The sequence below is a fragment of the Lepidochelys kempii genome, chromosome 15, assembly GCF_965140285.1.
Source record: "Lepidochelys kempii isolate rLepKem1 chromosome 15, rLepKem1.hap1, whole genome shotgun sequence".
NCBI classification, from domain to species: Eukaryota; Metazoa; Chordata; order Testudines; family Cheloniidae; genus Lepidochelys; species Lepidochelys kempii.
The window spans coordinates 12,486,109-12,757,637 of NC_136394.1; the positions used below are offsets into that span (position 1 = coordinate 12,486,109).

The following is a 271,529-nucleotide window of genomic DNA, read 5'->3' on the forward strand; positions in this document are numbered from 1 at the left end:
GGCAGCACAATAGCCCGGGAGGAGGGAGCGCGCAACGCGGAGCCAGGACCGAGCGGCGGGGCTCTCCATTGCCCCGCACATCCCTGCCGCCGAGCGCAGCTGCGCCAGGTCCTCGGCCCCCCGCCCGGGGCAGCGGGGGTGGGTGAGATTCACCTTCCCTCCCTCCCACCTCCGCTCCTTTGTCCACGCTGCCTCGGAAGGGCTCCGGCTTGCTGGGTCGGGGGCATTGTTATCTTTGGGCATGCGGGGGGCGAAGTAGGGGGTGTTTGCGGGGTCGGAAGCAGGAGGGGAGGGGAGGAGAGGGGACGTTCTCGGACACAGGACCACCGGGCTTTACCTCCCTGGTTTACCTTCATGCGTGGACTGGGGAAAAGATCCATTCCGTGAGTGTGAACCTGTCTCTGGCCGTTCTGTGAAAACGCTCCATGTGAAATTCAGCGGGCGGATTCTCTCCACCTCCTGTTCCCCCATCGTGATCTTTTCCCTGGATGCAAAATGGTGGACCCAGTGGGGTTTGTGGAGGCTTGGAAAGCCCAGTTTGCAGACTCCGAGCCTCCTAAGATGGAGCTGAAATCTGTGGGAGATATTGAGCAGGAGCTGGAGATGTGCAAAGCCTCTATCCGGAGGCTGGAGATGGAGGTCAACAAGGAGAGGTTCCGTATGATTTACCTGCAGACTCTCTTGGCAAAGGAGAAGAAGAGCTATGACCGACAGAGGTGGGGTTTCAAGAGGATTTCCCAGCTGCCTGAAGGGGATGCAGAGCTGCACAACCAGGACCCACATGATCACCAAAGCACCGAGCAAGGGGATCCAGAAAAAAACAGACCCCACCACGGAGAGGAGAAGTTCAAGCCAAGGATACCTTCTCTGAGGAAGCTGTCTGCCCAGAGCGATGGGTCGGACCTGTTGCCCTTGGAGAGCCCCCAGCATGGGGAAGGGGAGCAAGACAGGTGTAAATACTACAGTGAAGAGAAACTGAAGAGAGTGGCAGAAGATATGGAGAATCGCTGTGATATGGATGGATCCCCTTCAAAGCACAGGCCCTCTTCCACCCGCAGGCTGGTGGGCTCCACTGAGAAAGAGGGGTCCTTTGAGCCCCTTGCTAAGGACAAAGGGAACGCAACCAGTGTGGCAGCACTCAGGTCCAACTTTGAGAGGATTAAAAAGGTTAATTCGCATTGTTCTGGTGATAGCAAGGATGCTGCTGAGAAGCCCTTCTATGTGAACATGGAGTACCACCATGAGAAGGGTTTAGTGAAGGTCAATGATAAAGAAGTTTCTGATAAAATAAGCTCCCTTGGTAGCCAAGCCATGCAGATGGAACGCAAAAAATCCTTGCACTCCCTCCCGTCTAATGTGGTACCCAGCTTTAATGAGTTCCAGAGGCCGGCCTACCGGGGAAGGTCTTCTGAGAGCAGCTTTGGCTATGATGGAGAATATGAGGATGCTGAACTGAACCCCAGGTTTCTGAAAGACAACCTAATAAATGTCAATGGAGGCAATCGACCCCCTTGGCAACCAATGGACTTTCAGCCCTACCAAAGCATCTATGTGGGTGGGATGATGGGGGAAGGAGAAAGCAAAGGACCCGTACTGCGGAATCAGAGTGCCTCTGATCAGGAAAAGCATCTTACATGGCCCAGGAGGTCTTATTCCCCAAGGAGTTTTGAGGACATTGGGGGAGGGTATACTCCAGATTGTAGCTCAAATGAGAACCTCACATCCAGTGAGGAAGATTTCTCTTCAGGGCAGTCTAGCCATGTTTCCCCCAGCCCCACCACTTACCGCATGTATCGGGAGAAAAGCCGTTCTCCGTCCCAAAATTCTCAACAATCCTTCGACAGCAGCAGCCCACCAACACCCCAGTCTCAAAAGCGGCCCAGGCAACAGCCAGTCATTGTGTCTGAAGCCACTATTGTGGGAGTACGGAAAACGGGACAGATCTGGCCAAATGATGGAGATATGCCATCTGGGAGAGGTCCTCAGGACAGCTGTTTCCATGGAGATGCAGGTGTGTACATCTTGTTTAAACAGGGGTTTGGTTAATTCACATGTTCGTGTCCACATGTGGGGAAGGAAGGGTGCTTTGGGTTGACCACACAAAGGGAGGCAACGGTCTAAAAAGAGAACCCGGGCTATAACTCAAAGCTGCCCTGATCTGGGGTTGACCTCATAGGCTAAAACTCAAGCTTGGGGTAGTTAGACTTCTTGGAATGAAAGATTTGGTTCCCAGGAAGGCTGACAACTCTGCATCATTCTGGAGGTAATAAATTGGGGTCCATGCAATTTATTTCATGTGTTTAAGACTTTATATAAACCAGTGCCTTGAGTGAAGCTCCTCTGACCCCTTTTTATAAAGATAGAAGTTTGTCCTAGTGTCCTTTGCCAATATTTCCCTTCCTTCTGCTATTGTGCTGTATAGTGGTTGAACTGCATCCCATAGCTGCATGGGGTGCATGTCAGTGATGCTGTAACCTGGCATTGTTACCCCAGGGCTTTACCAATAGAAATGCTGCTCCCTCATTTCTGTTTTCCTGCCCATTGGTATTTGGGGACCTGAGACATCATTCTGTCTGCTGTATCATCCTTTAATTATTACACAAGCTAAAGGAATGATAATCCAGCCCTTCCCCTGTGTTTTATTGTGTTTTTAAATGAGTGAGGTTCATGGGATGTTAGGAAGCCCTAGATGATGCCTTATGTGAGATTGGTTAGTTTAGCTTTATCAGACCCAAAACAGAAATGGATTGTTTTGAGAAGGGAGGGGCATGTTTGAACCCATTCCTACATTTATGTATTCAGGGCTGCATCTGACTGAATTTGATGAAATAAGGAAACACTGGGACCATGTTCAGAGTTGGGTCTGGATGAGTAGAAATTAACAGTTAATTACATTGTTTGATTTAAAGGGATATGCTGGATTTTATGTAGACATTTGAACTCCTTGTCATTATGCATTGCAATAGCAGCTAACCTCTTCCTTTGACTCATTTAGCCTTCCAACGTTTAAAGGGAAAGAAATGAAGTGGTTTTCAGGAGTGAAGAAATCCCTGAGATAGGTTTAACAGAGTCCAATCATTCTCTGAGTTTGTATGTAATCTTAATCTCCGTCTCTCTCTTTTTAAGTCAATATTTTAATAAGGGATTAACTCAGATGTCTGCAAACAGGATTGAATTCCTGTAGTAGTGGTGGATTCAAAGCTTTGAAGAGGTTCAAAGAGGGAGGTCTATCAAGGATGTTTTCATTGTCTCAAGTTGCTCTAGTTCTCAGAGTGAGTGATTTAAATGGAAGGAGATCTCCCTGCTGCTTGTTGGAGGCATGTATTTGGGTGAGCATTTGGCTGGAAGGTTTCACAGATACAGTTTCAACCCCCATGAAATTGGAGTTCCATTGTTGTGTTAGTGAAAGGCTGTTCTGTATAAATGTCTGTTTACTAAAAATGAAAGCTGCTTGAGCATTCCAAACCTTGGCACCTTGTCCTTGCAGCAACCCCTTCCTTATCAGATTATATATACATATGCGCTGTCTGTTCCATGACTTCTGTGCTCTCCCTTGGTCTTGTGTGTTCTTATGGGATGTAGATGAGAAGCAGAGGGAGGTTGGATCCAATGCTGGTTTAAACTGAGCTGCAGCCATCTGTCTCTGCTCTTTTTGTTTACTGATGTGCTTTAGATGACTGGGGAGCCTTCTAGCTGTTGCAATTTTCCAGAAAGGAACAATGGGGAGAAAACAACAACGGTGGATAAAGCTTGTTCTCCAAGGCAGATTTTGCCTGCTAGATTGGGCTTCCTGAAAGGCAGTGATCTGATTTTATTTTAAATACTGCTGGATAAGTGAAATACATTATGTGCGAACGTATGTTAACAAAAGAGCCTGCTGGCATCTGAGATCCCCAAACCAACTCCTGGTTTGCAGCCCAATGATTTGTTCCTGGTTATGACCAGAGAACTGCAGACACATGACCAGGTATATTTTACCTCCCTGCTTTCTCCAGCCTAGGGGATAACATAAGCTGGTTTTGTAGGGGTGGCTGTTTACAATTGTCTAAACCTGGTAAGTAGTGGCTACTTTCTACTCTACTGCAAAAAAAAAGGATTCTATGTCCACAAGACAACTACGTTTCTTGTTCACTGCTGTTCATTTCCATTATAAGTCATTCTGCAGGCATGCTGAATGGGATTTTTTCTTATGCTTAGGAAGGTGTATATTTGAGCCTAAGCAAACTGACAGAGTCCTGACTTCATAAAACAAACACAAACCAAAGGTGTAAGAGGCATCATGTGGTGTTCCATATATGGCCTGATAGGGACTATCCTCCACTCTACATGTTATAAGAAAAGGAGTACTTGTGGCACCTTAGAGACTACATGTTGTGAAACTATCTCTTTGCTTCAGCCAGCCTGCACTGTATCTGTGCTTGAGCCATGCCACTGCTAGTCCTGCCAATCTTCCCTGAAGCTGTTTGAACAGGATGTGCAGGTCTAGGTCACCGCAGGTTCTGTTCAGCCTTAATGGTAATTAGTGTCAAGTTGGACTTGTCCTACGGTATTTGGCTCCTTCATGCATCCAGATTTCATATATTTCCTGGCTTTACATTCTGTGGGTGAATCTTTTTTCAGGACTTTGGTTCATGCTAACACTGAACTGAACCAGGCATATAGACGTGTGCTATGCACACTTCCTCTGTGGGTCTGCCAGTGTATCTTCATGCTAGCCAGCAAACACCTGCTGCGTCAGTCCTAGGCCTCTCGCGCAGAGGCTGCCAGTCATGCCAAACCATGTGTTAGTTCTATGATGTGGATGGGGACTAGGGTGAGATCACTAAACGCTCTCACTTGGGAGTTAAGCCAAGTTTTAAACCTAGATTTCCAGAAATGAGAGGTGTCTAGAATTCTAACAGCAGACCCAGGTAGTGGGGACTCAGCTCCTTTCTGAATGGCTGTAGGGGGGATGCTGCTCCGTGAGTGTGGGCATTTTAATAACTATTTGTAAAATTTCATAAACAACTTTCATCCAACATCTTGCATCCTCAGGTGAATTATGCAACACTTATAATTATTTCATGTAATGTGAGTGGAGGGGGAAAAGTCTTAACATAGTTTAAAAGCTCTCAGATTTATCACAATTATTTGTATGGAGAATGATAACACATTTTCTAATGGATTTTATTTCTTTTTTTCTATCTGCTGTTGCAAATAACCCCATGGTGCTCCCTGCACGTAATTAAGGGGGAAAAGTAATGTAGGGACCTCTATGAAATGGAGAGGTCTCGTTGTGACCTTGGTCAGTTCAGTTTTTAAAATAGTCTCCCTCTCTTTTAGCTACTGATCACACCAAAATTGTAGCTTGTGTTTATATTTCCAGCTCAGCAGGATGTGGAAGTCTGACGGATGCTTGCTCTGTGAATGAGATGATCTGTGCCCTCATGCTGAAGAGCAAGAAACCCCACATCTAGAGTCTGGTTAGTAGGTAGCCTGCCTGGGTCCTAAGTGCAGTTTACATTCTCCACAAAGGCAGTATTTGTCTACAAAGCTCTTTCCTGTGAATACCCTTGTGGCGGTGGAGACTTCTGTCCACCTGGGAGAGTTGAACAAAGCTCTCCTCAGAGTTCTGCCAATGGCACCCCAGAAGGTTAGCAGGAACCAGTGTTGCTCAATTTGGGAATAGGATTTGTATGTCATTTTACTCCATTGGTAATAAGTTTGTAGACCCCTGGTCAGCTCATGGGCAGGGTTTAATAATGCTTATTTTTGTATCTCCGCTAGCACAGAAAGTCAGAGTGCCTCTTCCTGGAGCAGTGCATATAATCAGGCTATGGATGGAGAAAAGTACTCTGAAATGGATCCATGCAAACAGAATGCTTGGCTCAAAACTCAATTTAGGTCCCTTTGGAACAGAATAGCTTTGTAAAGCGTATGCCCAGTCAGGGACCTAGATTCTTCAGTTACAAATGCCTAGCTAGATAGTCAAGCATGTAAGTCCCTGGCTATTAGCAGTATTGGTTTAAAGGTCATTACTGATACCGTTTCAGTGTGCAGCCCAGACAAAGTACAATATAGAGGACAGGGGAGGGAGAGTGTTGTCTGGTGGTTACAACAGGGGATCAGGAGCTATGTTTCCTAAATTCTTTTCCTGACCATACCTCACTTCTCTGCTGTGTGATCTTAGGCCAGTCTCTTGCCCTTGTTATCCCTCAGTTTCCCTGCTAAATTGGGTGCAATGATGCTTAGCCACCTCCCATGGATTTTAGGATGCTTTGTTTCTAAAGTGCTTTGCTATTCCACAGCAATGTAAACAGTGACTGTCAGTGAGGCAGATGCTGTGCCTTTGTCACTGTTTAGAAACAGCACTCTACTATGAGCAGCTAAAATGGGATTTTATCTGCTGCACTTTCCTTCTACTCTTGGGAACCTCAAACCTAGGAAATTCCATAAAGTGCATTTCGCCCTCCTTCTCTCAAGGAGAGAAGGTTAGTACTCCCCTTGATAAGGATGGAAGAGATCCTAGTGGCCTTTACAACACGCATATGGTTAAGGCATTGCCACTTACTTTGTGGCATCTAAGTCTAGGGCTGTTGGCTGTAGCTCCTGGCTGTTGGTCTGTCAGTGGCTCGCTCCGTCAAGAATGAGGCTTGGATCTAGTCTCTGACATTTGTCTGTAGTTCATTTTGCTATTTTCTTTTTTTTAAGCCTTTCTCTGTTATAACCCAGCCCCCTCTTTAATCCTTTTCAGTACCAGGCAGCGGATTTTCTAGGCACACTAATGACAATACACTGTCCTAAATGGCCCCCTCAGTGCTTTCCAGAGATTGTTTGTTCTTGACATTATTTAGCTGCTTATTATATTGCCCCCCTTCCCAGAGTGCGTGAGCGGAACGCCCTCTTCTTCCCCCACCAGCTCTGATGAAAGAGCTGAAGCTCGTTGCTGATGGCCCTGCTAATGTGATTGAGCATGACCTCTCCTCCTTCCTGTGCACCCTCTTTCTCCTGCAAGTGGATGCAGACTCTCAGTTGTGGCCCTGCACAGTATTCAGAACAGGGAGATGCAGATAAACCGTTTTTTCTCCAGCTCGCTGTGTACTCTGGTTTGTTTTGTTTCCAGTTGGGCCTGGCTATACCCAAAGGACAAGCAGGCTGCAAACCAACCAGTATGGTAGTTGTGTCTGTTGTGAGGATGCTGTTGTCACCATCCTGCTCCATGACAGCAGAGGGCCTTCCTATAGTGTATAATGTAGAAGCAACAGAAATAGGACTAGCTTCCCCATTGGTGGAGAAGAGAGGAGAGAGATGACTAATAATAAACCTGGGGGAGGTGGGGGTCACTTGCCTACCCTGCCTCTGCACGGAATAGCAGTGGCCATTCACTGTGCACTTGTCCATGGCTCAAGCTAGTGCTGCCAGCATTTCCCTCCTGCCATTTGACTGAAGTAGAACATTTATTTCATGTGCAGTTATGTGAATATGTAAAGTGATTGCTTTTCAGACTTTTACCAGCTCCCTACAGAGAGCACCTTACCATTCACAGAAATGCAGCCACTTGAGTATAGGTCACGGCAGCTATAGAACAATGCCAGCTAAACTACGCCCACGGGTGTAAGGCAGGAAGCAAAGATAATAAGAATTTGCCAACGTTGAGGGGTGGGGTGAGGTAATGTCTTTACTTTTGGAATGTGCTGTGCTTGTGGATGACATGCATGGGGGAGATGGATAGATTTGGGGGCAAAAGATGTCTTACTCAAGTGAAGTGACAGGAATTTTTAAGGAGGCCCAAGTTGAAAGATGGCCAGCATGCTGACCAAATGCTCCCAGTTCTTGCAAGAAGTAATGTAGGCTCTTTAATTATCATTAATTAATTATCCAAGCTACAGTTTTGAACCTCAGCTGAAAGACAGGCCAGCAAAGAAGCCTTTGTGAGTTTGAGACCCGGTAACATGCTTCTGACTTCAGAGTCGAGCACTGTGGTGCACTGTAAGCCTAACAGAGTCCTGTCCCTTTTCCCAGCCCACTGGGGATAATCAGTCACAATGCCCGAGGCAAAAGGGGCCAGTGCTTTGCCTTCAAGGAATTTTGGAGGTCAGTCCATAAAGGTTAATGAGGTAAGACTTGGCAAACTGGCCGTCGGAGGACTAATGCTTTGTTTCAGTTACCACAGGAAAACCTATCCGATTGTGGAGCAGAGGCACAGCTTTCGTGAAGCCACCTTTCCCCCAGAGAAACTAAGACCAGGGCAGCAGGTTGTTTGACTTTCTCCTTTTAGTGTGCTTCACCCACCCAGATAAGCATGAAAGAACTATAAGGGCCTGATTCTGCTCTTACTGTGCTGAAAATTCATTGACTTCAGTGGAGTTACGTCTGTTTCTTGCTGGTACACGTGAGAAAAGAAACAGGTTTTTAGTGCTATATCGTGATTCAGCCAGTGGACCACAAACATTGTCAGAGAGAGAGGGAGTTTGACTGCACATTTTGATATCTAGACTCCTGAGTGTCTTGGCTGGGTGTGTGCAGTGTATGAAGGAAGTCCTCTCAAAGCAGAAATCAAATTCTTGAGATACAAAGCAGTTTTTAGCCAGCGCACCAATTGTAAGGTGTATTATTTTTCTGCCCTGATTTTTAAATTTTAAATTGTGTAATTTACAGAGGGCTGGGATTGTTGTACATTGTAAATAAATCCTTGAACATCAAAGCTTCTGTAAATGCTGAGGCGGGGCTTTGTAATCCGTAACATCCTAAAATTTGTTTTGAATTACAGTGTGCGTATTTTAAGCACTAAAACTGTCATCTGTACAGAGCTGATGCGGGGTGCTCCAGTCACAGTATTTGTATGTGGTTTGCATATCTGTTCTAAGAAAAGGAGTACTTGTGGCACCTTAGAGACTAACCAATTTATTTGAGCATGAGCTTTCGTGAGCTACAGCTCACTTCATCGGATGCATGCCGTGGAAACGTTTCCACGGCATGCATCCGATGAAGTGAGCTGTAGCTCACGAAAGCTCATGCTCAAATAAATTGGTTAGTCTCTAAGGTGCCACAAGTACTCCTTTTCTTTTTGCGAATACAGACTAACACGGCTGTTACTCTGAAACATATCTGTTCTAGTTACTAAAATAATAGTTTCTCTCCCCTTACTCCCCTCCTCCTTTCAAACTTATACAACTCAAACCCTCTATTTAACTAGGCAACGGAACAAGATCAGAATCTCCTTTATCTGAGAGGAAACCCAATGTAAATGTGGCAGCTGGGGCTGGATTGCCTCATGGTCATATGGTTACCTGTCAAATGTGAGTCCATGGTGGCCATACTGTCTGAATGAGCTTTATCAGTGCTGCACATTCACTTTTATATCTGCTAATATTTTTGAACGGTACATGTTGGTATAACAGTCTCTGATGGGGATCTCTGTATTTGCTACCAGCAAATCTAGCATAGCCTACAAAATAAACTGCTATTCTAGTGGCCACTTTTTTTTTGCATCCTAATCCCTACTGCATCTTTCAAAGAAAGAAACCTCTTATGGTGTTATACCAAAATCAACAGTGTTTCTCTGCATGTCACTCCAGATTGTAGTGTGGCAAGGACCCAAGGTGCTTATAGATTGGACTGTGCTTGTAGGAAAGTAGTAGCTGTAGCATATAGCACTGTGTGGATCAAATATTTTTTATCCTGTAATTCCAAACCTATGGGATAGTGGGTTGCAGACGTATCTTAATAATGGACAGCCCGTGTGTTTGGACTCTATAAACTTAGTGCATTTCTATCTCTGTGTGTGGTGTCTGGGAACACAAGAACTGCACAGGCTTGGGACCTTATGCCTGCTGTTGACCCCCAAAAGACTTAATATCGTAGAACAGGATTCTGATCCGCCTCACCTAGCTCTGAAATGCAGCTACATCTGAGATGGGTTGTGACAGCCATTGTAATGGCACCAGTAATTTGCTGCACAGCATTTTTAGGACAAGGAAGACACTCTGAGTTTCACTGCCTGAGAGTCAGCTGGGTGAGAATGCCCTGTGGGAGCCTGCAGCGAAAGAGGGCTCTTGTTGTTAGAACACGGCCTTAACAGTTCAAAATCCAGTCCCCAAATCATTTTCAAGTATGGACAGTGACAGCCGCACGCTCTGTGAAAATGGGCCAGGAGCATCCCCGTGTAATCTGTTTTGAAGAAAATACACTTAAGTTCCCTGAGCATTGGGCTTCAAACATGCGCCCAAGACAGTGAAAACTGAGTATTACTGGTCTGTTTGCACAATATGCATTTCCAATAACATGGAGTGAACTGTATCTGCTACAGTTTGGACTAAAGTCGGCAGGAACTATATATTTTTTCGGTGCGTTCACCCAGGAAGGTAATAATGACTCATCAGCATGGCTGGTGTCAGCTTCCTATGCTCTGAGACTAGATTATGATGCTCTGAATAAGGCAAGAGAAGGAAGAGTTTGTGAGTATGTTACCTTCCAACTGCCTCTTAGTTTAGAGCCACATGACATCCATATCCCACCAATCTGATATTTCTGTTTTGGTCCTACAAATTATTCACAGTAGACAATGCTGAAATATGAACATATAAAGTTACAAAAAATAAGATGCTAAGGAAATTTATTGCACATTGTCTGAGGCTTCCTATGCTATTTTTTGGTGCCCTTCATTTTGTGACACACACACACACACACACACACACACACATATTGTGTATCTCTTTTAGATCCTGATAGGTTGTGAGCTTTGGCTTGGGAGTTCCCTGCCCACATTCTCATGTCTTTTGTGACCACTTGCTTCATGTTCCCCTAAGATCATCCCTGGACTGAAGTTTAACAGGGAGGAAGTCAACATTTTCACATGCCTTGGAGTCTTGCAGTGTCATGTTATTGTCCTTGTTTCAGGGAATCTTGGTATTTGGATGAATTTTCTGCTGGTTGCACTAGTTACTTGTATGGATTTGTGGGTTAGTCAGTAAAAGAACATCTTGTTAATCATCGTAGCAGATCTCCAGTCTGAGCCTAACTGGCTGCTAGCAAGCTTGATGCTTAAACTTAGTAGTGATTAAAAGCTGTTTTATGAAGGGGTTGTGCAGTCTGCGTGACTTCAGGATGATTGCTGTCATGGGAAGGGTGGAGACCACGGGCATGGAGCAACACAATTGAAGTGTGTTGCTTTTAAGGCTATTAAGAGCTGATAAGTAAAATCTCTGAGTTATTCTTTCAGTAAAAAGAAGAGTGAACTCTTATGCCACCAGAGCAGAGGCAGTGGATGACTTGTACTTCCAGTTGGGTGGGAGTACTCTCTTGGTCTTGTAGTAAAGAGCCAGCCTGTGAATTCTGCTCTCAATCAGAATCGGACGAAATTTGGCATCTTTATCCTTTCTGTTTCTCTCAAGATGTTTACGAACAGCAATGGCTTTCTTTTGTTTACGACTGAAGCTGTAGTAGGATGGAAATATATTCTTCAGCCCTGGGACATACGTGTTGCTCAGGAACAGAGAGCTCTCACTAGAGAGATCAAAGCAAAGTTATCCCAAAAGGATTTCTAACAGTGGAGTGAATTACTTTGCTTTTTTGTGTGCAAGGGAATGGTGTGGCACGGAGCAGAAAGGAGATGATTTCTGCTAGTCGGGGGGGGGGGGGGGGGTTTGCAGAAAAGAATTCTATTAACATTGTGGCTCAAAAAAATATGGATCACGTAATCTAGTAATCAAACTCAGTATCGAAGCATAGTGGGAGGGGGAGGAGAGAAGGGTATACTTAGCGGAGTCTGGGTACTGCCTCAGTGGGAAGCTCAGAGCTCCCTCCTAATTGGATACAGGAGGAGGGGGGCATGCAACTTTGCCATCCTAGGTGCTGGGCTGGAGACTCTCTCTCTGTCATCTCCCATTTCGCTCCCTCCTACCCCCTCCACCACACTCATGCATGAGGGATCTCAATGGAATGTCCCTTAACCATGTTAGAAGGAAAGTGTTTATACTTCATTGCCTATAGTGCATACTCTGCTGTGCACAGGGTAAAGCACTGATAATGCTGCAATGCTCTGCTCTTCCTCATACAAGTGTATCTAGGACCTCAGAGCTCTGCTTCCTGCTTTGCCTTTGAATTTCAGGGAGATCGCTGAGCTGCAAGGCTGGCCGCACTCCCTGATTTGACTTGCCAGGGTGAGCAGGAAAGTGGAATTTTAAGCTCATCTTTTCCTAACATGGGGCTCTTCTTAATTTAACACTCGGATGGCAGCTGGGTTCTGTTCCTTGCACATCTAGGAGCTCTGCTGCTTCATGACTTTGGATTATGGCATGTTCCAGAGCAGTGTCTTGCACTCTTCCCTCCTTCCCAAAGGGAGGTTTCTCCAAGTGTGGAATCCCTTGCTGCTAGCTAATCATTATGTGGTGTCCGGAGAGGGGAAAGGATAAGAATTCCCTAATGCTGGGAAGCTGCTTTTAGCGCAGTTCTAGGTTTTTGGTCTGTCTGTTGCCTGGAGGAAGCTAAACTGCGGCCCACAAGAACAAGGTGACATAGGCGCATCATCTCCCTGAATATGCTGGGAAACTGCAGTGATTTTTTTGTAGGGAGATCCCATGCACGAACCTGCCACTCTGACCCCCTCAAATCTGAATTTATGCTCAGCCTCCACATTTAGTCGAATATGTTTACCTTAGTGACTTGATGGCCCATACATGCAATAAAACTCAGAACACTTAGCCACATGCTCAGTATTGCTTACCATTGAACCTTTTCAAAAACCTGAAGCTGTCTGGGTGAAAACCCACCCAGATGTGTTTTGTATTAAGCAGATTTAACAAAGCTGCTGGATTGCAGTAAGGTGATCCAAGTGTGAATGGCTACTGTTACCTGTAGGTAGTGTCAAGTCCAGGCATTGATGATTCAGGCTTCTAAAATAATCCTCCAGCAGGTATATATTTTCCAACAATATTACATAAGGCTTTATCTACTCTGTAACTATAAAAGTGTCCGGAGAACAGGTTACAACCTAGTTGTCTCCTGACCTGGTCACGATGTGGTTAAAAGAAAAGGAGGACTTGTGGCACCTTTAGAGACTAACAACCACAAGTCCTCCTTTTCTTTTTGCAGATACAGACTAACATGGCTGCTACTCTGAAATGTGGTTAAAAGTTGTAGTGTAGATGGGCACTAACCTTGTCTCCACACCCAGGCTAATGCACTGGACAGTCCAAGTCTTAATGCAGTTACTGAACCTGTCTATGCTACAACTTCAAACCATAGTGTTAACTGGGTTATGGGCTAGCTGTTTTGTAAATAGGTCTTCTGACTTGGTTAGAGTGTAAATGCAGACAGCACCTTAGATCCACAGGGTTAGTATTCTTGTATCTATGCTCAGATATTCCCTTTGAATGTGTTCCAATCCTCATGAATTCTGAGCTGCAGTGGGGAATTTCACAGGGATGCCTGAGGTTGCACTAGAAGGACAGTTTGGAAAGCTGATTCCTGTGCTAAAGTCCAAGAGAGCCTCCCAGTGCCCCCCAAAATAAGGCACATTTAGAAGAAACAGCTGCGTGGATCCATCCTTATGAGGCCAGGCAGGATTGATTCTATGGGTCAAGTATAAGGAAGCCTCTTAAAATGCATCTGGACCAGGTGTGGGCTATTGAAGGGTGGCCTTGGAAAGGAGGTTTATATTTGATGTGTGTTCTCAACCTGTGGGTCATGAACAGGAGTCGGGGATTCGCAACCACCACAGCCTTCCCATCTTGCTAAATGGGATGAGATTCTTGACTAAATCATGACTAGATGGGGTGGAGTTTCCAGAAGGGTCCCAGTATGGATGAGGGTGACCCAGTGCAGCCTCTGCTGTACGGGAACAATTGGAGAAAACAATAGGGATTGTTCTTATGTTTGCAGGTATTATTATTTTTGTTAGTTAACACATTTACACATGCTGATGGTCACCCCAACTGAGTCCCTTTTGAAGGGCAGGGGCATGTACTAAACATCTGCTCACTACGGGCTGGGAAGGATCCCGCAGTGACTTCAGTCAGCTTTGGCTCAGCCTCAGAGCGATAACTAGGAGTTTCTGTATACCTGCCTGAGGTTGCAAAGTGAGATGCTGGGCTTGATGTTTAACTCCTAAGCCTGTGTGTTTCTAACAAACAGCACCCCACCCCCCAAAAACCAACAACGGTGTTCATTCTACTTGTTTGTAAATGGTTTAAAAGTGGAGAGCCTGGTTTGCATCCGTATCACCCAATTTCAAAAGCCATGTTACAGCCACTATGTTGGAAGTAGTAGCATAGACAGGTATCTGAGCCCTGCTAGGCAGGCAGTTTCAAACACGTTCTTGATGTAATGTTTCTCTGCCTGTCTGAGAACTGTGCTGAGTGCTCACGTGCATTTGCTCTGGGTACTATGGAAACGCCAACCCAGTTTGGAAAGCATTTTTTGCTAACACTTGTCAGCATACATCTCTACCAACAAATATCTTGAGGCTGACAAAAAAAAGTCGATGTGCTCACAAACATACAGAGTTGTTCATACAACTCTTTCAACATGCTTCTCTAATTGGCTTAATCTTGAGATGTCATTTGAACTTTTAATAGATTAAAAAAATTTTAAAGTACACTTTACTTATATAAGGAGAGCTATGTTTCTGTATTTTGAATTAAACTATATTGTCTAAGAATAAAACAAGACACCATCTAACCTGTAAGCTGGATGGTGTTTAGGCAACATGCTCTAGACATGTTCTAACATTGTTTGGTCTTAATTTGTTTTGATGTGACTGACTGTGTTATAAGCATGTTAAGCTAATGCCCTCACTCTGCCCTTGACCAGCCAACCCCTACATGTTTGAGCCCTGACCTTTAAATAACATGGGATCATCTCATCTCACCCACTCAGGCAAAACTAATCCATGTTATAACATGGCTAGTGTGCTGCTGTTGTTAAGTGTGATGTTTAAACACAGTAAAATTTATACTGCAGATAGGACCGAAGTAACTCAAGTTTTAGTCCCCATCTCCAGCTTTATTACCTATTATGGTCTGGGTTTTCCCACTTCATGTCACTTTGCTTTATTATCTGCTGTGTAAACAAGCTCCATATATGCTTTGAGAGTGAGCAAAAAACAACTACTACAAAACAAAGCAGTCAAGACCAGGGTGGGAACTTCAGAAGTTTGTTCGATTTCCATGTGTTCGTGTTTCATACTATTCACTGTGCAGATGTACAGTGTTACACCTTTTAAAGTTGCTCATTTTTAAACTATTTCAAAGTATTTTAGTTTGCTATTATTATAATAACCCAGAGCTAGGTTGGCATTAAAATCTGTTTCCTTACTGAATTTGTTTTCTCCTCTTATATAGGGTTAATCATAGATTACTTTTTTTAAAAAGAGCATATGAGCTATCTCCTTTTGTTCTTTGTTTTTTTACATTGGATGGGGTAGGGAAATAGACATAGTTGCACAGACTATGGAAACATACAAGGAAAAAATTAGGTCAAATTTTGTTACCTCCAACCTTGAAGGAATCTCTTCTAAAATAATTTCTAGCTTGTGTGTAGTGCTTTTCATCCCAAAGTGCTTTAGAGATCGGTAGGTCAGTATCGTTATCTCCATTTTACAGATGGGTAAGCTGAGGCCCAGAAACCTGCTCAGGGTCAACCCACAGCCGAGTAGGAGAACTGGGAATGAAACCTTGGTCTCCTGAACTGTAGTATAGTGCACTTTCTGTGGGTCACACTGCCTTCCAGTGGAAAAGCTTGTCTACAGCTATGTGATTACAAATAAATTACAAAGCCCTCTCATCGTTTTGACATAAAAAAATTGTCAAAAATGATGATCCCTGGCTTTTGGTGATTCTAATAGCTGTTGCAGACAGGGGATGGGTAGCTCTAGTCTGTGATAGAAAGCCATATTGGCACTCATCTCTGGTAGTTAGTTTCTGTAGAATGGAAGCTTTAGTTTTTTGTGTTTTAAACAAAGTAAACTTAAGGCCTGTTCCACTGGGGTTCCTGCCAGGGTTACAACTGTGTAGGTTGGGCCTTTGTTTCTAGCTCTTCTATAGCAAAGAAAACTGTCACAAATAATTGCAGAACTGCTTCTGCGGAGAAATAATAGCTCTGAAAGGTATGAACTGTGCCTCATCTCTGTTAGCACCAGCTCCCTTCGCAGTCTCTCTGCTGCAGCCTCATTCCTTCTGCTTTCCATTTTCTTCTTGTCTCTCCTTCCCTCTGCTATCTATTCCTAAATCCACGTGCTTATTAATTGATCCCTGTACCTTCTTCCCCTCAATGTGTCCCCCCCACTAAATAATTAAAAACAAAAATGCAAAACTCACATGGCATTTGCTACCCATCCGTCTAGTTGTTCTGCTCGGATGTTGCATCTCTTTCCCTCCCACCCTTTGTCTCTCTTATTTCGTTTAGACTGTACAGTCTTTGAGGCAGGGACTTTCTTTGATTACATGTTTGTACAGGTCCCAGCATCAGTGAGCCCAATATGGGACCATTAGGTGCTACTGGGTGTGCTAATAACGGGGGTGTTGACTTTCCATAATGATGACTCTCTCTCATATTCACATATATTTGTAAAACTTTGTTAACAATTTCATGGCTGATCATCCAATTTCTGTGGAGGAGATTTGGGGTGAAATTTGGAGCAGAGTATCCTTTCTGCAGTCAGACCCCTGCTTATAATGGCTTGATTGCAGGTGTAAGGGGTGGAAATGTATGTCAGTAGTTGTTCAGGTTTTATAGATGATTAAATAGAATCCACCTATGTATCATTTTGTCTAGTATCAGTTACAACCTTCAAGGGAAAAACAAGTTTCTGGGTCAGCTCAGAGCATCATTAAAAGACAGACCAGGTGGTATTCCCAAACCCATGTGACGGACTCTTCTTTCTCAGCTACCCATTGAAGTATTTTTATAATTTTTTTTTATTACATCAGCAATATTGTGTTGGGTGTCTGTGTCCAACAGAGGCTGGGACAGAGGATGCAATTATCCCTCTCTTCCAAGAATAGAAAGACCTCTGGCTCCTGCTTGAAAACTGCTTGGGTCAATAAACCATCTGGAAGGAGAGCTTGGGGTGGATGCTAGATCAGCACCACCTTACGAGGAGACTGGATCACCTTGGAAAATCTGATTAGGTAGGTCTTCTTGGCTAACTTATACTCTGTGTCTGTGTGTCTAGAAGAGGGGAGGGTGGTGAGGAGTAGGACTTGCTTTATTTTTATCATTTGATGTAATTGCTGTAATAAGCACTCGGCTGCAGCATTCTGTCCCCCATAGCTGCACAGTACATGGACAGTTTCCTTAGTTGAGCATTTTCATGCCGAGACCATTGCCAGACCCTCCTTCGTGGTTTTTTGGGGAAAGACAGAATTTTACCCTCCTGACCCAAAAATGCAAATAATCCTTAACAGCAGCATCGCTCGTCTGATATACTGGTTTTAAAGTGAGGAGGGGAACCACAGATGTTCAGCAAAAGTAATTGTGAAGAAATTTTAAAAGCCTTCTGTTGCTCTGCCTGTCCCTTTAAAACATCCCTGCTTTCAGTCTACCTCTGTCTGCCTCACTCAGGTCGTTTCCATGACTCTGTCAAGATAAACAGTTCCATTCTGTGGACCCTGAGGACACAGATATTTGTGATCTGTTCTGCTTTGTCTTGCTATATGCCTAATGTAATAGTAGCCAGGTGCTGGGTTCTTGGCTTTTAATATGTCCTCTGCAGGGGCGGCGAGTTACATGGGCTCATGGTGCCTGGGCTCCACCAATATTCAGGGCCCGGGGGCCTGGCTCCACCAATGTTTGGGACCGGGTCTCTCCCCTGCCCTCGCTTGCTGCCCCCACTTGCTGCCCCGGAGCCTGCAGCTCAGGCTGACTCTGCTCTGCTGGCTTCCAGCATCAACTGCTGCCGCAGGGTCCTAGTGCCCCCCGTCACTGGGCCAGGGCAGGCTGCCCTTCTGCCTGAACCCTGAGCCTCTCCAATGCCCCAAACCCCTCATCCCCAGCCCCAGACAGAGCCATCATCCCCCTCGCACCATAACCCTCTGCCCCAGTCCCACAGCCCTCATCCCTGTACCCCCTCCTATCCCCAAACTCCATCCCAGAGCCTGCACCCCTCACCCCCTCCTGCCCACCTCTCCCAGCCCGGAGCCTGTCCCCAAACTCCCTCCCAGAGCCTGCACCCCAGCCCTCTGCATTCTCTCCCAGAGCCTGCACCCCCACCCCTTGCCCCAGCCTGGAACCTGCACCCAAACTTCATCCCAGAGCCTGCACCCCTCCCCCACACAAACACCCTCCCAGAGCCTGCACCCTGAACCCCTCCTGCACCCTAATCCCCAGTCCCAGTCCAGGACCTGCACCTGAGACCTCCTCCCCCACACCCAAACTCCCTCCCAGAGCCTTAGGCAGGTGGGGGGGCGGGTTCTGGGCACCACCAACATTTCTATAAACCTGCCACCCCTGGTCTTCTGCTCTTTCTGTTCCCTGCCTGGTCTACCAACATGGAAAACAATGCCCCATCCTGTTGACTCATTGTGCCCAGAACCCTCCTCCATTCCTGAAATAGGATTAATATTGGAGGCAGTTCTAACATAAAGATGGGGCACTTTTTTTCCCTTCCCTTTTTACATAGCTTGTTTCTACTTATGCTGGGCTTGAGAATCCTGTTTCCCATATGCTGTTGCCTGGGGCTGTCTGCCACAGGCTCATTCCCTTATCTGGTATTCTCTTAAAGGGCTTTTGCAACCAATACAGCTGTTGTAGGAAAAAAAACATGTATGCAGAATGATCCTTTTAACAGGTTTATTTTTATTCTGTATCAGGTGCTTAAGTGGATTTTGCTTCATTTAGAATTTCCTAGAAGATGAATCCAAGTGGAATCTGCTGCTGTCAGGTCCTCTCAGGTCATGTCTCAGCACACACATAATGTGTGAACCCAGGAACTGCTGTGCTGTGCTCAGGGCAGGGGCAGAAGGGGAGGGCTCATCATTATTTAGAGGTAGATGCAGGAAGTAGTGAGCTGTTTACCATGAATACCATGCTGTTGGCTGCGTGTGCGGCTTTCAGGTCAGACTTTGAGGTCCTGGTTGCTCTGCTAGGACTTTAAAAATGCTATGTCTTTTTTCATAAGAATGTGGGTTTGTCCTTGTGCTGTGTGTTGTGAAGGCACAACATGAGGGAGCGGCAAGCTCTGGTTGCTCACTCCGGAGGTGGCTGCATGTCAGTGGTGCTTTACTTATGTATATACCCTATTTTGTTTTGGAATCAAAGGACTGAATCAAGAGACATGTCAGATATTAACAAATTAATTGGTTTTAAAAATACACCTCCTTTCCTGCTGACAGAGGTAAACAGGACCCTGGCCCTTACCATCAACGTGTGATGCAGACCTGTTGTAATGTCACACTTTTTGAGCTCTTGCAAACAAGTGTATCCTGCAAAATGCTAGAGCTGGCAAGGAACTAGTCAGCAAGTTGACTGGGAAGGAACAGTACAACCTTGAGCAAAGCACTTTGGAATGTAGCAGGTTCCTGATAAGAGGAACTGGGTGGGCGAGTCTTTTGCAAGTTGTAGTTCCACGGAAGGGCTGTGTTTCTAGGGAAGCATAGCACTCTCCTTTTTAAAACTTTGGTTGAAGAACTGTGAACACGCTGAGCTGTGTGGGATTTGTGGGAAGATTTTGCTGACCCCTTATGAGCTAGATGAAGGATTTTTATCTACAGTTGATGTTACAGAACTTTACATTTTTTTATTGGCTTTAAAAGGGCAAATAAAATCATCCTATGTTGATGTAATGCATGTGTGAGGGAGGAAAAAACAAGTCAGTCTGAGAAGGAGCTTTTCCATACAGGAAAGGAAGAAGACAGTATATAAAATTGATTTTGGGGGGGAGGGAGGGAGTCTTCCCTGTCACAAAATAAGAACAGGTAGCACTAACAACACTTGCCAGGACCTATACATGCCTTAGAAAGGCTAATTAATTAAGCTTCACAGCCTTCCTATGAGGCAGGCATTATTTACATTTTAGAGAGTGGGGAACAGAATGAAGGAGACCGGAATTAAACACATTCCAGTTTTCCTGTGCTACAGGATTGACTTCCAGATTAACCGGCTCTTCTTATTTACATTTCTCCAAACGCAGACTTGCCTGTTGTTCTTGGTGCTTAAGAAGTTGCATTTACAGCAAAGGTCAGTTGCATTTAAGCCTGAGTTAACTTGTCAGGATTCTCCCTGCCAAAACTCCCCTGAAATTTAGAAAGTCCCCAATTAGGCCTTGTTAATGTTCATTCTTACGTGATCAATGAGGTCATGGCATGGCATGTTCAGTCAGCCAGGGAGTGCAACTGTACTGTGAGAACAAATGGGGTGGTTCTCAAACCGACCCATCTCTTCCACCTTGGCTGAGTATCATAATTTATTGCAGCAGCACCAGTCCTGGACCAGGGCCCCATTGTGCTAAGTGCTGTACAAACACAGAACAGAACAAGAAGACTGTTCCCCCTCTGCAGAATTTAAAATCTAATAAGGGTACATCCAGTTCTCTTCTCGCTTTGACCTGAGTGACCCTACAGTCTGTCACTTGCTCTCTCCCACATGGGCATCCTGACCACTAGGAAACCTTGAGAACCACAGACTGACACTAATCATTATGGTGCCTCTCCTGGGCTGAAAACACCAATTGTGTAGGACTCCCCTTCGTGTGCTAGGTGATGCAGCCATTCTTGGCAAAGGCACTGGTGACACCCAGTTACTTTCTAATGCTACCTACACAAGGAACAGGCTGATATTGGCCATGGAGAAATTGCTTCCACTTTCAGCATCAGCACCTCTCCTCCCCCACCTCTGCCGAGCACTCTGACACTTCATTGTGCACCTTACCTCTAACCCAGGGGTTCTCAAACTGGGGGTCAGGAGGTTATTACATGGGGGATCGCGAGCTGTCCGCCTCCACCCCAAATCCCACTTTGCCTCCAGCATTTATAATGGTGTTTGAATATATTAAAAAAGTGTTTTTAATTTATAAGGGGGGGGTCGCACTCAGAGGCTTGCTATGTGAAAGGGGTCACCAGTACAAAAGTTTGAGAACCTCTGCTCTAACCTCTGCCATGGCAAACAGTACCTGTCTCTTAGCCATACCTCCATCTCCTCTCCTCTGGACTGCTGCAATTCACTTGTTTTGAGGTTCCCTAAGACTAAACCTACTGCTGCACTATCCCTGGAAATGGAAACGCATCCACTTCTACGCTGGCCCCAGTCATTAGACTCCATACCAAATCCCCCTCCTGCTATTCAAGATCTTGATACGCTTACTTGCTCTCCTTGCCATTCAATCTCCTCACTTCCAATTCTCCTGCTTCCGCCCTACACCCTCTCCAAATCCCGAACATCTTTCTTCCTGGCCCTGTCTCTTCTCCTATGCTGACCCCCACTCTGTGCCTAACTTACCACCTCCTTCCTTTCAGATCCCTTTTTCAAGGCCCATCTGTGTGACTCTTATCCCTCTGTCTAATAAAAACAATTAAATTCTGCTCATTTTCTGGGTCTCTCTGTCCCTGAGCTCACTCACTGTCCCTAAAACTGATTTTTTTTTAGCTGACCTTCACCCCCTGTTCCACAGCATGCTGGAGATGCTGCTGGTATGGTGTTAGAATCTGCATAGTTCATGCTTTGAGACGGCACAAGATAGTGATACTCTTAGGAACTTTGCTGTACAAAAGATTGAATTCTGCGAGGAAGAGCCACTGCACCATGATGGCTGTAATAAGGTTGCCCTTCACTTGTTCCCAGACAGCCGTCCCTGTGGGCCGCCACACCCGAGTCCACATTGTGGAAGAGTCGATCAAACGAGGGAATACAACACTTGGCAAGAAGCAAAACCACCCGCTTGCCTGTGCAGGTTTGTGAGATTGCTGTGGAGAAAGACATAAACTTATTAAAGAGGTGGCTTGTGGCTGGGCTCCTTGAGTCTGCTGCCAGCTTAGTGCCTGGAAATACATTATAAACATAGCGCCTGATTCTCCTCCTGCTCACATCAGCAACTCCATTAATTTCAGTGGCGTTACTCCTGACTCTTAGCAGCGTGTGAGAGAGGGGGCAGAACTGGGCCCACACTCTTCACAAAGCTGCTGACTAGAAGGTGTTCTGAAGAGGGTGTCTTGCCCTTGCCCCCTCCATCTGACCTAACGGGCCCAGTGGCATCCCAGCTGCAAGAGGTGCTCAGAGGGCTATCCGAACAGTTGTTCATTTTGTCCCAGGATGAACTAGCTGTGGAGCGTATGCGGCTGTCAGCAGCCAAGATGAATGGACTGCTTGTTTGCTCCATTCAGAAATCCCTGGTCTTCAGGGGAGGTCAGAGCCAGGATATGTGCTGGAGGAGAAGCTTTGCTTACAGAGAGCCTGCTTTGGGAGTGTGTGTGTAATAGGGTGCAGGAAGCTGGAGGCAGAGATGAGAAAACATTTAATCCCTCATTTGCTGAGCCATAAAGGTTTGTGTGGTATCAGGCTGTCCCTGTGCTTCCCTCCTGCTTTAATGACTGTGATGATGACTGACAAATGGAGGAGGCAGAGCAGTGAAAACAGGAAACATAATCCCTCAAAAATAATCTATTGCGAAAGGGAAGGGAGAGATCATAAAAGCAGGCTGGTCCTTTAATTATGGGCCTGCTTGTATGGAGGTGGTGACTTAGCATAAGGCACCACCTGTGTTCTCCATGGGGCTAGTGCAGCATCCTTTGTTCTCTGTGGGGTCTCTCCATGGTGGAAGTGTCTTATGGTGGAAATCACGTTCCTTGGTGTGGGGCCACTGCTAACCACAGACTTTAAGAGTGATTTGAACTTTAGAGGTGTGGGATAGGACATAAATGATCTGGAAAAGGGGGTAAACAGTGAGGTGACGACATTTGCAAGTGATAGCTATCTTGAGTAATTTTGTAAGTCCAAAGCTGACTGCAAAAAGTTACAAAGAAATCTCCGTGAATAGTGTGACTGGGCAACACAAAGGCAGATGAAATTCAGTGTTGATAAATGCAAAGTAATGCACAGTGGAAAACATAATCCAAACTATACTTACAAAATGACGGGGTCTAAATTAGCCATTACCATTCAAGAAAGAGAACTTGGAGTCATTGTTGATAGCTCTCTGAAAACATCCGCCCAATGTGCAGCAGCAGTCAAAAAAGCTAATAATGTTAGGAACGATTAGGAAAGGGATAGGTAATAAGACAGACAACATCGTAATGACACTATATAAATCCATGGTACGCTCAGATGCATGCAATTCTGGTTGCCCAATCCCAAAAAAGATATATGAGACTTGGAAAAGGTACAGAGAAAGGCAGCAAAAATGATTAAGGGTATGGAACAGCTTCCATATGAGGAAAGATTAAAAAGACTAGGACTATTTATCTTGGAAAAGAGATGGCTAAGGGGGGATCTGACAGAGGCCTATAAAAGCATGAATGGTGTGGAGAAAGTGAATAGGGAAGTGTTTTTTACCTCTTCACATAACACAAGAACCAGGGGCCATCCAAGGAAATTAATGCAGGTTTAAAACAGACAAAAGGAAGTACTTCTTCACAAAACGCACAGGCAACCTGTGGAACGAATTCCCCAGGGATGATGTGAAGGCCAAAACTATAACTGGATTTAAAAACAATAGATAAGTTCATGGAGGATAGGTCCATCGGTGGATTTTTGCCAAAATGGTAAGGGATGCAATCCCATGCTCTAGTTGTCCCTAAGCCTCTGTCTGCCAGATGTCATGGATCAAAACAGGTTCTGGTCAGGCCTGCCCTGTGTTTTCCCCCTGCCTTTTATTGGGGCTGGTTATATTTGCCTCTAACTTCTCTTGCCTCCCTTCCAGAACTGGTTGGTTCTACCTCATCCTCCATAAGGGGAAGATTGCAGTGTGAGAAGGGAGACGAATTAGGTTGAAAAATGGAAATAACTAACTAAAATAATGTGAGGTTTCAGAGTAACAGCCGTGTTAGTCTGTATTCGCAAAAAGGAAAGGAGTACTTGTGGCACCATAGAGACTAACCAATTTATCTGAGCATAAGCTTTAGTGAGCTACAGCTCACTTCATTGGATGCATACTGTGGAAACTGCAGAAGACATTATGTACACAGAGACCATGAAACAATACCTCCTCCCACCCTACTCTCCTGCTGGTAATAGCTTATAGCTTATTAGCTTATAGTTAATAGAGCCCGAAGAGTTCCCAGAAGTCACCTACTACAGGACAGGCCTAACAAAGAAATAACAGAACGCCACTAGCCGTCACCTTCAGCCCCCAACTAAAACCCCTCCAACGCATTATTAAGGATCTACAACCTATCCTGAAGGATGACCCAACACTCTCACAAATCTTGGGAAACAGGCCAGTCCTTGCCTACAAACAGCCCCCCAACCTGAAGCAAATACTCACCAACAACCACATACCACACAACAGAACCACTAACCCAGGAACCTATCCTTGCAACAAAGCCTGTTGCCAATTGTGCCCACATATCTATTCAGGGGACACCATCACAGGGCCTAATAACATCAGCCACACTATCAGAGGCTCGTTCACCTGCACATCCACCAATGTCATATATGCCATCATGTGCCAGCAATGCCCCTCTGCCATGTACATTGGTCAAACTGGACAGTCTCTACGTAAAAGAATAAATGGACACAAATCAGACGTCAAGAATTATAACATTCATAAACCAGTTGGAGAACACTTCAATCTCTCTGGTCACGCAATTACAGACATGAAGGTCGCTATCTTACAACAAAAAAACTTCAAATCCAGACTCCAGCGAGAAACTGTTGAATTGGAATTCATTTGCAAATTGGATACTATTAATTTAGGCTTGAATAGAGACTGGGAGTGGCTAAGTCATTATGCAAGGTAGCCTATTTCCCCTTGTTTTTTCCTACCCCCCCCCAGACGTTCTGGTTAAACTTGGATTTATGCTGGAAATGGCCCACCTTGATTATCATGCACATTGTAGGGAGAGTGGTCACTTTGGATAAGCTATTACCAGCAGGAGAGTGAGTTTGTGTGTGTGTGTGGGGGGGGGGGGGTGGAGGGTGAGAAAACCTGGATTTGTGCTGGAAATGGCTCACCTTGATTATCATGCACATTGTAGGGAGAGTGGTCACTTTGGATAAGCTATTACCAGCAGGAGAGTGAGTTTGTGTGTGTGTGGGGGGGGGGGGGTGGAGGGTGAGAAAACCTGGATTTGTGCTGGAAATGGCCCAACTTGATTATCATACACATTGTAAGGAGAGCAATCACTCTCCTTACAATAAGAAAAGGAGTACTTGTGGCACCTGAGAGACTAACCAATTTATTTGAGCATGAGCTTTCGTGAGCTACAGCTCACTTCATCGGATGCATACCGTGGAAACTGCAGCAGACCACGGTATGCATCCGATGAAGTGAGCTGTAGCTCACGAAAGCTCATGCTCAAATAAATTGGTTAGTCTCTAAGGTGCCACAAGTACTCCTTTTCTTTTTGCGAATACAGACTAACACGGCTGTTACTCTGAAACCTCTCCTTACAATGTGTATGATAATCAAGTTGGGCCATTTCCAGCACAAATCCAGGTTTTCTCACCCTCCGCCCACCCCCCCCACACACAAACTCACTCTCTTGCTGGTAATAGCTTATCCAAAGTGAGAGTATGGAGAGTAGGATGGGAGGAGGTATTGTTTCATGGTCTCTGTGTATATAATGTCTTCTGCAGTTTCCACAGTATGCATCCGATGAAGTGAGCTGTAGCTCACTAAAGCTTATGTTCAAATAAATTGTTTAGTCTCTAAGGTGCCACGAGTATTCCTTTTCTTTTTGTAAAATAATGTGAGTTCACTGAAGCCCTACTGTGTTGCTGATGGAACTCTGCAATATCTCAAGCACATTATCAACGATCTACAACCTATCCTGGGAAACAATCCCTCACTCTCACAGACCTTGGGACACAGGCCAGTCCTCACTTACAGACAGCCCCCCAACCTGAAGCAAATACTCACCAGCAACTACACACCACACCACGGAAACACTAACCCAGGAACCAATCCCTGTAGCAAACCTCGTTGCCTACTCTGTCCCCATATCTACTCTAGTGACACCATCAGAGGACCCAACCACATGAGCCACACCATCAGAGGCTCATTCACCTACATGTCTACTAATGTTATATATGCCATCATGTGCCAGCAATGCCTCTCTGCCATGTATGTTGGCCAAACCGGACAGTCCCTGTGTAAAAATAAATGGACACAAATCGGACATCAGGAATGGTAACACACAAAAGCCAATGGGAGAACACTTCAATCTTCCTGGACATTCTATAACAGATTTGAAAGTAGCTATACTTGAACAAAAAAACTTCAGAAACAGATTTCAAAGAGAAACAGCAGAACTAAAATTCATTTGCAAATTTAACACCATTAAGTTGGGCTTGAATAGGGACTAGGAGTGGCTGGCTCATTACATAAGCTGCTTTGCCTCTCCTAGAATTGACACCTCCTCATCTTTGTTGGGAGTGGACTATATCCACCCTGATCGAATTGGCCCTGTCAACACTGTTTCTCCCCTTGTGAGGTAACTCCCTTCTCTTCATGTGTCAGTATATTTATGTCTGCATCTGTAACTTTCACTCCATGCATCTGAAGAAGTGAGGTTTCTACCCACAAAAGTTTATGCTCAAATAAATCTGTTAGTCTTTAAGGTGCCACCGGACTCCTTGTTGTTTTTGTGGATACAGACTAACACGGCTCCCCCCTGATACTCTGCAATATCTGTGCTTCTCCATCCTCCCTCCCAACTTCCTTACAATGCCAGCCTGGAGGATGCTGCTCCTGTATCACACAGACACAGAGTGACCTGAAGAATTGGGTGTTAGAGCAGTGAAGACTCCTGCTGGGGACACATGTTTTAAAAGCACCTTATTCACTGCTCCACAATGCTGTCTCCTCCCTATAGCATTCCTTCTCATCACATTACTAGGCGCAGGTGGAAGGATGGGTTTCCAGTTGAACTGAGACCTGCTCTACTCAAGTACATGAGGAGGGAAACTTTAGAACCTGCCTTGACTTCTCAAGAAAGGGATGGTGCGGCACAAGAAGGGAAACTAGGCAGTGTGGTATGATGGATAGAGCACTGAACTAGGACTCCAGAGATGTGGGTTCTATTTCCAGCTCTGACACTGGCCAGCTTGGTGATGTTGGCAAGTCACTTAATCTCACTGTGCCTCCATTCACCATCTGTGAAATGGGATAATGGTACTGACCTCCTTGGTAAAGCTCTCTGAGATCTACTGATAAAAAGCTCTATAAAAGAGCTAGGTATTATTATTATTATGGGAAAGATAAAACCTATTCAAATATTATCATCCTCTGCGGACAATGTTGAGTGTATTTGACCATGCATCTCCACCTTTGTCTGGAATGCCAGTGAGTACCCCTGAACTCCAGCCACATTCACTGGCTGTATGTTCCGGTGTTCTGATGATTAATCTAGGATTGATCTGGCTGTCATAAATTGCATTGTATCTAGCTGTGTATGTGGCTCTTGTAACGGTATGGGGAAGCAAGCTATAATGGCTGAGAGATGTTTTTCTTGAACAGTTAGGGAATGTTTTAGGAATGAGTGATCTATGTTCTAGATCATTCTGAGGTTGGTATTGATTTTTATGTAGCAATTGCAGGATTGAAATGTGGATATGTTGGTGTATTATATTAGTAGTCTGAGTTCAGACTATTCAATGGATACATGGGCCGCGGGTGATGGAAGGGAAGCAGTTGAGATTTGGGATGGGAAACTGATGAGAAGAGTGTAGATGGGGTGTTGAATTACTTTATTTATTTATTTCCTTACTTCTTATGCCAGGGGTTGGACAGCTATGAGTCTATAGCAATCATAAATCAAATTTAGTGTAGTTACTCATGAAGGAATTTCCTTTTTTTTAATAAGTGCTGATAGCTATCAGAGTTATGTATTATATGCCTCAGCATATAGGGTGCCGCATAGCCGATGTCTCCCATGGTCCCGCCTCCCCATAACCCTGCTTCCACTCCTGTGCTCTTCAGAGCTGCACTTCTCATCTGTGTTTGCACCATCCCACTCCACCCCACTTCTAGAGCCCATCCCCATAAGCTCTCCTGCCCAGACTGCCTCCATGGTTTGCCAGGGGTATGTGCAGAGAACAGCTGGTAAGTCTGTCTGCCAGTGCTATAAAACAGAAGTAGTAGACTGATCTGAGCAGTTCTGGCTGCTAATCTTAACCCTGCTGATTTATGCTATCCAGAACGAGGAACTCTGTGCTTAATTTTTAACATTTCAAAAGAAGCTTAGATTTCAGAAAGGGGGTTGGTGGGGGTCTGTGCAAGTGTGAGAGAGAGAAACTGGGAATTTGGGGGATAGTGGTGGTTTTGTTAGAGGAATCCAAAGAAGTTTGGGGGAAATCGGGGCAACATTTCCAGAAGGAGCATGTTTCCTCTGCAGAAGTTAGTAAATGTTATCTAGACACATTATCTGGGTTATTCCATTGTCCTCCAAAGAATTATTGTGCCAGGTTTGAAGGCTACGTATAATCCTTAAAATGTGAAACAAAGGGAGTTTGGTCCTGTGTTATGTGCACGTTGCACTGTCACCCTAACTAGGGAGTTGCTACTGCTGCCCTGTAATATATTCTGTTAATTACAGCTGCGAGCGATTGAGATGGTTGTGTGCATGTTCCTTTTCCCATCAGCCATTGCTCCCTTTTCCTGCCTTTTAATTTGCCACGTGTCCTGTCCCACCTTTTCTGTGGTATGTAAACACGTTGCTCATACCATTACGATATTGGCTGGCTGCCTTGCAAGACTGAGCTCTTGGCATCCAGCATAAATGTGCCTGCATGGGCAGCCCATGGAGCTCCCAGCTTGTTCCAGCCTTGCAGTTGTCTGCCTCTTGCCAATCACTGGCTAATGGACACTGCGAGTTACTGCAGTTGACTAGGATGCTTTCATTTCCCTTGTCCCTTAAGGGTTATGGACAGACAAGACTTTGAATGTGCTTTATTTCCAACCTTAACTGGACTTGGAATTTCCCCAGGTTTAAAAAATAGCCCTTGGAATAAATAACTGCAAGCTAAAAGGAAGGATAGGATGTCAGTACATGGGAAATTGTGTGCTTATTCCATAGCCTCTCCCTTTTTATTCCATGGTTGCTGATGCTCTTCTCTGTTGGGTGTGTCGGGGCGATCACCCATGGGTCCTTCTGCTGAAACATCTCCTTTTCCCTCCCCCTTCCGCTCCCGTCTCCTGCAGCTGCCTAAGTACTGAGCAACACAAAAGATATCTTGTTTGCTTGTTCCTCGACCACAGCTGACAGCTCTGTTAATGGTGTTTAGAATCTTTAGCTGCTGTTGCTGCTGCAGGAGCTGTGCTGGAAACCATTCAAGGAATCAACCCCCCTCTCCACATTGATGCTATATTTCTGGGCAGGGAGCCCAAGGACTCTCCCCCCAGTGACGTATAGTCCTCAAGCTGCTGTGATCCAGCAATATTTCTTTGGCCCCAGAAGACTCCCCTGGCAGGCCACCGTGTCATTTGTTGATCTGCCAGGGGAGGTCACTACAGGATGGCGTGCGGGTGGGAATACCTTTGTCAACACGTTGTAGCAAGACTTAATTTATTATTTAAGGATGGGTTTTTATCAAAAACGCTCTGCATAGGCCTAACTCTGCTCTCGTTGAAATCAGTGGTAAAACGTCCATTGACTTTGGTGGGAGCAGTTAGGCGAACACAGAGCCCCCTTGAAAACCCTACTCTTAAAGGTAAAATAAAATACTCATGGAGATCTGCACTGCCGTATAGCAGAGCTATGTGCTAAGCTTCTTGCTTCCTGGGCTGGAAGTGCTGTGGAGGCAGTGAGCTGAATCCTGTGGGCAAGTGAGCCCCTTTCATCCCTTCAAAGAGTCTACTCTGGAGGATGGCAGGTTTCATCCTTCCATCGTTGGCTAATAAAGTGGTAGTAGCCAAGTGTGAGACAAGGTTGGAGGTGGTGGTGGGTTTGTGTAAAGCAGAGGAGGTTTGCAGAGGATTCTGATAGGGATGGGAAGGAGCTCTGCGGGAACAGGGCCAAGGTAAAGATCAGCTTATCTTGTGTAATGAGAGAGAAGAGGTTTGTAAAACCTTTTTGGTGCTGCAGATCTGCTCAGCATGCGCTCTGCGGTACCTGTTGATAGAAGGGTGAATTAAGGATGGAATGGGGCTTTGACATAGAATTCTCTGTCTCAGCCGGCACCTTATCGTTATTTGAACGTGGTCTGTATTTATGAAGCTTGAGCGAGAGTTACTACTTTGATGAGTGTTCATTGAAAGTTCTGAAGATGAGAGACGGAAACAAATCTTCTCTTGCTGCTTTTGTGTTGATAAGCTACATGCATCATCTGCCAAGAAATTACCAGCAGCAGCAGCGAGCAAAGACTGGCTTTCCGCTGGCATTGGTGATCATCTCTGGCTCTTGCACATATACTATTGATGGTTTATTCTGGATCCGCTCAAAATCACGTGATGGGGTCCTTCTCTGATTTGGATCCAGTTTTTCTCTGTGCTTGCAGATGTATGGAAATGGCTGCCTGTAAAATGTCAGATTCCGCGTGTCTTGGTTTGTCACCCCTCTTCGCTGTGTGGCAGACACACCTAGGATTGAGGCCTCTTTGCATTTTAACATCCTGAATGTGTAAACTGCTGATGTACTGTACATAAGGTGTCTCTAGGACTCTCCTCCCTCCTCCCCCCCCAATCTTGTAGTACCTGGAAACTTTTGCAATAGGCAAAGGAATCTAAATCTGTTTGTTGTGTAAACTTAGTAAATCCTGAAAATGGCAAATCTTTATAGCTGTTTGGCTGGCATTTTTGGGACGCTGCCTGCGTGAAGCCAGTGAGAGTAATGCCTTGTAAAGTGCCAGTTCTGTTTTTGGCTAGGTGGGTGTGTGACTCGGGCACAGGGGCATGTTTCATTTATATGTATGTGTTCGAGACTGCTTCTGGGATGGGGGCAGCTGGCATTTCTCTGTGTATGGGATATGCCAGGTGGTCTCTGGAAGAAGTGTGATCAGTAGAACTCTTTAGCCTGCACCTCATTTATAAAAGGTCTGCAACACCATGATCTTTTTATATAATCCTCCATCAAGATGAACTCTGGGGTCTGTCCAAAACGCAGCCTGGCACAGCTGAGCCCTTGTGCCAAAAGTGCACACTTGTGTAAACTGCAAGAACCATTTGTTCCTTCCTGCTGACAGAAAGGTCCAAGGATGACGTACTACGCAGAAGACCTAGCAGAAGCCCTAAGGAAAATGCACCCTGTCACACACTGCATCTGCAAAGTTTCAAACGCCTTTTCACTTAGCTTCGGTTCAATTGATGGGAGACACCAAGGGAGAAGTTTGTGGTGTTTTGTTGTGTTGTTTCCCCCCCACACAGACAGGAAGCAGAGCGGAGGAGAAATCCAGAGGTGTGGAGCTTGGAACTGTCATTTTTGGAGGAGTGGGAGCTAATAGACCCGGCTTCATACGTGTCTATGACTGGTGGTGTGTGGAGGTGGGAGGGGGTGATGTGGGGAAAATTTCACCTGAGGCTCAAGTCTAAACAAATAGTCACCCTCATGGAGCAGGGCTCTGTTTTAGGCATTCAGGCTTAATCCAAATTGACACCAACTATGCAGAAGTCTCTAGCTGTATTTCTTCCTTCCACACAGCAAACACAAATACAGAATGCGCAGTAAAAGCTGAACAAGCTGAAATAAACCACTCTCAAACTAAAGTCAGTGTTTCATCTGCTTTTACTGAACTGGATTTTAAATTGATTTAAATTAAGTTGGTGCAACATTCTTATGCAGACAAATCCTGAGACAGGATAGTGGTTGGTCTTGGACAGGACGTGCTCTGGAGGGAGGTCTCCATGGATGTAGCGATCAGTTTTTAGCTGTTATGAAGCTGGATTTATAATCTGAAATTAGCAGAATAGCTTGTTTCAGAGGAACAGCCGTGTTAGTCTGTATTCGCAAAAAGAAAAGGAGGACTTGTGGCACCTTAGAGACTAACCAATTTATTTGAGCATGAGCTTTCGTGAGCTACAGCTCACTTCATCAGATGTTTACCGTGGAAACTGCAGCAGACTTTATATATTCTGTGCCTTTTATTTTACTTTAAAGTAACATTTCCCTGCTGAGCTGATCTCATTGGCTTATGGCTTTGTCTACTTTGCCACTAGTACAAGGGCCATCTTCAGGTTGGAGGGGGAACTGGGTTGAGGGGGGATTTGATAAATGACTCTGGGGACGTCTCAGCAGCATAATTTGACTATGGACAAGTGGGTTGACTTCTCGTGCTGGTGCAACGAGGCACCATTTGCCCAGTGCAGTCCAGTAGGAATGACCAGCTGTTCTGCCTTCCCCTTTGGCCTGTATTCTTCGCTCTGGGAGTATAGTTGGGCCTCTGTGAGAGCTAAAATTGTAGAAGCCTTTGTATTAGTTTAATATTTAATCCCTGGTGGCTAAGAAGATGGGATCCAAATTGTAAAATGTGGAGTTGCTCTCTCTTTTTAATGGCATTTAGTCTGTAAATCTGTATGGGACTGTGTAAGCATGTGGGACTCACCCCTCCGGCGCCTCCTGCTGGTATCGTGGGAATTAGCTCTACTTCCAGCCTTGGAGAACCCTCTGCAGGCCAGTGTCCTGCTTACTCCAGGCTCTCATGTCCCTCCCGGACCCGGTGCCCCTTGTGCACCGGGGTGCTGCCCCCTGGCAGTAACCCCTCACTTGCAGGGTCTCCCCACCCAGGGGAACCCCCACCCCCTATCCCCACTTCGCCTCAGTCTTTGACTACTGCCTAGTCATTATCTAGCCTCCGTTCACTGGAGCTGACTGCAGTATATAATAAGCCACTCATCACAGGCAAGGGGAGTTTGGACCTGCTGCCTCTGCCTGCCCATGGCCTGCCCCCTGCAACCCCAGTACCTGACTGGCCTTCAACTAGGCCACAGCTTGAGGGGTTTCAAGGCCAGAGCTCCGCAGGCCTTCCCCCAGCCCTACTCCACTCTAGGCACTTGGTTAGACTCCCCAGCAGCCAGGTGCTTCTCTCTCTACAGGCAGAGAGAGGGTGTTTGGATGCCTGGCTCACAGCCTCTCATAGGGGCCAGCTGGGCCTGGTTGGGGCCTGGTCCCAGCTGTTGCTGCCTTCCTCAGTCAGCCCAGGCTTCTTTTCCCCAGCCACAGCCCTCTATGGGGCTGTTCTAAGCCCCTCAGGGTAGTGCCTACCCCGCTACAGACTGTCATCAGCCAGGGTGCTCCTCCTTTGAGGTGGCATCTTTTTTTGGTTTAAGTTGGCTCTAGATGAGTGATCTTCAGAACCTGATCCATGGCTCCCTCAACTCTCCCTTTCATAAATCAGTTTACTTAAGCACTTGTGGCTCTCCCATTGCCTTATAGCCTGATGCTCTCCTCATAAGAGGGCAGAGGGCAAAAGAGGTTTTATCACAGCCATAATCCCCAGCCAGATGGTCTTTCTGGTGTTGAAAAAACATTTTGTACTCCCCAGCAGGCTAATGTCTTCAGAATTTGGTGAATAACTCTGTTCTGGCTACAGCTGTAATAGGCTGTAATTGCAAACAAATACGAGTTGATATGAGACACCGCTTTTGTGTGTGTGATGTAATATGTGACCATGTTTTATAGGTAGAGGTGGCCGTCTGGCCTTATGCTCTGTGTTGCAATGATGCTGAAATGCAGCTTTCCAAGGAAACCTGACTGTCTCACGGACTTAATGCAAGAGAGATAGGGCACCCTTCCCTACTCTCCCCCTCGTAGAGGTGTAGTTCTGCCCTTGCTGTGAAGAGGGAAGATGAAGTAAGGTGAGGTGCTCTGGGGCTTTGCAATTTGATGTGCTGCACTGCATGTGTGTTTATTTTTGAGAGATTCATGAGAGGGACTTCTGCCATCCAATCAGGGCACATCCTTCCGGTACAGTTCATCAGGAACAAAGTTTTCTTCCTAACCCATCTCACTCTTCCTCTCATATACCACATCAAAAAACATTGTCAGAAGAATGTGAAAGTTGGATGGTTAGCTACACTAATATCAAAATGATTAAGTTAAGGTTGAACAAGTACCCTTACTGCTGATTCCCTGTCTGTTTGCATTTCCTAGGGGGAGAGGGGTTGGTTTAAAAAAAAAAAAGTGTACTATACATGAAATGATTCAGTAAGGCACTGGAATGCTCTACCCAATGCACCATCTGAGCTCTGCAGGAGAGAGCTCCGATCCTGTGGCCTTAGGAGCCATGCGCCTTTCACCTTCCAAAGTATGCAGGGGTGTGTTTAGAAAACTTTGTGCACCCTGAACATGAAGTCCTCATCTCCGCCAGGCTTCCACCACTACTCATGCAGTGAAATGAGGCAAGGGCTCCTACAGAACTTCCTTCTTTGCTTGCTTTCACTGAGGGCTTGTCTACACTGTGACATTGTCGACAAAACTTTTGTCTTTCACAGGTACTTAAAAAAGCCTCCCCGCGAAAGACAAAAGTTTTGTCAACACAAGTGACAGTATGAATGTGGCTTTGTCCACAGGAGCGCTCTCCTGCCGACAAAGCTAATGCTGCTTGCAGGGCTGGAAGTATTTTGTCTTCAAAAATGCCAATAAAATACCGACGGAGAGCATTCACACACCCTGAAGCAGCCTTATTGCTAAAAGCTGCGAAGTGTAGACAAGCCCTAAATGTTTGCTTGCACAGCTAGGTTATTTATTGATGTGTGTGCAATATGACCTTTCTTATCTGTGTACTTATGAATTAAATGAGAAAGTGTACGAATTGTTCTGATCATATGCAGCACATTCAGGGGCTCATAATGCTGTCAAATCTCAATAATTTTTCAGCTAGTTGCCCAAGGGCACTTCTCTTCATTGAAGGCTATTTCCCTGCTCAGTTGTAATTTCTAACCCCAGCACTTTCTGTGCCACAGCTGTTCACAAAATCGTTGCAAGATTTTTTTATAACTGGCCAGGTGTATTTTAAATTTGTTTTTCCACTTTCCCTGTACTCAAAAATGGCAGAACTGTTTTGGCTCACATTTTTCAGAAAAAGTAAATCACTTTTGAGGAGACCAAGACTGGAAATTTTAAGCCTGAGAGGCGAATATTTCAGAAAGTTACGTGCGCCTCAAACCAGGGACTTAGCCTAGAAATCTCTTTGCAACCTTGACCATAGCTTTTGTGTTATGCTGCCATGTGCCTGAGCTTAGAGATCTTTTTCCATCTGAAGCTGGGAAATCTTGCTTTGAACACCATTGTTATTGCAGTTGCCATGTTGGCATCTGTCCTCTGGAGTGTGGCGATAAACTTAAGCGTCCTTCACGTGTACCACTCTTAGAAGGTGAGATGGGTGGTTGCTGAGATCTAGGTGGGTGGCCAGCTAGCCTTCTCTGTGTATCTCTCAAAATGGGCATTTTTATTATTCCAGGAAAAAACCTCTGTGGCAGGCTCCAGTCAGAGCCCTGGCTGCTAGGTACAGTATGAAAGCATGCTAAAAAATTGTACCTCTTGCAATATAAATAGAGGGGAGCCAACAAGTCCAGAGTTTGGACTAAAATTCCATTTGGAATGTACTTGTGCTATCTCTGTGCAGCATCACATGGTGTAAGTGCACCAAATTACTTGCTTTTCGCACACCCTTCCCATACACAGGGCCATGTTTTAAGAACAAAATAAGAGCCAGGACTTGGAATTTCCTGCCTTTTGTTGCCATACTGTAGTGACAGTTTATTTTTAAATCTAATTTTTGGCCCTTAATTTCCTTCAGTTTGTCTCTGTTTAAATTAGTCTTTAAACACTGCTGCCACTACCTTCTAGCAGTGGGTCAGACAAAACTCTTTTCCCCATCCATTCCGCTACCCCTACAAGCATCTTTGCTTCAGAAGTTTATTTGATCTTGGAGCCTGGCTTATGACCTCGAGGCTTGGCAACCTGCAGAGAAAGGAGTCTGAGCTAGGCCTACTGCAGAGCCGCGCAGCGAATGGAAAGTTTTTTCTTTTTTTTTTTGGAAAGTAACACGCACTGACACAGCTTCTAGGCTGGCCTAAGAAGCTGTTTCAGGGCATGTTACTTTCCAAAAAATGGCTGTATGCTTTAGCTATTTAAACTCATTTTTACGGAAGAGCAGAGAGGTTTCTTCTGTCCTCCAGGAACCGAAGTCTGGCTCATTTCTAATCCCAGAATCTCTTTCACATTGATTAACCCTTACTAGTGAGCTGAGACGGATCTAGGAAGCTTTTATTTCCTCCCGATTCCCAGCTTGAGAAGTTCAAGATTCTCCTTACTTGTATTCTGCTGTGGTTGGTAGGCAACAGGTGCAAAATAATAAAGCTCCTGCCCTTATCTCTAGCTGTCAGGACTGAAAGGGAGGGCTTATCTCTCCGCTCCATGTGTCCTAGAGGAAGCAGGGCTGAGGCAGTGAATCCCAGCCTGTGACAACAGGAAAACCCAGGATTCGGCTCTAAAGAGAGAGTAAGAGAATAATAACCCCCAAGCAATTGGAATCTGTATAAAGTGGCCACAGTGCTATTTGCCATGTGCCGCGGCCTGTTCCCATGGCAAGCACAGGTTCCCAGGGTTTGAGCCCTCTCATGCTGAATCAGCACTTTGGCAGCAGAACCTTGAGGTCAAAAGATCATCTTTCTACAAATCTTTCTATTTAAATGTCACCTGAGAAGCACACATGGCAGGCTGTAGTTTGGAATAACACTGTGGATATGGCTGGGCTCTGGAAGACTGCCTGGGTGCATGGACATGGAGCACCCAGGTATGAGCTGGCTATGTTTTCTTGTACAGAGGTCATTGGCTCATGTTGCTGTGCCCTTGACAGCTGAATATGATGTTGTATGACAGAGCATGATTCTAATGGTCATAGAAAGCCCTACTTTCAAACACCAAACGGGGAGTGTGAGGGGGACAAGTAGTTAGTGTCTCATCCCTTCTTATCTGAAGGTGCCATGTCATCCCTACATGAATTTCAGCTCTTTCCCAGGAATTGCTGCTCAAGTGCTTGCAGTCACATTGCAAGAGTGGCTTGAACAGAGAGCTCAGGAAAACTCATATTTCTCGTTCATAAGCTTTAGGGTTTTTCTCTGACACATTCTACCCTCCATATTCCACTAAACAAGCTGCAGTTTACTTGGCATTGCTGCAGGGTCAGGCTGTGGTTTTGGGGCCATTCTAGGAAGGGGAATATTGTGATTTCACAGGTGCTTAGTAAGTAGCAGATTGTAGCGTGGAATTTCACTTGGTGGTGATGAGGGGCTGGGGATGGAAGGGCAAAGTTTATAGTCTGGACAGGTCATGCTCTTAGCCTGAGGATACTAGCTGTGGTTTTACTTGTTTGCAGCTTCTTGAGTCTTCAGGTGATGCAACAAAGAGCTCATGCTTAATAATGCTTGCGGACTCTTTAATTACCCCCAAAAAAGTCAACTTTCCCTTCACTTCCTTTTTCTTTAAATCATGGGTATCCTCCTCCTCCTCCTTCTCCTGTGCTGTAGCCCTACTTTCAAACACCAGTCCAGGGCCCTAGCATCCTCTCAGCTGAACACCATCTGGGATTCTCTTCAGAGCCTGCGAGTGCAACACCTCATTGGCTGCAGGGGGTCTTCGTCCAACAGTGTGAGGTGTACATGAATCCAGATCCCAAGTCTCCCACAGTGCAGAGATATCGCCTCTAGGACAACCCATCTGGGTGAATGTGTATGATAAATCTACTTGCTGAACCTATCTGTGTCTTCCCAAACCACGACTATCGAGCCCAATCCCCTGGGTTTCCTCAGAGGTGGATCATATATAACAGCTTGAGCTGGGAGAGGTGGAGCCAAAATTTTGATGCAGTGTTAGGGTTAGCAGCTGAGGAAAGGGTTCCTTTATGAGCAGCAGAAGAAGGAGAGGGCTGAAGGTATTCTGAATTTAGATTAAGTGATAGAAAGATCATTGTCTTCAACATCCTCTGTTTTCATTGTGAAGACCTGAACAGTAGAGGACATATGGGATTTTCAAAGGAGTCTAAGAAAATTGGGAACCTAAATCCTTTTGAATTTCAGTGGGAGCTGGCCCTATGGGAGTTGGGAACCTCTTTGAAAATGCCAGCTATAGATCTTAATGAAAATGACTCTTAGTGATTAGAACATTGTGCTGCTTCCTGAGAAATGGAGGTATGGGGGTAGGTATTAAGTGCTCTTTCACTCACAGTAGGAAAGCCATGGTTTCATCTGCACTGTGATGTCAACCAGGGGTTGGGGGCTCAGTTAAAACTCGGTTGTCCCCCAGTACAGTTGGAGCGTGGCTTGGCTTTCCCATCTGCTATGTCTCGGACTAGTGCCAAAAGGTTGGATGTTGTAGGGCTGTAGCCTGGCTCACAAACGTGGTTAAAATGTTGTTCAGTCCCATCTACACTGCAGGACTAGAACCATATGTTGTTCACATTGGGGGTAGCTACCACGAGATGTAAGTATTCTGAGCAATATCGCAGAGGTGGGCTCTCTTACTGTTGCAGAATGTGATTGGAGGGAAGTAGCTGTTGTGGGGGTGGGTACACTCTGTGTGGGACTATGAGATTGGAGATGCTTCGCTCATTGGCTCTGGGGTAATGCGGCATGGGTGGGTGCTTTCAGTGTGGCGAAGTGTGGCTGGACAAAAGTCAGTTGCACAGGACAGGCAGGCACTCCCCTTCATCTCTCCTTAAGCATTGTAGGTCTAGTCTCTGTTGTTCTTCTGCAGCTGATGTGGAACAAATGACACGTTGCTCTTTATGATGTCTCAAAGTGCAAAGAGATTGTATGTCTGCCGTTCAGCCCTGCCCTTCTCTGCCCGCCCTGTTGGGTGGCAGATCGGCCAGATGGTCACTAACAGCCCATTGTGGCTCCTTCCTGGTACCAGGTTTTCTAGGATGGCTGGTAAGAGATTTGTTACCACTGGGTGTGGCTGTATGGGTAGTCTTATGGTTCGAGGCTTTGGCTTATGTGATCCTCATGTTCTGCTGCTCTGTATATTTTTAACTGATTTCTGAATTAGGAATTAACATTCATTAATTAACAGAGTGAATTAACATCTATTCCTGAATGGTCCTTCACATTTCTGTCTGTGCTATCAAATCAGTCAGCCCCTCTCATACTAGTGACACAGGGGGGCGTATATCCCTTACCAAAGCCTCTTATAAGCTTTGTAAGTTTTCAGCTGATGGTTAACTGAAGGTTTGTTCGGGTAATAGTTCTATTTATTTTGCTGTCCTGTACTCTCCTGTAAGGACCTACAGGCTCTTTCATCCAGGGATATCAGAGAACTTTGCAAATGTTAACTACCTGAGCCTCTGAACACTTCTAGGAAGTAGGCATTATCTGTATTTTAAAGATGAGGAAACTGAAGCATAGAAAGAGACTCTGACTTGCCCAGAATCATACATGGAGTTAGTGGCAAAGGCAGGATAGAACCCAGGGATCCTGACTCCCGATCCGCTGCTGTAAAATCTATATAATGGTCTCTCTAGTCATGGCCTGCATGAGTCTTCTGTTACATGCATCTTGATAATAGAAAGGAAAATTAAACATAATACAAATCAGATTTATTGAGAGATCAAAGGAAATGAGAAGTTGGTGCTGTTAGATACTTTGTGCCTGTTCACATGAGGGTACCTGGGCTGCTTCCCCAGCAGACCAAGAGAAAGTTCTGTGACATAGAAGCCTAAACAATGCGGGACAAGAAGAGAGAGAAGGTTTTTACATCCTGAACTCTCCTAATAGTCTGTCTTGGCAAGCTCTGACAATGTGGACCCCCTTTATTTGTAAGGACACTTGCACAAAGCATTATTTTTTGTTGAGTTTCCTGTTGAGAGGGATTGAGAGACATTTTAATACAACTTTGCAAGGCTTGGGCTACATTTCCTGGTGCCTGTGTGCTGAGCTAATCCCATACTCCTTCCATCAACCGATCCCTTTGTGAGCCTATCTCACTAGCCCACCCATAATTTCATGGATTTTTGTCACTTTGCTTTTTTCTGGTGTACCTTTCAGTGCACCCCAGATTGTTCCAGCACGTGTGCTTGGTTTGGGAGGGGTATGTATGACATGTGCTGAGATATCTCAGCCATACCAGAATTCCAACCTTGGCACTGTCTGTACAACCTACATGGAGTGATTCCAGGCTTTCACAATGATTAAATTGGGATGATGATGGACGTGGTAGAGAAGGAGTCAAGTGGCCTTAAAATGGAATCTGAGGTTACTCTCAGTAGGAAGGTTGCTGCTCACTGGGTACCACTGACTGAACAGTAGAGTCTGCTGTGCATATCTGCAGGGTGCTGAGAAGTTCTTCGTTCTGATGGGCTTAGAGTATGGAATAGAGAACTAGTGACGAACTTCACTCTCACAAATGATATTGACTATGAGGGGTGGTGGGAGGTTCTATTTATCTCCCGGCTAGAGTGGTTGCACGTATAGTGCTTTAATGTTACTTATCCCTGGTTCAAGCTCCTGGGCTACTCTTAGTCTCCAGCAGTCTAGGGAGTCTGGAAGCTGCTTCCTGTCTTGGTTTCCCATGTGCCAGGAGGTTCTCCCTTCTCCAGCTGTCATTTTTAGGGAAGCCATATCCTCTCTTGTTCTCTCTCTCGAGTGAATTTTCTGTGCCAATAACCCAGCTGCTCTGATTTTATCATTGTTTTGAATTTCCTCTCCACCCTCCTTAGGAAAGACGGGCATCCCAGAGGCATGTGCCAGTCATGCTCAATTCTGACCACAGGCTGCTCTGCCCTGGGCCGATGCCATGTGCTGGAAAACTGATGTTGCTTCCGCACTACACATATGTAAGTGAATTGTTGCCTGTCTTGGCAGTAGCTAGTAAACAAGCCTGGTAACATGTTAGCAGTCTGGCCTTAAAGGTGTGCCCCCATGCAGTCACTCACATCTCTTGTGTCTCTTCTTTTCTCAAGTGCAGCAGGTGCTTACAAAGGTGCTTCGATGCAGACTTCCTGCAGAGTCCAGGCTAGCACGCGGTTCACTGGGAAATTGTCTAGGTATGAAATACTCGCATTTTGGGGTAGAAGTGTTGAAAGAATGTTCAGTGTCTGCGTAGGTGCTTCGCCTGAGGGAAGAAGGGTGTTCCATGGGTGGAATCGTTTCGCATTGTAACAACTGAATTCTTATAACAGCCTTGCCGTTAGCACTGCACCTGCCCGTCAGGAGCCAGGTTCACCTCTTCTTCCCTTTTCATCTCCTCTGTGTGTGGTCCAGACTTCTAATATGATGGTAGCCAAGAAATCTCAACTTCCTCCCTCCAAGTGGTTATATAGAACTTATAGCAGCAGATGATTGATTCAACCAAGGTCTTATTCAGTGTCTTGACAGGACAATTCTCATGGGTTTTTGTAACAGGGGGGAGGGGGAGATATTATATATATATATATATATGTATATGTATGTATGTATGTTTTTCTCTTGGGGAGGAGCACTTGTCTTTGCTCTAGCATGAGAACAGGGAGAGATCAGTGCTGGAAACCAGGAAAAGACCTTGAAAACCAGCCCTGCTAGTGAATTATAAGTAACTAACTATATGAAGTAAGTGATTGTGGTGATGGGAAATGCTAATATTCCGTTCCACTTGGTGAAGCAAAATTGGAAGCTGTTGCCATTTAAAGCAGAAGCTCAGTAGTGAGTTACCCGAGGCCGTTCCCTCCTCTTCTCCTCTTGAACTCGGTTAACCACAGGCAGTGGAGAAAAAGGTTTAAAATATCCAGCAGCCAGATGGTCTGAGACCTGACATAAAAGCCTCTATTCGTGGCTGCATGTTTTTGGTTTTTTGTTTTAAATATATATTTTACCTACAGTGTTTGGGCTAATCACTTTGGCCATTTGATATGATGGAAAAGGGAATATGGTGTTTTGAGACCAGGCGCATAACCACATAACTGGCTGAGTGCACGGTGCCTGCAGCAATCTGACGAGCAATGCAACCATGGCCTTCCATTGTTCACAGGCCTTCAGATGTGGAGGGCTGTGTGCTGTACCCACGCTGGAGCATTCTCGGATTCCCTGTATCATGTGACCAGCGCTCAGTAGGAGGAGAGAATTTTTAGTGGGCTTCCAGGGAGGCCAAGAGCCTTTTGTAATGCTCTCTGTGCAGAACGTACTTCTGATAAAAGTGCAGCATGCAGCGTCCTGCCAGGCTGCTTGCACTGTGCCGTTTGGCCTCAGCCTGGTTTTGGGTACAGTGATGGAGTATAGTTCACATCTGGGTCTTGTGGACTCTGGACACTGGGGTGAGAATATTCAGACTCAGAAACCCTTCCCTGTCCTGTGCTTGTTGGAAGAATTCAGGGGCCAAGTAGGAAAGGGCTAAGTATGTGGGAGGTCAAGGCAGCTGGAGGTCATGGGCGGCCAGGCCCAGCTGCTTTACATACCAGGCCCAAAGAAACAGTAGGGAGAGGTGAGGCTGCCCTAGTCTCGGGAGAATCCCGGAGTGGGACCGTTTCTGTTTGTGCCTTGGAGAGAAGGCCATTAATTCAGGACTGTTTATGTTCTTGAAAGGGGCGTCAGGGCCTAGATCATGTCTGGATGAGAGATTTTATACAGTGCTGGAAACTGCATATTTTGAGGTTCACAGTTACAAATTTTGGAGCGGGCTGTGGAGTTGTGGTCCCTGTCCCAAGGCTCGCTCTCGAAATACGTGCAGCGCACCACAGTTGGTGAATGTGGACAAGGTGTGTGGTGCCTGCATTCCCACTCTCCTGGCTGAGATTTCCACCCACCTGCTGAAAAATGGCACCTGTAAGTAATGATCTCATTAAACTGGGTGGAAGAACACACAGATCCTGACAGTGGCCATCTACAGCGAGTGCCCTGAGAGCATAAAGTTCCCCTGTCCCACATGCCTACCCAAAGGGCAGGAGGAAGGGATAATCTCCCTCAGACATAGGCACTATTGGGTTAAGAGCTGTTCAGCGGACAGCTGGCATTTGCAGTGTTATTACTCTCATTTAGCAAGACCCCCTGCTGTACTGACTGCTTTTCCCGGCTCCTCGAAAGGGGATAATTCTTGACTAGAGTGTGCTGGGTGGTTATGCCTCTGTTCCTCAGTTTTTCCTGGGAGAGGTGCCAGCCTGGCATAAAGAGCCCCCTCTGAGAGCGGCTGATAGTCAGTAATCCCTTTAGAGAAGTCTGTGTACCATGAGGCAGCTGTGCTGCAGTTCCTGCTGTTTCTAAATATTGCTTTTCACCCCTTGGCCTCTTGCCGAGTCCCACAGCGAACTCGGCTTCTCAGAAGCTGCTGGGAGAGGGGGTGACGGCTGTTGTTCTCTAGAGACCCATCAGTGCTCGTCTTCCCCTGCAGGAGGGAACTGCCATAGTTGCAGGCTCATAGGTTATGCTCAAACCCAGGTAACCAAGAAACGGCAGCAGCACTTTGTGGTTACCTACCGAATGTCCCTTCTGGTAGCACTTCAGCTCCTGAGAAGCCCTGTTCCATTCCCACCGCCTCTGCTCCTGGGACTTGCCTCTCCTGAGGCAGAGCAGCAGTGTGTGACCTCTGTGTAATTGCACTCTGCAGGATGAACCCCCGCAGGGAAGCTTTGGAGGAAGGGCCTTGCTTTAAGGTCCACTGGCTTGCCTGTATCTAATCTGGGGAGCAATAGATAGAGCAAGCCAATTGGGAATGGGACCTTGAGACATTAGCTAGTGTGTGACGTTGTAGACTTAGAGACCGTCTAGCTAACTAGCAACTGATGCTTCCTTTAGAAATGGATCACTAGGGTGAGATATGTTTGCGCCTCCTCCCCAGCCCAAGCTTCACAATGGATCAGGTGCTGGGCACATGTGGATGGGACACCTCAGTGGAGTATAGTTTTTCCCATTCATGCTGGAGGGTGCTTCCCAACAAAGGTGCACCAGAAAGGTTCATGGGTCTGTCTGCCTTGAGTGAGTTGGTAGGTAGAAAGGCACCATAGCTCCACTCAGGCAGATATCATCTTGCACAATGAATTCTGCTTTCACCCTTGTGAACAAAATAAGCTATTAAGATCCATTAATGTGCATGGATCGTCTGTTCAGGCTCGTGTGGGTCTCTTGAGTGTTTGTTTCCTGGCTGCTATGTTTGAAGATATAAAGAAGGAGCAACACTTTGTTTTTTCTCCCTTGTGTCTCGTAAAAAAACCCCAGGATATTCCTGCAAATCCAACTGAGGGCAAAATTATCATTCAGCACAGCCGGATTTATTGGCCAATGCTGTATACCTTCCACTAACAGAAAATGTATCCTCCATAAACTAGTGTGATTGCAGAGACCCTCAGCCAACACTAGCTTTGGCATGGAGGGGCTGTTCTATTACCTCTTGCCTCACCAGTGTCCAACCATGGATGGGGATGGACGGGATTAGAAACTCACTACCATGGAAATGACAACGCAAACGGTTGTAACTGAGTGTACCAAAAAAAAGTCTGAGAACCTTCTCTCCCCCTGTTTACCATCTATTTCCCCTCCAACCCTAACCAAGTGATGTTTTTACTCATTGCATTTTTAAGACATTCTATACCCACTGTCTGCAGTTAGATTGCAAGTCTCTTAAAACAGGATCCTTCAGTGCTTTTGCAAATTTTACCCAAGTGACTTTGGAAAATGAGACTTAAGCTCCTGAGTCAGGTAGACATTTTTGGAAACGTTCCCCCCTTGCTAATTTCTATTTCAAAAGCCTAAATTTGTTCACCTTCCCAGGGCATGGTGCAATGTCTGTTTGCTTTTCCATGGTTTGTTTTTTGTTTTATTTTTGGTTGAATAGTTGGGGGTGAGGTGAGAGAGGCTTTTCTTCTGGGGGAAAATCTGGGAGGGGATATCTGCATGGCTAAATTTAACTTTTCTTTTTGTCCATGAGTTCCAATTGCTGTGTATGGTTTTTATAACGAATGTGTGCCCGGAGTGCTGGATGGGTACATTTATATGAATTGTAATAAATAGGCATAGTGCTTTACATAGATTATCTCTGGGGCTATGGAAATAATTAATGGCTCTGACTTTCTACTTTCCAGTGGGTATTTAAAGTTGAAGCTCTTGGCTTTCTTTGGTCCAGACTAAACCTAACATTTGGGGTGAAGCCCATCTTTTGTTATGTGTACATACAGTACCTAGCACAGTGAGGCCTTGACTGGGGCTACTAGGTTCTATCCTAGTTCTCAAACAACACACGAGCCCTGCCATCTTCGCCAGTCTTCCAGCTCTCCAATGACATGTCAGAATCATAGAAATATAGGGCTGGAAGGGACCTCCAGAAGTCCTCTGCTCCATCCTCCATCACTGAGGTATGACTGAGTATGCCTAGACCATCCCTGACAGGTGTTTGTTAAGAACAGGTTGGACGATCTCCAGTGGCAGGGATTTCAGTGCTTAACTTTCCTTATAGTTAGGAGGTTTTTCCTACATCTTCCTTGCTGAAGATGAAGTCTTTACTTCTTGTCCTACCTTCAGTGGACATAGAGAACAGTGGATCACCGTCCTCTTTATAATGGCCCTTAACGTACTTGATGACTGTTTACCAGGTCCCCCACTCAGTCTGCTTTTCTCAAGGCTAAACATGCCCCCTTTTTGTAACCTTTCCTCACAGGTCAAATTTTCTAAACTTTTATCACTTTTTCATAGCTCTCATCTGGACTCTCCAATTTGTCCACATCTTTCCTAAAGGGTGGTGCCCCTAGACACAGTACTTCCGCAGAGGCCTCACCAGTGCCGAGTAGCACAGAACAATTGTCTCTTCCATACGACGCTCCTGTTAATACACCTCAGCGTGACATTAGCCGTTTTTGCAAGACATCATAGCCATTGCTGTTACACTTTCACTTGCAGCAGCGTTTTTATTATTAATCCCAGGAATGTAGCTGTACACAGAGGCTGTGCAGGGAACAGACCCTGTGCTGCTGAACAGTATTGGCTCCATGCAGCTGAGTGTCAGAACTGCTGTTTCAGGGCTGCATCAAATAGCTTGAAGCTTTAAGGCTTGACCAAGCATCAAGCCAGCACATCTTCCAAGTTTCTGTAATAGTCCCAGTAAAGCAGGGCCTAAATATAGCATCTTTGCAGAAGTGTCCCTTTATTTTTTCCCCTGGCTGTGTTTATTTGCTTCTGATTTTACATTTGCTCTGTTTAAAAGAGGGCAGAGGTTTTCTATATCCTAATGAAATACTTCAAAGTGCATCCAACTGCTGTATGAAAGAGGGGTGATTAATATAAGTAAATAAATATTCTATAATGGGAACAAAGATACAAGGCTCTTGGCCTTTAGAGTTACCAGCAAGCCACAGCTGTGCTAAGTGCAGGAGTGTGATGATGGTTCTTGGTGCGTAGCATGCTATTCAGCAAGAGGATTAGGTGTATGCATACAGATGGCACTGCATGGGATATAAAAGTGACTGTGTGTCTGGCTGATCATTTCAGGAACACCTTTTTTCCACCACACTCCCTTTAAAATGGTCCACCAGGTCAGAAAGCAAGTGTAGTAGAAAGTGATGTCGGATTGTTCCTGCATCTTGCAGACTTTGCTGACCCACAGGACTGGGGTTATTTCAGCCCTTTCCCCTTTCCAGAGCTGTGTAGTCAGGGTGCTTGGGGCACATGCTTATTTGCAATACGGTTGTGTATGAGGTGAACTCCGTTTGGTAATGTTTTGCCTTGTGTTAGAAATCCAGGCCCTTGTGTGTCACCCATGGTCTCTGGCAGTGCTGTGGAAGCCATCATGTTCCTGGGCTGCCATTTTTGGGTTTTGCCATTAGCAAAGCCCCCAATTTGCCATTAGCAAGACCCCCAATTTGAGCAACACTGGTCTCCCTCGTGAAATCTGTATGGCATAGGGTAAAAGCACAGAAAAGACCAGATTTCATTGTCCGTAATGTGTTTTTCATGGCCATGAATTTGGTAGGGCCCTATTCATTGTGCCACGAGTATCCACATGTCCCTCCCTGAACTCTCAAAATTTTGTCCAAACAATGCTCTGGGCTCAGCGTGAAACCTGAGGAGGATTTTCTGGGTGCCAATCTGTTCATTGGAACAGCCAGTTCCTGCCAGCTGCAGGTGCCCTATTAAGGGTTCTCTTCTTAGCCACCCATGGATTTGGGGTTGCTTCTGCCTGCCAAAACTTGGGATTGAATGTTGTCCAGTGCTGAGCCCCTGGGAGATAGCAATGACAAGGATGACGATTAAGCACCTGTCACAATCATTTGATCTGTTCATTGCTCTGGCAGTCTGCAGGCTCTTTCGAGCGAGTGCCCTCATGGGGTGCCAGAGTTAGTGGAAAGAAGGAGGAGCTGCTGATTGGTGACTGAAACAATGGGAGGTGGTGTCCAGTTCCTGCCAGCTGGGTAAGCTGCCTCGGACTGTTCATTAGCCGCTCCTCTAACAGCTCAGGTTGGTGGCTGATACAATGGCAGCCTTGCAAGAGCTGCTCTAACTGTACCTGTTTATTTTCCTTATTAAATCCACTTGTTCTGGAGCAAAATGTTGCTCATGGCGGATCCCAGCCCTGGTTTCTTAAGTAGGTCATTGCTGTGGTGAATAATTGATTTGTTTAGGCTTGAAATGAGAAACAGGCCTTAAGTGCTGGTGTCAGATCCTGGTGATTATGGCAGCTCAGTCCTTCTGGATTCTCAGTGGCTACGCCCAGGGAAGGACTCACCGCCTCCAATGGGAAGAGAGAGTGGGAGGCCAGTGGAAGGTCAGGAAGAAGCTGTTTGTAAAACAAATCAGAGAAGTTTCTCTTGACAGTGTTGTGTTTAAAGTATCTGCTCTGGAGGTGAGTGGTGTTTAGTGGTTAGATCGTGGGGAATAAGAGCCAGGACTCCTGGGTCCCATTTCCAGCTGTGCCACCTGCTTGCTATGTGACTTTGGATAAGTCACTTAATTGCTCTCTGCCTCAGTTTACCCACCCATAAAATGAGCCTAATAATAAAAGTACCTATCAAACAAGGGTTTGAGACTTAATTAACATTTGTAAAGTGCTTTGAGCTCTGCTGGAAAGTATTGTTGTGACCTGGGTTATGGGGAGCAGCTTAAAGCACGGGGACTTGAACTGAGGTATTAACAGCAAGGAGCTTCATCATTCATTGTTAGGGCCCTACCAAATTCATGGTCCAGTTTGGTCACTTTCGCGGTCATAGGATTTTTAAAATCGTGCATTTCATTATCTCAGATATTTAAATCTGAAATTTCACAGTGCTGTAATTGTAGGGGTCCTGACCCAAAAAGGAGTTGTGTGGGGGTCGCGGTACTGCTACCCTTATGTCCACACTGTTCCTGGCAGCGGTGCTGCATTCAGAGCTGGGCAGCTGGAGAGCAGCGACTGCTGGCCAGGGGCCCAGCTCTGAGGGCGGAGCCGCTGCCAGCAGGAGCACAGAAGTCAGGATGGCCTGGTGTGGTCTTGCCACCCTTACTTCTGCGCTGTTGCTTTCAGAGCTGGGCCCTTGGTCAGCAGCCGCTACTCTCTGGCCGCCCAGCTCCGGAGGCAGCAGTGCAGAAGGAAGGGTGGCATGGCATGGTATTGCCACCATTACTTCAGCGCTGCTGCCAGCAGGGCACTGCCTTCAGAGCTGGGAGCCCGGCCAACAGCCACCGCTCTCCGGGCATCCAGCTCTGAAAGCAATGCCAGAAGCAAGGGTGGCAACACTGCGATCCGCCCTGAAATCACTTTGTAACCCTCCTGCAACTCCCTTTTGGGCCAGGACCCCCAATTTGAGCAACACTGGTCTCCCTCGTGAAATCTGTATGGCATAGGGTAAAAGCACAGAAAAGACCAGATTTCATTGTCCGTAATGTGTTTTTCATGGCCATGAATTTGGTAGGGCCCTATTCATTGTGCCACGAGTATCCACATGTCCCTCCCTGAACTCTCAAAATTTTGTCCAAACAATGCTCTGGGCTCAGCGTGAAACCTGGGGAGGATTTTCTGGGTGCCAATCTGTTCATTGGAACAGCCAGTTCCTGCTCCAGAATGTGGAGGGGCTGTCCTCAGGACATTACAGGTGCTGGAAAAGAGTAAGTGCCAGGTCACAGAGAAGCTCTTGTTGTGTTCTTCTGCTGCCTGGATTGCTGGCTCAGGCCTGGGTCAGGAGATGAGAAGAGAAATGGAAGGTTGGGGTGACAATAATTACAAACTCCACAACCACCACCCTGGACCCTCCCTCTGAGCAAAAGCGAATGTGAAATTACCTCAGATAATTCATCTCTCTCGCATTCACACAGCATGCATAGTCGATCTTGACATTTTTCATGCACCTGGTACCAGGGAATCCTCTAGTAAATCACCATCAGCTTAGGGGAAAGGAAAGGGGGATCTTCCAGAAAAGTCAGAAATCCCTTGAAAAGTTGTTTCCCTTGTGACTAGCCCTGTAGTTTGTTCCTTTGTTACCAACAGTCCTCAGTGGACTGTAACACAAAGACTTGTGTGGGGCCTGCAGCACGGAGAGCAGCTTGGTTGTGTTTTCACAGGTAATTCCTTCTCACGCTTTTCTCCCTTCCCCTACCCACCCATTGTGCAGTCCAGCTTCTGAACTGCTGCTCTTGTAGAGCCAGCCATGTGGAAATCACAGTTATGTGCTGTGTGCTCAGACAGCCAGTCTCTAATCTGAGTACCAACTCTCCTGCCTAGCTGGTCCTAGATCAGCATGCAGTCTATTTGCTTGTGGTGCTGAGCACTCTCAGCGCTTGTTGAAGTTGGTGTGGGATGTGGGAGCTCAGTATATTTGAAAATGAGACCATGGGCTTTTTTCTACCCGGCCTTTGTGCAGGGCTATTACTTCGAACTAGTGTGTGACTGGCTGACAGGGGCACCTTCAGCAACTGCGCTTTTAGTGCTAGCATCCACGCAGACCGCTTCACTTTGTGGGCACCCTGTTGGAAATAGGACAAAGCTTTGTTGTTGTATTATTTATGTGGGCTGTTACAACTTGACTCTGCCTGTTGGAGCCTTGTACTTGCAGTCCCTGGAAAAGGGGACTCCTCATAAGCTACGTTGCAGAACGGTGTAGTGTGTTCCCTCCTCCAGATGAAGGCTGTGGGCTGAAGATGCATCCCCCGCCCCTGAAACAGCTTCTATACCTAGCTTGGGCTGCTCTGTCAAATGCAGTCTGTCCTCACCAGTGTCATAGTCTTAGGTTATTACATAGCTGCTTCTTGCAAGTGTATCCAGGCTAAAGTGGAACCACTGCCTTCCTTCCCAGAGGCCCCTGGGAAACCTTGCTACCCAGCCTGTGTCCTCCAGAGTTCTGTTGTCACAAGACATGGGCTCCTCTTGGATTGTCCTTCGCTCACAGCTATTTGATCTTAATGGTCTTTTGAAGCCTTCAGAGTAAAACAGCAGCCCTTGGGCAAGCTATAGCTCTGTCTACAGTACAGAAATAACCCACTGGACCAGGCTCAAATTGGGGTGTGGAAAAGGTATTCTTCCAAGCTCTGCCCACAGAGTAAGACCCACACATTCAAAATGCCAGAATGAAATGCTATTTTCTGTAGCTTGGGCAGATATTCAAAATAAGATCATGCAGCTCTCTGGCCTCCTTGGGCTTGGCTGTCTCTTAGTGAGGTTCAGATAAATCCATGGGCTGTGAGCTCCTCAAGATTGTTTTCCACCATGGTGTGGCTCCAATGCCCCGCTGGAGTCCTGGGGCTTGGCTCCTTCCTAGACTGAGTAGATCTTCATAATATGATCCTCCCTCTCTTTTTTTTTTTTTTTTTTTTTTACATGCTTTGAGCAGCAGAGGAATAGTTAACCATGTTGACATTTAAAGTACCCTCACTGGCACATGAGTGAACACCCATTGGAATGAATGGGACAGTCCACACTTCAGAGCTGTGTTTTCATGATCTTTGGACTTGTCTACACATAGAGCACTGCAGGGGCGAAGCTGCACTGAGGCTTGGTCTTTATTACAGAGTTAGGTCAACATAAGCTGCCTTGGGTCACCCTAACTGAGGAAGTGTCTGTGAGAGTCAATGTTGATGTAGTTAGGTTGACGTAGGGTCATTGTGGACACTGTGTTGCGTACATCGACTGTTACTGGCTTTCAGAAGCTGTTCCACAATGCTCCACACTGACACTACAATCAGTACAAGTGCTGCTGATGAGATGCACACCGCGGACACAAGGAGCAAAGTGTAGACATGCACAAGCAATGTAATTACTGCAGTGGCTATAGGCTAATGTAATTTAGATCGACTTAATTTTGTAGTGTAGGCATGCCCTGATGCAGCTGTGCCATTGTAGCGCTTAGTGAAGACACTACCTTCACTAATGGGAGAGCTTCTCCCATCGGGGTAGGTACTCCACCTCCTCAAGAGGCAGTAGCTATGTCAATGGGAGAAGCCCTCTTGTTGACATCACACTGTCTACACCGGGTGTTAGGTCAGTATAACGGTGTCACTTGGAGGTGCGGATTTTTCACACCCGAGGGACATAGTTATACCAACATAAGTATGTAGTGTAGACCAAACCTCAAGCAGACATGGCTGTATTGGTTATACTCAGGTCATGTTTTCAAGGTTTTCTTTATAGATGTAACAACTTGAGACTTATCCCTGGTCCACACTACAGAATTACTTTGGTGTAACTACATCACGTGAGTGTGAATAATCCACACCTCTGAGTGACCTAGTTGTATTGTCCTAAGCACCAGTGTAGACAGCTACTGCTTCTTGCAGAGGAGGATTAACTAAGCCAGTGAGAGAAGTGTTTTACGTGTAGACCTGACCTTTCTTTGTTAATGAAAACAGATTCTGGAGAACAAGAAGGAAGCCACTACATACTGGCTAAGAACAAACCGTGGAGTGGCCCCAACCATGTTATAACAGTTTCCTCTTACCTTGGTGCAAAGCAAAAAATAAACAAACATTGTTAAGCCTGGTAGGAAGCCATGTCCTACCGTAAACATCTTCCAGCTTTAAAAAATGTTTCATAGAATCATAGGGCTGGAAGGGACTTGAAAAGTCATCTAGTCCAGTCTGCCTGTTTCTGCCTTTGTTATAACACATTCAGTTTCCCCTTCCCTCTCCACCATGTTTGGGTCACAGCTGTGCTCAAAAAGATTTGTTAGTGTGGTGTAGACGGACAGGGCCTATCTGTTCAGTGACACATGAGTTAGTTGTTCTAGGCAGAGGTGATAACTCAGTGATTTTGTTTATTTATTTGTTAGTCTACATACAAATAAGATCTCAGTGTCTAGATGTAGAGCCTAAACAGGAATAGTGTCCAACTTTATTGGCCTCTTGGCCTTTTAATTTTGCCACATTGACTAGAAAAATACCAGCAGAGCAAAGGTGATCCTGATGGGGAATGGAGATTGAAGGTCTGGAAACAAGCTAGTTTTCTTATCAGTCCTGTTGATGTTATTGAATAAAATGTAAATCCCCCCCACTGTTACGGGAGGGACCTTCCTTCCCAACTCTCAGACCCATGCATTCCTTTAGCACAAACCCATGTTCGTACAAACACTTTCCCCCTTGCATGGCAGGAATTTCTCGCCGTTTCCAGTTAACTGCAGGAAATAGGCCTGCTCCTGCATGGTGGTGGCTTTTATTTATTTAATTTTTTTAAATAACCTCTGCTGTGGCATTTGTTCTATTTTCTGTTTGTTTTTTAATCCCTTCGGTCTCTCCAGCAGCTGACACTGCAGTATTTTGTTTGAAGTTAGGAGGAGACGTGAAGCTCTCTGTGGAAACGGCTGCTGGGAACACGGTAGGAAGCAGCATGCTGGTTATTGTTTCGTCTGTTCATCTGCTCGTCCTGCCAAAGAATATATCCTCACCAGCTATGAGACTCTCAGCAGCTCCAAAGTGGGGGGCCAGTACATGCTGTTTCCTCTAGGCTTTGAGTTACTGGATTTTCTGAAACCAGGTACTTTCTTGCAGAAAGGAAACTAAAACTATCTCCGTTCCTAATGCAGCTGCTGCTGTTCTGAAATGGGTTGGCTTGTTTTTGTCTCTCTTGTAATAATAACCGCATGTGTTAGTTTTTGTCCTGTCTCTAGTGAAACTGATGCTGCTCACCCACTGTGGTTTTGCTCCTACTCCCATTGAAGTCAGTGATAAAACTCCCATTGGCTTCCAGGGTGCACAGCTGTGTGTGTTTGTGCATGTGTGTCTGTCTGCCTGTGCGTGTATCATCGCAGTCAAATTGGCTTTCCATTCTTGAGGACTGGGTTGCAGACGTCCAGTGCCTTAAAACTTACATTACGCTTCTAGACTTACAACAAATGAAAGCAACTTGCCCTGATGCACAATCCCGAGCAAGAGATGGGAAAGGAAACGAGTCCAGCTCCTGACACTTACTCTGCTGAGAACATCTAAAATGCATACTGCCAGTACAAGCTGAACATGAAAATGTCTCCAGTCTAACCTTGAAGGCTGCCAGGAATGTAGAAGAGCAGGGGAGGATTCCAAAGGCATGGGCCTCGATGGAAAAGGCCCTGCCTCCTGCACTTTCCAGATTATGGTCAATTGGGAAAGGCTCACATTGACTTTGAAGGGCTTTGGAGCAGGCCCTGTATAACTGGATGGTGAGCGGTTTCAGTGCAAGAAAGAGATTTCGTTAAATGATCAGGACTCTCATTGTGAAATGATGTGGGGGGAAACTGAGGAAGGAGGAAGATGGCAGGAACTGCATGAAGCTGGGACATAACCTGCACTTGAGTCAGGAGTGGACACAGGCTTAGCCCCTAACACACTGTGCAGCTCTGTGCTGGGTGCACAGTGCCCACCTCTGACAGGTAGCTGACGGAGTCTCTCTCTCCCCATTGGCAGCGTTTGTATAACTTGCCGTTCTAACACTGAAATTAATAGAGCAGCACGTAGGCCCTCAGGTAGACTTAATCAGGGCTTTAGATGCTGATATGAAAATGTTGGAGCTCACTAGCTAGTAAACGGACAGCCCATGGAATGTGGGCATCACCAGCCGTCTCCAAGAAAGACAGTGGCTGCGTCCCGCAACATCTAGGGGTGGCTTTTCAAGGTTAGCTCCAAACAAGGAGCATTGCATCAGTACAGCTGAGAGGCTACAGCTGTGCGGATCGTGGTGGTGACTTTGCATATCCAGAAGAAAAGACCACAGCTTCCAAATATTCAGGAGATGGTACAGAGCCAGTTATGTGTGAGTGGAGCTTGCTAAACAGCTTCTTTACATGCTAATACACTTGCCCTATTTATGGAAGAGATACAGTGCCCTAGGAGCAGAATCTCCTCTGATTCTGTTTAGCATCTCCGCTTTCTCTTCATCCAGCTGAGCAGAATAAAGCCACTGGGATTTGACATGGCAAATATGCATCCCCTTTCCTTGTGATATTTGATCTTGGCTATAGGGAGAGATTGGCGCGCAGTGTGTTTATGGTGTGTGAGTCTGAGCTGGGGTAGGGGGCACGAAGGCTGAATCTACGTTTAAAATGCGACAGTGGCACGGCTGCAGCGCTTCAGTGTGGACACTCGCTACTGCAGTGGGAGAGGTTCTTCCGTCAACCTATTGCTGTCTACACTGGGGGTTAGGTCAGCACAGGATGGGGATTTTTCATACCTCTGAGTGGCATAGCTGGGTTGACCTACCTTTCCAGTGTAGACCAGCCTTCAATACCATCAGCCCCTTCCTCCTGCACTTAGGGGAGTGATGCCAGAGAAACAAACAAAATGCTTAATGTTACGCCTGAAAGTGCTTCGTGACTCTCCCTAGCACCTTGCACAGTTGCATTCACAGAACATGGGGTTGGCCTCCACATCTGGTTATTCTTGCAGAAGCTGAGTGCTGAGTTTGAATCCCACACCAGACCGCAAGCAGCTTCCATTGTAGGGAAAATGGTGCCATGATATATTATAATTTTGGTTTTGGTGTCTTTTTGGTCTGGCAATAAACAATCTAAAGACAGCGTTAAGGTTGAGAGTACAGACTTGTAACTTCAGGGTAAAAAAAATTTACAGGGACGTTATCCCCGAACCAAGTGTTATAACCCAGGAAATTCAGAGTTATGGTTAAACTTGAAATAAATCCAATTATATTAAGGTATGGAAGTGCACAGTCAAGTTCCCAAGGAACCTTAACTGTCTTGTAGTGACACTATGCATTAACTGTATAAGTATGATGACATATTTTAATCATTTGTGGTTCCAAATGAGATTAGGCTGATTTTTAAAGACCTATTTTATATTTTCATATTTTCCCCTTGAGTAAGACAAGTGAGGAGGACAAGGGAAACAATAAGAGCATGCAATTACCTGGCTTTATTATAATAATCCCTTAAAGATCACATTCAGTACCTAAATGTAGGTGTGCTGGGGTGGGGTCGGTGGTGTGTGTGTATGTGTGTAACTGAGAAGAGGTGAGTGAAGGAAGTTAGAGGGCATGAAGAGAGCAAGAGAGACTGGAAGAGGAGAAGGATCAGGAGATAGGTAGGCTAATGGCTGGCACAGAGAAGGGAGAGGGCACAGGGTAGAGACACAGGTCAGAGGGATGAAGGTAGATGCTGGGGGGAGGCAACGCAGGCTCATCAGATCAGTTGGAAAGCAGGCAAAGTGAGATGAGTGTCAATGAACCCACCTCGTGGTGACAGAGGCCAGAGTCCTGCGGTTTGTGGAGTGAATTGAGTAGCAGCAAGGGCTTTTGTAGTCCACCCAGTAGCCCTCCAGGCATCTCACCGGTACATGGAAGGGAGGTAGGTAGGTAGGCAGGCAGGCCTTCTTCTCACCCCTAGAGTCCTGGAGGTAATTGGTGGGGATGTGAATGAGGTGGCATTGGCTGCTACAGGATGCTGTGAAGGCTCGTCTCCATGCCTACTGCTGCTCTTCTGAGTGGGCAGGAGTCTGCGATAGGCTGCCCCTTGTATCAGGGAGGAGAGACCCCCAATGATGATTTGTTTGGGATGATTGGGGACCTCCTGGGACCTGTTGTTTCTTGACAGACTGGCGAGTATCTGTGGGAAGGGGAGGCGGGCAGACCCCACTGCTCACTTCCCCTCTCCCTGGCTGCCGTACCTTTGAGGTACGGAGAGCTGAGTGAGACAAACACTTCCAGCCTGTGACTGGAAAATAAACAAACTGGGTTGAGTCTTCGTGGGATTTAGCAGCGGAACATGCACTGCCATGTCAGATCCCACTGCCTGACTGTGTGAAGGGGCGCCCTCAGCTACCTGAGACACTGGGCAAGAAACCTGCCTCCTTTCGTCACTTACAGTAACAGCATCCAGAGCAGCTGAAAGTATCTGTGCTGCTGGTTTTAGCCTATTCGCTCAACACTCTTTCCGCTCTTCTGGAGAGGACTTCAAAGCTTCACAGTCTGGGCCACACTGTGCCAGCCTGGGTTCCGAGGGATCTGAATAACCTAGTTTCCCTAGCACAACCGTCTTTTTAATCACAGGGTGGGAAAAGACAAATCTACTTCGGTTATCAGCATCAGGCCTTCTCTAGTGGTCCCTGAGTACAGGAACATGCTGCTTCCGTTGGTGGGGGTAATCTCCCATGGGGAGTAAAAGCAGAAAGCTCCTCCTGCCCTGGGACAGTGGGAAAACTCCGCAAATGAGTTTGCACCCTGTGCCCAGAACAAACAGTAGAGAGAAGAGGTGGGATGGTAATAATAACTATATTTTGTGCTTGTACAGTGCATTCCAGTTTCAGATCTCAGATACTCTGTGAATGCTAATGGATTCAAACTCTTACGAGGAAGGGAGAGAGGGCAATATTAGACCCATTTTACAGCGGGGAAGCTGAAATACAAGAGGTTAAGTGAATTGTTTAAGGTGACCCAGGAAGCCTGGGGTAGAGCCGAAACTAGAACTTGGCTCTCCTGAGTCCTAGTTCTGTGCCTTGCCTTTTCGTAAAGAGAGAGAGCAGTGTGGGACAGAGTGAGTTCTGGAGGTCAGAGGTGTGGAGACCATTCCCTAGAGTGCAGGGTAGAGAAGGTACATTGATTCAATCTAAACTAAATTAGCAGAGAGGCTTGTACCAAAAGATTTCAGAGTCAGCTCCTCCATAAGCAGTAAGTAAGTAGACAGTAAATTATCCAGTGTGGCCATCGGGAATGGAAGAAATATTCCTGCCTCCAGCTCTGCATAAAGAAAAGGAGGACTTGTGGCACCTTAGAGACTAACCAATTTATTTGAGCATAAGCTTTCATGAGCTACAGCTCACTTCATCGGATGCATACTGTGGAAAGTGTAGGAGATCTTTTATACACACAAAGCATGAAAAAATACCTCCCCCCCACTCTACTGCTGGTAATAGCTTATCTAAAGTAACCACTCTCCTTACAATGTGTATGATAATCAAGGTGGGCCATTTCCAGCACAAATCCAGGGTTTAACAAGAACGTGTGTGTGTGTGGTGGGGGGGGTTAGGAAAAAACAAGGGGAAATAGGTTACCTTGCATAATGACTTAGCCACTCCCAGTCTCTATTCAAGCCTAAGTTAATTGTATCCAATTTGCAAATGAATTCCAATTCAACAGTTTCTCGCTGGAGTCTGGATTTGAAGTTTTTTTCTTGAAGAATTGCAACTTTCATGTCTGTAATCGCGTGACCAGAGAGATTGAAGTGTTCTCCGACTGGTTTATGAATGTTATAATTCTTGACATCTGATTTGTGTCCATTTATTCTTTTACGTAGAGACTGTCCAGTTTGACCAATGTACATGGCAGAGGGGCATTGTTGGCACATGATGGCATATATCACATTGGTGGATGTGCAGGTGAACGAGCCTCTGATAGTGTGGCTGATGTTATTAGGCCCTGTGATGGTGTCCCCTGAATAGATATGTGGGCACAGTTGGCAACGGGCTTTGTTGCAAGGATAGGTTCCTGGGTTAGTGGTTCTGTTGGCTCTGCATTGCAGCACTATCTCACCTCTGCATGTGTGTGAGAGAGAGAAAGCAGTCTGATTATGAGTGGGTTGAAGAAACTTTTGAGGGAGAAAGTGCTTTTGCCTAATCAAGGCAGGAAAATGGGATTAGAGCCCTGTACGGAGGCTGATATTCTATTTGGATAATGCCAGTCTGAAACTCGAAATAACAATATTTTGCAAACTTGTCAGGCTAGAAAACTGTACAAGGGCCATATGAAAAAACAGATAGCTTAATTAGAGGCCTTTAGGTACCATGGTGATAGATGCTACAGTAAAAGCTTTTTTAACAGGCATGCTGGGGGAACGGGGGGGGGGGTGCCAGTAAATTAAAAATGCCAGTTAACTCAGAGGGAAGGGTTTGGAGTGCGGGGTGGGGGGTGTGTGCGCAGGGCAGAGGGGTGTGGGAGGGGCTGCGGGGCACGAGCTCTGGGAGGGAGTTTGGGTCCGGGAGGGGGCTTAGGGCATTGGGTTGGGGCGTGGGAGGGGGCTTAGGATGCTGGATGGGGGGACGCTCATCTCCAGCAGTTCCCTGTCCCCACCGCTCCTGGCGGAAGCAAGCAGGCACGCTGCCTCTGTCTGCAGATGCGGCCTCTGCAGCTCCCATTGGCCATGGTTCCTGGCCAATGGGCTGGGAGATGCAGAGTCAGTGCTCGGGGATGGGGGACGGAGGCAGCGTGCCTGCAGAGCCACCTGGCTGCACCTCTGCCAGCAACAGCAGGGATGGGGAGCTGCTTGCAGGAAACAGCTGGAAGTGAGTGCCCACTGAACCCTTCCTGCACCCCAAGCCCCCTCCCAGACCCAAATCACTCCCAGAGCGCTCCCAGCAGCCCCTCCGGTTTATAGAGTTTGCTGATAGGTGAAGTGCCAGATAAAAGAGACTTTAACTCCCACTAACTTTCCGGATTGGGGTGACCAGATGTCCCAATTTTATAGAGACAGTCCCAATATTGGGGGCTTTGTCTTATATAGGCTCCTATTACCCCCTACACCCATCCCGATTTTTCACACTTGCTATTTGGTCACCCTATTCCTAATCCAACATACAATTCCCTCCCCAGCAGCCATTTGTCCAGACCAACTCCACTGAGTCACCAGGGGACTCTGGAAGGCCTCTATGCAAAGGCCTCCCTAAAGAACACGTGTTTGCTTTTAATTTTCAGTCCTGTGGTTCTTGCACTGTCTAGCAAACTCCAGGGACTTGGGGAACTTAGGGTAGCACCACAAGGGTGTTGGTGGTTCAAGGCCCCTGAGGCCTATTAAAATAACTTTGTCATGGGCCCGTGAGGACCTACGAGGCCCAGGTCTCAGGCACTGCAGTTATTTAACTGGCTGGTGTTTGGTACAGTACAGAGGTTCACTTCTGCAGTTGGTTTGTTGGGTTTTAAGTGTATCATTTGTATAAATTCCCCAGACACACCCCACCCCTCCAACCGCGAACAAGCCCCTCATCTCTAAAGGTTTATTTTGTGTTTCACACAGTGTGTGCATTCTTTGCTGGAGTGAGTCACAGTTTCTTGGAGATGCAGGGTTGCCACCTGTCCAGGTTTTCCCAGGGGATTGCTGGGTATATTTGGTAGCTGCTTGTCCTCATTACATTGGCAGAACCTAAATAGTGTTGTGGAAAAGAGTCCAACTCAGTCCTATTTGTATTTCAGCCTGTATTTAATGCACGGTCTTAATGCTGGGCTCCTCATACCTCCAAAACAGAAGGGTCTGTCTTCTGTGTGGTATCTAAAGCTGGAGTTATTCACTTCACATGGCACTGTTTGTATTGGGCTCCCCTTGTTACAGTACATGCTGATTTATAGAAATCTTTTTTATTCTTTTGCAGTGTATCATTTCCCCCCCTCAATAGCTTGTAAAAGAAGGGCAGTAATACTTGGGAGTGGGGAGAGAAATAAGCTGTAGCCCTGCAGCTTCAGGTCCCATGTTCAGTAGCCCTAAGGGGACATTTCTGGGCAATTTCAGATAAATGAAATTGATCGCTGTGCAGAGGATAAATAAGAGAGCTATGTACCACTTAAGCTCTATGGCTTGGGTCTCTCTTCAGTCAAATAGGTCTTGTGCTGGCTCCCTGCACAGTGGTGTATTTCACTCATTGGGTACATCTGTATGTGCAGAGTGATCAGAGAGGATTATTAGGCTACAGCAGAGATGTTGGGCAAGGTGTTCAGTGTGTGGCCTTCACACTCCACTTACAGCAGCCTCCTGTCCTCCTCCAGCACAGGATGCAAACAGCAGTTCTCCCATCTGCCTTTTCTGCAGAAGTTCACTCAGTTTTCACCAAATGATGGTTAATTTGACACTCTCTCCCCAGACTTGAGGAATTAATCAGGAATCTAAGAAGGAGGGGTGTCTTTTGGGGTTGTTTTTTGTTTTTGGCAGAAGGCTGTTCGCTTTGCTCTTAAGATCTTTCTTTCCTAGTCTTCCTGTTGCTGAGAGGTCTGGAGAAACCCTGGATTTCCATCCTAGTGTATGTCAGTTTATGAAGTCTGTATCATTGCTAACGTTCATGGAGGCCTCATCTGTATTGATTGTGCTAAGTGGACAAGGTTCATTGCCCTGACCCATCATACTCATCTTAGGAAAATGAGGCACTGAGAGACATAATCAAGGATTGGCAACCCATGGAGGGCACCCCACAAGAATCTTGCTAGGAATTCTTTAACACTTTAAAGAACGTGATGCATCAAGCACAAATGCATCAATATTTAACATTATGCAATAAGGGCAAAACCCAGGGATATGAACTGTGATTAAGTAAAGAAGAATTTGTTATGTATCAGAAAAGGCTTTATTTCCCAGAGTTGATAATGAGTGGAATAGGGTGTCCGCTTAACAAGCGGGAGTTTGTTACACTTAAGCCTGGGATGAAGCTGAATCTCGCTATCAATAATTGTGGATTTGCTGAATACTGACAAGGTATGTGTCCTTGTTGGGAGCAGGGAGTGGACTCGGCCTATGCTTATCTCCTTCCCAGTTCTGTTTTTAAGCTAAGCTTTTTCTCTACAGATGCTTCATTCAGTGGAATACCACCTAGTTATGCCTATGATGCAGACCGTGCCGAAGAACAGCGGCGACACCATGACATGATGCCCTACATTGATGACTCTCCATCCTCCTCACCCCATCTCAGTTCCAAGAGTCGGGGCAGCCGAGATACTCTTTCCTCAGGGTCTTTGGAGTCCACAAAATCAGTGAGTCCTTTTTACTCTCTTTAAGCATGGAATCAGCATGGTGTGTGTGTGTGCGAGTGAGACGAGCATTGGGCCATGAGCATGGGAAGGAGGACTGAGTGACGTGATAGTGGTACCTGCTAGGAATGAAGCATTTATGGTTAAAGTGGCTTTCATGTGTTAATCCCATGTTTCATGTAACGTGTGTACAAATTTAAGGCGAATTGTTCAGCCTCACTCCTGTGAATATGTAACCCTGTTGAATCAGTGAGATTACTCAGTGAATAAGGGCTGCAGAATCAAGCTCTAAATACCAGCTGGTGCTTTTAGAGAAGGTCTGGGACCAAACACAGTAAAAAGACATGCTGAGGGGGTACATGGTAATTATGATTTGCGACCAAAAAAAATTGGGGGAGGGAGGAACAGGAGGGGGTTGGAAGGGAGTGAACTATGCTTAGGTAACTCTCAGACTTTGACAAGTAAAGTCAAGTTTTGAAGCTTGGAGGACAACAGGAATTAAAATTGCCAAGCGGTGGTGACGGTGCGTATGAAATAGATGCTTCTCATTTAAAAATGTACTGTGTGCACTCAGTAGCAGCTCATGTGACCCCCTGCAATAGACCTTAGAGCTGACTGGATCCATTGTGCCCATGTGTAAATACTTCCAGGAGGGAGTTTTTTTAACCTTAAAAGAATTAATAATCCCCCTCCCCCTCCCAATAACTATATGGGTAATTAATTCTTGCTCAGTCAAATTTAACTGTTAGCTCAGTGTGATCCACTAGAAACTAAACGCAGCTGCAGACAGCAAGGGTTTTCTTCCAAAGTAATGTTTATGACCAGAAACCAAAATGGGTTACTGACTTAGGCAAAGAGGTGTAATGGAAAATTCCCCGGCCTGGAGTTCCACCCTGTCCTGTGACTCTGGGTGCAGGGCCTGACTTTCCAAAAGGCGTTCCCACCCCCTACTTCAAAGCTGCCAATTTGCAGTCCTTCCCCGAGCACCTGTTCCGGAGGGTAGGTAAAGCTGAGCTGAGTGTAACCTCTCAGGCCCCTGTCCCACTCGCTGTCACTACAGCTCTACCCATCAGGAATGGGGCTTCTGTTCATACTTGAGTTCTTGGTTTTCTTTATTACAGAAATTTAAATATGGGGGGGGGGAAAGAGAGCAAAAATGTAACTAGAAGGATGAGAGGGCTGTGACAGAAAATCCCAGCACGGGCATTCCTGGGGCAGCCCTGCCATATCCTGCTGGAGCACCTGGGTCATTTCATTCTGATAGGAAGAGTGCTAACATGCATCAGGGTGGAGCTCCTTTACTTCCTGGAGTGACCACTTGCTGCAGGTGCTGATGTCAAAGTGGCTTGTTACAAATAGAGTATGGGGAAATCTGCTTGTACCTATTGCTTCATAGATGAGTGGATAGCTGTGTTAATTATGGTTAGTTCTTGTCCAGCACAGTACAGTTGCCGAGAGAGGGAGGGACCCCAGCACTACCTCAAACTCCTGACCTTGAGCTGCAATTAAAACTCCTGATTACACTGTAAGTAATCTGCAGATATTGGTGCCAGCACGTGTGAGGAAGTGTCAGCCACAGGGATTACAAGGTTAATTTCAACCCTGTTACAATATTTTACAGCCACATTAATTCCCTCGTTACTGCAAGTTGCAAAACCACTTGTCATCATGGTTGCGCTTGCAGCTGCTTTGGAGAAGGTGTCACTGTAACAAAGTATAAAGTGCCCAACGTGGTGCACTGGGGCAAGCGCACAAAACGTATTTGACCAGAAGCCTGTAAAGCTGTAACATGAACCTCCTGAATTTCCTTTCCCACAGTCGCTGAAACCCAGAAGATGGTGTGTAAATAGAAACTTTCTCCTCTATAAGTAGCTTTGTTCTTCTGCCTGATTCAGTCACTGGTGTCTAGGGTGACTTTTCCAAATTCTCCAGTCCCCCCAGTTTCTCTCGCTGGTTCTCAGTCCCATTCTCCTTGTCCAGCCACTAACAGCCTCCCCTACCTATCCCCCACTCCCAGTCTCCTTACCCAGCCCATCACAATCTCCCCTCCTTCTCCCCCAGCTTTCAGTCCTAATCTTCTTGCCTATCAAGTTCCAGACTCCAACACCCCCCTCCCCCACAATTCTCAGTTTATTTACCCATCCAGTTCAGTCTCCACTCTTCCCCAGTTTCCAGTCACAGGTGGGGGGTTTTCTCCCGCCACCCTCCAGTGGCAGTGTCTCCAGGCTCCTTGGCCAAAACTACTCCTTTCCATACCCCCAGCCCCATGATCTGTCTCATTATATTGGAGTCAGGTGGCTTCCTCCTCCACGCCCCTGAGAACCTGCAGCGGGAGAGAGCACAGAAGAGACAGACGCCCTGTTTTCAGTACCAGTGCCCAGCCCCACCCTAGCCCAGAGCAACTGTGAAGAGATGGACTGTTCCTGCATAGTTCTGTCACACGTAGGAGCTGTGGGGACTGGAAATGGAGCGTGCTTAGTTTCTGTGAGGAGATGGTGCACACGCTGTTTGGCCTGCAGTAGAGGTGTGAGGAATTAGAGCGTGTTCTTTGTGTATAAAATCTTTGGAGATTTTTGCTGCTAAACTCTAAGAAATCTCTACTGGCAGGTGCGAACTGAGATTTTTTTCAAAGGTCAAATTTGGGAGGATTTTGACAGGAACAGCACAAGGCATGTCCCTGACGCAAAGACCACCTCCTTGCCCAAATTTCAAGTCCCTGCTCCTGAACATCGAGTACTCGAGCTTCTCAAAAGAAAAGCTTACCAGACTCTTTTTTTAACATTGCCAAGCAATGTGGTTTTTTTCCTAGCCTCATTCTTGGAAACTGCTGAATCATTTTGTCTGAAACTTTTTGGAAATGTTCAGCCTGAGACGTACAAGTGTTAGGAAAATTTCAGCCCAAATAGTTGAAGTTTGGCAAAGTTGAAAACGGGATGTAATAATATGAAGTGTGGGGCAACCTTAATAATAGGCAGTTCTACCAGCCTTGCCTATAATATAGAGGTTACATTTGTATTTGGGAGTGGGAACTGGAGTTAGTAGCTGGGAGTAGGTCAGCATAAAAGGAGCTTACCTCTGGGTATATAAGCGTGTTGGGGCAGCCAGTGGCACATGTCACTAAAGGAGAGTTCTGATAGAGAGCTTGGGATTCAAACTGGGGGCTTGTTGCTGGAAAGAAGGGTACAGGAAGGGATAGAGCTCAGAGCAGGTCAGAATAGGGTGGGGAGTTCCCCAGTCTTGGTGGTGGCTATTGGGGGGCTTGTTATGATGGAGTGAGTGTTGCATCCTCTTGAGGTGAGGGAAGGAAGCAAGGGGAAGAGAAGAGGGACAAGAGGAGAAATCTATCCGTAAGAACTTCCTGTCCCCAAGCCGCGCGCCAGCCAGACACATGCAGTATGTGGAGCTGGGTTGGGTCACGTCCCTGGTGTTCCCCATCTGAACTGCTCCAGCAATGCAGGGATGTAATGACAATGTGGGGTTGAGGGCAAGCATGCTGCCCCCAGAAAAATTACAAATATCCATTTCTTGCATGTTTAGATCAGTTTTATTCCAAATCCAATCTTTTGGATTATTTCTCTCTCCCTCTCCCCTTACAAGGGGTGGGAGTGTCAGAACTGGCCTCCTTTCCCTGTAGAAGGAGGAAGCTGGGTTGTGAATGGGGACTTCGGCTGGGATGCCCCCTCTTCCCAGGTCTGGTTCAGCTGTGCTAACACCCACTTGCAGGGAAAGAGCCAGGGGCTCCCTAGCCAGCAGAGCCGGCACTAGGCATAAACAGACTAAGCAATTGCTTAGGACCCCGAACAGTTCAAGGGGGATCCCCTATTCACTTTTTATTATGTGTTGGGGAGGGGGAAATATTTCTGCTTAGGGCCCCCAATGGGCTAGTAATGCCTCTGCTACACAGGCTCCAGCTCCCCCTGCTGGTCCCGCTGACAACCAGAGAGGAGCAGCAGCTCTGGGGGAGCAGATTTCCTCCGGAGCAGGGGGAGTTCTCCCTTTGCTTTAGCCAAGTAGGGGGAGCTAGACATTAATCCCTGGATAGAGTGCTGTCAGCTTCAGCCCACCTATGGTAATTTCCCCTGGCACCAGCTTTTAGATCCCTTTTTCTCCACTGGTGCCTACATCTCTGCGGTTCCTCTGCTGGGCACCCATGTCAGCCTGCTCTTGTAACCGTCTGTGCTCTTTGAGGAGTCCAGAACGTCCCTCAGACCTGCAGACAGTGCTGCCCCGTCAGTCCTCTTTGCTTGCTCTGGATCCATCACACTACCTCCCATTCAGTCTGCTACCCCGTCTTTCATTTGTGCACTGAGCCTTTAGGTTCTCAGGTCCTCTCACCTGTCCCAAAGTGCCTAGCACTGTTGTTGCTCTGCAAATAATAAATGGTAAGCAGAGGGCCTGGATTCAGGCCTTAGCAGGGTAAAAAATCCCCATCCCAAAGTGTTTAAAGTCTTGCCCCTCTGTGAATGCTTAAGGACCTTAAATAGTCTTTAAACTATAGAGATTACTTTTTTTTTAATTAGTCTTTGTTCTCCTCCTGCTTTGTGATTCATCAATCCTGAGCTCAAGCAGGAAGCAGAGGGTTTTAAATTCCCCAGAGCCTGGTGAAGGTGAGTGCTAGGAAGAACACTGAAGTTACTGTGTAAGGCTACACTTCTGTGTTTAAATCACCCAGAACTTTGACTGTTCCTGCCAATATAACCAGGGCTGGAGTTCTGGAAACTAGTAGCGTCAAGAGTTGGAACTCCCTTTTATAAAGCTGGCCTCTGACTGGTGTGACAGGCTCTGCCTCCCATGCTTACAAAAGTCCTTTATTGCAAATTACCAAAGCAGACACTCTCTGGGTGACCGTCACTGGAAGGATGACCTGCACCAGCCTAGGTGGCGCTTCCTGGGAGTCAGAGAATATCCTCCAGCAATGTGAGGGAGTGGGGTGCAAGCTACCCCACCTGATCTGCTCCCAGCTGTTGACTCCACTTCCCACTGTGGCACCCCTGGGGCAAAACACACCAGGTTTTTTTTCCCTACAGACCTTGTTCCATGTTGGAGGGGACAGGCAGGGCACCTCCTACTCAGGTTTGCACATGGAGCTGACAGGATCTGTCAGGGAAGAAAAAGCAAGGTGACTTCTGAAACTGCATCAGCACCTCAGAGGATCTTGTCCCCAGCGCAGCCCTATGACTTTGCTCTGCCTCTGTCTGCACATCTTTCTCCAGCACCTCCAAATCTGCCCCCTCCTGCTTTCTCCCTGTTTCATTCTGTCATTTCCCCTCAGACGTTCTCGTTCCATCTCCTTCCCAGTTTTGTTTGTGATCTCTCTCCTGTCTTCGCTTTCTGTTATCGCATCCATCCCCCACACTCTCTTTCTCTCCTATTCTTTCTTTCTCTTTGCTGTTTAATGGCTTTGCCTGGATGTACAAGCCCTTCCTGAGGATAGCTGGCACACACAGCATTGATGTTATAAATAATGTTGGCTCCTCTCCCTGCTCCCACCCAGCCCTCCTTGCATGAAACAGGGCTGGCCTGGTTACAGAATGCTTCCCTGTTTAACATCTCCCAGACAATGAGACACCCCCAGCCTATTAAACAGAAGCCTCCAAAGATATTTACATTTTAAAAACCATACTTAATAATTTTTCCCTTTGAAGGCTGCCAGCCTCTCTCTGAGACTCAGAACCATCCTTACTGGAAACTTCTCCTTTGAACATGCTAATTGCGTGGTTTCTGAAAACACTCTACCAAAGGGTGGGGAGAAATTTAAAGCTCCCTTTAATACACCCACTCAGAGGCAACATTCCCCTTCACAGGGAGATGCCAGCTGGGACTACTTTGTAAAATCTTATTCATCGTGTTTCCAGATTCTTAATTCGTATGCTCCCAACCTTCACAATAAAACGATTATTGCTGTTAATTTAAACAACAGCCAGAAAGCCCCGAGTCCTTTAAATAGATTTGGGAAGAGCTGTATCTGTCTCATCCTTGGGGCTGGTGAATCCCAGGCTTGCAGTAATTGAATATAACACACAGTGCCAACCTGGTTAGTAAACTAAAGTACTTAGACTGACAAGTTGTAAACACATTCAAAACCGCCCTGGCCCTGGGCCAGCATATGCAGGGTGTATAACATCCAGCACTTTTAACCACTCAGACTGGCCTGGGTTCAGGTTGCAGGATTGCGCCAATGGGAGCGACTCAACATATCAGCTTTGAAATCCCCAGGAGAGCGTGATGCACAGTCCAGCTGTGGAGGAAACACCAGCCTGTGAATAGCGCTGCTGGCGAACGATGCTCCTGAAGCTCTTGTTCTAATCAGTGCTCCCTCTCCCTCCTCCATGTTATGCCTGCAGCTCAGGGAGGGCAGGAGCAGAGAGCACTGATTACAAGCTTGTTCAGAGCTTCACAGAGAGTGCTCCCACGACTGACAGATGGGCTCTGGCTGCTGCCAGGAGATGCTCTTACAAGATACACTTATTTTTAAATTTGTGGAGGAGTGTAGCTGAGGGGTGGGGGGAGGAGGGTTAGAAGGGAGGAAAGGGCTCAGGGAGGGTGCTGAGGAAAAGGGGAAGGGATAGAATCAGGATGCTTGTTGGACACCTACAGGTGAAAAATGGGCCAAGCCAGCATTAGAGGAAGCCCAGCATCCACCTCTCCCCAGGCCAGGCAGGGAGTACATTGCTTTCCGCCATGTGCTGCTCCTGCACCCGACTGAGGACTCCCCATCTTTGGCTGCACTTTCGTCTTGTAGGAGCGCTGCTGCTTGGCCGGTGTGAATTTGGTAAATGCAGGGCCTACTCCCCACCCTCCTCTGCAACAGCTGGGTGTGCTCAGACTCAGAGTTCCTGCTCCCTGTGAGTGAAGGTGAGGGAAGGACTTCCTAGTCCTAGCAGATTCTCCTCTCCCCCATGTGTGGCAAGGGGGCTGTTCTTCCATGCCTCTGTGCTGGGCATTCCACTTCTTTCTCTACCTGGACTGCAGAAGTAAGGCAAGGAGTGAAGCTCTGGTCCCAGGGGCACTGCCCTCATTTGTTAGTTGCACCAGGCGGAGCAGAGAGTGCTCTTGGAATTGGTGTGCTCCTCCCTGCTCTGCCTCTTTGCTTCAGTGGGGGAGAGGGGTGTGGCCTCCTTGCCCAGGGCTGCTCACCACTTTGACTCACCACTGATGAGAGGGTGAGACCATTTCCAGTTCTGCAGATGGGAAAGGAAACAGCAGTTGGATGATCGAAACTAACTCCCTGTTCCTGCACCAGCTGAAGTCTGGTGCCAAATTCCCTGTGACTTTCCTGGGCCCAGAGTACATTTCCCTGAGTGGGATATAAAGAGTGGAGGATGCAGTCCCCCTTGGAGGGTGAAGAGGCACTGGTGCTGGATCCTGATTCGCTTCTGGTGGCGAGAGCTGCCCACTCAGTAAGGTACTAGATAAAAGTGTCAAAACAGGGTGTCCTCAGCAGGAAATGTGCACTGGATAATCAGTTCTCGGGAGGGGAACGCTGAGCAGCAGCACAACCCAGACAGAAGAAACATGGTGTCTTATTGATCCCTGACAGCAGCAGGTGCAGCAGCAGCAGATCCTCTGAATGAGCTCTAGGAATCTGTGTGTAAATGTCAGATACTGCCTTGGAAACCTTTAATGTGCTCTGCGGCTGTAGGTTCAACTCCCCTGGGGTTTCCTGATGCAGCTGCTGCACTGCAGCCGAGGTAGCCGGGCCACTTGGGCTGGATAGAACTGAAAGGGGACAAGAATCTTCCAGCATCACACTTGAAGCTGGTTACATAAAAGGGATTAAAAACCATTCCAAAGACTTTCAGAGGTGACCTCTCCATCTGATGTCTTTGGGGAGGCCAGCCACGGCAGAGCCCTGGGAGAGATGTGTGAACTTCTGGGGAGTAAATCTTTTTTAAAATATATATTTATAATATATATAAGAAATTATATATATATATTGCTAATTTTAATATGTATATAAGAAATTTTAACAATCAAACCAGAAACTTCCATCTTTACCATCCGAGAATACCCAGTAGGGATTGTTAGAAATCAGACCTATTCCTATGAATGGGAAAACAGGGGCTTCTAGAGCTGGAAGGGAAACTCTGCGTGACAGTAAATCTATAGCAATATTTTTGGGGTTAACTTAAAAGAGATTTAAAGGACTCATCAGAATCCGACTGTCTCTGTCTATACAAAATTCATTATATCGCTCCTGTTCCACGACTTTGCAATTCCGTGCTTACAGATCACGCCTGGTTTCTCACAGTCCTACACTCTGTCATCAGGCTGGGCCTGCTAATGAGAATTACAGTGCCATATCAATAAGGTGCCAATCACACCATTTGCAGCAGGAGGGAGGTTGAAGCGGTGATGGGATTTGAACGTTTTTTGTGAAGTTACTTGTAAACATTGCAACAAATCCTTGGCCATCCAGGAGCTTCGTGCTTGGCCTTGTTTTGCAGATCTGGGCCACTGGGCATTTCGCAGATACAGCCAGGAGAGGCCTCTGATCATTCAAATGACCTGGCCCTTTCCCCTTGAGTTGAAGGAAATCTGCTAAAAGTTTTAGACATATGTTTTTGTTGTGTGTTTGTACTGTGCCTAGCCCAGTGGAGCTGTGGTCCAGGGTAGGGCTCCTAGGCATTCCTGTTACCTGAGAGATAAATAATAATCATAAATAGTTGAGCAGTTCTGATTCTGTGTCCAGCTCAGTATAGTATTTAAGATGCTGTGCCTAATCACTGGTGTGTTTTCCTTGAAGCTTAAACTGTCTGCTGGATTACAAATTCCTGAGCTCCTCAGAAACTCCCTTTCAAGATGACAAAATACATTGTTTCTCTAAGAATTTCACTGAAAGGAGGTTGCAAACTCAAGTGCTTTCCTCTTCCATATCTTAGTTGGCTTGTGTATAGTTTTTACCAGTTTCTTTAGAGCAGCTTCCATCTGCCGTTTCCTTTCACGAGGTGCTGCGGTATTTGACACGTTGCAGAACTACCAGAGAGGAGCCATTTTAAGGTCTTTCACTCTCAAAAAGTGCTTACACAATTTAATAAACGTGCTAAAAAATATTGTAATTGTCGCTGAGCATCCCTCTTTCTTGGAGTTGCATATGGGCTCAAAACAACCTCATAATGGGACTGTTGCTGCAAACTTTACGATGAAGAGGCTATCCCCTCTCCATAATAAATCACACGTATCTCCAGAGCCCAAAACGAGGGTCTCCCAGCTAAAGGAGAGCTTTGTTAGATTTCAGATATGGAAAGACTGACATTAGGCCAATAGCATGCAGCCTAGTGTCATATTCACATCGATCGCAGTCCTGTTCCCACTGACATGAACAGCCCAAACCCTTCTGATACTAACTGGGGCGGGACTGATCCCCAAACTATCCATGCACAAGCACCATAATGACTCTTCTAAACTACTCTCCTGTTTTCAAGGAGATTTGACTGTATGAGTGCTTGAGAGGGTTGTAAGAAGCTGTGTTTTGCGTTCGAGGGAGACCAAGAAATGTATAATAGAATTTCAAATAGATGGACACTTCTAATGACCTGTATTGTAACCATTGGACACTTTTTCTTCAAACTTTGCAGAATGGCTCCCCTTTACCTTTGAGATAAAATCTGGCTGTTTTCAGGCCAAACAAAGTTTCCAAGCCACAGGTTTATTGAGTTGCTAAAATGGGGTTTTATAGCAGACACGTCAACTGTGAAGAGGTTACCTCTAGAACAGAGTAAACCATTGATTTTTTTTTTAATTCGGTGTCAACAATTGAAAAAAAACAATAGAATTTTCTGGGGTTTTCTCACGCTGATGAAAAACTTAAAAAATATGAATGAAATGACATTTTGAAGTGAAGTGTTTTGATTTTTTTCCCCTCATTTTTTATGTGGCTGAAAATATTTGCCGAATTTGCAGTTAGTTTTGGTTGCCCCCAAACTGCATGTTTTGATTAATTTATTATACATCACAAAAATGTTGCCCAGCTCTAGTTGCCAGCTCTCCATAATATCTATCTCTAGCCTTTATTTTTACTCACATGACTCTGAATTCTTTTTTCCTGTCTTTCTCTTGTCTTTGCATTTTCTCTTTTGGGTTATCTCTGTGAAAATACTAATATTGCATGTAATCCAGATAAGAAAAACCCATTTAGAGAATCAGCACTGAGATCCCAAGTAGTGCAGATTATCCTACCCTCAAAATAGACCTGTTAAAAGAATAACTGGGGCAATTTGGTACCTGAGAACTATCTTAACAAATGGCAGAAAAGAAACAAGCAGTCATCTTGTGGAAACCCCAGGCTACTGGGGTGGGGAGGGGTGCCAAGTGACACACACAATTAAGTCAAGCTCATGGAGAATTATCATTACGTTTCTAAGATACTGGGTAAATAAACTGTGTATATTATTTTTATCTCTGTTCGTGTGTCCAGAAGCTGAGTGATGGTCACATTCTTTATTACTCTGTACCTAAATACAATAAATTTAGTTTGTCCTGAGGTCATATTTTCTATGCTGAATAGTGCTCCCTAATCCTATCCTTTCATCTTCTTTCTCTGTAGAGTGAGCCAGACTTGGAGAAGGGCTTGGAGATGAGAAAATGGGTCCTGTCTGGAATCCTAGCCAGTGAGGAAACCTACCTGAGCCACCTAGAGGCTCTGCTGCTGGTAAGCACCTGTCACAGACACCAGATTTAATGATAATATTCACATTTCCAGAGCAACTTTAATCCAAAGATTTCCAAGAGCTTCACAAACACTGACTGTCTCTCAGTAACCTGGTGAAGTGTAGGTAACTGTTATCCCCAGGTTGCAGGTGGAGAAACGGAGGCATAGAAAAGCAAAGTCACTTGTCCTAGGTTACACAAGGAGTCATTGGCAGAGCTCGGAATAGAATCCAGGACCCCTGACTTCTAGTCCTCCTCTTTTAACTACTACACCTGCTGCCCCGCAGCTAGTGGAAGAGATTAAGGGAGCAAAACAAGGGGCACAGGGACTGTAATTTCAGCATTTGTGTCCTGGGAAAATCTGTGAACTGGGAGTTGCTGAATTGCCCCAAGGAGAGAAATGGTACAGTCTAGTATTCAGAGAGTCACTGAAGTGTCAGTGGGAACATCACTTAACAGGCTAGGAAGGAGGCATTAGAACATGACAAAGACAGGTTTACTTGGTGCGTGTAGTAACAATCTCCTTGATTCTACTTTTAGCCCATGAAGCCTTTGAAAGCTGCTGCCACCACTTCTCAGCCTGTACTGACCAGTCAGCAGATTGAGACTATTTTCTTCAAAGTGCCTGAGCTGTATGAGATCCACAAAGAGTTCTATGATGGGCTCTTTCCCCGAGTCCAGCAGTGGAGTCACCAGCAGCGTGTCGGAGACCTCTTCCAGAAACTGGTGAGTAAGCTGCCACCACCAACGTTCCTTTAATCTCAATGCAGGTTAAATAGGCATGTCTTCCAGGTGTGTCTGAGACTCACATTCATTCCTTTGCATGGCTCTGGTGTGTGGAGGTCCATGGCTGGATGAGGTGGTAGAATTCTAAATTCATCTTTCCACTGTGGTGTGGTCATAACTAGGCTGGCAGTTTTGTGTTCTGCACTTAGAGGCTACATCATGACCCCACCAATATTACAAAACCAGTCAGTCTTCCAGAAGACTTTAGAGCTCTCCACAAAGCCTGCAGTGTGTCACTTGCTGATCATTCAGTTACCAAGGAGGCTGGCATGGCAACCTGACATCTGAGAGAGAGACAGTGTCGGAGCCCTTTGGGGACACACAGCATAGAGTTCAGTTTCATATTTCACTTCTTGTATAAAATATCCCGTGACACTCTATAGGAGTGAATTAGATGCTGGTGGTGCGTTGGCTGTGCAGTTACTCAGTATAATTCGTACTCTGCCTTGGAGGTTGGAACCACTGTGGCGGAGGACTTCCAAGCAGCTCTCAGAACCCTAAAGTTCTTCCCTATATTTCTGTCCTCAAACGTCCTGTGTCAGACCTGACCATCCAGCCTCTGTTTGAACACAATTTCCTTTGGAGCCTGCCAGTCCTGTTCCAGAACAAGCTACAGGGATTACTACAGAGGGACAGGAAGTGTGTTCTCTCATCCTAGAGATTTACTACTATTATTTATTACTTGTGTTGTGATAGCAACTAGGAGCCCCAGTCACAGACCCTGACCACATTGCTCTGTACAAATGGAGAACCAAATCATGATCTGCTGCATCCACATCCCCTGCTGACCCCCTAAGCACATATGGCAGTGCATTTCACGAGCATTTGCAAAATTCTAATGAAAACTTACTAGCCCAGGCACAAAATCCATGTGCCCAGCCTGACCGTGCCAGTGATGATATTGATAAAATGAATGAGATTTTACTCCACCACCAGTAGACCCTTGCTTACCCTGTATTAACAGACACATAACACTCTGCAAGCTCTGCACTAGACTGCCAGACCAGCTGCTAGGACCTTGGTGGTGTTTCTTCTTCCTTGAACCGTTCCTGCTGTCTGTGCTCACCTGTCACAATTCTGGGCGTAGTAGAGAGAGGCAGCCTCATGGGGAATAACCATGTTCTTTCACTATAACCATGGCCAAGGTCAAAGCTACAGGTAGCTGCTTAGGTTATACACACAGAAGGCCCCTTATTAGGAATTAGCATCTCAAATCCTTTCTTTGGCCTGGTCTACACTACTGGGTTATGTTGAATTTAGCCACGTTAGGTTGATATAAAAATGACTGCGTCCACACAACCAACCCTGTTCTGTTGACCTAAAGGGCTCTTAAAATTGACTTCTGTACTCCTCCCCAACAAGGGGAATAGCGCTAAAATCAACTTGCTGGGTCAAATTTGGGGTAGTGCGGGTGCAAATCGATGGTATTGGCCTCCAGGAGCTATTCCAGAGTGCTCCATTGTGACCGCTCTGGACAGCACTTTGAACTCCGATGCACTAGCCAGGTACGCAGGAAAAGCCCCGGGAACTTTTGAATTTCATTTCCTGTTTGGTCAGCGTGGCGAACTCAGCAGTACAGGTGACCATGCAGTCCCCCCAGAGTCGTAGAGCATAGAATGTTTCTACGCTCCCCCTATCATCTCCGTCTTTGAGGTTATCGCAGATTAGAAGGCAAAAAAAATGCACTTGCGATGACATGTTTTCTGAGATCATGCAGTCCTACCTCACTGATAGGGCACAGCTTAATGCACGGAGGCATTCAGTGGCAGAGGCCAGGAAAGAATTAAGTGAGTGCAAAGAGCAGAGGCAGGACGCGATGCTGAGGCTAATGGGGGAACAAATGGACACGATGAAGTGTCTGTTGGAGCTGCAGGAAAGCCAACAAGAGCACAGACCCCTGCTGCATCCACTGTATAACCCACCCTCCTCCCCATGTTCCATAGCCTCCTCACCCAGACGCCCAAGAACGCGCCGGGGGGGAGTGGGGGAGGCTCTGAGCACCCAGCCACTCCACTCCAGAGGATGGCCCAAGCAACAGAACGCTGTAATTCAAACAGTTTGATTTTTAGTGTGGCTACAATAAGCAATGTGGCCTTGTCCTTCGCTCCTCCCCCACCCCACCCGGGCTACCTTGTCCATTCTCTCTCTTTTTTTTTTTTAATAAAGAAAGAATTCATGGTTTCAAAACAACAGTTACTTTATTTCAAAGAGGGGAGGGTGTTTGGATTACAGGGAATTAAAATCAACAAAGGGGGTGGGTTTGCATCCAGGAGAAACACACACAACTGTCACACTGAAGCCTGGCTAGTCATGAAACTGGTTTTCAAAGCCTCTCTGATGTGCAGCGCGCCTTGCTGTGCTCTTCTAATCACCCTGGTGTCTGGCTGCTCAAAATTGGACGCCAGGCAATTTGCCTCAACCGCCCACCCCGCCATAAACATCTCCCCCTTACTCTGACAGATATTTTGGAGCACACAGCAAGCAGCAATAACAATGGGAATGTTGGTTCCGCTGAGGTCTGACCTCAAACAGCGCCAGCGAGCTTTTAAACGTCCAAAGGCACATTCTACCACCATTCTGCACTTGCTCAGCCTATAGTTGAACTGCTCCTTACTACTGTCCAGACTTCATGAGCCATGGGAGCAAGTGGTAGGCTGGGGTAGGTGCAACGGCATGGTGCTGCCGGCTGGGCGAGCACCCTGAGGCAGAAGCCTCCAGGTTGCATGATATTCCAGGCAGGATTGAATCTCCATGAGACGAAACTTAAAGAAGAGAATGACCTGGAGTCTCTGGCTCCCATTTGGTGCTCAAAGAGGAGAATAGCCTTGTCTGTCCAGGCGTCCCAATAAGCATCACCGAGGTCTGCCAGGAGCACCCAGGAGACGTACAACGGCTGTCTGTCCTACTGCACAGTCTACCGCGAAGGCAAGGAGCTGCTGCTGTGTAGCAATGCAGTACCGCGTCTGTCAGCAGCACCCGGGAGACATACGGTAACGGTGAGCTGAGCGGGCTCCATGCTTGCCATGGTATGGCGTCTGCACGGGTAACCCAGGAAAAAAGGCATGAAGCGATTGTCTGCCATTGCTTTCATGGAGGGAGGGGAGCCTGACGACATGTACCCAAAACGACCCGCGACAATGTTTTTGCCCCATCAGGCACTGGGAGCTTAACCCAGAATTCCAATGGGCAGCGGAGACTGCAGGAGCTGTGGGATAGCTATCCACAGTTCACCGCTCTGTAAGTCGATGCTAGCCATGGTATTGAGGACGCACTCCTCCAATTTAATGCGCTTAGTATGGACATACACAATCGACTGTATAAAATCGGTTTCTAAAAATTGACTTCTATAAAATCAACCTAATTTCGTAGTGTAGACATACCCATTGTCTCTGCTCTGGCAGCCGGTCCTCTCTTGTAGCTAGTTTAAACCAAGCCATTATCAGATGGTTGTTTCTTTTAGGCACTGACTGCCTCGGGACACTGCCGCTCTCACTTGGCCAGAGAAATGAATTAGTTTCAGATGTTTGAAAAAGGAAACTGGTGTGTGTGTTTATGTGCATTTCCACTTGTTGCTGCTCTGTTCCACCCCCCGCCTCCCCATTTTGCTTTGCTCCATCTGCACTGTTGTTACCTCGTACTTTGATATTCCACCCTCCTCCCCCTGTGCTATTCCCTTTGCTGTGATTGTGGCTGTGTTGTTTCAGTCTGCTGCGGAGAGTTCCCCTAGCAAAGTTCAACAAAAGACCTCAGTGTGCAGAACAGAACAGACAAGAATAAAGCAATGTACAGAGCCTGAAGATGACCTAGGGGTTCCCAAGCCAGATATACCTGATTGTCTGCATTCAAAAGGCATCCCTCTAACCCCTCCCCGATAGTGTGCAGAAAGCAAAGGATTATGGGAGCTTCGTTTTCTTTTCTAAAAAGAAAAGAAGCTCCGCATTCCTTAGGTGCCTCTGGTTCCCTGAGTTAGTGAGACATTCCATGGAGTAGCTTATTGGATGGAGAGTGCAGTTCACCAGGTCACTTAATTGTTAACATCTGTGCAGCAGTGCACCAGCTCCCTTCCCTGTTGACTTGAGACAGGGGGACAATATTTTATGTGCCCTCCAGCAGCTCAAGATGAAACCGCAAGAAGCTGCTTTTCACTGCTGGTGTATTTTAGTCAGGAGGAGATTAGTTGGTGCCTTAGCAGATAGCTCATGGACATGGTATGCGGTGCTCAGAGATTAGCTCACAAGGTCTCAGCTGCCTGCTGCTGCTCCCCAGCTTGCTAAAGCTGAGATGCAGGAAGAGCACTGCAATCAAATGATGCTTGATAAACTGCCTTGAGAGGGTGGCGAAATAATGCTACTAGCTGAGGGAGAGCTCTTCAGATGAATTACCATAGCTGGCTTGTCCCAGCAAACTTTGACTTGCTGTATTGCTACTCTGGCCTGAGCTTAAGGCCGTGCCATGCAGATGAGGCTGGCAGGTCCATGTACCGGGCATCCATGATACTCTCTTTTTCTGTTCCCCTGAACCTTTTTTTTTTTACAGAATTGGCAAGCGATGTTGGATCTGTGTTGGGAGCAGCTTGCCCTAGTGTAGCAATAACTCAGCTACGCAGAGTGAATATCCCGGGGAGCTCTGGGCTTGCTTAGCTATTTCAGCTCTGGTAATTCAATGCAGTGTTCTGACAGATACTGCAGCAGTCACTTTATTCCGCTATTTTTTCTGACAAACTGAGTGTTTTGCTGTACTGGACAGAGCCAAACCATTCTTAGCAGCCAGTTAAAACCATCTCGACAAGAGAGAGATTGCTGAAATACTAGACATTAATGCATGGTCAGTCAGGATGCACATCAGGTCCTTTTCACATGTGAGGCCATGCCATGAGGTATGATTATGGTGATAATTTGGAGTCTTGATAATTATCTTCAGGGCACTGGTGGCATTCATTTTATTTAACCTGTAAAATAAAGAACCATAGATCGAAACTGAAGGCAGCATACAAAGGAGATTCTAAAATCTTACATACGGTGGCACTCTGCAGTGAGTTGCTGCTATCAGAAGCTGACAAGGTAGCTGTGTTATCCCATCTTTTCAGCTGGGGGATAAAAAGCACCAGCTGTCAAGAGTAGAACTGGGTAAAATATTTTGAAATTGTATTGGAGGGGTTTGAAATTTTTTGATTTTTAATGAAAAACGGAAATTGTGTCTCAAAAAAATTTTTTTTTGTTTTTTTAAAAGGTTTAACTTTTTCATTTTTCAAAAACTGAAAAATGATTTTTAACAAAACTGAATTGTTTTACCAAAAAAAATTTTGTTTCCAGTTTTTCATAGAAAAATGGGAAAATTTTAACCAAAATAAGAATTTTCTGTGAAAATAGTTATTTGGGTCAAAAAGGCATTTTTCATCCAAAAATGTCTTAATGATTTTTACCAACTCTATTTAGGCATGGTAGGGAAAGCAAGAGCCCTTGCACTAATGGAGAAATCAAAGCATTTACATCCTAGCTGCCATCTCTAGGACATGATTCCAAAACTGAAATGTTATAAGTCTCTCCCAGCAGAGGCTACGGTCAGGATTACTGCTCATTTGGGGATGGTGCAACAGTGCCAGCTATGGATCATGTGCTCTCTGCAGGCCTGGGGCCAGACCCTCCCTGGCATCCATGCACAATTGCCACTGATTTCAGAAGGAGCTGTGCCATTGTACAGCGGGGCTGCAATTAGTTCCCTCATCTCTTTGTGAAGATCACTGTAGGAGGTAGCTCACCATTTCTCAAGCCACCATTACTTCAATAAACTGTGTAGGGAAAGATGCACAGAGGTACTGGGAAGCTACTCAAGTGCCAGGCTCTCCTGCAGGAGGCAATGTAGGGAATGATGCAGAAGTACTGTTTGTGGGGGAAGCTCACAGCTATGTTAGTGGGAGAGTCTCCGAGCTGGAGTCTCTCTAGAATGGTGGAGGATCACTGACTGTGGGGAAATTCTCAGCTCCTCCGTTCCCAGTCTCCCAGAGCAGTCACAGTAGGGAATACTGTCCATGCTGGCAGTGGACCCACGGTAGTCATAGGGTAAGTGAAGGATTGAAAATACTCTCCTTTTCAGTAGAGTCCTTCAATGCTCCTTCTGTTGGTGTTTTTCTGATTGTACGCTGGGAAGCCCATTTGAACTGCTGAGGTGTTTATAGCACAGCTGCATGGGTCTGCAACACAAAGGTTACTCTAGAGTTCAGACATGCTTGGAATTTGCCCATGGATTTCCCAGCTGGATCTTATGCTGTCTGGCATGAACATGACTGCTATTTAGAAATCAGCGAACAGGATCAGTGCTAAGACCTAGTGATTAATAATGGCTCATTACAGGATCCAAGGCTTGCCGTATCTTTATCTGGGTCCACCACACATTCTACGGTTGCAAAATCCTGCATTGCCGTCCATGCCTTCCAGCAGTGGTTCTATGCTGTGTGTATTGTTTTTGACTCTTCAGCACTTCTGTCCTTAATGCTTCAACCATGTGGCTTTAGATAATGTCTGCATATGTAGATCTTGGTTAATATCTGGGTTTGCTTTAACAGCTTCAGCAGATGCACAGAAGCAAACGAGTAGCTCATTGGGGTCACATTCGTGCTATACGGCTGAATCACTCCTGTCTGATTCATATTTCATGCAAACAGCCAAAGGCTCCTGCAAAGTTTCATCCATGAGCTAAAATATTAATAGTCGCTAATCTGGCAGTTTAGAAGGGAAAAACTAGGCGATGGTAATAAAGATTTGTCATCCTCCCAGGCTTGCAAATTAACTTCTGTTGGGTAAAGGGAGCCACCACACAAGGAGCACCTGTTCCAGTGGGGGAGAACCCACAGGAGGGAGGGCACTTCCTGTTCAGAGTATCCTGAGTTTCTTTGGATTGGTGTAAATCAGCCTCTTCCCTGGTTATTCTGACTCCCACCAGCAGCTGTCCCAAGCCATCCCCCTCCCTGGTGTTTACTTTGTTTTGTTTTGATCCCTGCAGGCCAGCCAGCTGGGAGTGTACAGGGCCTTCGTGGATAACTATGAGGTTGCCATGGAGACAGCAGAGAAATGCTGCCAGGCCAATGCTCAGTTTGCTGAAATCTCCGAGGTAATGTCAGGATGTTCAGACACATGCGCCGCCCCGGAGCTGATTAATACGCTGCAGTGTCACTCCTGTGCAGCCTCCGAGTGCCTTTGCAGCGATCGCTCCTTGGAGAGGCTGGGACTGGAGGAGCTGTGAGCTTCCCCACAGCCACTGCTCCAGCCCCAGCCCCAGCCTCTCCAGTGGCCTTTAGCTAAGGCTGGCCCAGGAGGAACTATGAATTCTCCCATAGGCAGTTTTTGCTCACTGTTCCCCACAGTGACTCTTATAGTGACTGGCATGGCTTTGAACTTTCCTAACTCTGCTCCAGCATCATGCAGTCCTAAAGAGGAAGGTTGTGTTTGAGCTCATGATGTCTCTTTCGCAAATAATGACACTGCCTGTGGTGTAAAAGGCCGTCTCTAACAGCTTGCATGATGTCTGTCGGTAGAACCACAGGCTCAATTAGCCTCAAGTGCTGAAAGAGGTAGCGTTAGAATGCGCTGTTTAAAATGACAAGTGTGTCAAGTGGAATCTTATTATTTATTAGGCTGCTTTGATTTCCTCCCTTTGAGTGGGATTCTGTGTGTTGAAGTACTTTGCAGGCTTCTCATGCCATGGGCCCTGGGTGGAGCTCCTTGTCCAGCGGACAGTGTCGCTGTGGTGATTACAGCCCCAAGAAACGCCACAGCTGGAAAAAAGCAGCTGCCAAGAAAAATTGGATTTAAATGGAACCACCTTTTCTGTATCGGATCTGCACGGTGCCAGAGGCGTTTATTTCTTTTCAAAACACTAGTTCGTCGAGGAGCCCAAATCTTTTTTTATCTTTAAAATTAAAAAGTAAAACGTTTCAAGACATTAAGATTGAGGGAACGCAAACTGGCAACGCCCTTTGGAAACATGCTGTGGTTCTCATCACAGTGTGAGGGGGTTCCCCACCTCCCATCTGCAGCCATGGCTCTTTGCGGGGTTTTGAGCCTCAGACACAGCCCCTAGCATCAGCAGTGTCACCTTGCTATCAGGGCAGCTTCCCCCACCCTTCATTTTTTAAATTTAGATAAATACAGTCTGTAAAGTCTCCTCTGACTAATCGTTAGATTTATGAGTTGTGTTGTGGTAATGCCACAAAAGGGATCCGGGCCGCCTCATGCTAGGCACTGTTCAAATGCAAATTCTGGGCACCACATATTATGTGATTTCCTGGTGGGTAAGCGCTAAAGCCCTGGCAATGACCATAATGTAATAAATAGTAACGATGATGAATATGGTGGTACTTTTGCACTTCTGTGCCCATGTCCTGCTAAGGATTTCACAGCACTTTACCCACATTAATACATTCAGCCTCAACATTCAGGGCAGCAGCAGAATCAGGAATAGCACCCAGGTCTGCTGACTGCCCACCTTGTGCTTTAGCTACCAGACTATACGTACACTGGGCCAATGGCACATGCATCCCTGTGGACATCCGCCCGTCTGACTGGTGGTAACTCAGCCATCCTCAGGTTTTCTCCCATATGCTGTACGTGGCTCCCTGGTTTCTCAGGTCTCTAAGGACTCACTCTTAGGAATTCTGCTTGGAGCTGCAGGCTCCTGGCAGACTGTGACATGGTGGTGGTAGAGTTACCATCAGGACAATACATTTTCCTTCACTGACATGGAATATGGCAGGGCTTTTCTGGATGCTGCTTTAGGCTGACTGTATGAACACAGGCACCTCTTCCTCCCTTGGAGGTGTTGAGGAGGTTCTGGGTTCCAGGGTGGCGTTTCTGGGTGATGAACGGTCTCCTACATGGATTTTCTTTTTCTTTTAGAATCTCAAGGCCAGAAATACAAAGGACTCAAAAGATCAGACAACCAAAAACTCCTTGGAAAGTGAGTGTTCTGTATGGAGGAGACACTGGTTTGTCGGCACTTGGAGGGGTGGGAGTGGAGCTGGCTATTGTTGCCCTGGGTGGAGGGTAGATATATTGTGGAATAACCATTCCCCAGTCCCACCTTCCATGGTCCTTTTACTTTCTGAATGCTGGTGGGTTATGGTGACTCCTTGCTGTCCCCGGGAAGCTGCTCCCTTTTGCTCATTAGCAGAGCACTTGCCTAGAAAGCTGCATGTCTGCACAGGAAGCCTCCATTCATCTTACTGGCTAGTCATTCCCCTTGGGCAACAATGGACCATGCACAGAACAACCATGATCTTTGAAGAGCATCTATTGCCTAATAGTAGCACAAACATCATCATACAAGGAATTATTATTTGTATTACGGTGGTGCTAGAGGTCCCAGCTGAGGTCAGGGCTCTTTGTGCTAGGCCCTGTACGTACACATAGCAAGAGATCGTCCCTGCTCCAAGGAGGTTCCAGACTTGTTTAAGGCAAAGCCTCATGGATGGCAGGATTTGGGAGCACCCTAGAGATGCCATGCTGAGCTTGGGAGGGGAGGTGGTGCCTTGATCACCTTTCAGAGACCTTCCTGGCAAGATTAGGAGAGGCGTTGAAGGGGAATGGCTCTAGAGGGTGTGGCTAGGCACAGTACTCAGCTGCAGGGTCAGCCATGAAGATCTAGAGCTGGAGGATGTAAGAGGTTAATCAGAAGAGTGCCCTGCTGGGAGTGTTGTGTGCCATTCAGCGAGCTCACCATTCACTCTCCCTCAGCTGTGTGTTGCTTGGGGTGTGCAGTAGGTTGTGTTTGTGTGTGTCTCTCTCTGTGTTTGTGCAGTGTGTTTTGAATGTTTGAATTAGCAGTAATGAACTCTGTGTGTGGAGGGGGGAATGTTTGTGGGGGGCGGAGGGGTGTGCCCAGTGTGGCTGCTGACTGCTTCTTTCCACACACTTGTGTGTTTTATTTACTCTGTAGTTCATTAACGGTGGAGAAGAGAATTCCAGGATGTTTCTTCTGTACTAGTTTTGTGCCTGTATGTTTGGTTGCATGGCTCAGTGTGCTCTGTAGGGCACTCTGTTTTTAGATGGCTGCCTTTCTTATGCCTCTGCTGCTTTCTGTCCACAGCTCTGCTATACAAGCCGGTGGATCGAGTGACACGCAGCACACTTGTTCTTCATGTAAGTAGCTTGTGTGTTTAAATGGCAAGTATAAGAGCACAGGCACTGTCCCCACTTTCTCTTCCCTCCAGCCTTTCCTGCACAGACAGGACTGGGGAAATTAAGAGGCTGCCGCTCTGCCTGGGTGTGTCTTGTCTTTATATGTGGAGGAGCAACTTGAAGTTCCTGGTGGAGAATAATTCCATGTGCGGAACCAGTGACGTGTCCCCAGCGGGGTTAGCAGGCTAGGTTAGACTCCACAGCTGCAGTGGGATGGGACAGTCATCTGCAGCCTTGCCCTAAACTATGAGAGGAGGCCAGAGCCACCTGTGCCAAGGGTTCCAATAACAGGGCTCCTGGAGCCTGTGGCTCACTGTTCTGGTGGGCGCCGTTCCTTATTCTTGTCCCTTCTTTGTGTTCTTGGTGGTAGGATTTACTGAAACACACTCCAGCAAGCCACCCCGACCACCCACTCCTGCAGGATGCTCTGCGCATCTCTCAGAACTTCTTGTCCAGTATCAACGAAGAGATCACACCCCGCAGACAATCTATGACAGTCAAGAAGGGAGAGGTGAGTCCCCATCCTCTAGTGACAAGATCTATTTCTAAACAGTAGTTCTGCCTTTCTCTGGGAGGGCTGGAAATTAGGAGACTACCCTAGCCTTCTGAAGGTTACAGTGAATGCAGGGATACCGGAGGACTTAGGCCTCCTTTTGGTGTAGAACTCTGGCATGCTAGCTAATCTTAATACTCTGTGGGGAGTCATGCTGGCACACACAGATAAAGTTACATGCAGACCCAGAATTAGTACTCAAGAATTCCTGGCTCCCAGACCAGTGTTCACTCCTCTAGGCCATCCCTTCATTCTGTGAGAGGTTGATACCTTCTTGTAGATTTTCTTAAACCCCATGCTACTAGTTCCTGGGTTGCTGAGACACAGTTTATGCACAGTCCTTGTGTTCCCCAGGACATGGTGTGGCTCACTGCACGTTCTGTTCAGAAGGCTATTTGGAGCTACCAAAGGGGAATTGTGACTAGAATCGCAGACCTTATTGCTGCAACGTGCATAGCGTGTGCTAACCCAATTCAGGGAGAGTTCTTGGTAGTATTCTGTGTGCAAACTGAAACCAAATAAGGGCCTATGGATCAGAAGGAAGGAAGGCAGCTGCTGGAGTAATGGAAGATTAGAAGGGCATTTTCCAGCCACTCGTGACCCTTACATCCCCTTTCAGGAACCAACTTGGCAGGATGTTCACCTAAATCTGCACATTCAGAATGAAATGCATTTTCTGCATCTTCTAGAAGCTTACAATCTTGGGCAAGAGGGAAATCTCACCTGGGGGCGTGCTATAGCAATCTGCTGTGGCGAGCGAGAGGGGGGCAAGCTGAATGATGCTAGGAGTTGGCACTGTGATCTCTGTCTCTTAAGTATCCCCAGAATGATGTCAGGACCCAAGGTACAGCAGAGAAATACATGTTACAGCCCCAGTGTCCAATACACAGAGACTCACTGTGTGAGGGCAAAGAGGTGGAAAATCAGAGCCATTTCTCAGCTAGAATGTAAAGAGAAGTAGGAAGGAATCGAAATGGGATGAGAGAGTCCCCTTGAAATAGGAAGCTTAGGGTTGTTCATCTATCTAGGGGCCAATCCAGTGTCCATTAGAGTCCGAAAAAAGCCCCCCATTAACTCTGTGGGAATTGGATTGGGACCCAGAAGTGCTGGGCTCTGTCCCCCCTCACCCACAGACTAGACTGTTTATAATGGAGACAGACTTCTGCAGTGGTATGGCTCTGTGTGGCTCCCTGAGTTCCTGGGGCAGATCCATCTCTAAGGTAACTCCAGTGTGGTTTTGGTAGGGATGAATTTGGTCCCTCCTGTTCAGTAACAGCCAGGACTGATGAGGAGTGTTGGAGGAGATAGTTGGGGGGCAGGGAAGCTTGGATGAAATGGGGTGGGGAAGCTTGGATGAAAGAGCGGAATCAAGAGCCTCAGATTTGTGGTAGAGGAACTGCAGCTGGAGTTTGTCATGTCAGCACTGTGCCCTGTAGTCCCCTGCCAAGCCCAAGATGACTACAACTGGACCCAGGGATCCCCTTGAAGACATTCCAGTGAAAAGTCCCCCAGCCCTATAAACATACACATTCCTGGGTTATTACTGTATGTTTCATTGACCCTTTCAGCTCTGAGGGTTCTCTGGCAGACGCAGAATGGGGCTGGGGTACTCAGACAGGGCCCCAGAGTGCATTGTTCCTCAGCTTTGAGCAGGAGTTCCCCCATTTACCTCCTGCTTTGGGGCTTGTTTTGGAACCCCAAGGCTGCAGCTGAGATGTGCTGAGACTAGAGCTGTGGGGACCAGGCAGTAGCAGGGTGGGATGCAATTACACACATCAGTGGCCAGGGCCTTGGAGACAGCAGAAGGCCTCATTAAAGTGGATGCTGATCGAGTCATGGCAGGTATCACAGGCTGGAATGCCCCTGTCCCAGGAGAGGGAGTGCTCGGTAGTCTCAGATTGTCTGTTAGCATCTCAATGAGGGATGCAGGCTTTGCAGCGTGTCCTGTGGAATCCTAATGAAGTGACAGGAGCCAGGGCAGTGGGAATGAAGTTGTGCTCTCTGGTGAGCTGTGGATTTGTCATCCACTTACAAAGTGAGAATGGGATGTGTAAAGAGTGGGCTCAGCAGGGCTGCTCCTATTCCCACTCACGCGGTGGTGAAAATATTGACTTTGGGTGGTTGCTCCGTGTTTACTCTTGTGGCAGGGACAGCAGAATCAGAGCTGAAAACAGGTTTTCCTATGCGATGGAGGGAATCTATAACTCTCTCTCACTCGCATGCACCTACTCTGCTCACAATCTGTTCCAAGCCAAGGTGAAGAATATGCTTATTCCAGATCTTTCTGTGTTGCCCTTTAACTTCCTTTCCCTCTGGGAGTCGAATGCTAGCTGCTTCCTTTGGCTTTTCTGCACCAAAGGCCCTGCCTCTAAGAGGGGCAGGGCACCACCTTCTTCCCCAAAGCTTGTCCAGACTGGGGAGTGTTCACCATTTCCATGGTTTGAAATTGTGATCCAACTGCCTGCAACAGGAGTAGACTCCCAGCCATTCATTAATGAAGGATTTGTGCACTATCTTCCTAAAGAGTTAACAAGCCCCGCTCCCCACCACCAACAGCCCTTCCAGGTTGGGATCAGAGCTGGGTTTTGTCTGTGTGTGTGTAAATCTCTGGCTTAGCCTTTCCTTCTGCTCCCCTTGTCTATGCCCTCCCCGGGGTGATGGGATAGCATGCAGTCTATATGTCCTAACTGACAGCTCTCAATGCATAATGCATTTTTTATTTTAATGAATAGCCAGCTTGCTTTGATGGCTTTTATTCATTATTTACCTCCCTCCCATTGGAGATTCCTTTGGCGGGGGAGCGGGCTAGCTGCTGTAGCTCCAGCCTCCTCCTCTCATACAGTGCTCAGGTACCGACCTCCGTTGTTAGCGTGCATATAAAGGGGCCCTGTTTCTCTTCCTTTTTTTTTTCCAGCCAGCAAACGGCTCCCAATCCCCATCTTTAATGTGGAGTGTTTGGTGAGCACAGCACAGGGAGGATGTAAATCCCCTTTGCCTGCCTCTTGCTGCTGCTTTCTTTTGCTGGATTGCTTTGAATTGGTGAAAGCAGCCAATGGTTAATCTCCCTAGTGACAGGCTCCTAAAAGTAAGTGTGTGTGTGTGAATACACAACCTTCCACACACACACTCCCTCCCCCAAGGTGTGACCCAAAGTTATTGATCCCCTGCTTTAGGTGCTTTCATTTGCTACAAGGCACTTGGCCGCATCCTGCACACAGTGAGGAAAACAAGGGTTGCTCACCACAGAGGAGCTCGTTCTCTCCCATCCTATCCACTGGAATATTCCATAAAGTAACTCCAGCATCTTGCACAAGACACTTCTCAGTCCATGCCCAAACCAGGACGTGCTGTGACCTGTATGGCATGGCAAGGACATCCCAGCACATTGCTCTCAAGGCCATCGATATTACCTGTCCCCCTTCTCTGCAGTGTCTCTGCTTACTGTGCAATACAGCAATGCTGACAGGGCAAGGGAGAGCTTCAGCCCCAGCCCCGTTTCCTTTGTGATCTGTGCATTCGATCCTTCCATGGGAATTGAAGTGGGAGGCATGGTCCTGAGGCAGCCTGTGGCTCCCCGAGTGTGTGGGCCTGGCGGGTCCCAGACGTAAGGAGGGGGGCAGAGTTTCTGCATGCTTCAGGGATGTGGGTAGGATGCTAATTACAACAAAAGCCAGAAGAAATGAGGCTCTGTCAAGGCCAAGGTGTGGCTCTGGGGTTCTTCTCTAGCCTGTTGTGGGGAATTGAGTCGCTTGTCTCCCCAGCATACAACCCATGGACTTGTGGGGAAAGATGCAGTGTCTAGGATTTGGTTTGTGGGTGGCAGAAGGAGATAACCATTGGACCCATCATGGGGGGACATCCCCCTGCGAAGGAACAGAAACCTGGATGGAATGTTATGCCTCTGGGGACATATCTTAGCTCCAGAATCTCCCCTGCCAAGGAGCATGGAAATGCCTCCCTCCCTCTCATCCTCTTTTCTCCTTCCTGCTTGTTAGTGTTTCTGATTGATCCTTCCCTAAGTGCCCACTTCAGTAACTTGCCAAGTAGCAATAAAAAGCTCGCTGGGGTGTCCCTGAGTGACATGAAGCCTCCTGATTTAGGGCATGTGAGAAGTTCAGATTCCTTCTTGTCTTGTGCATGTGGCCCTGCCGCAGCTCCAAGCCAGGACCTCGTTTTGTGGATGGGGCCTTGTTTGCTCACAGCCGACTCTTCACCCGCCACCATTCATTTCCTTTGTTTCAGTTATAGGGGGTCTTTTGAGGGGAAAAATCCCCAAGCGCTCCAGAAGGATCAGTCCCTAAGGTTGTACCAGCGATCCTGCACAACCTCCAGTGGGGAGGCTGGTTTGGCACCACTCCGGTGCAGCTTTCCCAGAGGTTCCTAGCTGCAGCCGGTGTGAGAATGGCTGGCTGGAGGAGTCAATGTCTCCTTTCTGAGCAAGAGCTTAATGCTGAAATTTCCCCTCCACTGTTCCCTATCCAGTTCTGCCTTTTCTTGTAACGCAGGAGTTAATGGAACTGCTAAAAGCACTGAGCCCCTTAGGGGAGAGAGGCAGATTCCCACTGTGGGAGGGCCCCAGTCCGTCTGTCTGAGCCTGTCTCATGTTTTTCACCATCGTATCTGAGATGCTCAAGCCTGGCTGTGGACTGCCATATTTCTGAAGTTAACTGGTAAACGCATCTGATGGTGAATTGCCTCTGAGGGATCAGCCAGGTGACCTCTGAATGGCAGAGCATCATTGGGTTTAGGCTGCAGTCGCATTAGGGAGAGTTTGAGGTAGGGAAAGAGAGAACAATAGGGGACTGTTTACAAAAGGAAACCGGCAAGGGTGTGAACTGGAGCGTCACTGGGTTTGTGGGCTGGTCTTGGACCTCTTGGGGCCTGGGGATCGCTGCTTCTAGTGGCCCTGGGCAGATGCTGTCTGCAGCAGTGTACTCAGAAATACAGGTTTGGATCCCACGCCCTGTCTCCTGGCTGAAGCCCTATAGCTCTCACTGACAGTCACTTTGGAAAACAAAAGGCTGTTAGACTATTAAGAGAAGCCCATTAATTCCTCAGCAGATGATCCCGATGTCCTGTCACGCTGCTCTTGCATCACACACAGGAATCATTCTCCTCCTACGCTCTGCAGAAATCCAAACCTTAATGACATGTGCCAATATCCATAATGACGTGTGCCAGTATCCATCCTTTTGCGCTTTACCATCCTCCTCCTGCATCACACGTTCCATTCTTTCCTGTAACTCTCACCCACACGCACTGCAGTCTTCTGCCGTCACCACCCAGGATACACCTCCTCAGCTCTGACAGGCAGACAGCCCTTTGCAGATCTTAAATCCAGATGAACAGCTATTACAAGTTTTACTTTGCATTGTGCATCTCAGACAAACAGGTAACCTGCCTCGCTATCTGGAGTTAAATAATACACAACAGCAGACAGCACACGACATTAGAGACAGCAATCAGTGAAAAAATGATGCAATGAATAAATGAAGGTGCAGGCGGTTGAGAGGCTGGTTGAGGAACTCAAAGGCAAGGGAGAGAAGAGATGAAGAGGCAGGAAACGCAGGGAGGCTGTCCAGGTGGCAGGAGCAGCAGGGGGGAAGGCTCTTATGCCCAAAGCAGTGAGGCACTGACAGAAAAGGGAGGAGGCAGGTGCTAGATATGTAAAGGGAATAGGAAGTAAGGCAGAGAGAGAAGGTCTGGGAGGTAAGGCTGGAGCAGGATGCTGGGACCCAGCCCAGGCTCTTGCCTGGCAGTACTGCACTGTCCTGGCAGGAATGGTGCTCATCTTAGGGTGTTACTGATGGAAGTATGTGTGCTGGATGCCCAGTCACCACTCTGGTATGAAGCCCACCTGAATGTGTCCGTAGCCCATATGCCCCCCCAGGGTCTTTGGATGGTGGGGGAGGCTCTTCTCTTACGTTGTTTATACACTGGTGATTGTGTTGCTATTCCTCAGTCAGGCCAGGAGGAATAAGCTGGATAAGTGGGGTGGGTACGGTAACTCTGACAGGAAAGCCTTGCAGCAAACAGCCATCTGCCCAAAACACCCTATGGCCCAGAAGTCTGTTATAAACATAGGGCCCCCGAAAGGATGCCAGTGAGGAGACAGCTAGATAGGGAGGTTGATTGGGTGGGGGGGGGGGAAGAGATGGGGAGGGAAAGGAATGGGGGACCCATGTCGCTGACTTGGAGACATCCTGACCTAGGTTACCAGTACCCTCCAGCCAGGGTTTGAGCTGCTGGGGTCCCCTTTGTATGGTGTGAGTTGCCAAGGTCTATGGGTGCTGGCTCAGTGGCCGGGTTGGTGAGGACTCTGAAGAGGAAGTGAACAGTCTCTGTGTTCTAGGGGGCTGACGGGGTCACATCTGTGAGGCTGGCTCTGTCTTCCTCAGGGAGACTGTCTGACTGCAGTCCTGTAGGGCATGCTCCCTGGGCCTCTCGCTCCCCTGCACTGAGGCAGCCTGTAGCCGGACACAGCTGCTGGTACAGCAGATTCTGTCTAGCAGGCTCCTTGTTGGACTCTGTCTCCTCTGCCCAGGAAATGTGGCTGAGGCAGTGTGTGAACCCTGGGCGTGTGCAAACGGGTGCTGGGAGCATGCAGACGGGTGCTGGGGGCATGCTGGGGGTCTGAGGGGCATGCTGACTTCTCCTGGGACTGGGTGGAGGGATTGGGCATGTGCTGACCAACTCATGGGGAGAGGCACCCTTTGCTCCCTCACAAAGAAGCCTGTAGTCAGCTGGTTGGGAAATCCTTTTATTGTCTCCCTCTGACCTGCTGAACCCTTCCTGCCAGATGAGTCATCACAGCAAAGGATGTAACCCCAGCAGCTCCCTACTGGAAACACTCCCCCACCCCACCTCCCCAATCAGTGATCAGCAGCCTGATGTGCACCTATTATACCAAGTCTTGTCAAGTTCCAGGAGAAGCAGGCAGCTAAATCCATCTCCCAGCTCAGGCTCAGCAAGCACCCTGCTGTGGAGAGAGCGATCCCAGCCTGCTCTACAAAGCCACTCTTCAGGCTTCCTTTCCCCCTGCCCCTCGCCCACAGTAGCTGGGAGCTCCCTGGGTCATCTCCTATGAAGGTATCTCCCTGGGTCCCCCTTGCAGGGACATGTCTCTGGTAGGCTCATGAGTCAGGACTGTTAATAGAGCAGAAGAGGGAAGAAAATCCTCCTCTCTGTGCGGCTTGGTAAATTTTTCCCTCCTAGCCGCTGACTGGAATACATCCCCTCCGCCCCCTTCCCTGACTTCCTACGCCTGACTAGAATACATCCTCCACCAGGCTCCCCAGCCAGCCTCCTTTCCTGAGAAATCCCACCTCCGTAGGAGTCATTCCGGTGCCTCATGCTAGCGTCTTGTCTCGAGGATCTGGACAATTTATCCCCCAAGTGCTAGATCAGATAAACTCAGCATAGATCAGCATCGCCTCAGGAACAGCATCACAGGCTGACAGGATGGTGGCTCTCCGCATCACAGCAGGGCTCTCTGCCTGTGGCGGTACTGAACTTCCTGTTTGGGTTGATGGGGAATTTTGGACATGGAACTTTTCTGAGCAAGAGGGAACCTGCTACTTGGAAGAGCCTGCCTGGATGTTTACAGGCAGGGGCTATGCAGATGGCCCCTGTGACTGAGGTTCTTGGTAACAGAAGGGAGTGGATGCCCTGAGTGGGGTCGGTGGCAGTGGGTGGATCTGGAATCCCAATGCCATGTGAGAATATTCTCACACTCAGTCCCCTGCGGTCACTGCCTTTGCCGGCACCTACCCCCTCCCTCACACTCTTGTGATGTTATGGGGGGCAGGTGGGAACCCTCAGCACTCCACTGGCTGCAGTCCCTGGTTGTATTTGGAGCCATGGCCAAGGTAGTCCAGGCCTGTGGAGACTCTTCCGTTCTGACCCTCAGCCTAGGTATCAGAGCTCTGACACATCCAGAGGGGAGATGAAACTGAATCAGAGCCAAGCAGAACAGATTCATTCTTGAACAGCTCACATGAGTCTGTGCAAGGACCAAGCATTAGGCTATTTGCTGGCTTCGCTGAATTTCTCAGAAGGGGGCGCACTGTCTGTGACCTGGCATCAGCTACCAGGAATGGCTTCATCTAAGGCCCCTGTAAGAAGGAAATTTTCTCCCTAGGCCAGCAACGTCTCGGCAGGATGGGAGTCCTGCCTTGAATGGGCAGCTCTTTGGGCAAGAGCTGCCTTTGACCCAGCAGCCACTGTGGCCTGTCCCCTCTGTTTTCAGATCAGAATTTAGAGACATGGTTTCCTTCAGCAGGGGATAGAGGCTGCAGACAGTGGCCCTGTTCCTGCTCCCCATCGGCTTCAAAGAGTGTTATGAAAGGAACCTCCTGCCTGGCTACTGAGCAAATAGTCGGGACCTTGTTAACCACACCTGCCTAACCCTCTCATCCCCGGCCTGCCACAGGGGCACAGTAGCAGCCTCCCCTAAGGCAGGATTGTGCCACAAGACCCTTGTGGGGTGGGGGGAGGAATGGAGGATCAGCACTGCACCCCAGAATTGCAACTAGGTAACAAATGAGATTGATGTGTGAGAACATATTTACACCTAAGGATGGTGAGCAGAGATTTGGCTGGCAACAAGCAGCTGTTCACATGCCTCAGAGGAGCAGAGTTGATTTGCATCGTAATAAATATTCATCAGCTCTAAAAACGTTAAATTAGAGTTCTGGATTGCTGAAAAATACCATTTTTTCTGCCTCATTTCTCTTCTCTCTCAAATTGAATCCTCCCCAGCTGTGGAAGGTGGGGGTTTGCTCTTGACAAGGCCTATCCTTTGTTTCTGCCCAGATACTCCTGGTTCCATATCTGGGCTGCAGGTCGCTGTCTAGTCCTTGGGGGGCGGGAAATGAGCACACATCAGTAGCAGAGACATTAATGCAGGCAGGCATGCTCTCCAAACCCAGGTAGGATTGAGGAGGCTCACACTCACCTAAAAATAAACATCGGCACATCCACAGACCTTTCTGAGCCTGACTCACCGTTGGATTTCCCTGCTCCCCAGGATCCTGCCCAGAAACGGTACCGTAACCTGTCAGGGAACAGGTTTACACCACTGACTGAGTGGAACATTTGCTGCTAGTGGTCACAGAATTGCGGTGACATTTGGGATTGGCAAGCATCCCTGGGACTGATTCCTGCTCTTTAGCACCCTGAAAAGGCTTTAGTGCAGCCTTGTGCAATGTGTTGGTTTATACTGAAAAATGCATAATGCTCTGACTGTGAATGTGGAAACAAGAACTGCTTCTTGTGCTTCATCACTCTGCCTTGTATTCCCTACCATGTCTGTTGGGACTCACATCACGGTATCGATAAAGGTAGTTTAGAGAGCGGGTTGGTGGGTATGAACACGCCTACAGATGTGTCCTCCACATTGAGAGTGTTCTGCGGGTGTTGAGGACATGAGAACCGTGAGTTAATGCACAGGGCGTTACGTTCGCAGGCGTAGGTTTAAGCTCTGATTTGGTTACAAGTAACTATCTGGATGTTTCAACCTCATCCATTTCCCAATCAAAACGTAGCACAGCTTGGGAATTGGCAATTTTTGCATGCGAGAGCCTGGTACTGCAATAGTAGAGATACTGAAGGTGAGGAGCACGGTGCACTGGCAAAGCTGTCTGTGTGGGGGCTGATGGAGGGGGCAGATAGTAAAACAGCCCGGGGAGGGAGGGCTCGATCAGTATTGAATAACATTGGCAGAGCTGTCACCAGAATACGTAGGCATAAAAGTTATTGCTCAAGCACCGATCACCATAGTATCTACGTGTGTGGACCCAACACCAGAGTAACAGGGGTGACGTGGGTCAGGATTAGGGTGCATTGGCAGAACTGGGCAGAGAAGCCTGCTCGGTACTTGGATCAAGGCAGTGCTAGAAGATTTCCACTTTTGTGAGGATCAGACTTGCCCCCAAATTGAGAATCCCCAAAGCCCAATTTGGAACCTCCTGCAATATTTCACCTCCCCTAGCTCACGTTCAGGCTGCCATTGATTCGGGGGGGGGGGGGGTCAGAGTCGGAGTATAGAACACCTCAACTCGCTGATGACTATGTACTACTGCCTGGTTTTGTTTGAATGATACTCCAGAGCCCCACCCCGAAGGAGAGGCCCAAGGGGAGGAAAAGGGGGACAGTCCGCATGTCTGAAACAAACCACTTGGCCCAAGGAACTCATTCAGGCCCTTGAAACTAGGAGCCTGTCTTCTGAGGGGGATAAAGGCAGCAGAGCTATGCTTCATGCTAATTCTGAGGTCTGATCAGTGTTTTGGGGAAATTTTATAAGGAACAGAAAAAGGCTTTAAATAAATACAGAGGAAAAACACATCCAGATGGGACTGTTCAAGTACTGGCTGATTAGGGGCTGCTGGTGGATTTAGCTTTTCTAAGCAAATATAGGTCCCTTAGCAGCACTTGTTGGAATAGGGAAGCAGCAGGAATATTTAGCAGCTGCTGTGTACAAACAGGTTCAGAGTGGGGAGGAGGGTGTTCCATGGTCTGGATTTGGTAGTTCTGCAGAGTGGCTGCAGCTAGATGTGAAAGCTTACCTGGTGAAGTGGTGTATGCTGCCCTCTGCTAGTGAACGGTGGAATGCCTTGCTGTTGAAGGCTGCTGGCAAGCCCTGTGTGTATGGTAATGGTCTGTCAATGACTTGCCATAAATTAAAGCAGCTGAAAGGATTTTGCTTGATGTTTCCAGCCAGGTTCCTTTGAGTGAGAGCAGGCAGGTGACGTTTCAGCCCCCAGAGAAAATACTTGGAAAGTCAAGAGTGACTGGAAAGAGGGGCTGAGAACTGGAGAGTCTGGGTGAGCCGTCCAGCATTTGCACCAGGCAGAGGGTGACCACGCTCTGTGCAGCTCTCAGAAGTATTTGCCCCAAGCCAGCTGGCAGTTCACCAGCTGGAGGTGGAGATTTGACTCCAGTTAAAAACTGAAACCCAACGTTCAGCCACTTTCTCTGATTATGCACTTCCTGCAAGTGATGGAGAGAGCAACAGGAAGGGACCAGACTGCAAAGAGTTAATTCAGTGGCCAGGATTAGCAACAGAGAGGATGGCCCCAGCCAAGTCACTGGGATGGCCCTCTGTGCAAAGTGTGCATCCTTATTGGGTCTGAGAAAGCCAGGCGATAAAGTCCCAAGGAAGGGCATGAAAAGGAGAGAGCACGAGTGGGGGAAAAAAGTAAACATGCAGGCCAATTAATGAGACCCATCCATTGATCATCCATTTCTCAGGCCCCCCTTCAGTCAGGCACACAGAGAGGGTCTCCCTTGGAACAGAAAGTCATGGAGAGAGCAGTGGGTGGGGCAGGTTTGCCATGTTCCACCAGTGATCGATCAAATGAGGATCTAGCCTTGGGGTGGTGCTAGGGAGGTTTATATTACCGGAGGTATTGATGAGGAGCCATAGTGCCTTGGCTCAGAGACTGACCCCTCCTGTCCTAACTAGAACTGTGTCTCCTGTTTCTGACAGCACCGGCAGCTCTTGAAGGACAGTTTCATGGTGGAGCTGGTAGAGGGGGCTCGGAAACTGCGCCACGTCTTTCTTTTCACTGACCTGTTCCTGTGCGCCAAGCTCAAGAAGCAGCTTGGAGGGTGAGGATTTCCCTGCTTCACACCCCATTTTCCTGTTCTTCACACCCTATATGCAGAGCAGTGGACTTGGCAGAATGCTAGTTCAGTGCATACTGACTGCACCTGTGCACCCAACTCAGCAAAGCTGCGGCCCATACAGGGAACATTGTACAGTGCAGCGTTGTCCTTCAGATGAGACGCTTCGGGGAGTTAAATACTGCGTGGCTATCTTCCAGAGAGCCGGGGTGCTAACTGCGGCATCCTGGACAAATTCCAGCAGGGGTCATTTAACTCTGCCTCCCTTTATTCCCCCTGCAGTTTCAGGTGGTGGTCTTCGCTTCCTGTTGCAGCCTGCACGTAGTGTTACTTGCTATCTCCCTCTAGTGGCTGGATCTCACTGGGGTTTATGAGGCAGCTACAGCTTGTGAAAAACTTCTACAGCAGGCAGCAGAGGCTCCTGCTTTTAGATCCAGAGGTCCCAGGTTCAGTCCTTAAGCTCTTGTGCAGCAAGCTGCTGCGTTCTGCCTCAGAGATGGTTGTATTGAAAGATATCCCTGTATTTGGGAAGTGCTTTGGGATGCTTCAGAGTGAGCACTTTAAAAGAAATAAAATCTACGTGCAGCACCAGCGGGCAGCACACTGTACATAGCATGGTAGGGGGGTTTGGCTCCTTCAAGGTTCATTGCTGGAAAACAGACCTACCCCAACTGTGCCTCCATCTCAGGGATTACAGTGAGGTTGAGCCTATTTCACTATCTTGTAACTTGCCGTGCTGAAACCGTCACGGGGGAAAAGCATGGAAAGAGCAGTGTGAGCTTATGGAGTGCAAGGGTGTTTAAAGCCCTGTCCCCTCTTCTTTTCAGGAAAAGCCAGCAGTATGATTGTAAATGGTACATTCCGCTCACAGACCTCAGCTTCCAAACTGTGGACGAGTCCGAGGCAGTGCCCAACATCCCACTCGTGCCTGACGAGGAGCTGGATGCCATGAAGATCAAGATCTCCCAGATAAAGAATGACATCCAGCGAGAAAAGGTAATGGCAGGTGGAGCTGTCTTCCCCAAGCCCAGGGTGCACGTTGCGTCCGAAACTGGAGATGGGGTGCTGCTGGGGAGTAACTCACCTCCAGAGTTTGTTTGTTTGGACAGGTAATGCCGCAAGCATGCACTTGCTTGTGATATGCTGTAGAACTAAACTTTGGTTATGCATGTAGTTGATGGGCAGGCAGCTATACCTAGGCATGATGCATTATCCCTTGTGTGATAGTGTCCTCTGGGCATCCAGGAATAACACAGCATCCAGTAGCTAGGTGTTGATTGTTCTCATGGTGTTGGCAGGCCCTGCTCATGGTGCTATGTCTTTGGATACACGTCCTGTTGAAGGAGGAATGGGGTGGCTTTTGTGCCGAGGGCACACAAGAGCAGATAGAAGTGTGGTGAGCCTGTTTTTCAGAGATTTCGGCTCTTGGATATCTAAGCACGAGCCTGGGTGTGGCTTTGGTCACATACAAAGATACCTCTGAATTTTCACCATATCAGCAGTGCCTTCTAAGTGTGTTTGAAGCCTAGCGGATTTGGATGGATAAGCAAGTCTATAGATAAACATGTCAACCTCTTTCACTGTCACCAGGCAAACAGTGGGCTCTGTGCCTCTAATGTTGGCCTCTCTTCGTTTGCTAGACGTGCGCTTTCTCAGGTGTCGCAGAATCCAAGCCATTCTATCCCCAAGAAGGAAAGCCAAGAGTGCAGAGGTTGAGAACCCTGCTATGTAACCAGCAGGGTACAAACATCTTCAGCATTTTTTCCCCCCATAGTTACAAAGGACACATTTCCAGTCCACAGTCTTGGATAGCTCTTCAGAGAGGTTTCTTGGGAAGAGAAGGGTAGTATGAATAGCATCCATGGGAAAATCTCTTAACTGACTCAGCTGGTGATTCACACGTGAGTTTAGACACTTCAGGGCCAAAGCATGTGCCTGACTGGGCTCTGGGATTTAAGCATCCAAGGAGAATCTTGCTCTTAGTTTTCCTCTGTTGAAAACTGGTTTAGATGCATACAGCTAGGAGAAGGATTGGGGGCTGCTATTGCTGCATAACCCAAGTGGCTCCAGCACACCATTTGCACAGGAGATGCTTAATTAAGGATGCTTTTGAAAGTGCCCCTCAGTGCTGTTCTGTGGGGGAGCACTGGTCGTACGGGTTTGGAGGCTCCTAGTCAAATGTGCACTGTACAGTCTGGGGCAGTGAATAGCTTCCCCATGTAGAGCCTTCAGCAGGAAGGGCTGTTCAAATGAACAGCTGTGAGTAGTGCCCAGAGCTGGGCCTGATGGGAAATGTATTGACTGTTGTACCTAGAGTTCCCTCTTTCCTAAGTGGGGTGGAGCTCCACCCACCCCGTCAGCAGAACCACTGCTGCGTGGAAGTGTTGTTTGGCCACCTGTACAGGGAAGAGGGGGACAGATCAGAAAATCGAGCCAAATCTCCTCCTCCACATTGATTCTGGCATGAGACCACCATAATGTGGTCTAATGGGGGACTTCAGTCACCCTGACATCTGCTGGGAGAGCAATACAGTAGTGCACAGAGAATCCAGGAAGTTTTTGGAGAGTGTTGAGGACAACTTCCTGGTGCAACTACTGGAGGAACTAACCAGGGACCATTCTCCTCTTGACCTGCTGCTTACAAACAGGGAAGAATTGGTAGGGGAAGTAGAAGTGGGTGGCAACCTGGGCAGCAGTGACCATGAGATGGTTGAGTTCAGGATCCTCACAAAAGAAAGAAAGGAGGGCAGCAGAAAACAGACCCTGGACTTCAGAAAAGCAGACTTTGACTCCCTTAGGGAACTGATTGGCCGGATCCCCTGGGAGGTTAATATGAGGGGGGAAAGGAGTCCAGGAGAGCTGGCTGTATTTTAAAGAAGCCTTATTGAGGGCACAGGAACAAACCATCCCGATGTGCAGAAAGAATAGCAAACATGGCAAGCGACCAGCTTGGCTTAACAGTGAAATCTTTGGTGAATTCAAACAAAAAAAGGAAGCTTATAAGAAGTGGAAACTTGGACAGATGACGAGGGAGGAGAATAAAAATATTGCTGAGCATGTAGGGGTGTAATCAGGAAGGCCAAAACACAACTAGAGTTGCAGCTAGCAAGGGATGTGAAGGGTAACAAAAAGGGTTTCTATAGGTATGTTAGCAACAAAAAAAAGGTCAGGGAAAGTGTGTGCCCCTTAATGAATGAGGGAGGCAACCTAGTGACAGATGATGTGGAAAAAGCTGATGTGGAAAAATGCTTTTTTTGCCTCGGTCTTCACAGATAAGGTCAGCTCCCACACTGCTGCCCTGGGCGACACAGTATGGGGAGGAGGTGAGCAGCCCGCAGTGGTGAAAGAACAGGTTGAGGACTATGTAGAAAAGCTGGACATGCACAAGTCAATGGGTCCAGATCTAATGCATCCGAGGGTGTTGAGGGAATTGGCTGATGTGATTGCAGAGCCATTGGGCGATATCTTTGAAAACTCGTGGTAATCAGGGGAGATCTCAGACAACTGGAAAAAGGCAAATATAGTGCCCATCTTTAAAAAAGAGAAGGAGAACCTGGGGAACTACAGAGCTGTCAGCCTCACCTCAGTTCCTGGAAAAATCATGGAGTAGGTCCTCCAGCTAAATATCGTGAAGCACTTGGAGGAGAGGAAGGTGATCAGGAACAGTCAACATGGATTCATCCAGGGCAAGTCATGCCTGACAAACCTGATTGCCTTCTATGATGAGATAAGTGGCTCTGTGGCTATGGGGAAAGCAGTGGACGTGATATAACTTGACTTTAGCAAAGCTTTTGCTACGGTCTTCCACAGTATTCTTGCCAGCAAGTTAAAAAAGTATGGATTGGATGAATGGACTATAAGGCGGACAGAAAGCTGGATAGATTGTCGGGCTCAATGGGTAGTGATCAATGGCTCGATGTCTAGTTGACAGCCGGTATCAAGCGAAGTACCCCAGGGGTCAGTCCTGGAGCCGGTTTTGTTCAACATCTTTATTAATTATGTGAATGATGGGATGGATTGCACCCTCAGCAAGTTTGCAGATGACACTAAACTGGGGGAAGAGGTAGATACGCTGGAGGGTAGGGATAGGGTCCAGAGTGACCTAGACAAATTGGAGGATTGGACCAAAAGAAATCTGATGAGGTTCAACAAGGACAAGTGCAGAGTCCTGCACTTAGAACGGAAGAATCCCATGTACCGCTACAGAGTGGTGACTGACTAGCTAAGCAGCAGTTCTGCAGAAAAAGACCTGGGGATTACAGTGGATGAGAAGCTGGATATGAGTCAGCAGTGTGTCCTTGTTGCCAAGAAGGTTAACGGCATATTGGGCTGCATTAGTAGGGACATTGCCAGTAGATTGAGGGAAGTGATTATTCCTCTCTATTCAGCACTGGTGAGGCCACATCTGGAGTACTGTGTCCAGTTTTGGGCCCCCCACTACAGAAAGGATGTGGACAAATTGGAGGGAGTCCAGCAGAGGGCAACGAAAATGATCACGGGGCTGGGGCATGTGATTTATGAGGAGAGGCTGAGGGAACTGGTCTTGTTTAGTCTGCAGAAGAGAAGAGTGAGGGGGGATTTGATAGCAGCCTTTGGGTTCCAAAGAGGATGGAGCTCGGTTGTTCTCAGTGGTGGCAGATGACAGAACAAGGAGCAATGGTCTCAAGTTGCAGTGGGGGAGGTCTAGGTTGGATATTAGGAAACACTATTTCACTAGAAGGGTGGTGAAGGTCTGGAATCGGTTACGTAGGGAGGTGGTGGAATCTCCATCCTTAGGTTTTGGAGGCCCCGCTTGACAAAGCCCTTGCTGGGATGATTTAGTTGGTGTTGGTCCTGCTTTGAGCAGGGGTTTGGACTAGATGACCTCCTGAGGTCTCTTCCAACCCTAATCTTCTATGATTCTGTGAATGTGTCTCTGTTCTCTAGAGGGCTAACAAGGGCAGCAAGGTCATTGAGAGGTTGAAAAAGAAGCTGTCTGAGCAGGAATCCCTGCTGTTGCTGATGTCTCCCAACATGGCTTTCCGGGTTCACAACCGGAACGGCAAGGTAAGCTGCTCCACGGGTGTCTCTGGGGCCTTGCATACAGGACTGAGAATGAGGCACCAGGGGGACGTTTGTGTGCATGTGCGTGTCACTGTGCCCCACCCAAGGGAATCGGAGCTGCTCAAGCATTTGTCAGTTTGTAATTGTCTCGTTGTCCAGTGGCTGATCTGAAAATAGTCTCCAAGCTGCAGGTGTCCAGCCCATGCCGCACTGAAGGCCACTTCGGCAACTTACTAGGAGCCCAAGGGTTAATTTGCATGTATATTTGCGTTTTTTAAAATAAAATCAGAAATTTACCCCTCACCCTAGTATCTGCCTGTGCTTGGATCTAACTGGATAGGGGTGGGAACTGCATCACTTCCCCGGGACAAAGCCCTGCAACTGCTGTGCCGTAGCCTCATCCGTTAGTAAAGTTGCATGGGGAGGGTACTCATAGGTCTAATTTCATTGGCCCCTGACTGCTAACAGACTATGGGAGATTCTCTCTCAGCTAGTAGGAGAGGCTCATGGTGTTAGGTTTATCTCCAGCGCTGTATGTGTGGGGTTATTGGTGACTGTGGTATCTGTGTGTACTCGGCAGTGGATCATTTCAAGATCTAGTCACCAGCATTTTCTTCAGCTCATTTCGAAGGCATTTTGGCATCTGCTTCCTTAGCCACACATCTGCCTAGTCTCCCATGGCACGCACTATTGGATGGCCTGGCCAGAGTAGACTGCAGTCATGGAACCTCGTGCTGCCACAGTCCCAGCTGCCATTGACAGGGTGGTCGTTTGAAGAAGCCCAGGCTGCAGGTGTCCTTGCTGGTGCTGAAGGCATGCTGTTGGGAGGGCGTTCACAGTGCCACGGTCCCATCTGGCACTGCCAAAGCAGTGCTGGGAGGAAGCAGGCAGGTGTACTAGTGGGGTCTGGATCCAGTAACTCTCACTGGGAGGTGGCGGGTCAGAATGTCACGTTCCTTGTTCCCATGTCTCTTCCTGCATAGAGTTACACATTCCTCATCTCATCGGACTACGAACGGGCAGAGTGGAGAGAGAACATCCGGGAGCAGCAGAAGAAATGTGAGTGTCACTTGACCAATCAGAGCCCTTGTCTTAGGGCGTTCTAGGGACCATCCAACTGGGTGACCTCAGCGCATATGCCCCTTCCCCCTCCCCCCCCCGGAGGAGGAGTCAGGAAAGGGATTGTCCAACCCTTCCCCTATCCCGGGGAGTTAGATAGAAGTGGGGAATGGCCCCCTGCCACAAGGAAGAGGAGATGCATGAATATCCAGGAGACAACGTGGATGCCTTTTCTTCTCATGCCCTGTCGCTGCAGTTGAAGCCAGTGGAGATGCTTTTGCTCCCAGCCCCTAGAAGTGAACGTCCAGGAGCAAGGGCACAGGGAGAGCTCTCCCCAATGGAGTCATTTCTCCCATTGGCCTGCCAAAACCAGAGTCATCTGCCTTTCTGGGGCAGTGAAAGGCCCACCCCGTTCCCCTGGCCTTTGTCTGAAGGGGTTGCTTTATTTTTGGAAAGGGGTTGGCTATGGCTCTGCAAGGGGAGAAGAGTCTCTTTCATTCTGTGTGCAAGATCCAGAGACTATCCATAGAACAAGTGAGCCCCTACATGTGACTGGGCTGAAGTATGGCTGGGGGTCTGTGCTTGAACCATGGTTCCTTCCAAACACAGAAACGCTCCCTTATGCCATCTGCTAACATTGCCCTGGAAGCATCTGAAAGTACCCCCTGCCTGGGCTGGGGGGAGTGTCCAGGGAGCTCTGTGCCCTGTGCAGATACCTTTCCCTCTGAATTTCCTTGACAGGCTTTAAAAGCTTTTCACTCACATCCGTGGAGCTCCAGATGCTGACAAACTCTTGCGTCAAGCTTCAGACCGTCCACAACATCCCCCTCACCATCAATAAAGAAGGTGAGAGCGGTCGTCAGTGCCCTTGTGTGGACCAGCTGCAGTCATGACCCACCCCCTGCCTTTCCTTTACACCCCCTTGTCCTGCTCTTACCATTCCTTCTGGCCAGAGGCCTCAAGGCAGCTGTGAGTGGATGGTCTTGTAAAACAATCCCAATTCTGACCACACTTAAACCCTGAACAACCCAGTTCTGCTGCAGCTAGTTACTGTAGGAAGATTTGATTGCACAATCCCTGCCCCCAGAAGTTTGCTCTGGGTAGACAAGATGCAGCAAGCAGAGGGAGTGGGCAGGGGAGGGTCTGCTCAAAGGTTCCAGAGTTATTCAGTCCCACAGTATAATAAACAACCTGTGGAATGTTTGCAGTTCACTTTCTCTCCTCCTAGTTTCTCTCCCACTGCTCCTTTGACAATGAATTCCTGCCCATCCTCTGTAGCTTTACTCCATCTCTCCCATTGTTATTGGGTGGATTCTCATATTATTTCAGTCATTACCATTCCTTTTGCTTTCCCCCATCGTTCAATGGACTGAAGTCCCTTCTCCTGTCCTCCTACCACTAACCCCCTAGCCATTGTACCCACAACCCCACTCCTTCCTCCTGGAGTACAGCCCCTCCACTTCCCTGGCACACGTATGTCTGTGGGATTGTCTCTTTGGTATATTCTTTAGAATGTGATTTTAAAACGAACGGGCTGGACATGAGAAAAAGGTGTAAAGTAGCCACAGCCCTGCCTATGACTGAGACAGGCGCAGGATTTTCAGATTGCATGTTTGTGGTGGGGGAGCCGCTCTGTTCCGTTGTGCTGTCTCCATCCTCATCAGCTGAAGGCATTAGTGTGAAATCATTTTAGCTGACTTGGTGAAATTCGTGGACTACGTGTTTGACGGGGAGGGCATTTGTAATGAAATGATGGGTGCTGCTGCTGCAAAAACGTGAAATGAAGCAAACGTAGGGAGGCAAGATGTCTGAGATGCTGGGAGCACGTTTCTGCTGGTTCTCAGTGAGTAGATTTGCAGAGGAGTGGTGCATGTCAGTTAGTGTGATGGTGACTTTGCAGATATGAGTCCAGCATTCAGAAATGCAGCCTGTACATAATCACTGTGTATCATATGGTCTTCTCTGTAGAGATCGGGGCGTAGGCAGTCTGGCCTACTGGTTGTTACTGGGCTGGTGTCATGGAGCCAAGGACTGGCCACAAGATGGTAGTTGGCAAGCAGGGATCAGAGTCGGTGCAAGAACTGAAATAAGTAGGCAAGAGTCCTGGTCAGAGTCAGGCCAGGGTCAGAGACTCAGGATCAGGAGTAGTTACCAGGCTGGAGTCAGGAGGCAAGAGTCAGTGGCAGGCCGGAGTCGAAGACCAAAGATCAGACAGCGGGGCAAGGTCTGGAGCTGCGGCAGCCAGAATTCTGTGTGCTTGCCCAAGCAACTTCTTGGATCACCTCCAGGGTTAAGTAGTAACCGTGGGCCAATCAGAAGGCCGCAGGGTACTGTTGCTCTGAACGCTTTGGGCGGCACTTCCTGCAGCAACTAATCTCCACAGTGCTCCTAGGTTGCAGCTCTGCATGGTGTCCTGGTGGTGATGGGGGAATGTCAGCTGCCCCAGACTCCAGTCCCGCAGATCCTTACAATCTCTGACTCTTAATGCCAGGCCACTGCTTAAAGGGATGCCAGCAATTTAAGACTCACGCTTCTGTCTGAAAAGTTTTACCTACTGTGGTTACAAGTAACGGCTAAGATCAGTGTCGCTGACAAATTAGAGTGAAAATCCTCGATCGAGAGAGAAGAAAAGCTGAGTCGGACCTACGTTTTTCCTAACTCTGCCACTGACTGGCTGGGTTACTTTGGGTAAATTCCTTCACTGCTCTGTGCCTGTTTCCTCTGCAATGCTTACCAGTCTCGCCTGTTTAGATGAGAAGTTCTTTGAGGCAGGGACTCTCGCTTACTCTGTAAAGTGCCCAGCTCACTGGGGCCCTGATCTCGCTTAGGACCAGCAGGTGCTGCTGTAATATAAATAATAATATTTTTCAGTTTTCCTTTGTGCAGTTGACAGCCCTCTGTGAATAGTCATTTTCACTGCTTTACCTGTATAGTCAGTTGGTTTCTTCTGTTGTTTGGGTCTTTCGCAGCAACACTGGGGGAGATGAAAAATTTAAAAATAATGAAGTGTGATTGTAAAAGCTCCAGAATTGTCAAGAGGACTCTGGGACAGGAGCGATACCTGGAGCAACTTACAACTCCTTTCTAAAAAAAGCTGACTAGATGTCATGTTCCTGCTACCAGGGTTAGACACTTCATCTTCCACCCTGCAATCTCTGTGATGTAAATCTGCTCTCAGTGTCTTCCCTTTTGCCACCTCTCTGAAGCTGAACTAAAATCTCTTGGGTCTTTTGTACAGATGATGAATCGCCCGGGCTTTATGGATTCCTGAACGTCATTGTTCATTCTGCCACGGGGTTCAAGCAGAGCACAAGTGAGTGGCAGATCTGTGATGTGCAAGTGGGGGTCTGTTAGGGCCAAAGGACAGGAATGGGGTACTCTGGGCGCAGAGATGTCAGTTTGGGGATACAGGGTTTGGTGAGGAGAATCAGTTTGGGTGATTGGGAGTGGGAGATTAGTGTACATTTGGGGGATGCTGACTAGCTTTTTGTAGCAATAAAAACTCTCAAATAGATCAGGCTCCAACACTAATCATTTCACTCTTACCCTGTTTTCTGTCATTTTTCTTACCATATGTGCTGCTTACCCAACAGTTTATGGGTAAATCGGCTCTTGCTCCCTCATTGCCCATTTTCCAACCCTGTTTGATCCTGCAGTGAAATGTCAAGGCTCAGTCTCTGACCCCACAGTAACAATGTCCATGGTAATAAACACTGGATTAGGAATTCACTGGAGGATCAAGCAGGAGGCAAAGCTGAGCAGTGTGGGGTGTGGAGAGAGTCCTTGTTAAAATACACACACGGTTTCTGCAGCAGCTAAGGTAACCAATCCAATTTCCATTGAAGTCAGTGGGGTCTTCCTGTGGGCTTTGCTGAGCGTTGGAATGGACCCTAACTTCCAGGGTGCACACGCTTCTCTCTGTGTAACTGCACACAAAACAAGCCTAAGAAAAGAGGAGACAAAGTGCCCTTTCTACTAAGTGACAGAAATGCACCTCCTGGGCTGAATTGAGGACTTTATAATCACAGTGTAATACAGGCCATGCACTAGCCCAGGATAAGCCTCACTATGCCACCCATCTACACGGAGGGTTTGCACTGGTGTAGCTACACTGGTTCCAGTGTCCTCAGTATAGAGAGGCCTTTAGGTGAGAGAGAATCTAGGAAGCAGTGGTTATAGAAAAAGGTTATGTTAATCTTAACAAAGCCTCTGATTCTATGTCTCCCCTACAGACCTGTACTGCACGTTGGAGGTGGATTCCTTTGGATATTTTGTGAACAAAGCTAAGACCAGAGTGTACAGGGACACTACAGAGCCCAATTGGAATGAGGTGGGTATGGATAGTTCTTCGTGTGATTTATCAGCCATGCTGGGCCTTGTTTATCCCCTTGAGGCAGAACATTTGCAAATGAAGAGGCTGTTTGGTTTGCAATCTGTACTGCATGAACTGGACCCTTCTCACATGTGCAGCACACCTGAAAGCACAGTCTGCAAGGTTCCTGTCATTTCCTCTGGGCTCTTACCATTTGTAGGAGATTTTAATCTTGGAGACTCACTGATGAAATGAATGTCTCAGCAGCAGATGCACTTTGCATGATCAGCCAGCTGATTGCACAGCCTTTATTTGTGTGTGTGTCTGTGTCTGTGTATTTTTTTTTAAAGTATCTGTGGAAACACATTGAATAGGGAAGTATTTTTCGAAGGAGAGGGTACAGTTATAAATTTAGCTTTCAGCCTCCACCTTCTTTATAGCAGGCTTATTTTAAACCTAGTGAAGTGTAATTAAACACAAGAAATATGGGACCATCTATTTCTTCAGCGGTACACCACTACAACATATTGAAACTTGACCAAGGGACCAAGCATCTTTCATGCTCGCCTCCAAAGTGCCCCCCAAATGGACTCAATACTGTTCTGCTCGACCTCTCTTTAAGACCCACTCCATTAGATGAAAGATCTTTGTCAGTCACTTGAGTGGTTCCTTCAGATTGATTTCAGTGAGGCTATACAGAGTCAAATATCCAGAAGACACTATCTCCTTGTTAACTAATTGCTGCTCTTCTCCTTCTCCTCTCCCTTCCCCTTGCTGCAGGAGTTTGAGATTGAGCTGGAGGGCTCACAGACCCTACGGATTTTGTGCTATGAAAAATGCTATAACAAAACCAAGCTCACCAAAGAAGATGGAGAGATCACAGATCGAATCATGGGAAAAGGCCAGATCCAGGTGGGGCTGCCCTTATCCATTCCTAAGCCCTGCGCTAGGATAAACAGTGGAGCTTTTGATTCCTGGAGCTCCCTTGTCTCTTGGAGAACGCACCGAATGCTGGAAGACTGGCAGCCAGGTTGAGGATTCTTTGAGACACCGCTGGGAGGTTAAATGTGTTACTGGCCTTTTTTATACTCCTCTGGCCGCAACAGTGGTGGCGTTCTGCAGGGGGTTTATTGTTGGAGATAATTGGGGGATTCATCTTCTGTCCTGTCTCAAATCCTCCCTGGAGAGAATTCATGGTCACAACTCGAAGTCACTGGGGCCTATGTGCTCCATTTGCACAGGGAAAGAGAAAGTGAGGGGAGTGGCTTTGTGTGAGAGACACGGGGTGGCCTCTATCAGTCCCCTAATAAGTCAGTCTAGAGAAAATGCTATCTGCCCTAAAGTACATGCCGTGAGTGTATTGACGTGATGGTAAAACCAAGCAGGACTCTGACAACAGCCATGTTCAGAACTTTGTGTCCATGACAACAGGGTACATCTAAGATTTAAATGGGCTGTTTGACCTCTTCTTCATTCAGCGTGTAACATTTCTGTGTTTTGCAAGCACCAGAGTTTGGAGAGATGATGGGCTGGCAGCAAAAGGGGCTGATGCTCCCAGAGAATTGAGTGGCGGTGGCCTAAAGTTCTGGGCATTAAGTTTCTGGCAAAGATCCCAGCTGTTATAGGATGGGGGCTGGTTGAACATGTTGAATTATTCCCTCTCCGGCTCCAAATCTCTTCCCTTCTGTTCTGAAGCCCCAGTGACATGCCTGGACAGTTGTCCTGAGTATGATATTTGTTTGAGTTAGACCATAAGCTGTTCAAGGCATGTACCCTGTCTGTGCATGTGTTCTGTAAAGCGTCCTGTATGCTTATGGCACTCTATGAAATAACTACCAGCACTCTTCACCCATTTCTGTCCGTTTCCTCACCACTTCCTCGGCATCGCTTTCTTGGACAGCTGAGTGGTAACTGCACAGGCCTTGTCCTCCTGTTTCCAAGGGAAATAGTCCTACAGATCCATATCTGTTATATCAGTATAACTGCGTCAATCTGGGGTGTAAAAAATCCCACCCAGGTGTAGACAGCATTATGTTGGCGGGAGAGCTTCTCCTGTTGACATAGCTACCACCTCTTGCGGAGCTGATGGGAGACGCTCTCCCATTGGGGTAGGAGCGTCTTCAGTGAAGCGCTGCAGCAGCGTTTTAAGTATAGACCTGCCCTTAGTCCCTTTCCCAGACCTGAAGACGAGCTCTGAGTAGCTCAAAAGCATGTTTGTCTCACCAACAGAAGTTGATCCAATAAAAGATATTACCTCCCACACCTTGTCTCCCGCATAGCACAGTCAGGCTAACGGGGACTGGTTACTTCCCTTGGGGCTGTGCTGACTGATGCTCAAAGTTTCAGCCCTGAAGCTCTTAGTTGTGCTTTCGTCAGTGCACCCCCAAGTCACCAAACCCTGGATTTTCCAAAGGTTTCAGGTAGAGCTGGTTTAAAAAAAAATTCTTTAAAACTTTTTTGGACAAAAAATGGCTTTTCGGTGAAACAGACATTTTCACAAAAACCTTATTTTTTTGTTAAATTTTTCCATTTTTTCATAATTGAAAAAACAAAATTGTTTTGGGTTAAACTTCTCAGTTTTCAATCAGGAAAACAAAACAAACAAAAATAAAAATAATTAAAATTGGTTTGGGGGATTTTCGTTTTTGGACAAAAAACCTGAACGTTTTTAAGGAAATATTTCAATAAAATAATTTTTGACCGGCTCTAAAGTCAGGTTTCCACTGTAGCACTAAATATAAACAATCTCCCACCTTTTCATGTTTTACTGGATTTTTTTCCCCCCTAATTTTACAAATTAAAATCTGTCACATTTCTGAACAGGCTGAAATTAGGCCAAGTCAGGCTGTCCTTAATTCTCAGGAACGTCTGTCTCATCACAGTGTTTATTTTCAGGACTATTGTGTAGTTCAAAAAAAAGAAAAGAGGAAAAAAAGCAGTCCTAAAATAACCACACTGCTGGGATCTGTGTTGATAAGAATTGCTACGGGCCGATTTATTTTTTTAAGAGGCCACTGAACGCTCCTTTTTAAAATCAGGAAATACTTCTAATATAACAAAAATCCTGGGGATAAACTGGTGGGAATTCTAACTAGTGATGTCCGCATTTGCTCCTTTTGCTATTTTGAATATTTGTTTTCTTTCAAGACTTTTCCAGAGACTTTTGGTTTGTGCCGTTTTTTCATTTAATAGCCTCTGGGGCTTTGTGGTGTTGTCATTATCCAGGCCAAAGTCTGCCCTGGGTTAAGATGTACACCATTCTAACTATGGGTTTCAGAGTAGCAGCCGTGTTAGTCTGTATTCGCAAAAAGAAAAGGAGTACTTGTGGCACCTTAGAGACTAACCAATTTATTTGAGCATAAGCTTTTGTGAGCTACAGCTCACTTCATCGGATGCATTCAGTGGAAAATACCCATTCTATGGAAGCCAATGGGAGTGGGGTGAGCTTTTCCACGGGCTCATTGAGCCTAACCTAGCCTCCCAGAACAGTCAGAGTCACATCCACATCCTCCCTCTGCAAAAACTAGGAAAACATTTATTTTGGCTAAAACCACCGTGTATTAGAAACCATTTATTAGAAACCATTTATTATTATTGTAAATCGGTGACTTCCCACTGCTGGGATTTGTGAATCACCAAACTCCGTGCTGCAGAGACAAAGACAATGAGTCTAGAAGACCAGGACTGTGTTTGCTGTGAAAAGTTTATTAGCTCTGTCTGTTGCATAATGGAAGAGGAGGAAGGAAGGCTCTAAATTGGTCCATGGTGTGCAGAAAATTGTGGAGGCTTCCAGGAACGGGCAGCAGTTTAATGGCTCCCATTGCTCATATGTTCCTTTCCTATGGAATGTTTTACCTACCTCTTTTACATCCACATGTAAGAGCTTTATTATTGTTTGTAGACTCCAAATTTCCCCACGTTTTTATGAGCCTCAGAACTTTATTGTGAGTGTGCTGCTTGTGAACCTAGCAGTAAAATCCCCCTCCTAGGGCCCCTTCTCCCTGTCATAGGAAGGGCAGCAAGCTGAAGGGCTCTTTAACACCCTGTGTATGCACAGACATGCCTACTTACCATGTCCGATGCACTGATAAATGAAGTGAAGACAGAAGATGGGCTTCTGCAGCATTTCTCAAAAGCAGCCACTGTGGCCGCTTGCAGCCACAACGGGCTTTTCATGCAGCCACAGCCTCCTGGGCAGTAATGGGAGACGGGGGGGGGGGGCAAAGCAGTGGTCCCTCCCACAGGGCCACCAGCAGGGGTTGGACCCTGCCCCCCTCTGGAGAGACAAATGCTGGCGGAGCAGGCAGCTAGTGAGTTCCCCAGCTTCCTGGGGAGAGGAGGGCCAGGCTCCAGCAGCAGGCTCGGGGGGTGGCAGGCAGCAGGCTCTGGCCACGGGGCTCCAACCCCCAATTGCGGGGCTCTCCCATCGCCCCTGGCCCCTGCTGCCTCTGCCAGCCCATTGTTTTTTCCCCTGCTTGCCCCCTACTGACCTCCCCATCCAAGGCTTAATTTGTCCCTTGGCTTGCCAGGACTAAGTAAGTCTTCTGCTGTGAAAAGTGATATTTGTATGCCTGTTAATATCACTTTTCACAGCAGCAGACTTACTTGCTAGCAAGTCTTTTTAAAAAAGCAAAAGAAACAACAACAAAAAATACAAGAACCTGCAGAGCATCTTATTTATGTTTCTATTCTGTTTAGGGCCAGTAAAGAGTAGAGACAACTGCATTATTTTTATTATTGAGTCTTCAAAACGTTTCAGTAAATTACAATGATTTGGCTGTGTATATGTGCATATGTATTTATTTTTCCTAAAGTTAATTATTTTAGGAAAAATTTGTCAGCACAGCCACCAGCACTTTGAGGCCACCAAAAAATTTGTTGTGAGAACCCCTGTTCTAGGGCACGGTGCAGGGATGCGGGGGCTGGTGTTAGGATATTGTTTTGTATTACCATAGCAGGGAACTCCTGGTTTAGTTGCATGGAGACTATCAGCTCCACTCATCTCTAGCTAAGATTTTTTTCCTCTCCATTGGGCCCTTTTGCCCTCTGGATTTTGCCCTTCTCCGTCTGGCAGGCTCATTTCCCTGTGTCTCTAGCTCTGCAGGAATTAACATGGAAGCCTTTTGTTTACTCTTCTGACTGCATCCGGGTGAGTGAGGATGTCAGCGTAAATATGCCCAGCCCTGGGATAGGCTGCAAGAGTGAACTGACACTGTGCACTATGATCCTGCTCCTAAAGCCAGTACAGTTCTGAACAACAGTCCCTTTCTCTGCATGAGCAGCTCAGGCAAGCCCAACCCTCTTTCCCCCAAAACAGTGCTGGAAAATCAGGGGGTGGGGGTGGGGGTGGGGGTGGGAAGGAGGATGTGACCTTAGAGCACAAATATTCTGATGCTCTAATAGCAGTTCGCCAATATTCCTCTGTTGCCATGCAAGACCATCACCCCTATCTGTTCCATTATCTGGGCTGGCTTGTAGAATTGCACGGGCTATCTCCCTTCCTCTTTCTGTTATTTAGACCTACAGATACATGTTTTTCATGCAAAACTGACAGTCACAGGCTGCAGCCCCCAAGATCCACCTCCAAAACCATTTCCACACTCGAGTTAATTTAAGAAGCTTGGCCATGCGGAACAGCATCCTAGCAATGAAAAGAGGGTGGAAATGAAGAAAGCTCTGGGTCATGCCTAAAGGGCACTGGGGGAAGGATTAACATGACAGTGGAGAGCTCTAGGAAGACTGGGTCCAGGCAGGACTGGGTGCTTCCAGAAGTAACAAGCCACAGACAATAGTTTCCCACTGGTTACAGTTAGAAACCACTGGAGTGTGAAACTGCCATGGAAATTTAATAAAGGGAGGAAGTAATATGAATAAATAACATAAAATGCACTACCTGAAAGGAGGTGTTTCTTGTTTCCTCCGCTTCCCTCTTCCATCGATTCCTCTTTCTCTCAGTCCTTCCTTTTTCCCTTTATGTATCTTTCCTTTGCTCTTTCTGTGAAAAGCCAGTGCACACTGTGATGGGTTACTGAGCCAGACCAGAGCCTTTTCTCCTTAGTCCCTGGCTTACCTTCCCCACCACCCCGTTTCCTGCTGTCCCTCTGCCACATGCCTTTTCCACCTACATTCCTAATTTGGGTCTCTTCTCCTTGTGCCTGACCCATGAGGTGCTAAGTGCCCTCAGCTCCCGTTTCCACCACCTTCTCCTCCTCCTCTTCCTCCTTGTCATCATCATTTTTACTTAAATGGGTGCCAAGGCTCCTTAACTGCTTCTGGGCCAAGGTCCTTCCTGCAGAAATCCCTGTTGTGCTGAGCTGGTTTATGCTGTTGTGATCTGTGCAGGCTTTAGAGAGGAATTTGCTTGGCTCATTTGCGTTTCACTTTATAGGTCACCACAAGGGAACACCAAGGAACAGGCAGCTGTGAAACTCAGCAGGGCCAATAGAGCAGTTCTGTTCACACTGCAGCTGAATATTTGCTAGCAACAGCAGAGTTTAAAGGTGGTCCTGGCCTGGTTTCCCTGAGCAATGAGGAGAACTATGCTAGCCAGACTCTGTTATAGACTGTCTTCCCTACCTCATAGGAGGGAGTCTGTGGCAGGTCTGTCCTTGTCCTCTTTGGTTGTGGAAACACACCAGACACAAGCTTTAACTGATTCAGGAGATGCATGGAGAGAGCCCTGGGTATTAAACCAAGTTGAATGAAACTGATACACAGTCTGAAATCATGACAGAGGCAGCCTTCTCTCAGAGCCCTCCCCAGCCTTCTGTAACACGTTCAGACTGACAGCATCGTTGTGGCCTAGTTCGCTTACAGCAGTTGTCCTCTGTGGGGGCACATCATCTGCAGATTTTGTTCTCTTCCTGGATGTTCCATTTTCCAGGTCATTGATCAATAAATCAGACCTAAAGCCAGTCAATGTGACCCCCCCTGCTTGTCAGCACCCCCTCTGTGCTGAAGTGTCTCACTCACTAGCACCTTTTGTCTTCATCCTCCAGCCAGCGCCCTGTCTGCTCCAGCTGCCCTTTCCCCACGCTGGAGGTCAACTGTCTGCACAGGCCAGTATTGCAGGCTTGCTCAAAGCTCTGCTTGCCCTTGGCTCTGTTATTTCCTCCTGTGTTGTTAGGCCTGATCTTCCTGTCTTGCTCAGCAGCGCCGAGTGGTTTTTTCAGGTCTCATTCTTTTATTTGTTTATCCCAATAGCACTTTAAATAACAACGTGAAAAGCACTTTAACCTTGATTATATAATATACAGGGATGGCACTTACCACCTGACCTTGAATTTCTCATGCACCTTCCTCCCAGCTTCCTCTCCATTGAGTACACACTGTTCTGTTTGGAGAGGTTCCAGCCTGGGGGGAGTAGGAGTTCTTCCAATCCAGAATTCAGGATTGGGGGAGCATGTGTTCAAGTGGGGGGTGGAGGAAGGGACAGGCAGCAGAAGCTATTATGTCAGCCTTCAGCAGGCACCAAGGCTCACTCACAGTCATCCATCTGGCTGTTGCTTCCAAAGAGTACTCGCCTGAGGACGCTGACGGTCCTAACCAGCCATATGGCATGTGCTCTGGAGACAACAAACAAGAATGCAGTTGGCTTGTGCTTTGAAACATCTGTTGACTTGCATTCATCTTGCCAGTCTGGTGTGAGTTAGTAATTGTGAGCCTGAACTCCACTGATAATGGAGGAAACTCTAACTGGGGCCTGCTGGTACCACCCTTCGTGTAGCTTCTCTTGTAAAAGTTCGGAACACCCAGGCCCACTCTGAGTGCTAGCACCCAACTCTCTCTTGCCCCCTCCCACCTCCAAACTTAGCTACTGCTTCTAGGTTATGAATACCCACCATTGTAAGATGCAGGGCAAAAAACATCCTGGTCAGAGAGCCTCGGCCTTATTCATCATGGGAGAGATCACCAGAAGGGCCATTTCAGCAGAGTCCTTAGTGAAAGGCCATTGCAGTTGGCTGGGCTCAGCTGCGTTGCATAGGAAACCAAACATTTCAGAACTGGTTTCCTCCTGAGCCTGGGAAGAGAATGTGCTTGTTGAAAAAAAACCTCTTACACTGCAGAATTCTTCCAGCTTGGAAACTCTTGTGGTGTGGGTGGGAACAACGTAGATTGTGGCTGCCTGGCAGTGACTTGGCCAGCCTGACAGGAGGAGGCGGGCCTTCAGGAAGAAGTCTCCTCAAAAACCTCCTGGCTAAGTGTAGAGTCTGGGGTTGCTGAAGTAACAGTGACTTGGCACAACTGGCCTTGTTAACTTCAGACACAGTGCAGCCACGATGTGGGAACTGCTGGTTACCAACTACACTATGCAAGGGATCTTCAGATATTTCTACCAGAGCTGCACCTATCGGAGCCAGGCAGATTCGACCGGGAAACACACACATGCCGGCAACACCACGTTGTGGACTCACGTCCGAAACAAAGTACGCAGAGAAAAGGTGGGCTTGACTCTCTCTCCTCCTCCTTTTATCTGGGGTCTCTGAAACATAGGAGAAGGAGAAGCTTTTCTTTCTGGGGTTTCATGTGTGTAACTGACAGCAACGTTTTGCCCTGTGTGTTGAGAGCTGGAAGTGGGAATTAGGCTTCGGAAAGGGAGAGGCTGAACATACTCGGTAGAGTCAAGGATACTGTGGGTTGCATTACCCCTGCTCGTCTAGCATTCATCCTCCGCTGTGCAGTGAGATGCCAGTGCTGTTATATTGGAGGGGGGGGAAGGACAGGGTTGATGAGGTATGAGATTAGTGTTAGTTACTAAATTCCTTTTCATTTGTGCATGAAGGTGTATTTGAACCTGTGCGTCTCAAGGTGAAAGATTAGTGCGCTCACCCACCCCTTGCCTTGCATTTTTCAGGGAATAGACTTTGGTATTGCAAAGCCATGTAAGGAATCACAGATTCATTTTGTCTGGTTCTAATTGCTGGTATAGCTCCATGTTCAAACTGTTGTTCCTTTTCTGTACGTTCAGTCTGAGCCAGTTGTGGCTCTTTGGAGGTGAGTGTTTCACAGATATCACCGACCTTGCTGGGGGATGTTCCTATAGAACTTGACAAGCTATTTCCCAGCCTTGTAACTTTCCTGTTGAAAGAAATCAAGCTAGGTTAGCAATGGAGACCCAGGATTTCATTTCAGAGCATGGTTTTGATCAGTGGATTCTTGCAACAGCAGGGGTCTCTCTTTCAGTTTCAGGTGCATTTTCTCCCTTTGTGTTGGAGCTGAAGTGAAAAAGAATAGGGCAGGCCAGAGTAAGACACTATATCTACCTTCTCCTGTGATCTCTGGGCTGCTTTCCCATTCAGCTCTTCTCTTGCTTCATTCCCAAATCAGAACAGGATTTAAAAAAAGTAGTAATTTCTTTCTGAGCGTTCTGTGTGCTTAATTTTTTCTTTGGATGGCATGTATAAGTCCTCCTGGATCACCCCATATTCCTCCTCCATTCTCTGACTGTCAGACCCAGCATCGGGTCATCATGTCTTTGGAGCCTAGGAGAACTGGATGTAGCTCCTTTTTGGAAACCGACCCAAAGCTCCAGTGCTAGGGAAGCTTGACAGAGATGCTGGTGAAGCACTCCCTCAAGCCCCGCTCCTCACTTCATCCTGGGGCTGAGTACTCCAGCCCTGCCTGCCTCTGGGAAATTGTGATCCAAATTCCCCTCTCGGCCAGATTGTAGCGTTTGGCCTCTGGCTTGTATTTGAGGAAGTGTGGGAGCCATAGCACCTGGGGGTAGCTCTTGGAGGGAAGGTGTTTCAGGCAGTACAATCTCTGCCACATGTCCTCTGCATGTAGACTGCATCGTCTGTTTGGACGGGGGAGCAGACTTCTCTCTCCACTCCCAGAAAGTTCCGTGGGCTGGTACAGAGGGGGAAACAGCAGAGTGCAGAGCTGAAGACGTCCTGACTGACTGTAAGGAGGATGAGCTTAGTAACCCCCAAAACCAGAGACTTCTAAATAAAAAAATTAATTAAATAAGAATACCCTACAGCATGGGGGAAGGAGAGCACCCGATACAGAGTACTTGTGTTCACTTTAATACACGTATAAGGTACTCAGCAACTGTGGTGATGGGTGTGTTGTGAGAACCTTGATGGATCAGATAGAAAGAGTCTAAGTGACAGAGGCAAGACGATTATTATTGAAGATGTAATAAGTTACTAATCAGCAGTTTCTGATTGTTGGAGCAGATGTTTATAAATGTCTATTCAGTGTCCTTGGTAGCTGTTTCACTAGCAGGAGTTGAACAAAAGAGCTAGAAAAATTCTGATACTCAGTTGGATGGAGAGGATGTAAAAGGCTGTAAATAACTCAGTATTTAAACTTTATGTACCCTGGACCTGTGAAACTGCACCCACAGAAAAGGCTTCCAAAGCTAAAATAAAAAGAGACACACACTCACTCACTCACTCTATTAGGAACAGGAAGGAATTGGGAATCGTATATATGTAATATTCCCTAATTCCTGTTCTTAATCTTGTTATTCATGACCTTTGGAAATAAATGTTAAAATACTCTTTGAAGTGTATTATCATGGACCAAACTGGTGCCAGCATTTGGGCTTAGGACCTGTGTTTGGGTTTGGGACCTGCAGCTTGCTTACCTGTGTTTTCAGAGAGAAACAAGCCCTAGCTGTGTTTCAGATCTTAGCCCTTTCCTTTTAGAAAATTTACTCTCTCCCTTCCTGACTCCCGATTCGCTGGGGTGGGATGATCCTCTGCTGTCTATTAAATATGGCTCCTATGTTATGGCAGCGAAGGAAGCCTCCTTTTCTATCAAAGGTGAGATTACTGGCTTTAGAAGAGCGTTTTAGCTCTCTTGAGGTTTCTCTTGTTAAGTGGATATTGCACATTTGACACTGGGGTTTCCATATACACATGTGTGATCCATACCCATACCTTGGTTAGAGTGCAGAACTCTGTATGAGTTACCCGACATCTGAAACTCAGGGCTTTTCTGATTCCCCTGTGGAAATGGGAGTAAGTGGTGAAGGCATTGCCATGCAGACTTGCATAGATTTTTTCAAACTGGGTGATTTAGTCTCTGAAACCAATTCTCAACTCACAGGCAACTTCCATGTTTTTCAGCTGGATCCGCAGGTGTTACAGGATAAAGATTGGCAACGCACAGTCATCTCAATGAATGGAGTAAGTAGAGTACAAACTGCTGGCACTGCTTCTTTGCCTGACCTTGTGTGTCAGATTTATTCTCTCTCTTCTTTGTCATAACATTTTGGAAAACTAAATAAAACATTTATTGCTTGAAAAGTAACAACTAAAGTCATCCTTGCAGGTTGAAGTGAAGCTGTCAGTGAAATTTACCAGCCGGGAGTTCAGTCTGAAAAGAATGCCATCTCGTAAACAGACTGGGGTCTTTGGAGTCAAGATTGCCGTTGTCACCAAGTGAGTTGTCAGGTCATGCTTTTCTCTGTTGTTTTATTTTAAACACAGTAGGCCAATGGGGCTGCACCTACTTAAGCCCTCAGTGAATGGAGGTATGCAGATACTTTCTTGCCCTTGTGTGGCTAACACATGGCAATTTCTGCAGGCAGGAGCTGTTTCACATTCTCCCAGCTTCATCCCGTGTATGGAAAAAAACCTCCAGAAGACCTCAACACACACACACCCTTGCTTGGAAATCCAGTATGTTTACTTTCAACATCTCTCACTCTGCCGTGTTCCGGAAACACCCTGGCCCTTTTCCTCTGTAGTTGGCTGACTTGGTAACAAATTTCCAAAGCTACTGAACTGCAGTATTTCCTTTCCATACTTGGAAATGTTCATGCTCTTTGGAGCCATTTATTTTATTTTAACCCCTGATCTTTTGTCATGTATCGTTTGCCAGAAGAAACCTGTTTGTTCGTGTTAGATAATTTAGGAGACCTGGTACTTCCTCCCCACGGAATTACTATTAACTTGAGAGCAGTATGACTGCTATTTGTCCAAGGGCTGCATAGGAATCCTCTAATCACCTGCTAGCGTTGCAAGCTCACCAAACTTACTTCTCTATAAGACTGCAGCTCCTCCATGGGAGAGGTTTCATGGGACTGAATGTGCAGAGATGAGACAGTTCATAACCTCTCTACAAAAACAGACATTAAATCAGCTACTCAGGAAAAACAAACAAACGAGCTTTCTATGGACAGTTTTCATATGACTATGAGAATCCAGCTATTGTGTGATGTATACGAGTCTTGCTATTGCTGAAAACAGATAAGCTCTCCGGGGGAATTAGCTGCTAAATTTTCCTAAACTAGGAATACACCCCCTGTGAAAAGGACCAGCTTAGGGGCTACACAATATGGCTAAAGTTAGACTTGTAAAGTGCATGGGCCTTTTGCTTGCCCAGAGCACAGATGTGAGTGTCACCATTTGAGTGTCGTCTCGCTATAGAGGACACCAGCTCTGACTGCTCTTGATTCTAAACCCTTGAGACTGGAATAATTTGCTCATAATAACCAGTATCTTCTGCCATTTTTATAACAGCCCAGACTTCTCAAAATGGAGGGTTTTTCAGAGAACTTCCTAAATGGATATTCTTCCTCTCTAACAGTGTTGGGCTATAGAAAAATGCTGGTACAATGTCAGTATTTTTGTAAAGATATTTGCTGATTTGGTCAAGTAAACCCTCTAACATGGAGCAAGGTTCTTCTTCAAATGCTTGCTCATGTTCATTGCATATTAGGTGTGTGTGCTCGCCACATGGACCAGTGCTGGAAGTTTTTCCCTAAGAAGTATCCGTAGGGAACACCAGAGACCGCCGATTGCTGGGCCATCATCGCCCACTTCCAAGCAGTAGGTCGCCCTACTCAGGACAATCTTCCTGGCAATTGGCCCATAGTAGCTCCCGGTCCTGTTCGATGTCCCGGTACTGGTCAAGTAGTGGAGGTGTAGATCACTGGGTATCCAACACAGATCCACCGAACACAGTTGGTTTCAGAGAGCCCGACCAAGACAATCTCGCTTGGACAGGTTGGCTTCGGGACGCAGCAACTAGCATGGGTCGGACAAGAGCCACCACTCAGCCCAATCCTGGTCACCTGGTACCAACTGCGCCGCTGGTAGCTCTGGCTTGGAGCAAGATTCCCTGACTGCGGGACAAGCCCTGGTACCGGCAGTGCTGACTATATTATCAGCACCGAAACCAGCCCCAAGCGCAGTGGCCAGAACCCCTGGGGGCTCACCCAGCCTTCCCAGGCTATCCGATTGGTGTCGGGAGCCTCGGAGAGGCCAGAGGCCTCGGTATCCCGTCCCCCTACGGTGCTCAAGACTTCAGAGGGGTAAGACCCTGCAGGTCCAGGACTACCCAGGGGAGCAAGCTGATGTACCACCAATGGATGTGGACGTTCCCGCGGCACTGGCATTATCCTTGTCGTCGCTGGACGAGGCTATCATGGGGCCCCTTCACCCAGTTACTCAGGATGACACCAAGGCGCACCAGGAACTTTGAAGAGGTTCACTTCTAACCTGGGTCTTCAGGCAGAGGAATTGAAAGAGCCCTCAGACTCTCTGTTTGATGTTCTCGGCTCCCGCCAGTGTGGACCTACCCCTTCATGAGGGGGGTCTCCAAAATCACTAATGCCCTGTGGCAGACCCCCTCTTCCCTGGCCCCTATCTCTAAAAGGGTCGAACGTAAGTACTTTGTGCCCACCAAAGGGCATGAGTACCTATACACCCACCCAGCCCCCAATTCCCTTGCGGTTGAAGTAGTTTACCACAAGGAGAGGCAGGGACAACCCAGGGCCACCTCCAAAAATAAAGACTACAGGAGGCTGGATCTTTTTGGACGTAAAGTTTATTAGTCTTCCAGCCTTCAGCTGAGAGTAGCCAACCACCAACCCCTCCTTGGCCGATATGATTTCAATATGTGGCAAGCTATGGCCAAGTTCGAAGGGTTGCTCCCTGAGGTTTCCAAGAAGGAGTTCCAAGCGATCCTTGATGAGGGTACTACTGTGGCCAGGGCAGCCCTCCAGGCAACATCAGATGCTGCTTCCTGCACCAGGGCTTCCTCTGTCTCCATGTGGCAAGTTTCTCGAAGAAGGAAAAGAGAGTTACCTTTTTCGTAACTGGTATTCTTCGAGATGTGTTGCTCATGTCCATTCCATGACCTGCCCTCCTTCCCCATGGTTGGAGTTTCCAGCAAAAAGGAACTGAGGTTGGGGGGAGCCACCGGTGCCCCTTATACTATGCCATGCAGTATATGCCATGCCAGGGGTCGCCAGAGCCGGTCCCCTACGGATATTGCTGAGGCAAAAACTTCCAGCACCGGTGCATGTGGCAAGCAAATAAACCTAATACGGAATGGACATGAGCAATGCATCTTGAAGAACACCAGTTATGGAAAAGGTAACTGTCTTTTTCATCCTTACCGCTGTGTTAGTCTGCACCTCCTAAACACTTAAGTGATTAGTGATTTTGGATGTCTCCATTTTTGGGTGTCCAATTTGAGACATTTTTAAAGGAGCAGATTTTCATAGGGTGAGTGCTCACTCAGTCCTTTTTGAAAATCTTGGCCTAGAGCTCCTTTCACTCAAGCAGTCTCATCTTATCCAGTGCCTAATGTAACTCTGGTAACCATGTTTTCTCTGCCTATGTCATACTGAACTCTTCTTCCTGTTTTTTCTCAAGGAGAGAGAGATCAAAGGTGCCTTACATTGTGCGCCAGTGCGTGGAGGAGATAGAGCGACGTGGGATGGAGGAGGTGGGCATCTACCGTGTCTCTGGGGTTGCAACTGATATCCAAGCTTTGAAAGCTGCCTTTGATGTCAGTAAGTATTTGCTCCTGAGGTTTTCCTTTGCGTTATGATCTCCTGAGTGATGATCTCTGTCAAGGTTCCTCCCCCACTCTGAACTCTAGGGTACAGATGTGGGGACCTGCATGAAAAACCTCCTAAGCTTATCTTTACCAGCTTAGGTCAAAACTTCCCCAAGGTACAAAATATTCCACCCGTTGTCCTTGGACTGGCCGCTACCACCACCAAACTAATACTGGTTACTGGGGAAGAGCTGTTTGGACGCGTTCTTCCCCCCAAAATACTTCCCAAAACCTTGCACCCCACTTCCTGGACAAGGTTTGGTAAAAAGCCTCACCAATTTGCATAGGTGACTACAGACCCAGACCCTTGGATCTGAGAACAATGAAAAAGCATTCAGTTTTTTACAAGAAGACTTTTAATAAAAAATAGAAGTAAAGAAATCCCCCCTGTAAAATCAGGATGGTAGATATCTTACAGGGTAATTAGATTCAAAAACATAGAGAACCCCTCTAGGCAAAACCTTAAGTTACAAAAAAGATACACAGACAGAAATAGTTATTCTATTCAGCACAATTCTTTTCTCAGCCATTTAAAGAAATCATAATCTAACACATACCTAGCTAGATTACTTACTAAAAGTTCTAAGACTCCATTCCTGGTCTATCCCCGGCAAAGACCAGCATATAGACAGACACAGACCCTTTGTTTCTCTCCCTCCTCCCAGCTTTTGAAAGTATCTTGTCTCCTCATTGGTCATTTTGATCAGGTGCCAGCGAGGTTACCTTTAGCTTCTTAACCCTTTACAGGTGAGAGGAGCTTTCCCCTGGCCAGGAGGGATTTCAAAGGGGTTTACCCTTCCCTTTATATTTATGACAATCTCCTTTCAGGTTACTGTGCTATTTTAATCTCATGTAGCCCAGGAAGCATGAAGAGGCGGAGACCCTGGTGCAAAGGAGTATCCTCTTACCCCGGCTGTGTGTTTTATTATTGTCCTCCAGTTGTAGATTTCAGAGTAGCAGCCATGTTAGTCTGTATTCGCAAAAAGAAAAGGAGTACTTGTGGCACCTTAGAGACTAACCAATTTATTTGAGCATAAGCTTTCGTGAGCTACAGCTCACTTCATCGGATGTTGTAGATGTTAACCTGAGGTATTCAGTGGAATGAACCCGTTTATTGAGAAATACTTATTATTCCTCCCAGCAGCCCTGAAATGGCGATTTTGTGTGCCTTGCCATGGTAAATGGCAGACACTTTCCTCAGGGGAAATGGGAGCAACCAGCAGTCTTATTTTCCACAATGTCAATGAGAATTCTGGATTAACAGGAAGTCCCTATGGTTGTTTGAGACTCTTGTTTAAAGGAGCACTGGCAACATCAAAATAATTTGAGAAATTTTTTTTGAAGGATTTGATAGAGAAGCAGAAAATTCTGGTTATTGGAATGTGACTGAGAGTCTGGTCTCCTGGGTTCTCTTCCCAATGCTTCCCATTAGTGCTTTGTGTGACCTCAGGCAAGCAAAGCTTTCTCTTTTCTTCAGCGTGCCCATCTGTAAAATGGGATGATAATAAGCTCTGTAAAGCACTTTGAGTCCCTTGGATGCAAAAGGGGTCCCATGTTATTGCTACACTTTAAAGAATGTCCTCACCTACATTCTGGGTTTCCAGCACCATGGGGGCGGGAGGATGATTTACATTTTAAAAAATGCAATTTTTTTGTGTAAATGCTAACACATTTCATATGAGGCTGTCTTTGGTGAGAGGAGGTGTTTTTAACAAAATTCACATTTCTGACCTAAATTGCTTGATTTTTGTCTCTTGAACTCTGCTTAATTGGGAGATACTGAGGGTGCTTCTGATTGTACCAGAGTGTTCCCGATGGGGACGTGGCTGTTATTAGTTATTATACAACATATTATTAGGAAGCTGAAAAGCATTTAATTGACACTGGCTCAGCCTCATACGGGGCTTGATCTGGATCTCATTGAAGACATTGACTTCACTGGGTGTTGGATCCAGCCCACGACACTGGTACAGCAGAAGTAATTCTAAGTAAAGCTAAGTTTCTTTTCTTGCGCCCTCCTCCCGTCCCCAGCAGATGTAAAGCTAGATGTCATCCTGGCTGTCCTGGGGGGTCTAGCTGCAAAGTGGTCACATTATAGCTACTCTGATCTATTAAGCAGCACTGGGATAATATAAATGGAGAACTCAGAAACCAACCTGAGCAAAGTGACTACAGGTGATGAGCGTCAGCTATTTGGGTAGGGGGAGAAGATAAATAAAGGATAAACAGAGGGAACCGAAAAAGAGAACAAGAATAAGGAATGACTTTGAAGGACTACCAGCTTCAGTACCTGTATGTCTCCCTGTTTTCTCTTACAGACAACAAAGATGTGTCCGTGATGATGAGTGAGATGGATGTTAATGCCATTGCAGGGACATTAAAATTATACTTCAGAGAACTGCCTGAACCCCTCTTCACAGATGAACTGTACCCCAACTTTGCTGAGGGCATTGGTGTGTAACAGAAGAAATCATTGATATCTACCATGTGCTAAGTGTTGTGATGGTTTTCTCTAGGAGGTTGCTCCTGAGGCCTTAGAAAAGGCTTTACTCAATATGAAGAATAATATTTAGAATATTAGAAGGAAGTCCTGTGACAGACTGTGGAGAAGGGAGGCAGAGGCTATTTCTTTGGCTCATGAGTTGCTCAGAAGAGAATTCAAATCCTGCCTTACTGTGCAGGTTTTAGTGTGGGCAGTGGTTTCACTTACCTGCAAGAATGGAAAAATTCAAGTACTAGGATGGACATTGCCTACCTATTAAGAGAAGAGAAATCCTATTTGTCTAGGCCCTGAAATGGTATCTCTCCTATTCATTCTCCAAAACGAGATAAATCTGGTTTGAGATGGGCTGTAATCTCCTGTGTTGACCCAGAAGGGAGGTATCTTAGGCCACGTTTACACTTACCAGTGATCAATGCAGCTGTGATCAATGCAGCTGGGGTCAATTTAGCAGGTCTAGTGAAGACCCGCTAAATCGACCGCAGAGTGCTCTCTGGTCGACTCCTGTACTCCACCGGAACGAGAAGAGTAAGGTAAGTTGATGGGAGAGCATCTCCCATCAACACAGCGTGGTGTAGACAACACAGTAACTTGCACTAAGCTACGTCGACTCCAGCTACATTATTCACATAGCTGGAGTAGCGTAACTTAGGTCAACTTACCCCGGTAGTGTAGACAAGGCCTAAGTGTTCTGAGTCTGCAATGCACTTGTGGTCTCCTGCACAGAAGAAAGGATTCTCCATCACCTGTCTAACAGGGGAGAACTGAATTCAGACGGCGAGTGAGGCTGTGCCTGGATTGAATTCTAAGCCTCTTGTCTCTATAATGAAATTGCAGCACATTGAGCATCACCCATATTTTCACATTTCTTACACCGTCAGTAAAGCTCTCATTCCCTTCCTGTATTTTTTTTTCTCTCCTCCCATAGCACTCTCAGACCCTGTTGCAAAGGAAAGCTGCATGCTGAACTTACTGCTCTCGCTTCCAGAACCCAACCTCGTGACATTCCTTTTCCTTCTGGACCATTTAAAAAGGTAATATACAGACCCTTCAGACAGGTGCATTTCATGTGTAAATCCATTCCAAGTGCCGTGGAGAGAGGTGCCCCTTTCTTGGAGATGTGCTGTGTTACTCAAAGAGCCCCTTCACTGATTTCATTTTCCTTTGCTCTGTATTGAGTAATGCAGGTAAAATAGGCCTGGTAAAGTGCTAAGTCCTGTGTTCCATGCTCACTGTTACTGAAGCCATTATGAATTGTTCCCAAGGAAGGGATGAGAAAGATCTTTACAGTGAAAATGTGATCTGCAACACACACACACACCCTGAAGGACACACATCATATCTCCATAAAATCACACTTGTGCGTGAACGAAGTAACCAAACACAGTAAATGGGATAAATCTTAAAAGTCTTGACTACGTTCAAGGGCTCTTCCTGGAGCCTTGTCTTACCAGGTATTTGCACTTTAACAAGACCCGTCTTTTAGGAATTGCAACAATACTTCTTGTGTTGGCAAGAGATTGTTCCTTGCTGAGTGGGGCCTGCTATATGGAATTCGCTCTCCCTTCCTAGCTGTATCAGTCCTCCCAACTGTTTAACACCTATAAACCTTCCATTTTCAAAGGTGCTTATTACTGTCACCCCATAGTTAGATGTTTCTTCCCCTTTATCCTCCTCCTCGCTTAAAGGTCTTTTTTGGTCTTATTTGTTTGCCATTTTTTCAGGGGGACTTTAGTATATGGTGCTTTTGTGTGTTTGTAATTACTACAAGATTATGGTACAGTGCTCGGAGCACCTTAGTATTCATGAAATGAGCTTGTTTATTACATGCACGGTGTTTTCATGTAAGAAATGTAGTTTTTTAATATTCATGTATTTGCTTTGTGTTCATGCTAGGGAACGTAGAGATGAAGGATGGCCTTGTGGTTAAGGCTCTGGTCTAGGATCCAGGAGATCTGGGTTTAGAACCCTGCTGGGGTGTAAATCTACCCCACACTAATGTGCTGTGCACTAAGCGTCTGTGTGGACCCTGCTGCTGCACACTTTGAAATGGGGTTAGATTAAAGCACACTATAGAACTTCTGGAGCATGGCAGCTGGATCCAGGCAGATAGTTAGTGCACTTAGACAAGCCCCCGTGACGGTACAGCATCTAATCCAATAAGGCCCCATCTCAGTTGGGAATTCAAAGTGCTACTGTAATACAAATAATAAAAATTTGAGGAAGTCTAATGGCCTGTGGTACGCAGGAGGTCAGACTAGATGATCACAATTGTCCCTTCTGGTCTTAGAATCTATGAATGAGAGACATAGCTAGTATAGTTGCTTATTGAATGTCTGTATCTAAAACCTCTTAAAAGTAGGTAAAAATAAAGCTGCTTAATAGGAATGTTTCTTTGAGCCACAGAATGTAGAAACATCCTCTTTCTCCGTTGTTTTCTCCTGTTAGGGTTGCCGAGAGAGAAAGCATCAACAAGATGTCCCTGCACAACCTGGCAACTGTCTTTGGACCAACGCTGCTCAGACCCTCAGAGAAGGACAGTAAGATTCCTGCTAACCCAACCCAGCCTATAACAATGACAGATAGCTGGTCACTAGAAGTCATGTCCCAGGTAAAAAGCTAAATATTTTAATTAATCTGATAGAGACAATATCTTAGCCTCTTTGTCCATAACCGGGCTACCTGCAATCATTCCAAGAGGCTTTGGCAGAGCCATCCTTAACAGCTGTTCTCTAAGGTGGGTGAGGTAATATCTTCTATTGGACCAACTTCTGTTAGTGAGAGACAAGCTTTTGAGCTATACAAAGCTCTTCTTCCGGTTTTCCAGCACAGTTTAACTAGAACAGCATGTTCAGTGTGAATGAGGGTTATTTTTAAAAAAGCATGCTAGTAAAATCAGTGCTACAAACTACACTGCTAACAAGCCAGAGGGTTAATCTACAGAGCAACTTTCCACCATGTGAGGCTCAACACCATCTTTAAACCAAGTTTGGCAGTGTTTGCTCAGACAGTTCAGCATATATCTGTACCAACTCGGTCGCTAGCACTAACATTTTGGTGCACCCACATCACAGCTCTGTATGTACTTCAGTAACAAGAATTCCCATAACACACATCTCTCAGTGCCTTAGTAACTGGTTCTGGGGCTAACAGATTATTGGTACAACTGGATGACATTTTTCAGGTAAATAGTTTATCTGATGAAAAATACTGTTTGAACTGACCTGAAACTGTTCGCAAATTTCAGACAGATATTTTCACCCATTCATAAAATGGCCAGAGAAAGAAAACAAGAAGGGGGAGGAGGTGCTGTGGCAACTCTTTATAACCTTTAGCCTGGTGGTTAGGACACTCCCCTGGGATGTGGGAGACCCAGGTTTGAATATCCCTGCCCTGGAACAGGCCGAAAATGGACTTTTTTGATTCACCAGAAATTCCGAAATATTTGATTTGGTTCGACCCAACTCAGATTTTATTTTCAATTTTTCAAAACTGCCACCAAACCAAAAAATCAGTTATTCACACAGCTGTAATTGTTGGTGTTTTTCACAATGCTTCTTTCTCTTACACTGTACCATGTGTACCAACATTCAAAGAGACTTTTTGCTGGTTCCAGAAGTCATTGTCCACTGATGCTACAATGCCTTTTGGCAGGTATTTCCAATATGCATGCTAGTTAAGCAGGTTAGACTTTTGGATTCTCTGGCTTTGGTAAAGGTGAGTTAGTAATCAGAAAGATTTCAAAACTGGGCTGATCTGGAATACTGACAACTTCACTGTACCTCAGTTTAACATGTAGGATGAACAGAGAGCCATTGAAACATTTAAGTTGACTAAATTGGATCTAGACTGTTGTCAGTGGTAGCTGATGACAGAACAAGAAGTAATGGTCTCAAGTTGCAGTGGGGGAGGTTTAGGTTGGATATTAGGAAAAACTTTTTCACTAGGAGGGTGGTGAAACACTGGAATGCGTTACCTAGGGAAGTAGTGGAATCTCCTTCCTTAGATATTTTTAAGGTCAGGCTTGACAAAGCCCTGGCTGGGATGATTTAGTTGGGGATTGGTCCTGCTTTGAGCAGGGGGTTGGACTGGATGACCTCCTGAGGTCCCTTCCAACCCTGATATTCTATGATTCTATGAAATATTCATGATCACACTGTGCACTGCAATATAGGGCTGATTTACGATTTCATCTCCCTTCCTCCTTCCAGGTTCAAGTTCTTCTTTACTTCCTGCAGTTGGAGACTATCCCCACCCCAGACAGCAAAAGGCAAAGCATCCTCTTTTCCACAGAGGTGTAGGAGTCTGGTCACAACAAGGGGGCTTGTAGAACTGTTCTTGGTGTGAATCTGCCACTCTGAGAACAGGAGGACTGTTTCTTCTTCGGACATTATTGGCCTGTTCCTGTCATAAGGAAGCATAGCCTTCAGTGCTTCTGCTGTTTGTCAAACAGAGCTAAGCTGAAGAGAAAGGAGAAACTCCCTCTAGTTTTGATCCGTAGAATAGGGAAGAATTGGACTGGACACGGAGCTGTGCTGAAAGGCTCCAGTAGAAGGAGCAACAGACACTTTAACAAATGCAACACAGAGTGCGGTTGTTGCTCTTGGGAAGGTGAGATGGTATTCCTCATTTTTATGGATGAAATTTATCATCAAGAAGCTTCAAGCTTTCTACACGAACACTTGTCAGGATGCCCTTCTGGGGTTAGAGGGGAATTAAAGGCTATATCACAAGTGTGTCTTTAATAACTGCTGTTTTAAAATACTGTCCTGGGCCACACAGAATAGTATCATTCAGCAAGGGGATCTTTGATTCCTCCACTGAGAAATTCAAGTCTTGATTTGAACAGGGTTTTTAAAAAATAAACTAGAAGTTTTGTGTACAACTGGACCTGTTGTTTTTTTGTCTCTCTCCTACCCCTTCCCTTGTAAATGTTTGTACAAACTCTAGGAAAGGGGGTATCCTTTTCTTGCCTCTTTGATGCACTTCTGACATTTTCTTTTGGTGTTAAAAGAGCCAGACCCACTTGCATTATACAACAAACAAGTACAGTACATGAAATAAAAGCAGGGAGAACTAGGCTGAGCACTTTAATTCCATTATCTGGAACAAACAAGCTCACTTAGTTGTTTTTAAAGCAGAGGCAGTGTTGTCCAAAAATGGTGGCTAAATTCTTTGAGACCTTTGGAATTGAATGGAAACTGAATGGTCGAAACTCCTAGCTCTCCACACAAACAGATGTTATTACCTGTGCTAAAATAAAGCACTACAAACATGTACTGAAATATCTTCAAGTGTCTGGGGACAAAAAATCAACAGCTGTCTTTCTCACTGGCTGCTTAATCCAAACTTTTATCAAAATGACATTTTTGATACTTGAATTTTTTGAGGCTTTGTATGTTGCTTCTACAAGAGTCTTTTTCTGATAGCTACAAATACTTTGATAAGATATGTCAGAATGTACTGTGTGGACAATCTGCTAACAGGTGGCATTTTGTATTCTTCAGAAATTCTGTTTGAATTGAGAGCGGTGCAGAAAATTCTATAAAGCGACCTGATACCCACTCCACTGACAGCTGTGCAACCACACTGACGTCAGTAGAGCTACATGGGTGTAAGTGGGAGCAGTATTTGCCTGGGGAATTGTAAGCATAAGCTAACTGCATGGTCTCCAGGCCAGAGGAGGCTATTCAGGTCATGAAATAGATGTGCCAAGCATCTGGGGAGAGATTTCAGCTGCATCAGAGTCTCCCTTAGCCTGTACTAGCCACCCCACTATGCAGTATCCACTTTAGTTGCAACCACCCATCAACACCCTGGCTCGAAGGAAAGGGCAGCCTGAAGACAAGAGAAAGAATTAGAATAAGGGGGAAGGGGAGAAAAGCAAATTTAAAAATAATCTGCGTAGTTGAATCGTAAGCACCATTTGGGGCAGGGGGAAATACTAAAGAGAAAAAACAAATCTTGTTATGCCAAATTTTCTGAAGGTCTCCCTACTCTCCACTCAGAAAAATAAGAGGAATCTTCCAAACAAGAGGGAGAAAAAAATAAAATAAAAATTAAAAAACAAGAGAAACTATTTAGCAGTCAACATAATTGACTGCTGCAAAATAGATGTCGTTGTACTGTGAAGTTGGAAATTCAAAAGAAAAATATAAATGATTTCGATTTTGTGAGTATATCAGCATTTTGCATGCTATTGTAAGGATTCTTAGAGGAAGTTACTATTGTTTAGCACCCCTCTTTTCTTAGGTCTGGGAGCAGATCTCTGCGTGTTGTAACATACAACCAGAAAATCTCTCGACTGTATTTCCACTACATTCCAGCTTCCAACCCCCCTCGCTGTTAGAACCCCTGAGACAGAAAGGTGTGTGTAGAAAGAGGTGCTTGCAGGGGGAGGGTGAAGAGAAACAAAACCTTGGTTTAAAAATGGGGGGGGGGTTGGCCTTTTGTAAAACTAAAGGTAAAAACTGGGCAATCCTGAAAGATACTGTCTCTAGAAAGGGTTACAGACCAGTAACATACTCCAGAGTTTTCTGCTTTTATATACTTGTTTTTGTTTTTAAATAGCAGCTCTGCTTCTTAGCTGCACAACCACCCACTCCTTGACAAAATTCAAATCTTTCTTTGCTATTTTTAAGGCGGCAGCACTGTAGGGTTTTCTAGTTCAGAACTTCCACTCCGATCAGTGGTGACCGTTTCCCCCTTTTGGTGTTTGTAATCTGTGGGTGCCGGTTGCAGTGTTTAAACTGGAAAGCAATACCATAATGACTGTGCCAATTTACTTTTGCCTGACTTTTTTATTTTTATTTATATAGGAAGTATAATTTTAATATTAAGTTACCAATTTATATTGTGTAACAATAAGAAAATTGCTTCTGCTTTGGTTACTGTTACAGGTTGTTGCTTTTAGTTTTTCAGTACAATACAATGCCTGATTCTGCTGTAACCCTATCTAACATGCAGGCATGTGGATGAGAAGAGTTTTTGTAGTTAATTTAACAGAACACATGAATTATTTCAGTTGAGTATAAGTGTACGTTTTCCCCAAAGCTGGTAATTTTGGGCTGGAGAAATAGCACATCCTATAATGAGGGTGAGACCGTTGATTTATTTGAAATGTGAGAATGGAGTAGTTGAGCTTCCCCTAGAGTTGTAAGCTTTACAAATGGACCGTGTTTTCAGAAATTCAGAATTCACAAAAGGATTTTTGTTGCTCTGCCTAGTAATCCATTAAGTGTTTTCTTAAGCCCCACCATACTAAACAAAAAGCAATGGGCAAAACCTAGCTTGGGCCAAAGTCCCTTCTGATTACCACAGTTTCATATTTCCTGCTGAACTTTTTGAGAAAACCAGGCTCTCCCATTTTACATTTAAGAAGATGCAACACAGATGGTATGACAGAGAAAACTGGTAAGAATTTCCCCCTAAAGTTGATTGTGACGTGTTGGGGGCTAATACTTTTTTGGGTATCAACATATTTACCAGACCCTTCCAAGCCTGTAGCTTTCAGCTACTTTAATTTGAAACATTAGAACATTCATATAGGATTTTCCAGATGATTTGAACATTGTCTGTGTATCACCATTTGTTTAAAAAAAAGCAAGGGTCTCCTTTCATTCAGAAATAGCTTTGTTTTTGTTCCTTTTTATTTTATTTTAAATGTTGAGTAGGTTTTTAAACCAGCAAAGTAACGTAATATTGAGTAAAATGGGCAAATAAACCATGAAAAGTAGCTTTTGAGGACTGATAAAAATTAATTACTTAGATCTGTTTCATCTTTGTGTGTGTGTGTCATTTTGTATTGGGGGGAGTGTCTTAGTTGAAACCAAATTGAAACATATTCATTGAAATGCTGCTGGTGAATTTTACTCTTGCACAATTTAAAGAGGTGAGGTAGTGGTTAGGCTAAATTAGGCTGTACTTTTATATGCTGCTAACTTTCATCTATCAGCTAAGGGCAAAATACAGCAATGCCTGATTACCTTCACTGATGCTCGCTGCCTGCCTTCATTCTGACCTTCAGTTGCTAAGTGAAGTATAGGGCAATCAATATGTAGCATGTGATGTGAAACTGCAACATTTCTGTAGGCCACTAGGTGGTGCAACCATGCAATCTGTTAATGGGAGATGCAGTATTTTTACACTACTTACTCATTTTAAAGGTTCCCTAATCTGATCCACTGATATATTGTTATGTTCACTTTCTGTATAGGTTCATTTAAACAAATGTGATGTTCTGTAAAGTGTATAAAGGATCTCCTAGCTTTCTCATTACCCATTGCAACACTTACAGGCATTATGGTATGTGTTCACTTCTCTCAACTGTGCCATTCCTCGAAAATGCATAAGAAATTGATCACCATGGCCTTTGAAGGTGCTTAAAACCTGAATCTTAATAATGGAAAAATAATACCTTCCTGTCCATCATTTATTTCAGTGCCTACTTATGTACTAAGGTGACATTATTTTGGGTGCAGCAGTCCTACTTTGGAAACTTTTTTAAAAAGAATTTGAAATGTTCAAATGAACTCTGCCCTTTCCTTTTTCCACTTGGAATTTCAAAGGAGGAGGAATTTTATTACAGGAAGACAGAAGCGTTCACACTGTACTTATGTGCCTTGAAGAAATAGCATATGTCTTCTAAATCAGTTACTTAGCATTAAGACACTGAGGTCTCCGGTTTAGTGTTAATAACTTCCCCATACTAAGCTACAATGAAGAGTGAGCGTTAAGGCTCAGTATATAAAAGTTCTCATTGAGTGTACCTAGGTTGACCTCAAAATCAAAGGGAATCTCCTTTAAAGGAAACTCTTACAGCGGAATAATAATTAATATCCACCCTCACACCCCACAGATTTTTAAGTAAGAAAAATAAAAGACTATAAGGAGAGAAGCCTGATTGGGAATCACACAAATCACATAGTCTGGCAAAAGAGAAAACAACCCCCTCTCCTTAAAAGTCACAGGAAAAGCCCAGGCCCCCAGACGTACGCTGAGCTAAGATTGTATTTTCAGTAAACTAAAACACTGTATTCAGTACTTGCAGTGTGCCACTTATGATGTGCTGTAATCCTTTACTCTTGCTACTGGAAGCAGTTACATTCCAATGATCGGTATTCTGTCTGGTCACTTGTTGTCCTCAAATATGGTTTTCTTTTGTTGAGGGGGGAAAAAAGCTCTATACATTAGTGGTTGTAACAACAAAAAAGGAAGGGGAAAAAAAGCTCATAAAACCCGGTCCAGAACTAGATAATCACTTGGAAGTTGACTTAAAAAAAAAAAGAGCCAACCTCTACACGGTGAGCATAAAATGTCACAATATACAGTAACTGTGAAGTGGTCACAGCAGTAGGACCAAAACAACCTTGACATGGAGGCGAACTGAAACTTCCTGAGTCGTCCTCTCTCCTGGGCACATCTCTAGGAAGTCCAGTCTGCCTTTCTAGGGCACACAAACCGTAGCAATGGAACTGCCAACAAGCAGAAAATATAGAAGTGACTCATGCTATTCCCCCCCCCCCCCATTCCTGCTGCTGAGTCTCTGTGCACTACTCTGCTGTACTGAAACCTTAGGTGAGGCCATTGTAAAATAATGCATATGCAGGTGATCTATGCATGTACTTTCCATGTCCCTGGCTGTCCTTCAACCCTGGAAGGAGAAAGAAGCACCTCTTTTCTAGCAAAAATCTGAGCCACTTAATGTTCATGTACAGTGTATAAACTGTCCTTTGGCAGAGCCAGTTATAGTGTGGCTGTTCTCTGATATATCTGAGACAGTTTAGACTTTGAATACACAGTGGACCAACTGTGCTATCGCTTTGGACTTGCAGGGCTGCACCATTGTTTAGAGACATGATTAAAACAGTTTGGTTGCATTTACACTCTTAGGATCCACGTTTTAAACATGTCTGAAAACTACAGTACTTCAACAAAGGGCCCCAGCATAGCAGTAGTGTCTTAGGCCCTGTCTGCTCTACAGCTTGATATGTATTAACTACAGTTATGTTCCAATACTGTTATCAGAAACATTCCACATGAATTTGCCAGTATGACGGCTGTTAGAACAGCTATAGCAGTTTCTCAGTCCAGTGGAGACAAGCTATTTTTTAAGTCATATTAGCTCAAGATGTGCACCAGATTAACCATCTAGCTACTCCATAGTCTGGACTCTGAAAGCAGTTGTATTACAGGGCCTAGTCTTATCTCCTAATTTATGTGTGGAGGGGACCTTCTGTGTGTGGAACATACCTTTTTGCATGGAATGAGAGCTGAGTTGCCTAAGTGGCAGCACCCCTCTGCTTACCCCAGATGCCATGGAAGATGCTCTGTGAGTCTGGGGTTCCTGCATGGATAATGGACAGGGCCTCCACGCATATGACCTTGATCTCCTACTGATTCCCCAGATTCCCACTGCTCCCAAGGGATGCATGGAGTTTAAGTGTGGGCCTGCCTGCCTGTTCAGCAGAGGGGCAAATCCACCTCTTCCTCCACCCCTGGTGGAATCATCAAGCATCAATCTTTGCAAAGAGAGCCTCACATTTCCTCCCTTTTAGGCCAACTGGGGAAGCAACTGGGCCTGCAGAAATGAATTTGGGTGCAGACATTAACTGTGGAAGTAATGGTAAGCTAAAACCATATTTGAAAACTGTTTCAAATACTTAATGCAGAAAGAACCATAACAAATCCTTCACAGCAGTACTTCCTAACCTATCCCCTCCCTGATTCCTTCTTAAGATACTCACAGCCTGATGTCTTGGATTGGGCTTCTCATCAACTTTTAAATGCTTGTGAATCTTGCACAACAACTGCAACATAGGAGCATTGGTAAAACTGTTACCTACACCAGAGTAAATGTTTCCAATGATGAGTATCCAAGCCAAGATCTTACAAGTGACTACGAGATACTAAAACTGGAAGAAAAGGATGTTGGATAACTGAGGAAGTCAGAATGAAACAGTGAATTTAAAAAGAAAGGGACATTGTGAAATTTATGACCTTTCTGTGTCTGTTTAGCGAAAAAATAAAATAAAAACCAAGCCTTCTCTTGCCTATGTAACTTGTGTAGTTTGTTCTTATCTCTACTGTTGCAAGTGTTTATAATCCATGCAGAGTTCAAAGGAAAGCAGATGATAGAACTATTTATTTAAATATAAATACAATTAAATTATATAATTAGTGCTAAAGTATGCGGTGTAGAAGAAACTTGTTCATTGTTGGTGGGTAATTTTGAGTTTCACCGTAGAGTTAATATTGTCTGCATTGTTTAAGACCACCATGTTTCATGTTAAGGACTCTGCTTCGACATTTTATACCACTATTATTAGTGCTTCAATACCCAATTAGAGCTCTGTTTCAAAAACTGAAATAAATGCCTTAATCCTAAAAGGTGCTGAGCACGTGTAACTCCCATTGAAATTAATGAGACTTGCAGGGCTCAATATCTCTCAGGATTAGGCCCCAAGAGTGCAGCAGAGAAAAAATAAAAAATGGTCAAGCTGGATTTATTTAAATTTTCTGAAGATAAATGGCATAAAAAAGGATTCAAAAACTGTATTTGAAAATAAAAATCTAAGGCTTTTTTAGCCGTTGTTTGTACACAAGGTTAAATAAAATCTCCTGTATCTGTGTTTGCCAGGTTCCATTGGTCTTATTTAAATAAACATTTGGTCCATGAAAGCTGGACTGAATGCGTGAATGGCATCTGATAATGTGTGAATGGCATTTGATAAGAGTTTATGATGTACAATTTAAACTTTAGATTTTTATCAAGTGCTATCTTGTGGCTACTTCCTATCTGCAAGATAATAGGATTCTGGGTTAAATGAACTCCATGACCCAGGTTACAACTATTGCTGAGTTAAATGGAAGCTACCGTGAGATGTACATGCAGACAGTGGCAGATGCAGAATAGTGTATTTTAGGACTATGCCAAACTTGTTATAAGCTTCTTGCCCCAAAACGAAACCAGCCATAAACTTCGTAATTTAACACTACGACATAGAGCAGTTAGGTGCACATGGTACATTGCAGAGAGAATAAAGACATGGCCCCTGGCCTGAGGATCTTTCAAGTTACTCTGAGACAGCCATGGTTTGTGGGCATAACGGATGGCAATATTTAATCAAAGTGGAGGGAGTTGCAACTTGGCTGTACAGTGACTGAAGTACACTGAATCAGGAAGGGGAGCTCCCAACACACCAGTCAAGAAGGTGGGGAACTCTGGGTGAGTACTGCTTACTTACCTAAGTCAGGAAGAGGAGGGGAAGCTCCCCTCTGCTTTTAATAAAGGAAGGGGATGTGCTCCCCCTTCCAGGTCTAGCCCTGTGTATAGGAATTGAAAGTACAGTTTTGACTGGAAATTCCTGTGCATTGACTGGCCCTGAGCCAATCAGAGAGCATCCCTTTGCAGTTCAGTAACCATAGAACGCCTCCCAAACTGTGAGGGATGGCTCCCTTGGGGAGCTATGAGTGGTTGGGGGGACGGGGGGGGATTGATTTAATCAATATGCCATTTTTTCCCCATTTCTAGGCTTAAAAATCACCTGTATCTTACCCACAAGTCTGCATCTTATGCTGGTACTGGGGATGGGAGCATCTCGGTACCCTCTGCTCCTGTAGGGGGCCTTCAACAAAGGGACTTTCTCTTGGAGGAAGCATTCAGCAGGAAGTCTCTCACCTGCAAGTCCTTGCTGGAGCAGAGAACAAAGAGAGCCTCCCAATACTGGCAGCAGCACCAGCACTAGCAGATAAGGGAGGGGGGGCTGAGGGAGAGACAGGTGATTCTTATCTTTATAATGGAAGAATTTTGACAGGTACTAAGCCTTCACATAGCATAGATTCAGCGGAACATGATACTGACTGGATTTTATACCCATTCTTGGTAACTGCTGACTCCATTCCAAACTTAAGTATCTCAAAACAAGAAAATCGCTTAGAATTGTCGAGTGATCACAAAGACTAAATTTTCAAACCGGCAATTCTGGCTTCCTGTTAAAGAGAAGTATAAAGAACTCAGAGAGGAAGCTATGAAAATATTGCTTTCGCGTGCTTCCAGTTATTTCTGTGAGTCTGGGTTTTCAGCAATAATTTCTGTGAAAACTAAACACAGAAATAGTTCAACTTGGAAAACTATTTATATCTGGTGCTATTAGAAATTCAACCAAATACTGTACAATTACGGAGTCTGAAACAGGCCCATTCTTCTCACTAAAATCTTAGGCTGTGAACACGCAAAAACATCCATATTTTCAAATTATAGTTTTAAAAACCCAGCTTAAATCATATTATATAATTAAACAAACTGTATGCAGTTGAAAAGAAGTTGCAAAACCATTCAAACTCCCATGTCCTGAATCAGTAAAAAAACACAGAATTTGGTTGTGCGGAACCCCACAAGTTTTAAAATATTCATAAAGGAGCAACAGTACTCAAAAGTTTGGGAATCACAGTCAAAGAGCATCCTTGTATTCTATGCCAGACCATTACATTTCAGTAGAATTTAAAATACACTAGGCAGCATTCTGGGACTGGTAAACCTTCAAATATTCTTAGATTATGTACAAACAATGTGGCATATGATGGGGTGTTTGGCATAATTGTGAGAAAAGCTATGAAGGAAAGATCTGAAATATTTAATCTTAGATTTATAGTATGATATTTATATAAAACAAAATTCTCAAGTACTTCCTTACTTGTTTATCTCACAACTGTGCCTCTAAATTCATTTATGAAGTGCTCTTTTGAAAGACCGGAGTTAACTTTGAACATCCTTTGCTGGTTTCTAACAGATTTCTAATGACTCTGGATATATTTTGCCTGCAAGACAACTGCAGGATTGAGCCCTTTTGTAACAATTGGACCTACAACTTTACCCGAATTGTGAGTTCAACTGTAAAAAGTATATAAAAGTTCATAAGATGTTACAATAACCTATAATAAGCAATGTTAACGGGGAAGGTACAAAAGGGAGACAATAACTGACGAAGTCTAAACAGAAAAAGGCCACATTAACATAATTAAGACTGTTAAAATTATGCTTGTTAAAAAAAAATGTAAAGCCAAAAGATATGTCAAATAATAAGCCTAATTAGTAAATAAATGATGAGGGGATGGACTATTCCACCTATCATTCCATTTACGGATTCTTAAAAGAAAAAGATTTTGTTGGGAAAGTATGAAAAAAACAAAACCAAGAGACAAAGGCTACTAGAGCAAGCTTCACGATCATGGCTGTTACGCCCCCTGGTTTTCTGGGACTCCAGGCCTTCATCGCCCTAATCTTGAGAAATGTCCTGAACAGACCGGGCCCGAGACTGGGTGACCTCTACTGGCTGCAGCTGAATCCCAAACACCACTCGGGATGACAGGTATTACCATCTTTGATACCATCTAAGAAACTGTCAAACAAGGGCACGTTTCCATCTAAGATTGGACTTTAACAGCAGCAGCAGCATCTCCTCCACCCCATCTCCGCTAATTTCTTCTCCGTTCCCCAAAAGGACAGTTATTGCCATAGTTGATACCATTTTAAACTTTCCAGATAAAGGGAAAGGGTACAAGAAATGTTGTTAAAATGAAAGCCTGCCTTAAGAGTTCACATTTAAAATGCTTTAACTGTTTTTTCCTTTTCGGTATCGTTAATAAAAAGTTTAAAAGATTTGGAAATAGTATGTTTGCCAAAATACTACCCAGGCTGAAGTCTCCGTATACCAAACCCCAGACCTCGTTTAATTAACACTGTTTAATGTAGGACACTGACTGGGCTACATTAACACTTTTAGTTCATATATTCCACCTAAATAATTACAACAACCCTTTGTTAAGATTCCCTCCAAGACCCTTTCCACTCAGCTAATCCCTTAAGGCTATATCCTTTTCCAGTTGAAGTAAATAATAAAATTCCTATTGTTGTCAACAGAACAAGTATTTGGCTCTTAATAAATGCTAGCCTAGTTTTCTTAACTATTGATGCCTTTGATATTATTTACCTGTACCTTTTCCAAGCTTCCTCTATTATTGCACCAGAAATGGGCACACCTTTCCCAGTATGTTTAATCAATGCTCTGTACAAAGTAATTACAGGACATGATTCTCCACTGTCTTGCCCCGGTATAGTAATTTATTCTTGTGCAAAGTGGGCGTAAAATATTGCTATTCTGGTTTGGTAGCATTCTACACCCACTTTTGCAGAGATGTAGAGTTCTACACATGGGGCAAGGCCACCACGTCACAATTTAATTAACTTAGTTGCCAGTTTGTTTTATAAGCATAAAAAAATTAAATGGCAAAAGGATATCAAACTCTAAGGAAATCCTAAGAACCAAGCTGAACAAAGATTGGTTGAAAATCTAAATGACAGAAAATAAAATTTAAGTGTAACCATTCATTGTTACAAATGGATCAAAACTCAATGCCTAGATTATCATATTGGTAAACAGAATTTAATAGGACAAATTATATCTAAGTATTTCAGATATAGTGCTCTGAGATGTGTAGGTTAGTGACATATTTCCTTGCTTTGGGCATGATCTCTCTCTCTCTCTCTCATTGAAGGCAATGGAAAGAATCCCTTGATTTCAGCGAGAGTTCTGGAACGGGCCCTGGAGGAAGTGTTGGATCTTATTTTTTTATTTTAACCAATACCCTTATTCTTACAGCATGCTCCAGTGTGGATCCCACTCTAGGTGCACATATTGAAATGTTTTCAAAAGCAGTGGCTGCTGAGGTCAGGCATGCACCCTGTGCTTCCTTGTGCCACCCAAAAGACAGTATAAAGGCTAGGGTGGCTGCAACCATCCCTTTGTTTCCTCTTTGTGACCATGGCCACGAAATAGAACCTGGTGTATATCTGACCCACTAGTCTTAGCTCTAGCAAAACTTTTATAAATCTTTAAGAAAATCTTCAGAACTACTTCCGATCTTCTATATAGACCTCTGTGAACAGTTTCCAACCTTATGAACTCTACAAGTCAGACACTTCTGTACAGAACACACTATAGACACCCACCCCTGTCCACCTATACAGGGCCCCTTAACCGGGGGGAGACAAAATCTGTGGGCTTTAATCCTGTCCATTCTACAATGGTCTAACCCCCCACTACCCCAAAAGAAGGACACAGTAGGACTCATAGATGGAGCATCATGTCGGTATACTTGTCACTCTCCATGAGAATGCGCAAGTTATGAGATGTAAGGCTAAAGCTCCATTTTCTGGCACAGTCCATGAAGGTTTCAGACCCTTGGGAGACAAATTCCGGAATTCTATCTTCATCCAGCATCCAACCTTGCAGACAAGCAACACTAAAGACCAGCACAAAATCCAGCAGCTGCATCAAAGCCATCTTCAACATCATTGGCATCAAACCTGGCACCAACACTTCTGGTATCAAAGAAGTCTCTTCAAATACAGAGATTTCAGAGGGATCTCAGTTTCATCCCATAAGGACAGATGCCAAAAAGCCTCCGGACATAAATCCCACAATGCCCCACATGGTGTCAAGGGTTGAGGAAAAGCAGCATACAATGTAGCAGACAACTCTAGCACCAACCCCAGCTACAATGACCCACTCACTGGAGTCAGTGCTCACTTTGGAGGATGACCCCAGAGAACCAAGACCGTCATCTGAGCTAAGACATTTATCGACTCTAATAGCAAGAATCCCATATACTTTGGCACAACCCATGACAGTGGTCTACTCCTCACCATCACCAGGGCATACATTCTCCCCATCTCCCAGTTAAGAACTTTCTCCTCTGAGGTCAGTGATTGACACTATGGATGTGCCTCCCAGCTTACCCTATAGGGCTCAGCTGCCACCAATCTGTAAGGAATGGCTGTGGACTGACCAATACCCAACAAGACAGCTGTATTCTTATGGCATGCCACAGTGTAATTATTGGAGGTACAGGGATCCACTATCTCAGGCATTAAGATGCCAGTCTCAAGAGGAAGACGTTACTCCCCATTAGCATTCCTACACCAGACTACCAGGAAGAGCCAGATCCAGGGACAGATCCAGCCAGATCCAAAGCACTTTTTGTCTTCGTCACCTGATGAAGCAGTATCCTCAGCATTCGATATCAGACCAGACATAGTAATGTTCCAGAAGTTTCCTGTGAGGATTGACTGGCGATAGAGATGTTAGTCATAACTGAGAAATCACACAAGCTATTTGATGTCTTGTCAGCTTCAGATCCAGCCAGGATCATCTTCCCCACAAATGAGGGATTACTTGACCTCATTAAGGCCCTATGGCATACACTGACCATGCTAACTTCCACTGCAAAGCGAGTCAAGAAGAGGTACCAAGTACCTCCCTGGGAGTTTGAATATTTTACATCCACCACAACCCAAGCTCCTTCTTCAAATCCACAATATACTAAAAGTTGAATATGAGTAAGGCAAGGATCTGAAAAGGCTGGACCTTTTTGGATCGTACTTCTCAGCTTCCCTACAACTGCGTGCAGCTAACTGCCTTCCTAACATAAGAGAGAGTAACACTTACCTTGTGAAGGTACTACAGCCAAGAAGAGCCTCAAGACTAAAGAAGGTCAAGTGGTGGCCATGGATGCCTCCAAAACTAAGGCTACCTTTATGACCACTGTGATGACAATGTGCTAGCCCTCACAGCTCCAGGCAGTGGGCATTCAGAGAAACATATAGGCCATGACTGAGGGTTTGCTGCTTCAGGACTGAGAGCTGCTCAGAAAGAGGACAGATGATACTCTGTACTCACCAAAGGACTCAAATACCACACTCTCTGGGTATTTCCTCATTTGAAAGAAGAAAGGAGGTCTACTCCTACACCTGAGGAAACTCAACAAATACATATACCCTCTCAGATTCAGGATGGTAATACTTGCCTCCATCAGTCCATTTCTTCAAACTCAAGGGTAGTTTATAGCTCTCGACTTGAAGAATGCATACTTCCATATAGCTATCCATCTGGCCCACAGGAAATACCTCAGATTCAGTGGGACCCAACCATTACCAATACAGAGTTCTGCCTGTCATGCCAGTGAGAGTATTAACCAAATGCCTGGCAGTGCATGTAAGGAAGCAGGGAATCTGTGTACCCACCTCACCTGGGATGACTAGCTGATCAGAGGCAGGTCTCAATAAGAGACTACAACAGTCTTATAATAAGTCCTTTCCCTGTTCTCATTATTAATTTACTGAGCTGTACAATGTTTCCATTGCTACAAAACAGAAGGCAGAACATTCCTTGACTAAAGTGAGAAATGTGTTCTCTACTAGCAATGCAAACCATGTTCGATAACTTTAAAACAGTAAGACAAATGCTGCTATTATTTCATGTTGACGGAACAGCAAATGGCTTGTTTTACTGAGATAATCATTGCCAGTTTAAAATCCCTGTCCAAAATTAAAGCTGATTCATTTTCATTTTAATATAAAATTACCTTTTTGCACAACATGGTAGTGACTCAAAGTAGAGCTGGCAGAATACTACTAATAGTACTTTTACTAAGCCAAAGGTGAGGAATCTTAATGGGAAGTATTGGATCTTACCAATAACAAACGGAGAAGGTTTTTATGCCTGTGTACAGACCTCTTGAGATTGCAACTAGGGTGCCATTTATGATGGTGGATTTTTGTGATGTGGATACTCCCTCGTTAAGACTGGATTAAGATCAAAACTCATTTCACATAGGCCACTCAGTACACACCATCTGCTAGCACCATTTTTGTCATCACCCATCTCAGATGGATTTGAACCCATGACTGGCTTCAGATCACCCACCGCTAATTTCTTCACCAATCCACTGCTACCTCATCATTTTTATTATAGCTCTCAGGCCAAAGTAGTGCTACTATTACATCCTACTGGAAGTGTTTTTTCTTTAAAGGAAACAAGTGAAGATGTTGCGTAATCTGATTTATCTTTTACAAACGGTTGAATAAATACACTCACACACACCCCAAATATTGAAAACTAGACACCTTCCCCTAGCAGCAGGTAAATGGATCAAGGATGTTTGAGGGATTTCCCATTTTAAGTACAGGGAATACTGCAGTATAAACCCTTTTAACAGTTACTTTGCAAAATATACATACTTTGATATATACTTGCAAAAACTGTTTCACGTCAACAAAACTCACTCTCTTTTTTCAGTTTATCCCTCTACTAAAAGGCTGAATATTGTCCTGACCTGAACCACATCTCTGCTAATAGAATTATTCCTCTGCTCTCTCAAGGATGTGTGGGAGGGGAACAAATTAATCTCTGTACGTGCCTGAAAATGCCAATTGACATGCAGTGTTAATGCTGAGTCAAGACTGAAGACACACAGGAGAAATGAGCTGGGAAAGACATCTAAATGGAAGGCCAGGTTTTTTTTTGTAAAATACACAAGCAGGAGATGGTTTCCATCATGAAAACTCAGTTCTGTTTCAACACTTGAAAAGAAAACATCCTCGTCACGTTGTCATTTTAAAGTGAACTCTGAAAATCTACAGGTCATGTTGACTTTGAAAATACTAAAAATTAAAGTTTATCCAACATGATGCAGTGAGGTAAATGACACATCCCAAGAGAGAGCAGGGAATGATGGTGTCATAGTCCGTCCTTTGAATTTCTGCTGAGGGAGGGCAGCTTTAAATTGTGGTCAGGGCTTGCACAGAGATGTGCTAAATCGGCACATTTCCCTAACTACTGTGGCCATGCCCCTTTCCACGCCATGCCTGCACACACATGATGTAAACCCCACAATGCAGGACCAACCTCTGGTGAACTTGATCTTATTCCCTACAGCCACCTGACTGCTTTCCTTAAAAATCCAGAGATATTAAATGCAAATGCCAGAGTTTATGCAACAGTAAAGTGGAGTGACAAAGTATTCTTAATTTGTTGAATTCCACAAGTTAAGGTTTCTCCTGACATGTTAAATTGGTTATGTTGAACAAAAAGGAAATTCTTTTTCCACGTTCTCCTTCTAGTGTAAGCTCTTCACCAAAATATCTAGCTTAACAGGACCCTGATTTGCTTTTCTGGATGAAACTGCAATATAAATGTTAAATAACTAATTTAAACTATCGTCCTACTGTTTCTTTTTAACCTATCCCATAAAATTTGCAGATATGTGCAAAGCTGCCACATCTGTGTTATGGGAGAAACATTAAGTTTTGGGAATTTGGTTGCTCTTAGTAGCTCATACTGAATGTCATATTAATGCTAAAAGTGGGGTAAAAGTGGTGGATGGTGGGGTAATACCTTTTATTGGACCAGCTTCTAGTGGTGAAGACCTGAAGAGCTCTGTGTAAGCTCAAAAGCTTGTCTTTCTCACCAACAGAAGTTGGCCCGATAAAAGATATTACCTCACCCACCTTGTGTCTCTAGGTGCCCGGGCCTGACTTGGCCACAACCACTTGCATCCATACTAGCACTAATTTTTTTTCAATACAAATTAAACATCTGTATGGATTACACCCTGTAAACCGGCTCCTGCTGAGCCCTTCACCAGTAGGGAAAGGACGGTAGTCCAGCAAGGCTGTCAAGAACACGTCAGCTTTTCTGTTCTCCTTCCCCCTACGTGATGCTGATGACTGTCTGGCTGCTTCCGGAGGCGGCACTACGACACGTTTCATGGCATCTCTGCGTGGACTGGAGTGACCAGATAGGTACCAATTACCGCCCACCGCTGGGCCTGATTTTCACACTTGGTATCTGGTCACCCTGGAGTGAGCTAGAGCGTTGGCAGAGCAGGATGGGTCTTAGGCCAATCCCTGTCTACCACTGGCTGACAAGCCCCCTTCAGTGCCCGCTGAGGAGACGGGGGTGGAGGGTCCTTTCCCAGTGCGACTGGATCCAGGACCCCGCCTGACCAGAGCAGCCGCCAAAACCGTTCTACCGTTTGGGGCAGTGGGTCCCGAGCACGGTGGGGACCAGGCCAACCCGGGGCGAGGTCCTCGCTCGCTGGGCACCAGTAGGTGGGAGGAGCCTTCAGGTGGGCCTGGCTCCGCCCTCTCCAGGCGCTGGGCCTGGCTCCGCCCCTCACGGCGGCCCAGAGAAACGGTCGACGCGCACAAACGTTCCAAGCGGCCCTCACCTGACGGAGGGAGATGCCGCGCATGCGCTGTCCCAACGCGTGTGCTGCGTAGTCTTGGCCTGCGCCCAGTTCCCGCCCTCTTACCCTAGCTTGGCGCTTGCGCAGTGTAGTAGCTCTTGTGAGGGGAGGGTCGGGGAGGGGGAGTGACGATCGCCGTAACGACCCCTCCCTCCCCGTTCGCTGCTGTCGGGTCCCGGAGCGGCTTCCCGGGAGCCGGGCGTGTGACCGACCGAGCGAGCGTGGAGGCGGCGCTGCCCGGTAAGGACCGAGCCCGGGAGCCACCCCCGGGGGGGCTCCGAGCCGTGCCGGCCACACAGGCCCTGGGCAACTGACCCCTTCTCCGTCCTGCCCCCAGCGTCCCCCCCGGGCCCGCAACTCGCCCCTGCCTCAAGCCCCCTCCGTGGCCTCCCTCTTCCCTGCTCGCCGCCCTCCCGCCTCGCAGCCTGCTCTCCGCTCCGGGGGCCCCCCCGGCAGCTCCCCCCCATCTTTGTTCCCTCGCTCCAGCCTGTCCCCTCCCCCTCGGTCTGTGCCCAGCCCTCCCCCATGGCGCTGACAGGCGCCAGCCTGGGCTAACCCTGCCGCGGCCGCTGCTAGAGCTCCCTTCCGGCCGGCACCAGCGCCCGCGTCTCCCGCCCTCGCCCCACTGCCCAGCCAGCGTGCCGCCCCTGCGCGGCTGTCATCCTCGCCTGCCCCGGCGGGCTCCCGCTGGGGCCGAGCGTGTCCTAGCTGCTCGGGGCAAGCATTTCTGCCTCGGGTACGGCGCTGGGGGCAGCGTCGGGGCGTAAATAAACCGTTCACCGAATATTTCACCCAGATAAGACACAATAAAGCCGTGTTATCTCACTCATCGGGCTTGTGTACGGTGTCCTGCCAAGAAAGGTAGCGACCCCCTCCCCTTCCACTCTGCTCCCTCCTTCCACCTTAACTCTCTCTGGCTGCCCTGCTGTTTCCTTACTCCTTCCCCCACTCTCTTGTTTACTTTCTTTCCTCGAGATCTATTCCCTTACCTGTTTTCTCCCTCCTTGCCTTACTGCTTCTCCCTGTACCCCCGTGCCCATGTAGGACTCCTTTCCTTTCCGTTTTCCCCAAGGCCTCTTCTGTATAGCTATTCGCAGGGGACCTGCAGACTAACCCCCGTGGGCTTTAGAACACTTTACTCACATATCACACTGTTCAAAAAAAAAAAAAAGACATTACAAGAAAAAAGTTTCCTTCATTATTAACTAAACAAAATCAACATATCCCACTGGCTACTTGTGACTTGATTGAAATAGTTGTTATGATTCTATTTAAATATTTTAATTAAGCAGCATTGTTTCCCTCATGTGTTGTTTTTTTTTCCCCCAAAGAGGCAAATTTAGCTGAATATGTTTCCAAGAAGAGCAGCATGTCCTAATTCTATCCTATTTGTAGTGGGATTACTGTGTAATGAAGAGAAATCATCACTACCAGGACTCTAATTTTGTGTGTGTGTGTGGCTACCTTTGCATATTTTTGCAGCTAGGAATTCCTAAACTTTTCATGCTGGCTAGGCAACGAATATAGAGAGTGGCCTTACACACGTAAATGGCAAAGAATGTACCCTCTAAAGCTCAGGCTCACTGTATTCCCTAGTCCCCCCACGTTATCAGAGAAGAAATCAAGGTGGTGGGGGTTCAGCACCTGCTGAGCACACGGCACTGAACTCCCTTCTCCTTACCAAAAAGCCTGGAACACGTTGTGGATGAAGTATTCTATCTATGCTGGTGGTTGAAATGGTTGGCACCTTCCTAGAGGACCTTTCTGCTAGAGTGAAACCAGTTATATTGGGAAGTGGTTTTACAGTGTGAATATTGTTCTACAGATATGAAGGTCCTATCTACATTAGGGCTCTTGAACATTTTCCCCCCACTGTTGGTAACACCAGTTCTTCTTCACCAAAGTAAACAACTTTGAGAGTCATAGAAAAGACTGGCTATTGCTGGCATGAGCACCATGTTGATTATAAAATAGTCTTGAAAGTGGCTCCCCCCCCCCACTTGCTTGGGGTTTTTTTTTGTTTTTTTTTACCTTAGCAACATAAAAGTATCAAGTCTGGTCATCCTTGATTTTGTTGGAAGACCTTTGAGGTGTCTTGGGGATATTTGTGAATACCATAGGTGTTGTATCTCTAACAAAGTATTCCTTTTTTTCCAAAAATTTAGTTATTGTGGGTAAGTAGATGTTAATTGAAAACCCAAACCAGTTTTAAGTAGTTTGACTAAAAATCCCTTTTCCTCTCAGATGCTCAGTTTTTACTCTGTTGTCTCTTGTAATGTCACCATTTTGTTATTTCTCCAGTCGCTACAGTCAGCTGCCTGGGATTTGAATTTCTGTGTAAAACAGAGTTGCATTGGAGTGCATTATTTTAAGTGAATGGCTTTGGAATTATGAGACATGGTTGCATGCAGCGTCTTGGGGGAGGAGGTACAAAAGATGTGAGATCTGGGGGTTTAGAGGATTATATTTAACAATTTGCCAGACAAGAATGGACTTTTAGAACAAAAAGTGTGGTGGTTGTAACAATGGGGAAAACCCATTTGTGTGTTTTGAAGGACTGAAACCTACCAGAGCCGAAGGTTGCTGTTTGGGTGATCTCTGGTGTGCATGTCTAAGGTTCTTTTATTGTTTTTAATGGTCTGCTGTAATGCATTAAGAATAAATGTGCTTGCTTATAAAAAGCTGTGTGAGAACTTATATGTGAGGGTCATGATGCTGTTAGCCTTTGGAGAGAAAGTAAAGTGCAGATGCTGGCCTATTTAGGCATTCTGGCTTGCTGGGAACATCACAGTGTAGGCAGGGAACTGTGCAGACTGGAAATACCCAGGTCAAGAGGGAGAGAGACATGGGTCTCTAGCCAAGAGAGGTGATAGTTGGAGAGCCAGGAATCCAGAATGGGTGCCCTTGAGAGTCCATGGAGGAGGAATACAGGTTCTGTTACCGTGGTCTGTGATGCCAGGATCTTTAATTTTTCATGGGTTGCTTTTTATGTTCTGGAATTTATCCCTACCACTCAGGAGTGTAATAGCCCAAATTTTGTAATCTTCCAGACACTTTGTAAAAGACATCTTTTTGCTAGGGTTTGAGAAGAGGGCTGAAGGGTGTGCTTCCCATAATGATGAAGGGTTGGAAATTAGTTTATGTATGTGCCTGGCAGGCCAAGTTCCTGTTGAAATGATTATTGCAGTGCTTCTGGAATTTCACTGTACTGGATAATAGAGCATTCAATAGGTCTCTGTTACTGTTTTAAGTGTAAATAAATAATAGTACTTGTAGGTGACCTGCCTTTTTGGCTGCATTGTTTTCAAAAGGAGTTTTCTGGTTGCTTTTTACTTTTTAAAGCAAGGAATCCTTTACTTCTGTTTAGAAATCCTGTTCTTCAGCCTCTTATTTGTACCTTTGGAGTCTAACTAGCAAATATTGGCTGTAATCCTACAAATGCTTAAGCAAGTGTGTAACATTACTAATGTGAGTAAACCCATATGCTTCAATGGGAAAAATCATGTGAATAATGTTAAGCATGTGCTTCAGTGTTTGTTTGTTTTGATTACCCTAAAGATTTAATCTTTTTTCGTAATACACTTATAATGAAGAAGAAAAAGATAATTGGCTGTAGAGATTGAATGAGTTTGAGGATATGATTATGTGTATAGTCACAAGAAAAGTGTACTTATTCTGCTTTGATGGACTAATTTAAATTAAAATTACTTGAGAATTCACCATTGGGAGTACTTATTATTTAATACAACTTGCTGGTGATGGTTGGCTGCCATGTCTGAGCAGACACGACAAATAATGTGCCGTTTAAACTTTTTACACACACACAATTACATTCCTCTTCATAAGTAAGAGGACAATTGCGTTAATCATATTTATTTTCCTATGTGGTAACAATAGTTACTTTGATTTTTATCTTTGTACCTAATGTCTGAATGCCTCAGGATCTCTTAATGTTAGTTATTTACAAGAAATATGTTCCAAATAAACCACAGAGCAAGCTACTCAGAAATTAAACTGGGAAAGAAATGTAGTATGGGTGTAAATTACAGGATCAGATCCTAGGATTGCTCACTGCATAGGAAACGGAAGATTCTAGGATGAGGCACTTCTAACATCTTGTTAGGTGCTGTAAAGTAATCAGATCTTCTGGGAAGAATATTTAGGTGAAGCACACCAGTGTTCCTTACATACTTCATCTTTTAAACTTGGCTTCATTGCTAAGACTTAGACAAAATTTACATCTGTTTTCATACTGAATGTTTGGCAATTTTGCAATCCTCTTGCATCTTTTTGCAAAATTGCAGTCAAACTAGTGGACATCCTGGCACAAATTGGTGAGTATGATGAGTGCATATAAATCAGCATGCACTCTTTTACTGACCATTCCCTAGAGTTGAAACTCTAGATTGTCATATTTTGCTACATTCACATTTTTGATCATGTTAAAAAAACCTAGACATCTGAATAACTATTAGGGGGGTAGCCGTGTTAGTCTGTATCCACAAAAACAACGAGGAGTCCGGTGTTAGTCTTTAAGGTGCCACCAGACTCCCTTGTTGTTTTTCTGAATAACTGTGTATCTTGAAGACAATTGAAGTGGTTGTTGGTAATTTTGTAATTAGACATCAGTTACGGTAGTTTAATTTTCTTTGTGTTCCCTTTTTTAATCTAAAAGTTTACTTGACTTTGATCATCGCTTGAACCAGAGTTCATTACAAATAAATTAAGACATTATGTAATCAATATAACACAGGGACTGATGGTCTCTTCATTAAACGTTGAAAAGGAATTAATTTTTTTCTTTCCTTTCTGCACTCTTGTACAGAGGAACTACTTTTCTGTTAATGGAAAATAAACCTGTGGCTGCTTGAAAACAGTCTTGAAAAGACTTTTGGCCAAGAGTTTGAAATTCTTAGAACTCTTTGTTTAAATGTGTAGCAAGTTTCATTCTTAATTAAAAGCAGACATTGGTGTTGACACATGGGGCACTCTTTAAAAACTGTGATATGAAATTTCCTCAGTATTTTTGGGGGGGAAGGGGAGAGAGTCTTCATCGTATTTTCTTGTACAAATGACGATGCTAAAACTTTGGCAATCTTAAAATAGAAAAGTCTGTAAAAATGATCAGTGAAGTTTGACCTTTTTAGAGTTAGAGGTTAGCTGGTTTTACTTGCATTACTAAGTTCCACTGATCTTTATTCAGCAAGCAGTCCCTGAAATTTGACAGCAATTACTTTAACTGTGTATCCATTGGGCAGGAGAATTCTTATCTTTTGTTCTTACCCTGTCAGCAGCACTCCCTTGCTCATTACATATGGCTTTGCTTTTCCTAAACAAATATCCCTTTGTTTCTGTAATTCCCTACCTGATGGACATCACAAAGTCATATAGTAAGTATTGTCATCATATGGAGGGATTTGTTAGTGGAGTCCTTCAAGTTTTCTTTGGGAAAGTTCATGTGGTTTGTTCTACTTTATGGGCATCATGGTCATGCTGTATTGCCAAAATTGATCAGAACAAGTTTGCTTGCTTGCTCTTCACTGTGATTTGAAGATGAAAAAATTGATGAGTTCACCTGTATTTCTCCTCCTACCCCAGAGATGGCCAACCTGTGGCTCCAGAGTCGCATGCGGCTCTTCAGAAGTTAGTATGTGGCTCCTTGCATCAGTGCTGACTCTGGGGCTGGAGTGACAGGTGCTCGACCTCAGGCCCCGGCCCTTCCCGCCCCCTCCCTCACTGCACCCTTGCTTCTTCCCCCCTCCATCCCAGAGCTTTCCTGTACACTGCGAAACAGCTGATCGCGGCGGGCAGGAGGCACAGGGAGGGAGGGGGAGGTGCTGGTTGGCAGGGCTGCCAGCAGGCAGGAGGTGCTGGGAGAGGGGGCTGATGGAGGCTGCTGATGTATTACTGTGGCTCTTTGGCAATGTACATTGGTAAATTCTGGCTCCTTCTCAGGCTCAGGTTGGCCACCCCTGCCTTACCCCAAAGAAAAAGCAAATAGAATTTTACAAAGCAGTTTTATATCTTGGCTTGATATGAGTGAGTAAAGACTTAAATATGGGTCGTGAAGATGGTGCATACACTTTATTATGGAGTCAGCTGTTGGAAGCTATACCATCAAATTCCCTTTGGACTATCTCATCTTAATGATGTGGCATTTAGACAAGATAAATATTAGATGGGGTGCACCTCTAGATTCTGTTATTCCTTTGCTCTTTTTGACAAAAATTAATATATTACAATTGGCTTAATTCTCTTATGTATAATTCCACCACTGCCCTATTCTCTCCTACTTATCTAGTACAGAATTAGCAGGGATGGTTTTCTCAACTGTAAAGTCATCCTTCATTCTTTCCTGTGAGGATGTAGCCTCCTCTACACTAGGGCGGGGGATCGATCTAAGTTACGCAATTTCAGCTACGTTATTCACGTAGCTGAAGTCAATGTACTTAGACCTACTCGCCGCGGTGTTTTCACTATGGTGAGTCGACTGCTGCCGCTCCCCCGTCGACTCCACCTGCGCCTCTCGCGGCGGTGGAGTACAGGAGTCGATGGGAGAGCGCTCGGAGGTCGATTTATCGCATCAAGACTAAACGTGATAAATTGACCCCTCTGGATCGATTGCTGGCGGCCGATCCAGCGGGTAGTGTAGACATACCCTTGGTTTGAATAAAGTTTTAAAGGTGACTTTGCACTACTGCTGAAGAATGAATGCATATATCATTATTCCACTTTACAAATGAAAACCAAAGCACAAAGATACAGTGATTTGCCCAGGTTCTTAGAGAAAGTCATAGAAGAGCTGGGAACAGAACCTTGTATTCTGCTGTAATAGTTTATATGTAATGATGGAATGCCTCATAATAGTGTCTGAGTAAAATTACTTCAAATATATGCTTAATTGCACTAAATTTGGTCACTCAGGCCTACCCTCCTTTGTCCAGTGCTTTGAATCTTACAGATGTGATAGTATAAAATATTAGGTCCATATTATAGAAAAGAGAATAGTCACTGAAAGGCTGAATGACTTGTCCTGTGGGATAGTGCATTAGGCCTCAGCCTCTAAGCCAAAAGACATGGGTTTTACTCCTCAGTCTGATGCTTTCTTGCTGTGCACTCTTGGGAACCTCTTATCCCATTTATAAAATGGGGATATTTTTATGAGTTGGATGAACCTTGTTTGTTCTTAAAACCTTATTGAAGTTGGTAAGTGTGAACTCACCCTTCAGTTAGCTGTAAACATAAGCCCCGCCTAGGACAAAAGGTGTGTGTGAACCTGCCCAGGAGCTTTTAGGCTGAGTATCGTTTTGGGTAGGTGTGTTTGGGAGTGTGAGAGAACACACAGATACTGAGGTCACAGACCAGAACAGAGAAAGAGAGGCATAGGAAAAGAGACAAGGAAAAGACAAGCAGAAGTATGGAAGATGCTAGGGAGAATGATTTTTGCTTCTGATGTCGGCTAAAGGGGCCTTGGGGGGGGGGGGGGGCTGGTAATCTAAGAAACTGTTCTTGGTTCCTTCTGCATTCAGAGACAGAGGAATTTGTACAGTTCTTGTATATAAGACTATTTCAAAGAAATACCTGGCTACCACCAATTTCTATACCTAACTGGAACATCCACAGGGGCCCTGACTTTGACTAGCTGCTCAGGTCAAAAAGGGGATAAAAATATTAATGCTTTACCAGGCTCTGAATATTAAATAGAAATATTTTATAGTTCTTAATAAATTCAGCAGTTACCTGCTGTCTAGAGCTCGGAGGAGTACAGAGCACTGCATGATATAGTACAAACATTTGTCAGTATGTCCTATATCTGTTCCCTTCCACACAGTCTGGAGGAGGTGGGAGATTTTTATGATCTATTAATGAGAATAGATTAGGTTGCAGGAAGAGTGACATTTTTTAAAAGAAAATGAGAAGCTATCCATAGAAAAGGAGTGTTCAGGCCTTGTTGGAGGAGTTTGTGTAGTCGTCTGAACATAAAGCTTGCAAATATTTACTCTCAATGAACCAGTCAATAAAGATGTGATTTATGGGAATGCAAACTAAGCCCAAGCAGGGTTTACTTGCATTCTCAAGTTAGACACAGCAAGTTTCAGGCTGTTTACCATGTAGATTTTTTTCAGATGAGGCTTTAAAATATGAAAGTCTGCTTGCTGTTTGTGAAGCATTCTTCAAGAATGGGGGTTTGCTTTTGTCATTTCATGAAACTTTTTTCCTCTCCAGCTGTTATGCAGTATTGTCTGTGTCAGTTGCTGCTACTCCTAGAGTTTCATTGTACTGTACGTATATAACGTGTAAAGTGTTTTAGGAAGAAAGGTTCTATGTATGGTTAAAATACACTTGCAGTATACTCCATAGGAACAAAATACGTTAAGAAGCTGTTACAGCTTCTTCCCTCTCTCTCCAAGGAAACTCTTAGGCTAAGGATAGTGATTAGTAATTACTAATTCTTAATTGGGGCAATGCTGGCATGAATGTAGCTAAAACAAAGTAAGTTACTGGTGAGTAACCAGACAAGGCCTCTGTCTTGGGCAACTAGATTCCAGTGCCTCAGTTAAGGATCATGTTCTTATGGAATCAGTAAAATAGTTCTAGAATATGGAATTTGCACACACTGTCAGTTCTTTGCCAGCCAGAAATGGAATTTCCTTTTACTTCCTTCTGCAGGGCAAGTTGGAGAGATGCTGGGAGAGGAGCTCAGTGGGTTTCTGTCATCTCTGTAGGCAACAACAGGAGGGAGCAGGGTGCTCAGAGGTGGGTCCAGTAACCAATCTTGAGCCCCCTACAGTGTTCACCTTCCCTTCTTTGCCATCTTTTCGGGGGGGGAGGTGGGGGGCATGTGTGTGCTTCTCCCCTATTCCCCAGTCTACACAAAAAATATACCTGCATGCAGGGTGGATAAAAATCAATTATTTAAAAAAAAAATCCAAAAAATCAACATTTTTTATTTAAATTGGATCTTTTTTATTTAAATCAGATTTTTTTTGCTAAAATGCTTTTTGAGGAAAAAGGCTATCTAAAGATAGTTTTAATTAAGATACATTATAGCTCAAAGATATTTCATCATGGAATAGAGATTATAAATTTTAATTCTATACTATGAGACAATATATTCATGTAATGTTAAAGACAAGTTTTTTAAACGAGTTCCAATAGTTCATGGATTAGGGACCCAATCTTATGGGATTCCACAGGCTTCTGTATAGATTATTTAGGTTAATCTTTCTATCTACCCAATGGGGCTCAGTCTAGAAGATGCCATTAGAGATGCTTAGTTTTGCAGTTCTCAAACTGTGGATTTGTTTTCTAGAGGCAGCGTGCTTGTTAACAGGAAAAAATGTTTTTAAATAAATATATAGAGGTGAGAAATAACAGACCTTAACTCTATTGTTTCTCTGCAAATTTGTGTACAGAGTCAATCCCTTACCTCTCTCTAAAAGGACAAAATTTCAGAAAGTTCAGTGAATAGAAGATTGTTGGGGGTGGAATAGATCTGGACAAGGAGAAGAAGTCTGGAGATAAATGTGAGAAGTGAGGGACATGTGCTTCTTTTGTTAAAATATTGTATGTTTGCTGTTGAAGAAAAAAATCCAGAATACTTAAAGTTGTTGTTTTTAGTTACATAAAAACATTTTAATGTCTGTCTGGTGGTGTTCTCCTCCTATACAGCATGGCAAGAAAATCCTCCAAATATTAAGGATTAACTTGTTGAATTGGACATAGTTCACCTCCCAATGATTTCATAAATATCTGCTTCAATTACTTTTGGTAAATGAAATAACCAAACATTAATTTTCTGATGTAGCTGTAAAACTAATCTGAAACGTTTTCAAAATAAATCCCTGTTTAAAAATATATGGTGTGTACCTTCTAAAAACAAAGCCTACATCTATATCTGAGTTGTGAAGAATATGTATTAAGGTTATAACAACCAACAAGAATGCACTTATGTAGAAAACCATGATTAAATTGAGTTTTCCTGACTAGTGATTTAAATCAAATCCACCCTGCCTGCATGTCTGCGTAGTGGTGGTGGGGATTTACAAATGCACCTTGCTAGATCTATTTCTTTCGCTTCCCCAGTTCTGGGATGGGAGGAGATCTTCCCATTCCCTCCAGAGAGCTCCAGGTTTTGGGATAGGGGATGTCACAGGTGATCTACCTGATAACTCTGTCACCTCTCCCTTGTCGCCCCTCTACAACCTGCATCAGATTAGTTTTTTGGCACAGGTGCTCCTTTTATGTTGGTCTTAGGGTTGCTAAAGCCTGTTTAGGCAACCATTGCTGCTCATGCTGGCTTTGCCGCTTCTGCTGATATAGGAGTATACCTGGGTGGGGCTTCAGACTGGAGAAAGGATAGGATCAGGTATGGGGCCCTTAAATACAGAAATAAAATTTCTTAAAAGGTAAACACTGGCCACTTACTCTGACCATTATTTTTGTGAGGAGTTATGTCAGTGGGTGAAAATCACACTGTAAAGGACACAGCTTGAAATCTAGTCATTTTAAAAAATGAATTAAAGTTTTAGTTTTAACTCAAGGGCAGGTGCTGGACTTATCCTGCCAGTTTTTGTGGTCTTACAATTGCTTTTTTTTGAATGCTTCTCTTTCAGTTTTGCTGTGTAAAACACTCATACCTGCAGGGAGAACTGACAGCTGGTAAGTGGGGACACTGACTATATGTATAGTGCAGTAAGCAATCAAATGAGCAAAAGATGTGGAAGGGGGCTACTTTTCTCTCTCCTGTTTACCTGATGCTCAGCATCACTCATCTTAGGTGTTACTTGTAACAATAGAAAGAAAAAACATTTTCAGAGTGTAATTTTTAGGTTGATCATGTCCTTTTATTAAACTAACAGCGTTTGTAGCTAAAGCAAGCCAGTCAGTCATTGGTCAGATGTGAGTTAACAAAGCCCGTTGCCAACTGTGTCCACATATCTATTCAGGGGACACCATCACAGGGCCTAATAACATCAGCCACACTATCAGAGGCTCGTTCACCTGCACATCCACCAATGTGATATATGCCATCATGTGCCAGCAATGCCCCTCTGCCATTTACATTGGTCAAACTGGACAGTCTCTACGTAAAAGAATAAATGGACACAAATCAGATGTCAAGAATTATAACATTCATAAACCAGTCGGAGAACACTTCAATCTCTCTGGTCACGCAATCACAGACATGAAGGTCGCTATCTTAAAACAAAAAAACTTCAAATCCAGACTCCAGCGAGAAACTGCTGAATTAGAATTCATTTGCAAATTGGATGCTATTAATTTAGGCTTAAATAGAGACTGGGAGTGGCTAAGTCATTATGCAAGGTAGCCTATTTCCCCTTGTTTTTTCCTACCCCGCCCCCCCCGACGTTCTGGTTAAACTTGGATTTAAACTTGGAGAGTGGTCAGTTTGGATGAGCTATTGCCAGCAGGAGAGTGAGTTTGTGTGTGTGTGTGTGTGTGTGTGTGTCCCGGGGGGGGTGGGAAAGGGGGGGCTGAGAGAGCCTGGATTTGTGCTGGAAATGGCCCACCTTGATTATCATGCACATTGTAGGGAGAGTGGTCACTTTGGATGAGCTATTACCAGCAGGATAGTGAGTTTGTGTGTGTGGTTTTTGGAGGGGGGTGAGAGAACCTGGATTTGTGCAGGAAATGGCCCACCTTGATGATCACTTTAGATAAGCTATTACCAGCAGGACAGTGGGGTGGGAGGAGGTATTGTTTCATGATCTCTGTGTGTGTATATAATGTCTGCTGCAGTTTCCACGGTATGCATCCGATGAAGTGAGCTGTAGCTCACGAAAGCTCATGCTCAAATAAATTGGTTAGTCTCTAAGGTGCCACAAGTACTCCTTTTCTTTTTGCGTGCTAGAACTGGAACTCTTTTCTGTCCACCAATGCTATTAACCCAGAAACCCAGTCTTCAGAGTAATAGTTGATTAATTTTCCATGAAAATGCAGCCTAAGGCTCTTGCTGAGGACTACATTTTTTGTTGTCTGTGTAATACTTTTATGACCTGAAATGGAGCTGTAACTGATATACTGAAACTCTGTGTATTATTCCAACTGCTGGCCCATTTTTGCTAGTTTGAGTATAACTTTTAAAATTTACCAATGGGATATGGAAAACAATAACATTAAACAGAGCCTTGTTTTGCTGCTGGCATGACAGAAACCTTAAAGGAGAACCATGCCACACTTTATATTTTTCTTCTTCGATTTTCTTCAGTGTTTCTTCTTAATGTGCGTTTTTGACAGTTAAACTTTGTTTCAATTTGCATTATAGTGGGCTTATATATACATTCAAATACACATACAAATGTGGATCCTAATATTGCTAACATAGCAAATCCTATATAATTGTACTGTGGACTGTATTCTAAGTCACTGGTATAGCACTTTTGAGGAATAATTATTCCTTCGTTCCATTAACTCACTTGGAATTTTTTCCTCATCTCTAGTTTTAATTCCTGCAAGAAATGAATTTCTTGGAAAATCCAGTTAAGAAACAAAAGGAATCCTTCTGTAATAGAAAGTTTATACGGGTGCACTATCTACAAAGGTTGTTATAGGGATACAATTATCTTAAATTTGTTTTAAAATTAATATACATTTGGAATCCTTGTGTGAGCATTCTGTATTTTGCAATTCAGTTTCCAGAAAACTTAGCTGAACTTTTTAACGGCAGAGTTTGAGTTAACTAGAAGCAGTCACTGTTTTTTCTCCACAGTGTCTTGATATACCTGCTGGTTAAATTATAATACCAGCTTAAAAACAAGAATGAATTTTTTTGTTTTATTAAAAGATGGAACACAGTTCATCATAAATTAGGCAGTTCTTCTGTGAATGTTTCTATCACTTGTCTGGAATGCTAAGTATTAGCAGCCGTTAAACATTGCTCAAAGAGACATGGGGCTTAATTTTTCTCCAAACAAGGAGTAAGGAAATCAGGATGCTTAGCATCTAGTTTTTGCCCAGTGATTATTCCACAATTTATAGAGAAATGTACTTTTTAGTTTGTGCTCCCAAAATAAGTAGGAATTCAGATACTTCACCCTTAATTTGTATTTTCTGAAGTTCTGGTTCCCTGTACAAACCCATTAAAAAGAAACTACATGAACTTCTAGGGAGCTCAGAAATGATAATAGAGTTTCTTCCTTCCCTGTCCCTCTACCCAGAAGCAAGGCTCAAAGCACTTGTGGAGCTCATGGGCTGAAAGTATAAGCTACATCTGCTATAGCACTAAGAGCTGGAATTCACTGCATCTGTGTATAGTACAGGCAGTCCTCCACTTTACTACATTCGACTTACAACGAACAGCACTTATGATGTTTCTGAATTGACCCCCTGATTCAACTTACAACAATTGGTTTAGACTTTATGATGCTCGGTCCTGCAGTGGAGTGAATTGTGATTCCGAGTTACAATGTTTCAACTTACAACTCAATTTTCAGGAACCAATTGTGTCATAAGTCCGAGGACTGCCTGTATATCAATTCACTGGCCAGCCCGTAGTTTGCCCAAAAATTTCTGTCTATGCTCCGGCATGGGGAATTTCAGCAGAATGTGGTTCTCTATCGTGAAGGGGGCTGTAAAACCTCCTGTGCATAGACTTTCCTTCCCCCCACCCCAGTGGCCTTCTGTGACTGCTCAGTTGGCCATAGTTTGTCCTTAATTATTTATTTTGAAATTTTACACTGTTAGAGGTGAATGGCTTTTGGGGCAGGGAATGTGTGGATGTGGATATGAAATGACAGTTACTCCTGGGAGAGTTCTATGCCAGTGTTCATGTGCAGAATTCCTGTCTGCTGCAGATTTCTTTCCTTCCCCGCAGAAAAATTACTTTCTGACGAGGAAACAAAGGGAAGCTGCACGAATGGTCACATGTCCCTCCCCAGCAGCGTGGGCAAGTTGTTTCGGGCAGCTGGCGGAGAGGTAAATCGCTGTGCGGCAGGTGGGGTTTGGGATGGCCCAGCCAGGGCTGAGTCAGAGCCACTGGGCACCAGGGCTAGGTCAGATTAATTCCCTGTCCCTCCCCACCAACTTCCACCCCTGCACGGAGATGAATCCCTGCCGACCTCCAGCCCCCTGCATCCGGACCCCCACCGCTGATTCCCAGTATATGAACCCCCACTGCTGCACCCAGGCCACTCCAGCTTAGCCTCCCACACTCAAACTCCCACCCTGACAAGCCCTACCCTCCTATGCAGCTGGACCACCCCACTGAGCACCCTGCCTCCCCAACCAGCTGCACCTGGACCCCCATCCTTCCAAGCCCCACTCCCACAGCAGTCGGACCCATCCCTGCTGAGTGAGTTCCCCCCCCCGTTCCCCCACACACACTCAGCCCTAACCACCTTCAACTGGACCCTCTGCAGATTCCCATTGCCCCTTTGCATCCAAATCATCCCGGACTCCCCACTGAGCCACCTGTACCCAGATTGCCCCAGAGAGAACCCTCTCACCCCACACCTGTATCCTTCCCACACTTAGCCCTGCCACACTTGGATCCTGCCGGGCTGAGCCTGCCTGCCCATATCTGATGTGCCTGATGGAGAGGGGCAGGGCCCTGGGATGTTTCTGGGGCAGGCCTGGCCCTTGCACTGTCAGGTGCAGCCTCGCTGCTGAGTCTGTGTTGGGAGAGGGCAGGGAGCTGCAGGGTGATGTCCCACCTCCGTGCAGCCAGTGCCCTGTGCTCCCCGCTGCCATGCTGGAGCCTCCACATTTATTTATTGACAAAATTTGCAGAATTTTAATTTTTTGACACAGAATTCCCTCAAGAGTCAACAGTCTAGTGGGGCCAGCACCCTTAATGGCTTGGGAAGCTCTGTGACCCTTTGTTTTTGGTAGGTGTTTTATAATCTGTTTCTTGGACTTTTCATAAGATACTGTTAATATACTCACTGGAATTTGGGAGGTCTCTATTTTTTTTTCTGCTGTGATTCATGGAATTCTCATGAAAAGGCCATTCTACCCTTCTCTTAATGGTTCTTATGTAGCTAGAACTATTGTTCAATAACTTCTTTAGGTTATATATTTTTCATTTCATACATAGAAGATGTGATATCTTGTTCACTAAGGAATATCTCGGGCACTTTTTTCCAAGGTTCTCCTATAATGGCATGATTGGCATGAGTAATCTTGTTTAATAGAATGGATGAGATGTAAATTACGACGACAAAACCAAGAACTGTTAAAATAAACCACTAGTTAATCTATAAGTAACATAAATTTAGTATTCATAGGGAAAGATGCCCCTCCCCTACTCCTCATTTACAGAGTTATGGAGTGGAACATTTTAATTGATGTCCAAACAGTAACTCTGAAAGAATCTCATGCTGTTGGGCAGCCATACCATATCGGTTTGTAGTACAGTGTTGTGCCTTCTTATTGGGCAAAGCATTTTAAAAATGTTTCTGGAGTTTTATTTGCAGCTGATATAAAAGTGTAGGACTATCTGCATCTGTCTCCACTAGAACGGTGAGGACAGACTATTGCACAGTATTGGTTTTAGTTTTCTGCTGTATGTGTTCTGCTGAAAGAGAAGTCAGGCAAAGGAAACAGGTTAGAATGAATGTTCACATTCTGCTTATTGTGGCTTGTTCTTTCCCTCTCTTGCTAACACTGACTTATTTGATGTGATTATTTTTGACTTGTTTTAGTCCTCCTTTTTGTTATTTATGCCCTAGTTCATAATTCATGTATGGTGTTGACATTCTCTCTCAGTGCAACATTAACACAAAAAAACTCCTCCTATAATATCACTTTGGATTTAGCTATATAGGTCTTGTCCCTCTCTCTCTCTCTCTCAGTATTTTTTCATTTATTGCTAAATCCACACTGGATTCTGACTTACATCTAAAAGAATAAAAAATGGGTAAGTAGACATTTTTGTTTTCAGTTCCCTTCATGAGAAGGGGTTGTTGCAAGTTTTGATCCTTAAAAGATAATAGCAAAGTTTTTGCAGATGCTTTTCATAGTACGCTCTGAAACTTATTAGTATTGAATTCCTACTTGAGTGCAGTCTTTGGGTATTTATAGCATCATAACTGTCTTACTATTATAAAATGTTTTGGAAGGATTTTTAACTGCCATTTTTAAACAGTAGTGTTGCACTGAAACTTAGTATTTGAGTTTTTGGCTTAAAAATGAATTTGTGTATATTGTCTATATCTGTTAATTAATTCAAATCTAAAGTGACCAAAAATAATTTCAGGTGCTTGTTTTAGGTATTTTTCTTTTTTTCATGTTGAAAAAAGATTCTGTACATATCCAAATACATTATTATCTACATACAATTTTTGTCTACATTAAATGTTTTGAAACAGTTTTCATTAATACTCAGTGTTTCAGTAATAACCAGTGGCCCCAGCTAGGACTGGGGCACCATTGTGCCATACACTGTGATTATAGAGGCAGGCATGATCCCTGATCTGAAGGGTGTAATTTTTTGAGTCCTATCTGAAGGTATTTGTTTTTTTGGGTGTAAAGTTCTCTTTTTCCAAATACCGTAGAAATATTTAGTCACATTACCATGTAGTTGCTATTCTTGGAGTATATACTAGTAATTTTTGAATGAAAATTACAGCAGTATGTTTTCTCTGAGCTTCACTATGAATAAAAACCATCTGATCTTGAACAGATACTTTATTTTGTTATATTTGCTCTCATAGGGCTAGATCCTACGTTTATTAAAGTCCGTGACAAAGCTCACATTTACTTTAGTGCAAGATTAAGGCCATAATTCAAGTGCAGAAAGTCTAAACTGCATCTTTCTGTGAAAATGTTTTGACTGCCTATATTTGTATCTTTTTTTAGACTAATCTGGTGACTTTATTTGCTGCAGTAAACCAGTTCCTCTAGTCTATGTAATTACATACAAATAGTAAAATATAGAAAGGTGTAAATCTGAAAGGGGCATTGGCTACAGAAAGACACACAGTTTGGGATGGGAATACTAACACATTTTGGACAGGTATGCAAACTTTAAATTTATTTTAATTTCAAAGGAGATTTCAGATTAACCAGGGTTTTTTAAATAGATAACTAGATTAGCCAAGCAGTCCCTTAAGGCTCATCCTCTCAGTTTCCTTGTTTTTAAATTGTTCATTTCTTCCTAACCATTCTTAGGAAAGGCTAATAACATGAAATATCCAAACACTTTTCCTTATGCTACATCAACCACATATTATATTTATATCTTTCACATGCTCTTTTCTTACCACCACAGAGGGTATTCTTGATTTCATTAGAGCAGTGAGATATTGGCTGTACAAGGTGCTTGTCTTAAGTCAAGATATAACTTGAATTTTGCCTGCAACCTGTTTTACAGGTACACAGGCAAAGCTTGTATGCTTTAGAACAGTAAACAAAATTATAAGAAGAGATCCCATACTTCATCATAGTGCAAAAGCTTGCTCAAGAAATAATAATCCTCACATCTTGAATTTTGCCTGTGCCATATATTTTTCACAATTTAATAAAGCACAATCTTTTGTCATAGATGAAAGGATAAGAATATTTCTCATCTTGGGTGTGAATATATAGTTAATATTTGTCATATTTTAAATAGTTGCAAATTATCACTTGATAAATGATACGAGTGTAGGTGTGACAACTTGGTCTTAGCTCTGAGCATTTAAAGGGTAGGGTTTAATACAGTGTGAGGAATTGGGAAGATCCATATGTCTTGGTTGACCTTTACTGTTAAGTCAGATTAGTTTCAGTCTCCAACTACAAATCAAACAGGGCGCTTGTAGCAATTATAAGTCGCCTGTAAATAATGTAAAGTTGAGAAGGCCGTAGTAACTGTAGGTTTTTCCCTGAAATCATAATTTAAAAAAAAAATTTGTCCCTTGAATTCTTCTGTCTTGTGCATAGACATTCTGAAAGGTCTTTCATTGATTATATAATGCTGTCTGTAAAACAGAGCAGAATTTGTTACACAAATGTGGTGGTAGTTAAAAGCTTTTTTGGCTTTCTGATCGTTCAAAAATGGCCAAACTAAAATGTTCGAATTCAGGGATGGGAGAAGAATCTTGCTGTAATCAGCCATATCAAATGGTTGACAATGAGGAAGCTTTAGGTTATAAACAACCATTTAATTGCAAATTCCTCTTACTTTCTATTTGCCAATTACATGTAATTGCCAGGGGAATAGAAGAACACTTGTGATCAGTTGTAATAAATTTCAGGAGTTTAAAAATGAAAAGTGCTGCTGCTAACAGTATCTGCAGATTTGAATGCATCCAAATAATACATAAAGGTTTTTAAGTTGAAAGAAATTTAAATTTAAAAAGTAGTTTGTGTGCATATTGGGCAAGGGGAGTCGTGTAAGGTTCTTTTAGGCATTTATTTTGTTAAACGTTATTGGTAGTCCTGATCACTGCATTTATATGCAGCATTTCTCCACACTCTGAATCATCTCTAACCATTCATGTAGTTCAAATGCCCTTTTTTGTAGAAGGGGAGAAAGATGTTCTTGTTCCATGTTTCCAGTAAGCACTAGATAATGAGACTCTGATAAATCTGAACACCTACTTCCCTTGACTTTATGGCTGCCTCGTAGGAGCAGAAGCTTTCTTTTCCTTCTCTTCTTCCATTCCAGAGTCTCTTGACTGGGAGAGAGGAGTGATAATAGCTATTTTCTTCACTAATTGGCTCCTGAAAGAGTGAGAATGTTCCCTCCTTTTCTAATCCTCATCCAGCTCCCTGGCTGCTGTGGGTGGTGGATCTCCATTATTTTGCCTTTCCCTCTAGTCCAGGGATCTCAAACTCAAATTACCAGGAGGGCTGCATGAAGACTAATACATTGGCCCGAGTGCTGCATCACTGACACTGCCTCCGCCCCCCACCCCCTGCTGCAGCTGGCCCCGACCTCACTCCACCCCTACCCCACCCCCATTCCAACCCCTTCCCCAAAGTCCCCACCCCAACTCCGCCCCCTCCCTGCCCCTATTCCAACCCCTTCCCCAAATCCCTGCTCCTGCCCCACCTCTTCTCTGCCTCCTCCCCTGAGCACGCGGCTGCCTGCTCCTCCCCCCTGGAAACCTCTACGTGCTGCCAAACAGCTGTTTGGTGCCGGGGAAGTGCCTGGAGGTAGGCAGAGGAGCGGGGACGAGGTGCCCTGGGGGGGGGCAGTGAGGGAGGGGAGGTTGGCGGCTGCAGGAAATAACTGGGAGGGGACCGGGGGGGAGGACATGGGGAGCTTGACGGGCCGCAGCAAATAACTCCGCGGGCCACGTGTTTGAGACCCCTGCTCTAGTCTCTATTTTGAGTTGTCTGCCCTTGTGAACAGCAGTAGTGCTCACCACTGCTGCTACTCATAGGTTTTTCGTGCACCAGAGGGTGAAATTGGAATTCTGATATGCTCTCAACATATTGGGAATTGTAGTAGTGAAACTGATAGTTTTCACAAGCAACAAAAGACTATGAGCAATGACAGAAGCATTGAAGTGGCCTGTCTGCAGACTCAGGAAGACAGTAGTGTACTGTTTTATGTTTGGCTCCCATTCAGAAGGAAATCTTCCCAATCATAAGAGCTAAGGACGTAATTTCTTCTAAACTACATGGCTGGACCCCCATGAATGCCAGAGACAACGTTCTCTTCACAACTGTTTAGAGGGAGAGTGGATTTTCAAACATTGAATTTTATATATTAATACGTCTTTCCCCTCTAACTGCCAGAACTTTTACAGCACTTTCCTTTCAGCTTGGCAGATTCTCTTTCCCTAAGGCCAGTGTTGGTAATCATTTATCAGTCAGTTGATAGAGAGTACTCCCACTGTATTTTTCTTCGCTTCAGTCAGAGATCAAAAACATCACTGTCCTGATGAGCCTTGTTTTTGCTGGTAAGGAGGCAGGATTATAAAATGCCATCAGTTCAGTGCTATTTGTGGTAAGAGACTTTGAAGACTTTTTTTATATATAACCTGGGAGTTCTGTTGCTTTGAACACTTAATTTTTGGCAAAAATCTCTCTACTGTGAAAACTCTTCTTCCTCAATCATGTGCATTTGTCTCTGGCTTATGCTTGTTGTTGTTACCATTGGGGTACTGATTTTAAACAAATCATTCAAAGAGCTATATTACATCTCACTTGTCTTGTATTTAACACTTCTCTAACACTTTTTGGGGTTCACAGATTTGTTTGTAAATGAATCACAAAGAGGCAGCCCAGAATGAAGAAAGCAAGCAGGTCTGTTGGCTCAGTGCCCAAAGTGCCCGGGATAAATAAAACTCAAACAATAGAAAAAATCAAACCAGAAAACGGCTCCTCAGTGTCTGCAGTAACAAAACTCTCAAAAACTGGAACATCAACATCCCTGCTGAAGGTAAGCTCTAATAGACTGCCTTGATTTTTTTGGACAGTAAGGGATTTGGAAGGATAGAATTTTAGAATAAGTATACTGATGCAGTGGAAAACTGGGATTCATAATCTCTCAATGACTGAAGAGAATTTCAGTAGTTACACAATGCAGGACATAATGAGAGATTACGAATGCTATGGTCATTAAGTATTGCTGCTTTTGATGTGTTTATATGTACTATGGTGGAAGGCAATGCACCTTATGGAACTTAACTTTCCTGACTTCTCTGTAAAAAGGGGAACTGAGCTGCCTTCCACTGGGTGTCATGAATCGCTGTCTCAAACGGAGTGCCATGTGTTGCTCTTGAATAAGTTTCTTTGACTGACTCGTGGAGTGGTAGTAGGATGTGATAAGCTCTGTGTAAAGATTAAAAATTCCAATTGAAATTTCTCAAGATGGATACTTCAGTGGGGAATTGAGAGGACTATATTTTAAGAGACTGCGTGTTTGGTATACTTAACGTTGGTGACTGGTGTCAGATCCCTGCAGCCGCACTGTTCCTGTAGTTTTCTATGCTCTCTCCATTTTGTATCAGGAGTGGAGCTTCAGCCTAACTGGTGTGTGCTGCTCCTACTTTCCATCTTCTTATTTATCTTGTAGGTTTTTCCTTACTCTCAGCTTAACAAGGCACCAGGCTTTGGAGTATATGTGCACATCACATTGCACCTTTTACGTCCCCTGGGCCCTTTAAAATTGAGTGGTGTAGTCTCAGGGAACATCACTGGGAGCAAGCATGTGACTTACAGGAAGCCAAGTATAATCTTTCTTGCCTCTCAGATGGGTGGCAGACAGGAGAGACCCACGATCTGGGAGATCCATGTCCGGGGTTTCCAAAATAACCAGACAGGATTACCAAAATCAAAGGGTGTTCCTCTCCCCTACCAGCTAATAGAAATTAGGAAAGTCTTAGATAGTTACTACCCTGAATTTTGTGATGTTTGTTTTGGGATGTTGTTTTAACAATAAAATGAGCCTTGAATACAGGGACATGTGAAATGCCTTGTACTTGGGACTTTATTTTCTCTCCCCAGCTGGTGAATCTGCACATTCTTATGTTTAGAAATAGATTCCTGACAAAACATTGTTTGTACCTTGCATCCTGTTTAATACAAAACCATCTTGTGATACGTAGCCATTCTGAGTAGTGTCCAGTGTCATCGACAACTGTCCTCTTAAGAGCTGACTGGCATGTACTTCTGATTGTGGTATGTAGCTTACTCATCAAGAGCTTCCAGCTGTCATACCTCCAATCAAAACAAAGAAGAGAATGATCTATCTAGCTGTCTCTGAAAGGATTTGGCCTACGGTGTGTTTACAATTTTCTCTCTTTATCGGTAGCACTTCAGGCAACTCAGGTGTACAGTTTTAAAGAGTATTATGCCAATTACACGTATCTTAGGCAGAGCAAGAAATTCCCTTCTTAACTAGTGACTGAGCGTTGTTGCACCTTAAGGGTTTTAGCTCGGTTTTAGTGACATAGCTGAGTGACTCATTCTCATGCGGTTGTCATCATGCCAGCTGTGTGAAATAAAACTATGTACATCTTTCAACTGTTCCCATATGTAGGAGAAGTTTGAAGGTTGTAGTTTGTAGACTTAAGCGCGCTGGCAATTTATATGTCTGAGGGAGTTAAAATATCAATAAGCTACTGCCATTTTAAAAGGAACTTATCTATGTAATTTTATCATTTATGGTGTTGTCTATGAAGCCTCTGGCATGCTGTCATCTTCATGCAGAAAATGTCATCTAACCTTAAAATTTATTGGTGTCTGTTGTATTTTTTTTGTGAATTTTAATACATATTCCTAGACAAAAGTTGTTTAGCTGGAGTTACGATTGAGAACATATCCGTAATTCAGGTTAAAATTAGGGCTGTCAAGCAATTAAGAAAAGTAATCGTGTGATTAAAAAAATTAATTGCACTGTTAATGATAGAATACCATTTATTTAAATATTTTTGGATGTTGTCTACATTTTCAGATATATTGATTTCAATCACAACACAGAATACAAAGTGTACAGTGCTCACTATTTATTTATTTTTTTTACAAATATTTGCACTGTAAAAAACCAAAAAATAGAATTTTTCAGTTCACCTAATACAAGTACTGTAGTGCAATCTCTTTATCATGAAAGTTGAACTTACAAATGTAGAATTAAGTAAAAATAAAAACTGAATTCAAAAATAAAACCTGCATTCAAAAACTGCATTCAAAAATTGCTCGGACAAAGAAGTTTGCTTACATTAGCAGGAGGTAATGCTGCCCGCTTCTTGTTTACAATGTCACCAGAAAGCGAGAACAGGCGTTCTCATGGCACTGTTGTAGCCAGCGTTGCAAGATGTTTACGTACCAGATGCGCTAAAGATTCATATGTCCCTTCATGCTTCAACAACCATTCCAGGGGACATGCATCCATGCTGATGATGGGTTCTGCTTGATGATAATCCAAAGCAGTGCAGACCAACGCATGTTCATTTTCATTATCTGAGTCAGGTGCCACCAGCAGAAGGTTGATTTTCTTTTTTGGTGGTTCGGGTTCTGTAGTTTTCCCATCGGAGTGTTTCTCTTTTAAGACTTCTGAAAGCATGTTCCACACCTTTCCCCTCTTAGATTTTTGGAAGGCACTTCAGATTCTTCTGTCTTGGGTCGCGTGCTGTAGCTATCTTTAGAAATCTCATATTGGTACCTTCTTTGCGTTTTGTCAAATCTGCAGTGAAAGCGTTCTTAAAATGAACATGTGCTGAGTCATCAATTGAGATTGCTATAACATGAAATATATGGCAGAATGCAATTCTCCCCCAAGGAGTTCAGTCATAAATTTAATTAACGCATTATTTTTTAAATGAGTGTCATCAGCATGGAAGCATGTCCTCTGGAATGGTGGCTGAAGCATGAAAGGGATACGAATGTTTAGCATATCTGGCATGTAAATTCCTTGCAATGCCGGCTACAAAAGTGCCATGTTCTCACTTTCTGGTGACGTTGTAAATAAGAAGACGGCCGCATTATTTCCTGTAAATGTAAACAAATTTGTTTGTCTTAGCGATTGGCTGAACAAGAAGTAGGACTGAGTGGACTTGTAGGCTCTGAAGTTTTACATTATTTTGTTTTTGAGTGCAGTTATATAACAACAAAAAATCCACATTTGTGTTTCACTTTCACAACAAAGATTACAGTACTTGTATGAGGTGAATTGAAAAATACTATTTTTGTTTATAATTTTTACAATGCAAATATTTATAATAAGTAATATACACTTTGCTTTCAATTACAACACAGAATACAATATATATGAAAATGTAGAAAAACATCAAAAATATTTAATAAATTTCAATTGATATTCGGTTGTTTAATTATGTGATTAAAACTGTGATTAAAAACTGTGATGAGTTAACTGTGATTAATCGACAGCCCTAATTAAAATACCTAAATAGTGATGTAATTTTATATAGATCATTATATAAACACAGAACACTCAATTAAAGTTAAACTTAAAGAAATCCAAACAAGGTTTGGAAATGCACAGTTAAGGCACTCAAACACCAACCTGTAGTGACCCCATGTAATTAATCATAAAATTATTATGGTTCATAATAATTTTTTTGGTTCCAGATCAGACTGAACTCATTAAACTGATATTTAAAGACACACTTTTTCTTTTTTTTTTTTTCTTTTTTTTTCTCCTCATGGTGTCACTGTAGGGCAGTGTTAAGTTTGTCTGGGAGACTTAACTGCATTTTGTCCTCAGGAGCCCTGCCTCATTCAGTGCAAAGAATGGATGGAACTCTGGGAATGAATCTCAGTTGTGTAGTTAATACAGTGGTTGTTGGCAGGACCCCCACCTGTTTTGTTGAAGAAGCAGGAAGATGTGCGATGGAGAGAGGACTGCAGGAAGAGAAAGTATGATCGCGTGGTTTAGTCAGATGAATGTCATCCCAGAAAACTGGATTATATCTCTGCCTCTGCCACAGTGTTTCTATATGATGCTGGGGAAGTCACTTAATTGAATTTTTTCACAGGTGGCTGCTAACTGTTTTTCTCATTTTCTGAGTTCCCAAATTAAGACACCTGAAGTCCTATTTACAGAAATGCTGAGCACTCGCAACTGAAGTCAATAAGAGCTCTGCTCTGAACATGTAAAGTGCTATAAACTGATAAATTTTCTGGAAAATCAAGACATAGGGTTTGTTTACATGGAGGCATCCAAGAAAGTTAATCTGAATTAACTAATGGTGTGAATTTGAAGTGGTCAGTTAAACCACATTAAATCCCCATGTGAGTACTTTTATTCAAAATTAAAAAAGTCTTTAATTCAGTTTAGCTTAATTCATGGTGAATCTTAAGAGCTAGGTTTTGGCAATTGCCGGTTGAAACTTCAACATATTGTAGTCATCCAGTCTTAAGAATTTCTGCCATGTAATCAAAGGTGGTAAGTGTTGCAAACAGAAGAAAGCCAAATCTCAGAGTAGCAAATTTATTTACACATTTTCTTTTCATTTTAAGTGTTATGATTATATAAAATCAATAACCTTCTGCCTCTTTATTTACAAAAAAAATTGTTTTAAGGGTTTTAAATTCAGTCAATCTAATTAATGACTTGGCATTTCTAGAGTTTGATTTATATTGAACAGTGAAAACCAACTCTTTGGGCTTGGGAAGGCACACATCCCAACAAACAGACCATCTTTTCAACCAGTAATGAAAAAGAGAGAATTTTTAAAGCTTCATTACTTACTTTCACTAATATTTCATTCTGTGAACAAAAAATGATACAGCAATTCAGTTCTCTGATCTGGGAGGGAGAGAGGATTCAAACTGTCTGTAACCTGGTCTATGCTAAACTTCAGTATAACTGCGTCGCTCAGGGGTGTGAAAAATCCATCCCCCTGAGTGATGTTGTTATACCAACCTTAACCCGCAGTGTAGACAGTGCTATGTCAGCGGGAGAGCTGCCTACTGCCTCTCACAGGGTTGGAGTTATTAAGCTGATGGGAGAGCTTTCTCCTGTCAGCTTAGAGTGTCTTCACCAGAAGCACTACAGTGGTGCAGCTGCACTGATTTTATTGTATTGTATTTATTGTATTTTATTGTATTGCACTGTATTTACTGTATTGTAGACTTGCCCTGTATTTCAGTAGCGCAGAAAAATTTAAAGGATGGGGTTAGTTTTACAGCTGCTCAGAACTATACATGCACCTGCAGTGAAACTGATGATTTGTATTTATACTTTGGAATAGGATGCTTATATAGATGCACTGGTATCCAGGGTTCTTGCATTGAAATAGTCTTAAAAACTTTTTAAAAACTTGTTTCAAAGTTCTAGAATAGTAGATTATGCAGTGGTATTGAAGCTGTGTCAATCCTACAATACTAGAGAGACAAGGTGGGTTAGTTAATATCTTTTAGTGGACCAACTGCTGTTGGTGAGAGACACAAGAAATGATAAAAGACAAACACCATATCACCTGTGGGTGAACACTTTTCAGTAAAAAGAAAAGGAAGAGTTGTGGCACCTTAGAGACTAACAAATTTATTCGAGCATAAGCTTTCGTGAGCTACAGCTCACTTCATCGGATGCATCACGAAAGCTTATGCTCAAATAAATTTGTTAGTCTCTAAGGTGCCAGAAGTCCTCCTTTTCTTTTTGCAGATATAGGCTAACACAGTGGCTACTCTGAAACTTTTCAGCAAGTGATCGCTCTATATCTAATCTGTTAGTCCTTATCCTCAAAGGAAACCTGCACAACAAAAGACGAGCGTGGGAGCTTAAATTCATAACTTTGCTAGCTACTAAAAATCATGGTCTTAATAAAGACGCTGAATTTATGGCTTATTACAGCAATCTGTAACTCACTAATTCCTGCCCCCCCTTTTTCCCCTATGACAACAGTGTGTTAACAGGCACTTCATGATCCCTTAGAATACGTGCTAACTACTTAAGATAAACTATCTGTTTAATCTTGTATTTAGTTGTGGCACTCTCAGGCTTGGTCTGCACTAGTTAGGTGCAAGTAAGGCAGCTTACCTCAACGTAATTATGTCAGTGTCTTCTCTGGAATGCTGCTTCCACCGAAGTAAGTGGCCGCCACACTGACGACATAACTCCACCTCCACAAGAGGTGTAGTGCTTATACTGGAGTAGATAAGGCGACACAGTGTCCATGTAGACACTGCATTACTTCAGCTGTTGGTTGTCATTCTTGTCAGTTTCATGGCTGCTATTGTGTCTCCTTCACATCCTTGTCAATTTCACAGAGCTGTGAATTTTGCTGCTGGTAGGATCCTTGCTGTGAAATTGAGCCCCCCAAAGCTGATGGCCGGGCACTGGGCTCACAGCTGGAGCCCTCACTCCGGCATGACCACCTGAGCTGTGAGCCTGGCGTGGGGCTCAATTTCACAGCCAGGAACCTACCAGCACAATTTCAGGGCTCCAGCTGTGAGCCGCCCACCCCCTCCCCCATGTTAGTTTAACCGCTGGTAGGCTCCATAAGCCTCCGCCAGGCTCACAGCTTGGGCTGGCACACCAGGGAGGGTGGGGGCTACAGCTGTGAGCTCTGCATGGCTGTTAGTGCCCCACACTTGGCTGTCAGCTGGTGTAGGCACTCCTGGTGGGGACATGTGACACTGGCAGAAGGAGGGTAGTGTGGACACCAACAGCTGATTGAATTACTGTGGTAGCTGTAGGTTGACCTAAATTAAGTCCACCTAGTTTTGTTGTGTAGACAAGCCCTTAGTACCTTTCCCAGACATGAATAAGAGCTCTGTATAACTCAAAAGCTTGTCTCTCTCTCTCTCTCTCACCAAGAGAAGCTGGTCCAATAAAAGATATTACCTGACCCACCTTGTGTGTCAGAGTAGTGGATTGACTAATAGTGGGTGTTATCTAAGCAATAATGTACTGAATGTGTTTTTTAGATCTTAAAATATATTGTGTTTAAAAATATTCACTTGTAATAACAGCAGCTTTGATTAGTCAACATTTCCGGTCCTGCACTTCATATCCAGTCATGTTAATATCGTTTTCCCTTTTCAGACAAAAAGTAGTGATGACCTTTTAGCGGGGATGGCTGGTGGTGGGGTGACTATGACCAATGGTGTGAAGGCAAAGAAGAGCACCTGCACATCTACAGCATCTTCAGCTTCAGGGACCACCATGAACAACGTGGAGAATAAACCCAAGACTATTACAGGTACAAGGAGATATTAGTCTCAAAGGGTTGTTTCCTTGGCTTTTTGTTGTTCCGTTATGAAACCATTGCAACTCTTCCATAGGCAGGGTACAAAGCATCTAACAAAGAGCTCAGCAAAGGCCAGGCCAAATAGAACATTCTGCCAATGACCCTACTCACCCAGTTTGTATTGATAAAATATTCACCTGCAAATCCTTACATATACTATTTTTTTATATTGGTCATTTAGCTTTTTCTATAGTGGTATTCACTGGGACCAACAACTAGTGTAGACACATGCTGCTAGAAAAATCCCTACTTTGGTCATTAAAGGTTTTAGGTAAGGGATGAATATCTTCAATACAAGGTGTTAAGCTAATAATCTCTACTCATGTACTTAAATAAGGAGAAATAATTTTGTAAAGCCTTCAGGCAGGTGTGACATTCCATAGTGTTTATCACAACACAATTAGTAGAAATATGTTTGTTGTCCGATTGGTAGTTTTGGGGCTCAGTAAAGTTAATAAAATTGTAAGTCACCTTGCAGTTAAGAAGTGATGCTGCTGCTCTCTGCTTCAGCATTTTTGAGTGAGAATGGTGAGAAATTGAATTTGATGGTGAGAATATTTAAATACACTGATTTCATTCTTGGATCAGAATATACATGTTTATAAAAAGTACTCAAATGGGAACTGTGTTCCCACACCTAAACGTGAAGATGTACCTATGATCTGTGAACTTAAAGAAAGAATATCAAGTATCTTACATATAGTTACTCTTCATTTTTTTTAAACAATTTATTAGAAACTTTGGGGGAGAATCTCTTTTCCTCTTGCAAACAATAGGTTTTTTAATCCTTGTTTTGAGGGGGGCTTAACATGTCTTCAGACACTGTAAAGAATATTTAAACCTTATTTGAAACTCATAAATAGATTGTACATATTTCATTTCAAAAGTGTGGTTTGGAATGTCAGCCCTATTATAATCATAGCAACATATATAGTCATATGTAATTTCATACCTGTACTCACGTTGCTGATTTTTTAAATGAATTAAAATTACATTTTTAAAAACATACAGGTTCGACCTCCACAGCCAAGCGTAGCACTTCATCTGGAAATAAAGAATCTAGCTCTTCTAGGGAAAGAATACGTGATCGTTCCCGTCTGAACCAAAGCAAAAAACTGCCTTTGACAGGACAGGGGACTAATGATACCATTCTGGCAAAACGCTCCCGTAGTCGTACTAATCCAGAGTCTGATGTTCGGATGAGCAAATCCAAATCGGACAATCAAATTAGTGACAAAGCTGCTTTGGAAGCTAAAGTGAAAGATCTTCTGACTTTAGCAAAAACTAAAGATGTGGAGATTTTACACTTGAGGAATGAACTCAGAGACATGCGTGCTCAGCTTGGCCTTAATGAAGATCAGCCTGAGGGTGATGAGAAGTCTGAGGAAAAAGAGGCCATTGTTGTTCACCAGCCAACTGATGTAGAGTCTACATTATTGCAGTTACAAGAGCAAAACACTGCCATCCGAGAAGAACTCAACCAATTGAAGAATGAGAATCGAATGTTGAAGGACAGATTAAATGCATTGGGCTTTTCTTTGGAACAAAGGCTAGACAACTCTGAGAAACTCTTTGGCTACCAATCTTTGAGCCCAGAGATCACAACTGGTAATCACAGTGATGGTGGTGGCACTCTTACATCTTCAGTGGAAGGTTCTGCTCCTGGTTCAATGGAAGATTTGTTGAGTCAGGACGAAAACACCTTAATGGACAATCAACATAGTAACTCCATGGATAATTTAGACAGTGAGTGCAGTGAAGTTTATCAGCCACTTACATCAAGTGATGATGCCTTAGATGCTCCATCGTCTTCAGAGTCTGAAGGAGTACCAAGCATAGAAAGATCTAGGAAAGGAAGCAGTGGCAATGCAAGTGAAGTTTCTGTAGCTTGTCTGACAGAACGAATACACCAGATGGAAGAGAACCAGCATAGTACATCTGAGGAGCTTCAAGCAACGCTTCAGGAACTTGCAGATTTACAACAAATAACTCAAGAGCTGAACAGTGAGAATGAAAGACTTGGAGAAGAAAAAGTAATTCTTATGGAATCCTTGTGTCAGCAGAGTGACAAGTTAGAACACTTCAGCCGACAGATTGAATATTTCCGCTCCCTTTTAGATGAACATCACATCTCATATGTTATTGATGAAGATATGAAAAGTGGGAGGTATATGGAGTTAGAGCAACGTTATATGGACCTTGCTGAGAATGCTCGTTTTGAACGAGAGCAACTGCTGGGTGTCCAGCAGCATCTGAGCAACACTTTGAAGATGGCAGAGCAAGATAACAAGGAGGCCCAAGAAATGATAGGGGCACTGAAAGAACGGAACCACCACATGGAACGAATTATTGAGTCAGAGCAGAAAAGTAAGGCAGCATTAGCAGCCACCTTAGAGGAGTACAAAGCCACAGTAGCCAGTGATCAGATTGAGGTGAACCGGCTAAAAGCTCAGCTGGAGCATGAAAAGCAAAAAGTGGCTGAACTGTACTCTATACACAACTCTGGAGATAAATCAGATATACAAGATTTGCTGGAGAGTGTCAGGCTGGACAAGGAAAAAGCAGAGACTTTGGCTAGCAGTCTGCAGGAAGAGCTGGCTCTCACTCGCAATGATGCCAATCGATTGCAGGATGCCATTGCTAAGGTAGTGTTCAAACAATTATATTCTATATCTTATACGTATAAGCCTCCAACCCTCCCTCTACTGTTCATTACAGTTTTTCAATTTGTTCCTTGGAGTTATGTGACCAGTTACGAGCTTTACCAGAATGTGCCTGTATTCAAGATTTTTCTACTGGATCTTATGTACAAAAAAAGTGTATCCTTTTATGAAGCTTTTTACATCTAAGCGCAGTTGTACTGGATTACGCATATAAATGACTCGTTTTTAAGGGAAAATATAGATGTGTAAAACCTTAGTTGGAATTAAGCAAATCATTGTTTTTAAATATTGCCTTGAGCAGGTGTAAATAATTTATAGTTGATTTACTTTGGGGGTACCTCATGCGTTGTACTCTAATATTCTTTCTCAATAATTAGCATAAAATGATGAAAATATTAGCTCAGGGCTTAAACCTTGTTCTTGCAGTCAGGTTTGTGTGTGTGTGGGAGGGGGGACTATTACTCATTTTTCTGGCTGCTTCTCATTTCAGCTTGTGATTCAGTACTATCCTGAAAGAAAAGGAGTACTTGTGGCACCTTAGAGACAAACCAATTTATTTGAGCATAAGCTTTTGCGAGCTACAGCTCACTTCATCGGATGCATACTGTGGAAAATACAGAAGATGTTTTTATACACACAAAGCATGAAAAAATGGGTGTTTATCACTACAAAAGGTTTTCTCTCCCCCCACCCTACTCTCCTGCTGGTAATAGCTTATCTAAAGTGATCACTCTCCTTACAATGTGTATGATAATCAAGGTGGGCCATTGGAGAGAACCTGGATTTGTGCTGGAAATGGCCCACCTTGATTATCATACACACTGTAAGGAGAGTGATCACTTTAGATAAGCTGTTACCAGCAGGAGAGTAGGGTGGGGGGAGAGACAACCGTTTGTAGTGATAAACACCCTTTTTTCATGGTTTGTGTGTATAAAAACATCTTCTGTATTTTCCACAGTATGCATCCGATGAAGTGAGCTGTAGCTCACAAAAGCTTATGCTCAAATAAATTGGTTTGTCTCTAAGGTGCCACAAGTACTCTTTTTCTTTTTGCGAATACAGACGAACACGGCTGTTACTCTGAGTACTATTCTGTTACTGCTTCACTTGTCATGTGGTGGGATGCTTGGTAGATTCTGAAATAAATTCAGCTCGGAAATAAAAGCTTAACTGTGAAAGTGGTCCAAATTGATAGTTGCAGTGCAACCAAAAGTTACGTATCACACATCACACCTTGGTCCAGATATAGCAATTCCTAATGAATTTACATAAAGCTTCTCAATTCACATAACACTTCTTGATATTAAATTTAGTTCTTATGAGATTTTAAAAAATATTTTAAGGATGATTGCTATGGCAATGAAATGCAACCAATTTTTATCTTAAGAGTTCATCTTTGTCCTGAATTCATTATGGTCACTTAATGGTTGTTCTTCAGGTTGAAGATGAATACAGAGTCTTCCAAGAAGAAGCCAAGAAGCAAATTGATGATCTCAATATGACTCTAGAAAAGCTTCGGGCAGAGCTGGAGGAAAAAGAGACTGAAAGAAGTGACATGAAAGAAACCATCTTCGAGTTGGAAGATGAAGTAGAGCAACATCGAGCTGTGAAACTTCATGACAACCTCATCATATCTGACTTAGAGAGTAAGTGATACGAATTCCTCTTGTAGCGTATTTTAACTTGAAAACAGCTGAAACAGGATAGTAAAAGTATTTTAATTGTGGTTTGCACATGTTATTTGAAATCAGAATAAACCTTGCAGAAAGAAAGAACTCAGCTTGACTTTGGGCTTGTAGGACTAGTAGTTGGGGATGGGGCCGGACACATGTACATTGAGAAAATATGAACTGGCAATCGTGAGAATAAATATGACGCCTCAGTGCCATTTTGAGTCACTTTTCAAGCAGAACTGTATGTAGTTATAGATTCAGATTGTGGCTTATTACCTGTGATTTGATTTAATTCTGTCTGGGAGAACCCAAGTTCTCTTATCTCTCCAGTACAGCAAAGATACATAAACTTCCAAAAGTTAAATAGATCTACATCTGAATAATTTGATTGTTTCTAGACCAAGAAAAGTCTCCCTGTTGAAGAAAATGTATTTTCAATGGAGAAATTGGACAGGGACCCTAAAGAATTTTGCATATACTGTTGTCTTCATGGTCACATCCATGTGTACTTGCTCAAACTGTGAAACTGAAAATGAATTTGGCAGCTCTGGTTGGGAAAACTCAAGCAGGTTGGGAAAACTTTCTATCCTGTTGTCTCTTAGCGTCCATTTCCTGAATAGCGTGGCTCAAGACTCTCACTCAAAGCATCCAGCAAAAATCATGCCTGCCAGTCTTGCCTAGTAGTTCAGTGGGGAGTGTCTATGTCTGAAAATCTGAATATAGATTGTCATGGTTACAGAGCTAGCAGCACCTTTGTCCCCCTTCCGGTGTTTCAGAGTGCATTGTCGCAAGTGTCAGGCTTCATGCCTTTTACATATCTTGGTATGGAAGTCTGCATTTGTCCCACTCTGAACCCAAGCCCTGAGCTACAGTACCTTGTGGATTAACCATGCTTACCCAGCACATCTGACTGAGTTCAGAGACCTGCAATTCTTCCCTTTGGGAGTCTGTGACCAGTAGTATACAGTGACAAAACATCCTTCTTAACATCAAAGTAATGTTTGCTTCAACAATAGGGACAAAGCCTTTAAAGAATAAGGATCTTAAAACAACATTCTACATATTTGTCTGTCTTACCTAAAGACTTAGTTTCCTGAGTTTCAGAGTAGCAGCCATGTTAGTCTGTATCCACAAAAAGAAAAGGAGTACTTGTGGCACCTTAGAGACTAACCTGAGTGTAACTTCAGTAGGCATAACATCTTTAGATGCCCTGGCAGGTGTCTTCATATCAGTTTACTTTCCCTGAACTGCCATAGTTTTTTATTCTTCTATGTTTTTGGGCTTTGGTCTTTCTGGATTAAATCAGTCCAGTAGGCTTAGCAGAAGATCACGCAGGAGTTCTCACAGCCAATGGCTCTGCTATTGTCACATAACGTCCCTCAAATGTTTGCTTAGTGGTAGCTTATCTTGAGCCATTCTTTCTTTTCCTTCTTGATTTGTCTTCACAGTCCCCGATTAAGCAAAATCATATGGTAAACACTCCAATAATCCGGTTAATATACGGTATCCACATAGGTTTCAGAGTAGCAGCCGTGTTAATCTGTATTCGCAAAAAGAAAAGGAGTACTTGTGGCACCTTAGAGACCAACCAATTTATTTGAGCATAAGCTATCGTGAGCTACAGCTCACTTCATCGGATGCATAAAGTGGAAAGTACAGTGAGGAGATTTTATATACACACGCACACCATGAAAAAATATACATTGTAAGGAGAGCGATCACTTAAGATGAGCTATTACCAGCAGGAGAGTGGGGTGGGGGGGAGAGAAAACCTTTTGAAGTGATAATCAAGGTGGGCCATTTCCAGCACATTTCCAGGAGTTAAAAAGAACGTCTTATAATATTACTAAGCAGTTCCAATTTCGTCACACAGATCTGTCTCAAAAGGGCTGTGTGCAGTCATGAGGCTGCATACCTCAGTTCAGTCAGTTAGCAGACCTATATCTTGCTAGGCTCAAAGCTTCATGAGAAATTCCATATCTTCTTTGATCTGTTATCTAGATACTAATCTGTTGTAGTTGAATTTTATGGATAGTAATCTGATGTAATAGCTTCAGGAAGCAACCTGTATTGTAAGTATAGGCAGGAAGGAGAATGACACCTTCAGGTAGCTGTAAAGTGTGGTAACCAAATAATAGTATAATTAAAACTAACTTTTTGTTAATATTCTTCTAATAAATCAGTACCTTTAAAAACTCAACTCTTCATGGCTTCAAAACTAAAATTCTTGCAGTAGTTCTTTGGTGTCACTGCTTCCCATAGGAAGAAAAAAAAAAGGCAACATCTTGAAGAGGAGGAACAAATCTCTTTAGGGCTTGTGCTCAGAGCCCAGATCTAGAACCTAGAGATAAATGATGAGCAAAAATTTAACAGATGGTGGTATAAAAGTGACAGAAAAATGCATCACAACAGCAAATTCTCTAATATTGATTGATTAACCAATTCCTTTGGCCTTGAATTAGTCTGAGATGCATGGCCAGATACATGGTGTCCATGTTAATGGCTTTTTAAATGTAGAGAATTCTTCATTACATGTTTCTGTATATAGCACCATTCAGAAAAAGCATGGTTCTCCATATTAAAACAACTAAACCATAGTAAAGAGTAATAGGAAAGAAAAGTCTTTGGTTTAGATTTAAAAAATAGGATAGAGTGACTGCTGTAGCTCTTTGAGGAGAGAATGTGCTGAGTGTCAAGCTAACTAAATGAAGGGAATGATGTGAGAAGCAATAAATAGTGACAGAATATTAATGAACAATTGGAGAATTCATAGAAACAAGTCCATAAAAGTAGGAGGGTGTATTTCATAAATGAAATTAGTAATAAGACCTTGAAATGAATTCAGTTTAATGAGCAGCCTGAATAAATAATAGAGTGACATATGAGAAGCTCAAGTGCAGGAAGTTGTGTGTCATTGCTTTGAATAGCTTCTAGAGACTAGAAAGACGAAACTGGGAATATAGCAAGAAGTGTATTACAACAGTCTGGGCATGAAATTCAAACTTAATTGCATGAGGAATTTAATTGTAGATAATGTTCAACAGCTTGCAAAACTAAATGAGCTAATCAATATGAGCAGTAAAAGTCAAATCACTATTGAAAAGGATTCTTACTATAGGTTGTTGTGCACTAGTACGTGTTTGAGAGGACCAAAGTTAGCACTAGGAGAAAGTGAAGACCAGGAAAATGCTCCATGCAATCATGTCTTTAAAAAACAAACTGTGTTTAATGATTGTGACATGACTTTTCCCTTCAACTTAAAAAAAAAAAATCCTATGTATAAGCATGTAAAAATTACTTTAAAGAATGTTAAGGTTCCCAGGTCATGCACTAAAAAGTTAACAAATTCCAGAATAAAGATTGCATGTGTATTTTTTACACCAGTGCAGCACATTTATACTAGGTACAGAAATTCCCAGTATAACTAAGCCTGTATTTTATAGAAACATTACACTAGATGGCGTTTTTGCTCTGGTTTTGGATACAGGCTTTGAAAAACCAAATGAACTGAACTGAAAGTCTTTTGGTAAAATAAGCATGCTAAATTGTCTAGTAGCCATTTGTTTTCAATGTTTAAAAAAAGGGGAAAAAAACCAACAACCCCTATGTCTATAAAACCCAGACAATAAATGTTGAATGAACACTTGAAACACACGCTCTTGGTGAATTTTGTCTTTATAACAGAGATTAGCTATTTCAATCAGCACATCAGTTGTCAGATTTTCTTCTTAAGATCAAGATGTTTGTATATATATTTAATGCAAGGTTTCAGAGTAACAGCCGTGTTAGTCTGTATTCGCAAAAAGAAAAGGAGTACTTGTGGCACCTTAGAGACTAACCAATTTATTTGAGCATGAGCTTTCGTGAGCTACAGCTCACTTCATCAGATGCATCCGATGAAGTGAGCTGTAGCTCACGAAAGCTCATGCTCAAATAAATTGGTTAGTCTCTAAGGTGCCACAAGTACTCCTTTTCTTTTTATTTAATGCAAGATATTTTGAAACACAGATCTCTAAAATCTCAGTGGAATTCAGTCATCTTAACCCTTGCCGATGGGTTATTTATACCACTTTTATTGTATGACACAAAAAATGATTCAATTCATTCAACGCAAGTGAGTTTTACTAATAGTAAAACTTAAGATTTTAACACAGGTGACTTTCTACTAAAATTTGTCACTGAAAGTGTTAATCTCTTCCAGTAAGACTGATCATATGGACTTAACACCTTTGTGTGACAATAACAGAAACTCAAACACAAAAAAGATAAGCAAAAAGCCCATGCTTCCGTGTATTGTTGACCCAAACCGTTTTCCTACTCTAGAAAGCTGTATCATTTAAACCATTATTTTATTGTTATTATTTGTATTAATTTAGCATGTAGGAGTCCTGGTCTTGGCTCTAGAAACCCATTTACTCTTTTTGGATAGGCACCATCTTAGAATAAGACAAAAGAGAGCAGCTGGATACAGGCAGAGTACAAGGAAACAATGAGACAATTTTGGTGAGCATAATAGACAAATGGTCTTTGAACAGCATTGTTACAACTATTGTCAGGTTCACCAATATACCAACATAATTATACTGGTGTAACTCTGCTAGTGTGGATGCAGTTATTACTGGTATAAAGATACTCTACTTTAAGGGAAATAGCTATTCCAGTAAAAGGCTCCTTTATACCAATATAATGGATGCACACTAGGCTTGTAGCTGTGTAAGTATATTGGTAAAAAAAATTATATCAGTAACAGGCAGTTTTACCAGTACAACTTTCAAATATAGACCAGGCCTACATAGAACATCCACAATTCAAGAAAGCTGAAAAAGAGATGCAGTTATACTGGCAAAACTACACTTTTATAATTTGTTTCCTTTGTGGGGGGTGTATTTGCTATATTGGTACTTGGCTGGTATAATCTGTGTCCACACTAGAGCACTGTTCTAGTGTAATAATCTGGTGCTTCTGTTGTAGGCATAGCATGCGTATCTTCAGAAACTGAGTGCCTGTGCAACTATGGATGAGTGATTTAAGTTTAACAACAAGCCTACGCTAGAATCTCACAGTTACGAACACCTCAGGAATTGAGGTTGTTTGTAACTCGGAAACGTTCATAAATTTGAACAAAACATTATGGTTGTTTTTTCAAAAGTTTACAACTGAACATTAACTTAATACAGCTTTGAAACTTTACCATGAAGAAGTAAAATGCTGCTTTCCCTTTATTTTTTAGTAGTTTCCGTGTAACACAGTACAGCATTTGCTTTTTGTTTTTGTTTTGGTCTGTGTTGCTGCATGATTGTGTATTTCTGTTTCCAAGTGAGGTGTGTGGTTGACTGGTCAGTTCGTAATTCTGGTGTTCATAACTCTGAAGTTCTACTGTATTGTGTTACAGTAGCTACTGAGGGAAGTAATGTTTACTTGTGGGACAAGCATTTATCTTCAGTTGTTCATATTCATCTATTGTTCTACAGTTTCTAATGTTTCTCAAAGAGTGAGAGGAAGTAAATGCCACATGATTTATTTTGTGACAAACAACCCAGGCAATATGGCTAAGATTAGGGAAGTTTTGCAAGAAAATACATGACACATGACTGCACATATTTTAAAATTGTCAAAAGACTTGAAAAGAGTGAATATCATGACCTAAGAAGAAAAATGGAATGCTTTTGTAGATTATAAGATTTTGTTTTAGATTGGCCCAAGGGAATAAGAATCATTGACGCATACACAAGATATAGATGTGACGGATTCCTCCCCCGTGCCCCCTCAGGGTGCCACCTGATGTACTGGGGTAACACTGAGCCCGCCTGTTCCACCAGCCTGGGCTCCCTTACACTGTCCTGCCGAGCCAGGCCCTCAGGTCTCCTCCAGCATACACACAGGTAGGGACACACCCAGGTGCAGAAAGACACAAACACTGAAATCAGCACTGCATGCGTAGGCTTCAGCTAGTGGAGTGTAAACCCAAAATTGTATCATCTTGGCCTGCACAGAGAACTGTACAGCGTACACTCATGAAATTCGCCCCCTCCCTCAATGTGGAGGAAGATATGTACAGCTCCTCCCCCCACCCTCTCCCGTTACGAACAAAAACAAGTTTATTAACTACAAAAGAGAGATTTTAAGCGATTATAAGGGTTAGCAAACAGATCAAAGCAGATTACCTATCAAATGAAACAAACATGCAAACTAAGCTTAAGATACTAAAGAAACTGGTTACAAGTAGTAATTTCTCACTGTAAACGTTATTTTAGACAGATTGCAGTGGTTCTTGAGGCAAGCAGCTCTTGCTTGCAGATTAAAACTCCAGGTATTTTTCACAGGCTAGACACCTTTCCAGCCTGGGCTCAGCTCAGCTCTTCTCCTCACCCGCCCACTCCTGCCCCTCCCCACTTTGTCTTTGTTTCTTAGACGTTTCCAGCAGTCATCCTGGGCAGGGATTCAGTGAAGAACGAACACTGTTTGTCACTCCCCTGCCTTAAATAGGTTTGACATATGACGGGAATCCTTTGTTTTCAAGTATCAGAGGGGTAGCTGTGTTAGTCTGTATCCACAAAAACAAAGGTTTATTTGGGCATAAGCTTTCATGCATCTGAAGAAGTGAGGTTTTTTAACTCACGAAAGCTTATGCCCAAATAAATCTGTTAGTCTTTAAGGTGCTGCCGGACTCCTCTTTGCTTTTGTTTTCCAGTGTGGTTCTCCCCCCTCCCACCAGTGGAAAAATACTGGTATTTTGTTATGGAGTCCAGTACCAGGTGGCTTGATCACATGATCATGCAGTGTTAAAGCATCCCTGGAAAGCTTGTCAGGAAGGTGGGAGATTAGCATCTTCAAAGACCTATTGTTCTCCCTAATGGTCCATTCATTGACTTGTTCCCAGCTAGCTAGCCAGACAGACTGATTGCATTCTGTCTGGTGGGCATTCCCCAGGTGTAAACACTTCTGTAGTACAGATGTATAGTCAATATTGCTAACTTTAGGTACAAAATTATTAGGGCTGTCAATTAATCAAAGTTAACTCACATGATTAACTCAAAAAATTAATTGTGATTAAAAAATTAATCACAACTAATCGCACTGTTAAACGAGAATACCAATTGAAATGTATTTTTGGATGTTTTTCTACATTTTCAAATATCTATTTCAGTTACAACACAGAATACAAAGTATACAGTGCTCACTTTATATTTTTTGTTACAAATATTTACACTGTAAAAAACAAAAACAGTATTTTTCATTTCACCTCATACAAGTACTGTAGTGCAATCTCTTTATCATGAAAGTGCAACTTACAAATATAGGGTTTTTTGTTACATAACTGCACTCCAAAACAAAACAATGTAAACCTTTAGAGCCTACAAGTCCACTCAGTCCTACTTCTTGTTCAGCCAGTCACTAAGAGAAACAAGTTTGTTTACATTTACGGGATATAATGCTGCCCACTTCTTAATTACAGTGTCACCTGAAAGTGAGAACAGATGTTCACATGGCACTGTTATACCTGGCTTTGCCAGATGCATGCCAGATGCACTAAAGATTCAAATGCCTCTTCATGCTTCAGCCGTCATTCCAGAGGACACGCTTCCATGCTGATACCGCTTGTCCAAAAAAAATGTGTTAATTAAACTTGTGACTGAACTCCTTGGGGAAGAATTGTATGTCTCCTGCTCTGTTTTACCTGCATTCTGCCATATATTTCATGTTATAGCAGTCTCGGATGATGACCCAGCATGTGTTGTTTGTTTTAAGAACACTTTCGACAAAATGCAAAGAAGATACCTGTGTGAAATTTCTAAAGATAACTACTGCACTCGACCCAAGATAGAAGAATCTGAAGTGCCTTCCAAAATCTGAGAGGGATGAGGTGTGGAGCATGCTTTCAGAAGTCTTAAAAGAGCAACACTCTGATGCGAAAACTACAGAACCCGAACAACAAAAAAGAAAATCAACCTTCTGCTGGTGGCATCTGACTCAGAAGATGAAAATGAACATGCATCGGTCTGCACTACCTTGGATCGTTATCGAGCAGAACCCATCATCAGCATGGACATGTCCTCTGGCGTGGTGGTTGAAGCATCAAGGGACATACGAATCTTTAGTGCATCTGGCATTTAAATATTGTGCAACACCGGCTACAATAATGCCATGCAAACACCTGTTCTCACTTTCAGGTGACATTGTGAACAAGAAGCGGGCAGCATTATCTCCTGCAAATGTAAACAAACTTGTTTGTCTGAGCAATTGGCTGAACAAAAAATAGGACTGAGTGAACTTGTAGGCTGTAAACTTTTACATTGTTTTATTTTTGAATGCATTTTTTTTGGACATAATTCTACGTTTGTAAGTTCAACTTCCATGATAGAGATTGTGCTACAGAACTTGTATTACATGAATTGAAAATTGCTATTTTGTTTTTTACAGTGCAAATATTTGTAATCAAATAAATATAAAGTGAGCACTGTACACTTTGTATTCTGTTATAACAGTGCGATTAATTTTTTTATTTGCTTGACAGCCGTAATTATGACACAATCATATCCGAATATTACGATAAAATATATGGGAAGCAGTGTCACAATACACTCCATTGTTTGTTAGAAGATGAAAAATATTGGTTTGAAGAAGCTTGTTGAGTAATTGGTCCATATGTTAAAGCCAGTAAAATAGCCTTTGATTCTGAATTCATGTTGAAGCTGATGAAGACTAAAAAAACCAGCCCTGATTTGAAATTGCAGTTAAAAGATGGCAAAATTGGTGTTGAGAAAGCATTAGCTGGCCATTATACCATGTCATTTTCCAGCATGTGTCAGTCATCACATACTAGTTTCCCCCTCGCAACAGAGGAATCAGTACTTATTCTTCAATTTGCAGAAGTTTATGTTGAATGTGGGGTTCTGTGATCAGTAATTCAGCTGCAAGCCTTGTTTCCATTATTTCAAAGTCTTGTTCTCCAATGAAACACTGAAAAATCTCAAGTAAATGTCCTGGGAGAAAACAAGGCTATGATTGTGACAGTAGCTGGTGTAGAATTTCTGTTTTCATCATGACAGGTTTCAGAGTAACAGCTGTGTTAGTCTGTATTCGCAAAAAGAAAAGGAGTACTTGTGGCACCTTAGAGACTAACCAATTTATTTGAGCATAAGCTTTCGTGAGCTACAGCTCACTTCATCGGATGCATGTGGCCTGGTGCATTCAAAACCTAGAAAACTGCATGGAAACAGATAAGACTTCAGAATTAGTTTCTTCAGCATCTTAATTCAGAAAGTCTTGAAAGTATCCTTGGTGGATCTGAATAGTTGGATTCAGTGGTAACTGAATTGTGATTGTTCACAGATTGTAATTTGTTTAAAATGATGTATTATGAAAGAATATGGATGTCTTAACACTGTAACGTTTTTAACAAATTTGAAATGTATTAATGTATTGAAATTAATCAGATTGGGTGTTAACATTAAAAAACTTTTGTTTTATAGTGACAGTTTTGGTGCCAATTTGGATTTATAAAAGGTTATAGATAAAAATACAATTAAGTATTTTTTTTAATATTCTTTATCTTCCACAGTTTTATAAAATTCAAGTGAAATACTCTAACACTGAAATAAGTCAATTTAAAACCCAGCATCTATAACCTAGTTCATTACAAATTGTAATCTAAAATTGCAATAGCACTTAATTTCCAGTTACATCATATCCTTGTACAACTGACTTAAATATTTATTTATTTATTAAAGCAAGTAATTAAAAATAAAAATAACCATCTCACGTAGCAAAAAACACAGGCAACTCAGGAAGTTTGAGTGATAGAACTCTGGTTTCCCTGTTCTACCTCTGGAAGCTATAGCCGCTGCCTGCATTATCATGAGGTCGCTATACTGCAGTAGTCTCTCTTTTTGAGCTTGGCGGCAGCAGCAGCCTCACTCTCACAAACCCTGGAGCTTGTTGGGGGTCATGGAGGGCTCTGGATAGTAGATGGGGACAGAAAGGGGTTAACCCAGAGTAGGTACACAGGGAAGTTGGTGCCTGTATATTTTATGTATTTAAGTGATGCACACGCATTTGGGATGGCTAAGGGGAGTACAGAAAACCATGATTTTCTTTTTTTTTAAATTGCATGACTTTTTAGGGTGTTCATTCATGACTTTTGAATTCTTGGGTGTTGGCAATTCTATGTTCTTCTCCCGTAGAATCATAGAATATCAGGGTTGGAAGGGACCTCAGGAGGTCATCTCGTTCAACCCCCTGCTCAAAGCAGGACCAATCCCCAACTAAATCATCCCAGCCAGGGCTTTGTTAAGCCTGACATTAAAAACTTCTAAGGAAGGAGATTCCACCACCTCCCTAGGTAACGTATTCCAGTGTTTCACCACCCTCCTAGTGAAAAAGTTTTTCCTAATATGCAACCTAAACCTCCCCCACTGCAACTTGAGACCATTACTCCTTGTTCTGTCATCTGCTACTACTGAGAACAGTCTAGATCCATCCGCTTTGGAACCCACTTTCAGGTAGTTTTTTTAAACCCTTGATAGAGTTTAAAAAAACTGAACACTTAATGTTCTGCACTGTTTATAGTAGCTGGAGAATATTCAGGCCATTGTTTTGAACTTCAAAGCACAAATGTACTAAAATTTAATGGTGTGTCGCATATCTCACAAACAGCTCAAAACAATGGCATTACCCAGTCTTTAACTCTAGGGCACATTTAGGTTTTCTGGTTTGTGGTGATTATTTTTCTATTTTTTGTTTATTTTTAGACAAATTATGACTCATTATTAGGAGTAAAAAAATCAATTGTTTTTAAAAAATAAACCCATTTCCCTTGAATTGTCTAAAAAAAAAAAAAAAAAAAATTGGCCCCCCCACTGGAGTTCCACACTCCTGGAATCTGCTCCAAACAAGTGTGGGGAGCTTGGTAGGGCTTGCTGGCTCCCTCAGTAGGCAACTTTCAGTACTGAAGAAATTGTACATTTTAAGTAATCTTGAAAATCCTGTTCTCGAATTCTTCAGTTGTACTTTGTCACTAAAACAGGCAACCTTGCATGTTAGCTTCAGCCTTATAAAAAAAATATCCATGCTAATTCCTCCTTTTGTACTAAGACTAGCAAAAGTTTCCGTTTTTTGTAGCTTAAGCAACATGGCACCATGTGATTGAGTCACCCTCACTGCTAATTAGCTTACCACATCCAATGCTAAAAGGTCAGCTAAATGTGCATCTTAGAATATGTAGTCCTGTAAGATAGCTATATATGTAGGAAAATGTCTGGTTTGAAGTATTTGAACTTTTCCAAGCCTGAAATACTGTTTTTCAAGCCACTTAAGGGCTTATGTCATTCTTACAAAGAAATTAGCTGTGGCATTAAAAGGGGCTGTAGTTAGGACTATTGGCATAACAAAGCTGATGAATCCAAAATTGTCAGCCTTCAGAAGAACTATAGATCAATCTGTCTTTGCTCAAATAGTGTCTCCAAATTAGTATCCAGTTTAAATCATGTGAAATGGAATATCTTTTTGTGAATAAGTGTGTGGTTTTGCTTAGCATTTTGATTTAGTCTACCATACGCTGTTTTTAAAATGTCTTGTAATGCTAGAAGACAGCTCTCCACCTACAGACCAAGGGGATTGTTTTGGGTGCCAAAATATAGGGCTCAATTTTGAAAAAGTGGGGAAACAAGCAAGAGCATTGTTAAATTTCAGGTTCTAAAAATAATCCGATGTTGCATAATTATCCCTGAAACTAATTGTAACTGATAAGCACTTAGGGAAGTTCAGTTTCGCAACAGAACAAGAACCACACAATTTTACCTTCTGTCAATTTAGTTGTTTAAATTAATGTACAGTAGATGTTTGAATAATCAGAAAGCATGTGCCTACTGCTCTGTAGTGTATGCCAAGGTCTTGGATTTTAAGCAGCTTAATACGTTGGCTACCTGCAGCCTTCAGGTGAGAAAAGCGCTGCCAGTAGACACAGAAGATATTTGCTCACAGCTGCTCCTGGTATATTGAACCTGAACTAAAAAATATAATTTATCACAGTTGGCCCTACAAATGGAGAGGCCCTGCATCTTTACATTTTACATATGCATACAGAACCATAGAAATAGAATGCCCCTAAGACTCAAGGATTAGTGAAGTGGTACTGAATGAGAAATGTATTCCACATGCATCTTCATCAGTTATTCAATTATAGGAATGGAATAATCAATCATGCTGTTCTCTTGTGCATTGAATAAAGCAACAAATGAATAACAATCACAGTAGTCAGTCTGTCAGACGCCAGATTAGGAGTTGGTAGTGGTCAAACTGCATACCCTTTGTGTAGCTGCTGACCTATTTAAGTGAACATCTTACTTCCATATTATGATCTCATTGAATATACTGTAATGTTTACCCCTCATGCTTTAAATACAGCTTATCTCAAACCGTGCTGTGATACACAAGAATTGGAGCTTTTTGAGGGCTAGAATAGGAATCTTATTCCTGTTGAAATAACAAGGAAGGGAATCATTCCTGATGGCAGCTGTCTTCGAGCAGGGAAGTGAAGTGTGAATCCGTAGGTGTGGTAACCCAGCTTTTATTTTTATTTTTAAATGGGAAAATCCCAGCCCATTTTAAACATTGCTGACATCAAAACCTTTATTCAGCATCCTCCCATGTCACTGTGCTTACCTTGCAGGTAACATTTTAGTGATTATTTTTTTGTTTGTTTGTTTTTAATGTTCATGGTAAGGCAGAGACTGGAACCCTAATACTCATCAAGTTAGTTTACACTAATTTCCCACTTTCAGGAGTGTGCGCTTTGTTAAATAACTTCATGCTTAGACATTCATTAATAATTATATAATAAACTATTTTTAAATTATACTTATGAAAAATGTTTTCATGAGGAAGTCTTAAAAATGCACAAGTGGCTTCAGTTGCTCTTTCATAGACAAATCACTGAGTAAGGTGTTATCTTAAAGTGGATTTGACTTATCTTTCCAGATACAGTTAAAAAACTTCAGGACCAAAAGCATGACATGGAAAGAGAAATAAAGACTCTTCACAGGAGGCTGCGGGTAGGTTAACACCTACAACCCAGTGTGCAACGGAACACTAAAAGAGGTGGGGGGACACCGTAAGAGTGGTACATGAGACATCATCCAGCAATAAACATATATAGTACAGTCTGCCTGTCCTTCCCTGCATACTGCTCTAAAAATATACCAGAAATGTTTCAAAGCTGTGTAATAGTGTACATAGGATTTCAATATGTACAGGTAGAAACTGGTCTTACTGGGTATTAATGGTGTTGACCAAAGACAAAGCACATGACAGACGTACTAATGGGGGGGAAGTGAATATTACTGTGTTTAAAAGCAGTTTGAATAATTTTGGGGAGAGGGGCATCAGCTCAAGGATGAAGTTAAATACTTCATCTTGGGATAAATTTACTAAACGGTTAAAGAATTCACTATCTTTCCTTTTTGTAGATAAAAGGAAATTTTAGGACCTCCCCAATTCTCCTGCTCCAAAACCCCAAAGCTGATTACTGATTAAATTATCTTCATATTTAAGATTTGTAACTTTAGTGTTTTGCTTTTGGACTGTCAAATATGAGTACTTTTACCACCCACTTAAATCTTCCACTCTGAGAGTTCAGTGGAACTTTGCATCAGCATAATTCTTTGATTTCAAACTCCTAGTTGCTGCTGTTTACAGTTTTGGTTATTTATAGGAGGAGTCCGCAGAATGGCGTCAGTTCCAAGCTGATCTACAGACAGCAGTGGTCATAGCAAACGATATCAAATCTGAGGCCCAAGAGGAGATAGGAGACCTAAAGCGTAGACTGCATGAGTCTCAGGAGAAAAATGAGAAGCTCACTAAAGAGCTGGAAGAAATAAAGTCACGCAAGTATGTTGATGAAAACTGAGTTATGTATTTTTTTTGCTTTTACACAATTAGAGATGTTAACTGATTTCTTAACTGTCACTGTTGAGACTCATGGAAACTCACAGAGCTAGACTGACATTTTGAGGCAAGATCATTTCAGCCTAAGATCTCTCTGCATGCTTCTAGGAACAATTTTGAAAGAATGGGCAAACCTGTAAGAGAGAGGGTTTTTTTTCATAGGTGGCCTCTTAATTTTCTGCAGTGGAGGAAATGTACCTGTTTTGGCATTTTCACGCGCACACAAAAAGGAAAGTCATTAGTCTGTTTTTAGTCACAAATAAGAGTTGATGACTTGGGTTTAACTTCCCGAGTAGGGCATGGAAAGCAAGCAACGAATGTCTCTTCTGTGCTGTTGCAAGTATAGGTGAGTCGCATCATACGTGCATTTAACTTACGTGGATTCAACTATATGCGTTCGGGGGGGAAAAAAAAAAAAGGAAAAATAAGATACCTGTAAATAGTGCAGGCAATTCCGCCCACCATTCCACTCAATGAGCATATGCCCCAGAGAGAGCGTGAGATGGGAGATGTGAATCTGCTGTTCCCTCGTCAGTCTCAGTTCCCGCGTGCCTCTCATACTGTGAGCATCTCGTCGCGCTGAGTGTGATTCTAGTGTTTAAAGATACTGAACGTATTTTTCATAAAACATGGCCCCTAAACGCAAGCCAACTACTTCATCTGGTGCCCAACCGAAGAAACAGCGATCTGTTCCAATGCTGGAGAAAAACTGGCTGTGTTGGACTTACTGAGAGACAGTATGTCCGTGTCCAGTGCGGCACATAAATATGGCCGCAACGAATCTAGCATCCATGCCATCAAGATTCAAGAGAGAGAAATTCGTCAAGCCGTGGCATCAAATGCTCCAATAACTGCTAAGGTGATGAGCCAGGTGTGTGTTTGTGAACACTGAAAAGGCATTAAACTTATGGCTGGAAGACATGAACTGTAAACGTGTGCCTATCGATGGCAACACTTTGCGAGAAAAGGCTCTCAGCCTCTATGCCCTGTTCAAACCTCCTGCCGAAGAGGGACAGCCTTCTGATTAGAAGGAATTCAAAGCCAGCCAAGGTTGGCTTAACAGTTTTAGGAACTGCTTCAACCTCAAAAACATGCAAACTACCGGTGAAGCTGCATCTGCCAATGAAGAGGCAGGAAAAGCCTACCCCCGAACAATTAAAGAAAATCACAGAAGAAAAGGGCTATCTTCTGGAACAAGTTTTTAATGCTGACGAGACTGGGCTTTTCTGGAAAAAAATGCTCAACCGCACTAACGCTTTGAAATCAAAAAGACAAGCCCCTGGCTTCAAAGCAGCTAAAGACCGTGTGACTGTGTTTTGTGGCAATGCGGCTGGGCATTTAATAAAGCCGGGCTTGCTGTACAGGGCTGCAAATCCCCGTGCCCTAAAAGGCAAAAACAAAAATTTCCTGCCTGTGTTCTGGCAATTAAATAAAAAGTCTTGGGTGATGGCAGAATTATTTCTGGAGTGGTTCCACAAGTGTTTCATTCCAGAGGTTGAGCGGTACCTCGAAGAGAAAGGACTTGACTTTAAAGTGTTGCTGATCGTAGACAATGCTCCTGGCCACCCTGCGGCACTCCGGTTTGTGCATAACTACGTTGAAGTTGTCTTTCTCCCTGCCCCAATACCACCTCCAACCTCTTGACCAAGGCGTGATACGCTGTTTCAAGGCCACGTACACGAGGCTTATGGATACATAGCGCTATGGATGCTGATACCAATCTTAATGTGATGGAGTGTATACTGTACTTTATGGGAGATTTAAGGGATTTTCAAGGGTAATTTTTACTATAGGCGATTTTTGCCTTACGCACTGACTTTAGAATCTAATCCCCGCGTAAGATGCGACTCCACTGTATATTTTGTGTAGCTGTCAGGCCCTCTAGAGGGGAGCAAAACACAAGATTATCTTACCATGGAGAAGGGAGGGTTTGATTCTTGACAGCTAAGCTACTCAGATAAAAGATGTTAGATTCTCACTTGTGATCTGTTGTAGCTTGAATTGAGACAGAAATCCCTAGGAGTTCTACAAGAGATGGTTACTTCTAGATAATCTACATAGACTGGTAATGTGAACCAATTTCTCTTGGAATATTAGAAGGCATACAACCTACTTAAACCTGGGCATTCTCGTATCTGGTATTTGATTTCTAATTATGGCCTTGATTTCTTTGGGGCTAGAGTTTTACAAATGACTATGATCAGTCAGTTTCAAAGGAAAGGAGTTTGTCCAGTCAGATACGTAATGCTTAGTTTCTTTGAAGCAGGGGATAGTCTTTTTGCTGACTTTATACAGTGACTAGCACAGTGGTGCCTGTAGTTGCTACTGCAACACTTAATTACTGCAGTAATTTAATTTTTTCCCCAAAATACCATCAGAAAATAATCTGTTAATATTACTGTGTAGCTCATTCCATGAACTTCTAGCAGTGTGCTCTTTAAAAAATAGAATGAGAAACCAATCACTAAAAGCCTCACCTTTAAAAGGGACTTTCCTATATATTGAACAGAAGCCGATACAGTATGCTTCTTACCTAAAATTAAATTATGCTTATAGCACTTTGGAAAACCGGCAACTTGGATTTTCTGCAGTTGATGTCAACTTTCTTCAATAATAAGCCTTTGCCTCATAATCAACTGGTTGTGGAGGGTTTTTTGTAGTAGTGATTTTTCAGTGATCCTAATTACATCAGTAGGGCATCTTTCAAAAAAGCACAAAATTCAGTCTTCAATGAATCCATAGCTCATACAGCTCAGACACAATTCATGTTTTCCCCTGTCCTGCCAATCTACCTGAGCCCTGACCACTAGTCCTCTCTAGGAATTAAAGAATAGTTTGGTCTCCATGGCTATTTGGTCCTTTTGATTCAGACTGGAGACTCGGCAGTTACAGTTATGATGTTTGTGACATGTATACATGTTCCCATTATTAAAACCTTCTATAAAGAGCCATGTAAGTTAACACTGATAAACACTTTGTAAATACAGATATAAATCTTTGAACACCAGAGTGGGGTGAGATTATTTTTGCAGTGGAATTTTGCACAGGCTGCATATGTGAAATGCAGAGAGCAGACTGGAGGAGGATATAATTGAAAATAAGAGTTGACCTGGATGGTGAGGGTAAAGCAGATTAATCTGAAGTGAAGCTACCCATTTGAATAGGCTGTCAGGTAGTAAAACTCCTGATTACTATTGGCCTAGAAGATACTCATACCAGGAGTTTAGAGAGATTAATGCCTTAAGTCATAATGTTATAGCACCCACTTTTGATAGGAATTTCTAACCTAATCTTTGCATTTTCAAAATAGGAAGTTTGCAATTTATGCTTTGCATTATAGGGATCTGGCATCTAGATCTAGAAAATCTGTTATGTTGAAATTAATCAGACTAATTGTGAGTTGTTTGAATCCCCTTGTTGAAGCTAAGGCTTGACTTGCAGTATCAATTCACTACCCTGGTGGGTAAAATATATTGGAACAATAAATGTACTGCCTGCAAATCAGCTAGAAGTCATTTTTCCTTGGAATCTGTGTTAACAATGTAACAGAATCATTTACCAAATGTCAACTTGAAAATAAGCCTTTTATGCGGTAGTCGCACTTTGGGATGTCAGAAGCCTGTTGCTTGGTTTGTTCTGATACTGATTCCAGAAGTGCTTTCTAAATCCATATTACTTGCAGATGGAGGTAAAATAATATACTGGTCATTGGTTTCCTAAGAACAAAGAATTCAAAAGTAGCTGAAAATGATTCTTTAAAAACTTGTTGTAAGATTCCAGAAGAAGAGAAATGGTATAGCTGTTGAAAAATTTAGTTAGCATGGTATTTGATCTGAAACTGAGGCAATGAATGACATCTCAGATCCCGGGGCGCGAGGGGACTTTCTCCAGACAGAATGACGGTTTTTCCATCAGAGTGCCAGTGAATGTCATAACCAACATAAACTTAGGTTGAAAGGGCCCTTCCATTCTAAATTTTAGTGTCCTTTGGGTTGCAACTAGAGTTCAGTCTCAATTCAAAGCTGAACTTCAAAAATACATTTTTCCCTCTCCCACCCTACCGGTGCCACCACATTCCCCTCCCCCCAAAAAAGAGTTGAGCCTTCTTTACTTATGCAGGCATAAAAAAAGTTTGCCCCCTTCAGAAATAATTGTAAAGGCTTATTTTGATGATTTCAGCAGATTAGTTTTTAATCTATGGCAAATTTGAAGTTTAACTCACTAGAAAACATAAGACCCAAAATTTGAGAGCCTTTCAGTTCACTTAGGGTCTCTTGTTGACAGATATTAAAGAAATTGACTGGTATCTAAGGCTGTTAATTTAAACCTAAATTACAATAAATAGCAAAGTAGGTTAATATAATGAGTAGAGTTATGAGCTCAATTCCTGTGTTTACATTTAAGCCTTTTGACATAAAGAAAAAATTTTTCTGATGTGTCTAAGATGGCCTAGCTTTTGTTTACAGGCAGGAAGAGGAACGTGGCCGAGTATACAATTACATGAATGCTGTAGAGAGGGATTTGGCAGCTCTGAGACAAGGAATGGGGCTGAGTCGGAGGTCCTCCACTTCCTCGGAGCCAACTCCCACCGTAAAAACACTAATCAAATCCTTCGACAGTGCCTCACAAGGTAATTATTTCTAGTCAGTGTAGTAGCTGTACAAAGTTAGAGGTTTATGTATGTTGACATGTATACTTCTGATCTGGCTGATTCAAAATGCAGCTGCATGAAACTACAATAGCAACCTACAGGTGCTGTCTGAAACAAACCCACGTACAATAAATTGCATTACTGGGGTACGTTACTGTTAAAGAATTATCCTTTCTCTTCCTCTTCTCTCCCCAACCCCAGGGGTTAAATGTTCTCTATTCCTCACTGTCACTTACCTAGTGATTTGGACACTAGAGGCTTTGTGATTCAGCACTCACTCAACAGGAATATAATACCAATTGTACACTCAGCTGTGTCCCCAGCTGAAGGATATATTCAGTATTCCCATTAAGACACTGACATTAATACATGCCCCCAAATGAGCATCCTAGAAGCTATATTATGACTAGCACCAAGTTTTTCAAAAAATGCCTGAGCTCCTAAAATCCATATTTTAGTGCCTGTCAGAAAAGTGCTGACCCTCCTTCTCCCATTTACCTCAGCGGGAACTATTGGGCACTCGGCACTTTAGGAAATGGGACCTGTAGATTTAGAGCCTGACTTTAAGGTCCTGTTTCTGAAGAGTTGTTATACAAATTTAGGGCTTATCTACATGGTGAAATAATGCATTTTCTGGGATTGTGATGTCCAAAGCACACTAATGCATTGTACCTTATTTAGTCTGTGTAGATCCTGCTGGTGTGTACTAAAAGTTTCCTAGTGCACTATACCAGTGCTTGAAACAGCATTACATTAAATCGTACTAGGGAACCTTCAGTAAGCACCAGTAGGATCTACACAGACCAATTAACGTACAACACATTAGTGTGCTTTAGAAATTGTATCCCCCGTAGAGCACATTACCCCAATTTGTAGACAAGCCCTTAGTCTCATTTACATTAAAACAGCTTTAAATTGCTCTCGTAGTACAAAGGGGCCTTAATGTGGGTGTAAATTACATTTGAATTACATTTACATACACTTTAAGGTCCCTTAGTGCTACCAGAGTGATATAAGCAGCCGTAATATAAATGGCATCCCATTTTTATGCTCACCACCTGAAGACCTGTCATATGATTCAGTATAATCTATAAATCATATGGAGATTCTGTAGATTGTCATATTTTTACATCTGTGTTCTCCCTGTTAGTATTTGTCTTTGTCGCTTTCAACCTCCTCCGTTCTAATTTGAGGGCTGTTAGTGTTTTTGCTGATGATAATTATGCAAAAAATTCTAGTAAAAGGAGGAAGTAACATGAGTGAATCAGCAGAAAACTTGCTCATCTGTGGCTTTGGATAAGGATCCGATTGCTCAGACAAATTATATCAAAATAAAAACTATCCTCCTGGTAAGAAATTTTACATCATTTGCTAGTCATGCAATTAGGGAATCAGCTGACTGGCTGAGCAAAATGAGGTTTACACACACTTTGATGGCACTTCTATCTGAAATTTGGAAAACTTGGAGCGGGGAGATGAAGGGGACTCTCAGTTCCTTGCATCTGATTAGCAGACCCAGCAACTACAACTACCTCTGTGATTGTCTATAGATCAAATAACTTGTTGGTGGCAGCCATTAACATCTTCCAGCATAACAGTACCCCTTATCTTAGCTCTACCATTCTTCCCAATATAGTGTGAAAATGCTGACACCCTGAATGCTTCTCCAGAACAGAAAGAAAGGAAATTAGAATGGTGGCATGGTGGGTGGAATGGGGGTGTTCACAGAGCTCCTACCATGTGGAAGAGGAAATAGGGTTCCCTGTGGTGAAAAAGGGGAGGCCCTGATATGGGGGTTAGGAGGGAATGAGGGGGCACACAGCCCCTGGCTTGAGTGGGGAAATGGGGGTGATGGTATGTGGGGAGGATGTCCTGGGGGATACTCCAACCCCCTGAAATGTGGCGGAGAGATTAATGAGTGGGAAATGGAGGACCCTAGCATGGGTGAATGTGAGTTAGAGCCTCTGTCATGAAGGTGGGGATGGCTGGTTGCAGGGAGTCCCTGACATAAAGATGGATGGGTGCATGTCACACAGGCAGTTTGTGTGGGAAAGGGAGGAAAGTAAGGAGCCCCTGGTATGTGCAATGTACACTGCCAAGAGATGCAACAAAGCATGTAACCCTCTAAATCAGAAAACCAAAGCCACTTTTGGTATATAAAACTTCCAGTTAAGTAGGGGGGAGAATATTTTTTTTGTGAACAGCTGGATACTGTAAATAGTTTTATATGGTTTCTGTTTTTTGATGTAGTGCAGGCTCATGTTAGGAGGTGACCAACGTGGTACTCTGAGCATTTTTGAAACTTTCGAAGTTGCTTTCCAAAAAATGAGCCCTGCACAATATGAGCAAACAAAACACTTGTCAGGTTCTGCCCTTAAACAGTTGTCTTGACATGTGGCTATATGGCCACTTCTCCATTTGACTGAAAACCATGTTGCATTTGGGATAGCTTCCTTTTTATTTTTCCAGTAGTTCCAAGTCCTGCTACAGCCACAATTCCTCGCACTCCTCTCAGTCCAAGCCCCATGAAAACACCCCCAGCCGCTGCAGTGTCTCCTATGCAGGTAAGTGCATGTGATGGTATTTCATCCTTTGTTTGTCAAAGAAATCATGCAAAAGGAGGTGATGGTATTATACAGACGCTGATTGACTTTGTGGGCAACAGTATTAAAATATTGCCTGAGGTAAAATAGTTTCTAAATGTAGAGTTGGACAAAGGAACTGATACAGCCTAAGGGCACTTGAAAAAAATTATTGCCCTTAAAGCCCAGTTATGTTAGGGTGAAACAACCTCTCCCCCATATTTTACTGTTGATACAGAGGCAGTCTGTCCCTCTTCCCTCCCCATTTCCAAGGATGTTGTCAGGGCCAACTTTGCTTCCCATGGAGACACACTTCTGACTACCCTTTAAGCAATATTTTCTGTTGGGGTATATTCTAATGAAGGAACATCTTATTGCATGTACTGTTTGGTTATGTGACATCTTTAACCAACTGGAGTACTAGAAAAATTACCAAAGATTTGTTTAATGCATGTGTAACTTGTAGAGTGTGGTGGTGGTGGTTTTCGGGCGGGGGGGAGGGGTTTCAGTAAGAAACACTGAAAAAGACAGTTCTGTAGTCAGATACTAACTATTCCTGTGCTACTGAGAATTGATATTCTTGTAATATGGAAGACTAACTTCAGTCTTCCTGAACTCGTCTGTCAGTTTTCAGTCCTCTGTCTCCTTTGGGCGATAGAGGTCATGCATCTGTGTGGGATTGGTCATCAGCCTTTGATACAAATTTATCAGTGTTGTGGGCCTCACTATAGGACCTGTATTAGAGAGATGAAGTCATAAATTGGCATTTTAATTCATTATATAGGGATCCAGAGAGTTACGTTCAACGTGTTGATGTACGCTAAGTTCTCTGTCCCCTTTCCAGCCTCCCACCCCTTTGGTCAACTGCTAGGGGAGAACATTAAGTATCACAGGATTGCATAGTTATCAGTATACTGAGAATATTGCTCAGTCTTGCTTTCTATGAACCTAGACACCGCTGTTTTGTTTTCTCAGTATCAGGATGATGTGTGGACGTGGACGAAAGCCAGCAGGGTTGGGCTCAGAACAGATAAGAGTAAAGGTAGTGGTTGTTGGCAGGATGAAGCATTTTAAGGAACTGGCAGTGCTCATTTCCTTCAGTGACAGTGTATGCTCACTTATCAGTAGTTCTTCTATTAGATTCAGAGTATTGGAGGCCAGAAATGCTGCCAATTTATTGTAATACGTGGTGGCACAATTTTACAATCGTTGTTGTGAGAGGAAGCACCTTTTTGAACCCTGGCTTGTGGCAGTGAAGGAATAATGTTTGAAACCTGTTGTCCAAGTATGGCAGCATTTTATAGTGCAGATATTGATAAGTCATATCCCTTCACACTGAGACTCAATTCATAAGATGAACAGTTATAGCTTCAAAACAAAAGTGGAGAAATTAGATGTTTTAATCAGAAAATTTGTTGCTTTCTGTGGTTCAGTCAGCAGTGACAGTGTTTTTCAGAAGACAGCTGGGTCTGACTAGCTTTGTATCAGCTGTGGGTTCAGTCGGCATTGATCTGCCTTTATATTTTTTTCTTTGCTCATGAAAAGAGCATGCTTAATCTCACACTCTGAAAGGCTAGACTAGAGGTTTGGCAACACCAAAGGCTTTTCGCAGTAGCCTGAGGCTTATTTGCTTTATTTATTCATAAATTAACCATGAACTTCAGTTCTTTGTAACCAAAATAACATCTTAAACTAGTGGGGAGCTAGCACATGATGCCTGCTACTTTTCATTTGAGGTTCTCTGTCTGCCATAATTTGAATCTTGAATTGCACTTCTGGTGCACAAGCAGAATGTCAGAAGTGGGATGTTCTCTGGAATGGAAGTAACTCCCTGAAAAAGGAATATAATAGTGTAACACAGCAACTTTCCCTCTAATTTCTTTTGAAAATAAGTGGTTTTACTGAATGTGTGTGACTATGCAGAGAGACTTTTCTGTGTTGACCTTATTTATGTTGTATTATATCTAAGCAGCCATTTATAGTGAAGGAATGATATAATGAGGCCCAGAGAATTTCCATCATGTTACCACATTGATTTCTACTGTCTTCCCCTTGAAGGCACTAAATAATTCAGTTCAGCCTACTTCTTAGAATTTGTCTTCTATCAAGTCTCCCCTGCCAATGATGTCAGCGTTAATATTCTGTTCATTATTCCTTCTCTAGTTACATTGGGAATCAAGATTTAAGAGTGTGACAGCCTGGGACAGTTCCAAGTTTGTCATTGTGGCCATGAGATCTGAGTTAAGCTGGAAGGGTTGTCCACTGCACGAGTACTGAAATCCTTTAGAACAAGTCTAATCTTTAGCTAGCATACTAAAGACATTGATGTGGCTGCAGTGGCACAAGCAGTAGCTTGGGCTAGCTGCCTGAGCACAATTGTGCCAGACCCCCTGGTTCATCCTCGGGTGCCTAGCCTGAGTCACTGCCCATGCTGCTGTTTTTATTGCACTAGCCTGAGCAGAGCTAGCCCATATCTATGTGCTATGGGAAGCATGCTGTATGTGGCAGGGTAGACATACATACCCTTGCTGACTCAGTTTCTTTGTGGTAGCACTTGTCTGATCAAGTAGTGACTCTGGGTCAGTATGACAATCTGTATGCCAACACAAATCCCATTTATTCCCATCCTGGTATTCTTGTAAGATAGACAGACTGTCAAAACCAGGTTTTGGAGTGAGACCCATCTCCATTTAAGACCAGATGCAAACGTAGGCATAACACCTCCTTTAACCTCCCTTGATGATCCAAGTCAGTATCATGGTGTGATAGAACATCACAGCCCAATTATAGCATGTTGCTGTTTAATATTTTCAATGCAAATCTTGCTACTCTCTTCCAGTTCAGAAAAGGAAAGCATTAAGGTGTCTCTTTTGTTCTTACTTGAATTCTCTCTTCACTCCAGTCCTGGCTGTTGAGACAGGTATTTCTCCTCTTTTCCTTCTTCTGCTGATCTCAGTTCCCTAGACTACTGGTAGGCTGGTTTCTGTGATTTGATCCATTTTATCAGCACTCAAACTATCTTGTGTGTCAGGCATCTCTAGCAAATCTAATGTGTGAATATTAAACATTTTGTTTAATATTTTTAATCTTACTTTATGCACCTATAAGGATTACAAAGTATAGTCGTAACTGCAGCATATCTAGGATTTGTTATGCCCTCCACTATAATGCAGTCAACATGGTGGTGGAGTAGAGCAGCTGTTTAACAGTGCATATCTATGTTGCAAAACACTTTAGCAAAAGAGGTGTCTGTCTGTACTTCAGTGTCACTTCAGTAGGAGGATGTCACCAACATTGCGCTTAAATGCCAGTGTCATATTTAACTTTGCTGAGCAAACTGGGTTATGTTTAATCTACTATTTTAAATTACTTTTGACTCGACTGCAACATTCAAGTCTTACATGCATTTTCCTGCTCTGTGCTGATGAGTGACATCGGCAAGTGTAGCTCAGCATGGTGTTTCACCCCTCCATTTTCACCTCAGCCGAAAAGCACATAGGCAGAGCGATAAGATTTAGTCAAAGTGGAGTATTTCTGTGATTGTCACTGTTACTCCTTAAACTGTGATAGCAAAAATTCCTCAGTTTCTAACTTTTTTTTCCCTCTCTGCTGGTGTTTGCAACAATGGAGCCCTAGAGTTGACTTGCTACCTATATTGTAATCACGGTCATCTAGCTCAAAGCAGGTCTAACTGACAGCTGGCAGCCCCGTTACACTAAGGCTCCTACCACGGATTTATCTGAACTGGTGCTGGCAATAATGGGGAATTTTTGCAAAATTTCCCATGTGTAGATCAGGTTTCATCTCAGTGTCCGAGTGAGGCACTCAATGTAAAAGTACAAAAGAAGATATCTCCTTCGATGGGGAATTAAGAGTAGTATATTTCTCTCTCAGTAGCTAGAAAACTGATAAAACAGGGTTAAGAGAAAAACTGAATACATAGTTTTCTCCCTTTTTTTTTTTTCCTGGAAAGCACTATTTTTTAAAATGTTGTATATGTAATTCTCATGAACCTGGACTAATAGCATTAAGGTCTTAGAGTGTAAGCTCTTCATTGCAGGGACCATGTCTGCCTCTGCTTGTACAGCACCTAGCAAAAGGGGACCCAGTCCTGATTAGGCCCTCTGTAATTAGGCTCTACTGTAATATAAATATATAATAACTTACAGATAAGCAGACAGAGATTGGTAATGTGTGCTGGCTTCCCCACACACTTTTTACAACTAACCTGAGGTACTCAGGATTATGGTTTAAGCGATGTTTACCAATTTCCACCAGGGATTTAAACTACAATCTTTGGAGGTTAATGGGCTAACTCAGTCCATCACCATTCTGCCTCTCAAATTGAAAAACCTATGTACATACAGATTACTTTCCTTTTTTAAAGGATTATGTATGTTTCTATTTCTCTTTATGAATCGATTAGTAACTCCCATTGTTCTAGCCTGGGTGATTTCCAGGAAACCTAACTTAATCAAATTATTTTCTGCATGATGGATTTCTGTATTAACCTAAGAAAGTACCAACACCATAACATTTAAAATTAGATTTTTGATGTCTGAAACTGTTAACTTAATTATTTATGCTAACAGATAATAAGCAGGAGATCATTACTATCTAGCAGAACTTTTGCCTTCAGCCTGAAAATGTCAGAAAAAAGTAACTGACATTAAATTTTCTTATTATTAGTGAGATTGTGTACTTGCTGTTCCTCTCTTAGCATAGTAAATCTTATTTCTAATTCTGAGACCACTTTTTTGTTAAACATATTAGGCCAGATTCATCCTTACTCCAGGGGTAAATTAATCTGTATTTCTATTTGAAAGTAAATATCAATAATACTTTTCCCCTCCGCTGTTAATGTTTTCTAGGCATTTTTAGTTTTGGTTTTAGCTCTCCAATGTGGTTTAGAATAAGCCTGCGCGTTTGCTGGCAAACAGGAATGTACATTTTGCTGACTCCCATATAGTATCTGGTATATTTATATCAAACTTATTTTTTATATAAAGAGCAAGTATAATTTTACTTTTTTATAAAATACCTTTATGTTTTGGGAACAGCCCTGAATGGAAGGTCCAGTTTATTTAAGACTGTGGACATCTTTCATTATACAGTTCATTCAAATGAGCCTGATTTTAACATCCTCACCCCTTTCCTCCTGCGAGTTCTTAATGTAGTTTGAAAAGTGACCAATAGGAGCTACAGAATACAGATTGCAGAAAGTCTTTTATATCAATATTTAATATTATGGCTCACATCTGTGCACCCTTCATTGTTTGTATTGAAGACGTGTATCCCTTTTGTCCTTTTGATAACATTTTGTTTTTAGTATTGTGGGCTTTGACTGTTGACATGTCCAGTTCCTCAGAACTGGCTTGTAGGAGTCAGTTAATGTTACACTTAAAGCGCAGTTCTAGTGACAAATCTAGTCCAACAGTGACTTTGTGGGGTTTCTTAGGGGTGGTTTGTTTTTTTTTTGGCGGGGCGGGGGTCAGGTTCCATACTAGTGTCTGATTCTATATCAAATGAGTTTAGTTTACAAGTAAAGTGTGTAACGCCATCCCTTATGCTCATCGTAGGCTCAGTCAAGTAAAATTGTTTCTTGCACCTCATCATGTGTAATTAAGGTTCTGCAGGGCAGATTATTCCCTTAGTGACATCTGTGCTGCATGTCACTGTCTTAGTAGGCTAGTGCAGATGTTGCTGGTTGGAACCTGGTAAATAATTCAGTTGATCCATTTCCCCCTAAAATTTCGCAGAATGTCTGTGGCCTGGCTACGCTAGTGCAAACACAGGTAGTATGAATGATTGAAAATTCTAGGGGAAATTAGCTAGAGCAGACATGGCTGGATATAATGGTATTGGCTCTGAAGTGCCAACAGAAGTAAAAAGCAGAAAACCAAACCAACTTGTTTTATGACAAATAGAAATGACTAACATACCGAAAATTACCAGCTGAGTAAGACTGTCACTTATTTGACCCTATCTCAAAGAATGTTTGTTTTTAAAGTACTGTACATAGTAGAACTTGGGGGTTGGGGAAGTAGTATTGAAACATGGGTAGGTGGCGGTCTGGAGCTATGTTCCCTTGCTTCCAGGATAGGAATACTATCGAGGCTCCATGTTTACATAGGCTTTAGCAGGAGCTTTCTCCTGGAGGTGGGGGAGGTTTCCACTAATTTGGAGTCTTTGAGGATGGTAGAATTGGAAAGGGAGGTCTTCCTCATCCTCTATGCCAATGGTTTTCAGACTTTTTCGGCTGTGTACCCCTTTCCAAATAATACAGTCTAATACATACCCTCATCTGAAATAGGGACATAATATGCCTATGATTAGATTGCCAAGTCTTACTAAATAAAATGCGTTGTCCACCATTACAGGATTTTTCTCACATACCCCCTGACGAGAGCTCGCATAACCCAGTTTGAAAACCACTGCTGTATGCTAAGAGTGCTGGAGTGCTTACAGGGCTAGCCCAAAGATAGGCAATGCAGCAGGTGATTGCCTGATGATCCTTGGTAGAGGAAAGTGTTTAAAAACAAACCCTTTGAGGGGTGGGTTTGTTTTTGTTTTTAAAGAAGGTGAGGGGTGGAGGATCTTAGAAAAATATGGGACAGGTTTAGGTTTAAATCTTACAATCCTTACTGCTGTACTGTCAAGAGTTTTGGCTTCTCAATTTTGGCAGGCCAGGTACAATTATGTTTAATATTTGGGAGAGGCATAGCCCCCAGGACATCAGTGGGAAGCCTTGATTGAGTTGAGACTGTGCGATCTGAGTAAACAGTGCCTAGCCAAAATAAAATGTATTTATTCCTCTTTTTTAATTTTATCCTTTCTTTCAGTTATAGCTGTTATTTCCTTTTCCTTTGTAAAATAGGGAAATTCACTCTGACATGATGGTTAAAGTTTCTGAATAAGTGGAGAACATTAGCTTTTAAAATTAGCTATCAGAAGCAATTTCATGCATGGATTAGAAATAGCTCTCCCAGGGTGTACTTGATTTGCAGTTGACAGCATGTTTAAACAAAGAAATATCCATCTTTATAGCATAATCTGATAATGAAGTGATGAAATACAATTCCTCTTGCTATATTATGGGGGTTAGACTCCTGGACATTGGCAGTTTTCTCATTTTCTTGCCAGTGCAAAAAGGTTGTTATATATGAGAGCCACGCTAGAGTAAGTAGCCTGGTAATCCTGTGTATGCAAGCACATGTTGCAAACTCTATACTTAAAGGTTGTTCTTTTGTGTTTTTTATCTTATCTTTGGGTTTAGCTTCTCTACATGACTTGGCATGAGAAGCACCTGAGCCTTTAAATCTCCTGAAGATAAGGGGGCCCACTCGTTTAGCCATCTTATCTTAGCATGGGCCAGATGGGAAGTTGACAGGGTGTTCATTTTGAACTCTTTAGTGGGCTGATCAGATAGTTAATAGGGACAAGGGAAGTAAATAATGAAGGTATACTATAACTTGCGTTAGATATTTTGAAACCAAATTAAATTTTCCAGGAAATAATGCAAATAGTCTTTCCTGATTCCCTCTGTAAATTAACTGCTGTCTCGGTGACTGTAGAGAATGATTATCAAACTGTACAGTTCATTCAACTACTGAAAGAATAGTGTGTGCATCCAGTAGGTGTGTTTACTTCACTGGAAAATACTGCAAATTGACACTTTTGGAAACAAGGCAGATTCAGACATGTAGTGGTAGAATGGCAACATGCTGTACGCAAAATCCAGATTTCAGAACAAATATGTAATTCCACAATTATAGCCTATTGATTCCAAAACAGTAGTCCACACATAGTTTGCATGTGATCTGTGGAACACTATCGGATCACACAATGCTGGCTCTCCTTCTTTTCAGAGAGTAAAGCTTCATTACAGCTAAAAATATGTAAATGCTTACAAAGAAAAATATTAGGAAAGTAGTTGCTGTAGTTCCTCAATGATGGTATCCAGAAGGCTGTGCTTGAATGGAACGTGAGGTCTCCTGACAACAGTATACTATGAAAAAGATTATGTACTTAACAGTGGAGTCAGCATGTCACAAAAATCAACATTAAAGTGCAGCTCTACTCTGAAAGTGAGTGTAGACAGGGCATTTTGGAGTTCCACTGTTTTGTCAGTGAGTTTCCACAAGTGTAACTGGTTGGAATTTAGTAAATTCAGTTGAAGAAGGAAAAAATAAAAAATCCAGCTCAATTTTTGTCAAGTAGGCTCTGTAAAGAGCAGTGAGAACTTACTTGTATCACTAAAAAGATGTGACACTGGATTCACAAAGGCCAAAAATATGTTAAAATTGTGCTAATTTTACATAGTTACCTTTCAGAGTAGAACTGCTATTCAGAGGACCTTCATACGAAAAGTAATTAGATTGATATCATGAAGTATGATAAATGTTTAACAAAGATATTTACTTTCAGCTGTTTGTAGAGTGTTTCAAATTAAATAGGTGTTAACCAAACCAAACTGTCATTCTGAATAAAAATCACTCTTTGATTTGATTTTTCAGTTCCTTGGTACCTGTTATGTCAAACCTACTATCGTTTGGTAAATGGGACCTTAGTGTGAATAATGTAAATGCACAGGCAGTAAGACTTAGGGCTTGTCTACACGTAGAAGTTGCACCAGTTTAACTAAAGGTGCAATATTAAACCAGTGCAGTTGTGTGTGTGGACTCTTTCCACATTTTATACACACAGCTGCATTGGTTTAATATTTCAGTTTTAGTTAAACTGGTGCAATGTCTGTGTGTAGACCAGGTCTCAGATGAAAAAGTAACATTTGCCTTCTTTATTTATCTCACAGAAGCAAAAATGAGCATGAATTCTCTTTTCATGTTGCCTTATGCCAACCTGAATATATTTATGCCACATTCTGACACCACGATAAGTGTACTGGTTCTTTTTGTTAAGCTGACTTTATACAGTTATTAACTCCTCAAACTAGAGGTTACTTGCTTTACAGTCCATTTTGATGGTTCCTCTTTATCTTCAAATTAAATATGTTACTATATGATATCTTGCTGTTTCAGAGGCATTCTATAAGTGGACCAATATCAACCTCCAAACCCCTTACACCTTTGTCAGACAAAAGACCAAGCTATGCAGAAATCCCTGTTCAAGGTATGTGTTCTACTTCATTAGCTTTACTTCTTGTAAAACTTATGCTACCATTGGCTTGTAATTGGTATCTTTAATATAAAGAGTAAAGTGGGTAGTGGTGCTTTCACCTTTTTTTTTTTTTTTCTTACTGAGAAAAAATATAAACACTGAGTGAGTGTGACTTGGACCCACAAAAACTAGGAATTTCAGAGAGAGGCTGAAACACAAAACCTTGGTGCATTTCAATATATATGTCTGTTATCAAAAAGATGCATGGAGAGAGACTAATTCTCAAGAAATGTACATTTTTTTCACTGCAGTTCAAGAATTGATATCCCAAAACAAATAATTCCTGGTACTTTTTTGAATGTTGTAGCTGTTTGCACAATTAATCTGTCTTTAAAAATTGTTGCCAAAGTTTATTAAACACATTCCATAGATAATCCCAGTTCAAAAGGTTGAGGGGATCCTGAGCATCCGAATATTTTTCTTTACTTATAAAGACCCTTGAAAGGATTCAGTTTTTGTTTGTATGGATTGCAATAGCCAGAGTGGTTTTAATTAAATATTGTTTACTTGAAATTACATTAATTATTCAGAACAGATTCATAAATGAAATCCTAGTAGTCATATTTCATTATGACTTTTTATTGTTAATTTGACATGAAAAGAATATATAGCTTTTTCTACAAGTGCAACGTGTAACTAACGGCAAATTGATTTGTGTGGAATGAACATTTACTGACACTGGCCAGTTTTACATGTAACTCTTCCAGATCTAACTTGTGACAGTAGATGGCCTTTTTTATGAGCCACGTAGTTTCTGTCTCCTGAATGTGCAGCAAACAGCTTTTAGAAACTCTTCACTTATGCAGCTTGCACCTGCTATTAAGTTGTGATCATTCCTTTCATTTTCAGTCTGATAACTTTAGCTTGTAATATATCAGAATTCTAATGTTTCACTGTCAACAGCCTTGTCAATTACCGTAAGTACAATTCATTTTTATAGACTAGTACCACACACAGGCTAGTACATTGGAATTGGTTACCTCAGCCATTCCCATCAGGGCATTCCTCACCATAAACACTGGTTTCCTCCCATCAAGTATTTGACACACTATATAATTTATATTTAAATGAAATTTCCAGGTGTGTATCTTCCCTCATTCATTGTTTCATGGGTTATAGTTAAAGCTAAGATTTTCGTCATGGTTTTTATTAGTAAAAGTCATGGACATGTCATGGGCAATAAACAAAAATTCACGGAAGCTGTGACCTGTCCGTGACTTTTGCTGCTGTGGCTCCTTGGTTTTCGGTGGCTGGGAGCTGTGGGGTTCCCCCTCTGCTCGCGGCATCTGAAAGCTGCATGGGGGCCTTCCTCCGCTCACAGCAGCTGGGAGCTGCAAGGTGACCATATTTCCCAGAGAGAAAACTGGACACTCCCAGCCACTCACCTGAGACATCTCTTCCCACTCCCTCCTCGCAAGGCTGTCGCCCATTACTGGAATCCTGAGGAGGGCCCCCTCAAGAGTCTGTCACCAGAACCTTGCAGGGGGCCCATTGTCGCTTGTCACTGGAACCCTGCCAGTGCCCCTCTAGCTGCCACCTCCAGAGTCCCACAGCTCCTCGGACTGCAGCAGAGAATGTCAGGGAGGTCTCTGGAAGTCTCAGATTCCATTACTTCCATGATCTCCATGACATAAACATAGCCTTAGTTATAGTCTCCCAAACTTTTGGTCTCTGTTAGTGGAACACAGAGCTCCAATGTTCCCTTGTGTGTCTTTGGTAAATTAGTAAAAAAATTTAAAAGGTTGTCTCGCCCATGTATGAATTCTGTAGAGTTCATGCTCGTGTGAATTTTTGACAGAGCCATCCCATGTCCTCCTATCAGGATATGCATGCCTTTAAAAGTGCCAAAATATATTAAAGTCCAGTGTAAAGCCAGGCCAACATGGCACCCATGACATGAAGTCATGCTACTTTGTCCCAGAGGACTGTCCAAAGTCGTTAAAAGAGGACATTTGTCTGTAATTATTGTATTACTGTCCATGGTTTCAAGATTAAAAATACAGGGTACGCTATCACATGCAAATGAATTACATTTTCTTTGCTATGTTATCAATATTCAAGAAATGGTGCTTTGACAGCAGGACAGAAAACTGAATTAAGTTAACAAGTTAATATCTCTATTTCCTAATAGTTCCCTGTTCTGGTAACTTTGTTTTGTCTCTCAAACTCTATTCATAATGTGCCCTTCCTGTAAGAATGAATTGTTTTCATACGCTGGGTGTAGCTGTCTGATTTATGCCTGTTCGGGAGCTTTTTTGTAGATGTTTTCTCAAGATAATCCCCATATGACTCCAAGCGGTATATTTCCTCTTTAATTATGTCTATATATGCCAGACTTCTTTCTGTACTTTTGTTGACTGCAAATTGGGGTTATTTGCTCAGTAAAGTGGGGGTTTTACTTTTAGAATACTTTGATTTTTTTTTTAAGTAAAATTGAAATGCCTTACCAAGTAAATGATTTTGCATCTTAAATTGTTGTAACAAAATACATGGGTAGACATAAACATTAGAAATATATACATTCTCAAAGTAATCTGAAAGGCTTGTTGCCTGCCAGGACCTGTGTTCAGAGTTCTTTGTTTCTCCTGCAAGAGTTAATAACCTTAATATATTAAGTGCTCAAAAAGGCAGCTGCATTCTTTACATTGTTTTATGCATTTAATATAATCAACTTGTACCAGAGAGAGACACAGATCTGAACGCTAGGCATGGTAGGTAAGAAATCTGTTACTTTTTAAATGTATATATTCGTATTTTTTACACCTATCTATGTTGCTCATATATACCAATATATTCTGTTAATGAATTAGGTTCATTTATATATTTAAAGCATTTCTGTTCATTTTTTCTTCAAAAGTTACTGACTCTTTGGATTTTATGTACTTATTAACAATGTATTGCTGTATAACTCTCTAACCAGGTTTCTTTTGTGTGCTCATTTTAAAGAATTTGATTTAAAATTTATTTTTTAATCTAAAAGTTAGATCAAAATGGGGCTTATGTTTATACAAAATCCATTTTATTGCTATTTATCTTTTTAAGAAATTAATTTTTCATTGACTGCCAGTGTGCAGAACTAATCTTTCATCATTTTAGTGTTTAAAGCAGTTTCTTACTATTATGCATGGGATGATAAAAGGTGTTGTTATGACGACGATGGATTTGAATCCATAGATAGGGGCCTACCAAATTCATAGTTCATTGTAGTCAATTTCATGGTCACAAGATGTTAAAAATCGCAAATTTCATGATTTCAGATATTTAAATCTGAAATTTCACAGCATTGTAATTGTAGGGGTCCTGATCCAAAAAGGAATGGGGGTGGGGTGTGTTTTTTTTCACAAGGTTATTGTAGGTGGTTTGTGATACTGCTACCCTTACTTCTGCACTGCTGCTGGTGGGTGCTGCTTTCAGAGCTGGGTGCCTGGCCAACAGCGACCGCCCTCTGGCCGCCCAGCTCTGAAAGCAGCCCAGAAGTAAGGGTGGCCATACTGTGACCTTCCTAAAATAACCTTGCAAACCCTCCCTTCCCCCTGCACAACCCCTTTTCGGGTCAGGACCCCCAGTTTGAGAAATGCTGGTCTCCCCCGTGAAATCTGTGTAGTATAGGGTAAAAGCACACAAAAGACCAGATTTCACAGTTCATGACGCGTTTTTCATGGCCATGAATTTGGTAGGGCCCTATCCATAGAGGATGGCCGCAATCTACTTTAGTAGCACCTCCTACTGCCTGACTTAGCACACGCCAAAACTACTCCATAAGACAGAGGTTCTTGCCCAGCCTTGTGTTTACAAGCTTCATTATAGCAAATCATGGCAGCAGTCTATTAAGTGGTGTTGTGGAGGGATGGTTAGGATGGCTCCATGGTGAACTTTATGGTAACGGACAAACCTTCGGCCTCCTTGTAGGCAGACATATAATCAGTTATCTAACACAATAAGCTAGATGAACTGATTCTATAATTCATAAATGACCATCATGGTCTCCGCACTGATTGCATCCCTACAACTGAAATCTGCTTTAGTGACGCATCTGGTTATTTTTTTTTCCTCTGAGAAGAACATTTGTTGAGAACTTCCTCTACCAGCAGACCAGCCTCATTGCCAAGAGTACCTGCCATGGAAAGTGCCAAATCTATTTCAGGTAATAACTTGTATCTAGTTGCCTGATAAAAGCAGGAACCCCCTTTTTTCAGTGCTGTAGTTACATGCCCAATCTACTGGTTTTAGAGAGAATTTCTGTCTTGTGACTGATAGATTCTATAACCACTTAGCAGTTGATGTATGCAAGCACCACTTGCTTATTTGGAATTGTTTATTTTTAAATGTCAAAGTCTAATCTTACATTTATACATGAAAAAAACATAAAAGCCCTTGATAAAACATTCAGACCTATTAGATCAAACAGAACTGAGCAGCTTAACTCTGTGGAACAATTTCCTCCTATGGCATATTTTAATAGTTGTGCGTATACACTAGAACCAAGATTCATGCATGACTCATCTTCAGCCATCCAGGAAATAAGTATTGCTCTATAACCGTTCTTCTCAATGTTGCACAGAATTTTGACTCGCAAGGTACGCAGAAATGTTTGTTACTAGTTTTTAGTTTTTACCTTTTGGATACAAGTTTTTTAAGTGATAAAATAATGGCAGTACACTCAGACTTCTGCCTTATCTAGCTAATTTAATAGACAGCAGTTTAATATGCCTTTCATTATTCTTTTTTAGGTGTGTATATATAGGTCTTCTCCCATTGCAAAGAATTCCATCCAGCTTATTTGTTTTAAATATGAGACTGCTAGGTTTTGTGGTAGCATATTATCATACATTAATACATGAAATGGTTGCTAGAAAGCATTTAAACGTACTCCTTTATATGTCACTATGCAAACTTTGTGCTAACCATATAGGGGAAGTGAATGTGTTTGTAATCATTTTTAAAATTATGCTTCCAAAACAGAAAATATTTACATGGGCCACCAGTATCAGTGTCATTTAGTTTATATAGAAAGTAGAGTCCATGCTAATTTGAAGTAAAAAAACAAAAGTAACAACAAAAACCAAACCCTAGATTAATAAAAACAAACCTAAGTACAATATAAAACCATGTACCTATTTTTAAATTCCAATGGATATTTTTAAACAAATCTTCCCATGCAATATGTGCAGCACATATGTTGCATCACTGAGAACCTGGAAGTGGTTCAGGATACAAACAAAAAGTGGGTCTGAATATGTTCTTTTTACCATCCAAGTTGAGAGAGAGATGTAGAAAAGCAAGTAAATAGTATAAATGGTAAAAAGTAAATTGTATTTTTAAAGCTTTCAATCTTGTGACATAGGTAAGAAAATGTATTTAAAACAGGATTTTCAGATGTCTTTTAACCATCCAAAAGACTGATATTTTGTAATTTTTATTTCAATGTCTTCCTAATTTACTGTGTAAAGTATTTATAAATTAACATAGTCCCTGATACCAATAGAAATTAAATCTCTCTGGAAGTATTTGGAGCACTTCATATTTTTCTGTCTTGCACAGATGCAATCAGTAGCTTGTTTGCAAGTTTAGGAAGCAAAACTCAGCTTCCCTACTTTTATTTAATTAGAAAGTACTCTATATAGAAGAAGAACATGCTACTACACAGCCATTCTGAGTTTTGACATACGTTCAGGATGTGGTGTTGGTACCAGCAGGTGAAATGCAAACTGTTTGCCCTGTGGTAAATCACTCTAGCTTCTTTCTGTGTAAAGTAACGGATCGTCTTGGTCACTTTGTAATTAAAATTTTCATCAGGCAAACTTATAGCAGTCCATACTGTTCCAGGGTGTTACATGGGTACTTTTCATTGTTAATAAGAATCTCCCTCTGACTACTGATAAGGCCAGCTATCACAGCTAATAGGATTTCTTCTTCACATCATCTGACAACTTTCACTCAGGTGCCTGTTTTATTTTACTGAACTTTTAATAAATTATAAATTATAAACAAATTATAAAAAAAACCAAAATTCTAACCTCATAACTACTTTTGCATGGACCGTAAGAAAATATAATCGTTTGGTTTTATGTAATGTCTCCCCTACTCAAGACATTCCAAGACTGTTAGAGAGATGGCATAAAGTCATCCACTCAGCAAATTGCCCTTGCTTCAGGTAAAATTTAATCATACAAAACTTTGGTAATTTTAGCAATTTACTCCTTTCCTAAAATTCTTCACTAAGGGTGAAATATCAAGAATTAAATGATATAGGCTTGTGTTTTTCTTGCTTAATGTGGGGTTATATATTTGTTTCTAGAGCTTTTGAATTTTCCCCCATTCAGTGTCTAGACGAAGTAGTGAAGAAATCAAACGGGACATTAGTGCACCTGACGGAGCATCTCCAGCCTCTCTCATGGCAATCGGAACCACCTCACCACAACTCTCTCTCTCCTCCTCTCCTACAGCATCTGTCACCCCTACAACACGAAATCGAATAAGGTACAACCCATTATTACACAGTATGTTTTTAAACCAGTATTAATTTCAGAGCTGTGAAACACCATACTATGCAAGCATAGAATTTAGTCCGAGCATTAAACACCAACGTTTGACTGTTGTCTTTGCAATAGTGCTCTTTGGTAACCTCTGGAACTTCGCGTAGACTCTTTGTAGCACCATAAGGCATGATGTCTTGGGAAGACAGGTCCCAGGACACTTAACGGCTTAATGGGTCGATATGAACACCTTAAAAACTCCACCAGGAAACCAACAGACAGCCAGGACAGATCTCTGAGCTTTGAAGTTGTGTTTGTAGTGAGAAACTACATTTAACAAGTGACCTGTAACATTCTGAACCAGCCTCAGTTTTGCGTTAATTTAAGATTTGGCTCCATGTAGAGCATGTGGCAAAGGTATAAATCATCCTACTGATGCTGATATTTTTATATTCATTTTTATCGTGCCTTCTGTACAAGGACTCAAAACGTTTTTTAAATATCAAGTCTTACAACACACGTGAGCTAAGTACATTTCACAGGTTGGGAAACTGGTCCACAGGTTAAATGACTTTTCCCAAGATCACCTGACAGTAAAACGTCTCATCGACAAATAAATAAATACATACATTATAACACTGAGAAATTGTTTGCTGCTCTGGACATTATCCAGAGCAATGATTTCACTGAGATTAATTGAGGCGTACTTCAGCATAATGCCAGTTTTAGTCATTGATTATGTGAAGTTCTATGCCTATGTACAGTTTGTCCATTTAATTTACAGGTAATTTACAAATAACACTAAAGAAACAGACCTCTTATTGGCAGTCCCACATTTCGATTTTGAGTAAGGGTAAAAATTTCACTAACGTTTCTACATGAATCTTAACCTCTGAAGATTTACACGTGCACTGTTTGCAGACCAAAAGTTGCAATGAAAGCATGCGATTATAAATAAGGCATAGATGGAGAATGGCCATCACAATAGCACAACTGCTCTGCGTAAGTATGAAGTAGCGTGCTCGGCCCTGTAGGAAGAAAACCTGCTGCTATTAGAGCAGTGGAGGGCAAGTATAATGAAAAATAATTGCCCCATGGGAATCCTCTTCAGAAGAGAGCTGCTGTTGGGTTTTTAATATGTTGTGCGTCGCTTGCAAAATTTTGTTATAGGATTTAAAATAAGGATTTTAAGAAAATCAGCCTTTGCAAATTTACACAATAAATATAAACCCCTGGATTCCAACCTGAAACCATAAATCAGTTCTTTGATTTGGAATACAGTTGGCCTAAGATATTCATTTTAAGATTTATATCAATCACAATCCATTTCTCATTGTCTCCCTACAATTCATTTTCATTTGTTTCCTTCCACACTGTTTTCATAACAGTAAGAACTTGATATAAACCATGTGCCTTACTGGAATTTGGGAACAGGCTGTACAGTTCCCTCATGGCTACCCAGCATGCTTAACAGGAAAAGAGAATTTTGACTCAGGTTCCTTATATGTTGTCACAAATCTTATAGGGCGTTATCTCCATTCTTTTCTTAAATTATAGTGGCATTGCATAATCTTCATTCTAGTGTGAAAACACAAACTCCAAATTAATTAACTTAAGCAAGAATGTGGGTTGCTAAAGCATGTGCTGATCTGGAGATATCAGAGAAAAGTTAATTCCTTAAGACACCAGTCTAACAGCATAGAGTCATAGAAATGTAGGGCTGGAAGAGACTTTTTGAGAAGTAAAGCCTAGCCCCCTGCTTGCACTGAGGCAGGACCAACTCAACCTAGACCGTCCCTGACAGGTGTTTGTTTAACCTGTTCTTAAAAATCTCCAATGATGGGTATTCCATAGTCTCCCTTGGAAACCTATTCTAGAGTTTAACTACCCTGCTAGTTAGGTTTTTCCTAATATCTAACCTAAATCTCCTTTGCTACAGATTTAAGCCCCATTACTACTTATCCCTCCTCCAGTGGATATGGAGAACAATTAGTCACAGTCCTCTTTATAACACCCCTCAACATATTTGAAGACTGTTAGCAGGTCTCCCCTCAGGCTGCTTTTCTCAAGACTAAACATGCTTAATGGTTTAACCATACCTTATAGGTCAGGTTTTCTAAATCTTTTACGTTTTTGTTGCTTTCCTCTGGACTCCATCAATACGTCCACATCTTTCCTAAAGTCTGGTGCCCAGAATTGGACACAGTACTCTGGCTGAGGCCTCATCAGTGCAGAATAGAATGAGACAGTTACCTCCTGTCTCTTATATACAACACTTCTGTTAATATACCCCAGAATGATATTGGCCTTTTTGACAACAGCATCACATTGTTGCCTCATATTCAATTTGTGATCCACTGTATCCCCCGGTACTACCACCTAACCAGTTAGTCCCCATTTTGTAATTGTGCATTTTATTTTTCCTTCCTTAGTGAAGTACTTTGCACTTATCTTTATTGAATTTCATCTTGTTGATTTCAGACCAGTTCTCCAATTGGTCAAGGTTGTTTTGATTCTAATCCTGTCCTGTAAAGTGCTTGCAACCCCTCCCAGCTTGGTGTCACATGCAAGTTTTATAAGCATACTCTCCACTTTTATTCAAGTCACTAATGAAAATATTGAATAGTACCAGACCCAGGACTGACCTCTGCAAGCAGAATACAGACCCTGGACTTCAGAAAAGCAGACTTTGACTCCCTCCGGGAACTGATGGGCAGGATCCCCTGCGGGAATAACATGAGGGGGAAAGGAGTCCAGGAGAGCTGGTTGTATTTTAAAGAATCCTTATTGTGGTTACAGGGACAAACCATCTCCATGTGTAGAAAGAACAGTAAATATTGCAGGCGATCAGCTTGGCTTAACAGTGAAATCCTTGCTGATCTTAAACACAAAAAAGAGGCTTACAAGAAGTGGAAGATTGGACATATGACCAGGGATGAGTATAAAGATATTGCTCGGGCATGTAGGAGTGAAATCAGGAAGGCTAAATCACACCTGGAGTTACAGCTAGCGAGAAATGTTAAGAGTAACAAGAAGAGTTTCTTCAGGAATAGTGGCAACAAGAAGAAAGCCAAGGAAAGTGTGGGCCCCTTACTGAATGAGGGAGGCAACCTAGCGACAGAGGATGTGGATAAAGCTAATGTACTCAATGCTTTTTTTGCCTCTGTCTTCATGAACAAGGTCAGCTCCCAGACTACTGCACTGGGCAGCACAGCATGGGGAGGAGGTGGCCAGCCCTCTGTGAAGAAAGAAGTGGTTCGGGACTATTTAGAAAATCTGAAAATCTGGACGTGCACAAGTCCATGGGGCCGGATGTGTTGCATCCGAGAGTGCTAAAGGAATTGGCGGATGTGATTGCAGAGCCATTGGCCATTATCTTTGAAAATTCATGGCGATCGGGGGAAGTCATGGAAGACTGGAAAAAGGCTAACGTAGTGCCCATCTTTAAAAAAGGGAAGAAAGAGGATCCTGGAAACTACAGGCCAGTCAGCCTCACCTCAGTCCCCAGAAAAATCATGGAGCAGGTCCTCAAGGAATCAATTCTGAAGCACTTAGAGGAGAGGAAAGTGATCAGGAACAGTCAGCATGGATTCACCAAGGGAAAGTCATGCCTGACTAATCTAATTGCCTTCTATGATGAGATAACTGGTTCTGTGGATGAAGGGAAAGTGGTGGACGTGTTATTCCTTGACTTTAGCAAAGCTTTTGACACGGTCTCCCACAGTATTCTTGTCAGCAAGTTAAAGTAGTATGGGCTGGATGGATGCACTACAAGGTGGGTAGAAAGTTGGCTAGATTGTCGGGCTCAACGGGTAGTGATCAATGGCTCCATGTCTAGTTGACAGCCGGTATCAAGTGGAGTGCCCCAAGGGTCGGTCCTGGGGCCGGTTTTGTTCAATATCTTCATTAATGATCTGGAGGATGGTGTGGATTGCACCCTCAGCAAGTTTGTGGATGACACTAAACTGGGAGGAGTGGTAGATATGCTGGAGGGTAGGGATAGGATACAGAGGGACCTAGCCAGATTGGAGGATTGGGCCAAAAGAAATCTGATGAGATTCAACAAGGACAAGTGCAGAGTCCTTCACTTAGGACGGAAGAATCCAATGCACTGCTACAGACTAGGGACCGAATGGCTAGGCAGCAGTTCTGCAGAGACGGACCTAGGGGTGACAGTGGACGAGAAGCTGGATATGAGTCAACAGTGTGCCCTTGTTGCCAAGAAGGCCAATGGCATTTTGGGCTGTATAAGTAGGGGCATTGCCAGCAGATTGAGGGACGTGATCGTTCCCCTCTGTTCGACATTGGTGAGGCCTCATCTGGAGTACTGTGTCCAGTTTTGAGCCCCACACTACAAGGAGGATGTGGAAAAATTGGAGAGTGTCCAGCAAAGGGCAACAAAAATTATTAGGGGTCTGGAATACATGACTTATGAGGAGAGGCTGAGGGAACTGGGATTGTTTAGTCTACGGAAGAGAAGAATGAGGGGGGATTTGATAGCTGCTTTTAACTACCTGAAAGGTGGATCCAAAGAGGATGGATCTAGACTATTCTCAGTGATAGCAGATGACAGGACAAGGAGTAATGGTCTTAAGTTGCAGTGGGGGAGATTTAGGTTGGATATTAGGAAAAACTTTTTCGCTAGGAAGGTGGTGAAACACTGGAATGCGTTACCTAGGGAGGTGGTGGAATCTCCTTCCTTAGAAGTTTTTAAGGTCAGGCTTGATAAAGCCCTGGCTGGGATGATTTAGTTGGGAATTGGTCCTGCTCTGGGCAGGGGGTTGGACTAGATGACCTCCAGAGGTCCCTTCCAACTCTGATATTCTATGATTCTATGACTCCACTAGATACGTCCTCCCAGTTTGACACTGAACCACTGATAACTGCACTTTTGAGTGTGGTCTTTCAGCCAGTTGTACAACTGTTTTACAGTAATTCAGCTAGACTACTTTTCCTTAGCTTGCCTATCAAGTTAAATATGACCCAGTATTGGAGTCTGATTCTGTTTGTCTCTTAGTTCTAAAGTAAATACAGTGTATATAAGAAAGTTGTTTTCTTTAATATAACTCTTCATGAGATTGGCATTTATGTCTAAATATACTTATTTCTTTTCTTGTTTAGCATAAGTAGCTAACACATTTCAAGGCACTATTCACTTTTCAAGGGGCCACTTCACCTTGAATGGTCCCTTGAAGTGTGTTGACTACTTGTGCTAAACAATCTGTTCCACCTTGTATTTAGCTGTGACACTGAGTATCTTTCCCAAACCTGAAGAAGAGCTCTGTGTAAGCTTGAAAGATTGTCTCTGTCACCAACAGAAGCTGGTCCAATTAAAGATATATCTCACCCATCTTGTCTCTCTAATACCAATGTCTGGCATTTGAGTTGCCTGATTCTGAACAACTTTACAATTTTGCATTAGGACTCGATATTACAATGACTATTCTAAGAAACTCTCATTTTCTTAAATAATTATTTTGACATTGGAGCATAATCTTGTTTCTTCTGAAGCTAGAGTTCATTGAACTATTACATGGCATGTGGAATTAAATTAGATCGTCAAGTCATGTAGAATAGTCATTTGTACTGAGGTATTAGTGCACGAAATTCTGTGAAATTCAGATTTCAGGATTTTTTTTTCCAGCAAGGCTTGTGAAATTGATACATTTCAGCTGCTTGTCTACTCTTGTCTACTGTAGCACTTCAGTGTAGATACTACCTACACCAATGGGAGGAATTCTCCCATCACAGTTGTTAATCCACCTTACTGAGAGACAGAAGCTAGGTCGATGAAAGAATTTCTCCGTCTACCTCATGCTGTCTACACCAGGGATTAAGTCAGTGTAGCTCCTTCTTTCAGGGGTGTGGATTCTTCACACCGCTGAGAGATATAGCTGTACTGATGTAAAATTCTAGTGTAAACCAGGTCTATGTCTGCAGGAGTTCCACTGGAACATTATTTTCTGCTGGGGTTGAAATGGCTGGTCCTAAAGAACACAGAGCCAAGGATTAAATAATTAGTATACGCTAGCTGTGTTTGAAAGGCAGGTGTCTGGAAGGGGTAATTTTTTGTAGTACTGACATGGGGATCTGAGAATCTTATTTAAATATGCATAGAATTATTTAAAAATAATCCTCCTTTACCATGCACAGAGTACTAGCTAGCCATAGCATTATTTTTCTTCTAAATAGAGAACGTTAGGATTAACTGCAAAATCTTTTTTGAAATATCCCTACTTCTGCTCATTAAGCTACTTAGAATGCATAACACCTCATAGAATCATAGAAGATTAGGGTTGGAAGAGAACTCAGGTGGTCATCTAGTTCAACACCCTGCTCAAAGCAGGACCAACCCCAACTAAAGCATCCCAGCCAGGGCTTTGTCAAGCCAGGTCTTAAAAACTTCCAGGGATGGAGATTCCACCACCTCCCTGGGTAACCCATTACAGCGCTTCACCACCCTCCTAGTGAAATAGTTTTCCTAATATCTAACCTAGACCTCCCCCACTACAACTTGAGACCATTACTCCTTGTTCTGTCATCTGCCACCACTGAGAACAGCCTAGCTCTTTGGAACCCCGCTGCAGGTAGTTGAAGGCTGCTATCAAATCCCCCCTCACTCTTCTCTTCTGCAGACTAAACAAGTCCAGTTCCCTCAGCCTCTCCTCATAAATCATGTGCTTCTGCTCCCAGTGGTTTTTGTTGCCCTCCGCTGGACTCTCCAATTTGTCCACATCCTTTCTGTAGTGGGGGCCCCAAAACTGGACACAATACTGCAGGTGTGGCCTCACCGTGCCGAATAAAGGGGAATAATCACTTCCCTTGATCTGCTGGCAATGCTCCTACTAGTGCAGCCTGATATGCCGTTAGCCTTCTTGGTAACAAGGGCACACTGTTGACTCATATCCAGCTTCTCGTACACTGTAATCCCCAGGTCCTTTTCTGCAGAACTGCCACTTAGTCGGTCGGTCCCGAGCCTGTATCAGTGCATGGGATTCTTCCATCCTAAGTGCAGGACTCTGCACTTGTCCTTGTTGAACCTCATAAGATTTCTTTTGGTCCAATCCTCCAGTTTGTCTAGGTCACTCTGGACCCTATCTCTACCCTCCAGCATATCTACCTCTTCCCCCATGCTGAACAAAACTGGCCCCAGGACAGACCCCTGGGGCACTCCACTTGATACCGCCTGCCAACAAGACATCGAGCTGTTGACCACTACCCATTGAGCCTGACAATCTAGCCAGCTTTCTATCTACTTTATAGTCCATTCATACAATCCATACCTTTTAACTTGCTGGCAAGAATACTGTGGGAGACCATATCAAAAGCTTTGCTAAAGTCAAGATATATCACGTCCACCGCTTTCCCCATATCCACAGAGTCACTTATCTCATCATAGAAGGCAATCAGGTTGGTCAGGCATGACTTGCCCTGGGTGAATCCATGCTGACTGTTCCTGATCACCTTCCTCTCCTCACAGTGCTTCAAAATGGATTCCTTGAGGACCTGCTCCATGATTTTTCTACCTAACCCTTTTAGTTGCATAAGAAACCCTTTATTACAGAAAGACTTACTGCAACTACAGAAATGTGAATTTCAGTAATAACACTATTAATGTAGCAGTTTCTATTTTGAGCAGTGTGATTTTTAGTCTAATAAAACTATAATATTAATAAAAGTATAATATTTATAATTCAAAATTGTCATGAAAACATACCAGCCCAGGAACAGTTTTTCCTCCTGACCTTTATCATAGGGAAAAAATGAATATTTCTTCCCCTCCCGCCTCCCAGCCAAAAAACCCTTCCTCTCCCTGGGTGAGTGGGCAAACTCAATTTTTCAAGGCTTTCAGTATCCATGTTTGTCTTATTCCTAAATATACCAAAAATTATGCATTACTTATGGATACTGAGGGGCCTATATCTATAATAGCACTTATTGGGAATTGGACACCATTCCATTACAAGTAAAGTAAATAATAAACATTGCCTGCATATAAAGTAGACCAGTGAGACTATCTCTTTGAGCATGTCCCTCCTACTGAAAGCTCCAGATCTTGAGACAGTTTGTTAGCAGTAATTGAGTGCTATTAATATTCAAATTTCTTGCTCTTTCAAGGTTATATGCCTAATCAGCCATGAGATGCAAAAGAGATACCATCAGTTCATTGTTGTAAAACACAAATTAAAGTTGTTTAAATTAGCTTATAGTTCAGGTGCGTGGTGGTGTAGTCTAGCACATTAGCTTAATATTATGAACTCTTAGAAAAAATCTTGTTTGTATATAAAGGAGGCTTTAATTTAAAATAAATTAATCCTAAAGTGAGTGGTAACTGACTGACACCAGTGGTGAAAACACCAAAAGGTCTTAATACAGTCACAATCAGTGTCTTTGTCTGATCAGTATGCACAGTGATTGCTGGTGGAACAATTGATTTGATCCCACTTCACAGGGAAAATTTTGCAGGCTTAACTGGGTATATTCCTCCTTCAGACAGCATTTTGAGCCTTATTCTTCTCACTGGGATGGGTACTCACTTTGCTAACAGTTATTGCAAAAAGTGGTGTGATATCAAAACTTTACTGTTTTTCCTCTACTCTCAGGGAAGAAAGGAAAGACCCTTTATCTGCTCTTGCAAGAGAATATGGAGGTTCCAAAAGAAATGCCTTGCTGAAGTGGTGTCAGAAGAAAACCGAAGGATATCAGGTAACTCCAAAGCTGTTTAATACTGCACACTCTTATTACAACACATGAAAATCTGCCAAAGGCACAAACCAGATTGCTCCACAGTTCACTGCATAGATCGCAATGAAACTGGCATGTGCTGTACTTTCTTACAGGAACACATGCTACAAGTCCTAACCTAACTAGCATGAATAGTTAGTCACTTTTCAGCACAGTGCAAATGTGGGGGGTTTGGGGTGGTTGTGTTTTTTTTTAAGAGAACCATCTGACCTTCCATTGAGGCACTTTTAAAACAACTATCATACATATTACACATTTGAAACTCAGATAAAGGAGTAATAATTTAAGGCTGATAAAGACTTTAATATCCAGATATTCAGAGTTCACTCTAGATTTCCATCTGACAAATACAGCTAATGTAACACTTTTGAGTTTAAAAGTTAATTATTAGTAAGTAAACAGTGAGGTTCTAAGGACGTGTCTACACTTAAAATGCACTCTGCTGTAGCGCTTCATTGCTGATGGGAGAGGTTCTCCATTGCTGTAGGTGATCCACCTCCCTGAGAGGCAGTAGTTATGTCAACAGAAGAATTCTTATGTCGACCTAGCGCTGTTTACATGGGGACTTGGATCAGCTTAATAATGCCGCTCAGGGTTGTGGACTTTTCACACCCCTGACTGTCGTAGCTAAACCAACCTAATTTTCTAGTGTAGGATGAGCCTAGGTGAATCTTTCAGGATCTTTCATTTAATATCACTGTTCACAGTGACATGTTCCTTCTTTTTTGGAGATTGCATTGTTTCACATACACACTGTATTTGGCTTTCTGCTGCATTTTCAGCTTTCTTTTCAATTAGTCCTAATGTTGTCAGAACCTGAAAGAACTAACAAGATAGTTCCCCACATTTCTCCTGTGTTTACATAATTTTTCAAAACAATAGAGACTTCGGCAAACTGAACCAGGATGTTAGAGTCTAGCCACGATGTATTTGTTTGGTTAATTGTATTGAAAGTGTTTTGAATTCCTAGCACAGACCTCAGTTTAAAAACTTCACTCTTTCAGTGACTTGAAATTCACAACACAGGAGGAAGCTGAAAGCCACGTAACAGGATGGTTGACCATCCATAGGAAAAGTCGTCTCTCAGTACAATAGAGAGTCTTGTGCTATAAACCCAAGCTGCCCCTCTTCCACTTCCTGTGGCATGTCTCTGATACCAAATTGTGCTATTTCTGAGTGTAAGTGTCTTTATGGAAATGGTCCTTCCTCCTCATTTTTTTTTAAAAGGCAGGATGTTAGATCTTTTTCTTTAAAGCCTGTAAGTCTAAATGGAAAAATATCTGAAGCTTGTTATCTCTAAATGAAAGATGCATCTGACAGCATCCTTAATTTATCAGGACAAAGTTTTATAAAGTACTCAAGACCTTTCCTTCTCTGGCTGTGCACACAGACAAGGCCATCCTCTTGTGCACGTTGACTAGCTGCTTAGCCAATCTACATGGACCCTTGTAAGTGGTAACAGGAGGAGGGAGGGATGACACCTCATGTACTTGCTCTGACAGCTATTACGTGACTCTCTGCATGTGCTGCTGCTGCAGGGCTATATCATCTCATGTCTCTGAGCTACGTAAACCTCTTTCTGAAGGAGCCAGACTAGTACTGTTGGAACATATTAAGTTAGCTATCGCAGAAGAATGTATTTTGTTTAGACATCCACATTTATCATTTCTCTTTAAATTGTTGTACTGTATTAAATTTGTTTTTCAAGATCCCCCTGAAATTCAATTCTGGTGTACATGTGGGGTGTTGCTGCTATGCTTTTTGTAATGCTATAAATGTATTCTGAAATGTGCTCACTATGAGTAGAGATTATCCAGACATCTCAGCCCCATTATCAATACCTTATAAGTATTAGGATGTCTCTGGGAAACAAAACCTTAAAGTTACACCACCACCCCTTATAGAGTGAAGTCCGTTATGTAGTAACTTAAAGATAAATAATGGATGGCGAGAATAAAAATCGTCTTTAAAAAACCTCCCAACACTTAATATTCAAAGAATGTAATACTAGCCCCACTTCTGAGCAAAAATTCCTTTCCCCCTGTTGGACCTGTTTGGTTTTTGTCTTTAAAGAAAACCCCAGCCTGATTTCACATCTTCTAAAAAGGGGGTATTTTCAGTATTTGCAAGACTTTTTTGTAAAGTTGTCAGTTAGTGGGAGACTTGTAATAACAAGCCTGACCAAAAAAATAAGTTGAGGGGGGATTTGAAAGTTGGGGGGTAATAAAGCACAGAAATCAGTACAGCCATATGTCTGCCAAAAAAGAGTGAAAAATTGTATTTAGGAAGGAGAAGCTCTGGATGTCCTGAAGAAATTTAAAACGAATAGCACATATAAAGAGGGGATAGAATCATAGAATATGAGGGTTGGAAGGGACCTCAGGAGGTCATCTAGTCCCACCCCCTGCTCAAAGCAGGACCAATCCCCAACTAAATCATCCCAGCCAAGGCTTTGTCAAGTAAAGCCAAGACAGCAAATGAGGCATTGACTTCGGCTGCGTGCTTCCACAGGATCATGAGTTGGAAGCACATATTTGTAATTGCTGCTTATTGGGCAGATGATTTCATATCTCTGTTGTCCCATCTTCTGTCTACTTAATTTGAGAACATTTTCTTTCTTTGGATAGTCTTGTTGTGACTGCCGTTGGTCCTTAAAACTCTGCACATCACAAACGAGATTTTTTCACGCTGCAGTGTAATCTAATTGATCTGATTCAAAATCCCACAAATTTTAGAGATGTTAACCCACCCAATGTCATTCTTTCTATTTATTTTCCTGATTCTCCCCATTATAATATAAAAAAAATGTATATTCCACATCAGGAATTTCCAGATTTGTCTAGAGACTGTGGTAATTTTGTCAAGGATATAGATCCCAAAGATTTATAACCCCCAGGTTGAAGAGGGGGAACTCTTAATTAGGTGTTCAGAAATCTTTACAAAACAAACAAAACCAAAAACACCTGGTTACTCAATAACAGACTTAAAAGTGGCAATTCAACAAAAAAACTTCAAAAACATGAAACTGCAGAACTGGAATTAATTTGGGACACCATCAAATGAGGCCTGAATAAAGACTGGGAGTGGATGGGTCATTACAAAACCTAATTTCCCCATACTGATTTCCCCCTACTGTTACTCACACCTTTTTGTAATGGGCCATCCTCATTACCTCCACAAAAGTGATTTTTCCTCCCTTGTTATTCTACTGTTAATTGAATTGTCTCATTAGACTGACCCCCCAGTTGGTAAGGCAAGTTCCATCTTTTATGTACTATGTATATTTACCTGCTACTGTATTTTCCACTCCATGCATCCGATGAAGTGGGTTTTAGCCCACGAAACCTTATGCCCAGATAAACTTGTTAGTCTCTAAGGTGCCACAAGGACTCGTCGTTTTTGCTGATACAGACTAAGATGGCTACACTCTTAAAAATCACTGTTTAGCATAATTAAAGTTGAAACAATTTTCAGTAACACACATACTCTAGGTTAAAAGAATAAAACTTTCAAATATGATCCAATATAGCTTCTAAATTGTGCTGAAGGTTTTAAATCATGATTTATAATTAAACAAAAACCCTTCTAGATCTCTTATCATGCTGTATAATTATTATTGTTTTCATTCTAACTGCATTATCTCAATTTTATAAGATTTCTTATTGCAGTGTCAAAGATCACGGTAGCATAGTATAATTAGACCAGATCATACTTTATCTGAAAACTGCTGCTGTGTTTCTGATTATGATGGAAAAATTAGAATGTTAGGCATAGTCTCTTCTGATTTAATTTCCATTTGTGTGTGTTGAATTAGTTATTGTGATAATGTAAAAGAGGAACTTTTAGTTCTTTTGTGTTCAATTAAAAGCATTAGCATAAGAGTAAAAATGATTATTCAGACCCTATAAATCTGCATTTTCTTATTGTGTCTTTTGCCACTGCTAACTTTAGGAAAGGTTTGTTTAGTCCAGCATCATAACGGTCAACAAAAATCTGCTTCTCCAATCTCATTCTCAAATCTTTTATACTTTTTCCCCTTTGAAACAGCTATAGTTTCTTCTATTAAATAAATATGGGCCAGAGCCTTCCAGGTTGTGAAGTTGATTGCCTGTAACTAGAGCAGGCATTGAAAAGGGGGGGTGTGAAAATTTAAAATAACTTCAGCTGCTTGTGTTTGGTAGAGAGCATAGATCCAGGCATAATATTTTTTGGGGGGGGGGGTTGTTTTGGAAGTTTTTTCTGTGGAGCCCCGGGGGTGATTTGTCCCAGTCGAAGTGGAGAATGGTTGAGTTTGTGTATCTATAAACTGATGAACTAGACAAACTTAACCAGACAAAAATAGCCAGATCCAGTCTGTATTTTATTTTTTTATTTAAAGTGCCCATACAAAGGGCTCTAAGTAGCTTGCCAATTACAAAAACAAAATCCAATGCAATCAGCTGGTCCTTTGTACCAAGCAGCAGCACATGATCAAATACTAAAACCCTCAGAGATCAGTCTTCACATCAACTCACCTCCCTCTCTTCAAAGGCCAGATGAAAGAAATAAGCCCTGCAGTGTGCCCTGGAAGTGTTAATAGAGAACAGGCTGGGCTGTTTCACACCGGGGCAGGAGGGTGTTCCAGAGCCCTGTGACTCTTACGGCGAATGTCTTACATTGCTAATATAGTGCCATTCTTTGCGTACAAAGAGTGGAGGAAAATACTTTTTTGCCATTATGAAATTATCTTTGAAACTTTTAAAAAAACATTTTTACTATCCTAGTAGAAGGTGGTAGAAACTTGCAGTTTGTTGGGATATAGTCCCTCATTTGCTGAGGTGCCTTTCTGATTGCATCCAAATCATAATGAATTTTCACCATAGAACAGAATGGTTTTAAAAACTTATACATGCAGATACACTGTGTTGTGCTAGGAAGAGCATCATGCTCCTGTCTAGCAAGTAATTCCACATAATGGATTTTTAGTTTGTCTTAAATAAAGAACACTAGAAAGTGATGCATAGAAACTGTTAAAAGAACCTTTAGGGTTCGAAAGGAAACACTCAAGCCAGGAAATACCAATGTAAGATTGCCCTTCCTGTCTTAACTCTGCCTCTTTATCAGTACATTGTTAGTTTTTGGTAGGATCACATACTATTTTATCCACAATTCCCCTATTTCATTCATTGTGCAGCTTGAGCAGTGTACAGTAATGATGGAAGGAGTGACACACTGAATAGAATAAAAACAATAATTGAACAGCTCTTATTCACTCAGTATATTTTTTGGAGGGGAGGGGGCAATAGAATTTGAATCCATTTCTTACTATCCGTTTGTTTTTGAAGATGAAAGAATTTCTCTCCAGAAACATAATACAAAAAGTGGCAACCACTAGATCCCTGCAAGTGTGCTGCTGGAGGGAGTCCTCTTTAAGATGAGATGTAAGAACAGATGAGTTGGCCATTTGCTGTCATTCTGGAGTCTGTATCACTTTAGCAAGTACCATTTACATGGAAATTCCAGCTCTGATAAATGCAATGGTAAACCATAGTTCCCCCATTGGTTTCAATTAGAAGAGATTTTTTTCCATTTGCATTAGTGGTTCCCAGTTTACCCCAGTGATCAATAGAAGTAATTCCAGTGTATGGTTCAGGATGTTTCTTCTCATATGATCAGTAAAATATTTAATGGTTACGCTTAAATCTTCGTAAGTAGGTCTCAGAGTTAAGTCCTGTACAGGAATGGGGGCATTTTACAGCTCTCAGACCTGTTGTCCCAGGCTGCCTAAAGATTTTGGAAGAGCACGTTCCTTCTTACAATTTATTCACATTTAAAGTTTTCTTCAATTTTAAGGGCTAGAAATTTAATCTTTTTAATGAAAGCCTAGATTCTGGAGCACAGTTCTGGAGTGGATCTCTGACCTCAGAATACATGGAGCCTTGATAGCACACTGGTTAGCCAGTTACATGTCTAAATACTGTAAATGTGATCTTACTATCTAATTCGGGCAAATAAGATAATAAAGGATAGCAGCTAAGGTATGCAAGTCCAGAGGTATCTGTAAGGAGGTCAACAGTTACAGTATGTGCAGTGAGCATAAGTTAATGTTACAATGAAGGCTTTAACTTCTACCTTCCTTGACTGTTGTGTTTTTAAAAGCATAAATATTTATTAACATAATTTCATGTGGAAACTAAATACAAACTCTGTAATCCAGAAAGAGATTATAAACAACTTTAAACAAAAAAAACTACATGGTCAGCACTCCACAGTATCTTGGACCTTGTGTGCATACATCCCTGTCACTACTAGCTTCTAAGGTGTAGAAAATAATTAAGAATGTATGGATTCTTCAGTATTACTCTGTCACCAAAGCAGCTCAGATGCAGACAGAAGATGGCAGTCATTAACGTTCCTTTATTTCCATTTTAGAAAAATAGCAATAGAAAAAGGCATACAAGTTTTTCCTCTAACTTCTGTGACCTACATGTAAGAAGAAAGAAGAAAACATTGTGCTTTCTCATCAAGATACTGTCTGTCTAGGTCAGATGCTAGGACTCACAAGTAGAATTAACAACAAAGCTACTTGGATGTTACAATGGAGTGAGCAAACTGTTTCCTGTTGGAAAGGAATTCCTTTTCATGCTTAACATAGCAACTTGTTAAAAAGCTTTCCCAGAATCTTCTTTCACAAGAATGCTCAAATAAATTTGTTAGTCTCTAAGGTGCCACAAGCACTCCTTTTCTTTTTGTGAATACGGACTAACACTGCTGCTACTCTGAATTCTTTCACAAGCTGTCCTGTGAATTTAGTGATCTCAAAAATTTTGACAGCAAATTTCATATCTATTCTCAGGAAGCTAATGTCTTTAAAACTCGCTTTTCAGCTGGTCATTTGACATTTTAAAGAACATGCTGATTAGCATTTATTGCTGATTCTTTTCTGCTATAGTTGAGAGCAGAGCTGTGCTCTTGTATCTGATTTCATGCATACCATACCAACTATTCCATCTCATAACTCCTGTTAACTTTGACACAATATAGTGCTTTCAGTAATGTGACCTGCAGCTCAGCAATAAAATAAATAAATGGATATTCTTTCTGATTGTATATCTAGTTCTTACTACTACACATAGCAAGTACCCCATCTGGACAAGTAAACAAATTTTAATTTTTAGGCTCATGAGTATCAGTATTTATTAATATTGCCATATATTACTGTAAGTGTGCACACAAGTGATTTAAATGCATATTCTCTTCCAAGAACTGTAGTTAAATAACAAACATAAACCCAGGAAAGCACAGTTAGTTCTATATTCAAACAGAGCACCCAGTACGGTACACCTACTGTCTTCCCTTCTTTGCCTGTGGAGTTTCAAAAGATGTATTCCGTAATTATAAAATTTATTATCTTTCTTTGTGTTTGGCCCCAAGTGTGCTGCTTTGCCACACTAATCTTTGATCTTTTTTGTGTTAATGCTCTAAATCCATGACACATGAAATTTGTTTATAGTAATGACAATGAGGAGTCCTTGTAGCACCTTAGAGACTAACACATTTATTTGGGCATAAACTTTCGTGGACTAAAACCCACTTCATCAGATGCATGGAGTGAAATGGGGTCAGTGCTAATGGGGTCAGTTCAATCAAGGTGGAAGTGGCCTATTCCCAACAGTTGACAAGGAGTGAATATCAACAGAGGAAAAATTACTTTTTGTAGTGACCCAGCCATTATAGTTATGCTAATTCTGTGTACTGACAATTGGATAATTGCTTGAAAAATTATGTTGGGTGCCATGAGTACCTTTCAGGTTTGGGCCTTTAATAGGGTTTTGGGAATGATTGCCTCAGTGTGCTATTTTTCTAATCAGGACACTGTAAAATTCTTCTCTGTGTATTGTGTGGACTGTAAGAAAAGGCTGCAGAGCAACTCTATCACTGTGCTGTTCAGATTAAGGCATTCTAGGTTTTGTAGTCAGTGGTAAAATGAAGATGTGGCTAGAGAAGATAGTATAAGATTCTGACTAAGGGCACTACTTCAGGGGCAGAGTTGAAATAGTTTTGGTGTCTGATATGAGAAATGCAATATTAACTGCATAGTTCTTGGATTTCTAAGAGTTTTCACTTGGTAGTATTCACTGAAGTTGCTAATATGTGCCTGCAGCTGTAGCTACACCTTAATGTAGCTTAATGACGATTTTGGAGGGATAATTTTTTTAGTTTTTTAAATGGTCCTAAGATCAGGCCATGTTCCTGCAAATTTGGAGATATCTGCCCCAGTACATTTTGTGGTATAGAGTTAGGGGATGCCCAAGGGGAAATCTACTGTTAACTGTAGTTCCAACCTACTATCTTACTGAGGAAAGAATGATAGATAATGCTTTAAATAACTTTAATAAAAGCAGAATCTTTAAATTGTGTCAAATATTCTGTCATTCAAAATACAATCACTTTCTCTTCTATCACACATTCTTCCTTGTAGCAGGGGTGAATCTTTTATTTCCTTATTGGTTTCATCCCCCACTTCATGCCAAAAAAAAAAGTGGTTTGGATGCCATCCAGAGGATATGGGATTTGGTAGGTCAATTTTGTTTAAATATTGCTTAGTACTTCCATAGATTAGTTTATCCTGAGGTTGCCTGGGCCTAGTGTAGATAGGTAGGGTAGTCTAAGCACTGAGATAGATAACTTCTGAAGATGCTGCTTGGCTTTATTTAATTATGTTAATGGTCACTAGACACCCTGTAGAGGTTCTTATGGCAGCTCACTTGCTTTGTGGAACCAAATAAGAAGACGTTTTGAAAATCTTTGAGGAAAGTGAAATTAGAGTTCTTGAGCCAGAGGTAATGTTGTACCACAGACTCTTGTTGTAGTTTCTTGACTTCAAAAATGGATCCCAAAAAAAGGTACAGTTTTCTTATTAACCAAACATACGATTTTAAATTGAAGCATCCCTAGTCTTAATTCCATAACCAAAGGTCAGCCTCTTTTGTATGGTTTGCATCGTGATTGAGTGTTAAGAGATGAATGAATGTAACGCCAAACTAAAAAAAATGTTTTCATGTGTGCTTAATTGGCTTGTGCAGAATGAACCTAGAACACTGTGCTTTAGAAACATAATGAAGTGGGGAGTGTAAACTAGTTGGGTTTATTTTTAAAACCTGTTCTTATACAAGGAAAGTCTTTGGAACACTAAACTAGATTGGAGATGAGTTGAATAGGTTAGAATATAAAGTAGGGAAGAATGAAATGGGCAAAATTCTCTGTCAACATAAGGCTTTATTCAAATAAAAATATTCTAGGTTACACATAACTTTCCTTGGTCCTGGATGGTTGAGTCATCAAAGTATTCAGACTGCCAAAACTCCACTCTCTGCATTTCCACTTATGAAGTTCTAGCCAAAAACTGCTGAAAAAAGAGATTACTCCTTGTGGGTCGTGTCTCACCCAAATGGAGTGTAATGAGTCTTCAGCATGGAAAGAAACACCAGTGGGGTCGTTAATATTGTAATGGGGAAAAGTAAGACAAACAATGGCTCTGACTTGGAATTTGCCTTTTCCAACTGTCTGTCTGGTGCTCACTTCCATGGCAGTTGGGAATGAGGGGATAATTGGGACTGCTGTGGATCCCAACAGTAATTTCCAGAAATGTTTGTTTCTGCTCCCCCTAATGTCTGCTTACTGTAGGGATTGAGAGCCAGCCACTCCCAACCGAGTAGAGATTGAATAACAGTTTGCATTAACTGCAGACTGTCACCCTTGCAGTATCCCAGTGCAAGAATGGAAATGCAAAACACACACATTCAGGGATGGTTGCGAGGACTGACAGGCAAAAGGATCACATCAAGGTTTAGCAATAGGCACTCCTCGCTGGAGTCTGAAATAAGAGTCTGGTGATGGTAGCTGAATCTGATCCCAGCAGTGGAGGGAGGCAGTCCCAAGCATGAATAGCACCAGGTGGGAGAAGGGAGGCAGTTTTTGGTGTTGCAGCACCCAGGAGCCTAATGGATAATGTGCTGTTGGACCTGCAATGTGAACAGGTGGAAGCAAAACTCAGAGAGGAATACAGGATTGATCAAGCTGTTGGTCAATGAAGTATGGTGTCTTGCCTTCAGCATTTGTCATTCTGGATGTGTCAGAGGAAGTTGGAAACTAAACCAAAAACCATAATGTACCTACCGGGTTGTTTGGTATTAAACATTGCTGAAAGGAACAAAATTACTTCGTAACCTCTCTGGAAATTAGCTTATGCTGTGAAACATGAGATTGGATTTTCCCTTATTTTAACACATCTTGCAAAACTGTACATGTTAGTCATAAAATTATTGAGCTCAGGTGGCACTGCTGGCTGCTATAGTAACAAGGGGTTTCTTAGCCTGTGCAGAGTTAGGTGTTTGCCACTGGCAAAGCTGTAATTTTTAAAATTAATTTTTGATTTCCAGTGTCCTATCACCAGCTGCCACAATGTGGGCCAAGGGGAATGGAGCCTTTGTCTTTTACTCATTTCCTTCCATCTCCTAAGTTAGGAGCCAAGTTCAGTTGAGTGTGGGAGTCTGGGCAGTGTCTTGTCTCCCATCTCCTATTGACACAGAGCTAGGTTCAGAGGACTAGCTGATGTGTAAGTATATCTTCCTCTCCCCGCCCCCATGATCAAAGTATAGTATCTATAGTCAAGTGAGACCACGTTTCCTACTTGGTTTGTAACTTGCAGCTGTGAACTGTGTTGGATCTCCATGGTTTTTAGTTGTGGAGCTAGCCAAAAAGAGGCTATCACGGATAACCTACTTAACATCAGTCTTTCATAAATAATGGTATTCTGCTCCTTCTTAGAAGTTACACAAGATACTATATTACTTTTAAGCATACGTAGAGCCAGAGGAGAAATGTGAGTGAGACCAGTAGCTGATCGCCTTTGCTGAAAATTTTAGAATTAGCACTATGTTAGTGTGGTATTTTGTACATGTGAGATAATGAAGTTTAAAAATAGTTCAGTTGCTCATTTAACCAGTAAAATGCATTTATCCTCAGGTGACCACACCTTTTCATTCTTGCTTTTCATTCTTGTTGGAGCAGCTTCCGGTCTCCTTCTGTGTAAGTGTGCTGCAGGGCAATGTTTTGCTTCAGTCAGACCGGTGCTGCTGCTTTGCCTTGTACAGTTAAACAAGAATTTTGGCTCACAGTGGAAATGCTGGAAATTTAATTACTTATGAGAACCACAAACCCACTGGTTAGAAGCTTTTTAAGTGCGATGTGCTATAAAATCTGTGATCTGTTTGAAATGAGGACTCATATTTTCTCTCACGTCCCTGCCCACAGTAAAGATTTTACAAAACCAGAACTCAATTATGTTCTTTCATCCCCATTTTATATCTGCCTTCCAAAGAAAGCCTATTATGACATCAGGGTTTTTTAAGACTAATCCCTTTTTATAGAGTTGATTTTTTTCGTGAACTATCTATCTCAAATACTAGAGATGATTTCACATAACTAATAAATATTACTTAAACTACAATACAGTAGCTAATTCCTAAAATGCCGCCAATACTCCGACAGATGCTCTCCCATCTTTTTTATGTAAATGTACTCCAACCTCCCTGACCCACTTGTCCTCTATTTCTCGATTGACAGCTTTCTTGAAACCCATCCCTTTGTGGTTATTGCTTTAACTCTGTATGGTCTGAAACAGCATCCAGAAATGTTCTGGATTGGATTTCAGTAGGAAAGACTCCTCTGAGTTTAGCCAGTGATACAAATCTATGACAAAGAAGTTTTGTTGGAGGTCTTAAATTGACATCTTTCTGTTATTGATTCCCTGAGGAATAGAGTTTAGTGTAAATTAAATAGAAGAAAGTGGAGCTTTAAAGTAGATTGAGTTCATCATAATGAAGGTTCTCCAACAATGCTACTATTCTGCTGTCTTTAAATATGCCAGTTTTGTATTCGTGCTTCCTGAAAATATAATTGGATATGTTTTGGGGCATAGATTTTCATTCAAATTATAAGTTGTCCCTTTCCTGGCTGTTCAGTCAGCCCGTCAGGCCATGCTGTACCTCCTGTTAATTAGATGTAATAAAAATCATCCATAACATACAAAGCAGCTGGTAAACAGAAGCAGGTCCCCTTAATTGTTTCCTTCCATTGTGGCTTTTTTCCCCCTTCCATTTGGCTTTTCTGGCTCTGTTAACGTTCTCGGAAGATGGATTTGTTTTCTATGTGCTATTTAAGAGAAGCTGGAACTGACAGGAATGGTTTAGAGAGGTGGGGATTGCTCTATTTTTTCTGAACATTGTTCTTAACTCCTACATAAAGCTTTTGGAAACAGTCACTTTCAGATTGACTTTACACTTTGAACTTTCACTGTAAAATAATGAAACATTCCTAAAAGATTCAAAGTTGTGTGTATTAAAGGGAAGCCATCATCTTAAAGTTCACACTCTGTGTGAAAACTTTTACCTACTGTTGATGCAATTGACATTTAAGTTTATTGTAATTACAATATTAAAAGGAAAAGTAGCTTTCTCCATTTTTTTCAGGGTTTTTTTGTGCTTCTGCTAGTGTTTTGCATGTACTCAGTTTCCCCCTGTCTTCTGCATAGCAAGAAGGGACAGAAAAAGGCACTTGAAAGGGGAGGAAAAATATAATTATAAAACCATAAAAATTTCCAGCGGGACTCAGACAGGTGTAGGATTTGAAACTAATTCTACCTTACATTTTGAAATTCACTGGATTTCAAATTGAGTGTTCATCCCATGGAGAGCCAGAGCTAGTATAATATATTTCTCCTTCCCTTGATGAAAAAGCATTTCATAATTAATCCCTGGTTTGGATTCTGGCACATTCAGTGATCTGGTTTGTGTTAGCATAAGCAAAGTTGGCTCTTTGTTTATCGGAATGAATAAGAGAAAGGTACTACATATAACACCATGTTCATAATTTTTGGTTAACAATAGGGTCCCTCCTTTTGCCTCCAGCGTAGCCCTATAATTCTGTGATGTTTAACACTAGAGGCCATACAGTTATTGAACTAAAATAGTGTGTGTGCAATACACTGGCATTTGAGCAGCTTGTTACTAGTACACTAGTAGCCAGTGGTTCCAATTAGAATGGAAAAAAACTGTCCTGAAATTAAACTACTTTTAGTATTGCATTTATAGAAAAGAATAAGCGAAGGGTAATAATGTGCACTGTTTAAGACTAATATGAAGGTAAATACTGTGTCTTATTCCATTAGGAATTCATTTTGTTATCAAAATAATTTGATATACTATAAACATTCTAGAAGGGATTCATCTTTCAGAAAAAAATGAGAGCAGCATAGCTTAAACAGAGCTGAGAGACTAGAAAACTTGTGGTATGTTCCCAACTCTTAACAGTTGTGGTCTGTGTTTTGGATGAATTATTTAACTTCTGCCTCAGTTTTTTATCTGTAGAATGGGGATGCTGCTTGCCCTCACAAAAGTGCAGAAGATTAATTAATCTTGGCACTCAAGAAGATGAAAATACTGCATGTGCTAAATATTTATCTTTATTAATATTTATATTTAAATCACATTTACATTTATTTATTGGGAAACTATGGTGTCAGAAAGCTTCTTTTGTTTTAAACTTTATTGTAGTGATAGTTTAATCAGCCTGAATTTGAGACTGCATGCATTGCTCTGGGTATATTTATAGTTACCAGAGAGCGTATAGAGGCAAATAAAAATTAAGGCAAAAAAATCTGTCCATAAATCTTAATTGTGGTGTCATAAATGATATTGGCTTCTTGCCCAATGTGCATAAAAATAATGCATTGTGTCTCTTCAAATTAACCTGGTGCTTTTGTAAATATATAAAGACCAGGTGTTGTGTGCATTTAGTTGCCCTTGAAACCGGTGAAAAATATTGATTTTTCTATTTAAGGTTTCATTTTTATTCAGTTGATTTATATTCAAAGGAAAATATACATACAACTTGTAGAAAACACTTATAACAGCAGTTTCAACTCAAGTAATAGAAATAGGATCTGGATCCTGTTTCTTTTGATAGTTATATGACACTTCTCAAGAATATTTATTTTCTGATTTATTAGAATGTGCTGATCTGATAATCTTAAATCATGTTAACAAAAACGAAGACAAATTTCATCCTCATCAAAATAACTCCCTACAATCCCTCTGCATTTCAGTCTCTCAAAACCCCGAGTAAATAGGGGAACTTTGCTGGGTAATCTGAAGGTAATCAAACTTGGTTTCTAATGGGCCATTTGGGTTAGTATATTCTGAGGGGTTTGCCTTCTTCTTTGCTCTTTTAGAACTTAGCTGTTTCTAGTTACTTTTTGTGTCAGAATTGCTTCATTGGGATTCAGAATGGCAAGCGATCCATTTATAGTTTAAGACCCCTCAGAGAGTTGCATTTTGGAGTGTTCTGGAAAGAGAGAAGCTGCATTGCACCCATAATTGATTTACAGAACTGAGTTTTATCACTGTTCACGACAGTGAGACAACCAGGAGGGAAACAGGCATCTGCATTCTGCACTGGTTGAAGTTTCTCAGTGTTTTTTCAAAAGCAGCCTCATGTAAAGTTGCACTGATTTGAGGTCACAAAGGCACTAAACACAGATTGGAAGAAGGTGCTCGTGGCTACGTATGCAATCTTGCACTCCAGAAATTATCAGTGATTTAGAAGCAGTCCCATATTGTGGAACAAACACACCTAGTCATAGGGTCAGACATCACCCCTGTTGCCCTCTCCAAATTGTGCCCCTATCAGTATCATTTCAGTTTTGTAGTACTGATCATCAACCAACTGGAACTCATTTGAGCCGCAGTCTTTGACAAGCACTGGGAGAGTCAAGAGACCTTTCATGTGGATGTAAGAAAAGGCTGTGGTATTTGCATACTTGGCATGGCAGCCAGAACTGTAGCATCGGTCTCATCTAGTGGCCTCCCATATTGAGCAGGAAGGATGAGAGCACAGATCCCTGCAAAACAGGAGAACCTTTGAGATAGATGAGTCCAGTACCACCATTTGGGATCTCTGAGAGGAAAAAATGAACCACTCCAGCAATACCATCTGCCACAATCGGAGTTCAGTGGTATGATTAAGAGGTCTTTTTAAAAAAAAAAAAAAAAAGTGTGAACACCTGACCATCCATTTCTAGAAGACAATTTTCAGGAGATCAGATAGACATGGTTTTCTTTCCATATTCATGCCTAAACTCAGATTGAGAAGGAGGTCAAAGAAGTCAGGAGAATTTCGGAAAAGAGTTGCCTCTTCACAAACAATACATATCTTTCTCCCAAAAAGTGATCCGAGACAGGGATATGTGTGCTTGGGAAGACTGGGGTGCTGATTTGGTGGGGAGGCTAGTTACATAGTCAGTATTCATAACTTCAGATACAAAAATGATACATGCATACAACATGCAAAACAAATAAGATAATCGTATTCAGCAAATCAATTCAGTAAAAAAAACTTTTCCAGTGACACCGCACATGACTTGGATAAAATACATCATAATTATGTCATAATCATATCACTATGAGGAATATGAGGTGCAGTGTCACAATGGCATTAAGATTTTTTCAAAATCTGATATAGTGAGTATGTTCATCATGTAAAATGAATCTTTTCATTGGTCTGTTTTCATGAGTCACTGTATCTGGTTATTGGGGAGCCAGTTCAATTTTTTCTACTTGAAAAGAAGCAGTTTTAACAAAGAAAACAGTTGTTTTTTCTTTTTGGCTGACACCTTGCTCTGAGTAACATTAGGAAACTTTTCTCAGCTGTGCAACCAAAGGCCTGGTCTGCACTAAGGGGGGGGATCAATCTAAGTTACGTAACTTCAGCTGTGTGAATAACATAGCTGAAGTCGACGTACTTAGATCTACTTACCGCAGTGTCTTCACTGTGGTAAGTCGATGGCTGACGCTCCCCCGTCAACTCCGTCTGCACCTCTTGCCCTGGTGGAGTTAAGTGCTCAGCAGTCGATTTATCTTGTCTAGACTAGACGCAATAAATCAACCCCCGCTGGATTGATTGCTGCAGGTAATGTAGACAAGCCCAAAAGTATAGATCTGTGTTTTGTTATACGCCTTTTGGTGCCAATGGGAACATGGGTATTGCGATACTAAATCAGACCTGAGGTTCATCTGGTCCAATATCCTATCTCTGGTGATAGCCAGTATATCAGAGGAAGGTATAGGAACTGCACAGCAGGCAAATGTGAGATAATCTAACCCTCCAGCCCACCTCCTCCAGCGCCTACATATTAAGTCACATCCTAATCTTTAATAGTTAGAATGGTTTATGATCTGAAGCCATGAGGTTTAATATTCCTTCCAAAACTTTTGTTTCCATTAATGATAATTCTGGATGATATTGTTATCCAGGTAGTCCCTGTCAATTTGATGAAGGCACTGCTGGCCAGGTCCTGGATTAGAAGTTAAGGATACCCCCAAAGAAGAGGATCTATAGTTACATTTCCTTTGAGCATATTACAGATCAGTTGTGTCTCCAGAAATCATTTTGAGGGTGCAGTTTCCCAAGGTCACTATTCCTACTTTCCATTTGTTTAAGTATACTTGGTGTGCAGTAGAAATATAGAGGAGATAAGAAAAGCTTTATTTTTTTAGAGAGACTTTGTCAATAAGTATGTCTCACTGTGTTCTAAGGTAATATGTCTCACTGGTATTTTTTTAAACTTTCCCTGTTAAGAAAGAGTAACTTTCTCTTCAATTGGAGAAATAAGGTTCAATTTCTGTTGGTAACCAATGAGACTTCATTTAGAATACAATCTCTGTATTAGTGAGTTAGCCAGCAGAACTCTTCCTTCTGTAATAATTTAGCTTTATTTAGGGGAAAAAACAAACATAAAACCCCACCATTTAAGTCATAACATTCAGGGGAGAGTCTTCATGTCCTAGGGAAAAAACAAGAGCAAAGTTAATATATTGACTACTTATCCGAGTAATATTTTTGAAATAAGCCTGTTGCAAAGGCATATGACTATATAACCATATGTAACCATTATAAGCAAAGCATGAGTTCTCGTATATTTGACTTTTTAAATCTCTTTACAGAGAATGAAAATGGTCTGTTGGATTTAATGATATATCTGAACACTTTTCTGAAAGCAGTCCAAAAAGGAATCACTATTCTTGTATATAAATGTTTACACTTTTTTTGCTGCTTTTAATGCTTTACCATCCTTTTGATTCTGAACCAATAGGATAACTTATTAGCTATAATGAGTGACTAGAATTTTCATGGTCTGATGTACACCCATATTATATTAATATTTAATTAAGTCATAGAAGATAGAGTTCATTGTCTTTTTGGATTGTCCATTCCCCTACCAGCACATGAAATACTACCTCAGATAGACTCATCTGTTAAACTGATATTACTCTTGGTCTTTTTATTTAAAAAAAAAAAAAAAAAAGCCATTCACTTTTTCATTTGTCTGTCAGAAACACTGCTCAAGAGACGGTTTTCCCCAATAAAGGAATAAAAATCTTTCCTTAGTAGCAATAAAGAGGAAATCCCAACCTCCATGTCAGCCAGATCCTCTAGGTCCTTCTTGGGCTCCATGATGTAATGCCAGCCTTTGGGGTCCCTGTTCACTCAAGTGAAGTGGTGAGCATGTGAGCCATCAGTTTCTACAAAATGTAAGTTTTGGTTTAAAAATTGTGACCTTTACGGCTGCAAAGAAAAATTTTTTCAAATAAAAACCAAATCCAAAGTGATGCCTAAATGGTTAGATATATCAACCAAACACATTTGGCTGGGTGTACGTACAAATAGCTGGAGTTACTGTAATAACCACTGGAAGTGAACTTCAAAAGCAACTGGGAAAAGACTGCTTATCACCAGGAAACCTAATAGCAAAATGCTAGATATCTCACGTTCTCTATATTTGAGCACTTTACAAAATAAGATAAGACCAGAGTGCTTATTCAAAGTTGGTTTAGTGAATCACAGTAAATGTTGAAGACTGTTAGAATAGCAGGCTAATTTGTCTTATTTTTTACTCTGCCATAAGCTACACAATTATTTGGAAAAGTCAGAGCTCCAAGTTCAATACTAGGCTCTTGCAGCCAACTATCACTTATATCAACTGACTATGGGCTTGTGCTGAGTAGGGATATTGGCTGAACGTTGCCAAACTGTTTCTTGACTTTAGCAAAGCTTTTGACACGGTCTCCCACAGTATTCTTGTCAGCAAGTTAAGGAGGTATGGGCTGGATGAATGCACTATAAGGTGGGTAGAAAGCTGGCTAGATTGTCGGGCTCAACGGGTAGTGATCAATGGCTCCATGTCTAGTTGGCAGCTGGTATCAAGTGGAGTGCCCCAAGGGTCGGTCCTGGGGCTGGTTTTGTTCAATATCTTCATAAATGATCTGGAGGATGGTGTGGATTGCACTCTCAGCAAATTTGCGGATGATACTAAACTGGGAGGAGTGGTAGATACGCTGGAGGGGAGGGATAGGATACAGAAGGACCTAGACAAATTGGAGGATTGGGCCAAAAGAAATCTGATGAGGTTCAATAAGGATAAGTGCAGGGTCCTGCACTTTGGACGGAAGAACCCAATGCACAGCTACAGACTAGGGACCGAATGGCTAGGCAGCAGTTCTGCGGAAAAGGACCTAGGGGTGACAGTGGACGAGAAGCTGGATATGAGTCAACAGTGTGCCCTTGTTGCCAAGAAGGCCAATGGCATTTTGGGATGTATAAGTAGGAGCATAGCGAGCAGATCGAGGGACGTGATCGTTCCCCTCTATTCGACATTGGTGAGGCCTCATCTGGAGTACTGTGTCCAGTTTTGGGCCCCACACTTCAAGAAGGATGTGGATAAATTGGAGAGAGTCCAGCGAAGGGCAACAAAAATTATTAGGGGTCTGGAACACATGAGTTATGAGGAGAGGCTGAGGGAGCTGGGATTGTTTAGCCTGCAGAAGAGAAGAATGAGGGGGGATTTGATAGCTGCTTTCAACTACCTGAAAGGGGGTTCCAAAGAGGATGGCTCTAAACTGTTCTCAATGGTAGCAGATGACCGAACGAGGAGTAATGGTCTCAAGTTGCAGTGGGGGAGGTTTAGATTGGATATTAGGAAAAACTTTTTCACAAAGAGGGTGGTGAAACACTGGAATGTGTTACCTAGGGAGGTGGTAGAATCTCCTTCCTTAGAGGTTTTTAAGGTCAGGCTTGACAAAGCCCTGGCTGGGATGATTTAACTGGGAATTGGTCCTGCTTCAAGCAGGGGGTTGGACTAGATGACCTTCTGGGGTCCCTTCCAACCCTGATATTCTATGATTCTATGAAACAGTATTAAGTGGCTACTTTCTCTGTAATTGGTTGCTAAGAGACTCACTGGTTAACTAGAAATTCAAGAATACGTCATTCAGTGGTCTGGTTAAGTGAGGTATCCACAATGGTATTAATGGGGAAAAATGACACCCTGCAGGAAAAGGTGGGGGAGGGGCGAGGAATAGAGGCATAGGTTCTTACACGAAGCATCTGCATTTTTTAATTCTTTGATTGTAAGTAACTTTTGTCTCCTCTTTGTATTGTACTTGTTTTTCTCAACAGTTGCCTCCTAGACTTCACAGAAGGTGTGATATGACCATTCTTTGGCTAAGTCCAGGGTTAAAGAATTTTTAAAGCCATGTAACAGTTTGTCCGGCATGTGTGCCAACGGCCCTTTTTTTGTTATAACTTGGTTTGGTGACCACCCTCACCCCGAAAAAACCATGGCCCTTCGGGAGAGGTTTGAAGGATATTTATGTATGTCTGGTCAGTCTTCTCTATTGCATTGTCTCTGTAGTTATGGGATGGGCACCTTTAGGGACTTTTATCAATTTTAAATGAATTATGGTAGCCAAACGTGGTTGTTTTGGGAGGGTGGACAGGACTTAACTTTGCTCTCTGCTGACTGTTTTGGGGAAAAAATTAACATAAAGTAAACAGAACCACCAAGGGATATACAAGGGACTTTCACACAGAAGTTAGAAGACCTTGACTTTGCAGATGACATCAGCTAGCTATCCTATACTCACAGATACATGCAAGCCAAAATAAATTCTCCAGGTCTGTGCACAGTTAGTACAGTTGAAAATCAACAGTGAGAAAACTGAAATCGTGAGAATCAACACACAAGAAGCACCAATAACACTTTCTGGAACTGAAATAGAAGAGGTCTGATATTTCACGTAACTTGGCAGCATTGTAAATGCAACAGATGGAACAGATGAAAACATTAAAGCCAGACTAGTGAAAGCCAGACACCCATTTGTAACAATAAAGCTAATCTGGAGAAACAGAAATCTTGCCCTCCAAATTAAACTTTGAATATTTAATACCATTGTAAACTTGGTCTTACTGGATGATGCTGAAACTTGGGAGACTTATTAAGACTTTGCTGTCTAAACTCCAATTTTTCATAAACGGCTGACATAGACAAATCTTCAATATCAGATGGCCAGAAAAAAATCACAAACGAAGAATTCTGGAGGAGGACAAAACAGAAACTGATAGGACAGGAATGAAAATGGAGGTGACTAGAACATACATGGAGGAAAGACCCAAAGAACATAACAAGACAGGTATTATACTGGAACCCCCAGAGCAAGAGACAACAAGGGTAACATGGAAATGAACAATAGAAGCAGAATAGAAAGCTATCAAAAGGACATTGGAAGAAGCCAAGACTGCAGCAGGATACTGGCAAAGATGAAAGGCAGCAGTGGGAGTCCTTATGTTCTGGCCTAAGAGAGAGAGAATTCATTTTAAAGCTAGGCTATTTACAAGCATTTTGATGAGGAGAGCCCCTCCCTGTAGCTTCATCTGTGTTCTCTGCATAAATGTGATGGGGAAGGTGAGTCCCAGGGAGTGCCTGTAACACTGGGAGTTGGGGGTTTGCGGGGCAGCAGGTCTCATAGAGCAGCTTAGAATAAATAGATGGCAAGGAATTTGTATTAGCTTTGACTGAGCTGTTTTGAATTTTGGTGCTGTCTGTTGTATAAAATTTGCTCAATTCTTTTTTGCTGAAATTGAAAGGACCCCTTCTTCCCTAATTCAAGTAGCGTTTAGCTAATTTTGACATCTCCTGAAAATAACCTGAATCAAATTAATTCAGTTGGTTTCCAGCTTCCTGGTGGTTTGAGGGGCAAGGAGGGAGAGCTTTTTTTCCATTCTGTGTCTTGAGGAAGCTGAGACTATGTAAAGAACATATTCCCACAGCACTGAGGGGTTCAAACAAAGCTATTTCCGTTTGGAAGCAGGCTGCTGGATTGCAAAGCAAGGCACAGGCTACTTACTGCCTGCAGGCATTGTGAGTCCAAGCACGTACACTTACATCACCATAGTTTGAACTTGCATTTTGTGAAGTTTGTATAAAAAGAGCTGACACTGGGTAGGAAATGAAGATTCAGGGGGTCAGTGGGGCACAGAGTAGCAGCATTTGTTACTTTCCATTTGTAATCCAAAATCTTCATTGGCTTGATAAGACACTGAGTCGCATGATTTAAGTTGCATTGTCTTTAGTTTTTATCCTGTTTGGTATTGTACATTCTTTTCTGATTGAGATTAAACAAGACGGAGTGATTAGAATTAGGCTTTTGTGAAGAGGTGTGATTGGTATTACTGTTGTGAGGGAAAAGGTTGATTTATCTGCTGTTTCTTGGATTCTGTGACTGCAGATTGTTTCTGTTTTAGTGCAACATCAAATATAAAGCAATAGCAGAGCTGTCTAGTCCAGTTAAGGGAGGGGTTCACTTGGCATATAGAAGTTTACATTTCCCCATACAGATCTCAAATGATAGGTCAGTAGATGCAGTTTTTAACTGGTTCTTAAATAAAAGAATCTAAACTCACTGCCATCCATTTGGGTGGCAGTAACCTCTTTACCATTATTTTCCTGACAGCAGCCAAGTGCACAGTGATTTAGAAAGCTCACTCAGGCATCTTGTTCCTAACTTCCTTTGGCAGAGGCCATAGACTCTTTTCAACAACTTTGTGTACAAACTCTTGTGGAATAAAGGGAATTGTTTAACTGTTCCACTTAGCTCCTGATTGGGACAGAAAGATTTGTGGTGTGTGGGATGGCAGAGTGAAGAAATAAGGATTTTACTTCTATGTCTTACTCAAGGAACTGGTTCCCTGCCATATTTCATGTCTGGGTATTCCAGTGGCTCATCTTTCAACAGGAATTAGTTGAAATAGAAGAGGTCTGATATTTCACGTAACTTGGCAGCATTGTAAATTATACAAGGGTTTGTATAATGTTTTGCATCAGCTACCTAATGAAAATTATCACCTTATTTGGAAAGAAAATATCTGTGTTCATTGATTAATCCTTTTGCGTAATTAGTAATACAGTAGAATATGAGAAAATCTGATCTTCCCATGCTTTGAAAACACATCATAGCAGCTTGGCATATTTTTGGAGTTTCAAAACCAGGCCAGAGGTATGTATCTATAATTTGTTTCTGCTTGTGTCTTAACATGTTCTTCACTGAAACATTACTGTCTAAAAGGAACACAAAAGCATTTGCTAACGTGTGTCATGTATCTTTTGTGGATAGTAAGGCAAATTAAGTTCCAGAACTAATCTGCCTTTCCTGTGCTGGTCTATTTGTCACCCTCAGTAGTGTTGGATTCTGGTCTCTGACCATTTCAGCACTGAAGTTGAAAGAGTTTTCGTTGCATCTCCATTTCTAAAGTGCTTTGGCATTCTTTTGGTAAAAGGTACAACATAAATAATAATTTTCTAATCACTTAGGTCAAATTCTAAAGCAGTATTAAATGGTAATCTACTATCATTTATAGACTCTTTTTTTCCCTTAAAGAATATTGACATCACAAACTTCAGCAGCAGTTGGAATGATGGGTTGGCCTTCTGTGCAGTCCTCCATACTTACCTCCCAGCTCACATTCCGTATCAAGAACTGAACAGCCAGGACAAGGTACAGTATTATAATATCCAGTTTAGCCTATGTTAACTGAAAATATAGTTAAGCTTAAAAAAAAAAAAACTTAAGACAGATTAAAAAAAATACATATAATGGATGGGCATGCAACGGTAGAGAAACAAAATTGGGATTACTTGTTGCATTAAAATTGTAAATGGGAGCATGACTATATTACTTAAATTAGTTAAGCGTGGTTATAAAATTAAGACCTATCAATTATTTGAGGCCATTGGACAAATGAGAACTTTGGGACAAAGTTAAGAAGACTTCAATGAGCGAACATAAATTTTAAGAAGAACAGGAGTACTTGTGGCACCTTAGACTAACAAATTTATTAGAGCATAAGCTTTTGTGGGTTACAGCCCACTTCGTCGGATGCATAGAATGGAACATATAGTAAGATAGATATGTATATAATCTTACTGTATGTTCCATTCTTTGCATATGTTCTATGTATACAAACATACAGATAAGTTAGAAGTTACCATACAAACTGTGAGAGGCTAATGAGTTAAGATGAGCTATTATCAGCAGGATTTAAGGGTGGCAATTTTGCAACAGAAAAGCTTCAAAAACAGACTCCAACTAGAAACTGCTGAGCTTGAATTAATATGCAAACTAGATACCATTAACTTGGGTTTGAATAGAGACTGGGAGTGGCTGAGTCATTACACATATTGAATCTATTTCCTTAAGTTAAGTTCCTCACACCTTCTTGTCAACTGTCTAAATGGGCCATCTTGATTCTCACTACAAAAGTTTTTTTCTCCTGCTGAGAATAGCTCATCTTAACTCATTAGCCTCTCACAGTTTGTATGGCAACTTCCAACTTAACTGTATGTATATATAATATCTTACTATATGTTCCATTCTATGCATTCGATGAAGTGGGCTGTAGCTCACAAAAGCTTATGCTCTAATAAATTTGTTAGTTTGTAAGGTGCCACAAGTATGCCTGTTCTTTTTGCGGATACAGACTAACATGGCTGCTACTCTGAAACCCATAAATTTTAACGTGAGGAGATAACAAACAGTGGGTGGAAAGGGCTTTCAGTTGAGGTGATACAATTCAGTAGTCTTTAACCAAAATGTTCCCTGTTGTTTAATGTTAAAGGTCTGAAATTCAGCAACTTGTGTGCTTTGGAGTAGTTTATTCCCTTTTTTTGGGTGATAGGATGTGTTTTTGTTGAACATGCTTCCATCCCATATTGTTCAGGGTGTCTATTGCTTTCCTCCAGAGCAAAATTTAAAATCAGTGTTTTAGAGGAAAAAAAGTTAAAGATAAATTGGGAAAAAGAATAATCTCAATTTTTTTCCAATGTGTTGTAATTCGTACCCACGGAGACATCTTCCAGAGATGCATTGTTAATAATCTCCGTGACAAATGCAAAAAAAAATTCTTAACAGAGGCAAAGGGATAATTTATTACTTTTGCCATTTTTATAGACAATTAAATAATTTTTCACCTTAATGAATCACCTGATTCTTATTGTTCAGTCCATTGGTATATATTAAATAATTGTTTCTTAATATCTTATGTTTTCCTTTTTTCTCTTTAAATATCGTCTTTACAGCCCTCTGTTTCTTCTAAGACTTAATGCTGCAGCTTTTTACTTGTGTAGAGCTATATTTTATTTGAAATTCAATTTAATCTTTATCATGTATCCATATTGATATTAAAGTTATATCTGGTTTTACATAAACACTAAGACTGGTAAGAGCTAAGAGAAGAATCCTCCATGAGCTGCATTGGACATTGGTATAAAGATTTATTTCATATGGTATCTGTTACTACTCTAAGGAGTGCTATAGGATTACCTAGAATAGATTAATAAAGGTATATATTTCTCCTGAGTGCATCTCCACCACCTCTATAGAAGTGGCTACAAGTACCTCTTATTGATTACCATTGCCAGGCTATTGTACTTTTTATCAAATGAAGTTTTAAAAGTTATATTTACCTCTTATTTGAACAATTCCTCTAATGGTTGAAGTTTAGAATCTTATTAAACTTATTATTTCCCAAACTTTGCTCAGTATTCACTTATTCTCCTTATTTGATAACATTTAATTTAAAATGCAATCCCTTATAGCTGCATCTTTCTTATACAAACAGATGTAAAAACATATCCCTCTCCAGAATTAACAAAATTCTTTCCCTACTTATTTGATACTTTGGCTTTTGTGGGGTTTTTTTTTTTTTTTTAATTTTATCTGTGGCAAATTAAAGTCCCCAGTTATCACTGTCCTAGCACTGTTGAAAAATCTTTACCCCAATCCAGCAGGTAGTAAATACTTCCTACAGACATTCATGTATCCCTAGTACAGAATGATGCCTGTGACACATCTTTATAAATAGAAAAGGAGTACTTGTGGCACCTTAGAGACTAACCAATTTATTTGAGCATAAGCTTTCGTGAGCCACAGCTCACTTCATCGAAGCTGTAGCTCACGAAAGTTTATTCTCAAATAAATTGGTTAGTCTCTAAGGTGCCACAAGCACTCCTTTTCTTTTTGTGAATACAGACTAACACGGCTGCTACTCTGAAATCTATCTTTATAAATGTGATTTCGTTATAAACTCTAGCTGAAGTCAATACAGGGTTTTATTAGAAATGTTTTCAAGCAGCAAGTCCGTTAAATTTTAAGTAGTTTCCCTTCTGTTTTCATATAAATGTTGCATTACATTTACAGAGAAGAAACTTCACTCTGGCCTTTCAGGCAGCTGAAAGTGTTGGCATCAAATCCACTCTGGTAAGTGTTAAGTTAAATGGATAATGTCCTGTTTATTAAATGTCTTTTATACCTTGCACAATGAAGCTCTGTGACAGAAAGATTACTGTGTTTTGGGCCTGAAGCAATATAATGAGGACAGTTAATTTGCCCCAGAGTGATTTGTAAAATGGTTGTATATTTTGTATGAAGCCTGCTTTTCCATGTAGACATTGCTGTTCACCTGAATTTTTCTGTTTTTCTTGGCTTCTTCCTTGACAGGGCAGGTATTTTGTCTTGTGACAAACTGTAGGATATAAAGAAACCATTAATATTCAAAACAATACAGCCAAGCTAAAATAGAGTACAGGTGAACTGCTCACAGATACTCTGACCTGGGAAGTCTGCAGGGCAGACATACTAGGCTTCTTACACAGCCTGGTATTTGTCTGTGCTGGTGGCTTAAGGAACTGTGGGTACAACCTACATTCTAGATTTGGGTTTACATTTCAAATTGTTTGAATTTAGTAGAATTCTGAAGGTGCAAATCAAACCCTTGAAAGTTGTTTTTTTCAATAAAGTAGGAAGGTCATGATTTCTGTGGTCCATCTGTTAGACCAGCAAATGGTCCAAACTATTGTTGGATAGAGGGGCTTTCTTTGTCTTCATAATCAAGCACTGGCAACATTAATAGAAAATTTGATACTAGGTCTGTAATGAATTAAGTTTTTAACTGTGAAACTGTTTCTCTAACAATAGTTAAGAGGCTTTGTAATTCCTACAAGAAGAAATTCCTGAGCAGAGTTGAAAAGAATTACTAATTGTCATTATGAAAATAATTATCAGAAGAGGAAGACTTTTCTGAAGCCATTGAATTGGAAGAAACCCAAGCCCTGGTAGATGTCTCCAGCAATTCAGCTAGAATTGCCAGGACCAGAAAAAGAATTTAAATAACTCATTAGGACTTGTGTAACTGGGATTCTAGCAAAGCTGCCATTGAGTTAGCGATTCACAATGCTATATAGTCAGACATTTAAAAATAGCACTTTCCTTGATCCTTATCAAAACCTCTGACCAGCCATTGTATTTGTTCACAATGGAGATGCAACTACTGAGAATTTTTAAATACCTCAGAAGTTAGTGATTTTGAAATGTGAAGATTTTTACCAAATGCAGATATAAAAATAGACTATTGAGAGCAGCTGTAGAAATGCCAGCATGCAGTTAGCTACAGTAAAATGGCATTGTGATGTTCCCCTCTGGTGTTGTCTGGACCAGTGATCTGCTAGGCCACTCCAGTCCTTGACTCTGGGAGCCAGCCTTACCCTGATCTGCTGTGAGATCCCCTGTTCGAGAACCCCCTTGCACAGCCTCTGGCATGTAAGCTGCTCCCTGCTACTTGCAAGCTAATGACACTAGCCAATATGTCCGGTCCCAGAAACAACCATAGGAACCTCCGTCTTACAGTGTCCAGTTATGCCCACTGGATGCTGCAAGCTTATATAAATTCATCAATTTAACAAAGAAATTGATATGTACCAGGCTTGTAATCCCAAGGGGAGCCTCTGACACACTTCAAACCAAACACACTGCTTCAGATAGAATAAACAAACAAATTTATTAACTATAAAGATAGATCTTAAGTGATTATAAGTCAAAGCATAACAAGTCAGATTTGGTCAAATGAAATAAAAGCAAAATGCATTCTAAGCTGATCTTAATACTTTCAATGTCCTTAACAACTTATATGCTTCTCACTGCTGGCTGGTTGCCCTTCAGCCAAGCTCTCCCCTTTGTTCAGCGTTTCAGTCGCTTGGTGGTGTCTGTAGATGTAGGTGTGAGAGAGAGAGAGCATGGCAAAATGTCTCTCCCTTTTATAATGTCCTTTCTTCCCTCTGGGCTTTGCCCCCCCCCCCCATTTCAGGGTCAGGTGAGCATTACCTCATTGCAGTCCCAAACTGCCCAAAGGAAGGGGGTGACTCCCTCCAGGGTCTAACAGATTCTTTTGTTGCTGCCTAAGCCAGTGTCCATTGTTCCTGTGAGGCTAGGCTGGGTTTGTCTCATCCATGCCCTGCTGAGGTGTGAACTACCTCTCTGTTCTTGGAGCGTTTTTGCACGGGCTTGCTTTAAGCCATGAGGATACATTTTCAGCCTCATAACTATATACATCAAAATATAATGTATAACTTTACTATAACATTACTGTAACAATTATTATAACATCACTATAACAGCCATGCTCAGTGCATCATGAGCCTTCCGAAGACACCCAACATAACCAACTTTGCATTGGATACCACACAATCATTTTATAAGGATGAACATGGGAGTGTAGGGTGTCCCCCCCGAGGTACAGAGTGTCACAGGCAGTTTCCTCTCCCTTGACATTACAGTACATAACGGTACTAGAAAGTGTACTTTACAAGATACCTGGAACTGGCTGACCAAAAGCTATCTTAAAATGTAATCCCTACACATGCAGACACTTTCATAGGCTCAGGTACATCCAAACTGAATTAAATTTTATAAGAGGAAATTGTATCTTTCAAAGGGAAAGTTTGTTAGCAGTATATGCAGCATACACTGTGTGTTTTGTGTGGCAAATGGTCATTGTGTCTACAAATGTTAATGAGGGTAACATTAGGGAAAATTATTTCAGTTGTTCCTTGAACAGGGTGTTTTGACTACTCACAGCTCCTTTCATAAAGTGAACTCTAACACAATAATTGCTATTTCTGTTTGAACTCTATTAAAAATCCCTTCCTTTGCGTACAGGTTCCATGCGTAGATTGTGGAGGAAGATGTATCCATCTTAATTGTTTGTAAATCTGTTTACGCACTTATGGTGCAATATAAATAATTAGAATAGTTTGAGATCAGTTCATAGTTTTGTGAGGTAGGAATTAACTCCTCACGTTTTGCCTCTCCTTCAGATTACATATTTTACTAGATTTGGTAATGCTCATTTTTCCTAGTTAAACATCTACCTTGGAAATCACTATACCAGTGGTGGGCAACCTGACAGGCTGCATGCAGGCCGCAGATTGCCCACCACTGCACTATACTGTTGTAAAGTGACGCTTGACAGTGCCAAGTAAAAAGGTTGACCGTTAGAGAGCAAGTTTGTGCCAGGACATTTGTTACAAAGCTAGACCTTGATCCTGCTATTGAAAGTGCATGTGCGGTTGCAGATATCTGCATGCGTGCCATTAACTGCAGCATTGGGGTTCTTGTGTTTCAAAACTGAACTGTTTTTATTGTTAGCAGTATTAAATGAGAAGAAACCTGAGGTATACTCTGATATTGGACTCATGAACTGCAGGTCACAAAGTTAATGTTGCTTTTCAATGAAATGGTAGCCCTTTGCAGATGGCGCAGAAATAACTGTTTTAAACTTTTAAGTCGTGAAGTACCTTTCACCATCTGAACTTTGCAAATGACATGCTGAGCAAAATGGAGATCTTTCCCTAAGCTTTTCTCAGAGTGGGAGCTTTACAGCTTTGATGAGCACTGCTTTGACATGAACTTGCAAGGTGGTAATTAATAATTTTGATCTTCTTTTTGTGACAGGACATCAATGAAATGGTGCGAACTGAGCGTCCAGACTGGCAGAATGTCATGCTGTATGTTACAGCAATTTACAAATACTTTGAAACCTGAAACCTTGTTAATCCAAAAGATTTGCAGGGTGGAATCATCACTAGCTGCCAGACAGAAACATGACTGAAATGCTAATCCCAGATTCATTAAAATCTGGCAACATTCATGTCCCCCAACCTTCAGTGACACTATCATGGATTGTCTCAAACTGCTTCAGCCAACAAACCTTGTAACACAGGTTAGAAGCAATAACTTGTTACCAGTGTACTAGGCATATCCCATGGTATTGAGTTATCCAAATTAATTACGTAGCCTAATAAAACTGGCCTTCTAGGAACTGCTTTTACATCCAGACTTCTTGAAGTTTTCGTATTTCCGTAAGAGAGACTGAGGTGTATAATGCTGTAGCATATACAGGATTGAATGTACAGCTAGAACTATGAGAAGGAAAAGGATGAAACAGCATCATAATCAATTTTCTCTACTATCAGAAACCACAGTGTCTGGGTGAATATTCTACCCTTATATACACTGCACCCCAATACAGTAAAAATCTTAATAGTAACTGAAGTTACTGTCTTCATTATTTTTCCTCCTCTAATGTGCACAATATTCAAGGGAAAGGAGCTTTTATTCTGTCAGGCTTACTTGACGAAAAGTGCTCTCAACACCTGGACAAATCTGGCGCAGAAGAACTCTTCAGTGTAAAGCTCTGTTTAAGCCTACCTCTGTCACACAGTAACGTGGCTTCCAACTTTATCTAATGGATTATAAGGACTAGCACATACAATTCCTGGCTTGAAGAGTATACTGTATTTACAAGGAGTTGTATTTCATATAATTTTCTGTGCTTCCATTATAACTAATGAGATTAATCAAGAATTTATCCTCGTAGAACTTGTCTCTATCCCCTTCTTCCTTTGCCTGCATAGCACACATAGAAATGCCGATCTTTCCTTTCCAGCAATACAAGCATAGTGTCTCTGATTTCAATGGTGGAATTATGCCAGTGGGATTTCTCCCTCTACAGAGAAGATAATTGTCAGTAATGGGATGTCCAGCTTTGCAGTGTTCCATGTACACTTTTCTTTGGATCTTGCAGATACTGGTCTAACTAAAAGAAAGCAAAACATGCTATGAAGAGAACTGTAGTGGAATTAATTTTTATGTAATCCTGTTCCAATCTGGAATATTGTATCACAAAGACTAATGCTCCTGAGGAAAGAATGAAAAGCTTTGGTCTGCTCAGATTGTATTCTCCTAAAATGCCCCTCCGTTCATGTGGCAAAACTCTCTAGGCAAAAGAGTTCAAGCAAGTGCCTTAAATATCCTTGAGTTGGTAGACCCTGGAGCTCCAGGGCACTGTGCAAAACATTAGGAACTCAGAAGGATTTCTAGTGGCAAACTGACGTGTGTTGTTAAAATGATTTTTGTAATCCTGTACTTGTCATACCAAGAGGAGGCCTTCACCCTACCATTGTGTTCCTGCCTCTTACTTCCCTACATAGATAGCAACAGTTAAGCCACAGGAAAGAGCCTCTCTCTAATGTTGAGCTGAAGCTTTCATTTGATGACCACCTTTATAAATACACTTAACCTACCAACAGCCCTGTTAGAAACAATGATTCTGTTATTCCTATTGTGTGCCTATAACTCTTATGGACAGTTTGAATGAATAGATGTTAACAACTCAGTGAATGCAACTGTGCTTGGCAACTATTAGTGCTATCAGGAATGGAAAAAACACTGATTCAAATTAAAACTATATAGCCAGTCAGAATAGCTAGAGCCCTGAAGAATGTAACCAATCTGAAGAGGGGGCATTTCAGCATGCCTCTGGCATTTAAACAGACCTCGCACCTCTTAACTCCTATATTATAAAGCTCAACTAACTCTTAAATTCTGATCAGTGTCTGTAGTGGAAGGAATAAAACAAATGTCTTTAGTGATGGGGGAAGGGTTTATTAAATGTCTGGTAAATAACCATTTAGTCCAAAGAGAGGACACTTGGAGAAGTTTCCAGAGAAGCTGTTTCTGGTGACTACTTCCTCTCAGATTGGGAGGCTAATGTTAGGCAAGTAGCTAAAAATTCTCAGGCTGTGAGTAAACAGGCTTGAAGATCCTCAGCAACCAAGAGAAAACGGTTGCAGAAGAGACTTCAAATAAAAATATCTTCATAAGAGTTGAATAGAAAGAAGTGGGAAATGTACACTATCACTTTCACAAACTGCTGAAATCCCATTTCTGCACTTTTATGCTATGGGAGGCTGTTTTCTTTTCCTTATGAATTTAAGTTGTCTATTTACAGTTGCATCATTTTATTTATTACATTAAGATTGAAAAAAAATTCTAATTAAAAAGATAGCACTCCTTACTCTAAATTCACTAGTAACCTATTTCTTTAACATAGTTTGAGCCAAGGGCTAATTTTAGCTATTTTTCTGCAAAGTGGTGTCTGAACTTTACTTGCCTGGAAATCTCTGTTGTTAATTGTAATAATATTGATCATGTAAACATCCATAAAAAGGGAGCTCCAGTTTTTCAACTATATCCAGTTAGGCAACATGATAGAAGCATTAAGAATCTGCAGAGATGGAAGTTTTAAAATAATAAACATAGACCTTCATTAGAAATGAAGAAATCTACAGATTGCTTCTTGGCGCGATCTGTCTGTTTTGGTGGGTTTTGTTTTTGTTTGTTTGGGGGTTGGTTTTGGGGTTTTTTTTGTTTGTTTGTTTGGTCTGAAGTTATACTTGGTGTTGATGGTACACAGGTATTGGAGTTACATCTGGAAAGAGGCATGTGGCTCCATAAAGAAATTTCCGAGACACACATCTGAGCCTTTACAAATAGAATACTGTGCTTCTGACACAATGAAAGGATATTCAAGAAAGGGATGGAAGAAATAAAACAAACTGAACCCTGGTACCCAGTAACAGAATGTTCAGAAAGGTGGAAACAACAAATCTCTCCTTTTGCTAATTGGAAGAATGACTTATGTAACCTTTCTGGATAGAAATAATACTCTTCAGTATGGTTCCAACTCATACTTCACCCTGAAAGGGCCAGTTCGGTTACACATTGTAGAGTGCAAGCTTTGTGCTGTTTGACTTGATATTTTTGTTCTGTTTAATGTACTTAAAATGCCAAACAATATATGGTAGATTTATTTTTATTGCATTTTAGTATGTGCCTTGCAAATGCCTGTGTTTTAGTAGTCTGTGTTATTCATGTCCATCTCTGTAAGAGGTGCACATAACCAAAACAGCTTGGACGTCTTTATGCAGTTTTGGCTCTGTTGCTGTCTGGATAATGTTAAGTGAAACACATTCCATTGAATGTAAAGATGTCAGTATCCAGTCAGGTGTGTCAGATTTGTTTAATATTCATGGTACATCAGCGGCGAACTGAATGAACAGTTGAAGCTTTTTCTTTACCTTCAGTTAGCATCAAAGGAGGAATAACTTATTTTTTAATATTCAGACAGACGGTCTCCAGAGTTCTTTGATGTCCAGAGTAACAATAAAAAGGTGATGTGAACCTTTGGAATCGATGAGACGCAACTGATTGGGTTTTCAGGTATTTCGTATGTTTAACTGAAAACACTTATCCATTAGTTTTAGCCATGTAACTCAATGGACCTCATAATGACCTTTCACTACAGCAATACCTGCTAGAAATTCTAAGCAAAAGCCTCTAATTGAAACTGCAGCCATGGAGAGGCAACCCAGAATGTTGTATTAATAATTACATGATATCCTGGTTAAAGAATAAAATGTCACTCTTTGCCTTATTTATATTAAACATTGTTTCTGCCAATTATAAATTGCATTTATCAGAGAGTGATATATGTCTCCAGTTTAATAATATGTTGTCCCTATCTTTCTGTGCTCTTGAAAAGTCAACCAGTCTGCCTTGAGAGGTCTCTAACTTTGCCAGGGCAATGAAACCAAATTCAGCTGTTACACTGGTGTAAATCCATATGAACACCACTGACTTCAGTAGTTACTCCTGTTTTACACGTATGAACAGAGCAGAATTTTGCCCACTAAATCTAATATGATGCGCGCAAAACTGTGGTTTAAATCGTTATAAAGATGTGCCTCAGGAGTTGTCAGTGACAGCAAAATCTCTATGGTGTTTCATATTTGTTCCCTGTCAATGACCTCAACATCAAATCTCATCTGCCCCCGCCCCACCACCCATTCTACCTCTGATGTTATCAACCATTCCAGGTAATAAAGAACCTGGTAGTGACAGCAGTTTTGTTGTTCATATGAAAGGTAGAACAGAATATTTTATTCTTGCATCTCTAGTTTCTGTGCAATTCTGACAAAGGTATGAAATTTTTGGCCCATAACTCTGCTTTAAATTAACAAATAGGAGCGTATGCTTTTTCAAGATTTTGTTTTACCAGCTGTGTTCTACTCATGGTTGTCTTAAGAGCCCTACTTGCCTGTCCATTGACAAGCTGACATCCCTTTCACAGCTTGCTCCAAGAATGTCAAAACCGTAGTCCTTTTCTGCCCTGATTCAAGACACAGCCCCAAGAAGGCTACCTGTGGAAAAGGGCATTATCGTCGTCATATCTGCACAAATTGCTTGTCCCCAAGTTTTTATGATCTTCCGGACTTGACGTGATCAATGATTTTTACCTTTGACTCTTATTTTTATTTCATGTCCCTCCAAACCACATTGTTGGCTACTGCTACAGTGCCTTGCCTGAGCTGAATGGCCAAGGCATGAATCCCTGTGAAAGTGGACACCACCCTGCATTTTAAAGTCATTGTCATCTCTGTGCCCCAGAGTTGACACCGTTCATTGTGCTTCCACTTGCCTGTATACGTTGATTGGCCAAATATAAGTCAGATCATTTCAGCTCTTCAGTTGACACCTATTTCCCCCTCACATCAAGAAATGTCGTACATAGAGCTTACATCTCACTGTAATGCTTGTCTGGTGCTTTTGCATTAAAATCCTTAACTCTCCAATAAATGAAAATAGTGTTAGACATTTCTAATTTAATGGCCCCAACTAAAAATGTGGATTTAATACTGACTGTGCCCCTAGAGTAGTTTTTCTGCTCGTTTCTCAGGGAGAGTTCCTATGCTCAAAGAATGAGTTGCTTGCTGCAGTAGAACGGATTGTGAACTGCAGTGTTTAATTTAAAATAAAATCTGTTGTTGGAGTTCAGTTGGGTTTACTGGACAGTTCTAAGAATTTGTTCAGCTCTGTCTGCTCTTAATTTCTGTAATAACTAGGTCAGCGTTGAGTACATTTGGTAACTGTCAAAAGGTCAGCGTGCTAGGGTCTGGGAACATTTGACTAGTTCATTATGGTGTCTAAGTTGTTTAAAAGATCTTTTTTATATGTAATTTTGTATAAAGGGCTTGGCCATTAAGCAGAATATTGAAGTGGGTCTCTTATTTCTTGTGTATTCCATGCTTGCCAGCTTTTACAGTGGCAAGATCTTCAACTGTCTCAGCTTGACAGGATTACTCTCCTGGTCTCTGAATTAATTATATGTAATTCTTTTCCTTCCATAAGAAATTGTTTGCCTACACCTAAACTTGAATAATACTTAGCTACAGAAGCCGGATGCTTCTGCATTTTTCTCCCGTTTAAAGTGGTTTATTTTTCACTTGAGAGGTTCCTGACCCTAATTGATACAGGGCTGTATCTGCTGTTGAGTTGCACGCAGATTTCCTAGCGACTTCAGTGAGAGTTCTGCGTGCAGAACGATAGACAAGTCACTTACAGAATATTTTGTGGCACCACAATCATCCCCATTTTCAGAGGTTTGCAGTGTTGCCAAAATCACTCAATCTAGGCTGAAACTTGGTATATAAGCTCTCACCGGGGGAGTATCCTTCTGTTTAATAGTATTTTTGAAGAAATAGTTTGTATTTGGTATAGGAACTAAAGGAAATGTCATGGGTTTAGAATCGCTGTGCTTTTCTAATGCTTTTGAATTTTAAACTGAGAATTTTGCATATAGTGCTAGAATGTGAACTGGATTTCTTGGAGGGAAAAGATTTAAAAATGACTCGCTGTGACTCCACTGTGAATAAGCAACATGTTATGTTACGTGCATTTCCTCTTTCCAGTGAATAATATGTATAGTTTTACTCGTATGCACTTCGTGTGTGTGTTTGGTAGCTAGAATGGCACAACAAACAGTTATTGGTGCAAAAGAGCCCTAACAGTCTGTGTTATACACAGGTCATGAACCAAGATTTTAAAGGGTAGACTGTATTGGCAACAAAGGAACAGTTAACGTTTGCTCAAAACTCCACTTCACAAAATGTCTCTCTCGCTCTCTCTCTCACACTCTCTCTGCTTCACTTCTTTCAGCTAAATATGTATTTACAATTATGGTGAATTTCAGGAAATGGGGGACATATGCATGACGACATACCCAAGTAACTTATACATGTAAAAATTACATAGTGTTTCATGAGTGTTTCGAAAATATTTTTAAATATGTGTATCATTAAATATTCAGTTTGTTACAATCTATTCTTACTAGTTTAATGTAGATTTGCTTTTAAAACTTGCACCTCTTCCATGTTTCATCTGCTAAAGTTTGCTTGAACAAAAAAAGCCTTAGTTTTCCTATTGGTTAATACAAATGAAAAGTATGAGACTGCTAACTGGGATATGGAGCATTTCCCCTCTAGATTGCCAGTTCAAATCCAGCTTGGGCCAGTAATGACTGTCTGAAGGTTGTTTGGTCAACATGAAATGAATCTGTGATCCAGTTAATAGCGGGCAGGGGTCAACATCAGGAAATCAGAGTGACACTAATTGGCACCACCCAAAGGGATGGATACTGAACTATCTTCTGGCCCTTAGAAGTGGTACCTTCAATTCCAGTTTGAGATAACTGGCAGAATAGTGTGGGAAGCTTGTCCTATCCCCACCCACTCCAGCCCATGTTGAGAAAGAATAAAAGAATTTTATTGCCATCTCCTTCAGTCTGGCATCACAAGCATTGTATTTGCTTACAAAGTGGCCCACAACTTATCAGTTGGCATAACTGCTCTAGAGAGAATTGGAATGTTCCATAGCTTTTAAGAATCATGAAAACAAAACTGATTTTAAAAAGACCTTTCCATACATTCTTCCTAAGTTTTATTTATTTCTGTGTGCATTTGAAACATGACAGATCACCCTAGCAGTGATTGGGTTGAGTGAGGGTAGCAGTTCTAGTTCTATGCAAAAAGCACTTTCCCTTCTTTCTTAAACCACACATTCTATTGTTACAACTGAAAAGGCTTCAAGAAATGTCTGAGCTTTAAGTGTATAGTTGTCACAGATTTGACCTTACAGTCTGAGTGGGGAAAAAAATAGTATCTTTTCTCAGCTTCCCTTCCAGTTGGATCTGAGACTTGGAAGCAGAGGAGGAATCCAAAATGTGTTTCAATTAGACTGCAGCCTGGTTCCAGTTTGAAAGGCAAAAATCAGTAATCATTGGGACTTCCAAGGCTGGCAATCCTATTTTAAATTAAAGCCCTTGGAGGAACAGTGTGTTTTTTAGTTTTGCAAGTTCCACTAAGGATCTGGGCATTTGCTTTATACAAAACAATGTATTCTGCGTTTGTATTTAGTATATATGCCTTCCATTTGCCAGTGTTACCATGTTTTCTTCTTAAGTTTGTGAAATAAAGTTTTACAGATATTAAAATGTGTACTGTATTGACTGAGATGGGCCTACAAACTCAGATCCAGTTAGCTTTTCGTACCATTCTGTCACCATTACTGACTTTCAGGAGCAATATTTAGAAGGGGTAGTTTACAGTCGTGCGTGTGGCATATATGTAATGCATGGGAGGGTGTAACTAATTCCTGATTTTTGTATGTGGATTTCTCAGAATTTTAGCACTAGCAGCACAACTTAAAGCATCTGTCCTAACGGGTTTATGTACTATAGTAATGGGTATCCTTAGATATTATGATAAAAGTGGGTAGTTGATGTATTGTCTTCACATTGGATTGTTCTGGTCTTGAATATTCAATTGATAGAGAAGGGAATTGCTGTTTTTTCTTGTTATAAGCTATTGCTATTATCCATTCCTACTTTTGCTGTGATCCTCTCCTCCCTAAAGGGGATTAGTGTGAAGATGGGATTATCTCAGGATAGCTGCACAGGAGAAGAAGCAGCGCTTTACACAAACAAGATGAGTGAGGTAATATCTTCTATTGGACCCATTTCTGTTGGCGAGAGAGACAAGCTTTCGAACTTACACAGAGCTCTTCTTCAGCCTGTGTCACCAACAGAAATGGGTTCAATAGAAGATACTGCCTGCTCCACCTTGTCTCTCTAATATCCTGGGACCAACCAGGCTACAAAAACACTGTATTGTTTTACAGATTTTGCTTTCGAGGAGTGTCATTGCACAGCTGTATGCAAAAAGATTACAATAACTAAAGATTGAAATTTATAAAATTGGTTGGGCAAAAAAAAAATTTTAAGGGATGCTGTTGAGTCTGGGGCTAATTAAGTGTGGTCAGTGCTTGGATAACCTGGTGATAAGGTATATTAGAAACGGATGTTAGCTACTCTGCCACGAAAACCGAACACGTAGCTAAATGTGATATGTAGAAGTGCAGCCTGGAGTGTATAATATGTTTAAGATGGATTAAAACAGAAATCGGTTCACTTCTCCAAGTCCCCAAATTTGCTTTTTTTAGAGAGAGGTAAAATTGGTTCCCTGCGCGGGTTGAGTGACCACGGTCCTGCATTTTTTTGTTGCACTATAAGCATTCTTTTCTCTAGGCTTAAATTTTCAAAGCGGATCTGAGCTCCGCTTTTTTAGGATTGGCTTTTTCTGTTACTAAAAGCTTATACTGTAGAGCACCAAAAGGACACAACCAGTTCTGCTGGGTCCTGTACAAACATAGATGACAATTCCGGTCCCTAAGATCTTCCAGGGTACAGGACAAAATAGGTGAATGAGATAAATAAACAGACTAGGATGGGGGCCGTTCAGTAGCAGTGACCACAAGATCAGTTGTTTAAATGACGCTCGTGTTCACTACCACATAAATGCAGGAACCAATTTTTTAATTTACTACTGTAAACGGATGGTCATTGTGAAGGAGGCAAACAAGGAGAACTATATTTGGCCTCTTTCATACTAGCTCATAACTGAGTTGTGAATGCTGTTTTATCTGAAACATATAAACAGCTGAAATCTGGCTCAATTGTTCCAAGGTTTGTGGGTGCTGGGATTTAGGACTTTGGTTGGGCCCATCTTTACTGCAAATGTGGTTCCCAAATTCTGTATAGACCAATATAGGTGGATATTTGGAGTCCCATCTGATTCCCATTGAAGTTAGAGGAAAGGCTGGCTCAGGGCTTGTCTACGCTACCGCTTAAGTCGATGTAACGTGCGTCACGCAGGGTTGTGAAAAAACACACCCCTGAGTGACATAAGTTGCATCGACTTAGTGCAATGTAGACTCCGCTTTATGTCGGTGGGAGATGCTCTCCTGCCAACAAAGCTCCCTCCTCTCATTGAGGTGGGGTAATTATGTTGATAGGAGGCTCTCTCCTGGCGACATAACATGTCTTCACCAGCTGCGTTGCAGTGGCGCTGATGGAGCACAATAGTGAAGACAAGCCCTCAGTGAGTCAGAGCGGGCCCCTAGTGGGTGCTTTCTAACTGTCCCACAATTCATAAATATGCTTTTGTTATTTCTCAGTAATATTACTCATAGCAAGCGCATCTTGCCTCAGTTTTACTGTAATAATGGCTGTCGCTGAACTTGTAAGTAGAGCGAGTTGGAAAAAAAACTCCAATGTGGACAATGTCAATATCATTTTTCAGTTTTCAAAATAGAATGGCTCTTCACAATTTTTCACACCTTTTTTGTTTTCAGAATAAGACTGCATAGACTGTCGGTCCTTCATCAGTTGAGACTGAGCCAATCACAACACGTCTTCCAATCTTCTCTCCCTCTGGCCATCCTTTGCCATGCTTGTCCATATCCCACAGAATAAGAAATTTAGAAAAAACGTAAATGGGCTTTTTAAAAAAAAAAAATTCAAAACCATCACACAACAAAACTGATCAGTCAAAAGTTCATAATGCAAAGTCCCAAAGGGATGTGGCTTGGCTGCCACCTGGATTGATTTGTGGCCTAGGTCCTTATGCGGCGGGGAGTGGGTCTACTTGTATATTCAATTAATGTCCATTCGTGGCCATCTTCAGTCACAAGTTACATAAATAACAAAAAAGGGAAGAAAGATGGAGCAGGGCTAAAAATGTAAACTTTGTTTTGACAGGGCAGTTTAGTTTCATGTTGGGATTAAATCGTAAATTTTATTTTAAAAAAATCTATTGAAAAATCAAAGCAAGAAGTGAAATGTTGGAAAGATTTTTTTGACAGCTTGTTGCAAACTTTAGGTCAAATCTTTTTCAAAATAAACTTTTCATTCAAAAAATTTTAACCAGGCCTACTTGTCTTTTCACTAGTACATTGTTATAAAAATTAATAATGCTAACAATAATAAATACCCCTGTGCACAAGATTATCTTGGGCTGACTAAATTGTGAGGGCACACTTCCTGTCATTGTCTTGGATATCGGTTTGTGTTTCTCGAACAATAGAAAATCATAACTAAGTACCAATCTGTATGTAACTTCTCAAACAGCCACATCTGCAGGCTTACATATTTTGGGGAAGGGGGGAAGAGGGGGAAGCTGAGGAAAGGAACTTTAAAAATGTCATAGGAGCCAAATCTGATGAAGGGCTATGTAATTGATGAAATGGACGTCCTTAAAGCTCTTCAATTTTTTTTAAACCAGGGATCAGTAGCACAATATATTAATATCAACTTGGACATGAATTCCTGTTTTACGTCAGAAGTAAGATGTTTGACTGTCTCAGCCTGTTCCCTTGTAGACGTTTATCAACATAACAAAACCAGCATACACTGTGGCATAGTTGGAGGGCCAGGACAGATATAGCAGGTTGACTGCACATCAGGATTGAGGTATGTTGATACAGTGGTGTAGGGAAAACTTGCACATTACATGCCGATCCTTTGCCTAGCTCCAGCCAGTGTTTCAATTCTTTCCTTTGAGCATATTAGATAAAATAAGTGTTTTAAATATAGTTTTGTTCCTGAACAAAGATCTTGAGGGTTCCTGTCCAAGATGAAGACAGGGCAAGCTTTCATTATTTAAAAGTCTCTAAACATTTCAGTATTTTTATTTATTTTAAAACCGTTTTAATTTCAATTCACTTAAGCAATTGTGATGCTAGGGTGAAGTACTATTGAAAAATCTTACCACGAATGCCAGGTGAAAGATCTGCAGTAAGAAAAGAAAAAAAAAATCTTAAGAAATTTCAACAGTACTTTTCTCTGTTATATTTTTGGGTGGGAAATTATTTTAGTGGTGGAGGGAATTAAGTTTTGTGATTAGATTAGGATTTTTATGTAGGAACCAATTTAACAGAGCTTTCTACTAAATCCTTATTAAAGGAGGAGCTCTCAACTAAATCTTGATCAAAGGCACAGATGGTTTAATGTATTACATTGTATATGTCCTGGGCGCTGATCTGGCCAGTCACTCTACGAATAGGGAATCCTTGCAGGATCGTTTATTATGAAAACTGACTTTCTTCCCTGGGTAGAACGGTTTATTCCCAACACTTCCTTGCAATTGCATTGTAACTTAGTCGAGCCTTTTGTAGCTCTCTCCCCAGTGCTCTGCTTAATTTCTGTTTCCAACAGTATCTTCATGTAGGCCCAGCATATGATTTCTGCCTGGTTTCACAATTCTGTTCCCCACATCTTAAACTGATTTTTATTCTGGCTTTTTTCTCCAGTCCAAAAGTGGAATATGATACAAAATTTTTCCTTGAATTAGACTGTGAAAGGAAGTGGCCATGTCTGGAGGGCTCTTAAACTGTCCATGTAAACTAGTGTTTGCTGTGTGAACCATATACTAAAAAGGGGAACTCCACTGATTTATAATATCAGTGCCCGTGCTTCTTAAAGATCAGAAGAGTGTTTAGTACCAGTTGAATGGCTTTGTTTTCCTCATTTCTTTTATCACAAATGAATTCATTCTAAAACTTACCCAAAGATGTCCTTGCTTATAAAAGTCCCTGGTTTCCATCCAGACTTCCAAAAACAAAGATAAAGAGCAACTTGATGCCACAAGTCTAGTCCAAGTTAATAAAGTTTTTATTTGCTCTTATACCTTCAGTTGCCATCCTTATCACTATGATTTAATTCAGTTCTGTTTATAGAATTTAATTTCTGCGTATGAAATAGATTTTTTTAAACGGTCTCCATCTTATTTTTCTGAAATCTTATTTCCTTCTATCTGCAGGGTGTCCGATCGTCGGAGGCCTCCTTAAGCTCCTTACAAAACTAAAATTAATCAAACAAACCAGTAGAGTGTATATCTAGAATGCTAGATTTTTGTACTGAATAGATATTGCGGGGAAATATCTGTGTGCCTGTAAAGTGCTGTGGATAGCTCATTCCCCCATCTTTTAAGCCTCCTTTTTGCAAGTAATTTTAGGGTCTCTTGACACCAGAATACTGAAAGTTAAGCCTTCTAAAATGAAAAACCCTTGAGTCCTGGGAGTCTGGAGACAGCTTCACAAGGCTGTTGACAAGATCATATTTTTCAAAAATAAATAACCTGCAGTGCACTAAAACTTTTTCAAGTACAGTATTAAGTTGCTCTGTATGCGCTTATGGCACCTAATCCAATCCCACTGAAGTCTTCCCATTGACTTCAGTGTGCACTGGATCAGGCCTTTCAGAGGTGAAGAATACAGCATATTCCCTTAGATGAAATTTGTTTTTACCATGTGACAGGGCACTCACTTCTTGAATGGCTCCTAGCAGCTGGGTGTGCTATTGCAATCTTTTTCCTACTCCTGGCTCCCCCCTATAGGTTTTTGACCTTGCTAGGTGGTTTTTCAGTGGCTCAGCCCTCCAGCCAGGTGTCTCAGTAAAAAAAAAAAATGAATGAACCTCTTCTGGGGTTAAAGAGCTCAACAAATTGTCTGCCCTCACCAGGGTATTCATCCCTCTCTGAGCCCTATAAATTCAGCCTTTAGCTTGCGCTTCCCAAAGAGTCTTGTCCCCTTTTCAGGGCTTAGACTCCTTTGCCAGTGGAGGAACCCAGGCCCACCCAATGGTTCTGGTTCCAGCCCAGGGATCCTATCCACAGCAGCCACACACTCCCTCCTTGAATTAATTGCTGCTGTTTTCCCTGGGTGTCTTACTGCCTGCTCCCTTACCTCTTACCTTAGGGTTACACTTCTCAGGTGCTCTCTCCCCCAGTAAATGCAGCTAGTCAAGCTCCTTTGGCCAGGGAGGAGAACCCTTTTCCACCTCTCTGGTCCCAGCCAGGAGCTGACCTGCTCAGGCCCTGCAGCTCATTTTAGCTGAGCCAGCTGGGGTCTCATTTCCTAGAGAGGTTTCATGGAAATAGCCAGACTTGGAGGACCAACCTTCGTTGCTCCTTTCTGGGATGGGTGTAGTAGGACTTCAGGGCCTCCTACAGGGGGCCACAAAGAGCCAGACACATCCCACTACATTCTACTGTAGGATCTCATTCTGAGAAGTACTGAGTACCCACAGCTCCAGTTAAGCCAAAGTTGTTGGGTCCAGAGAGTTTCTGAAAATCAAGCTTTGTTTTTTTATTGGAAATGGTGAAAGCGGAGTCACAGACTCAGCCCAGAAAACAAAACACATTGGGGGTGGTCTGAGACAGTGTTGTTGCTGGCAAGGGGTGATGATATGTTGGAACGAGCTGCCCAGACGCTAAAACTTTATGAGCTAATAAAATTCCATCATCTCACATCAATGTTCCCAGTATTTGGAAACCACAATTATCCCTAGTGGGGTAAGGGGGTCAATAGTTAAGATGCGTGGTTTTGTTTTCTCTTCTGTATCTACAAATTTGTGTTGCGAAGCTCCAGTCAGAATGTTGAACTTATCCTGGTTAATAAGTGATGCCCTCTCATTGCTCTTGAAAACAAAATGGAAATTGAGTGAAAAAAATCATCTGATCCTTGCTAACATCATCCTGCTGGGGCACTGCAACTTCAACAGCTGTATTATTGTGCAAAGGTGAATTCTGTGTACTGTGAGAGCACGAGTAATTATTGCTCCATGACATGCATATGGTAATTCATGCTTCAAACTAGTTTTCTATTAATAGTACACAAACAACACCTAAACTTACTGTGGAACAACATCTTTCCATTTTACTGCATGCCAGAGAGCAGTAGGAAATATTAAGTAAAAAAAAAAAGTGAAGAAACCTTAACAACAGACATGGGATTTTCAGGAATGCCTAAGTGATTTAGGAGCTTTAGAAAATCATCTCCCCAATGTCTAGCCATGATGTATAGAGTCGAATAGATACAGTGAGGTGGCTGAGTGTTTGGGAATTCTTGTTTGAGAACATCTGCAACAATTGTCTGATGTCTTCCTTGATCCTGGTTTACACTCTGTTTGTGATAGATTATGTAAATACTATGTAATCTTTTATTCTAGACTTAAATGGGTTCTGTGAATGCCTAAGTCTTTAGACTTAGGCAATTTCCTTTGGGTGGTTTGTCGCTAAAGCCATGTTGTGCAACACAAGAGTCTATGTTAAGCACTCCTCCAAGCATTTTGTATATGTAACTTTATTTAAGGACCTGCTTCTTATTTGATGGTCTAACTTAAGTTTTAAACAGTTGACCCAACATTACTTACAAGTATTTAATGTTCAAATCCTGAATATCAGAAAGAGAAAAGAACAAAATCATGCATCTTCTAACTTTTATTCCAGTATATTTTAAAATGAGGCTTTCTCCTGGTTGATGGGAAATGAGAGGAAAGGTCCTTGCCACAGAGGATTTAAGGGACTCCCCAGGCATACTTACAGGGGTGAGTGATGGGGGACACATTGGGAAGTACAATGAAGAAGCAGTAACAAACTGGGGTATATCTTGAAGGATAGCGTAACACAAGCCTAAAAAAAGAAATGCAGGAGGGGGCGGGACAAAAAGCAGAATATGTTTGTGCAGGGGAGCCTGTAGAAGTTGGGGAGAAATGCAGGGGAGGTCCAAGGGAATCTCTGTAAGTGAGGGCAGTGGGAGCTTACTGGTGGGGGTCATTGCAGGTGGAGTGGCAATGGACAGAAGAGTGCAGTAAGTTTCAAAAGATTGATTAAAAACTTTTAAGAGATTTTACCTTCCCTTTGGAAGAATGAGTAAATTTCTTGTTATAAGACTACCTTCCCCCAGACTTCCCCAAAACCAAACCAATCCACCTGAAATTTCACATCTCATCCTAGGGTAGAATTTTTGTGGAGAATTTTTGCCAAATATCCTCCTAAACTCATTATGCGATGAGGTTTTTTAATGATCTGTGTCATTCATGTTCCAAATATTTTCCTGTCACTTTCTTACCTCATCGTATCTCTGAAACAAAATTCACTGCTCCTGTCATGCTTAACAAAAGTGCCTTTCACTGCTTTTTGAGGCAGTTCAGGAAGCAATTATTTATACAAAACCGCATTTTGATAGCTACATATCAAACACCAATAAGTGCATTTAAAATATGCGTATTATACACACTTCCAGTGTGTGCATTATACATGCATCCACTTGATGCATTTCCATAGATGGGCATGGCTTGGATGTGGTCCGTCACGATGCAGGAAGATCCAGTTTGGGTAGAGAATGAAAAGAAGAGCCACATGTTGGAGAAGATATCTGATGAAAAGAGCAAGAAAACTGGAAAGAAAGTTAGTCCATTCCTGCATGGCTTGTAAGGTTTACAGCATCTTCTGTCACAAAGGAACTCTAAAACACTCTGGTCCTATCTCTGATACAGCATGATTACAGTGAGAAGCTTGTTTTGGTCACTGAGGTATATTAGATTCCAGACTGTAATGGAATTCTAAACTCTATTATATTGTTCAGCCATGAAGAAGGGGACACAGCAGACTGAACCATCCTGAACTTCAAAGACAGCATGATAGTAGAAATGAAGAACTTGAAGGGGGAGATGGAATGGAATGCTAAACTGTATTCTACTGTTGGACACTAGGTGGTGCTGTGTCACATACCTTATTCAACCCTAACTTAGCCATACCTGGTGGAGCATTAAAGGATCTTATACTGAACACCTCTAGTGTGCATCTCTTTGAGATGGTAGCTCTACGGCCAGTCCATATTTGCTACAGAAGCCTGATCTTCTAGTAGAACCCTTGCAACCTACCATGTACAAGTTGTATATGACACAGACCACGACCATTCAGTCTTTTGCCATTGCTGAGCCTTGCAATTGTCATATGAATACCTCTCCACTAGAAGCTGGATGTCAGAGCAAACTTTACCCAGAGCTGAGTTAGCTTAGTGGTTTAACTTGCAGGTTCACTTCTTGTGTTGACTAATATCTCTAACTGCTAGATAACTTTGATACCTCCTGCCTGACTAAAGGTTAAGTTAAGGCACAAACACAAGTCTTTATCAATGCCACAAATATCTCTGGATCCATAGATGCAAGTCTGTTTATCAAAAGCATTATTCTGTTCAAGATGAGCTGAGTGATCACACTTTCAGCAGGAGTCTACGCTCACTCCAATCTCAAAGCAGCTTCAACATTTTGCCAACAGAGCTCGGAAGTATGTTTTGTTTTTTTCACCACCTTGCAGCTGAAGTATCTGGAGTGGTGAAACTTTGGCCGGAAGTAGCTGTTTTCTTTCTGATTATATTATTTTGCACTACTTTTTCCAATAACTTACCCAAGCAAAACATTGATGCATCATCAACTAAGAGAGTAGATCATAGAGTATAGTTTGCATGGCACATTTCAAAGGTGAATGTTTCTTTATACAGAGTTCACTTCTGTCTTAGAAGGAAACTTGTTCAAGATTCATGTTACACTAGTTTCCTACAGACTTCAGTATTTTGGATCAGTTTTTATGGCTGAAAGGTCTCTGTTGTGATTTAAGAGTAGTGCGTAGGTTAACAGTAACATTTATTCTAGAGTTATTTACTCTTTTAGTTTTAGAGGGTAGAGTATCTTGAACTAAAAAATGAAGGTGTAACTGCTTGTGATCTAAATCCATTTGCTATGTTCAATCAGAATATAGTGCCTACCCCAGGAACATACACAGGCGCATACATACCAATTTCCCAAAGCTTAAAACAATGATGGGCAAAATTGAGGGAGAATAAATATTTAAACAAAAAAAAGTGAATGATAACTCAGTTATTTAAGAATGCTTTATTAGATGCTCAGGAAAACATAATTCTGTAGTCATAGAAGAAGGCTTCTTTGCTGTAAAAGCTATCATGATATAAGAAGGCAAGTGAAGACAACAATATAAAAGTTACAAATAGAAAATGAGGAAGCTGATAGCAGTGAATACAGATCTGCAGTTAGGAAATGCAGACTCCTGATAAAGGAAGCTTATGGTCGATAGGGTTTAAGGGCTTCTTTAAATATATTGAGAAAAAGCAAAGTCCTAACAATGGGATAGGTCTAGACAATCATAGAAAAAGCAGATGTATTCAACAAATATTTCTGGAAGAAGCAAGATAATCATATCTTAGTGATAATGAAATACTTTCTATTCCAGCAATAACTAAGAGGATGTTAAGCAGCAACTATTAAACACCTTTGAATCTGTGGAACTAGATAATTTGTGCCCAAGAGTATTAAAAGAATTGGCTGATGAGCTATCTGGTACATTAATGTTGATTTTTAACAAACATTGCAACACTGGGGAAGTTCCAGAGGCCTGGAAAAAAGCCAATGCCCCTCTATTTAAAAAGGGATAAAGGGGATGACGTGACAAGCTATAGCCCAGTTAGTCTGAGATCGATCCCAGGTAAGATCATGAGAAGGCCAATATGGGATGCAAATCATAAATAATTAAAAGATGTAGCATAATTTATGCCAGTCAACATGGTTTTATGGAAAATAGGTCTTGTCAAACAAATGTATTGTTGGTTCTTGAGGAGATCACAGACTTGGCTGCTAAAGGTAACTACATAATACACTTAGACTTTTGTAAGGCATTTGATTTAGTTCTGCATGAGATTCTGATAAACAAATTCAAAATCAGTGTAGCCACTAGTATATGGATATTGCTAGATCACAAAAAGCAATTGTAAATGGGGAATAGTCATCCAATGGAGGTGTTTTTAGCGTGGTTCCCCCAAGGACCCGTTCTGAGCTCAATGCTGTTCAAGATCTTTATCAAAACTTGCGAATCTCACACAAGTTGGTGGAGTGGTAATGTTTGAGACAGGTCAGTTATATAGATCAACCTGGATTGCTTGGTAAAATGGGCTTATTTGAACATCATGGGTTTTAATACAGGCAGGTCCTATATTTAGGAACAAAGAATGCAAGTCACACAAGATGAGGAACTGCATCCTGGAAAGCAACAACTGAAAAGGATTTGGAGTCATTGTGAACAAAGAGTTGAATATGAGCTCCCAGTGGGATGCTAAAAGAAAAGGAGTACTTACGGCACCTTAAAGACAAACAAATTTATTTGAGCATAAGCTTTCGTGAGCTACAGCTCACTTCATCGGATGTAGCTCAGAGGGTGAACACAATTCCTGAATGTATAAACTGGGAAGAATATCAAATAGGATAAGGGAGATGTATGTGGGATTAGTGAGACCATTACTGGAACACTGTGTCCAGTTCCAGTGTCCACACTCCAAAAGGATGTTAACAAATTGCAAAGGGATCAACAAAGAACTACAATGATGATCTGAGGTCTGGAAAACATGCTCTATAGTGAGAGATTTATGCTCAATCTGTATAGTTTATCCAAAAAAAGACTGAGGTGACTCAATCATGGTCTACAAGTCCGTACATGGAGAAGAGATTTTGAACAGTAGATAGCTCTTTAATCTAGTTGAAAAAGGCATCCAGTGGTTGGAAGCTGGAGTTAGAGAAATTCAGACTAGAAATAAGACACGTTGTCACTGAGGGTCATCAACCATTGGAACAACTTGCATAGAAATGCGGTGGATTCTCCATCACTCAGTCTTAGAATTAACTTTTTAAAAGATATGGTATAGCTCAAACAGAAACTCTGGGCTTAATGCAGAAATTGAGAGGTTTCTTGGTGTGTGTTATGCAGAAGGACAGGCTCTAGATGATCATAATGGTCCCTTCCAGGCTTAAACTCTATAGGGGTAAGAGTCTTGACTTTCTTGCTTCTGTGAATGTTCCCATGTGATTTAATTTATTTGTGTTACCGTAAAATCCAGAGGCCTCAATCAGGATCAGGGTCTCCTTGTGCTGGGTGCTGTACAAACATAAAATGAAACGCTACCAAAGGGAGGCTGGATAAGCCAGCATCGGCCAGTGCTCTCTTGAGCACTGGATATCTGGAAGTGGAAGGAAGGCAGAGGACACTAGCAGAGCCAGCACCAATGAGTTTGACACCAACCTCTCAATGAGGGTGAAGTTCCCCGTGCCGAAAACCTACCCTTCCCCCAGCCATACTGCCACTCTAGGCAGCAAAGCTGGCACCTGTGGCACATAAAGGTGACATTGAATCACTGAGCCAGACAGAGCTCCAGCATAGCTCCCAACATGAAGGAAAGTCCCAAAAAGAAAACAAAAAACATAGAATCATAGAATATCAGGGTTGGAAGGGACCTCAGGAGGTCGTCTAGTCCAACCCCCTGCTCAAAAGCAGGACCCATCCCCAATTAAATCATCCCAGCCAGGGCTTTGTCAAGCCTGACCTTAAAAACTTCTAAGGAAGGAGATTCCACCACCTCCCTAGGCAACGCATTCCAGTGCTTCACCACCCTCCTAGTGAAAAAGTTTTTCCTAATATCCAACCTAAACCTCCCCCACTGCAACTTGAGACCATTACTCCTTGTCCTGTCCTCTTCCACCACTGAGAATAGTCTAGAACCATCCTCTCTAGAACCACCTCTCAGGTAGTTGAAAGCAGCTATCAAATCCCCCCTCATTCTTCTCTTCCGCAGACTAAACAATCCCAGTTCCCTCAGCCTCTCCTCATAAGTCATGTGTTCCAGACCCCTAATCATTTTTGTTGCCCTTCGCTGGACTCTTTCCAATTTATCCACATCCTTCTTGTAGTGTGGGGCCCAAAACTGGACACAGTACTCCAGATGAGGCCTCACCAATGTCAAATAGAGGGGGACGATCACGTCCCTCGATCTGCTCGCTATGCCCCTACTTATACATCCCAAAATGCCATTGGCCTTCTTGGCAACAAGGGCACACTGCTGACTCATATCCAGCTTCTCGTCCACTTTCACCCCTAGGTCCTTTTCCGCAGAACTGCCGCCTAGCCATTCGGTCCCTAGTCTGTAGCTGTGCATTGGGTTCCTCCGTTCTAAGTGCAGGACCCTGCACTTATCCTTACTGAACCTCATCAGATTTCTTTTGGCCCAATCCTCCAATTTGTCTAGGTCCCTCTGTATCCTATCCCTGCCCTCCAGCGTATCTACCACTCCTCCCAGTTTAGTATCATCCGCAAATTTGCTGAGGGTGCAATCCACACCATCCTCCAGATCATTTATGAAGATATTGAACAAAACTGGCCCCAGGACCGACCCCTGGGGCACTCCACTTGACACCGGCTGCCAACTAGACATGGAGCCATTGATCACTACCCGTTGAGCCCGACAATCTAGCCAACTTTCTACCCACCTTATAGTGCATTCATCCAGCCCATACTTCTTTAACTTGCTGACAAGAATACTGTGGGAGACCGTGTCAAAAGCTTTGCTAAAGTCAAGATACAATACATCCACTGCTTTCCCTTCATCCACAGAACCAGTAATCTCATCATAGAAGGCGATTAGTCAGGCATGACCTTCCCTTGGTGAATCCATGCTGACTGTTCCTGATCACCTTCCTCTCATGTAAGTGCTTCAGGATTGATTCTTTGAGGACCTGCTCCATGATTTTTCCGGGGACTGAAGTGAGGCTGACTGGCCTGTAGTTCCCAGGATCCTCCTCCTTCCCTTTTTTAAAGATTGGCACTACATTAGCCTTTTTCCAGTCATCCGGGACTTCCCCCGTTCGCCACGAGTTTTCAAAGATAATGGCCAATGGCTCTGTAATCA

The 271,529-nt window shown here is 42.9% G+C and overlaps 2 protein-coding genes and 1 non-coding gene across 16 annotated transcripts; all 3 read left to right on the forward strand.

Moving 5' to 3' along the window:
• Positions 1 to 301: 301 nt before the first annotated feature.
• BCR (BCR activator of RhoGEF and GTPase) lies at positions 302 to 134,190 on the forward strand. 2 transcript variants are annotated; one of them, XM_073313721.2, is made up of 23 exons: positions 302 to 2,011; positions 60,871 to 61,055; positions 71,599 to 71,703; positions 72,243 to 72,428; positions 79,488 to 79,595; positions 81,380 to 81,440; positions 82,569 to 82,621; positions 83,031 to 83,171; positions 94,702 to 94,823; positions 95,666 to 95,834; positions 99,765 to 99,884; positions 100,865 to 100,940; positions 101,682 to 101,786; positions 104,179 to 104,253; positions 105,173 to 105,270; positions 106,033 to 106,164; positions 116,331 to 116,390; positions 116,536 to 116,645; positions 119,871 to 120,010; positions 122,376 to 122,510; positions 123,486 to 123,591; positions 125,006 to 125,168; positions 126,769 to 134,190. In XM_073313721.2, exons 1-23 carry the CDS (start codon positions 496 to 498, stop codon positions 126,856 to 126,858), a joined length of 4,056 nt encoding a protein of 1,351 aa, XP_073169822.1. In that variant the 5' UTR covers positions 302 to 495; the 3' UTR covers positions 126,859 to 134,190. The 2 variants fall into 2 exon arrangements, with proteins under 2 accessions (XP_073169822.1, XP_073169823.1); XM_073313722.2 differs by lacking the exon at positions 101,682 to 101,786.
• On the forward strand, positions 6,449 to 6,577 carry LOC140899027 (U6atac minor spliceosomal RNA). Its single transcript, XR_012155194.1, has one exon. It is a non-coding gene; the product is annotated as a U6atac minor spliceosomal RNA (small nuclear RNA).
• A 9,516-nt stretch (positions 134,191 to 143,706) lies between the features above and the next one.
• SPECC1L (sperm antigen with calponin homology and coiled-coil domains 1 like) lies at positions 143,707 to 258,099 on the forward strand. 13 transcript variants are annotated; one of them, XM_073312791.2, is made up of 20 exons: positions 143,707 to 143,884; positions 152,315 to 152,401; positions 153,061 to 153,171; positions 154,261 to 154,306; positions 157,482 to 157,582; positions 163,790 to 163,979; positions 171,051 to 171,207; positions 172,267 to 173,900; positions 175,357 to 175,564; positions 188,570 to 188,643; positions 189,303 to 189,478; positions 194,002 to 194,165; positions 196,656 to 196,750; positions 205,807 to 205,897; positions 210,006 to 210,089; positions 212,269 to 212,425; positions 221,025 to 221,127; positions 243,978 to 244,094; positions 246,795 to 246,854; positions 250,383 to 258,099. In XM_073312791.2, the coding sequence occupies exons 6-20, from the start codon at positions 163,827 to 163,829 to the stop codon at positions 250,470 to 250,472; spliced, it is 3,363 nt and encodes a 1,120-aa protein (XP_073168892.1). In that variant the 5' UTR covers positions 143,707 to 143,884; positions 152,315 to 152,401; positions 153,061 to 153,171; positions 154,261 to 154,306; positions 157,482 to 157,582; positions 163,790 to 163,826; the 3' UTR covers positions 250,473 to 258,099. The 13 variants fall into 13 exon arrangements, with proteins under 13 accessions (XP_073168892.1, XP_073168891.1, XP_073168899.1 ...); XM_073312790.2 differs by lacking the exon at positions 157,482 to 157,582; XM_073312798.2 differs by lacking the exon at positions 157,482 to 157,582 and having other exon boundaries at positions 196,659 to 196,750.
• Positions 258,100 to 271,529: the final 13,430 nt, after the last annotated feature.

Excerpts from the sequence above, each read along its gene's own strand:
- SPECC1L (XM_073312791.2), top strand. The coding sequence starts at position 163,827 with ATGAAGAAAGCAAGCAGGTCTGTTGGCTCAGTGCCCAAAGTGCCCGGG. Across the intron at positions 163,980-171,050 it reads CATCAACATCCCTGCTGAAG|ACAAAAAGTAGTGATGACCT; the intron begins GTAAGCTCTAAT and ends TTCCCTTTTCAG. Across the intron at positions 188,644-189,302 it reads CTCTTCACAGGAGGCTGCGG|GAGGAGTCCGCAGAATGGCG; the intron begins GTAGGTTAACAC and ends GGTTATTTATAG.
- BCR (XM_073313721.2), top strand. The coding sequence starts at position 496 with ATGGTGGACCCAGTGGGGTTTGTGGAGGCTTGGAAAGCCCAGTTTGCA. Across the intron at positions 106,165-116,330 it reads TGGGAAAAGGCCAGATCCAG|CTGGATCCGCAGGTGTTACA; the intron begins GTGGGGCTGCCC and ends CATGTTTTTCAG. Across the intron at positions 123,592-125,005 it reads CTTCTGGACCATTTAAAAAG|GGTTGCCGAGAGAGAAAGCA; the intron begins GTAATATACAGA and ends TTCTCCTGTTAG.